This window comes from Pseudophryne corroboree, chromosome 2 (genome assembly GCF_028390025.1).
Source record: "Pseudophryne corroboree isolate aPseCor3 chromosome 2, aPseCor3.hap2, whole genome shotgun sequence".
NCBI lineage: Eukaryota > Metazoa > Chordata > Amphibia > Anura > Myobatrachidae > Pseudophryne > Pseudophryne corroboree.
In genome coordinates this window covers 411255804-411544161 of record NC_086445.1, presented here as the reverse complement: position 1 = coordinate 411544161, position 288358 = coordinate 411255804, and the positions used below count along the sequence as shown (strand labels likewise).

Below are 288358 nucleotides of genomic sequence, written 5' to 3'. Positions count from 1 at the left end.
CTCTTCCCCGATTGCCTTCTGCCCAAGGGTTGGCAGTTTTGTTTCTCCGCCATGTATTCAGGCTTCATGGGTTGCCTACTGATATTGTTTCTGATCGGGGTCCACAATTCATCGCACAATTCTGGAAATGTTTTTGTGCCTCATTGAAGATGAAATTGTCGTTAACATCCGGTTACCACCCACAATCCAACGGGCAAACCGAACGAGTTAACCAATCATTGAAACAATATTTGCGCTTGTATTCAGCCAAACTCCAGAATGATTGGTCCGAGTTTCTTCCGTTGGCTGAATTTGCTTACAATAATTCTGGTCATTCCTCCACTAAAGAGTCTCCATTCTTTTCAGTTTTTGGTTTTCACCCCAGAGCTAATTCTTTTTTTCATCATTCCTCAGTCTCCTCGCTAACCTTAACCTCCCATCTCAGAGCCATTTGGAAAAAGGTGCACCTTGCTCTCAGAAAAGCGGCCTTTCGAGAGAAGAAATTTTCTGACAGGATCCGACGTCCTTGCACTTTTAAGGTGGGAGATAAAGTGTGGTTGTCGACTCGCAACATCAGGCTTCGACAACCCTCGGCTAGACTGGGACCCAAATTTATTGGGCCATTTCTTATTATTAAAAGAGTCAACCCAGTTGCCTTTCGGTTACGTTTACCAAGATCTCTCAGGATTGGAAATACGTTTCATTGTTCCCTGTTGAAACAATACGTTTCTTTCAGTAGATTTCCTCGGAAGATCTCTCAGGGTAGATCTCCAGTGGATGTACAGGGACAACAGGAGTTCTTGGTAGAGAAGGTTCTCGATTCCAAATTGTCCCGGGGTTGGCTGTATTTTCTAGTTCACTGGAAAGGCTATGGTCCGGAGGAAAGGTCTTGGGTCCTGGATAAGGATCTTCATGCCCCGAGGCTCAAGAGGGCATTTTTTCGGGAATTTCCTCAGAAACCTGGCTTTAGGGGTTCCTTGACCCCTCCTCAAGGGGGGGGTACTGTTAGGCGCCGGGGTCCGCTTGTCTGCGCGGCCCGGCGCCTAGCAACTAGAGACGCCGTGCGCGTACAGCCGCCGGCTCCCTAGCAACGCTAGACACCGGGCGCGCTGAGCCGCACGGACCCTAGCAACGGGGACGCCACTAGCGGACCGCGTTCCCCGTTGCTAGGCTTTAGGAAATTAAGTTATTCACCGGCTTCTGGCCGTGCAGCAAGGCAGCTGCACGGCATTTATTCTAATCAGCCTTTAGCAGCTGATTGGAGGACTCCTTGTTTAATACACTCCCAGGGCTTCTCACAGACGCCGGTAATAGCTTCCTGCATGCTGCCTTTGTTTGCTGAGAGTCTGTTTCCAGTCCTGCTGTATCCGGTCATTCCAGTCCTCAGAAGTCCGGTATTCGGGAGTTGTCATCTCATCCCAAGAGGTCGTTTGGTTCCCTGGAGTCCTGACTGATCACCGTTTTATATCCAGTGGTGTTCGTGAGTCGCGGCTCTGCCGTGTGTTGCGGCTCAGCCGCTTTACCTTGTATATTTTGTGTTTGGAGCATTTGCGGAGGGTTCCGCTTCCACAAGTCCTCTCTGGTACTCGGCGGTGCCGGGTAGGAGAATTGGACAAGTGGATATTTTGGTTGTCCTTTTCCCTGGCGGTTTCTCCGCACATTTTATAGTTTTGAGTTTGCTTAGCCCCTGGCCTGGTTGTTTAGTTAGAGGGCCTCTTGTTATCACCCTGTCTCGGGTTTCCCTTTGTTTCTCATTAAGACAGGGGGGCATCGGAGTTGGGCAGACATAATCCGCCCTTCAAACGCGGCTGCCAAGGGCTCAAGAAACCATAGTCTTGCAGGGGATTTCTGACAACACGGGTGAGACAACAGAGTTAGGGCGCCAGGGGCTATTTTCCTGTCCTGCTCCCTTCCCCAGCATTCCATTCCAGTGCTCCGGTCCTTGCCATAAGATCTCCTCTGACCAGAGTGCTGGAATCATAACAGAATTAGCTTCTAACACCTTTCCAAAAGGCTGCCTAGCCTAGGATAATTGACTAAATCATCAGTTATTTTATTTATTACTTGCTTCAAATATAAACAATAGGTTATAGCAATAACTTTGTTCATAATACCATTATAATTTTGGATCACATACCGAAATTGGGGGAAAACAAAACACAAAAAGGAAAAAAGAAAAAAAAAACAAGAACAAAAAAAGAAAAACCCACTGCTTTCTCTCCCTCTCTCATCATCATATGCAGCTCAAATTTATAGTAATCTGTCATTGATGACCAAATGTATATGTATTGCTCCAGCTTCATTCTTTCACTCCGCCCACCACGTTCTGCAGTTCCTATCACACCATCACAGGCTTCTATTCTCCAATCCCTTGGCATTTTAAAAAGAAAACACAGGCGCATTCGTGGGAAGCGAGCAGGCCGGAAATGTATTTCCCCCGGTAACCATCTACGTCCTTTGCCCACCTGCTCACCCCCATACTCAAAGAACAATCAAATAGAAGTGATACCCAAAAGACGGCCCTGTGTTTGGAAGGACAGAACTGTCAACTCTCACTTTGTGACCCCCATACCCAGAGCTCCTGCACTTAACATAAAGAAAACTGAAGGCCCTCTGGTATGCCCAATCAGGTCAGTCCTTTGTAATGCCAGATCTGTAAGAAACAAGACTGCAACAATTGCTGACCTTATTGAATCTGCAGATCTAGCCTGTATTACAGAGACCTGGCTAGATGACAATGCAGCACCTATATTGGAGGCTGCAGTCCCAACAAACTACTCTCTCATCCACAACCCAAGACTGGACCGCAGGGGTGGCGGGGTGGCTATCTGCTTCAAAAAAGAACTTAAACTTAGGGTCCACCCTATTGAAACTACTCGCTCATTTGAGTGCATTGCTGCCCGGAGTTCAACAGGATTAGGTTTCAGAGTACTTCTCATTTACCGGCCACCTGGAGATGGAAAGATATTTCTACAAGAAATTGCAGACACTGTTGCTGGCCTGGTTCTGGAACATCAAAGATGGCTCATCCTCGGGGATTTCAATGCATGGGTGGATGATGAGCTCTCACGCCTTGGCCAAGACCTCCTGTGCACAATGAATGGTCTGGGCTTCACACAGGTCATTCCCTCTGCCACACATAAAAGTGGTCACACTCTCGACCTTGTCTTTCAGATTGGATTAGAAGTCACTGACCTAAAAATAAACCCAGTCATCTGGTCAGACCACTACTCCCTCTGGTTCTCAGTTGCAACCCCTCAATTAAGATCTCTGCCCGTGGAGTTGACCAGGTATCGTCCAAGGAGGAGTATGACTCCCCCGGCTCTTGCAGCAAATCTGGATCTCTCTGCTATACTGGGTGCCTGTGAAGATCCCTGTTCCCATGTCCGTTATTATAATAGGGATGTTATGGCTGCAATTGATATTATCGCCCCTGTGCGTTTAAGACCTCGTAAACCACAACGTCAAGCTCCATGGTTTGACAACAGTGTTAGTGAGCTCAAGAAAAGGGGGCGTAGACTGGAAAGATGATGGAGGAAGACTAACCTAGTGGATGACAAAATAAAACTAATAAAGCATAACGAAGAATATCAATCGACAATCACTCGTAAGAAAGCACAGTTCCTGTCAAATGAGATCACAGCAGCAAACAATAGGCCAGCTCAACTTTTCCGCACAGTGGAGATGCTTTGCAAGCCAGCATGCCTGCAGACTGATGAGACCCTCTCCCAGGCAAGATGCAACGAGTTTGCAAACTTCTTTGCAGATAAAATATCCACCATCCGGGCTGGAATCTCCGCAGTGCCATCAAAGGAGTGCCAAACTACAAAGCCTGCCAATATAAGCTACCTGCCTTCATGGACCAGCTTTGATCCAGTGGATGTAAAGGACACTGCTGAAATTGCTCGGATTTTGCGTCCCACCACCTGTGATCTGGACCCAGCCTCAACCAAGCTTCTAATAGGTTGTATGGATATAATTGGTCCTGTCTTTACAAAAATTGTTCAATGCTCTTTGCAGACAGGCATTTTTCCTGGACCCCTAAAGGAAGCAATTGTTAGACCGCTTCTTAAAAAACCTAATTTAGATCCCGACTGCATGACCAACTACAGATCGGTATCAAACCTTCCTTTCCTAGGAAAGGTTATTGAGAAAGTCGTTGCATCAACTGGAAACACGCCTGACAACCCATTATATTTATGATCCATTTCAATCAGGATTCAGGAGAAGACATAGCACTGAAACAGCTCTGGTGTGTGTGTGTTAAATGATCTTCTGATGGCAAAAGACAGAGGTGACTGTTCAATATTAATCCTTCTGGATCTCTCGGCAGCATTTGATACCGTGGACCATGGGCTTCTAATTGAGCGACTGATACATTTCTGTGGTCTGGATGGCACAGTCCTAAGCTGGTTCAAATCATTTCTCACAGGCAGGTCACAGAGAGTATCATCTGGATTATACTCATCACCACCAGTGCCATTGCCATGTGGTGTCCCACAAGGTTCTATACTATCCCCCATGCTTTTTGCAGTATACATGCTCCCATTGGGCGAAATAATCAGGCGCTATGGCCTGGTCTACCACTGCTATGCAGATGATACACAACTGTACTTGTCCTTTGCTCCGGGCACTGATAACCCAATAGCAACCCTAAATGGCTGTCTAGCTGAACTACAGGAGTGGATGAGCGCCAGTTGGCTGCGACTGAACCCGGATAAAACAGAGGTCCTTATGATACGACCGCAACATCAAAGGACAAGACTGCAGCATAGCCAACCAACTGGACTTACACTCGGGGATTCAGAATTACAGACCAGAGATCGTGTGCGGAATCTTGGCGTTGTCCTGGATGGTGGCTTGACACTTAAACATCAGATATCAGCCACAATCAAATCCTCATTCTTTCACCTGAGGAACATAGCCAGAATCAAGCACTTAATTCCCTCAGATGATATGCCAAAAGTCATACATGCATTTGTATCATCTTGTTTAGACTACTGTAATGCCCTCTACCTTGGTCTACCAACAAAAGAATTGCAGTGCTTACAGCTGGTGCAAAACACAGCTGCCAGGCTATTAACCAACCAGCCCCGTTCTAGCCACATAACACCCATCCTCTACTCCCTTCACTGGCTGCCTGTACGATGGCGAATCATCTTCAAGATTGGCTTACTGAGTTTCAAAGCATTACATGACCAAGGCCCAAGGTACCTGAAACAGCTTCTGACCCCATACTGCCCCACTCGATTACTGCGATCTGTAGATGAAGGACTTTTAGCAGTACCTAGAATCTACCGTAATTCATCTGGGGGTCGAGCTTTTAGTCATGCGGCTCCGACTCTATGGAACTCACTTCCCCGCACAGTGTGAGAGGCCCCAACTATAGAATCCTCCAAAAGTAGACTCAAGACTTTTCTGTTTACTCAAGCATTTCCATAATGTCCCTTTTAGTATCTTCATGCTTCTGTATTTTATGAAATTGTACCTCATTATTTTCTGTACTATATTATGCTATGTATCTGTTAAGCGCCTTGAGTCCTATTGGCGAAAGAGCACTATATAAATAAAATTATTATTATTATTATTATTATCCACCAACGCCACGTTGCACCACAGACTGTCCAGGAGTTGGCGGATGCTTTAGTCCAGGACTGGGAGGAGATCCCTCAGGAGACCATCCGCCACCTCATCAGGAGCATGCCCAGGCATTGTAGGGAGGTCATACGGGCACGTGGAGGCCGCACACACTCCTGAGCCTCATTTTGACTTGTTTTAAGGACATTACATCAAAGTTGGATCAGCCTGTAGTGTGTTTTTCCACTTTAATTTTGAGTGTGACTCCAAATCCAGACCTCCATGGGTTAATAAATTTGATTTCCATTGATAATTTTTGTGTGATTTTGTTGTCAGCACATTCAACTATGTAAAGAACAAAGTATTTCATTCAGATCTATGATGTGTTGTTTAAGTGTTCCCTTTATTTTTTTGAGCAGTGTATATATATGTATATATATATATATATATATATATATATATATGCAAAAAGATAGTACAGCGCCACTTGTGAGGTGAAAATCTCAGTAAGACTATGTAAACGAATAATAGAATTTCGATAAAAAACTAAAAGCCTACGTAACCTTATCAAATGGTGTCAGCCAAACCCTAAAAATACAACACTGGTATAGTATTGTTGAAATGTATAAGAAATGGGGGGATAGGGGTACCGGCGACAAGTGCGGCTAAAAACAGTGATTTAACAGTGATTCCTTCAAAATTAAAAGCCACAAGATGTTATAAAATTATAAAAATAAGTTTTAATATATACGAGAGTAAAAACATTTTCAAAAAAGGGTTTAAAATACAAGATTTTTTTTTCATATAAAGGACTATACGAAAGGTATAAAAGGATAGGAATTCAAACTTAACTTGAAAACAGTGGGTGGTCAGTACAGGCTCAACGCGTTTCGTCTCAACAGACTTCTTCAAGGGGTATATATATATAATATTTATTATTTATTTATTCAGTTTCTTATATAGCGCAGCAATTTCCGTTGCGCTTTAATATATTAATGTAACATATATATATATATATATAGTGTATATATATATATATATACATACATATACATACATACTGTATATATATATAATATATGTATATATATATATATATATATATATATATATATATATATATATATATACATAGTCCATAGCAGCCGGCAATCCAACTCTGAGAAACAGCAGGTCTCCGTGCACCAGTGTTAAAACAGCATACACTCCTCAGAAAATCACGGCACAGGAGACTAGTTGCACAAGAAAGTATTATTATTATTATTATTACATTTTATTTATAAGGCGCCACATGTGTTTCGCAGCGCCGTACAAAGGACAGTACAGGGGACAAAACATTGCATTACAGTAAATAAATAACAGAAATAGAGTGCAGGTAACAAAGAGCATCACAATTATCAAGACATAATACAGCTAAGATGTAAGTAGTGAGGGAGTGATCAATGTACTACTAGTAGTAGTGAGTAGTGAGGGAGGTCATAGATGGAGATGAGCCTTTACTAGCAGGATAAAAATGGTCGTTGAGTAGGGGAGAGCTGTGAGTGAAATGTGTTGAGACGAGGGCTTAGATAACAAGAGGAAAGAGGGCCCTGCTCTGAAGAGCTAACAATCTATTGGGGAGGGGCGACAGACAGATGACAAGAGGTGCAGGCAAGCGGGAGGTAGCCTGATGGCAGTATGCAAGCAAAGCTGAGATGTTCACGGCATGAGGCAGGGGGTGGAGGCGCGGCTTCAGCTCTGGGTTATGCATTAGAAGGGTACGCTTTGATGAATAGGTATAACTTGTATTATCGGTAGACGCACATTTCGGAGCTACTGCTCCGTCCTCAGTACCATACAAGATTTAGATAACAACAGTACAAGCACAAACATACATTTAAATACCTGCAAAGGTTCCCGCTGATCACCACCGCCGTCCACCTGGTCCCCGTCCGCGGCCGTCACGCTCCCTTCCGCTTCTGCTCCTGACGTCATGTTGCCATGGCGATGCGCAGCTTGCGCGTCACCCGCCTCACTGTCCACGGAGCAGAAAGTCTTGGGTGCCCCAGCTCCACAGACCGGTTCCTATGGTGCCTGTAGCTGGATCCCAGCAGGAATCTATACCAAAACAGTGACAAAAATACATTTAACACATAAAACAAATCTAAGTGTTGAACAAAAGTGTTCAACATTATGATCCATTTTGATTCCTTCTCCAACAGACATTTAGCCCTATCGCCCCCCCCCCCCCCCCCCCGTAACGTGAGTGGTACATGATCAAAGCCAAAATATCTCAGGTCCCCCAACGTGTGGCCAGCCATCTTGAAATGGCGTGCCACCGGTTGGTCGACCGTCTTTCCGTCGAGCGTCAATTTGATGGCAGACCGATGGGCCGCCATCCTTTCACTCAGTTTGCGCGTAGTCTGACCAATGTAGTAAAAACCACACGGGCAGACAATAGCGTACACTACATACGAAGTGATGCATGTGATGACATATCTGATGGAATATTTTTTTTCTTTCTTATGTGGGTGCTTAAACTCCTTGCACGCCACCATGTATCGGCACGTGGCACATTTAGGGCATCTATAACACCCCGGGGTTTTGTAGTGAACATTTGGTTTCCTTACCATACCCATCTCCGTGATATCTGTTCGTACCAAGCGATCCCTTAGATTTCGGCCCCGCCTAAAAGCGGCTACAGGTCTAATATATTTAAGCCCTGGAAGTTCAGGGTCAGATGCCGCTACAGGCCAAAGTGCCTTAGAGGCTTTATGAATAATGGGGCTGGCCACAGAGTAGTCACTACTCCAAGGTAGGATTACATTCTCCTTGTTAATGGTAGATTTTAACAATTCACCTCTGGACATACCTAGTACCCTCTGTTTCTGTGCCTCTAAGAGATATCTATCATAGCCCCGACACTCAAATTTAGAAATCATCTCATCCAACAATTGTGGTACCTTGACCTGATCGCTAGTAATACGGGCCACCCTCATCATTTGCGATGCCGGTAAACCCTTCTTCAAAGCGGGAGGGTGATGGCTAGACGCCATCAGCAGTGTATTCCTATCTGTGGGTTTGGAGTATATCTCCGAGTGTAAAACTCCATCGATCAACATCACCTTAACATCTAAGAAGTTAGCCACTGTATCATTACAGGAATACGTACATTTTATCGGAGATGTTAGGTTGTTTATCTCCATCATTAAAGACTCAAAGGCCTCCAAGCCACCCCACCCCCCACAGCAGGAACACATCGTCAATGTATCTAGTGTACATCAATATCTTACTTCTTACTTCTGGGTTACTGAGAACATCCTGTGTTCTTGATCGAACATATATACATTAGCATACGAGGGTGCGACTGATGATCCATCGCGCACCCTCGTAGCTGCAAATAAAATTCCCCATCAAATAAGATGTAATTACGAAGTAGGAGGTTAAAAACAATTCAGCGCTACTAACTAATTAGATAATAATAAGAAGATATTTTATTAAGAACATATGATATCAATTTCATGTGTATTGACAAATAGTAACTGTTGCAACAGATATTAATAATATAGAAATAATGGTACCAAAATTCAAAAAATTAAAAAATATATATAGGGCTAGATCAACACTGCTTAATTTTGAAGAAAAAATTAATGAAATGCTGGGTATAATACAAGAGGCCTTATCCTGGGGGAATAGACGGTGTTACCAGTTCACTTATGGTGAGTCCTCCAATCGGTTAGCACTCCGTGGAAGTGGAGATCCTCTCCCTTGTTGTGATTATCTTTTGCTGGTAGTGGTGTGGGAATTGGGCCGTAGCAAGTTCCTGATGTGATTATCTTCCCAGTACTTAGTCCATAATGATCACCGTTCCCAATAAGCGGATTAGTGGCACGTCTTGTGGTTTAGGAGTCCCAGTCTTTATCACCTTAATCACAACAAGGGAGAGGATCTCCACTTCCACGGAGTGCTAACCGATTGGAGGACGCGCCATAAGTGAACTGGTAACACCGTCTATTCCCCCAGGATAAGGCCTCTTGTATTATACCCAGCATTTCATGAATTTTTTCTTCAAAATTAAGCAGTGTTGATCTAGCCCTATATATATTTTTTAATTTTTTAATTTTTTTAATTTTGGTACCATTATTTCTATATTATTAATATCTGTTGCAACAGTTACTATTTGTCAATACACATGAAATTGATATCATATGTTCTTAATAAAATATCTTCTTATTATTATCTAATTAGTAGCGCTGAATTGTTTTTAACCTCTTTGTTCTTATTAAGGGTCTAACTAGCCCTTTCATTCAGCAGCTTGAGGACTTACAACACCTGTCAGCGCCATCTCTACCTTGGTAGTTTATTTTCCGTAATTACGAAGTAGTGTAAGCTCTAACAATGTCAAGAACAATTCATGATCAAATGTACTGGAAGCAAAATTTCTTTCTAAGAATACTTTCATGGCCCGCATCCCATCATGGTGCGGGATAGATGTATATAAGCTGCGAACATCTAAACAGCATAATAAGGTGTTAGGTGGAATGTCCCGAAGTGCCTCAAGTTTAATCAAAAACGAGGTAGTATCCTTCAGGAAAGTCTCTTGGGTGGTCAATAGAGGCTGTAGAATACTGTCCAGTAACTGCGCCACTGGCTGGTAAAGAGAGTCCCTAGCGGAAACAATTTGTCTACCAGGCGGCAAGGTGTAGATACATTGACGATGTGTTCCTGCTGTGGGGGGTGGCTTGGAGGCCTTTGAGTCTTTAATGATGGAGATAAACAACCTAACATCTCCGATAAAATGTACATATTCCTGTAATGATACAGTGGCTAACTTCTTAGATGTTAAGGTGATGTTGATCGATGGAGTTTTACACTCAGAGATATACTCCAAACCCACAGATAGGAATACACTGCTGATGGCGTCTAGCCATCACCCTCCCGCTTTGAAGAAGGGTTTACCGGCATCGCAAATGATGAGGGTGGCCCGTATTACTAGCGATCAGGCCAAGGTACCACAATTGTTGGATGAGATGATTTCTAAATTTGAGTGTCGGGGCTATGATAGATGTCTCTTAGAGGCACAGAAACAGAGGGTACTAGGTATGTCCAGAGGTGAATTGTTAAAATCTACCATTAACAAGGAGAATGTAATCCTACTTGTAGTGACTACTCGGTGGCCAGCCCCATTATTCATAAGGCCTCTAAGGCACTTTGGCCTATAGTGGCATCTGACCCTGAACTTCCAGGTCTTACAAATATTAGACCTGTAGCCGCTTTTAGGCGGGGCCGAAATCTAAGGGATCGCTTGGTACGAACAGATATCACGGAGATGGGTATGGTAAGGAAACCAAATGTTCACTACAAAACCCCGGGGTGTTATAGATGCCCTAAATGTGCCACGTGCCGATACATGGTGGCGTGCAAGGAGTTTAAGCACCCACATAAGAAAGAAAAAAAATATTCCATCAGATATGTCATCACATGCAGCACTTCGTATGTAGTGTACGCTATTGTCTGCCCGTGTGGTTTTTACTACATTGGTCAGACTACGCGCAAACTGAGTTAAAGGATGGCGGCCCATCGGTCTGCCATCAAATTGACGCTCGAAGGAAAGACGGTCGACCAACCGGTGGCACGCCATTTCAAGATGGCTGGCCACACGTTGGGGGACCTGAGATATTTTGGCTTTGATCATGTACCATTCACGTTACGGGGGGGGCGATAGGGCTAAATGTCTGTTGGAGAAGGAATCAAGATGGATAATGATGTTAAACACTTTTGTTCCATTTAGTCTTAATGATAAGATCAATTGGAATGCTGTATAGGGATTTATTGATGGGGTATATACCTCATCAGTATGAGGGGCCGTTGAGTACTGATTATTGTATAGGGTAACCTGTTTCAGTAATAGGTGATAGATGTATTTGATTTGTGTTGCCCCTTGCTTTTATGGTGCCTTTTTTAAAATACTTTGAAAATACTCTGTATTTCCACTTAGAGACTAGTGGTAATATGTCACTTAGATTTGTTTTATGTGTTAAATGTATTTTTGTCATTGTTTTGGTATAGATTCCTGCTGGGATCCAGCTGCAGGCACAATAGGAACCGGTCTGTGGAGCTGGGGCACCCAAGACTTTCTGCTCCGTGGACAGTGAGGCGGGTGACGCGCAAGCTGCGCATCGCCATGGCAACATGACGTCAGGAGCAGAAGCGGAAGGGAGCGTGACGGCCGCAGATGGGGACCAGGTGGACGGCGGCGGTGATCAGCGGGAACCTTTGCAGGCATTTAAATGTATGTTTGTGCTTGTACTGTTGTTATCTAAATCTTGTATGGTACTGAGGACGGAGCAGTAGCTCCGAAATGTGCGTCTACCGATAATACAAGTTATACTTTCTTGTGCAACTAGTCTCCAGTGCCGTGATTTCCTGAGGAGTATATATATATATATATATATATATATATATATAATATTAAGCCCATTATAATTAATTTTATATTAAGTTGGTGGCACAGTGGGTTTATAACTTCATTGGTGGGGCAGTGGACGGTGACGTTGAGCGGTCAGCGGCTCAGTTATGAAGCCGCTGGCGGGGAGGGAGACGCGCTGAGCGGTCAGCAGCTCCCATCAGCGGCTCAGATATGAAGCCGCTGGCGGAACCGGAGCCGCTGGAGGGGCCGAAGCCGCTGGAGGGGAGGGAGCCGCTGCCAGGGAGGGAGCCGCTGAAGGGAAGGTGAGCAATGTCCCATTGTGCACATCGCTCATCGCGGCTCCGTACACACATGCCGTGATTAGCGATGTCACAAGTGACATTGCACACATTGAGCAGGCAGCACAGCCAACCGCCAACCTCCAATCAACGAGCGCAGGTGCTCACATCGTTGATTGGAGGGCCAAACACACTAGACCAGGCCTGGCCAACCTGTGGCTCTCCAGCTTCTGTGAAACTACAAGTCCCAGCATGCCCTTCCACAGTTTTACTATTACAGAATGCTAAATCTGGCAGGGCATGCTGGGTAGTGTAGTTTCATAACAGCTAGAGAACTGTAGGTTGGCCAGGCCTGCACTAGACAATGTGAACAATATCTCGTTCACAATCGTCATCTTTCAGATCTTTGAAAAATATCTTCTAGTGTGTATGGCCCATAAAACCACATATAACAGCCATTAGTCACAGTGTTCCAATGTTGGAAGCAAGAACTTATGTTGGGGCAGAGAGTAGTACAGTAAGTGTTGCCATATTTAGCATGACAATTCTGCCTGGCAAGAGTGGCGTCACCAAACATCTTATAATAGACAGGAATACCAGCCTGAAATAAATAATTGAAACTTCTATTCAAAGATATCCCTAGAGTACATTGGCCCTCATTCCTAGTTGTTCGCTCGCTAGCTGCTTTTAGCAGCATTGCACACGCTAGGCCACCGCCCTCTGGGAGTGTATCTTAGCATAGCAGAATAGCGAACTAAATATTACCAGAACTGCTAATAAATATTTTCAAGCAGTTTCTGAGTAGCTCCAGACCTACTCCTAGATTGCGATCAGCTCGGTCCGTTTAGTTCCTGGTTTGACGTCACAAACACGCCCTGCGTTCGTCCAGACACTCCCGCGTTTTCCCCTGGCACGCCTGCATTTTTTAGCACACTCCCGGAAAACGCTCAGTTACCACCCAGAAATGCCCCTTTCCAGTCAATCACTCACCGATCAGCAGTGCAACTGAAAAGCGCCGCAGGATCCACAGTAAATCTACTAAGTCTTTAGTTAAATAACTAAGCGCATGCGCCCTGCGTGCCTTGCGCATGCGCATTTTGCAACAAATCGCAGCATAGCAAAAATTGGCAACGAGCGAACAACTCGGAATGACCTGTATATTGATACCTAGCAGTCGTATGTCTAGTATGATGGTCATTAAATAGTGATATTATTTTATAATGCCCTCAACTGCCCAATCTGTACCATGTGCAGTGGTAGCCACGTAGTGCGTGCCATTCCCACTCGAATAGCAGGACCACTGCCTACATCAGGAACGGGGTAAGTAAAACCGGAAGGGGGGAGGCTGAGGTGACCTGGCATATGACCTGTCCAATTTACTAGTTAAAATATAAAACAACAAGCTACAAAGAAAAAAAAATAGGATTTTAATACCTACCGGTAAATCCTTTTCTCCTAGTCCGTAGAGGATGCTGGGGTCCACTTCAGTACCATGGGGTATAGACGGTTCCGCAGGAGCCATGGGCACTTTAAGACTTTTCAAGGGTGTGAACTGGCTCCTCCCTCTATGCCCCTCCTCCAGACCTCAGTATAGGAACTGTGCCCAGGGAGACGGACATTTCGAGGAAAGGATTTACTTTTAATTTAATGGTGAGATTCATACCAGCTCACACCTCAACCACGCCGCACAACATGGCATTCAACATAACACACGCCAACAGGCATGAACAATTGCAGCAACATGCTGAAATAACCGTAACACATTAGTGTAACTACAAAATTAACAACTGCAGGTAAAGTACGCACTGGGTCGATTGCCCAGCATCCTCTACGGACTAGGAGAAAAGGATTTACCGGTAGGTATTAAAATCCTATTTTCTCATACGTCCTAGAGGATGCTGGGGTCCACTTCAGTACCATGGGGTTATACCCAAGCTCCAGTACGGGCCAGAGAGTGCGGATGACCCTGCAGCACCGATTGACCAAACTTGAGGTCCTCATCGGCCAAGGTGTCAAACTTGTAAAACTTAGCAAACGTGTTTGACCCTGACCAAGTAGCTGCTCGGCAAAGTTGTAAAGCCGAGACGCCCCGGGCAGCCGCCCAGGATGAGCCCACCTTTCTAGTAGAATGAGCATTTACCGACTTCGGTACCGGCACTCCTACCGTGGAATGAGCGTGCTGAATCATTCCTCTGATCCACTGCACAATAGTCTGCTTAGAAGCAGGACACCCAATCTTGTTGGGAGCATACAGGACAAACTGCGCCTCCGTTTTCCTTATCCGAGCTGTTCTTGCGACATAAATCTTCAAAGCTCTAACCTTATCAAGAGACTTTGACTCGGTGAAAGTGTCAGTAGCTACTGGCACCACAATAGGTTGGTTTATGTGGAAAGACGAAACCACCTTTGGAAGAAATTGTTGACGAGTTCTTAACTCTGCCCTATCTTCATGGAAGATCAGGTAAGGGCTCTTGTGAGACAAGGCCCCCAACTCAGACACCCGCCTTGCGGATGCTAAGGCCAAAAGCATCACCACTTTCCAAGTGAGAAACTTCAACTCTATCTACTGTAGATGTTCAAACCAACTCGATTGAAGGAACTGCAACACCACATTAAGGTCCCATGGTGCCCACAGGAGGCACAAATGGAGGCTAGATGGGCAGAACCCCTTTCACGAACATCTGAACTTCTGGAAAGGAGGCCAATTGTTTTTGAAAGAAAACTGATAAGGCCGAAATCTGGACCTTGACTGAACTCAGTCTAAGGCCCGCATCCACACCAGCCTGCAGAAAATGGAGAAAACGTCCTAACTCAAACTCTTCCGTAGGAGCCTTCTTGGATTCACACCAAGACACATATTTTCTCCAAATACGGTGGTAATGTTTAGACGTTACTCCTTTCCTGCCCTGAATAAGAGTGGGGATGACTTCCTTGGGAATATGCTTTCGGGCTAGGATCCGACACTCAACAGCCATGCCGTCAAACGTAGCCGCGGTAAGTCTTGATACACGCACGGCCCCTGCTGCAGTAGGTACTCGCGAGGAGGAAGAGGCAGAGGATCTTCTATGAGCAACTCCTGAAGATCTGGATACCAAGTCCTCCTTGGCCAGTCTGGGGCAATGAAGATTGCTCGAACTCTTGTTCTTCTTATGATTTTTAGAACTTTTGGAATCAGTGGAAGTGGAGGGAAGACATATACCGACTGAAACACCCACTCGGTCACCAGTGCATCCACTGCTATTGCTTGAGGGTCTCTCGACCTGGAACAATATCTTTGAAGCTTTTTGTTGAGACGAGATGCCATCATGTCTACTTGAGGAACTCCCCAAAGACTTGCCACCTCTGCGAAGACTTCTTGGTGGAGACCCCACTCTCCTGGATGGAGATCGTGTCTGCTGAGGAAGTCTGCTTCCAAGTTGTCCAGTCCCGGAATGAAAATTGCTGACAGAGCTCTTGCATGTCTTTCTGCCCAGAGGAGGATCTTTGTCACCTCTGCCATTGCCGCTCTGCTTTTTGTTCCTCCTTGCCGGTTTATGTACGCGACTGCTGTTACATTGTCCGACTGGATCTGCATGGGTTGATCTTGAAGAAGATGTACCGCTTGTAGAAGGCCGTTGTAAATGGTTCTCAATTCCAGAACGTTTATGTGAAGGCAGGCTTCCTGACTTGACCATTTTCCTTGGAAGCTTTCCCCCTGTGTGACTGCTCCCCAACCTCGGAGACTTGAATCCGTGGTTACCAAGACCCAGTCCTGAATCCCAAACCTGCTTCCCTCTAGTAGGTGAGAACTGTGTAGCCACCACAGGAGCAAAATCCTGGCTTTGGAGGACAGGATTATCTTCTGGTGCATGTGTAGGTGGGATCCGGACCACTTGTCCAACAGGTCCCACTGGAATACTCTGGCACGGAATCGGCCAAACTGTATGGCCTCGTAGGCCACTACCATCTTCCCCAACCACCGAATGCATTGATGGATCGACACACTTGTTGGTTTCAAAATTTGTTTGACCATTCTCTGGATTTCCAGAGCCTTTTCTACCGGAAGAAATACTTTCTGTACTTCTGTGTCCAGTATCATTCCAAAAAAGGACAATCTTGTCGTCAGTTCCAACTGCGACTTCAGAAAATTCATGATCCAACCGTGTTGTTGGAGTACTGATAGGGAGAGTGCAATGTTCCGCACCAACCGTTCCCTGGATCTCGCTTTTATCAGGAGATCGTCCAGGTAAGGAATTATATTGACTCCTTGTTGTCGAAGGAGGACCATCATCTCTGCCATCACCTTGCTGAATACCCTCGGTGCCGTGGAGAGTCTGAACGGCAACCTCTGGAACTGGTAATGGCAATCCTGCACTGCGAATCTCAGATAAGCTTGGTGAGGAGGATAAATGGGGACATGCAAGTAAGCATCCTTTATGTCTACTGACACCATGAAGTCCCCCTCCTCCAGACTGGAAATCACTGCCCTCAGAGATTCCATCTTGAACTTGAACCTTTTCAGGTAGAGATTCAGATTTTTCAGGTTTAAAATTGGTCTGACTGATCCGTCCGTCTTCGGAACTACAAGGGTACCAGGACAATGACTTGATCCTGACATAATTTTTGAATTGCCGTTGTCACTGTCTCTCTTTCTGGAAGAGAAGCTGGCAAGGTCGATTTGAAAAATCGGGATGGGGGGACGTCTTGAAACTCAAGTTTGTATCCATGGGACACTATTTGTAAGACCCATGGGTCCATGCCAGATTGAAGCCAGATGTGACTGAAAAGTTTCTGATGTGCTCCCACCCAAGCGGACTCCCGCAAGAGAGCCCCAGCGTCATGCTGCAGATTTGGCAGAAGCAGGGGTTGATTTCTGCTCCTGCGATCCTGGAGACGCTGCAGATTTTTTCCCTTTTCCCCTTCTTCTACCTGCAAAGAAGGGGGAACCTTTGGCCCAGAGCCGGCCTTAGCTATAGGCAGGCTAGGCATTTGCCTAGGGCATCCAAGCATGTCTTGGGGCATCCAAGCATGTCCCTGCAGTATCTCATGCTGAGAGGGACAGTCCGCAAACTAACTGTTACTTTCCAAATGTATTCAATCAGTACTTGTATACACTGCTGTTTACATTTGTCAAATAAAATGCACACTCTGCCTTAAAGTTCTTTAAACTCCCTCCGACATGCTTGAATGCCCCTGACTTGTGAGACCTCAGACAGACAGCAGAAGCCCAGTAACTGCAATTCGTGGACCTGTGACATTTTCACTGACTATATAAGGTTATTACTGGATGGCTCCTTATGATACCACGTGTATTTGGAGGACTGCTTCACATAAATCTGACATCACCTATACTGCTTGTGCACATGGGGGAGGGGGACCCTGCCATCCTGTGTCCCTTATTCCTGTGCAAACCCCAGGTGTCTGCAGGGACATAACATGGGCAGTGTTCTCCTCACACTTTATTTCCTAGTCAGTCCATGCTGTAAAATTCCCCTGCCAGGATGGCATACCCTGTGAGGTCACATCCCTTGTATGGGGGCCAGCGCAAGCACGCACCCACCCACCCATCCTGCCACCCCCATCTCACAAAACGCAGTTGCGGATCCAGGGAGCTGCATGGGCGTACACACTGACTGCAAGCACGCCAGCAAGCAAAAGTAAGTTTTATAAAAAAAAGCTACTAGCATTACTAATGTGGGGCATATGTGTCAGGTGCATCACTGTGTCGAATTATGTGTATTATGGGCATTACTGTGTGCCATTATGCAGGGTTGAACTGGACCACAGGGTAACCCCCCGGTGGGCCCCACTACCTAAGTATTGCTGGGTCAGATGCAGAACTAGCGGCAGTGCTAGGGGGCACCAGACAAAATTTTGCCTAGGGCATCAAATTGGCTAGGGCCGGCTCTGCTTTGGCCTTTTTGTACCTGTTGGGCCAAAAGGACTGCATCTGAGAGTGATGTGTCTTTTTTGTCGGTGCTGGAGCATAAGGCAAGAATGCCGACTTACCTGCGGTAGCCGCAGAGACTAATGCATCCAGCCCATCTCCAAACAAGGCCTCACCTTTATACGGGAGAGCCTCCATATTTCTTTTGGAATCTGCATCAGCATTCCACTGGCGAATCCACAACGCCCTCCGAGCTGATACTGCCATGGTAGCGGCTTTTGAACCCAAGAGTCCAATATCTTTCATGCCTTCTAGCATGTATGCAGCATCGTCTTTGATATGACCTAATGTTAGGAGTATCTCGTCTCTATCTATAGTGTCAATTTCCAATGACAGGTTATCTGACCATTTTTCGATAGCCCTACTCACCCATGTGCAAGCAATGGTGGGCCTGAGCAATGTACCATTGGCCACATAAATAGATTTTAACGTAGTCTCCAACTTGCGGTCTGCCGGATCCTTCAGTGAAGCCGTCCCAGGTGCAGGGAGAATCACCTTTTTAGTTAACCTTGACAGGGCACTGTCTAATATGGGGGGTGACTCCCACCTTTTCCTGTCCCCTGCCGGGAAAGGATAAGCAACCTGAATCCTTTTGGGAATCTGAAATTTCTTTTCAGGGTTTACCCAAACTCCCTCAAACAAGGTATTTAGCTCATGAGAAGGAGGGAAAGTTACATTAGTTTTCCTTTCTTTATAAAAATAAGCCTTCTCCTGAGGTACAGGAGGGGCTTCCGTAACTTCCAAAACTTCCTTTATAGCAACAATCATATATTGAATGCTTTTTGCAATTTAGGATCTATCCCCCTGGAATCACTATCGTCGACACAGGAATCAGAGTTCGTGTCGGTATCAGTATGTACTATTTGTGCAAATGGTCTCTTATGTGACCCAGAGGGGTCGCCTATGGATGAAAAATCACATCTTCCACTTTCTCCAGCTTTCTGCTTGAGACTCAGATTTATCCAGTCTCTTACTGATATGATTCACACTATCACGCAATTCTTTCACCCATTCAGGCTCGTGGTGTGCCAGCAGCGCAACCACATTACAACTCTGTGTCCCTAAAATGGCTCCCTCAGGGGAAGAGCTCCCTGCCTCAGACATGTCACACATGTGCACAACCACACCACAGACACTCCGGGACTTATAGGGGACAGACCCACAGTAAAATCTGTCAGAAGGACACAGATAGGATTTGCCAGTTCACAACCCAGCGCCAGTAACACAATGTCTGTGAACACAAAATGCCCACTGACATGCAGCGCTTTTATAATGTTAAGCACACAATTATATAGCACCAAATTCACTGTGGCCCCCCGTTTTGCACCCTGATACTTGTTCAGCAGTGGAGGAGGACCAGTGTTCTTCTCTGCAGCCTGGAAGAAGAGAAAATGTGCTGGCTGACTGAGGAGGAAGCTCCGCCCCCTCAATGGCGCATTTCTCCTCAGCTTTTATGAGGCAATATTTTTATACTGGTGTGGGTAGGACTGTGCCTCAGCAACTTATGCCCCTTATTTATGCCAGTTTCAATAGGTTTTATGCTTCCCAGGGTGCCCCCAACCCCCCCCCCCCCCCCCCCCGCGCGCCCTGCACCCTGCAGTGCCTGTGTATGTGTGGGCAACATGGCGCGCTATGCTCCCGCCAGCCGCGCGGTACCTTTAGCCGTCACTTTGATTGAAGATCCTTTCTTCTAATACTCACCTGTCTTCTGACTTCTGGCTCTGCAAGGGGGGTGACGGCGTGCTGTGGGAGTGAGCACATAGCCGCAGCTAGCGTTCAGTACCCTTCAGGAGCTAATGGTGTCCGGTCAGCCAGAAGCAGAGCCATGAAACTATTCAGGAAGTTGGTTCCTACTTCTGCCCCCTAAGTCCCACGAAGCAGGGAGACTGTTGCCAGCAGTTCTCCCTGAAACTAAAAAACCTAACATAAGTCTTTTCAGAGAAACTCAGTAGAGCTCCACTGGAGTGCATCCAGTCTGCCTGGGCACATTTTCTAAACTGAGGTCTGGAGGAGGGGCATAGAGGGAGGAGCCAGTTCACACCCTTGAAAAGTCTTAAAGTGCCCATGGCTCCTGCGGAACCGTCTATACCCCATGGTACTGAAGTGGACCCCAGCATCCTCTAGGACGTATGAGAAATAGTAAGAGAAATTAAGGCTGGAATAGGGTTTGTGGGGGGCCTCTGTGTGCGTGGGCCACTGGGCGACCACACCAACTGCCTTGTTGTTAATCCTGCACTGATAAAAATTGTGTAAAAAAGTTGAACAAATCAGTGATTAAAAATGCAGTGCATTATATATCTGTCACTACTTCATTAATCAAAATATTGCTGAATGTATGTGTCATAATGGTCAATTTAATTTGTACTGCAAACTCATAATGATATTATATCTTGGTAGGTATGACGGAAGAGCAACTGCATTTTCTAGTCTACATTTTTTTATATTTTGATCCCTATTCAGGAAGTATCCTATAAGATGTAACTCCTATATCAATATATAGCTTATAAAGAAGAATATGATTGAAGTTTTAAATAAACATCGATAAGAAGGACTATGGTACCACTGTCACAATCTCCCTGCTATCATTTATCAGTACTTCAGAAGTAGGCACGTATGAGTGATTAATGCAATGATGGATATAGCTCTGGGCATTCTCCTCTGGTCGTCTACTTGTCACAGAGAAAAGATCCAGCACCACCAGCAGCATCCCTTGCAGAGAGCCAGTGTGAGTGTGAGGGGACAAAGATACTGGATGGTGGTGGGGGAGGGCGGCAGGGATGGGTGGGTAGCAGTGCAGCATGTGTCTCCCGTCAGCAGCTCGGTGATACAGCAGCTCAGTGATACAGGCCAGCCGGTGCAGTGCACACTCATTACTCAGCATGAAATTCCCTGGCTCGGTGCTGGTGTCAGTCTCCCTGTTTGTGGCAGAGACAATAACCGCCCTGTATATAAGCAGCACATACAGCTCGGGCGGGGACAAGGTTTGGCAGTATCTGACTCTCCTCTTCTGCCTTCTGCCCTGTGTGCTGGTGCAGATCAACCTCATCTTCATCCACAGGGACCTGAGCAGGGACAGACCGCTGGTGCTGCTGCTGCACCTACTACAGCTGGGACCCTTAGTCAGGTGAGGAGGGGACAGGGGGGCTCTGGTGGTTTGGCCTCTATCACCAGACAGAACGTAAATAGTATTCCAAAGCTGATACTGTATGTTATTATTACACCTCTCAATATACTAATGCACGGAGCTATAGAGAAAGGTGCTTTCCTATGGAGAGTGGGAGCATGCACCCCACCTAGTGTGTGTGTGTGTGTGTGTGTGTGTGTGTGTGTGTGTATACACACTTACACACATATACTGTATAAACCAATGTACTGCATGTAGAGATTTAATTGCCTGTGTTCATTATGATTGGTATACAGTACATTGATTAAATGGAATGAGAAAGTGTCTCCAAACTTTTGACTAGTACTGTATATATATATATATATATATATATATATATATATATACACATATACATATATATATATACACATATACATATATATAATTATATACATATACTCATATATATACATATACACATACATATATATATATACACGTACACACACATATATATATATATATATATACATATACACATACACACATATATTTATATATATATATATATATACATACATATATATATATATATATATATAACGGTTGATAGGCGGCACTCTTGGGTCTTTAAATCAAAGATCTACTGGAAACCAGATAGAGCAACGTTTCGATTTAATGAAAATCGTCGTCAGGCATGATTTTCATTAAATCGAAACGTTTCTCTATCTGGTTTCCAGTAGATCTTTGATTTAAAGACCTAAGAGTGCCGCCTATCAACCGTTATATGCTGCAGCAGTACTTTGCACAGGAGGGCACCGGGCACCATAACCTTCGTTACTGGGAGTGCCGAACATCTTTCCATTCTATATACATATATATATATATATATATATATATATATATATACACACACATATATATATATACATATATATATATATATAGCACCAATGACAGGTGGCACTCGGAGACTTTCACAAAGTGATCAACGTGGTTTAATGTGGGTCGTCAACGTTTCGGGAGACGAACTCCCTTCTTCAGGACACAGCAAATAAGTCTTGATTGATTGACTTGATTGATTGACTGAGCTCATTATGGGAAGGAGATTGGGATGTAAAGTAATAGACCAGGTTATTTGGTAGAATGATAGTAACCAATATACACATCTGTAGCACACGTGCACTTTTTTTTTCTTTTTTCCAAAACATAAAACAAGACAACAGGCTGTAAGGAGGCATAATAAATTTCCTACTTTTAAATCCCATATTGATGTTGCAAATTGTAAAATGTACTGCTTATATGTGAATAATGATTATTCATTTGTTTGTATCGGTACACTCTTTCCCTCTCTCCTGTGCCCTCTGGAATGCCACATCTGTCTGTAAACTGGTCCCCACCCATGACCAAACTCCAACTCCTTGAACCTCCTAGCCATTACAAAAACATGGATTTCCCCTTTGACACCACTTCTCTTGCTGCTCTCTCCACCGGGGGCCTCACATTCACACACACCCTCTGGCCTGGGGCTCATCCTGGTGGTGGTGTTGGGGTCCTTCTATCTTCCGGCTACTCCTACCAGCTCATACCCCCAGAACGTCCTTTACATTCTCATTTGGGGTCCATGCTATACACCTCTTCCAACCTGTTCACCTCCGAGTACCTGTCATTCACTGTCCCCGTAGCATTTCCACCAAATTCGACAACTTTCCTTTCTCACTAACTTCCTCTCTTCAAACATTCCCTCCAGTATCTTAGGTAATTTCAACACCTTAATTGATATCTCCACAAAATCCTCTGCCTCTAAATTTCTTAAGTTCACATCATACGTTTGGGCTTTCCCAGTGGACCTCCTCACCCACCCATATGATTGGGCACTTACTTGATCCGTTGCGATATTTCTGATTACTCCAACTGCTTATTCCACCTCTCTGACCATCATCTGCTCTCTTTTGAACTTGTCCCTCTTTGCTTCTACATCTCTGTCTCCTTAGGCTACCATGACTAAGCGTATTATTGAGGCTATCAACACTGTTTCCTTATCCTCTATATTCTATTCACTTCTCCTATTCTCTCTCTCATGCTTTGAAAAAGTTATTTCCCTGTACAATGCCTCCCTTACTTCTGCTCTTGACTCTGGGCCTAATTCAGACCTGATCGCAGCAGCAAATTTGTTAGCTAATGGGGAAAACCATGGGGGTAATTCCAAGTTGATCGCAGCAGGATTTTTGTTAGCAATTGGGCAAAACCATGTGCACTGCAGGGGAGGCAGATATAACATGTGCAGAGAGAGTTAGATTTGGGTGGGGTGTGTTCAATCTGCAATCTAATTTGCAGTGTAAAAATAAAGCAACCAGTATTTACCCTGCACAGAAACAAAATAACCCACCCAAATCTAACTCTTTCTGCACATGTTATATCTGTCCGCACCTGCAGTGCACATGGTTTTGCCCAATTGCTATCAAAAATCCTGCTGCGATCAACTTGGAATTACCCCCCATGTGCACTGCACGTGGGGCAGATATAACATTTGCAGAGAGAGTTAGATTTGGGTGGGTTATATTGTTTCTGTGCAGGGTAAATACTGGCTGCATTATTTTTACACTGCAATTTAGATTTCAGGTTGAGCACACCCCACCCACATCTAACTCTCTCTGCACATGTTATATCTGCCCCACCTGCAGTGCACATAGTTTTGCCCATTAGCTAACAAATTTGCTGCTGCGATCAGGTCTGAATTAGTCCCTCTCTTACTCTCTCTATCATTATTCACCCTCCCAGATCAACACCGCAACCCTGGCATTCCAAACTCATCAGATAGCTGCAAAATATTAAACATATAGCCGAGTGACAGTGGATGAAATCACACTGTAAGGCAGACTTCTTCCATTTCAAATGTATGCTTTCATCCAACAATGCTGCCCTCTCCCTATCTAAACAGTCATATCAAGAACCTCATCTCCACCCAATCCTTAAAGCCCCGGCGTCTCTTTGCCACTGTCAGCTCCCTCTTCTGCCCACCCCAACTCAACTCCCCTCCTCACTCTCTGCCCTTGACTTTGCCATTCACTTCACATCCAAAATTAACTTGTCAGAACATCATATCGCTCCAGACCCAGAGCAACTCGCCCACTCCTTTACCTGACCACCCCTCCCGATCCTTTCTACCGACCCTAACTTCTTTCTTTTACCCCATATCTGGAGAGGAAGTGATGGCCCTCATCCAGTCCCCTCCTACACCACCTCCCCGCTTGACCCTATCTCCTCCTGCCTCCTCCACTACCTCTCTACTTCTGCCTGTTCCTATCTTACCCACCTCATCAGTCTCTCCCTGTCCTCAGGCACTGTCCACTCTGCATTCAAGCATGTCCTTTTCTCCCCTATTCTTTAAAAACCTACCTTCAGATCCTAACACTTTCTCCAACTGTGGACCCATCTCTCTTTTCCCTTTTACCTCCAAACTCCTTGAGTGTGTTATTGCGTTTCTTTTCTCCTACTCCTGGCTTGACCCACTTCACTCTGGCTTCCATCCTCTCCACTCCACTGAAACTGTCCTCTAAAGTATGCAATGGCATCCTTGCTGCCAAATCCAAGGGCCACTACTCTCTGCTTATTCTGACCTCCCATTCCTCCTACAAATCCTTCACTCCCCTGGTGTGCATGATACTGCACTCTCCTGGCTGTCCGTCTACCTCTCTGACCATTCCTTCTCTGTCTCCTCCCATGACTTCACCTCCTCCCCACTTCCACTAACAGTAGGTGGCCCCAAGTTTCTGTTCATGGACCTTTCCTGTTCTCTCTCTATACATCCTCTTTAGGTAAGCTCATTAGCTCTTTTGATTTCCATTATCATATCTATGCTGATGATACTCAAATATACCTTTCCTCTCATGACCTCTCCCGTTCTCTCCTCGCTCGTATCTCCAACTGTCTCTCTGCTACCTTTTAAACTTAACATATCTAAGGCTGAGCTGATCCTCTTCCAACCGTCCTGCACAACCTCACCTCCCACAATTTAATTATCTATTGATGGCACAACTATCTCCTCTAGCCCTCAAGTATGCTGCCTTGGAGTTATCCTTAGCTCCTTCCTCTCCTTCAAACCACATAATCAGTACCTCCAGCAGTCCGGCTGTTGCCATCTCAAAATGATTTCCAGGATCAGAACCTTTCTCACCCTGGATGCTACTAAGACCCTCAGCCACTCACTGGTCATCTCCAGACAGGACAACCACCTCTCTCCACTCCAATCTATCCTCAATGCTGCTGCCCGGCTCATCTTCCTCCAAACGTATTACGTTCTACACTGGATCCCCTCTCCTTCAGAATCCAATTCAAGCTTCTCAAACTCCTTTATAAGGCCCTCATCCATTCCTCTCCCTTTTACATCTCTGACCTTATCTCCTTTTACACTCCCACCTGTCCACTTCACCAGTGGCGTAACTAGAAACTTTTCTCCCCCAAGCCAAAAAATTCTCTGGCGCCCTAACCCTGACAATTGGCATTAGAAAAGTGAAGAATTTGTGCACGCCCGGAAAAGGGGCGTTGCCTTCCTAGAATGGGTGTGACTTCATTGCAAGGGGTGTGGCATTGCAGGAAAAGACTACCATATGCCCTAGGTTTGCAACCTGCACGTCCAGACATTGGCCACCACAGGAAAAAAAAATCCCCATTTATGCCCCTTACATTATTTGTCATTTTCTCTCCTTATAGTAATGCCCCTTACACATTATGCTACACACTGCAATGGCCCTTAAACATTATGCCACATACCGTAAAGCCTGTGACACAGTATGCCATGCACCGCAATGCCCGTTATACATTATGCCACACACCGCAATGTCCGTGATACATTATGCCACACGCTGCAGTGCCCCTGAGACATTATACCACATACCACAATGCCCGTGATACAGTATACCACACACCATAATGCCCCTGAGACATACTACATACCACAACGACCGTGATGCAGTATATCACACACCGTAATGCCTGTGACACATTATGCCACACACCGCAATGTCCGTGATACATTATGCCACACAGTGCAATGCCTCTAAGACATTATACCACATAGCACAATGCCCATGATACAGTATACCACACACCGTAATGCCCCCGAGACATACCACATACCACAATGCCCGTGATACAGTATTTCACACACCGTAATGCCTGTGACACATAATGCCACACACCGCAATGTCCGTGATACATTATGCCACACACCACAATGTCCATTACACATTATGCCCTACAGTAAGGCTTCTAATTACTTTGACATTACCTGCACGTTGCCAGGGGTTTCATGCTCTTGGTTCCATGCACAATGCCATGGGTTTTCATGTTCAGGGTATCATGCTTATTGCCAGGGGTTTTATGCGCTGGGTGTCATGCTTGTTGCCAGGGAATTGTGCTCATTGCCAGGGGTTTCATGCGCTGGGTGTCAAGCTCGTTGCCAGGGGGTAATGCTCATTGCCAGGGGACTCATGCGCTGGGTGTCATGCTCGTTGCCAGGGGGCATTGCTTGTTGCTAGGGATGTGTAATGCTTGTTGCCAAGGGCTTTTCATGCTCGCTGTCAGAGTGCAAGGCAGCCGCTGCTGCGGCTGCCAGTGCTATGCGCTCCCGGGTCCTGGCACCAATTCCCGGCAGTTAAACCCTAGAGGTCAAGTATGACCTCTAGCGTGTCTAACCATGGCGGTGGACATTTTGGGAGGTACATTTAGCAGATTGACATGCGGACGGCTAGTCCACATGTCAATCTGCAGTGAACCAGCGTCGGTGCCTCCGCAGTGGCTGCGGGAGTGGTAGTTACCCCACTGCTCTTCACTCCACAACACTGCTCTTCACTTCACAAATGTATGTGGCTTCTCCTGCCACTTTCTTACTTCCTGCCATTCCTGACACCAAGATTTTTCACATGCTTCTCCCTATTTCTGGAATTCTCTACCTCTCCCCATCAAACCCAGCCATCTCTTATCCTAATTCTCTGTTCCATGCTTACTGTCTACCCCATCTGTGTCACCCTTGTCTGTCTGTCCCTCCCCTTTAGAATGTAAGCTCTCATGAGCTGGGCCCTCTTCCCTCGTGTGATTATCCTTCTCTTACTTAGACTATCCTCTAAACCAGTGATTTTCAACCTTTTTTAATACGGGGCACGCCGAACAAAATTCTAAAATTGCCAAGGCCCACCATCAGTAACCCACGAACAACCCCCCCGCCCCCTCCAAATACACACTTTGGCCCACATGGGGAATTAAACCACACATTGGTCCCCACAGTAATTAAACAAATGCACTGGCTCCCCACAGTAATTGCACATATTGTCCCCCCACAGCAATTACACATATTGTCCCCTCACATTAATTGCACATATTGTCCCCCCACAGTAATTACACACATGGGGCCCCCCACAGTAATTACACATATTGGCTCCCACATTAATTCCGCACACTGTTCACCACAGCTTTTACTGTAAATGAATACAAATACATCGGACCATACCTGTAAGTAGGTTTCAAAATCACTTTTTCTTTTGCCTCTCCCTCCCTCGGCGGCAGCCGGCAGGAGTTAATGCAGTCGTAAGCAGGGAGGTGCAGCAGGGAGCAGCACCGTGCTGGCGGCTTGCAGGCGGACAGTAATGCAGCCATGAGCAGTGAGGTGCAGCAGGGAGCAGCACTTGGCAGGTGGCTGGCAGCGGGCGGGCGGGCTTGCGGCTGGTGAGCTGGAAGGCGATATGTTACGCTGTGTTACAAAAGTGCACCTGCATGATGACGGGCAGCGCATCTCTGGCGGCACATCTGAAAGCTGCTGGCGGCACACCAGTGTGCCACGGCACAGTGGTTGGAAACCACTGCTCTAAACCATACTCCTTATAACGTCACCTAGCCCTCGGTTTCTACCACCCTTATGCTAATTTCAGTGTTTGATGCAGATATGTTTATATACCATGTCCATGTCCTACTCCAGAGGTTCTCAAACTCGGTCCTCGGGGGCACACACAGTGCATGTTTTGCAGGTAACCCAGCAGGTGCACAGGTGTATTAATTACTCACTGACACATTTTAAAAGGTCCACAGGTGGAGCTAATTATTTCACTTGCGATTCTGTGAGGAGACCTGCAAAACATGCACTGTGTGTGCCCCCGAGGACCGAGTTTGAGAACCTCTGTCCTACACTGTTTGTTTATATACAGATGTGTCCAGTTCCATCGTTGATCACTATGCGTTCGCATTGCAGACTGTATGAAATAGCATAGCATATGGTATTGGGACATATTAATTTATTAACAGTTTCTAATATAGCGCAGCATATTCCGTTGTGCTTTACAATTGGAAAAACAGTAATATAACAAAACTGGGTAAGAACTGGAAGACATAGAGGTAGGTGTCACCAGCCCACAGGACTCTCACCAGGGTGTAGTATGGTATGCCAGCGGCGGGGCTCCCGGTGACCAGCATACCGGCGCCAGGAGCCCAACCGCCGGCATACCAACAGCGCGGCGAGCACAAATGAGCCCCTTGCGGGCACGGAGGCGTGCTACGCGCGCCACGCTATTTTAATCTCCCTCCAGGTGGGTCGTGGACCCCCACGAGGGAGAAAAAGTGTCGGTATGCCAGCTGTCGGGATTCTGGCGCCGGTATACTGTGCGCCGGGATCCTGACAGTCGGCATACTGAAGACCACACCTCTCACCATTCATCAGTGTAAAGTGCATGCTGCCTCTGCACTCACACAAAGATTGACGTTTCCCCATTGTTCACACAGAGGGAAATCTCCGGAGAGATACATTTTAACCAACAGCCACATCAGTGTTACACTTGCTAATTAGTATCATTATTGTAACCTGAACTGAGTTACTTTCACAAACAAGAAAGGATCATTTTATTATGCGGATATTGTCAATTTAAAATATGGTGATTCAGAGTATAGACACTCATTTTACTTATATATTTTATACATGTTCATTTATTAATTAGTGTGTTATCACAATAAATATTTTTATATATTATATTTTTGTCAGCTCTCCTTATGCATGGTCTTTCTGTAATGCCCTAAGCGCAGCCGTTTTTCCTCTTTAACTGTCTGATATATTTAAAGGCTCATACACAGTGCCTCACGGCAGCGCTTGGGTGTCATTACATTTGGCACTCCATTTAATTTAGGCGCTTAAAGCAGTATTGTTTCTGGTTATAAAGGTAGGAAGGCCCTGCTCGCAAGCTTACACTCTATAGGGAAATAGGCATTGATACACAAGGTTAGATGCTACCTGTTGCATAATGGTCCACTAGATTGCTAGGTTCTTTAATGGGTTGTATGATATGATCACTCAGCAATTTTGGCAAAGGGTCAGACGCGGGTGGTAGTGGACAGCACTGCTCCCGCTACCAAACAATTTTTTGAATAAAGGCTACAAAGAGAATAAGGTGGTGGAACCTTTTTTGCATTATGAAAATAAAAACAGGGAAGATATGATCATTATTAACACCGATACAACCATTGAGAGTACTAGTATGGGACCAATAGAAAACAAGAAGATCAAATCAAGTAGAGAAAAACCCGGGATCACGTTTATTACAAAATATAACAGCCAATACAAAGATCTTGAATTAATTATTAAGAAACATTGGAATGTATTGCTACAAGATCCCATTCTGCGAGAATATATTACGGAACAACCAAGGTTTGTCTACCGAAGAGCTGACAATATTCAATCCAGGGTGGTCACCAGCACGCTTGACACAGGGAAGAAAAAGAACCCCATTACATCCAAAGGTTTTTATCGTTGTGGGTCCTGTCAAATGTGCAGAAATTGTAAGGGAACCCAGTCTGCGATTACAAAATATATATCCACCACCAACTCTAAGGAATTTGCTATCAACGACTTCATCACTTGCGACAGTAAGAACGTAGTCTATCTACTGGAATGTGTCTGTAAAAAACAGTACGTAGGTAGAACTACACGCAAGTTGAAAGAAAGGACCAGTGAACATTTGCGGAATATTAAGAAGGGACTGAGCACACATGGATTATCATCTCACTTTATGAATGAACATCAGTGCAACACTGCCCATTTAGTCTCCTTTTGTGGGATCCATTCCATCCGGAACAATTGGAGAAAAAATGACACAGAAGAAAGATTGGCGCGAAAAGAAATGGAAACCATCTTTAATCTCAGTTCATTGGTCCCCAAAGGTCTAAATTTGGACTTTGAGACCAAATGGTTTCTGTAACTTTTATTAATTACCTTCATAACCTTATTATTTTCCCTTCTGGGGTCCGAATATTTTTGAATACCCCAGATTCTATGTGTGATGGAAAACAAAACATTGCCCTTTCAGTATTGTTTGCTCCTATGCTGTTATATTACCAGTACAGTTCTTATGGTTTATATGGTTTATATCCTCCTTATTTTTTCCTTTTTTTACCATTTTACCCTTGGAATATGTTCAATATTGCCCCATCCCCATGGGATGTATTTACATGAGATTTCCTCCTTGGTATATTATATTATAGCCCCACCAGCCTTTCAGGATGTCTTTTCAATAACATAGGGCACATTGGGATGTGTTATTATTGTTTGGGGACTATATAATGTTCATATATTTTCCATTTTTTGTTTACCATTTTCTCATACAATTGCCCCATTAGTGTCCCAGGATGTTATATATATGACCATATTATTTCCAGACACCAGGGGGCCCCCTGGTACGTAGAATGCACCATGTTACGAAACCCCACTTCCGTGTTCGTGGACCGCACGCCGCATCCTGCATCAGTACGCACCACACGTTAAGGATGCAGTGTACGCGAGACCTCATACTTATTGCGCCCGCTCCCGTCACACGTCAGTGACGTAGTTCAGAGCCGTGGAACGCAAGGGTCGCCGTCCCGGCGCGGACTGCACGTAATCTGTGCACGACGCGCGGGACGTACAGCTCTCTCTCCACGTCACTTGTCAGTGATTGAAGTTTAGCCCGCACGGCCCCCTTTTTCCTCGTCATATCCCTATTTCAGGATTCCAGGGACCTTATAAGGGCCGCACCGGACATCCGCCGGAAGTGGCTTGTGTTCCACGAACTGGAACGCAAGCCAGTAATTGATAGTTTGGAGGTGTTTTTATCATTTAAACACAGTTTAAAATCACGTTTTTTGGTATAATACTTATAAGTTACCATCTGCTCTTCCTATACATAATTCTATTTGATTCCCATAGCTTAATATAAGGGATCCACTTTATGGTTTAGAATTAATTACCCCTCCCCGCCCCATAGGGGGAAGGACTGATATTTTATGAGATAAAAGGACAGGATTTGTCTTGTACGCTTACCTTGAGAAAGACTGTATGTCGAAACTCGTTGGTTTTATCTGGAGGACACCTGTTTATTTGGGGGTAAAGTCCCTGGGAGTGTGACGATCCGGACATCACTACTATCCAGGTTCTGTTTATTTCATCTGCCCCCCAGGTCACATGTGCCTCTATACACATCATTGTAGATGTATTTTTAATGGATTATGATTACATTTCCTTTTTTTACATAACTTGGGTAAACCCTTTTTTTCATAAAAGAGGGATAATCTCCTCCATACAATTTGACATCTAAATTGGCTAGTGACAACCAAATGGTGGTTCCCTGTTTCTGCTTGTATTGTGTGGGAGCACGAGAGAAAGCAGAAAGAAGGAGGCTGCAAGAAAGTTCATCCTGGTAATAAACCAGTGCCAGTTCCAGAAAGATAGAACACTAGTGGAAAAATCATCAAAAGATACCTTTATGAGTTTCGTCCTTCATTGTTTTTACGTGAGTAGAGTACGCCTCTTCTTTTTATGTGCCTCTCTCCTTCATCTGTTAAAGATACCTTTATATGAGGATCCTTACATATGTTTATGTAAGTGTGGTACGTCTCTCTTGTTTACATTATTTAGAATTTTTGCTTTGCCTTCCTCTCACGGGTGGGATATACCGCACTATTGGTTTTTATATTGCTTACATTCTCGGTTCCACCTCGGAGACTGCTTACCACTTGTGCCACTTGGGAGACTGCATATCGATATGAAGAGGCACTACTAGAAGGACGAGCCACCGATTGGGAAAAAGAAACCTTTATGAGCTTCTAACATCTTGATTCCACGTGAGTACGGTGTGTACCTAAAAGAAAAATAAATACCCATTTCCCTACTCACCAAAGATACCTTTATATGAGGATTTGCTTACGTATTACCGTAAGTTTGGTACGCCGAAATTTGCCTCTACTGTTCAGAATATCCCCAGCTCCCTTTATCATCTTTTCAAGTTTTTGTTTGAGACATACTATACTATTAGTCTCTTTGTCATTTGTGTCTCTGAGGAAATCACATACCAGCCCTGGAAGATCTCCCCCTCTTCATGGACATCCACCTCACGGACTTTTGATGGGAAAAGAAACCTTTACGAATACAGACGCTTCTTTGTCGACGTGAGTACGGTGTGTACCCCGTGGAATTGTTCTCTGCTTCCAGGAACTCTTTTTCCCCCCGAATACCCCTTCTTCAAGATTTCACACATTCTTCCATTATTTGGGACATTTGGGACATTTGTCATCCATTGTTTGGACATATTCACCATACACGCAATACTGTAATCTGTGTTGGGTAGCGCGTTTAGGTGGTGGAACCTTTTTCTTTTTGATAATTTACCCCCTTGGAGGTTGTGTCACATCTCCCTCTACACACCCTTCGCTGCCACCCAGAGAGCGCGGTAGGATTTTCTCCATTTTTTGTATCCATAAGTTTAGGGGGAGCCAGCAGCAGGTGCAGAACACGAGTAGCTGGGAGCAATTCTCCTGTTACCCATGGAAACAGCCCAGAACGCGGGGAAGCGTTCGCAGGAGTGTGCAAACTCCGCTCCCATAGATATCAATGGTGTGATCACCTGCCTTGGTACAGTATGCTAGTATGCATTGCGGCACCGCCACACCACGCTACTATATGCAGCAACAAACTATGGGGTCGATTCAATTCACTGACAGTTGAATAGCAAACTCCCGGCGCTATTCAATTCAGCTCCAGTTAAGTCGGCTAAGGCCCGTTCTCGCCGACTTAACAGGTTGAATTGTCGGGAGAACGGGCATTCTCCGACTTAACTCCCCGGCGCGATGCTGATTCCCGACAGAATCAGCCTCGCGGCAGCACTTTTGTCGGGTTTCTTCTCTCGTCCCCCGGGGGTGAGAGAAGAATTCCCGACAATTGAGGGTCACTTGTCGCTGTATTGAATAGCGCCGGCGCCATTCAACTGTCAGTGAATTGAATCGACCCCAGTGAGGACATATCCTTACTTTGTTAGGTGCTGCGAAGTCCTTGTGGTGCCAAATAAATAAAGGATGATAATGATGACGATAATAATAATAATAATAATAATAATACACACACATACATATGCTTGAATGCTCAAAATATAAAATGGTTTGGACCTGTTTCATTCAAATGCATAACCACTTTCCTTTTTTTCGCCACTTAATTTGATTATCTGGGATTTTATCCTACACTCTTATTGTCTACGATATATGTTTATGCCTTTTTATCTATTTAAGATACTGTAGTACTCCATTTTCTATTTTAAAGAAGGACTGATAAAAGTTTTTTGGAGCAATTATATATCATTTCTAAAGTGTACCCCACAAAAAGAGTCTCCTTTTCTTTTCTTGGTCTTTTTTTACTCTTGTGGCACCACCAACATATTTTCTACTTTTATACACCCTAGGACAGTGATTTCCAAACTTTTATGAATCATGGCGCCCTATAATGTAAGCATTTTTTCTTCGCAGCACCCCTAGACTAAAAGTTTCTTATTGAGAAATTAAGAAAACAATATTAAATTTAGTAAATTGTGCTTACCTGTCATCCTTAGGGTCAATTATGTGAGGGTGGACAGAGTTACACTTCTAAACAATGTACAGAAAATGGTGTGCCACTTAAACAAGTGCAGTAGGAAGCAGTCTAAAATATGTCACCTTTTCTATAGAAGTCTATCCAAAAATGTCTAGCACACCAACCTACAGTATATAGAAAATCAGAATTGGGACAGTGGCACTTCACACAAACAGCAAATAACAAAACAATCTAAAATACTTAGGGGGTCATTCCGAGTTGATCGTAGCTGTGCTAAATTTAGCACAGCTACGATCAGGCACTCAGACATGCGGGGGGATGTCCAGCACAGGGCTGGTCCGCCCCGCAAGTCAGTGCCTGCCCCCCCCCCCCCCCCTTCCCGCAGAAGTGCAAAAGGATCGCACAGCGGTAATGCTTTTGCATTTAAAGAGCAACTCCCGGCCAGCGCAGCTCCTGCAGCTGGCCGGGAGAACCTCTTCGCTGCCCCGGGTCGCAGCGGCTGTGTGTGACGTCACGCAGCCGCCGCGGCCCGCCCCCACAACGGTCCGTCCACGCCTGCATTGGCCGGATCGCGCCCCCTAAAAGGCGGCTTAATGCCTCCTTCCAGCCCCCTCCCGACCAGCGACCACCAATGCCTGTCAGTCAGGCAGAGGCGATCGCTAGGCAACGACGGTCTTTGGCCGATCGCACTGACCTGATACGCACTGGTGCGATAAACTGCACCGTGCAATCGGGTCAGAATGACCCCCTTAATCCATTGATATAGGGCCTAATTCAGAGTTGATCGCAGCAGCAAATTTGTTAGCAGTTGGGCCAAATCAAGGGGGTAATTCTGAGTTGATCGCAGCAGAAATTCTGTTAGCAACTGGGCAAAACCATGTGCACTGCAGGGGAGGCAGATATAACATGTGCAGAGAGAGTTAGATTTGGGTGTGGTGAGTTCAATCTGCAATCTAATTTGCAGTGTAAAAATAAAGCAGCCAGTATTACCCTGCACAGAAATAAAATAACCCACCCAAATCTAACTCTCTCTGCAAATGTTATATCTGCCACACCTGCAGTGCACATGGTTTTGCCCAGTTGCTAACAGAATTCCTGCTGCGATCAACTTGGAATTACCCCCCATGTGCGCTGCAGGGGAGGCAGATATAACATGTGCAGAGAGAGTTAGATTTGGGTGGGGTGTGTTCTAACTGAAATCTAAATTGCAGTGTAAAATAAAGCAGCCAGTATTTACCCTGCACAGAAACAAAATAACCCACCCAAATCTAACTCTCTATGCACATGTTATATCTGCCCCCCCCCCCCCCCCTGCAGTGCACATGGTTTTGCCCAACTGCTAACAAATTTGCTGCTGGGATCAACTCTGAATTTCCCCCCAATGTACGCTACGCAGATCAATTAAATTGAACTCCACGTTAGGGGATACTGGTTTGTTAGCAAACCAAAAAAGCACAGTAATGGGCAAAAACATGTTGCACTGCAGGAGGGGCAGATGTAACATGTGCAGAGAGAGTTAGATTCAGGTGGGGTGTGTTCAAACTGAAATCAAAATTGCAGCGTAAAAATTAAGCAGCCAGTATTTACCCTGCACAGAAACAATATAACCCACCCAAATCTAAATCTCTCAGCACGTTACATCTGCCCCACCTGCAGTGCAACTTGGGTTTGCCCAATTGCTAACTTTTTTGGTTTTCTAACAAACCTGAATAATCCCCTAGGACCAGAATCTGCTGTTCAGTGCAATCCTACAGTCACTAGCAAGTTTAATATTTAACATGATCATTTCCAGATCATTTGAATAGATAAGCAATGCTAATAAGAACTTAGTGGTCTATTTACTAAACCTTGGATGGAGATATAGTGGACAGAGATAAAGTACCAGCCAATCAGCTCCTAACTGACATGGCAGTTAGGAGCTGATTGGCTGGTACTTTACCTCCGTCCTCTTTATCTCCATCCAAGGCTTAGTAAATAGACCCCTTAAGCATGTTAAGGAGCTCATTCTTACATGCACTTTTCTATCACACTTCCTTTCGTTTTGGAAACATTGAATGCTATGGTGCCATTCCCGGTATCCCGATGATAGAGCACCAATATATAGGTCGACATATATAGTCAACATGCATTATTGCGACAGGTACAAAGGTCAACAGGTGAAAGGTTGACAGTACTTAAGATCAATAGGTACAAAAGGTTGACAGGTTAAAAATATCAACATGACAATGGTAGGTCGACATATGTTTCTCTAGCATCCATAAGGGATATTGGGGAATTAGTACGATGGGGTATTGGGGGTAATTCTGAGTTGATCGCAGCAGCAAGATTGTTAGCAATTGGGCAAAACCTTGTGCACTGCAGGGGGGGGGGGGGGGGGGGGATATATAACATTTGCAGAGAGAGTTAGATTTGGGTGGGTTATTTTGTTTCTGTGCAGGGTAAATACTGGCTGTTTTATTTTTACACTGCAATTTAGATTTCAGTTAGAATACACCCCACCCAAATCTAACTCTCTGCAGTCTGCACATGTTATATCTGCCCCTCCTGCAGTGCACATGGGCCCTCATTCCGAGTTGTTCGCTCGTTATTTTTCATCGCATCGCAGCGATTTTCCGCTAACTGCGCATGCGCAATGTTCGAACTGCGGCTGCGCCAAGTAAATTTGCTAAGAAGTTTGGTATTTTACTCACGGCATTACGAGGTTTTTTCTTCGTTCTGGTGATTGTAGTGTGATTGACAGGAAGTGGGTGTTTCTGGGCGGAAACTGGCCGTTTTATGGGTGTGTGTGAAAAAACGCTGCAGTTTCTGGGAAAACCGTGGGAGTGGCTGGAGAAACGGGGGAGTGTCTGGGCGAACGCTGGGTGTGTTTGTGACGTCAAACCAGGAACGAAACTGACTGAACTGATCGCAGTGGCAGAGTAAGTGTTGAGCTACTCAGAAACTGCTTAGAAATTTCTATTCGCAATTTTGAGAATCTTTCGTTCGCAATTCTGCTAAGCTAAGATACACTCCCAGAAAAGCTAAAAGCAGCTTGCGAGCGAACAACTCGGAATGAGGGCCATGGTTTTGCCCAACTGCTAACAAATTTGCTGCTGTGATCAACTCAGAATTACCCCCATAGATGGGATCCAAAGGAGCTAGTGCACTTTCAATTTCTTCAGCTGGGTGTGCTGGCTCCTCCCCTCTATTCCCCCTCCAACAGGCAGTTTAGAAAAAAGTGCCCTCAGGAGAGAATGCACACTCTGGAGCTTCAGAGAGTTTTCTCCAGTTTCTTTTAAAACTTTATTATTTTCGGTATGCTGTTTGGGTATCAGCATACCTGCACCGTGGGAGTTAGGGGTTGGGGCGGTCACCGGCCTCTATAAGGTGTCAAAGCCTCTTCCCCGCTGCAGGACCACCGTCCTGAGAGGTTGTTGTACAGCGGGGCACTGCGCCTTAGCGGTCACAATCGCAGCACACCGCACACCCCTAACATTGCCTGAAGGTGACGACAGTGGTGAGTACAAACCAGGGGCCACGCTAGGGGGTTCCCCTGGTTCTTGGTGCAGCAAAGACGCAGGGGCGGCATACGGGACCCTCCAGGGGGGACCCGCTATAGCCCTCCTGTGTACACTGGCAGCGGTAGTGAAAACTAACACTTGCTGTGAAGTTTTACACTTGTATGGAGACTTTGCCAATATAAATATCACTAAAGCTCTGGCGCCATTACAGGGGGCAGAGCTTCCTCAGAGCGGGACCAGTGCCGTTTTGGCACCTTCCTCTGATTACAGCTGCAGCAGCAGGCACACACAGCTCCTCCAGACACTGATACGCAGGAAAACCGGTACAGGGGTGTAGCAAAAGGGGAGAGCCGCTATTGTACATAATCTGTGTCCTGAAAAGTACAAAGACTCTGGTGTTACACCGTGATATAATAGCTTGCAGCCTCACTGGGGCTGCTTAGCTTGGGTGTGCTGTTCCCTTCTCTCTGTCTCCCTCTCACATACAGTAAGGGCAGGCTTGCTATTGTATTATTTGTCTGTGTGTATGTGTATATAAGTGTTGTTTACTGTGAACATGGTAAAACACCAATTATGCAATGTATGTCACACCAGATTCTCTCCCTCTACATCTGGTTCCATATCATGTGAACAATGCAGCCAGTCCTCAGAGCTCAGTGAGGGGGCTGGGGAGGAGGGTCTGGAGCCTTCCTGGCTAAGTGCCATAAAATCCATGATGTCAGATATGTCATCTCAGCTCACTGCTAATACTAAAAAAACTCAACAACTGCAGCAGTCTGTGGCAGACCTAGCTGCAAGGGCAGATGTTCCACAGCCCCTCTCCCCTTAGATCAGGACCACAAAAGTGTGGGTTACCTGCTTTACTCTCAGACTCTGATGAGGAGACACAGGAGGAGGGGGAGGAATTGGATCCTGTTACTGGGGATTCCCCTTCTACAGAGGGTATTGAGCCCCTCATTCTAGCTATTCAGGATGTGTTAAAACTCCCTCTAGAGGACGCTGCGGCACAGCAGTCGTTTTTTTCTTAACACAGAACACTTTCCCTGATTCTGCAGAGTTAGATGACCTGTTTATTAAGTTAGCCAGGAAAAATCCAGATAAAAAAAGACGGTTTTTGCACACTTTCCCATTTGCTCCAGAAGGCAGGAAAATCTGGGAAGAACCCCTGGCTGTTGACGTATCAGTCTCTCGCCTATCTAAAAAGACCGTACTGCCAGCTTCGGGCTCCTTTACCATAATGGACCCTGGGGATAGAAAAATAGAGACTACACTGAAGTCTATCTACACTGCAGCAGGTATATCACAAAGACCGGTCATTGCAGGTTGCTGGATGACTCATGCATTCATACGTGGGCTACTCCGATTCAGGAGGGCCTCTCAGGGGATATGTCCCTGGTCACTACAGTGACTCTCCTAAAACACATTCAGGACACTGCACGCATCCTGTGTGACTCTCTCAAGGAGATAGGCAATATTATTGCTCGGACCACTGCTATGGCAGTGTCGGCGCGCAGATCTTTGTGGTTGCGTCAGTGGATAGCGGACGCAGAGTCCAAGCGCAGTGTGGAGTCTCTCCCTTTTTCAGGGGATTGGCCCTTTGGGGTGGAATTGGATACGTGAATTTCTTAAGTTACTGCGGGCAAATCCACGTTTCTCCCCTCTGGGGCCCCACTGGCTAGACGTTCCTACCCGGGGCCGTCTATCCAGTCCTTTCAGTCTAACAGATTTAGATCTAGGGCCAGAGTTGCCTCCAATGCGGATAGAGGCACCAGAGGTAAGACAATAAAACCAGCAATCGCAGGTTCCCAGGAGAGCACCAGCTCAGCTTCCACTAAGGCCTCAGCATGACAGTGCCCACCCACACTGAGGGGATCTCGAGGTGGGAGCTCGACTGTGTCACTTCAGCCACATCTGGGAAAGCTCCTGCCAGGATACTTGGGTAAGGGACCTCATTTCTCAGGGCTACAAGCTGGAGTTCGACGGCGCTCCTCCCCAACGATTTTTCAAATCAAGCTTACCAGCTTTGGAGGATACGCGTGTTACGCTGCAACAGGCCATCCCAAAATTGGTCCAGTCCCAAGTCATTGTTCCAGTGCCACTGCAACAACAGGGAAAGGGTTACTACTCCAACCTGTTCGTGGTACCAAAACTGGACGGTTCGGTAAGGCCCATTTCTCCGGCAGGGTCCACAGGTTATCCACAGGATAACATTGGGATATGATGGAGCGACAGCGGATTGGCATCAAACGATCACATGCTTTCTGGTCTCCCAGGATGCAACGGGCTCGTCCATATAATCCCGCCCACCGACTCAGTCAAATCATTTTTTTTGTTTGGTGCGGCAGAAGCCGGACTATGGTCACAGGGCTGCTGTGTTTGGCAGCCCTAAGCTTTATTTGATTTATTTTTATAGTCTTGCTATTTTTTTTGAGTGATCTTTCCTAACAGCGTCTTACACGCATATTGGAAAGAGTCGTTCCAACATCTTTCCGCCGGGTCGCAAACAACGCTTACCCATGGTACAAGTGCTATCTCGACGGGCGTCTGTGTCGGATGTAACTAGCAGGTCCAGCAGACGTTACCAGGCTGTGGACGGAGCATGGGGAGAAGGTAAGGCATTGGTTCCGCTTAGAAGGGGAATACGGACACAGCTGCACTGTTTTGGGAGGAGACTACCAAACAGTAGCTGGCGCGCCGCCACCACGGGTGCTCCAGCTCTAGGCTTTAGGGATCATAAGGCACCAGGTTTAGTTTGAGGCTGCGATCCCTAGGGTTGATGTCAGCAGTGGGGAGTCAGACGCTCTCCTGGTCGCCCCTCCCCCCAGTTCATGACCAGTTACCGTGCGTCTCCCGCCATGAACTGATTGCCTCACTTCCGTCTCAGATGCTACCACGAGGAGACTCGGTCGCAGCATAGGCTGCTGCGTCTGTATACACTAAGGTTTACCGCTAAGAGACCGGGTCGCAGACATGAGTGTCTGCATGCACTAGCGTTCACTGAGCGTCTGTGTCCACTAAAAATTACTGGAGCGGCAGTGTACACTAGTAGCGTCTGGATCCACTCAGCGGTTGCCAACGTATTGATCGATCCTGGAAGTGGGGTGAGTCTCCCTGTATCCCACTCTACGGAGTAACGGTTATACAGCACTAAATTTCTATCTACTTTTGTTAGTATGAATAGTTAAGTTTAGTGCCTATTGCATGTGAGTTTTGTACAATACTGTGGTTTTCTCCACAACTGCGTCTGAATACATTAAAATAACTGTATAGAACAGAATACAGTAAATGTACTCCTACATACTTGAAATGTGTTCGTAGTTGATAATATGCTCATATGACTAATATATAACATGTGACGGATTGCTAGTGTGATTGCTGACTTTATATATGTTTGTCAGTGTTTTCTTCTGAACCTCAATGCTGGTGCTTGGGTTGGGGTCAGATTAATATCACTTTTATGCATATAAAGTGTTTTCAGTCACAGATTGTGTAGTATACTGTGGAAAAGCTGATTGTTTATCATGTCTAAGAGCGGCAAAGGTGACGAGGTTATAATAACAGTAACCCCAACACTCAAAACATGTTTATCCTGCAAGGTGGGGTTATCAACTCAAACTCTGGCACACGATGGGTTATGTGCAAATTATTTTGCGTTTCAGCAGATTGCAAGGCAGATCCCTGTTCAAAGACAAGTAGATCCAACTTGGGCTGTGTTTGCACAAACCTTATCCAGTATAGCTGACAAGTTGGTCCCTGCAGCTTCAACCCCAGGAATAGGGTACACTTTTAACCCATCCATGCAGCTCCCATCTTATGGTATAGCCCCTACAGTTTCTACAAGTTAACAAGCTGATAAACCAAGGTTAAATATATCATCAAATTCACAGGCTACACAGGATGATACAACAGATGATGACTCCATATACTCTACTTCACCATATGAAGAACAAATGGAGGGTTTCAGCTCAGAAGATATAGCTGAGTTAATTGGAGCAATTAAGGCTATTCTGTCTCTAGAGGATTCAGCTGAGCCAATAATTAAAACTAAAGCACCTGTGTTTAAACGTCCCAAAACAGTTAGGGTTGAGTTTCCAGGGTCAGAGGAACTGACGGAAATCATGGAGGAACCGTGGGCTACGCCCAATAGGAAATATAGAATTCCAAAAAAATGGGATTCTTACTACCCTTTTCCAACTGGGGACTGTTTAAAAAGAGAAGTGCCTCCTAAGGTAGATACACACGTCATTCGACTAGTGCGAAAATCTATTTTACCTTTGCCATCTACGTCATTAAATGATGTCACAGACAGAAGAGTTGATGGTTTTTTGAAAAACATATTTTCTCTGTCAGGGGCAGTCATAAGGCCTGCTATGGCCTCAGCCTGGATGGCAAAAGCGGTAGTTGAATGGGCTGAAGAACTGGCATATGGGCTCTCAGCACCTACTAGGGAGCAGGAGTCCGATATAGCCCATATGAAACAGGCTGCACTATTCCTAGAAGAAGCAGCAATGGATATGGGTACGATTGCTTCTAAAGCATCTGCCTTAATAGTAGCTGTTCGCAGAGCAATTTGGCTACGTACATGGAAAGCTGATTCAGAATCCAAAAAGGTTCTGAAAGTTTTGCCTTTTGTTGGGAACATTCTTTTTGGTAAGGAACTGACAGATATTCTGGAGTCAGAAGCTGAATCCAAGAAGGTCAGGTTTCCTGACAGTTATAATCCTAAACCTAAGGGCTCGGGGTTTCGGCCATTTCGGTGGCAAGGTAAAACAAAAGCTAAAAATTAATCAAGCAAACCCAGTACAATAAGTCTGGTAAAGCAAAGAAGCAATGGGCCACTAGAGGGCCAGCTTCCAAACCAGAACAGAAATCATCAGCCTGATGGTGCGGGCCTCCACCTGGGGGACTCCAAGGTAGGGGGCCGTCTTCTTCAGTTTGCACACATATGGCAGCAGTCGACAACAGATGCTTGGGTGCAAAAAGTGGTATCTCTGGGTTATGTTTTCCCTTTCAAGAAGCAGCCTCCTCAAAGATTTTTTTGCACCAGCCCGTCTCATATAGAGCCGAAGGCCAGAGCCCTGCAAGAAGCAGTTCAGAAATTGCTTCAGTCCGGGGTAATTATTCCAGTACCCCCGGCACAACGGGGGCAGTGTTTTTACTCCAACCTATTTTTGGTCCAGAAGCCAAATGGGTCATTTCGGCCCATCCTCAATCTCAAAATGTTAAACAAATACACTTGGGTCCCAAGGTTCCACATGGAGACGTTACGTTCCATAGTTTTGGTCATGGAACCAGGGGATTGCATGGTATCTCTGGATATACAGGATGCTTACCTGCATGTGCCTATAGCATTGTCCCATCAGTGTTACCTCAGGTTCGCTATCCTCCAGCAACATTTTCATTTCCAGGCATTACCCTTTGGGTTAGCCACAGCCCCCAGAGTATTTACCAAGATCATGGTGGTTATGGCAGCTTATCTCCGCAAGCAGGGAATAAGGATTTTCCCATACCTCGACGATCTTTTAATCCTGGCACAATCCCTGGAATTGCTCTTGAGCCATCCTCAACAGACAATAACTTGTCTACAGAAACACGGATTGCTCATAAATTGGGCAAAGTCGTCTCTGATTCCGTCACAACGGATGATTCACTTAGGGGCTGTATTGGATTCAAGTCTGCAGAAAATATTTTTACCTGTGGAAAAGATATCCAAGGTGCAGTCAATGATTCAGGAATTGTTGTACAGTCAAACAATATCAGTTCACACGGCAATGCGAGTGATGGGGTTGATGGTGTCAACTTTCGACATGGTGGAATATGCACAATTCCACTCAAGACCGTTGCAACATCTGATTCTGACCAGATGGAATGGAGTACATCAGACAATAAAGAAACAAATGATGGTACTTCCAGTAAAGGTAAAAAGGTCATTAGCCTGGTGGCTACAAACATCCCATCTAGACAAGGGGAGACCCTTTTGGATATCAGATTGGGAGATCCTGACGGATGCCAGTCTTCAGGGCTGGGGAGCAGTGTCCGCAAAAATATGGTTCCAGGGAATATGGACCATAGAAGAATGTTGCCTGCCAATAAACCTATTAGAAATTCGGGCCATATACATGGCACTTATCAGGCAAAGGACATTTTGCAAGGAAAACCAGTCCAGATCCGCTCGGACAATGCAACGGCAGTAGCGTACCTCAACCATCAGGGAGGAACTCACAGCCAAAAAGCAACGAAGGAAGTAAGTCACATACTGAAGTGGGCAGAACTCCATCTTCCAGCATTGTCCACAGTGTTCGTTCCAGGAGTCCTAAACTGGGAAGCAGACTTTCTCAGTCGACACACCATTCGAGCAACCGAATGGGCTCTACACCCGGAAGTATTTCAGACTCTAGTAGACAATTGGGGGTTGCCAGAGATAGATCTCATGGCATTCCGTCTGAACAACAAAGTTCCGGCATACGGGTCAAGAACAAAAGACCCCGCTGCGATCCTTGTGGACGCACTGACAGTGAAATGGGAATTTCATCTGGCATATCTGTTTCCGCCAATCTTCCTGATACCCAGGGTGGTGAGGAAAATAAAGCAAGCAAAAGGTGCAGTGATTCTAATAGCTTCAGCTTGGCCCAGAAGACATTGGTACATAGATCTGCAGAGGATGTCGATGGATGCTCCAATGCTGCTCCCTCAACGTCCAGATCTACTGATGCAGGGTCCTTGTTATCACAGGCAGCTGGATCGGCTGTCTTTGACCGCGTGGCTGTTGAAACCTCTATCCTGAAGTCAAGAGGTTTTTCACAACAGGTAATTCAAACAATGCTCAGAGCAAGGAAACCCTCCTCTGCTCGCATTTATCACCGAATATGGCAAGCCTATATTCATTGGTGCAGTGAAAGAAATATGGATCTTTCAGAGTATCCAGAATCTTAGATTTCCTTCAGGCAGGAATGGATAAGGGTTTGAAGGTGGCTTCCTTGAGAGTTCAAGTTTCAGCATTGACTGTATGGTTTCAAAAGAAAATTGCTACTTTACAAGATGTGCATACTTTTTTCCAGGGAATGCTGCGCATTCAACCACCTTTTGTTCCTCCTGCAGAACCTTGGGATTTAAGTCTGGTCCTCAAAGCCCTTCAAGGGGCTCAGTTTGAACCACTTAAGAAAGTGGATCTTAAATGGTTGACAGCTAAAGTACTCTTTCTACTGACTATGACATCAGCTAGAAGAGTGTCAGATTTAGGAGTGCTGTCATGTAAATCTCCTTTTCTGATTTTTTTTATCCAGATAAAGCAGTTCTCAGAACTAGGTCTGGTTATCTTCCTAAGGTGGTATCTGAGTTTCACCTTAATGAAGAAATTGTAGTCCCGGCTTTTCAAGTATCGGGACTTTCTGCGGGAGAAGCGTCGCCGGACGTAGTCCGTGCATTAAGAATCTACGTAGATAGTACCAGTGCCATCAGAAAGACAGATTCTCTCTTCATTCTCTACAGATTTCACAAAAGAGGATGGCCTACTACTAAACAGACGCTAGCAAGGTGGCTTCGAATGATGATTTCAGAAGCATACTATCGAGCTGATCTCCCTGTTCCAGCTAATGTCTCTGCTCACTCTACACGTAAGGTAGGTCCTTCATGGGCAGCACAACATGGTGCTTCAGCAGAACAGACATGTAAGGCAGCCACATGGTCTTCCATTAACACTTTCATTAGACATTATGCCTTGGATACCTTTGACTCTCATGACTCTGAATTCGGGCGAAAGGTTCTCCTGTCTAATCAGGAGCGTCCCCACCACTAAAAATTGTTTTGGGAAGTCCCAATGTTATCCTGTGGATAACCTGTGGACCCTGCCGGAGAAATATACGTTATGGTAAGAACTTACCGTTGATAAGGGTATTTCTCCTATGTCCACAGGTTTCCACAGGGATCCCACCCTGACGCACCTGATTTGAGAATCTTTATACTCACTAACCTCTTCCCTCTTGCATGGAAGGGTATGCATGTGTGTTCTTCTCGCCTGAATAGGGTTCTACATAATGCTGCTGCCTAGATGCTTTGGAAACAACTGATTTGACTGAGTCGGTGGGCGGGATTATATGGATGAGCCCTTTGCATCCTGGGAGGCCAGAAAGCTTGTGATCGTTTGGTGCCAATCTGCTGTCGCTCCAACATATTTCCACATATCCTGTGGAAACCTGTGGACATAGGAGAAATACCGTTATCAACGGTAAGTTCTTACCATAACGTATATTTTGAATCTAAAATCCTTGAACCCTTACCTAAAGGTTTTAAAGTTCAAGATGGAATCCTTGCGAGCAGTGATAGCGGGCCTGGAAGAATGGGAGTTCATGGTCTCCCTGGATATAAAGGACATCTATCTTCATATCCCAATTTGGCCTAATCACCAGGCTTACCTGATGTTTGCCCTGCTAGACGATCATTACCAGTTTCAAGCGCTACCCTTCAGCCTGTCCACAGCTCCGAGGGTGTTCACGAAGGTGATGGCGGAGATGATGTTCCAACTCCGGGTCCAGGGGGTCAATATTGTCCCTTATCTGGACCATCTCTTGATAAAAGCGAGATCCAGGGAGCTTTTATTGCTTCATATAGACCACACTATCCAACTTCTGTCACACCATAGGTGGATCCTCAATTTACAGCTGTCCCACCTGGAGCCAACTCAGCGACTCCTGTTCCTGGTAATGTTGCTGGATACTGCGCCCCAAAAAGTGTTCCTCCCAGAAGACAAAGCGAGAACACTTCAGCAGATGGTCCGAATGGTCTTCGGCCTACTTGGATATCCATCCATCGTTGCATAAGATTGTTGGAGTAGATGGTAGCCTCATACGAGGCTATCCAGTATGGAAGGTGCCAGAAAATTTCTATTGGATCTCCTGAGCAAGTGGACAAATAGACATGATGGCTTCTCGACTCAACAAGAAGCTTCGCTGGTATTGCTCACGACCCAGGGACCCTGCAAGGGCAGTAGATGCACTGACGTTGCTTTGGCCTTACCGGCTGGTCTACCTGTTTCCTCCAATTCCATTGCTCCCAAGGGTGCTCAAGCGAATCAAGAATCAAAGAGTCCAGGCAATTCTGATTGCCCCAGCTTGGCCTCGGAGGGCGTGGTACACGGATCATCTGGACATGTCCATCGAAGACCCTGCCAATGAGAAGAGATCTTCTTCAAGTGGTCCGGATGCACCGGATAATATGGCTGTAACCTCAGGCCAGGATTTCCCTCCTGTGGTGGCTGCAGTCCTCCAACCTTCTCAAAAGTCGAAGTTTCTGGATTCAGGATTGGATGCTCCTCACGATGGATGCGAGTCTGAGAGGATGGGGAGTTGTCACCCAGGGGGCTCAGTTCCAGGGCAGGTGGTCAGCCCACGAAGCCCTACTTCCGATCAACATTCTGGAACTTCAGGCAATCTACAATGCTCTGATTCAGGCCTCTCCTCTACTAAGGGACCACGCGATCCAGGTTCAGTCGAACAATGCCACAGCAGTGGCATACATCAATCGGCAAAGAGGGACAAAAAGCAGGGCCTGCATGCGAGAGGTGTCGAAGATACTCCTCTGGGCAGAAAGAAATGCAAGAGCAATGTCCGCAATCTTCATTCCGGGACTAGACAACTGGGAAGCGGACTTCCTGAGTCGTCACGATCTCCAACCGGGAGAGTGGGGGCTCCACCATCAGGTGCTTCAGCAGATCATCGACCGTTGGGGCTGCCCACAAATAGACATGATGGCTTCTCGACTCAACAAGAAGCTTCGCTGGTATTGCTCACGACCCAGGGACCCTGCAAGGGCAGTAGATGCACTGACGTTGCTTTGGCCTTACCGGCTGGTCTACCTGTTTCCTCCAATTCCATTGCTCCCAAGGGTGCTCAAGCGAATCAAGAATCAAAGAGTCCAGGCAATTCTGATTGCCCCAGCTTGGCCTCGGAGGGCGTGGTACACGGATCATCTGGACATGTCCATCGAAGACCCTGCCAATGAGAAGAGATCTTCTTCAACAAGGACCGTTCGTCTACCCAGACTTACGGCGACTTCGTTTGACGGCATGGAGGTTGAGCGGAACATCCTAGCTCACAAAGGCCTTTCCAAAAACGTTATTGCTACCATGGTTCAGGCCAGGAAACCTGTGACGTCAAAACACTATCATCATATCTGGAGAATATATGTCCCTTGGTGCGAGGAACGCACATATCTGCCTGCTGATTTCCACTTGGAATGTTTCCTACGTTTCCTGCAGGCTGGTGTGGATAAGGGCTTACGTCTGGGTTCCATTAAGGTCCAGATTTCAGCTCTCTCAATTTTCTTCCAGAAGAAATTGGCAGTGTTGCCAGAAGATCAGCCCTTCTTGCAAGGGGTACTTCAAATAAAACCTCCTTTTGTGCCACCTCCAGCACCCTGGGATTTAAATGTAGTGTTGGAATTTCTACAGTCCTCCTGGTTTGAACCACTGATGACAATAGAAGACATGTACCTCACGTGGAAGACGGTGATGTTATTGGCCCTGGCTTCTGCTAGGTATGTCTCAGAATTGGGGGCCTTATCGTGTAAAAGTCCCTACCTGTTTTTTTACGAGGACAGTGCGTAGCTCAGGACACTAGGCAGCAGTTCCTGCCGAAGGTCGTCTCTGCATTCCACTTGAATCAACCTATTGTGGTTCTGTCAAGTTCTGGCACTTCTGCTTCTCCAGGGGCATTGGATGCTGTGCGAGCCTTGAAGATTTATGTCAAGAGAACGGCTCAGGAGAAGAAAGATGGATTCCTTGTTCATGCTATATGATGCGCAGAAAAAGGGTTGCTCTGTTTCTCAGCAATCCATTGCTCATTGGCTTAGGCTTACTATCCAACAAGCCTATGTGTTGGCAGCCTTCCCTGTTCCACAGTCTCTGAAGGCCCACTCTACAAGATTGGTGGGGTCTTCTTGGGTGGCTGCTCGTGGAGTCTCGGCCTTGCAACTATGCCGAGCTGCTACCTGGTCAGGGAAGAACACCTTTGTGAAGTTCTACAGGTTTGATACCATGGCCAAAGAGGATACCCAGTTTGGGCAAGCGGTGCTGCAGACGTCTCCGCACATTCCCGCCCACTTTGGAAGTTTTGGGATATCCCCATCGTACTAATTCCCCAATATACCTTATGGATGCTAGAGAAAATAGGATTTTAATTACCTACCGGTAAATCCTTTTTCCGTAGTCCATAAGGGATATTGGGCGCCCGCCTCAGTGCGTTGACTTTTCTGCAGGTTGTCTCTTATATGGTTACCTGTTCAGATGTTGCTGTTTTTTTACCAGCCGTTGCTGGTCATTTTATGTTATTGGTGTGCTAGTGTGTGAATCTCACCACTCATTGTTGTTATGTTCCTTCTTTCAAGTATATCCTTTCTCCTTCGGGCACTATTTTACCTATAACTGCCCCTGGGAGGGGGCATAGAGGGGAGGAGCCAGCACACCCAGTTGAAGAAATTTCAAGTGCACCGGCTCCTTTGGACCCCGTCTATACCCCATCATACTAATTCCCCAATATCCCTTATGGACTACGAGAAAAGGATTTACCGGTAGGTAATTAAAATCCTATTTTTCAATGGTTGACACGTTTTTTCAACATCTGCTTTATGTACTGTAATGTCCACGTGAACATCTATTGGAAATAATAACTTTGCTTGCCACCAAGCCCGGAGCGTGGCAAGCGAAGCAAGCCAGCACGGTAAGAAGTTTTTACTGATGGTGATCAGATAACAGGAAAAATGCTAGAATTGGGACAACAGATAAATAAAACAAAATGTGTCGACCATTTTCATTTGACCTTTTGAACCTGTTAACCTTTACAACTGTCGACATTTCATGTTTTAACCTTTTGTACCTGTCGACCTAAAAAATTTGGATCTATTAATCTACACCCGGCACTTTGCTATGTATTTCATAGATGGCAGTAAGTTTCATTTTTCACCTGCTCGGGCACAATTTACCATTTGTTCAATTGCATTAAATTCAAATCAATACAGGAATAAAAGATTTATATGCACTTTCCATGTATTAACTAGAATGAGGGTATGAATACTCCTTAACATTGTTTACTAGCGTGATATTTTAGCTACATATGATATATTGACTGCATCCCGTTGTGAGCATGACGCTTATGCATGATAAATGTAATGATTCACTAAAATTACACTTTTATTGTACATTGTTTAGAATTGTGTCGCTTCAATAGAGTAGACATTTTTAAGTACACGTATTATATGGACCATGCAGTGAATGCCAATGTACTGTCCAAATACTAATTATTAAGTGCTCATTAAACTAATATTTCATATGCTGTCACTTCATATTTACTTTTCTTTTATCCAAACCTCAATGGGACGTATTCAGTATATGTTATAGAAAAGTTCACCATTGCCACTGCTAGGCACACAGCACACAGTCCGCCACCTCACTTCCCATTCAACATGTGAATTGTGCTGTTTCTGTATAAAAAACAAAAGAATAAAAGTCAACGGGAGTTATTCACATCCCGAAGCATGTGCCTCAGGATGCACAAAGTGCTGATTATTGCTGCTTTGCGCATGCGTAGGACCCGTTCTGCATGTGCACAAATGGGTTGTGCAATGTAGCACGCAGTCCAGCATCAGACTGTCAGTGATTGACACTCCGGTGCCGTTTGGGGCCAGGGAGGAGGTGGTGACTGACTGCCTCCGTTTCTCCAAATGGAGGCATGTCGCCGTTGTTTAGGGGGAGGAAAGAGGCCAGGGATCTCAGTGGTTGCACAGACATTTCCTGTCCTTTGCAATAAATGCCTTGCATGTCACCATGGGTGCCGCAAGCCGCTTGATGGTGAGTAAGTGATCTGATGTCTGTGTCCTAGTGTGCAGGTTGGATCAATACTGCAGCAGGACCAAGGAAGCAGCAGTGATAGCAACTCCATCCAAATCTGAATCAGGCCCAATGTCTTTTATTTGTAGTGGAAGAAATACAAAAGGGCCTGACCCATGGGAAACCACATTGCCAAGCCAACCAAGGGACTTACATAATACTTTTCTCTCTTTTCGTGTATTACTTTACATTCTGCATCACTGCATCCCAAAGTTTGTGCAGGCACAGAAAAAATAACATGGATACTGTATATGCTGGACCACACGTTAGGTATTTTATAAATTGATCCCACTACACCGTCCCCGGTCCCGGTATGAATGGTTGACAATGTTAAGATCGACACTCATTAGGTCGACTACTATTGGACGACATTGACATGGTTGACATGGACAAATGGTCGACACATAAAAATGGTCGATACATGAAAAGGTCGACGTGCGTTTTTTAAACTTTTTCCGGTGTCGTTTTCTGTGTAAAGTGACGGGGAACCTCAATTAGTGCACTGCGTTCGCTCGCCATGCTTCGGGCAAGGTGCCTTGCTCCACTACCGCTGCGCTCGGCACAGGTTACCGTTCCCAATCGTAGTCCACGTGGATTGTAAAGTATGAAAAAGTTCCAAAAAAGAAAAAAAAGTGAAAAACTCATGTTGACCTTTTCATGTGTCGACCATGTCAATGTCGACCAATAGTGGTTGACCTAATGAGTGTCGACCTTAATATTGTCGACCATCTGAACGGATACCACTGTCCCCATGGCAGGCTCCGATACAAAACGAAAAAGGAGGGATTGCATGAGAAATCTGTGATTCCTCAAGTGTCTCATTAAATTGGGAGAAGCAGTGGAAACCTCTTTTTCTGTTGAATACTCCAGGAAAAGAGGTTATTACTGCTTGATAAATATACAACCAGATATTAGAGGTCATATTGGAAGTAGTTCACCCATACAGGTCATGATACTGGGACACATCTTGCTCTACATTGGATGGCATTACTATTCATTCACGACAACGTGAAATCTGTTCAGGAACAAAGAGTTTAAGAAAATGTTCTATTTGTTTGAATTCTCGTATATACGTATTTATTGAGATACGCCCCTGAAGAAGTGTCTGTGTGAGACAAAACGCGTCGGTTATTCTATCTTGTTCTGATGTGACCTCCATTCTACATTACTGGAAGGAGGTTATCACACTAAGAAATATCTGTACATCTGTGCGATATCAGACCCCCATTGTGTATGGTAGGGGGCTGATATCTTGAATTATATCTATGTGAACATAGGGGGTAATTCCAAGTTGATCGCAGCAGGAAAGTTTTTAGCAGTTGGGCAAAACCATGTGCACTGCAGGGGAGGCAGATATAACATGTGCAGAGAGAGTTAGATTTGGGTGGGGTGTGTTCAAACTGAAATCTAAATTGCAGTGTAAAAACAAGCAGCCAGTATTTACCCTGCACAGAAACGAAATAACCCACCCAAATCTAACTCTCTCTGCAAATGTTATGTCTGCCCCCCCCCTGCAGTGCACATGGTTTTGCACAATTGCTAACAAACTTGCTGCTACGATCAACTCAGAATTACCCCCATTGTCGTAACTTTTTAACTGTTTTTAATAAAACGTATGTTTTGGAACTTATTGTTCAGTTTATGAGGCATGTATATTAATGCTGACTGAGATTACTGATACATACAAAGAAGGGAGCCAATACTAGTCCCCTGGGGCGCCAAGTACACTACTGCTATACCTATTGTCCATTTTAGTTCTGTCTAACAGAGAACTTAGTGTCAGAAGGCAGCCATCTAGATTGTTCTCATCTAATATCTTAATATCTAATAGCGCAATAAGGGAGTCTGTGGCCTATATATATATATATATATATATATATATATATATACACTGCTCAAAAAAATAAAGGGTACACTTAAACAACACAATGTAACTCCAAGTCAATCACACTTCTGTTAAATCAAACTGTCCACTTAGGAAGCAACACTGATTGACAATCAATTTCACATGCTGTTGTGCAAATGGAATAGACAACAGGTGGAAATTATAGGCAATTAGCAAGACACCCCCCATAAAGGAGTTGTTCTGCAGGTGGTGACCACAGACCACTTCTCAGCTCCTATGCTTTCTGGCTGATGTTTTGGTCACTTTTGAAAGCTGGCGGTGCTTTCACTCTAGTGGTAGCATAAGACGGAGTCTACAACTCACACAAGTGGCTCAGGTAGTGCAGCTCATCCAGGATGGCACATCAATGCGAGCTGTGGCAAGAAGGTTTGCTGTGTCTGTCTGCATAGTGTCCAGAGCATGGAGGCGCTACCAGGAGACAGGCCAGTACATCAGGAGACATGGAGGAGGCCATAGGAGGGCAACAACCCAGCAGCAGGAACCCTACCTCCGCCTTTGTGCAAGGAGGAACAGGAGGAGCACTGCCAGAGCCCTGCAAAATGACCTCCAGCAAGCCACAAATGTGCATGTGTCTACTCAAACGATCAGAAACAGACTCCATGAGGGTGGTATGAGGGCCCGACATCCACAGGTGGGTGTTGTGCTTACAGCCCAACACCGTGCAGGACGTTTGGCATTTGCCAGAGAACACCAAGATTGGCAAATTCGCCACTGGCACCCTGTGCTCTTCACAGATGAAAGCAGGTTCTCACTGAGCACATGTGACAGATGTGACAGAGTCTGGAGACGCCATGGAGAACGTTCTGCTGCCTGCAACATCCTCCAGCATGACCAGTTTGGCAGTGGGTCAGTAATGGTGTGGAGTGGCATTTCTTTGGGGGGCCGCACAGCCCTCCATGTGCTCGCCAGAGGTAGCCTGACTGCCATTAGGTACCGAGATGAGATCCTCAGACCCCTTGTGAGACCATATGCTGATGCGGTTGGCCCTGGGTTCCTCCTAATGCAAGACAATGCTAGACTTCATGTGGCTGGAGTGTGTCAGCAGTTCCTGCAAGACGAAGGCATTGATGCTATGGACTGGCCAGCCCGTTCCCCAGACCTGAATCCAATTGAGCACATCTGGGACATCATGTCTCGCTCCATCCACCAACGCCACGTTGCACCACAGACTGTCCAGGAGTTGGCGGATGCTTTAGTCCAGGTCTGGGAGGAGATCCCTCAGGAGACCATCCGCCACCTCATCAGGAGCATGCCCAGGCATTGTAGGGAGGTCATACAGGCACGTGGAGGCCACACACACTACTGAGCCTCATTTTGACTTGTTTTAAGGACATTACATCAATGTTGGATCAGCCTGTAGTGTGTTTTTCCACTTTAATTTTGAGTGTGGCTCCAAATCCAGACCTCCTTCGGTTAATAAAATTGATTTCCATTGATAATTTTTGTGTGATTTTGTTGTCAGCACATTCAACTATGTAAAGAACAAAGTATTTAATAAGAATATTTCATTCATTCAGATCTAGGATGTGTTATTTTAGTGTTCCCTTTATTTTTTTGAGCAGTGTATATATATATATATATATATATATATATATATATTTAACTCCAATACAAATCCGGCACTCAAGGAGTCAAAAGTCATTCGCCTGTGTGCCTTTGCTGAATAAACACATGTACAATAGTTCAGAATAGTCCCCATTCAGAACAGGCACGGCACTCCAGGACTTAGTGAAAAAGCATTTATGTAGGCATTCAATCAATAATAATAATAATAATTTTATTTATATAGCGCTCTTTCTCCAATAGGACTCAAGGCGCTTAACAGATACATAGCATAATATAGTACAGAAAATAATGAAGTACATTTTCATAAAATACAGAAGCATGAAGATACTAAAAGGGACATTATGGAAATGCTTGAGTAAACAGAAATGTCTTGAGTCTACTTTTGAAGGATTCTATAGTTGGGGCCTCTCGCACTGTGCGGGGAAGTGAGTTCCATAGAGTCGGAGCCGCATGACTAAAAGCTCGACCCCCAGATGAATTACGGTAGATTCTAGGTACTGCTAAAAGTCCTTCATCTACAGATCGCAGTAATCGAGTGGGGCAGTATGGGGTCAGAAGCTGTTTCAGGTACCTTGGGCCTTGGTCATGTAATGCTTTGAAACTCAGTAAGCCAATCTTGAAGATGATTCGCCATCGTACAGGCAGCCAGTGAAGGGAGTAGAGGATGGGTGTTATGTGGCTAGAACTTGGCTGGTTGGTTAATAGCCTGGCAGCTGTGTTTTGCACCAGCTGTAAGCGCTGCAATTCTTTTGCTGGTAGACCAAGGTAGAGGGCATTACAGTAGTCTAAACGAGATGATACAACTGTATGTATGACTTTTGGCATATCATCTGAGGGAATTAAGTGCTTGATTCTGGCTATGTTCCTCAGGTGAAAGAATGAGGATTTGATTGTGGCTGATATCTGATGTTTAAGTGTCAAGCCACCATCCAGGACAACGCCAAGATTCCGCACACGATCACTGGTCTGTAATTCTGAATCCCCGAGTGTAAGTCCAGTTGGTTGGCTATGCTGTAGTCTTGTCCTTTGATGTTGCGGTCGTATCATAAGGACCTCTGTTTTATCCGGGTTCAGTCGCAGCCAACTGGCGCTCATCCACTCCTGTAGTTCAGCTAGACAGCCATTTAGGGTTGCTATTGGGTTATCAGTGCCCGGAGCAAAGGACAAGTACAGTTGTGTATCATCTGCATAGCAGTGGTAGACCAGGCCATGGCGCCTGATTATTTCGCCCAATGGGAGCATGTATACTGCAAAAAGCATGGGGGATAGTATAGAACCTTGTGGGACACCACATGGCAATGGCACTGGTGGTGATGAGTATAATCCAGATGATACTCTCTGTGACCTGCCTGTGAGTAATGATTTGAACCAGCTTAGGACTGTGCCATCCAGACCACAGAAATGTATCAGTCACTCAATCAGAAGCCCATAGTCCACGGTATCAAATGCTGCCGAGAGATCCAGAAGGATTAATATTGAAGTCACCTCTGTCTTTTGCCATCAGAAGATCATTTAACACACACACCAGTGCTATGTCTTCTCCTGAATCCTGATTGAGGATACCTGAATCAAGGTATATATACATCACCATATGGCACTAGCCATAATAACAATGCTGCATTTCGGGCCCCGCAGGGTCCCTTCGTCAGGTTCATGCAAGTGCTGTGCAAGTCTGTTCTTTTTTTCACAGCACTTGCATGAACCTTGATTGAATGCCTACATAAATGCTTTTTCACTAAGTCCTGGAGTGCCGTGCCTGTTCTGAATGGGGACTATTCTGAACTATTGTACATATATATATTGACCACCTCCTACATTTGACTTCGTCAGTGTGTAGCCCATGATGTATGTCACGTGTCATGCACTGGCTTGGTCAGAATATAAGGTGTGCGATAGGCTGTACACATATTACTCATTGCTGTCATGGGTAAAAGGGGCGATTTATCTGAGTTGCAAAAAGGGATGATTATCTGCTTTCGGTCCAAGGATGGCAGTATTTCTGAAACAACGCAGTTGTAAACTGTTCACGTGCTGCTGTGGTGAAGGTGTATCGTGAAGGAACAAATGGCACCATTGTGAATAACCGACATGGAAACTGTAGAGCACCACATGCCATTGATATGAGAGGTAAATGTCGGCTATGAAGGTGCATGAGGGCCAACCGACACGCTACAGTGGAGCAGCTCACCATAAAAATTAGCCTGGGGGCTACCAGACGTGTGTCTAAAACGACAGTTCAGCGAAGATCTAGCTGCTGTCAGTGCTGCACATGGCGGTTGCTCTGGCTGTTAGCTGGTGGTCATAATAATGTGACTCGATCGTGCGTGTTGTGTGTATATATATATATAAACAAAATGTATCTATATAACAGTTTGTTATATCCTAACACTGCTTGAAATGTCGATGCCGGCATCCCGACATGTATCACTACCTCTGCCGGGACTCCTGCGTGGTAAGCCATGGATGGGGGGGGGGGTTTGGTTTAGGCTGCGGAGGGAAAGTTAGGGTTAGTCTGTGGGGAAGGAAGGGTTATGGTTAGGCTAAGAGGAGGGTTAGCTAGGGCTAGGCACCCCAGGGAGAGTTAGGCTGCATGGAAGAGATGGTTAGGTTTAGGCACCACCGGGGAGGTTTGGGGTTAAGCTGCGTGTAGGGGGCGGAGTGTTTGGGTTAGGCTGCGAGAAGGGAGAGTTAGGGGGGTAAGAGGGAGGCTAAACATGCTTACCGGACTTAGGATTCTCTGCTTCGGGATGCCGGTGTCGGTCACGACCGCCGGCATTCTGTCCGCCAGGATATCATATGTATCACATATATATATATATTTATTTACTTGAAGTAATTAGTTAGTAATCATGATATTTCATTGCAGTATTTCTGCAGATGGAGCATGTTGTGCAACCTAGCGACTATACAGCTTGTCACAACATCATGATTTAAAAGAGTCCTGCCTAAGCAATGTGTGGAAATACAATACAGAATAATATATTTAACTTTTTTTGGCGTTTGTAATACATAACAATATTGAAAAGTGTCAGTCTGTTGTGGTATAGCAACTATTGTTTATTATGGTTACTCTGTTGGTTTTTACCTCCAAGGTACTTCACTAATATAAAACAAGATGCTTAGTAGATGTACTCAGGATGTACTCAAGATATCAATATTTGTAGGCATAAATAATGGGTAATAATGATTAAAAACATAGGCACGTTTATATTCACTCCAGCAGATAAGCTATTCAAAAAGTGACTTCGCTGGAGAACAGAGTTGTCTTAATTGTTTGCTTCTTTTATTTTTGCAGATGTATCGAGGTCCTTTTCATCTACTTCAATGCGGGTAAAGTGGAAGAACCATATGTCAGCATCACCAGAAAGAGACAGTTGCCCAAAGGAGGTTGTAGTGATGAAGTGGAAAAGGAAATGGGACAAGTGGAAAGAAAACTCTTCATACACAGATCTGCATTCAGCCGGGCCTCTGTAATCCAAGCTTTCCTTGGATCAGCACCTCAGCTGACCCTTCAGCTATATATATCTGTATTGCAGCAAAATGTGCCAATATCACTTTGTAAGTAAACACTTGATAGCAACAGCTCATAGCTATAGTAAAGTTTTACCTTGAGCTTATATCAGACATTCCCTATAAGTTAAAAGCATTAGCATAGATAAAAATAGATGACATTTTGTAAAGTATTTTTTTTTTACCTGTCACAGTCGTGATAAGTGCACAGTTGCTGAGGTATATTTTGTTGACATGATCATAATGTCCACATGCACTATGGCAACATGTTTGACATGTCGACTTTGACCACATCGGTATTCATTATGTTGATACTGATAAAATGTCAACATGATTAGAATGTTGACAAAACGTCCCTAGTGGTTTAGTGGACACCACTGGTCAGGAGGCTTTAGCGGTGTCTTTCGGGTCCAGCTGTGATGTTCTCATGACTTACGTCTAATTATGCAGCGCTTTTGACAGTAAGGATTGCACTAACCCTGCCCCTAGTGCCTAACCCTAACCTCCCCTGCCATAGCCTAATCCTAACTCTCCCCCTAGTGCCTAACCCTAACCTCCCCTGCTATAGCCTAACCCTAGCCCTCCTCCTAGTGCCTACCTCTACCCTCCACTCCCAAAGCCTGATCCTAACCCTCCTCCTAGTGCCTAGTCCAAACCTCCCCTGCCTTAGCCTAGCCTTCCTCCTAGTGCCTAACTCTTACCCTCCACTCCTGTAACCTGATCCTAACTCTCCCCCTAGTGCCCTACCTTAACCTCCACTCCCATGACCTGATCCTAACCCTCCTAGTGCCTAACTCTACCCTCCACTCATGTAGCCTAATCCTAACCCCCCCTCCTAGTGCCTAACCCAAGCCTCCCCTGCCTTAATCTAACCCTCCTCCTAGTGCCTAACTCTACCCTCCACTCCCATATTCTGATCCTAACCCCCCTCCTCAAAGTGCCTAACCCTAACCTCCACTCCGTAGCCTGATCCTAACTCTAACCTCCACTCACGTAACCTGATCCTAACCTTTCCCTTAGTGCCTAACCCTAACCTCCATTCCCGTAACCTGATCCTAACCCTCCTCCTAGTGCCTAATGATAACCCTCTGATCCATGCAGAATGTCAACTTTCATGACACTTCAACAACGTTAACATAACTGTCGACATTGAGCACAGTTGTTACGTAAAGGTTACCTGAATGCTTATAGCATGATAAAAAGGAATGACCCCTGTCTAGGGGCACCATGGCTCTGGCATGCATGCATGCTAGTCAGGCTGTGAGTTATTACCAGGATAGCATGCTAAACAGTATGACCTGTTTGGTAGATTTAATCCTGCCACCCCTCTACGCAATGTCGGCATTCCACAGAAACAATGGTGTGGTGCCAAGGGCACACGTTACTAATCCCTTAATAATACACTTTTGATTTTTGTAATTTAGAACATAGAATTTTCTAGTCCTTGGGTATAAACAGTAATTGCTATGCCAACAGACACTGAAATTAGTGTTCGAGTATATGCAGTAAATACCGGATTTGTTTGCCATGATCAGAGAGGCTTATTAAAGTAGTAAATGGGAATTAAACGGGATGTAGCTGGCATACGACAGCTGTCAGAATACCAGTGCCGGAATCCCGACAGCCGGGCTCCAGAATGTAAGTATGTCTGAAAGGGTTAGGGTTAGGCTACACAGGGAGGGTTAGAGTTAGGCTGCAGGGGGAGGGGGGGGGGGGATAGATTGGTTAGGGTTAGGCTGCAGGGGGAGGGTTAGGGTTACGCTGCGAGGGGGAGGGTAGGAGTCAGGCTGCAGGAGAGGAGGGTTAGGGTTAGCCTAGGAGAAAGGGTTAGGGTTAGACTGCGGGAAGAGAGGGTTAGAGGTAGGGTTAGTTTAGTTGCTGCCACCTGTCGGGATTTTGGCAGTCGGGATGCCGGTGTCAGTGTTCTGACCGCCAGCACCCTCACTGCTGGTATCCCGTACCCAACCCAAATTAAACAGGTGTGTGGTAGAGGGCCTAATTCAGATCTGTTCGCTCGCTAGCTATTTTTTGCAATGCTGCGAACAGATAGACGCCGCCTATAGGGGAGTGTATTTAAGCTTTGCAAGTGTGCGAACGCATGTGCAGCAGCCTTGTACAAAAACAGCTTGTGCAGTTTCTGAGTAGCTCTGAACTTACTCAGCCGCTGCGATCAATTCAGCCTATTCGAGCCCGGAATCGACGTCAGACACCCACCCTGCAAACGCTTTGACCCGCCTGCGTTTTTCCAACCACTCCCAGAAAACGGTCAGTTGCCACCCACAAACACCCTCTTCCTGTCAATCTCCTTGAGAACGGCTGTGCGAATGGTTTCTTCGCTAGAACCAGTGCACAATAACGATCCGCTTTGTAACCATACGGTGCACCTGCGCATTGTGGTGCATTCGCATGCGCAGTAGTTACCTGATCCCTGCGCAGCGAAAAATGCTAGCGAGCGAACAGATCTGCATTAGGCCCATAGACTTAATAATTTCTATCACTTAAGAAATTTAGAAAAAACTGCTTTTGAATATTTAGAAATATAGAATTCCCCAATAATATATACATTCCCTTTAATTATATAGTTGGCTACATGTAGCTAAGCTAATAGTGTACGTTAATATTACCATTTGTCAAATTGTGATGTCAAACTGAGAAATAGTTGACAAAATGAAACATTTTATTATACAAATGAATTTGTGTGATAGCATTGTGATATGTCAGTCAGTTTTGGGTTCAGTTTGGTCATTTTCTAAGCATTTTGTGCAGCTCAAAATAACAGACAAAGACTGGTAACTGCGCATTTTCCAAATAATACCAGGGTACTTGACAGCATTATTGGATTGCTCTTGGTGCCCAAGCATGTGTTTAAATGACTGGTTCTACCTCTCTGCCTAGATTTTAATAAAGTATATTTTGGTGCAAACATTGTACAAATGCAGTGGCTGCTGTCCAAACAGTTAAGAGTTGTTCAGGGCACGAGGAAATGTCACTATTAGGTTTACTGTAGATTGAGCAAACAATACATTTGACTTTTGGGCATCTATTACTAATATCTGGGCAGTTCGCCTTTGTATTTTGGGCTGCATATTAGTTCCAGTTTGGCCTAACTGATTAACATCCAGGAGTAATTGAGAATGTGCTGTTTAATATAAAAGTAATTAATGCATTAAAATGATCTTATAATTTCAGGCATCTTTATGAGCATTTCCTTGCTGTCCATTGTGTATGGGGCATTACGGTGCAACATCCTGGCCATTAAAATCAAGTATGATGACTATGATATAAGCGTTAGACCAGCTGCCTACATCTGCATATTCTTATGGCGGAGCTTTGAGATTTCCACCAGAGTTGTGGTACTGGTCCTTTTCAGCTCCGTCCTGCAAATATGGACTCTGCCAGTGGTGCTATTGAACTTCATTGTGTTTTTCTTGTACCCTTGGATTCTCTTCTGGCAGAGTAAGTCTCCCTTTCCTGAAAACATAGAGAAGGCATTGACGAGAGTTGGCACCACCATGGTGCTCTGCTTCCTCACCTTTCTGTATGCAGGCATCAACATTTTCTGTTGGTCTGCGGTACAACTCAAGCTCAATGACTCAGACTTAATCAACAAGTCTCAAAACTGGTACCGCATGGCTGTGTACTACATGTTAAGATTTATTGAGAATGCTGTCCTGTTGCTGCTGTGGTATATGTACAGAACAGATGTTTACATGTATGTATGTGCCCCATTACTAGTGCTGCAGCTGCTGATTGTATACTGTATGGCGGTTCTGTTCATGCTCATCTTCTATCAGTTTTGCCATCCTTGCAAGAAATTATTTTCCTCAAGCATCTCACAAGGGCTACTATCATGCTTCAAGTTCCTGTGTTACCTCTGTATACCATCAAAAGATCCAAACAATAGGGACACGTTTAGGGCCAAACTATCAGATAGTTCTGATATCAATGAGCACCCAAGTTGTAAGGCTGTGGATGCTCAAAATGGAAATACACATCAGGATGCATCCTCCAGTGCATAACATTGGACTCACTGGAGGGAGACTCATTGTATGTCCCCACCTATAGGAACTGTATGTGACCTGCAGGCTTTAATGCATCTATAGTACTTTATATACTGTAGGGCTATACATTGAAGCTAAAATGAGATGTTTCCCTGGGGTGTAGGGGAGATATCTGTTCCCATAAAGAAGCAGATTTGTCATACTGTATCCGCACCAAGAATGAAGAACATGGTTAGAACACAAAAACAGAACTAAAAATAACCGGGCATAAACTCGCTATAATGTATTTGATATATTGGAATTCCAGAGGTATCATAAATATATTGTTAGTGACAAATAAACCAAACCGTGCTGAAACCCTGAGGACTCCAAATGTTGCACATATTCAGTACGTCCACCTTGTCAATCCACACATATGTGCTGAAAATGTTTGATGGGCTATAATCTGACATCATGATTATATAAACCAAAAAGGGATGAAGTTTAGCTCCTTTAATACATTATGGTACGTTGGCAAAATAAAGTATACTTTATTTTGGGACTGGAACCAATTTAGGAATATTCCGAGATGTCTACATTTTTCAATGAATACCTGGATAAAAGTATGGAGGCTCTTGCTTGGTGCAAATATTTGGGGATTTTTCCAATTATTTTGATAACTGATTATATATATATAAAACAGGGTTTTGAAAATGTCTTGTCCACATTGAAACTTTGGTTTAGTCTAGCCCAGTGGTTCCCAAACTTTTTTGAAACATGGCGCCCTAGAGCATCAGAATTGTTTTCACGGTGCTCCTAGGCCAAAGGTTTCTTATTGAGAAATTTAGAAATATTGAATTAAGTAAATTCTGTTTATATGTTATCCTTAGGTTCAATTGTGTGGTGAAGGACAGGATTCACATCTGTTTGTCCACATAATTTATGATTAGCAGGCACCAGCACTGGTTTTGTCTATTACATTGACCAATAATAAATTGAATTGGCCCTGTACCACCAACAGAGGGCACCTCTACAAATGCCCTGAGACACCCCAGGGTGCCACCGCACACAGTTTGAGGACCACTGGTCTAGCCATTGTGTCCCGTCATTATTGTACCTGAATGATGCCACTTTGCAGTGTTTGTAACAGTCCAGTACATTTGCCTCTGTTCCTAGGAGAGTGCCACTGGATTCTGCGGTTGTGTAGATGCAGTACACATTTATATATATTACTGTATTTGCTTTGCTTCCACCATAAACCAAATGGCCTTTATTTTTCAAAAATAGTTATACACTAATATATAGACATTCCTCCGGGTTCAATATATATATGTCAGACATTTATTAAGTCAACATGTTTGTAATGTCAACGTTTAGCATGTTGACAGTTATGTTATGTCAACATACTGGGCCTGAATCAGATGTGGTTGGAGGGTTCTGCGCTGTGCATTACTTGGAAGCAGGTATGGTAATGTAGCATGAGGTGTCTGGTGTAAAGAGATGACCCCACATGCATGTGTGATCCAGTGCCGCATCCTTGGATACAGCATCGGCTTATCTGCAACTCCATTGGCTGGCTTAGTGATCCATGAGGTGACGCAAACCGGCCAGTGCAGCTCCAAGAGGCAAGGAAATCTCCATCGGAAGATGGAGACCATGCCACGGAACTCTCCTAAAAACGGAGGTGATGTGCCTCCATTTTGGGTGCAGACTGTCAATCAATTGATGTCTGCGCCGCTCTGCTTCTGATGATGCAGGACCCGTAATGAATATGTGCAGTACAGGTCCTGCACTTGCGCAAAGAACACAACGTCAGTACTTTGCAACATGTGCCCTAACAGCGTCAGGATGTGAATCAGGCACACTGTTTTTCTTGTCATTCTGTCCGTAACGTTATTGCTGGCTATAAAGACAATCTTAACCCTAACCGTAAGCGTCATGGAAATGTCAACAATTTAACTGTCTACATTCTGTCAATGACAACATTTGCAGGTGTCGAAATGAATGATATCAATAATTTAACCATGTCGACATCATCAATGTTGACCTGCTATCGAAATTATGAATGACAAACTGGTGAACAGAGACATGGTGACTGCATACCCTTCTTCCACATGGCCATGTGGTTGGGATGTACAGATGGAGCCATGCTAGCCGTGGCTCAGTCTGTGCCTGGGCGCGCCCGCCCAGGTGCACCTAGTGACTACAGGCGTCTCCAGCCGGGCACGCGCGCCCCATTCACTAGAATGGGAGAGCGTCTCCGTCCGTCCAGGCGGACAGAGACGCTCTCCCATTCATAGAATGGGAGAGCGTCTCTGTGCACTCCCAGCGTGACTAGGCAAATGGATCGCCTAGTCACGCCTGGAGTGCACGCATGTGATGGAGCTGCCACAGGTGAGCGTGGCTCTGTGTAATACTGGGTCACTGAATTATGTAGGTTGGCTACCTGTAGATCTACTGTGTAATTCCCAGTAATGAGTTCTTTATAAAGACCTTATTGGCTTATGTGCAGAGACCTCATAACATTAGCCACCCAATAGGAAGTGTTGGATATAATATTATTCTGGATTAAATAAATAGGAATCCTTGCTCTAAATAATGAGTGCCATATGCAGTATAGCATTATAGCTAGGGATGGCCATCGACCATCGATGATTCATAATAATTGATGGTTTATGTCCAATGTTGAATGTTTTTGCCATCAATGGAGGAGACCAGATGGCGTCCCTACATCGATGGCACAGTATAACCAATTTGGAGTTTTTCTACATGGTGCAGAGACATGGAGCATAGCTGCACCCACAATGCCCCGCCCCAAGTTCTGATTGGCCCCAGAGGAACAAGAATGACCATCAGATGGTGAAACCATCGATAGTCATCCATTGCATATTTAACAACCATCAATGTCAACTTGCCATATTGCCATCGATGGTGAACACACCGATGGCCATCCCTAATCATAGCAGGCAAAAGGAAGATATTCTCTAAAGTGGCATACTGAAATAAGTGTCCCAACAAACCTAGAACTGTTGTATCTCCTATCAGATCAGTTTCTTGTTATGGTGTTAAAATGGACATGTTTGTAATAGGACAGAAATAATTTCCTGTTATTCTCATTAGGTTTTAAAAACATGTTTGAATAGTAAAGCTGGGTACACACTGGCCCATCGCGGGTCCGTCGACTAGTGTGTACAAGCGATAGGTCTGTGAACTCTGTCATTCACAGACCTATCACGTCGGCCCTGCTGCACAGCTGACGACCAATATATCGTTAGATATATTGACCACCCGTACACAAGCTGCAGCAGCCGGCGCTGACTGACAGCTGAACTGGGCGGGCGTGCCCGATGGATCGGGCAGTATGTATGCACAGCACACTGCCCGATCCGGCTTTAGATATATCTGCAGATCAATTGATCTGCAGATATATCTTTAGGTGTGTACCCAGCATAAAGTAGGAAGAGGAGTTTGTTTTACTAACATATTTATTTATGAATTATTTGTATTCTATCTCTATAGATGGGGCAGGTGTAAAATATACAGAAAGATTTTTTTTTGAGATGGGTGTGTCAAATCTCAAATCTAGATTGCCGTGTCCAATCTCAAGTAAAAAATGCTGTCTAAAATTAAAGCAGTCCAGCATTTGTGGGTTACATGCAAAAGCAGTCAGTACTTACCCTGCATGCAGAAAAAGAAATAAATGTATTTGCAGCCCTTGTATTGTAGCATAGTTGGACCAGGTGCAGTTACTTTTTTTACTTTACTCCCAACTCAGAATAAGGCCCATTCTGCCCTCCCACCCATATGTGGAAGCAGAGCAGCCCCAATAGGGGTGCGGTCTGATTATGGGGATGGTGTTTGTTGAGGGGGCGGGATCCCTCTTCATAGGGTCTGATTGTACACAAGTGTGGCCTTCCATGTTTCTTTTGCTGCAGATCGGGGACGGATTGGAAACTAAAAGGGGCCCTGTAAAATTTTGTAGAAGTGGCCCGACATGGGCATACCGGCGGCTAGCCATGGCAGCAGCACTGGATGGCAGAGTTTCTGTACTACAGAGATGGAATAACACAATGAATGGGACAATGCAGTGTACAAAGTGCAGTGGGCTGCCTGCCATGTGGGGGGTGGGGCCACATCCAACACACATAACAGGCCCCACATACCCGTTGGCCTACCAGTAATCTTCCTGGTGAGCCCTATCAGGACCATCTTAACAGCAGTGTAGGCCCCTGGACAAAACAGTGCTCTGGGGCCCTACCCATCCTCCAGCGGTAGGGGTGGGGGGTGCTATCAGCTTTGATGTCCCGCAGGCAGTAGGGGGTGTTCTTTCTTCCGCTCAGCATGTAGGAACCGGTGCAGTAATTTTTGCTAATTACTCCTTTACTGCACAGATGGTGGGAGATGGGGCAGGAGGAACACTAAACTGTAGAAGGGAGCATTGGGCTGAATGACTTCCAGGGAGGTAGGGGGTGTTTAATACACAAAGGAGGGGTGGATAGTGGAGTGGGCTTAATATTCATCATCAGGTAGGAGGGCAGCTTGCTTGACTGCAGATATCTCCAGTTCCTGGAAATAGATTGCTTAGCTTTCAATGGAGTCAAAAACCAGGTCAGGAGGTTCTGGGGACTTGGGGATCAGAGTTTGCGGAGGCAGAGCAATCTACCGCTGAAAGTATAAAACCACATACCAGGCATGAAGAACTTGAGCAGGGACCAGCTGCTGGAAGACTGGTATCTCTGGTTCTGGGCATAGTAGAGACAAGCTGCCAATGTCCACCAAAAGGGCAGAGTCCCAGCTTTTAGAGTGTACCCTCAAAAAAACTCTAAGTCAGACAGAACCCAAGATATCTGGCTGGGAATTGCAATAAAAAGGCTTGGATGGGAACCACTCCTTTGAAGTCGGATTTCCCCAGGGCTGAGTTTCAAGAATCTGGTACCCCTGGAAAAATGGTTGTCAGCCTAGGGATCTAATACTCATAGGGCCCATGGGCAACTGCCCATTGAGCCCATATGAAAAGACGGCCCTGAGCCCAATGGCTAATCCGCCCCTGTATGGAAAACTTATGTTTTGCATTGTATTGGATAGCTTTGTCTGGTGATTGCACCTGATCACCAGAAAATAAGCATTACGGGGCCCAATCATTTGAAAGGAACCCCCTCTTTCAACTGAAGGTTCCCCTGAATTTTAAAATGCCAGGTTGGGGAATATATTCCCCATCCCTGGGCCCCACAAATAAAATCTCCTGTAGTGTAGGGGTTAATGCTTGGTGATCAGACTGGTTGAAATAGGATACTCCACTCTTTCTAATGAGGGTTTCCCCATCTTCATAGCTGTAATTTTGGTGTAGATATATAATGGTCTCCCACCATTCTCTTTTTTCCCCCCACAAAAGTCTTAGTTGCCAACAGCACTTCTGGGGTCAGTGCTCGATCAGAGCAAGTCCAATGTGGAAGGGTATTTTATTTTTTAATAGCAGTGAACAATGAAGCAGACAATGGAATGAAAATTGTCGGCCGCAGGTTTAATATACATGGATGATGAGATCCACTGCAACAAAGGGGTTATAATAGAATAAGACTTGTATAAAGAGATCTGCTACTTAGGTCATATGATCATCATTTAACAGAAGAGTACTCATGACTAGGATGCTGCACAGAGGGGAATTATTTGGGGCAATGTCAGTCTGGTCCAGTAATACCTTTGCCTATTCACTGTGTTGTCTCCACTGTCAATCATCACTTATAAATGTCACCCTATTTATAATCTATATTTAGTTTACCATTACAGAAGCTAGCAAATCATTACTTTTACTATTTAAAACTCTTACAGCTCATTCATTAATTGTATCTAACAGTTCTTTTACTTTGAAGATGTCAAGAAATAGAAATTCATGTTGCCACACGGCTACTGGTAAACAGAGTAATAATAAAAAATACCTTTTACATGTTCGACAGTGATAAACAATGAATCCAAAATGTATCTTTTTTCATAATGACATAAAAAGATCTAGCTGAATAGAACTCTGTATAATATAATATAACTCTGTATAATCTTAACCACGTGTATAAAATAAATGAATTTACAACAGAAAATGTGTTATACTTATGAAAAAATAAACAAATGAGGAGTGTACAAAATACACATTCACTGTCTACAAATTACTATGATGCTAAAAACAAAACGTGTCCAAGGAGGTTATTTCTGAAAATGGTTTACAGTCCACTTTTTTTTACTTGTGACTTTTTTTTATCATTATGGTTAACATCTATCAACAATTTTATGACATGTATTGTATTATAATTGGTGACTTAACTGTAGAAGGTTCCGATCAACATTCCTAAACATTTACTTGAAATGTACGTGTAAACTACCAGTACTTCAATGGGGCTGGGATTATAGGCGTCTGGTTGTAAAACCCTGTGCTTCTGGTCGCTGTGCCCCTGTAGTTTTGCCCCCTGTAGAGTTGTGTCCCCAGTAGCTGTGCCTCCAGTAGTTTTGCCCCCTGTAGCTGTGCCCTCAGTAGTTATGCCTCCAGTAGTTTTGCCCCCAGTACTGTGCCCTCAGTAGTTGTGCCCCCATTAGGTTTGCCCCCAGTACTGTGCCCCCTGTAGCTGTGCCCCAGTAGCTGTGCCCCCAGTACTGTGCCCTCAGTAGTTGTGTCCCCAGTAGCTGTGCCTCCAGTAGTTTTGCCCCCTGTAGCTGTGCCCTCAGTAGTTATGCCTCCAGTAGTTTTGCCCCCAGTACTGTGCCCCCATTAGGTTTGCCCCCAGTACTGTGCCCCCTGTAGCTGTGCCCCCAGTAGCTGTGCCCCCAGTACTGTGCCCTCAGTAGTTGTGCCCCCAGTAGTTGTGTCTCCAGTAGTTTTGCCCCCAGTAGTTGTGCCCCCTATAGCTGTGCCCCCTGTATTAATGCCCCTAGAAGCGCCGCTTACAAAAAAAATTCAAAACAAAAAATATATAAATACAAAAAAAAAATACTCACCAGCCCCACTCCTGCTTCCCAACCGCTGATGTCCTCCGTCTCCAGCCGCCGGCGCCGCTCCTCGGATCTATGGGAGAGACATCATGACGTCTCTCCCATAGCACTGCACAGACACTAGAGGTCAATTATGACCTCTAGCGTCTATAGCCGTTTCCACAATGCCGTCAGGTGCAACTGACGTCATCGCGCACCGCACGGCACCAGTAGAGGATCTTGCCACGGCGGCAGCGGCACCCTCGGGACAGTGGTGCCCCGGGCAAAAAGCCTGCTTGCCCGTGATAAGATCCGCTACGGATCAGCATATACAGTCAGGTCCATAAATATTGGGACATCAACACAATTCTCATATTTTGGGCTCTATGCACCACCACAATGGATTTGAAATGAAACAAATAAGATGGGCTTTAACTGCAGACTTTCCGCTTTGATTTGAGGGTATTTACATCCAAATCAGGTGAACGGTGTAGGAATTACAACGGTTTCTATATGTGCCTCCCTTATTTGGATGTAAATACCCTCAAATTGTTTGTTTCATTTCAAATCTATTGTGGTGGTTTATAGAGCCCAAAATATGAGAATTGTGTCGATGTCCCAATATTTGTGGACCTGACTGTACGTATATTTACAACCAGATGCTTTGTAAACAAACCCCTCCCTATACGTATCTATGAAACCATTACCCAGAAAGTCCCAATAACCAGATAATTGCTGCTTCTTGGTTATAATGTCAATCACAAACAAGTATTTGTAGACAGTTTCTCGAGGAAAGAATATCAGTATGGGGAAAGCTATGGGCATTTGTATAGGTAGTTTAGCACATTTTAGACATGATGCGATAAATTATAGAAAAAAGTCTTATCCAGAAGATCCCAAGTTCCCAGCATTCCATATAATACCCAGGCCTTACCATTAGCAATTTAGGCAGCAGCTTAGGACACCAAATGTTGGGGTACCTAAACACAAAGGCCTGATTTATGAGCCGGAAGTAAAGCAATAAGAACAAGTAACTTTGCACCTGTGTAAAACCATGCTGCTCTGCAGGTGGGGCAGATGTATGTGATAGATTCACTTGTGAGAAGAGTGTGTCCAAACTAAAATCTAAAGCTGGGTACACACTAAGTGATATTTTAAACAATATCGCTCGTTTTGACCCTTCTGAGTGATATCGTTTGTAACATTGTCCAATATGTACGTACTATTTTGTTAACGATGCGCGCTCATGCAGGTCACTAGCGAGGAGGTCTTCTGTCATCTATACATGCAGGTCAATTCTGGCTATGCCGTTAATGATAAAGTGCATATCGTTCAGTGTGTATGCTATGAACGACCCCCATGAAATTTCTACCCAGTAGCTGAATACCCTAGAAACGAATGGCTCCTGTATATTATTTATTGTTTGTAAAAATAGCTCAGTGTGTATGCTCACTATTGTTTGTCCAGGACTCAGGGAAGTTCAATAATATCGCTCATGGAGCATATCGTCTGGTGTGTACCCAGCTTAAACTGCAATGTCAAAAATAAAGCTGTCCAGCATGTGTTCTTCATGCAAAAGCAGGAAGCCCTATTTACCCTGCAATTATTTGCACTCCTTGCAGTGCAGCATGGTCTAATACTAGGCTGGTTTTGCCTTTTAAATGATTACTACTTTAAAACATCAGGCAGACTCACAATGCCTGCAGTTCGCTGGCTATTACATTAACCCCATGGACTGTATTATAAAATGGAGAAGTGTATCTTTGAAGCTGAAAAAATAGAATTCCTGGATCACTTACTTTCATTTGCAGGTATTACACAAACTCAACCCAAGACTGGCCTGAAGCCACTGATGTTAAAGCAATCCAGCATTTTACACATTGAGCGATCCGCCGCCGAGCTGCCCGTCGGCGGATATGGCCGACAGGCGACCCGGCGGCGGGCGGGGAGTGAAGTTTCTTCACTCCCCCCGTCACCCGGCTCCATAGAAGTGCAGGCAAATGAGATCGTTCATATTGGCCTGCATGCACAGGCGACGGGGCACCAGCGATGAACGAGCGTGGGGCCACGCATCGTTCATCGCTGGTGCCTCCACACTCAAAGATATGAACGGTATCTCGTTCATTAATGAACGAGATGATTCATATCTTTGAGTATTATCGCCCAGTATGTAGGGTCTATAAGATTGTCCAAGCTTTTACTGCCCTTACTAAAAAGGGAGCACCTTTAGTCTTGTCCACAAAAGTTCAAGCTACTTTTAGTCAACTTTAAAAAGCTTTACAGACCATCCCGGCATTGTCATCCCGATCCACAGAGTCCATTTATTTTGGCGGCTGATGCATCAGAATCAGCAGTTAGAGCTGTCATTAAGCAGTCTTATATCCTTGTGTTTACTTTTCAAAATAATGAATATCTGCTGAACAGAGTTCTATATAAATTTGGACACTGACACAATTTTTGTTATTTTAACTGTTTATTAAAACATATTCAAGCTATAGTTATATAATGAATAAGGTTTTAAAGTACAGACTACCAGTTTTAATTTGAGGGTATTCGCATCCAAATTGGAGGAAGGGTTTAGGATTTACATCTGTTTGATATTTAGCCCCTTTGATTTTCAAGGGACCAAAGTAATTTGACTGTTGCCTCAAGAGCTGTTTCGGGGACAGGTGTTTGCTATTCCTTCATTGGTGGAAATTTACTAAGCTCCTGATTCCGTTCTAGTTTGGTTTTTTTTTCTAAGTATGATCTCGGGTATTTACTAAACACAAATCTCGGCAGTATTGAGGCTATTCGTATTGAGATACACAGTCGTCCAAAAAAATATGAATCAATAGACCATCGGTCAAACCTGGTTGTTATTTTATACAACACGGAAATTTACTAAGAATTTGTATTTTCAATCACTGCCGACAATAGCCAAACACTGCCTGGAAAGCATATAATTCGTTAAAAAATGAAACTTTCAAATAGACCAGCTTCTGGCTGGCATGTTTAGATAGTCATGCACGGATCAGTGAGATCCGTGCATGAATCTCTGTGGAAAAGTATGTAAAAAGTGTTAAAATTAAACAAAAGGGGTCTCCCCTCCTAAGCATAACCAGCCTCGGGCTCTTTAAACCGGCCCTGGTTGTTTAAATACTGGGAAAATGTGAGTTAATTGAGGTCCCCCACAAGAGTGACCTCGATTAACATCGCGGTTAGCCGCAGACCGCAATTTTCCCACCATTGACTATAATGGAGGACCGCGAACCTCCATTATAACCAGTGCGCTCTGCCTGATTGACAGGCCAGGAGCGCACAGCCAATCAGGATAGCACTATGACGCGGCGCTCCCTGATTGGCTGCCGGGTCCTCTAGTGACAGGAGTCACTGGGTTCCCGGCATTCAGGGAAAGGAGTTCCATGTGTAAACATGGAATCCCTCTAGTGGTGTTTTTTGTTTTTCTAACCCTGTGGATGCCTACTTGGACTGAAGAGGACCAATCTTCACTGGATAATAGGTGAGTATTTAATTGTTTTTTTTTTATAGGTACCCCAAGGGATTCTACGGTGACAAGGGGACCGACGGGCTCCGTGGGACACTAGGTAAGTATGTGTCAGTGTGTAAGTGTGCATGTATGTGAAATTAAACTTATACTTTCACGGTGTGTGTGTTTTGTTTTTATTTGGGTATTTCTTTTGCTGTGGAACTACAGGTACCAGCGGGCCCGTTATTTCCCTGCATGCTGGTACTTGTGGTTCTCCAAGTACCAGCAAGTGGGGTAGGTTTGCTGGGACTTGTAGTTCCACAACATAGGACAATATTCTTCTTTTTACACAATTTTGGCTATCAGCCCCCCATTCACCACCCAAGCATGGGGGAAGGACAGCCTCGGGCCTCTCCCCTGGCCCTTGGGTGCCTGGAGAGGGGGGACCCCTTGATTTAAGGGGTCCCCACTTCCCCAGGGAACCCTGACCAGGGGTGACTAGTTGGGGGGATTGATGCTTTGGCAGCAGGTACTTATATAAAAGTGTCCCCCGCCTGCGGCATCGTCTCCGTGGCTAGTGGAGCCCGGTGCTGGTTTTAAAAATACGGGGGATCCCCATATTTTTGGAACCAGGACCAGCCAAAGAGCCCGGTGCTGGTTGTTTAAATACGGGAAACCCTACACTATTTTTTGCCAGTATTTAAACAACTAGGACCGGCTCAAAGAGCACGGGGCTGGTTATGCTTAGGAGGGGGACCTCACGCAATTTTTGTAAACATTTTTTACTCTTTCTATACTGTACACAATGAAGCCGTGCACGGATCTCACTGAGCTGGCCGGGCTTCATTGTGTTAAGTCCGGCAGTATTTTACTATTCTCTCCTGTAAAACACTGCCTGTAATATAAATTACACCGATATCTGTGAATTCGAATTGAAAAAACATGGTAGCAAGGGCGTAGCTACCATAGGTGCAGGCAGTGCAGCTGCTATGGGGCCCAGACCTGAGAGGGGCCTACCTTCACTGTCAAAGTTACATGTGTTATATACATTTTTCGCCATTGGTTGGTACATAGGGGTCCTTTTAAACTTTATCCTTGGGCCTGCAATATATGTACGTATGCCCCTGGATCTGCTCATTGTAGTGTATAAAATGAACTGGAGGGCATTTTAATGTTATATAATATGAACCACGGCACTGTAATAAGGCACAATATGAATGGGGAGCACTATATATCATAATGTGAATTGGGGGTACTGTGCGGCATAATGTGTCCTGGCAGCTCTGAAATGTGACGTAGGATGAACTTAAGCACTACTATGATTTATAAAAGAAACTAGGGCACTACTATTGGGCATAACATTAAATAAGGCTCTACTATGGTTCAGACAATGAACTAGAGCACTATTATAGGGCATAAAATGAACAACTGCTGCAGAGAAGTGTCTCAGAAGCATCGGGACTGGGGCCCCTTCAAAATGTTGCTATGGGGCCCACAAAGTTCTGGCTGCGCCCCTGCATGGTAGTTTAGTAAATGATCGTGTTTTTTCTCAAAAAGTTGCATTCTCACACTGCTGATGTCAGCCGAGATTGATCTCGGCTAAAATCGGCAGAAATGAGAATCTTAGTAAATATACCCCATTATGTCTTTATCAAATGAGCTGATGAAAGGGCTGGAGTTAATACCAAGTGTAGCATTTGTGTTTGGAAACTGCTGCTGTGAATCCATAACGTGGTCAAAGGCTTCAAAAATAACAAAAAAAAAATCATTTGAGAGATAGTGCTTACCTTAGGAGTGGCCAAATCAACAGTTTGGGATATTCGGAGAACAAAAGAACGCACAGGTGAGCTCAGCAACACAAAAAGGCCCGGATGTCCATGGAAGACAACAGTGGTGTATGATTGCAGGATCCTTTCCACGTTAAAGTAAAACCCATTCACAACATCCAACTAAGTGAAGAACGCTCTACAGGACATAGGCATATAATTTTCCATCTACCATAAAGAGAAGACTTCACAAAAGCAAATAAAGAGGGTTTACCACAAGGTGCAAAGCATACATAAACCTCAAGAATAGAAAGGCCAGATTAAACTTTGCCAAGCCAACCCAGCATTATTTGGACAGATGAAACGAAGATCAACCTTTGCTAGAGTATTGGTTCTGGAGGGGGCGTGGCCAAATCCTGGATGCATCGCCATGCCCCTTGCAAGATCCTAGGCACCCTGCAAGGCTCTTGCAGGGGTTCCTCGGGTTTGCGTTCCAGGATCAAATCAAGTTATTTATGGTCAAAGTGATAAGCAAAACCTGTGCTAGTGGTTGGTTTCATAAAACATGAGGACAATCAGAAGCACAACTTTACACCACCATGTAACTAACCCTATGGATGACAGAAAGGCACAATTTACTTAATTTCAAATATATATTTTAAATTATGAATAAACAACTTTCATTCTAGGGGTGCCGTGAAAAAATGCTTTGGGAACCACTACACTAGAGTGACAATCTGCAGCCATTTGGGGACGGGGAGGGGCTACAATGGCCTCCATTTCCCAAAACGTGATGAGTCCAGGATCTCTGCCAGAAGACTGTGATTTCCTGGTCTCTTTGTAGCAATTCTGGAGGCCGGCTCGCAGTGATGCCTCCTCCAACCACATCTGAATCATGCCTACTGTGTGATGTGTTTGGGGTGGTACTGGGAACATTTAGTGTCGAATACTGCTAGCAAGCAAATATATTGCGGAATACTGCTGAAAGTTTTTATTTGCCCAACACTAATAAGTAACATTAATTTCTGCAGGCGCTGAAACGCATACTGTGTTATGGTGCCCATACACTTGTGAGATAATCGGTGCTAACCTTCAATTTTGACAGCATCTGTGAGAGAAATCGAAGGATTGTATGCACATTTTAGGTACCTTTTCGATGCGCTGCGCAGGCACGCCAGTCGAATCTCACGTCTCAAGATAGTATGTGCTGCACTTAATATTTATCGAATCACAGTGCGATCGCATGTGTTTTTAAAAACACATGCTATATATCGCACTGCGGTGACGTGCCCATCACATGATTACCATGCGATCTATTGCATGATCGCATGGTAATCACTTTGGCAGTTCAGGTGCGATTTTCATCGCACCTGAACTGCCGGTGCGATGCCCCGCGGTGTCCTGTCGCGGGGCACCGCACAAGTGTATGGGCACCATAAGAGCTGAAAATAGAAATAAGTTGAAATCATTGTACTACAGTATTTACTATTATGAAGTTGCTATACAAACGTACCATGTACAAAAATAACTGTAGAAACGGATTTACAAAATTCTGGAGAAAAAAAAAATCAGCAATAAAATAACAGATGTAAAAATGTTGCATATATGCTTTTCTATTTACATCTATTTGCAAAAAAAGAATAATAATACCAACAGAAACCACAAGATGGGGCAAAAAGACAATAAATGTAAAAGAGTAAAAGCAAAAAGGTAATATAGAAAACATGATCACTGAGATATTCACTAAGTCGATTGTGATATCGACAGTCAAAATGTCAGTACTAAAAGGTGGACAATCATGATGTCGATATCGGTAAAATCATTAATGTTGACACCTGGAAAATGTCGACACTGGCTCAAAATGCATTGTCAAAATGTTAACATATGCATTAGGCTTAGGGTCAGCGTTAGAGAATCAGAGTAAACACACTGTCAACTATTCAAGAATATCGTGTAAACAGAATATTTGCACAACAAGTTGTAGCGCTCACCAATTACCATGACCCCCCACGTGCATATTAAACATAATGGTGGGAAATAAAAACATTCACCCTTAATAGGATGATAGTCCTCAATAGAACATCAAAATGGATGGAGGGTTCTTTTTTTCTCCTGAGAGATCCTTTTTTTCTTTACATAGAGGGTACAGGCAGGACTAAATAATCCTTTTTAAGACCTGAAAAGATAAATACCTCTTTTCCCAATAGAATAAGAGGTATTAAAAGCAACAGACCATAGTGTAGTAGTTTAAAAAGACACGCACAGTTTTTAATGCCACAGATTAAACTCACAGGATAAAAGAATGAAAACAGCATAACATGAAAGATTTAATCAAATGGCACATCGGACATATCACCATGAGGATCCCAGGACCACAGATGTAAGAAGTGTGGAGTACTGACTGGCTTTCCGGATGCCAGGCAGCATACAGGATCAGTCCCCAGGCAGTTTGTTCAAAGTCCGTATGTGTCAAAGTCAGTTACAAAATGCAAAAAGAACCACGCTTAACGCGTATCGGACGTCAAGTCCTTCATCAGAAGCGTGGTTCATTGTCTCCGGTATTCCGTTTATAAAGGCACATCTATTGGTGGTAGACTCAGGTGTCCTCAATTCCCCATTGAACTTCGCGCTCCTGGAGAGGCGCATGCGCCGCCGTCGTCACTGACTGGAACCGGAAATACCTATTGCGTTCCACATGCGTTCCAGGAAGTGATTTACTCGGCTCCCCATAGCAGCGGCGGTTCAGCACTATTTGCGTTCCATTTACCAGGAAATCCTAGAGGCTGTTCTCCATCACCTCAATGGGAATATCCCTTTTTTCTTCCCATGGATCTCCATGCATCAATTGAGTCTATATAGAGTCACAACAAGCAAGTCCCGGACTCATACAACAACATAAAAACGGAATGAAAAAGAACACAATTACTAATAATAATAATAGAATACAGGAAAAGCACAGATAAAATATTATGTGCACATGTGATTAGGTGAGAAAACATTTAAGTTCGAAGTCCCCATTGAGACCTTTAGGAACCAAAGTCCCCAAACGGTGTATACATTTAATCTCAGCCTGAGCAAGCCTTTTTTCCAGATCTTTCGTTCTCCATTTTTGTTGAACCACTTGCACACCCCAAAAGTTCCGCAAACAACAAGTTTTGGAGCCATGTACTTTCTTAAAATGTGAGGAGACAGTGTGAGTGTCTAGGCCCTTGCGAATGTTGTATATGTGCTCGGCCCACCTTACCCTGGCACTCCTCCCTGTTCTACCAACATAGGCGAGGCCACATACACACTCAAGCACATATACAACATTCTTTGTATGGCACGTAATAAAATCCCGAATGGGATAGATTTGGCCATTAATGGTATACTCAGTGAATTTTCTCACTGGTACATGAACCGTTTTACATATCAAACAGTCTCCGCAGCGATGGAAACCTTTCGTCCTGACACTCTGCCTTATCTCTGTATCCAAACTGCTTTTTACTAGCTGGTAGCTGCACACTAATTTTGTTGCGCACATAAATCTGCAACATTTGTCTGTTTCATTATTCAAGAATATCGACATTAGGGCCCTCATTCCAAGTTGTTCGCTCGCTAGCTACTTTTAGCAGAAATGCAAACACAAAGCCGCCGCCCTCTGGGAGTGTATTTTAGCATAGCAGAATTGCTAACGAAAGATTATCAATTGCTAACGAAAGATTAGCAATTCCGCTAATATTAGCAGAATTGCTAACGAAAGCAATTTCCTTGCAGTTTCTGAGTAGCTCCAGACCTACTCCTAGATTGCGATCACCTCAGTCCGTTTAGTTCCTGGTTTGATATCACTAACACGCCCAGCGTCCGACCAGCCACTCCTCCGTTTCTCCAGCCACTCCTGCGTTTTTACCTGGCACGCCTGCGTTTTTTAGCACACTCCCTGAAAACGTCCAGTTTCCGCCCAGAAACACCCACTTCCTGTTAATCAGCAGAGCGATTGAAAAGCTTAGTTCGCCTGTGAGTAAAATAGCATAGTTTTGTATAAATTTGCTTAGCGCATGCGCCCTGCTGTGCATACGCATGCGCAGAACTGCCGGATTTTAGCCTATTAGCAATTCTGCTAACATTAGCAGCGAGCGAACAACTCGGAATGACATTTTCATGTCGGCCTAATGAATGTCAACATTGTGACCAGAGGTATTCTAAACCCTATTTCCATATATAGTTACAAGCCAGAGTGCATAAAACCCAGTATGAAAGATCTGCTTCCCATTGTGGAGCCAAACTTTAAAATTGGGGTTGCCATGGAAATTCAGCAATGTCATCACGCCTTCCTAATAATAATCCTAAAGATGTGTCCTTATTCATCTATTATTTTTATGCCACATAGCGCAGAATGTGTGGCACATCTTTTACCTGTGCCAAGATGTGATATGGCATATTAAGTTATTACATGGTGTATTATCACTTTTGAAATGGCAGACGGGCATCTTTCTGAAACTGTGTTAAACAGCCATTGTCAAACAGTTGACGTCTAGTGTAGTTTGCTATAGGGTTGCTGCCAATTTACAATTCTTGCAACAAATGTATAATGTCGCTCTATAGTGCTACACACTGCAGGCTGTTTCATGAAACGGAGACTGACACACAATGCTTAGTGACAGGGCCATTAAGAATCGGCGGCACTGTGGATAGATGCACATCAGTACACAGAAAAAACAGGGATTCCCTGATGGCACGGTCTGCATCAATGCCCTTGGTGCGCGGATGGCCCAGCTCCTTGGTGGCATTGACATTGCATTTCCTGCATCATAGTATAGTCAACCAACATGATAGCAAGAGTAAAGCATTTTTCTAGAGGGGAGCTTAAGATCCTGATTTAGCTGAGGCTCCAGAAACCTTGTGAGCAGACAGCCTGTCCTGCTGAGACAGATGGTCCGCAGGGGTGCCAGAGATGGGATGCATTTAATTTGCCAGCTGTCTGGATCCTGGTGGTCAGAATACCGATGCCGGAATCCCGACAGCCAACAATCGGAATCCTGGCGCAACATGGCTATTCCCACTCGTGGGTGTTCACGCAGTGTGTGAGCGCAGTGGGGCAAGCACAGCAAGCCCACAAGGGGACTTGTAGCGCTTCCACCATTGCCGGCATTCTGGTTTGTGGTTTGCCGCTGTCGGGATACTGACAGTCGGCATCCCATCCACCGGCAAATCATATGTAAACCGCCAGAGATATGTACTTGTTATATTTCTTTGTACCAGTATTTCTATGTATTGGTATTGAGGCGCACTTACTATACAGCGTGTAACACTATGACTGTCTTATAGTATTTTACCATACCTTGGTCTGTTATTTCTCTCTCACAAAACTGTATATCTTTGTGTAGGTACTGAGGCTTACTGTAGCGTTTGCATAAAAATGTAGATGAATTCTTATGGGTCAGTATGTATGGTAGTTAAGAGTAGAAAAATATATCAGCACACATGGCTGTTAGCAGCAGGTATGGTTCTTAAGAGGAATAAAAATAAAAAAACCTCGTATATATGCTTTATAAGACAATCCAATGTGATTATGAGGTCTGCCTAATATAATTACAGTACATTAACCGTCCCCACTAAGGAACTGGGAAATTCATATCAACAGATGACTCCTAATGGCTTTTCAGTCTAATGATCACATGACAGTGAGAACTGGATTATACTGAACATTCCCTTTGGATAAGGAACAGACTGACAGACATTCGCTAATGCTGCTAAGCATTAATGCTGGAGGTGGTTTGTAATTAGCTCTAAAGTTTTAATATTCAATTGAAACCACAGTTTAGTGAAGTCCTACAGTATTTCTAATTAATGTTCGCTCCATTAACAAAGTTACAGTAGAATAAGCAGTAAAATAAGCACCATTAAAGAGAGATAGGACGCTGCACACAAGGTGCATGTTTATTCATGATTTTGTTTTGTCAGATTTTAATTCACATTCAGTCCATTTCTTATTCCTCCATTTGTGACCACATCGGCAGCATGAAATGAGATAAATTTGTGTGTTTTTCTCTGGCGCTATATATTAAATATATTTTCTTTAAAAATAGTTACACCAAAATTGTGCAAGCCTTGAAAAAAACATTTGTGGGCTCTGGTTGTGGTCAGATATATTCCTATATAGAGGTGATATAATCACATTTTATTGAATCACATGATAGAAGCACATACAGTATATCTGCAGTGTCTGACCACTGTCTGAGGATGTGATCCATTGCAGAGACACAAGCACTTTCTTTTATGTAAGAATTCCATTTCTATCTTTTATTTATTTTACGGTTTTCATTTTATGATTTATTCATCAACATTTGTTAGCACCTATGTTGTTTTCAAATAGATTTTTTGTGCTGTTATATATAGAGATGTGCACCGGAAATTTTTCGGGTTTTGTGTTTTGGTTTTGGATTCGGTCGTGTTTTGGCAAAACCTACCTGAAATTTTTTTTGTCGGATTCGGGTGTGTTTTGGATTCGGGTGTTTTTTTTCAAAAACCCCTCAAAAACAGCTTAAATCATAGAATTTGGGGGTCACTTTGATCCTATAGTATTATTAACCTCAATAACCATAATTTCCAATCATTTCCAGTCTATTCTGAACACCTCACAATATTATTTTTAGTCCTAAAATTTGCACTGAGGTCGCTGGATGACTAATCTAAGCGACCCAAGTGGCCGACACAAACACCTGGCCATCTAGGAGTGGCACTGCAGTGTCAGACAGGATGGCTGTGGCCGGAGAGACTAGCCAGCCACACGTGTAATGGCGTCTGCGGCACTGAAGGGGTTAACCCTCGTGCCCAGCGCCATGTTACGGACTGTTTAAAAGTTTGTTTAATTATGTGTTTTACTTTTAACATGTCATATGTAGTGCTCTGTGCACCATTGCAGGAAGACATGTTTAACTGTATCTATTTTATATTCAAGACAGGCTTGGTGTATATTTAAAGGAAAAATGCAGTTACTATAGCTGTCTGAATACGCATCTCTTATCCTCTGGAAATAGGAAGGGGCATGCTAAGGGCCCTGTACTAGCAGTGAGGTGTGAAGGACAATACCTTTTGATGTGTAAGTTCCTTAGAGAGAGATGCTAATCATTGGGTTTATGGGCTTGGATTTGATATACGATCCCTGAATGGAAGTTAAAGGAAGGAAGACCGTTTGTTTGTATTGTAGCCATTCCTGTTGTAATCTTAAACACTGAGATTGCCTGCAGATGGGAATGACCAGACACATTTGTATTTTGAAGATATGTGATAAATTTATCAATAGTGAATGTTAATCTGATACCAAACGTTGTCTGGGTGACAGGAAGGAGGATATTGTTTTATTGCACTTATATCCTTGTAAAATGTAATTTATTGGTATTTTGTAAAATAACATGATTGGTTGGAGAAGACAGGGAGGGCTTACCCCCCTGTGGTACTGTGTGGAAAACTGACATAAATAGGAGACCTGCGTGCCTCCAGAGTTGTAGTTGTACCATCTTTATTCTGCTGAAACATCTAATTGTATGCTGTTGCCCCTAGCAATAGGGAAGGGTTCTCTTTAGAACTATTGAGCAAATAAACATCTTTGCCTCAAGAAGACTGCTTCATCTTGTGACCAACAGGGTTAGGCCAAACCTAGCCCCGTCCTCCGGCTGTCCAGGGAAGTACCTAGCGTCTCCAAGCTCCGCCTTCCGCCAGCTACCGGTAGAGGCCTAGCAAGTGGCTAGTGGGGATTCGTCAGCACCACACAGCTGTGGTAAGGCAGTGCGTCAGCACATACAGAGCAGAACCGTGGTTCCAAACGCCACGGCAGGTTAGGAGTTTGGTGGTGGCAGCAAGAACCCGCCCACAACGCAGTGGGTGGAGTCAGTAACAGGCGGTTACTGACGGTAAGCGGGAATCCCCTATGTGGTCAGGCCTCGTGCGGCTTGACCTTCCATTCTGTGCGCAGTCGACGGGACGCGGCAAGCGGTGAGTGCTTCCGTACGGTACCGTCCTGTCACAGAAATTGGTGGCAGCGGTGGGATAATCCCAGGCGGCTTTTCATCACCTGATTGGAGAAGCCGAGTTACTCAGGAGAGGAGTAACTGCAGCGCAGGAGAACGCACAAGATGGCGGAATTCAGCGGAATGTCCAAGGAGGATCTGGAGATCGTATGCCAGGGGAAGGGTGTGGAAATCCCTTCCAACGCGTCCAGGAGCGTCATGCAGGCGGCGCTCAGGAGCTGGGAGGAGTCTCATCGGGCAGAGGTGGAAAGCACTGACGGCGTCAGCATCGCAGAGGACGGCCCAACAGTGGACCTTCGTAAGGAACCGGTGAGAACCACAAGCCCCGCCCTCTCTCACAGCAGCAATGTTTCCCAGCAATCCCTAGCAGGGCCAGGATCCCAACGTCCCAGGGGGGGCGGCCCGGATACCCTAGCAGATCGGCTAGCGGAATTGGGGGAAAGGGCAACGGAGCAAGAGCGCTTGATCATCATCCAGATGTGGCGTGATGAGCGGGCACCACAGGCCGTGGTACCCCGGGAGCCGTTGTCAGCTGTTGTTCACAGATCAGGACGTATTCAGTTTGCCAAGTTTGCAGACAGTGATGGGGACATTGATGGACATTTGCAAGTTTTTGAAAGGACTTGTAAACTACACGATCTACCCAAGTCAGAGTGGGTGAGACACCTTGTGCCCACTTTGCATGGAGAGGCCTTGGAGGCCTATCGAGGAGTGGCGACGGAGGACTGTGGGAACTACGACGAAGTCGCGAAGGCCCTCCTCCAGCGATTCTTCATCACTCCAGAGTCTTACAGGAAGAAGTTCAGAGACTTGCCCAAGAATCCTAGCAGCACCCATGAGCAGTTCGCCACCCAGCTGCGGCAGTACGTGGTGAAGTGGGTGAAGGATTCGGAAGCCACTACATGGGACGCACTGATCGACCTGATCTGCAGGGAGCAGTTCTACCGCCGGTGCGCCCAAGAAGTGAAGGAGTGGGTGCTAGATCGGGAGCCACCCAGCTTAAAGATGGCTGCCCAATTAGCAGACAAGTATGTGGCAATTCGGCCACGGGGGCAGAAGCGCCCCGCCAGCAGCCAGCTCCAACAGACTGTACCACCAAGGGGACCACCCTCTTCAGCTCATCAACCCCAAAGACAAGCATCTTCCAACCCGGGTGCTCTTGGCCAGCAACCGCACCGCAGCGTCCCTGCAACTGATCAGAGATCATCGGTGCCACGACTGGAGAAGAAGTGCTACGGCTGTGGGAAAATCGGACATCTGAGGATGAACTGTCCTGCATCCCAAGCACCCCAGACTCGTGCCCCAAATCCGAGTGCTGGAGCCCGGATCGCTTGTTTGACGAGAGGAGATGAGCCTACAGAGACTGTTCCCCCTCCAGTCAGTCCGATGGAGTGTGGCGAGAGACAGGTGCACTCTGTGGAGAGAGTCACCTGCATGGCCAAACAGCCCCTACACAACATGTGGAGGCACCTGCAGCCAGTCCACGTGGGACCTCTGCAGGGAGAAGGCCTAAGAGACTCTGGGGCCTCAATCACTGTGGTGAGCCCCCACCTTATAGATCCTGCTGCAGTATTGCAGGGTCGCACTGCCACAGTCACCCTGGCAGAAGGAACAGAAAAAGCGGTTCCCATGGCAAGAGTCTACCTGGACTGGGGAGCTGGACCAGAGTTGCGAGAAGTTGCCGTCATGGATGGTCTCCCAACTGATGTGGTCCTAGGAAATGATCTGGGTGGTGGGATCGTCACTACGTTTGTTGGCGCCATTCCCCGGAGTCAAGTTCCAAAACCACCGTTGACATCAGCTACTCCAGCACAGCCCAGCCCAGAGAAAAAGACTACAGCTGCTAGACAACTGCCAGCACAGCCAACCACAGCATCAACCAGCCCAGAGGAAAAGATCACAGCGGCTAGAACAGTACATCGACCCCGCATGCCTTTTGCCTCTGGTATGCCTACGTCCCCTAGCAACGCAGAGGATGTCGGTTCCAGCTCGTGTGATCCTGTGGGGGTGCCTAATGATGCTCCTGACCCAAGTGGTTTGCCAACTCCGGCGGTGAGTATGAGAAACCACACTGATTTTTCCATGACTGACCCCTACCAGACTGACCCTAATAGTCCCCACCTAGATCCCCCTGTAGAGTTTCCCAATTTAGGAGAGATTGAGGGCCACAGGCAGGAGTTTAGGGAGGCTGAACTCTCTGACCCATCCCTGAAAGGCATGAGGCGCCACTCTGGCAGCGGCCTTGACAGGGTTGGGGCAGGAAGTTTGACCTGGCGGGAAGGGTTAAGGTACAGAGTAGCCAGGAAAGTGGGAGGGGATAGACCAGATAGGGAATGTGTCCAACTGGTCCCCTCAGGGAACGTTCCTGCGCAACCGGTGTCGGTTGCCAGCGAAACCCCTTTGGACAGCAACCCGGAGACAGACCGTACCCTGAAGTGCCTGACACAGAGCTTACCCTGGTCTGGAATGTCGGATGACGCCCAGACCAAATGTAAGGCTGGTGCCATGCGTTGGCAGCCGGGGCACTCCAGCGGTTGTGTTGTCTCTGGGCCTCTGCCCATAGGAGAAACCTTGCAGCTAGTTGCTGTGGACATAGCAGGTCCCCTGCCTGTGCGCAGTAGATCGGGGAAGACACGCAGCCTCCCTGTAGTGGATGCCACACAGAATCCAGAGGCTGGTGGTCTGGCCGCCATCACTGTGGCACAGGTAGCGGACGAGGAGGAAGGAGTAGGCCTAGGTGACAGGATAGGTTTCCCGAGTCATAGGTCGACAGAGGAGGATTGGAGGGCAGGTCTGACAGTAAGGGCAGACAGTTGCCAGATAGGTATGACGGAGGTGCAGTGCCTGGGGCACCATGTGGGAGGAGACAGGGGTAGGCCCAACCCAGAGGGGGTGGAGGCAACCAGAGGCTGTCCCCGACCCACATCACCCAGACCGGTACTGACCTTAGAACCTGTAAGGCCCTACGGACATGTTGTCATTGACTTTAGTCCTGTAGTGAACCCCTTGACAGAGGTGGCTAGGAAGGGCATTCCCAAGTCAGTGGACTTTGCACCCGCTTGCGAGTTGGCATTCCAGTCATTGAAGGAGGCTCGGGTACCCGCTCCAGTGCTGATGGCGCACATTCTTGACCAGGACTGTGTGTTACGAACTATTGCGCCACTGCATGGACTGGGAGCTGTACCGAGCCAGAAAGAGCCATATGGGCAGGAGCACCCTGTGGTCTGTTTGAGCAGGAAACTGCTATTGTGCGAGGTGGGGTATGCCACAGTTGGGACACCGTGGGTGGCACTTGTTTGTAACCGGCCCCCCACCGTGGTGACTTACCACCTACCTGTTAGGTGGCTGCAACCTACCTTGGGGGAATTGGACAGACTTTTGTGGTGGAGCCTTGAACTTGGACTTCAGGTGGACTATTTGAACATTGTGCACCCACGAAGAGAGGCCCACTGCACTATGGATGAACTGTCTAGGCCAGAGCCTACACCCCCCAGGTAGCGTCCCCTTCACCCCAACGGACTGCGGGACCAGGACCCAAATCGTTGGGACATGGGTCCCTGGTTGACCCGCTTGAATGGGGGGGGGAGGAATGTGGCCGGAGAGACTAGCCAGCCACACGTGTAATGGCGTCTGCGGCACTGAAGGGGTTAACCCTCGTGCCCAGCGCCATGTTACGGACTGTTTAAAAGTTTGTTTAATTATGTGTTTTACTTTTAACATGTCATATGTAGTGCTCTGTGCACCATTGCAGGAAGACATGTTTAACTGTATCTATTTTATATTCAAGACAGGCTTGGTGTATATTTAAAGGAAAAATGCAGTTACTATAGCTGTCTGAATACGCATCTCTTATCCTCTGGAAATAGGAAGGGGCATGCTAAGGGCCCTGTACTAGCAGTGAGGTGTGAAGGACAATACCTTTTGATGTGTAAGTTCCTTAGAGAGAGATGCTAATCATTGGGTTTATGGGCTTGGATTTGATATACGATCCCTGAATGGAAGTTAAAGGAAGGAAGACCGTTTGTTTGTATTGTAGCCATTCCTGTTGTAATCTTAAACACTGAGATTGCCTGCAGATGGGAATGACCAGACACATTTGTATTTTGAAGATATGTGATAAATTTATCAATAGTGAATGTTAATCTGATACCAAACGTTGTCTGGGTGACAGGAAGGAGGATATTGTTTTATTGCACTTATATCCTTGTAAAATGTAATTTATTGGTATTTTGTAAAATAACATGATTGGTTGGAGAAGACAGGGAGGGCTTACCCCCCTGTGGTACTGTGTGGAAAACTGACATAAATAGGAGACCTGCGTGCCTCCAGAGTTGTAGTTGTACCATCTTTATTCTGCTGAAACATCTAATTGTATGCTGTTGCCCCTAGCAATAGGGAAGGGTTCTCTTTAGAACTATTGAGCAAATAAACATCTTTGCCTCAAGAAGACTGCTTCATCTTGTGACCAACAGGGTTAGGCCAAACCTAGCCCCGTCCTCCGGCTGTCCAGGGAAGTACCTAGCGTCTCCAAGCTCCGCCTTCCGCCAGCTACCGGTAGAGGCCTAGCAAGTGGCTAGTGGGGATTCGTCAGCACCACACAGCTGTGGTAAGGCAGTGCGTCAGCACATACAGAGCAGAACCGTGGTTCCAAACGCCACGGCAGGTTAGGAGTTTGGTGGTGGCAGCAAGAACCCGCCCACAACGCAGTGGGTGGAGTCAGTAACAGGCGGTTACTGACGGTAAGCGGGAATCCCCTATGTGGTCAGGCCTCGTGCGGCTTGACCTTCCATTCTGTGCGCAGTCGACGGGACGCGGCAAGCGGTGAGTGCTTCCGTACGGTACCGTCCTGTCACAATGGCACTTAAAAAAATTGGCCCCAAACAGCACATGATGCAAAGAAAAGAGGTGCACTGTGGTCACTGGATGGCTAAGCTAAGTGACACAAACACCTCAATATCACAGGAATTATTTGTTCTAATCAATGCAGTGTCGGACTGAGGCATGAAGGGCCCACCGGGGAAATGCAGTGGTAGGGGCCCATGTTTAGAGACTTGGCAAACCATTAATGCATGGTCTGGGCCCCTTGATAAATACATATAGTAAATACTACTAGTGAATACATGATAATGTACCACATTAATAACAGCAATGTGCTGTAGTGAATATACCATGGTCCTGTGCAGTATAAGGTAACCTATGTATAGTGTATAAGCAAGTGCTTAGTCTGGAACCTGATCCCTAGAGGAGAGGATGGGTCTCAGGCAGTGGGGCCCACCGGTGGTTTTCCCTGTTCCCCTGTGGGCCAGTCCAACACTGAATCAATGGTATTATTGGTCCAAATCGCTGGAAGAAAATGACAAAATCACAGGAATTATTCGTTCTAATCAATGGTATTATTGGTCCAAATCACTGGAAGAAAATGACAAAATCACTGGAATTATTTGTTCTAATCAATGGTATTATTGGTCCAAATCACTGGAAGAAAATGACAAAATCACTGGAATTATTCGTTCTAATCAATGGTATTATTGGTCCAAATCACTGGAAGAAAATGACAAAATCACTGGAATTATTTGGCAAGATCAATGTAATTAATAATTATAAATCACTGATATTAATTGGTAAAATCTCGCTATCGCCTGCCTAGTGAAGTGGAATCTAGATGGGATTTTGTACCGGGGACACAATAACTTCATCAATTGTCTAAATCCCAATGCACTAATGGCGGAAAACGGGCACACGTCTAACAGCGTACTGATTATACTGAGAACTGATTATACTGATCACTGATGATACTACGGAGAACTGACACTGAGCAGCGAGAACAGCACTGGACTATTGTACTGTAGTATACTGGTCACCACAATGCAGCACTGACACTGAACACAGATATTAAGCACTGATCAGGATACTAGAAGTGACACAGAGCTGCAAGATACAGCAATGGCCTACTGTACTGTACTGGTGGTCACCACAATGCAGCACAGATATTACCAGGTGTATCTCACACATCACTCAGTACAGATTACAGGATGTATAATCACCAGGTGTATAACACACGTCGCACAGTACAGTATACACTTACAGGGTGTATAATTAATTACCAGGTGTATCACACACATCGCTCAGTACAGTATATAGGGTGTATAATCATCACCAGGTGTATCACACATCGCATAGCACAATATATAGGGTGTATAATCCCCAGGTGTATTTCACACATCGCTCAGTACAGTATATAGGGTGTATAATCCCCAGGTGTATCTCACACATCGTTCAGTACAGTATACAGGGTGTATAATCACCAGGTGTATCACAACCGTTGCACAGTACAGTATAAAGGGTGTATAATCATCATCAGGTGTATCACACGCCGCACAGTACAGTGTACAGGGTGTATAATCCCCAGGTGTATCTCACACATTGCTCAGTACAGATTACAGGATGTATAAAATCACCAGGTGTATAACACTCGTCGCACAGTACAGTATACATACTGGTCACTACAATGCAGCAGATATTGAGCACTGATCAGGATACTAGAAGTGACACAGAGCTGCAAGATACAGCAATGGCCTACTGTACTGTAGTATATGTATACTGCTGGTCACCAAAATGCTGCACTGTCCTACTATATACTACTCACAACAATGCAGCACAGATATGGATAGTATACTTGACACAGCTGCAACATACAGCAATGGCCTACTGTACTGTACTACTGTATATGTATACTGCTGGTCACCAAAATGCTGCACTGTCCTACTATATACTGCTCACAATAATGCAGCACAGATATTGATAGTATACTTGACACAGAGCTGCAAGATACAGCAATGGCCTACTGTACTGTACTACTATAATTATATACTGGTGGTCCCCACAATGCAGCACACTGAGCACAGATTTTTGCAGCAGACGGAGCACAGATATGGAGCGTTTTCAGGCAGAGAACGTAGATATTTTCAGCACACTGAGCACAGATATTTGCAGCACACTGAGCACAGATACAGAGCTTTTCAGGGAGAGAACGCAGCCACGTCCTCTCCGTTCAATCTCCAATGCACGAGTGAAAATGGCGGCGACGCGCGGCTCTTTATATAGAATACGAATCTCGCGAGAATCCGACAGCGGGATGACGTTCGGGCGCGTTCAGGTTAACCGAGTCTGCCTCGGACCTGTGTAAAATAGGTGAAGTTCGGGGGGGTTCGGATCTCAACGAACCGAACCCGCTCATCTCTAGTTTTATATATATATATATATATATATATATATATTTTTTTTTTATTGGTTCAGAAGCATTCTAAATACATCTGATTTTTAGTATACTTGCTTTGTATTCCCCATTATTTTTCATTTATACACAGCAGGTGTATAAATCTAGTAGTGGATCTGGGGAGGGAGACGGGGGTGGTGCTGGGGAGATATGGGTCAGGTGGGAGTTTGGGGGGGCTGGAGATTAAGTGGCACTGGGAGATGGAGCTGAAGACACGGTTTGTGGAAACACAGGAGGATGTGCTTTACAGACAGAGGCTGAGAGACACAGAGGCAGGGGGAGGCTGAGAGACACAGGGAAGGTTGACACAGGACGGGGGATGGAAGTGGCTCAGAGACACAGGTGAGAAGAGTGGATGGCTTTAGATGAAGATCTACAGAGGGGATGAGGCTGGAGACACACAGATGGTGCTGGAGATACACAGGCGAGCATGAAGCTGGAGCAACACAGGTGAGGAGTGAGGCTGGGGGGGGGGGGGGGGGCTGTAAGGCTGGAGAGAAACGGGGGATAGTCAATGGTTGGCTGGCCTGTACTAGGGTGGCCAATCCTGGGCCATTTTTTCAATCCCGGGTATCAGGATTGAAAAATGGTCAATCCCGGTATTCCTGGAATTGGCTTTTCCCTATGTGTCCGCCCCTCTCGACCTGCCCCACCCCGCACACATAACTCACCATAAGACGGGTTGGCGGCAGGCGGTGGACGGCTGACTGCGCAGCGTGACCTGTGGCTGCAAGTCATGCTGCGCAGGGGGAGCCGGGCAGCATCTGAGCAGCGTGATCCCTCAATCACTTCCAATCCCGGGATTGAATTACAGACGATTTTTGGCCTAAATCCCGGGATCCCAATCCTGGGATTGGCCGCCCTAGCCTGTACCTGTCATGGAGGGATAGGGGCCCCAAAAACATAAGTGTTCCGGGCTGACCAGGTACTAGGATGGCAATTGGTCTACATACCTCTTTAAATAAAATAAAAAAAAGTAAAACAGTACCTATTGTTTGTCTATACGTATTACTTAACAGTGATTACTACTTGGACTACAGACAGAAAGTGCTTAGGGTTATCAGTACAAACACATGACAGCTCCTCATCTAGTCATAAATTACTGTAGGCACTTTAAGAACATTTCAAAAGATTGTGTACAATAGTCTGGCTAATATTACCAGGCAAGACGTAGGTGTACGGAAGGCTATTATGGTCTAGGCAATACAGTTCAGAAATTAATGTGGAAATAAGATATTCTATTTATTGAGTCTAACCTCAATAAACAGTAAATAGGCCCCTTAATGTTGTATTTTTCTTCTAATACACTACTATCTGCATTCCCCATAGTGTTCTCTATGCTGTTTTTTTTACATAAATGTAGATAGATAGATAGATAGATAGATAGACAGACAGACAGACAGATAGATAATAGGATTTTAATTACCTACCAGTAAATCCTTTTCTCATAGTCCGTAGAGGATGCTGGGGTCCACATTAGTACCATGGGGTATAGATGGGTCCACTAGGAGCCACTGGCACTTTAAGAGTTTGAGAGTGTGGGCTGGCTCCTCCTTCTATGCCCCTCCTACCAGACTCAGTCTAGAAACTGTCCCCGAGGAGACGGACATCTTTGAGAGAAGGATTTTACACAGATAGTGGCGAGATTCACACCAGCTCACACACAAGGCAAACCAAGCTAACTAGCTTGAAACATCAGCAACGGCTGAACAATATTACTTACCAAGTAACAAAACAGTACTTAACCAAGAACTAAGCAGTATTGAACTAAGTAACCACTGTAGGATCACGAAGTGCTGGGTAGGCACCCAGCATCCTCTACGGACTACGAGAAAATAAATTACCTGTAGGTAATTCAAATCCTATTTACTCTTACGCCCTAGAGGATGCTGGGGTCCACATTAGTACCATGGGGATGTACCAAAGCTCCCAGTACGGGAGGGAGAGCGCGGAGGCTCCTGCAGAACTGATTGACCAATCTTGAGGTCCTCAGAGGCCACAGTATCGAACTTGTAGAACTTTGCAAACGTGTTTGACACAGACCAAGTAGCCGCTCGGCAAAGCTGTAAAGCCGAGACACCCCGGGCAGCCACACAGGAAGAACCCACCTTACGAGTAGAGTGGGCTTTAACAGACGTAGGACACGGCAATCCTGCCGTAGAATAAGCATGCTAGATAGTGAACCTGATCCAGCGAGAGATTGTCTGCTTAGAAGCAGGACACCCAAGTTTCTTGGGATCATACAGGACAGAGAGTCCGATTTTCTGTGACGAGCAGTCCTCTTCACATAGAGTTTCAGAGCCCTTACAACATCTAAGTTTAGTGATTTTAAGTTCAGAATGGGCCTGACCAAACCATCCGGTTTCGGTACCACAAAAAGTTTCAAATAGTAACCTTTTTTTTGCATCTGGGGAGGAACTGGTACAATAACCTGTGCCTCCAACAACTTCTGGATGGCTCCCTGTAGGGTAGCCCTGTCTGCCGGCAAAGCTGGCAAGCCTGATTTGAAGAACCGGTGAGGAGGGAGATCTTGAAATTCCAGCCGGTACCCCTGGGACACAATATCTTGTACCTAGGGATCCAGTCGGACGACACCCAGATGTGACAGAAAAGCCTGAGTCTCGCTCCCACCAGCCCCACCTCCGGGCCGCATGGTCCATCGTCATGCTGAGGACTTCTGCTTACCTGAAGTAGGCTTCTGTTTCTGGGAACCCGCAGCAGCAGGTTTCTTGGATTTTGGTCGACCTCCTCTAAAGAAGGTATTGAACTGTTTGGGCTGTCTTGTTTTAGCAACCCGAAAGGACTGTGATGCAGCTGAAGAAAACGGTTTCTTCGCAGCAGGTGCAGTTGAGGGGAGAAAAGGTGACTTACCCGCTGTAGCCGTGGAGGTCCACGCATCCAACGCTTCCCCCAAAGAGAGCCTGACCTGTGTAGGGTAGGGTCTCCACACCTCTCCTGGATTCTGCGTTGGCCGACCACTGGCGTAGCCACAGTCCACGACGAGCTGAGACCGACATGGAAGATATTCCTGCAGCCATTGAACCCAGGTCTTTCATGGATTCCACCATAAATCCTGCAGAATCCTGAATGGTACGTAAAACAATTCAACGTCACTTTTATCCATTGTATCAAAATCCTCTTGTAATGTGCCTGACCACTTTACTATAGCTTTGGAAATCCATGCACAGGCAATAGTAGGACGTAGTATCGCCCCTGAAGCCGTGTATATGGATTTGAGCATAGCATCAATTTTGCGATCAGCCGACTCCTTTAAGGCGGTAGATCCTGGGACAGGTAAAACCACCTTTTTCGAGAGTCTGGATACAGACGCGTCCACTATGGGTGGGTTTTCCCATTTTTTCCTATCCTCCTCAGGAAAAAGGGAAAGCAACCAGATCCCTAGGGATCTGGAATTTTTTCTCGGGGTTTCCCCCCCCCCCCCCCGCTTTTTCAAAAATAGCATTTAATTCTTTGGACGCAGGGAAGGTTAGCGAGGCTTTCTTATTGTCAGTGAAGTAAGCCTCCTCAACCTGCTCAGGTGTTGTATCAGCAGTATTCGACACATCCCTGATAGCCTCTATCATCAACTGCACTCCTTTAGTAAGAGATGCGGCCCCCCACAGCACATCACCATCACCGTCTACCGTGTCAGAATCGGTATCCATGTCATCTTGCAAATTCTGGGCAAGAGCACGTTTGTGGGAACCAACAGAGGGGGGCCCTGAGGTAACAGAACCGGATCATAGATTTGATAGAGGATAACCATTCAGGCTCCCTTGCTGGTATCTGCGCTAAAACAGTGCAATCCTGATTACATGGAATGAGATCATCCTGAGAGGACATATCCTCTGCAGCATATGACACAGAGTCCCTGGACATAGCTAAATGGAGACCCCAAACACTCCACACATACACACAGGGGAGGTTAGACAGAGTTTTACCCCCAAGAATGGCAAGAGAGACACAGAGATTGGAGCCAACCCACACACAGCACTTTCAATGGTATAGGGAGACCCCAACCAGCGCTGACTGTGCACCTTAATAGGTTACACAGTCTTTACACAGCCCCCCCTTCTACAACCCCCTGGTACCGCAAGAGATAGCTGGAGTTGCTCTGGAGGGACTGCTTTTCACTGACAGCGTTTCTGCAGGCAGGAAAATGGCGGTGAACCCTGTTGGGTCCGCTCTAAGGAGAAGCTCCGCCCCCTTAATGGCACTGTCTTCCCGCTCTTTTGGAGATTATACTGGCCTGAGGAATTGTGCTGGCAGCGATCCTGGGACCCTGACAGGCTGAGAGGTCAGTGTAGTGTTGAGGCGCTGGCTCAGGGCGTCCGTCACAGCACCGCACTATGTACTGCTGAGCCCCGAAGCGCAGTTAGTACTGCGTTCCATACCCTGCTCCCCGCTTGCTAGGGGGACTGGTGACTGACTCGCCACTGATCTTCTGGCTCTGTAAGGGGGGGGTGGCATGCTGCCGGGATGAGCGATCCCGTGGCGGGTAACGTTCGATCCCCTCAGGAGCTCAGTGCCCTGTCAGCGGAAATAGTGGCTCAGACCCCGCAGGGCGGACACTACTCCCCCCCTTAGTCCCTCGAAGCAGGGAGGTTGTTGCTAGCAGCCTCCCTGTAAAATAATAAACTCTAAAAACAAACTTTTACTAAAGAAGCTCTGTAGAGCTCCCCTAGCTGTGACCGGCTCTTCCGGCACATTTTCTAAACTGAGTCTGGTAGGAGGGGCATAGAGGGAGGAGCCAGCCCACACTGTCAAACTCTTAAAGTGCCAATGGCTCCTAGTGGACCCGTCTATACCCCATGGTACTAATGTGGACCCCAGCATCCTCTAGGACATAAGAGAAAGAAAGATAGCTATACAGATAGATAGATAGATCGATAGATAGATAGAGTTATCTCTATAAAGAAAGATCTCTGTCATCAGGTAGGTGATGGGGTGGGTAAGTCCAGCTTCCCCTGAGGGAGCGACATTCAGTGAGTTACGGGTGCCAATCTTGCCCCTCCCTCCCCCATCTGGGTGTAATTATGGGAGTGAGAGGGTAATAATGTCTATTTTCGATTTATGTTCTTTCGATTAGATTTTCGATTCATGTCCTTTTGAATGTCTTTTTTATGTATCCTCATTTAGTTAATATGTTCGAAAAAATTTATTATATAATGAAAAGACAACAAACTAACACATTTGTGAAATTATAATGTGATATAACCACATAGGTTTAATAAGAACTTGTTTGATGGAGTTAGATGGGTTATATTTCAACCCCCCCAAAAAAGCAGGAGACACTAATCAAAATGTCCCCAAGAATTTATAGATATCCAGAGAGGCAGTGATTAAACTTAGTGTAGGCAGATTGGATTGCTGTATAGTGGCAAGAGAAAAGATGCAGTTAAGCGAGATACTGTTTAGGGCGTTCTAGGTGAGAATGGACCCTGGAGGTAGGGGGAAAGCAATACAACAACTTGCAGAGACACAGTAATTGGTGAGAAAACCAAATCATGCAGGTGAAAGTAGATTGAAGCTTTAGTTAATGGAAGGCTATTGGCTTACAGTGCTGGAGACAGGAGATACATGCCTGTATTCGGGATTTATTAGAGCGATTAGTGAAGTAAGGATGGACTCAGGCTCAGTGAGATGTTTGAGGTGGGTGTGGCATAGTTTTGCTGTGCACTTAAAGAGAATCCACAAGAGATCAGGCTTGTGCTTTGGTAGAAATGTCAAGAGAGATTACTGGCATGGTGGCATTAGGGCAAGTACACAAAGGGGCTGATTCAGAGCTGTACGCAAATCTGTTTGGCAGACAGATCTCACTATGTTTAGCACAGTGCATGCTGTGTAGCAGAGTGTGCACAATTCAGACAAATTAGGTTCTATATAGAGGAAAGAAGAACAGCTGGAAGACATTCATCTGTGTTAGCATTTGAACAGCGTTCATTCAAATGAGCGTTGTGTCCAATATAAGAAATTTTACAAGTGTTAGCTGACATCTCAGTGAAACCAGTCGGGTGGTGACTGCTTGCTAATGCCTTGGTTCCAGACTGTAAATTGGGAATCAGGATGACATTGCAAAAGGCATGTGACAAGCCATGATTAATAATTCTAATGTGTGCACATTACAAATGGATTAATTCTCTCTCTCTCTCTCTCTATATATATATATATATATATATATATATATTTATATTAAAAAGGGCAGACATCAATTAGCCAAGCTATCTGTAAAACAAAGACATCATCTGAAGGCTGGGAGCAAAGGACACACAGACACAATTGTGTATCAACAGTACTCTGACGTTTATTAGTGTCAATAGGCTTTATAAGGCTTTCTAAGTAGATGTCAACTCATATTCTGAGCATGAGCAAATTATTTCTAATCAATATAAGAATGTCATGTATACACTATAAACTTACTTTCATATGAACATCAGAGGGCAGAATTCGTTAAAGCGGCAAATAATTATAATTTCTAGTCTTTTCTAAGAATTTAGCAAGAATTAAAAAGCCTTTGTTCGCTATGCTGGAGTTAACTTTGGAATAAGCATGTTGCAACATTTGTATAGCTGGAACAATAGACATACGGAGATTTTGCTGAGAAGTATGTGGGAAACGAAAATAAGCAGCTGTGGGATTCCGGATATGAGTCTTAAAGAGAAAGCCTCATCTCTAAATGTCAGCATATATTTGAACTAAACCATTATTTATAATTTTAACTCTATCCATATGTACAAACAAGTCACACAAAAGCATTACTAGCAGTATGAGCATTAGCAAAATGCACAGGTGAATTGTTTGAAGGCAGCAGTTGTTAAAAGTATACACAGAGGGGGCCAGCAGACAAAAAAAATTGCTGCTGTATACCTTTCCACTATGTACTTTTTCTATGCTTGCAATGACCCTTTTGTTTTTGCCCTTTTTTTGTATAGTCTATTCTATTACATATACTTTTTACCGTGGATTGTTAAATGCATTTCCATGTTTATATGTTACTGTTGGTGTGGTCAATGTTTTCTCTTTATCTGTTTGTACCTGTCTTCTTCACTGTAGTATGCCAGCAGCATTGCCAACGTCCATGATTGCTATAACAGCCTCACCACGTGGCCAGCTCTAAGGTCAGTGTGATTCATTGGGTTTCTTGTCTTGGTAACAGAGTATATATAGAAGTAGGGTTGATAGTGAGTAAAGTCAGTCACAATTTAATAATATATAAAATAGAGCCTAAATTAGCTCTCAAAGCTTATCAATAGCATTGCCTGCCCCCCGATCATGTTCCTGTACTTTAGCCTCTAAAGCTGGGTACACACTTAGCAATGTGCATTCTGCAGCATGTCATTGCTAGCGACATCCCCCATCGGCCCTGCTTGCAGGGCCAACGGAGGATGTTGCTGGTGATCTGCGGGAGCGCGCACATAATTGGCACACACTGTTCGATGTACCTGATATATCGCTCCTATCCATGGGATCGGGCAACATATAGTCTAGTGTGCACCCAGCTTAAGGGGTATATTTACTACAGTGCGGGTTTTTAGAAGTAAAGATGCTGTCCATAGCAACCAATCAGATTCTGGCTATTATCTTCTAGAACAGGGATGGGGAACCTTCGGCCCTCCAGCTGTTGTTGAACTACACATACCAGCATGCCTTGCTACAGTTTTGCTATTTGGCCATGCTAAAACTGTTGCAGGGCATGCTGGGATGTGTAGTTCAACAACAGCTGGAGGGCCGAAGGTTCCCCATCCCTGTTCTAGAAGGTACTAGATAAATGGGAAGTAAAATCTGATTGGTTGCTATGGGTAACATCTTCACTTCAAAAAACCTGCACTTCAGTAAATATACTCCTAACTGCCCAGCACTTTTACAGTATCTGGGTTGAAGCCACAATCAGTGTAGTCCTGCTATCCACTTCCTGGTGACGCTGTGACATCAGCTTGCAGCGTCTCCAATGTATTGCATCATCAAGATTGACTTCATCATTAAATTGTGACTGACTTCACATCAATATATTCCGCCCCTTCTATTTTTATTTAAATTGCTGGACTTTTATAGGAATCACAAAGAGAGAGTTTTGGGACACTAACCATAAAGAAACTGCTGCTACTACGAACACTGCATTGACTTGCATTGTGCATGGTGATTATATACATATATACAGATCACTGGTCGGGTCTTCCATAGCCAGGGACCCAAAAACCGGCCCTGTAGTGACATGACCCGACGTCATGGTCTCACTCGTGTCAGGGACCAATGACAGCCGGAGGGGGAGTGGCTTTGCAGCCATTCCCTTACCACTAGCCCTTCCTGACCCCAACACTGCGCTCCCAGCACATGCCGAAGCCCCCAACCACCCCACCAGACCTGCCACCGACCACCCCCAGCACATGCCAGTCCTTCCACCGCCTCCCGACAACATGCCCAAGTGCTCATTAAAAATATGCTTGGGTGTGGTTCTGTCTCTTTAAGCCAATAAGCCAGTACTTAAAACAATTGGAGCAGCATCTAAAATCTGTGTAATAAATTGAGCTAAATAATACAGAGCAATGCTCACATTTTTGGAAAGTTAGTGTAGAGACTCACAATAATGGGAAGACTGAAGTGGTTGGTTGGTTGGTGAAGTGGTTGGTTAGCTTTGACAGGTAATTGCACTATGGGGGTAATTCCAAGTTGATCGCAGCAGGAAATTTTTTAGCAGTTGGGCAAAACCATGTGCACTGCAGGGGAGGCAGATATAACATGTGCAGAGAGAGTTAGATTTGGGTGGGTTATTTTATTTCTGTGCAGGGTAAATACTGGCTGCTTTATTTTTACACTGCAAATTAGATTGCAGATTGAACACACTATTATTATTATTATCCTTTATTTATATGGCGCCACAAGGGTTTCGCAGCGCCCAATTACAGAATACATAAACAAATAATCAAACAGGAAAACAGCAACTTACAGTTGATGACAGTATAGGACAAGTACAGGGTAAATAAACATAGTTACATCAGCAGATGACACTTGATTAAGTATCAGGTGGCAGAAGACTGCTGGATGTGGTGCAGTTGAAGATTATTAAAGTAAGAAAGGATAAGCACATAAGGGAAGGGGGCCCTGCTCGTGAGAGCTTACAGGGGTGACACAGATGGGGTACATAGAGAGCGTAGAACAGAGGGTTAGGATGAGATTTGGCTGGGTTTGGTGAAGAAGTGGGTCTTGAGAGATCGTTTGAAGTTTTGTAGAGAGGTGGAGAATCTGAGGGGGAGAGGTAGGGAATTCCAAAGAAGTGGTGTAGCACGTGAAAAATCTTGGAGTTGGAGTGGGAGGAGGTAATCCGTAGGCAGGAGAGTCGGCGTGCATTAGCAGAGCGAAGAGGACGGGTGGGAGTGTAAAGGGAGAGAAGGTCAGAGATGTAGATGGGAGAGGAGTGGGTGAGGGCTTTGTAAACGAGTGTGAGAAGCTTGAAATGGATTCTGAAAGGGAAGGGGAGCCAGTGAAGGTCTAGTAAGAGAGGAGAGGTGGACGTAGTGCGTTTGGTGAGGAAGATGAGCCGGGCAGCAGCATTGAGGATAGATTGGAGTGGAGAGAGGTATTTGTCAGGAATGCCAGTCAGGAGCAGATTACAGTAGTCCAGTCTGGAGATGACCAGTGAGTGGATAAGAGTCTTAGTAGCATCCTGGGTCAGAAAGGGTCTGATCCTGGAAATATTTTTTAGATGAAAATGGCAGGTTTGTGAGAGGTGCTGAATGTGTGGTTTGAAGGAGAGGGAGGAGTCAAGGATTACTCCAAGACAGCGCACTTGGGGGCTACAGGAGATAGTAGTGCCATCAATAGATAATGAGATTGTAGGAGGTGAGGTTATGCGGGAGGGAGGAAAGATGATCAGCTCTGTCTTAAGGACCCTACACACTTAAAGATTATCTGTCCAATCTGGCTGATTGAAAAGAAAATCTGGCAATGTTTGGGAGCAAATGACAATCAACCATTTGCTCCCAAAATCAAGAAATTAGATAAAAACGGTTGTTCAGATAAATTGGTTTAATTAAACAAACATAACCAATTTGTCTGAAAGTCCATTTGTGTCTGTTTTCCAGACAAAAATGGACTTTGAGAGCAAATAGTCAATTGTCATTTGCTCCCAGAAATTGCCAGATTTTCTTTCCAATCAGCCAGATTGGACAGATAGTCTTTAAGTGTGTAGGGCCCTTTAGACATGTTAAGTTTAAGAAAGCGCTGGGACATCCAGGAAGAGGTAGCAGAGAGACAGTTGGAGATACGAGTGAGGAGAGCAGGGGAGAGGTCTGGAGAGGAAAGATAGATTTGGGTGTCATCAGCATAGAGATATTGGAAACCAAAAGAACTAATGAGCTTACCTAGTGAGGACGTATAGAGAGAGAAGAGGACCAAGGACAGAACCTTGGGGTACCCCTACAGTTAGTGGAAGTGAGGGGGATGTGGAGTCATGAGAGGAGACAGAGAAAGTACGGTCAGAAAGGTAGGAGGACAGCCAAGAGAGGGCAGTGTCACGCAGACCAATGGAGTGAAGAATTTGCAGTAGGAGAGGATATTCCACAGTGTCAAAAGCAGCAGAGAGATCAAGTAGAATAAGTAGAGAGTAGTGTCCCTTAGATTTAGCAGCATGGAGGTCATTGTATACTTTTGTAAGGGCAGTTTCAGTGGAGTGGAGAGGACGGAAGCCAGACTGGAATGGGTCAAGCAGTGAGTGTGAGGAAAGAAAGGAAGTAAGGCGGTTGTAGACAATACGCTCAAGGAGTTTGGAGGCAAAAGGGAGGATAGAGATGGGTCGGTAGTTGGAGAGAGTGTTTGGATCAAGTGTAGGTTCTTTAAGAATAGGAGAGATGAGTGCATGCTTGAAGGCAGAGGGGACAGTGCCTGATGAGAGGGACAGATTGAGAATGTGGTAAAGATGGGAACAAGCAGAAGGAGAGAGGTAGCGGAGGAGGCGGGAGGGGATAGGGTCAAGTGGGGAGGTGGTGAGGGGACAGGAACGAATGAGGGCCATGACTTTCTCTCCAGATGCATGGGAGAAAGATGTCAGAGTAGGTGCGAGGGATGGGGAGGGTTGGTAAGGGATGGGACAAAGCTGGTTACTGATGGTCTGGTGTGATGTGATGTCCTGACGTATGGAGTCAATTTTGGATGTGAAGTAAGTGGCAAAGTCAAGAGCAGAGAGTGAGGAAGGGAGACGAGGTAGAGGTGGGCCGAGGAGTGAGTTGAGAGTGGCAAAGAGGCGCCGGGGGTTGGAAGACTGGGAGGAGATGAGGTTCTTGAAGTATGACTGTTTAGCAAGAGAAAGGGCAGCACTGAAGGATGAGAGCATAAGTTTGAAATGGAGGAAGTCTGCCTTAGAGCGTGATTTCCTCCAGTGTCGCTCAGCAGTACGTGAGCATTTTTGCAGATATCTGGTGCCTTTGGTGTGCCAGGGTTAAGGTGTTAATTTGCGAGGGCGAATAGTGGTTGGTGGAGCAACAGAGTCAAGAGCAGAAGTAAGGGATGCATTGTATGAGGAAGTGGCTTGTTCAGGGCATGAGAGAGAGAGAATAGGAGAGAGAAGTGAATCAAACAGGGAGGAAAGGAATGTGGTGTCAATAGCTTCAATGTTACACTTAGTGATGGTAGCCTTAGGAGGTAGAGATGGGGAAGTCGAGAGAGATAGGTTAAAGGAGAGCAGGTGGTGGTCAGAGAGGGGAAATGGGGAGTTGGAAAAATCAGAAATATCACAGCGGTGAGTGAAGACCAGATCCAGTGAGCTCCCATTCACATGGGAGGGTGAGGAGGTCCACTGGGAGAGACCAAGTGAAGAGGTGAGGTTAAGGAGTTTAGAGGCAGGGGATTGTGTGGGGATGTCAATAGGGATGTTGAAATCGCTTAGGATAATGGAGGGAATGTCAGAAGAGAGCAAGTGAGGAAGCCAGGAAGCAAAGTTGTCGATGCATTTGGAAGCAGTGCCAGGGGGGCGGTAAATGACAGCTACTATAAGATGGACTGGTTGGAAGAGGCGTATGGCATGGACCTCAAATGTAGAGAATATAAGGGATGGTTCTGGTCGTATGAGTTGGTAGGAGTAACTAGAAGGTAAAAGGACCCCAACACCACCCCCATGGCGACCCCCAGGTCGGGGTGTGTGTCTGAATTAGAGGCCCCCAGCAGAGAGAGCAGCAGGAGAAGTAGTGTCAGAGGGCGTAATCCAAGCTTCAGTAATGGCTAGTAGGTGTAGGGAGTTGGAAATGAAAAGGTCATGAGTGGGGACCAGTTTGTTGCAAACAGATCTGGCATTCCAAAGGGCACAGGATAGGGGGTATGAGTTTGTGGGAGAGATGTGAATGAGATTATCAGGGTTGCTGTAGCGATGAGGTGAGATTAACTTTGAGGGCAGGGATGATGAGAGAGTAGTGATGGTGCGGGTGCCTGAGCTAGGAGGGGAAGGTGGGCAGGGAGGGAGGTCAGTGTGATGTGGATGGGGGTGTGGGGAGGTGACAGGGAATGGAGAAAGGGAGCAGGGCTGAGTTGTTGGGTAGCAGGACCATGGGGCAGAGGTGAATGAAAGTGGGGTAACAGGAAAGGAGGGGGAAGGAAACAGAGGGATGGAGGGGAGACAGAGGAGGAGGTGTAGGAGACTAGGGTGGAAGGATAAAGATACATTATTAGGTAGACACTGAATGATGTGGGGAGTATAAGAAAGCCTTGACATAGTGTTAAGTAGGTAAATAGGTTGAGGGAAAGTGGAAGTAGGAGAGGAGACTGTAAGGGAATCAGAGCAGAAGAATTGCAGAAATGCAGGTGAGAAAAGCAGTGTAGGCTCAATGGGTGTAGATTTAGTATGAAATGAGTCAAAAGCGTAGATAAAGTGGGTGCAGAAATGTATTTCGGCTGTAAGAAATGAAAGGATTGTGAGAGGGTTAAAGGGGGGTACACACGGAGAGATCCGTGCTTAAAATCTAAGCAATCTTGCTAGATTGCTTAGATTTTAAGCACGGATCTGCCGTGTGTATGCCCTCCAGCGATAGCGATGCGCGGCCCCGCGCATCGCTATCGCCGATGCTAGATTGAGCCTGCATGCAGGCTCAATCTAGCGAGTCGCTCACTTCACACAACGCAAACTGCTACTGCTAAAAATCACATGCTGAGGGGGGCCCAGCACAGGGCAAGGCCACCCTGCATGTGAAGCAAATACATTTCAAATGTGAACACATCGCAGAAATTGAGAAACATCGGGAACAACGATTGCCCCTCTGCATACACAGACAAGCAGCGTATGCAGGTGCACCGGAGCTGTTTCCCATTGCTGGAATCACAGGTGACGTCACCTGTCCTGCCCGAAAAACAGCATCATGCTGGGTTGCGATCACATTTTGAAAGTCCACGCATGTGCAGATGGCAGATACTCGCCAATCTGCATTTTTGCCAATTGGCAACTGATGCTCAATAACCTCCATAGTGCGGAAGAGGGGGAACCATCGCCATATATGAGGGCCCACAAGAGAAGAGGCCCCTCACAATCAGCCATGCTCTATACCAATAGGATGCAGGACCTCTATCTTGAATACAAGAGGCAAAGGGGTGGTCTTCAGTATGCTGAATGTCGGGATCCCGGCGCACAGTATACCGGCGCCGGGATCCCGACACCCGGCATACCGACAGCTATTCTCCCTCGTGGGGGTCCACGACCCCCCTGGAGGGAGAATAAATAGCGTGGCGCGCGTAGCACGGGACTCCTTTGCGCTCGCCACTGTCGGTATGCCGGAGGTCGGGCTCCCGGCGCCGCTAATGCTGGTCGCCGGGAGCCCGGCCGCCGGCATACCATACTACACCCGAGGCAAAGGGAGGGATTAAAATACATATTTTTGCCATGACTGGCCTGATGAGTAATCCACTCCCTCGTCTGGGAAGAAAATAAAGAACTTTTAATTACATGGGTAAAAAAAGAATCAGGGGATTCCAGGCAAACCCACTGGCCTTAACGGGAAATCCACCCCTGCTTTCAAATAGCGGAGATGCTATAGAGTAGACCTACCTGACCCTCTCCATGAGGGAGAAAATGCTCTGTTCCTGGATTTTCCTGGTAATGTATGATTGCCATCACCTGTGGTGAAACACCTTTCTTATCAATTAACTAGCTCACCACAGGTGATGGCAATCATACATTACCAGGAAAGTCCAGGAACAGAGCATTTTCTCCCTCATGGAGAGGGTCAGGTAGGCAAGTATGGAGTAGACCAGTGGTTCTCAAACTCGGTCCTCAGGACCCCACACAGTGCATGTTTTGCAGGTAACCAAGCAGGTGCACAGGTGTATTAATTACTCACTGACACATTTTAAAAGGTCCACAGGTGGAGCTAATTATGTCACTTGTGATACTGTGAGGAGACCTGCAAAACATGCACTGTGTGGGGACCTGAGGACCGAGTTTGAGAACCTGTGGAGTAGACAAATGGAGGGATTACTAAATGGAGCATTTTCACAAACTGAACCATGGGAATTGGAGTAATAAAAGATATAGAAAAGGCTTTTAACTAATGATTAAAATAAACCCAGAGCTCCAGAAACTATGAACCTACTTCACTGACAAAATTATGAGCCAAAACAAAAAGATTGGAGGAGTGATTCTTGAGAACAATAATTCACAAATAAGCATAGCAGTGCATTCTTTTATTTGTCATTTTACTTGCCTCACACTCATACACTGATAAAACTAAATTCTCTTATAAAAAAAAAATAAAAAAAAATCAACAATAAGGGGAAGTTTACTAAGAATTGTGTTGGGCTGCGACTCACGATTTCCCCTTTATCGCTGGAACGTTTTGCGCTGCAAATCATAGATTTGCTAACAATACTGCCAGGCAACGACGCGCATGCGCATTGTGAGCGCCGCGCAGCCCCAACCCATTCGCAGTGCTGCGACAACCAGCACCATGCGAACGGGTCGGAATGACCCCCATGGTTTTGCCCAACTGCTAACAAATTTGTTAGTGCAATCAACTCTGAATTAGGCCCTATGTTTGTTCTGAAGGTGATTTGGACTGCGAAATCGAGTCAAATGTGATTTCCATATGAATTTGCCATTATCAAATTCACGATTTGCCAAATCGCGACTTTATCGCTGGAAAAATACCAAATCGACCAAACACGATTCTTAGTATATTTCCCCCCAAGTATTTAAAGGACGACTTCAGTTTTCATGTCGGCCATATTAAGTCTTAAAATTCAGCAGACCTTGTTTTCCTTCTTACAAATATGGGATTATTCCTAGGGGAGATGGATTGATTTAAATCTAAGTTTAAAGCACCTTTAAACCTAGAAGCTGCTTTATTTAAAAGAAAAATATATTTATGTCAATGCTTCAGTAATATTTCATAACTCAAATAAAACGAGAAAGAAGTTTGTTTGGTGAAGCCCAATATTAACAGGTTTCAGGGCTTCATGTAATACAATCATTATAAACCCAGTTAATAACAGAGACCCACATAAATATTGGTAAAGGTTACAAAATTGGGTGAAACGAATGGCTCTTTCAGAAATACAAAACAAAAGAGTGACCAATTAAAACAAGGCTGAATACAAATAGATTTGTTATTCACATTCTCATTTGAGTTTTACCCCTTCAAGCAATTCCAGTTCCAGTAATTCCAAATTCCAACCACATGTGGTCAAACACATCAGAGCATCAACACAGTGCAGGTGGGTTAAGTGCAAATCTCAGCATCAAAGAGGTCCTAACAATTGTATGCAGCCCATGTGATCAAATTCAGCAGTTCTTTTGTTGCAGTGATGATGTACTGTGGATCTTCGACTTAAACCCACCATATACAGTACCACATTATTGAAATAAAAATGTTGGCTCTTTATATCCAAAAAGCTTGAAGTCTCCTTCAAATCGGTCATAAAGACGTTTGATATCTCTCTTGGAAACTTTGGAGAAATAATGTTCCACCTTTGACTGGTTGTACTGTGTGATGCCCAGAGGTATTGAGGGGTAGGACACCAGCCCATCTATACCAGCTTCTTTTAAGATGTATGGAGCATCTTCCTCAAGAGTCTCATGATGTCCAATAACATTGTAATTAATTTCACATGGTGCACAAAGTTCCACATAAGTTAGCCAGTGGATTATATGATCCCCAAACTGAATATCAAGAAACTTATGGTTTGGATCGCCCAAATAGCGAACAAAGTCTTGAAACTGCAGTCCTCCCTTGGCTTCTGTGCGGTCTTTTCTATATTTGCGAATAATGACTGGAGCAATGTTGTGCTTGTACCATGGCTCAAATCGGGGATTATTTACAAATTTATCCTTGTAGGCAGAAATAAGCCTCTCAAATGGATCTCGGACAATGAAAAACTTGAAATATGAATTCAGGCTGAAAACAATTAGAAGAAAAAAACAATATATATATATTTTTTGTAAAAAAATACATTTCATAAAGCATATTGCACATTGAACAAAAAAATATTTAACTACAGGAAATTCAGTGCTAAGAAGAATAAAAGTTAGACTTTCATCAACCATCATCAAATCTTTCCACCATAATGCAATACCTGGGTGTCGTGAAATGTGATACAATATGAGAAAATCCAATCTTGTATCATTCCGTATACTGCTAAAGGTGTTAGGCTATGTCCAAATGGACTCTTCAAGCATCCAAGGACTACTGGAGCGTGTAAATTGATGAGAAAATAATTTTCCACACTCCTACATGCCTAACTTATTCCTTGTATGACTAAGAAAAAGTGTTTGTGCAGTCATAGCCCAAGATATGTAATTGTGTTAAAACATTTCTGCCATTGGAACTTTCCTAAGGATGAGCGACAGAATTAAAAATGGATAATGTTTTGATGTTTTATATCATGTATATACTGTGTTATGTTTAGGAAGAGATATTTTTTTATTGCCACAAAAGCTAAATAGCAACATTTATGGACTCTGGACAAACATACTGTATAGATGATAAAACACCAAAAAGTGGCGATTTTGAGCATGATCATATATGTATGTTCCAATATTTTACTGAATGTGTAAATATCCATATTTATTTTCAGTGACGGGTAATGCATATGCACTTGTAGGCAGACATTTTTCCATGTATTGCTTCAGTCATGTCTCATCAACTACAATCCTTTCTCAAGAAAGGGTTCTATAACAATTTATCACAAGCTCATAGCAAGTAGTAGGAGACACACAGGAAACCCGCAAAGACAAGTTTCTGTATGCATACAGTATAATGTGTAAGGGCCATACCGTTCATGTACATCTGATAAACTGTATGAAGAAAGTCGGGGAAGACCATTCTTGTCATGGTCATGGACCACATTTTCTGGGATTTCATGGATAGAAGGAAATGCCCCTGCAAAGACAATGTCAAATTACTGTTGAGTAGCTGAAATGCTGGGCATAATGGGGGTTATTCCGACCTGATCGCACCTAGGATTTTTCTCTGTGCTGCGATCAGGTCACTACTGCGCATGCGTATGCACAGCAATGCGCAGGCGCGTCGTACGGGTACAAAGCGGATTGTTGCTGAGCGATTGATTTAACGAAGAATCCATTTGCACAGCCGATCGCAAGGAGATTGACAGGAAGAGGGCGTTTGTGGGTGGCAACTGACCGTTTTCTGGGAGTGGGTGGAAAAACGCAAGGCGTGTTCAAGCTAGAGATGAGCGCCTGAAATTTTTCGGGTTTTGTGTTTTGGTTTTGGGATCGGTTCCGCGGCCGTGTTTTGGGTTCGAACGCGTTTTGGCAAAACCTCACCGAATTATTTTTGTCGGATTCGGGTGTGTTTTGGATTCGGGTGTTTTTTTCCAAAAACACTAAAAAACAGCTTAAATCATAGAATTTGGGGGTCATTTTGATCCCAAAGTATTATTAACCTCAAAAACCATAATTTACACTCATTTTCAGTCTATTCTGAATACCTCACACCTCACAATATTATTTTTAGTCCTAAAATTTGCACCGAGGTCGCTGTGTGAGTAAGATAAGCGACCCTAGTGGCCGACACAAACACCGGGCCCATCTAGGAGTGGCACTGCAGTGTCACGCAGGATGTCCCTTCCAAAAAACCCTCCCCAAACAGCACATGACGCAAAGAAAAAAAGAGGCGCAATGAGGTAGCTGTGTGAGTAAGATTAGCGACCCTAGTGGCCGACACAAACACCGGGCCCATCTAGGAGTGGCACTGCAGTGTCACGCAGGATGGCCCTTCCAAAAAACCCTCCCCAAACAGCACATGACGCAAAGAAAAAAAGAGGCGCAATGAGGTAGCTGACTGTGTGAGTAAGATTAGCGACCCTAGTGGCCGACACAAACACCGGGCCCATCTAGGAGTGGCACTGCAGTGTCACGCAGGATGGCCCTTCCAAAAAACCCTCCCCAAACAGCACATGACGCAAAGAAAAAAAGAGGCGCAATGAGGTAGCTGACTGTGTGAGTAAGATTAGCGACCCTAGTGGCCGACACAAACACTGGGCCCATCTAGGAGTGGCACTGCAGTGTCACGCAGGATGTCCCTTCCAAAAAACCCTCCCCAAACAGCACATGACGCAAAGAAAAAAAGAGGCGCAATGAGGTAGCTGTGTGAGTAAGATTAGCGACCCTAGTGGCCGACACAAACACCGGGCCCATCTAGGAGTGGCACTGCAGTGTCACGCAGGATGTCCCTTCCAAAAAACCCTCCCCAAACAGCACATGACGCAAAGAAAAAAAGAGGCGCAATGAGGTAGCTGACTGTGTGAGTAAGATTAGCGACCCTACTGGCCGACACAAACACCGGGCCCATTTAGGAGTGGCACTGCAGTGTCACGCAGGATGTCCCTTCCAAAAAACCCTCCCCAATCAGCACATGATGCAAAGAAAAAGAAAAGAAAAAAGAGGTGCAAGATGGAATTATCCTTGGGCCCTCCCACCCACCCTTATGTTGTATAAACAAAACAGGACATGCACACTTTAACCAACCCATCATTTCAGTGACAGGGTCTGCCACACGACTGTGACTGATATGACGGGTTGGTTTGGACCCCCCCCAAAAAAGAAGCAATTAATCTCTCCTTGCACAAACTGGCTCTACAGAGGCAAGATGTCCACCTCATCTTCACCCTCCGATATATCACCGTGTACATCCCCCTCCTCACAGATTATCAATTCGTCCCCACTGGAATCCACCATCTCAGCTCCCTGTGTACTTTGTGGAGGCAATTGCTGCTGGTCAATGTCTCCGCGGAGGAATTGATTATAATTCATTTTAATGAACATCATCTTCTCCACATTTTCTGGATGTAACCTCGTACGCCGATTGCTGACAAGGTGAGCGGCGGCACTAAACACTCTTTCGGAGTACACACTTGTGGGAGGGCAACTTAGGTAGAATAAAGCCAGTTTGTGCAAGGGCCTCCAAATTGCCTCTTTTTCCTGCCAGTATAAGTACGGACTGTGTGACGTGCCTACTTGGATGCGGTCACTCATATAATCCTCCACCATTCTATCAATGTTGAGAGAATCATATGCAGTGACAGTAGACGACATGTCCGTAATCGTTGTCAGGTCCTTCAGTCCGGACCAGATGTCAGCATCAGCAGTCGCTCCAGACTGCCCTGCATCACCGCCAGCGGGTGGGCTCGGAATTCTGAGCCTTTTCCTCGCACCCCCAGTTGCGGGAGAATGTGAAGGAGGAGATGTTGACAGGTCGCGTTCCGCTTGACTTGACAATTTTGTCACCAGCAGGTCTTTCAACCCCAGCAGACCTGTGTCTGCCGGAAAGAGAGATCCAAGGTAGGCTTTAAATCTAGGATCGAGCACGGTGGCCAAAATGTAGTGCTCTGATTTCAACAGATTGACCACCCGTGAATCCTTGTTAAGCGAATTAAGGGCTGCATCCACAAGTCCCACATGCCTAGCGGAATCGCTCCCTTTTAGCTCCTTCTTCAATGCCTCCAGCTTCTTCTGCAAAAGCCTGATGAGGGGAATGACCTGACTCAGGCTGGCAGTGTCTGAACTGACTTCACGTGTGGCAAGTTCAAAGGGCATCAGAACCTTGCACAACGTTGAAATCATTCTCCACTGCACTTGAGACAGGTGCATTCCATCTCCTATATCGTGCTCAATTGTATAGGCTTGAATGGCCTTTTGCTGCTCCTCCAACCTCTGAAGCATATAGAGGGTTGAATTCCACCTCGTTACCACTTCTTGCTTCAGATGATGGCAGGGCAGGTTCAGTAGTTTTTGGTGGTGCTCCAGTCTTCTGTACGTGGTGCCTGTACGCCGAAAGTGTCCCGCAATTTTTCTGGCCACCGACAGCATCTCTTGCACGCCCCTGTCGTTTTTTAAAAAATTCTGCACCACCAAATTCAAGGTATGTGCAAAACATGGGACGTGCTGGAATTTGCCCATATTTAATGCACACACAATATTGCTGGCGTTGTCCGATGCCACAAATCCACAGGAGAGTCCAATTGGGGTAAGCCATTCCGCGATGATCTTCCTCAGTTGCCGTAAGAGGTTTTCAGCTGTGTGCGTATTCTGGAAAGCGGTGATACAAAGCGTAGCCTGCCTAGGAAAGAGTTGGCGTTTGCGAGATGCTGCTACTGGTGCCGCCGCTGCTGTTCTTGCGGCGGGAGTCCATACATCTACCCAGTGGGCTGTCACAGTCATATAGTCCTGACCCTGCCCTGCTCCACTTGTCCACATGTCCGTGGTTAAGTGGACATTGGGTACAACTGCATTTTTTAGGAGACTGGTGAGTCTTTTTCTGACGTCCGTGTACATTCTCGGTATCGCCTGCCTAGAGAAGTGGAACCTAGATGGTATTTGGTAACGGGGGCACACTGCCTCAATAAATTGTCTAGTTCCCTGTGAACTAACGGCGGATACCGGACGCACGTCTAACACCAACATAGTTGTCAAGGACTCAGTTATCCGCTTTGCAGTAGGATGACTGCTGTGATATTTCATCTTCCTCGCAAAGGACTGTTGAACAGTCAATTGCTTACTGGAAGTAGTACAAGTGGGCTTACGACTTCCCCTCTGGGATGACCATCGACTCCCAGCGGCAACAACAGCAGCGCCAGCAGCAGTAGGCGTTACACGCAAGGATGCATCGGAGGAATCCCAGGCAGGAGAGGACTCGTCAGACTTGCCAGTGACATGGCCTGCAGGACTATTGGCATTCCTGGGGAAGGAGGAAATTGACACTGAGGGAGTTGGTGGGGTGGTTTGCGTGAGCTTGGTTACAAGAGGAAGGGATTTACTGGTCAGTGGACTGCTTCCGCTGTCACCCAAAGTTTTTGAACTTGTCACTGACTTATTATGAATGCGCTGCAGGTGACGTATAAGGGAGGATGTTCCGAGGTGGTTAACGTCCTTACCCCTACTTATTACAGCTTGACAAAGGGAACACACGGCTTGACACCTGTTGTCCGCATTTCTGGTGAAATACCTCCACACCGAAGAGCTGATTTTTTTGGTATTTTCACCTGGCATGTCAACGGCCATATTCCTCCCACGGACAACAGGTGTCTCCCCGGGTGCCTGACTTAAACAAACCACCTCACCATCAGAATCCTCCTGGTCAATTTCCTCCCCAGCGCCAGCAACACCCATATCCTCCTCATCCTGGTGTACTTCAACACTGACATCTTCAATCTGACTATCAGGAACTGGACTGCGGGTGCTCCTTCCAGCACTTGCAGGGGGCGTGCAAATGGTGGAAGGCGCATGCTCTTCACGTCCAGTGTTGGGAAGGTCAGGCATCGCAACCGACACAATTGGACTCTCCTTGTGGATTTGGGATTTCAAAGAACGCACAGTTCTTTGCGGTGCTTTTGCCAGCTTGAGTCTTTTCAGTTTTCTAGCGAGAGGCTGAGTGCTTCCATCCTCATGTGAAGCTGAACCACTAGCCATGAACATAGGCCAGGGCCTCAGCCGTTCCTTGCCACTCCGTGTGGTAAATGGCATATTGGCAAGTTTACGCTTCTCCTCCGACAATTTTATTTTAGGTTTTGGAGTCCTTTTTTTACTGATATTTGGTGTTTTGGTTTTGACATGCTCTGTACTATGCCATTGGGCATCGGCCTTGGCAGACGACGTTGCTGGCATTTCATCGTCTCGGCCATGACTAGTGGCAGCAGCTTCAGCACGAGGTGGAAGTGGATCTTGATCTTTCCCTAATTTTGGAACCTCAACATTTTTGTTCTCCATATTTTAATAGGCACAACTAAAAGGCACCTCAGGTAAACAATGCAGATGGATGGATTGGATACTAGTATACAATTATGGACGGGCTGCCGAGTGCCGACACAGAGGTAGCCACAGCCGTGAACTACCGCACTGTACTGTGTCTGCTGCTAATATATAGACTGGTTGATAAAGAGATAGTATACTCGTAACTAGTATGTATGTATAAAGAAAGAAAAAAAAACCACGGTTAGGTCACTGGTATATACAATTATGGACGGGCTGCCGAGTGCCGACACAGAGGTAGCCACAGCCGTGAACTACCGCACTGTACTGTGTCTGCTGCTAATATATAGACTGGTTGATAAAGAGATAGTATACTCGTAACTAGTATGTATGTATAAAGAAAGAAAAAAAAACCACGGTTAGGTCACTGGTATATACAATTATGGACGGGCTGCCGAGTGCCGACACAGAGGTAGCCACAGCCGTGAACTACCGCACTGTACTGTGTCTGCTGCTAATATATAGACTGGTTGATAAAGAGATAGTATACTCGTAACTAGTATGTATGTATAAAGAAAGAAAAAAAAACCACGGTTAGGTCACTGGTATATACAATTATGGACGGGCTGCGGAGTGCCGACACAGAGGTAGCCACAGCCGTGAACTACCGCACTGTACTGTGTCTGCTGCTAATATATAGACTGGTTGATAAAGAGATAGTATACTCGTAACTAGTATGTATGTATAAAGAAAGAAAAAAAAACCACGGTTAGGTGGTATATACAATTATGGACGGGCTGCCGAGTGCCGACACAGAGGTAGCCACAGCCGTGAACTACCGCACTGTACTGTGTCTGCTGCTAATATATAGACTGGTTGATAAAGAGATAGTATACTCGTAACTAGTATGTATGTATAAAGAAAGAAAAAAAAACCACGGTTAGGTCACTGGTATATACAATTATGGACGGGCTGCCGAGTGCCGACACAGAGGTAGCCACAGCCGTGAACTACCGCACTGTACACTGGTTGATAAAGAGATAGTAGTATACTCGTAACAACTAGTATGACGACGGTATAAAGAATGAAAAAAAAACCACGGTTAGGTGGTATATAATACAATTATGGTTGGACGGACTGCCTGCCGAGTGCCGACACAGAGGTAGCCACAGCCGTGAACTACCGCACTGTACACTGGTTGATAAAGAGATAGTAGTATACTCGTAACAACTAGTATGACGACGGTATAAAGAATGAAAAAAAAACCACGGTTAGGTGGTATATAATACAATTATGGTTGGACGGACTGCCTGCCGAGTGCCGACACAGAGGTAGCCACAGCCGTGAACTACCGCACTGTACACTGGTTGATAAAGAGATAGTAGTATACTCGTAACAACTAGTATGACGACGGTATAAAGAACGAAAAAAAAAACACGGTTAGGTGGTATATATTATAATACAATTATGGATGGACGGACTGCCTGCCGAGTTCCGACACAGAGGTAGCCACAGCCGTGAACTACCGCACTGTACACTGGTTGATAAAGAGATAGTAGTATACTCGTAACAACTAGTATGACGACGGTATAAAGAACGAAAAAAAAACCACGGTTAGGTGGTATATATTATAATACAATTATGGATGGACGGACTGCCTGCCGAGTTCCGACACAGAGGTAGCCACAGCCGTGAACTACCGCACTGTACACTGGTTGATAAAGAGATAGTAGTATACTCGTAACAACTAGTATGACTATGACGACGGTATAAAGAAAGAAAAAAAAAACCACGGTTAGGTGGTATATAATACAATTATGGATGGACGGACTGCCTGCCGAGTGCCGACACAGAGGTAGCCACAGCCGTGAACTACCGCACTGTACTGTGTCTGCTGCTAATATAGACTGGTTGATAAAGAGATAGTATACAATACTACTAATATACTGGTGGTCAGGCACTGGTCACCACTAGTCACACTGGCAGTGGCACTCCTGCAGCAAAAGTGTGCACTGTTTAATTTTAATATAATATTATTTATCATGTACTCCTGGCTCCTGCTATAACAACCTGCAGTGCTCCCCAGTCTCCCCCACAATTATAAGCTTTATATACAATACATTGATGTGCAGCACACTGGGCTGAGCAGTGCACACAGACTGAGTCACTGTGTGACTGTGTATCGTTTTTTTCAGGCAGAGAACGGATATATTAAATAAAACAAACAACTGCACTGTCTCTGGTGGTCACTGGTCACTGTGGTCGTCAGTCACTAAACTCTGTCTGCACTCTGCACTCTCTTCTAATCTACAGTATCACAGCAATCTCTCTCTCTCTCTCTCTTCTAAATCTAATCTAAATGGAGAGGACGCCAGCCACGTCCTCTCCCTATCAATCTCAATGCACGTGTGAAAATGGCGGCGACGCGCGGCTCCTTATATAGAATCCGAGTCTCGCGAGAATCCGACAGCGTCATGATGACGTTCGGGCGCGCTCGGGTTAACCGAGCAAGGCGGGAAGATCCGAGTCGCTCGGACCCGTGAAAAAAAAAGTGAAGTTCGTGCGGGTTCGGATTCAAAGAAACCGAACCCGCTCATCTCTAGTTCAAGCATTTGCAGGACGGGTGTCTGACGTCAATTCCGGACAAGAACAGGCTGAAGTAATTGTAGCGGCTGAGTAAGTTTTGAGCTACTCAGAAACTGCACAAATCTTTTTTATAGTGCTCGGCTGCACATGCAATCGCACGCTTGCAAAGCAAAAATAGTCTATAGGCAGCGACTATCTGTTTGCAGCACTGCAAAAAATAGCTAGTGAGCGATCAACTCGGAATGACCCCCGATGTCCCTTAATCATACGGTTTTTGTTCATCTCTATTTCATTCATTTTTCAAACAAAAAGAAAACATATCAAGAACATTTTCGGGAGGTAGGTGAGGCTGGTCCAGATGGACGTCTTCTGCTTTCAGGAAAGAGAGAAATAAAAGGGAAGGTCTAACCAAGTAAGCTTTGTACATTATCACAGGACATGCTCCTGGAAGGAATCCCAGTGTCCTACATAAATATAAAACTGGGAATGTAGACTGATCACAAAAAAAAAAATACCAGATTTTCACAAATCGCCATACTCTCATCAACCTTTACCATGTTAATTTCAAATTCATCTTTTAGGAAAAAGTGCATCACACAAGTATTAAAGCTTAGAGAAGGGATCTGAGATTACTGATGGAGCTAGGGAACTGTGTTTTGGGTTGGGGCGGGTCCATGACATGGAAACTCCACAGTTCTGATCAGAACAAGGGGTTAAAAAAATGAGTTATGGTAAAACTTACCTTCGTTAACTCTTTCTTTGAGGTCCATAGGGTCCACAGGGAATGCTATTAGGGGGTTGTAGGTGGTGGTAAGGACGGGGCACCAAACAGTTAAGCTTTTGGCATTCCAAGATGCTCCGGTCTTTTCCCCCTATGCCCCGCCTCCATGCTCTGGCATCCTCAGTTTTGTCAAACAACCCAAGGCAGGATCAGGATAGGAGAGAAAGAAGATATGTTACGCACAAGAACACATACTCTCGAGGAGGGAGCTGACGACCAAGAAGAGTAACCCATAGAAGTCCGGTGCATCAAGGTGGGCACCCTGTGGATCCTATGGCCCTCAAAGAAAGAGTTAGCGAAGGTAAGTTTTACCATAACTCATTTCCCTCTTCCGGTTCCCTACGGGGTCCACAGGAAATACCATAAGGATGTCCCAAAGCAGTTATTTTAAGGGAGGGGACGATCCTGAGTGGATAGACGTGTTTGGCATCCAAAAGAAGCATCTTGGAAAGCTAAAGTATCAAAAAGGCATAGAACCTAAGAAAGGTGTGGACTGAAGACTCCGTAGCCGCCTTGCATTGTTGTTTTGCAGACGCTCTATGGTTTGCTGCCCATGAGAGACGCACAGAGCGAGCAGAGTGGGCTGAGACTGTAGAAGGCACAGGAAGGTCAGCCTGGGTGTACGCCTGTGAAATGGTCATACGAATCCACCTAATCAGAGTCTGTTTGTCGGCTGGCCAACTACTCTTGTGGAAGCCATAGAGGACGAAGAAGGAGTCTGATTTCCAAAGAGAACTGGTATGATCTACATAGATCCAGAGAGCCCTGATCACATCAAAGGAAGCCTCTCCAGTCAAAAGGTTCAAAAGATAGAAAAGCCGGTACCACAATCTCCTCATTAAGATCGAACCGGGACACAACCTTAGGAAGATAATTGTCCCAAGTTCTGAGAACAGCCCTGTCCTGGTGAAAAATAAGAAAGGGGAAGCGACAGGAAAGTGCTCCCAAATCTGATACCCTAAGAGCAGATGCAATAACCAGTAGGAAGACTGTTTTTGCCGTAGGCCACTTCAGGTCCACTGAGTCCAGAGGTTCAAATGGCGGCTTCTAAAGGCTTTGAGGACCACAGAGAGATCCCAGGGAGCCACCGGGGGTACGTAGGTCGAACCCTGAGTTCCCCCTGGAGGAAGGTACGGACATCCGGGAGAGGAGCAAGTTTTCGTTGGAACCAAATGGACAGGGCCGAGAGGTGCACTTTCAACGTTACCAGGCGAGTCCCAGAGTCCATCCAGCTTGAAGGAAGACAAGAATACTGGACACCCGAGAAACCTGTGGGTTATGGCGACTCGTAGTGCACCACTGCATGTATGTATGCCATATCCAATAATAGATGCAGGCAGAGGCCAGCTTCCATGCTCTAAGCATGATCTGGACAACCGACTGGGAGAAAACAGCTTCTTCCCAGATCAGGACACCTGGGATGAAGGCCGCCGATATGGCTGGAATGTGGTATTCTGCCCATCGAAGGTTGCGAGCCACTTCCTGCATTGCCAACCAACTGCGGGTACCTCCCTGATGGTTGAGGTAGGCTACTGCTGTGGCGTTGTCTGACTGGACCTGCACAGGTTTGCCCTGAAAAATGTCCCATGCCAGAAGCAGTGCTCTTTAGACAGCTCGTAACTCCAGCGGCCCTGAAAGCAGAAGTGTCCAGTTACCGCGCCCCATCCTTGGAGACTGGCATCCGTGGTCAGCAGGATCCAATCTGGAATCCAGAAGGGTCACCCCTTAACCAGGTGTGATGTCTGAAGCCACCATGTTAGGGACAGACGGACCTCCAGAGAAAGAACCATCATCTGGGACCTGATCCGATTAGACTTTCCATCCCAGCGTGCCAGGATTAGGTGTTGGAGAGGCCTGGAGTGGAATTGACCGTACTTCACCATGTGGAAGGTAGAGACCATGGATCCCAGGACCTGCATGGCTGAGTGTATAGACATCTGACAATACATTGTCCGGGGTTAGGAAAAGTCTCTGTACTCGAGAATCTAGGAGAAGCTAGAGAGCTCCCAGATGGGTCATGCATTGAGAAGGCGTGAGGGATGATCTCCTCCAGTTGATGAGCCACCTGTGTTATTGTAAGATAGTCAGCTGGAGATGGGAGAGTAGGGCCTCCGGGGAGTGCACCATAAGGAGCAGGTCATCCAAATAAGGGAGCAATCTGACTCCCTGACGTCGTAGCTGCCATGATTTTGGTAAAGACCCTGGGTGCCGTAGACAGGTCAAAAGGCAAGACCCAAAATTGGTAATGTTGGCGAAGAATAGCGAACCACAGAAATGGCCGTGAGAAGGCGCTATAGGAACATGCAGGTAAGCATCCTGTACATAGGGAGACACCATGAAGTCTCCCAGCTCCATTGCCAGAACAAAGGAGCGCAGTGTTTCCATACGAAACTTGGGTACTGTGACAAATTTGTTGAGAGATTTGAGGTTTACGATAGGCCGATGAGACCAATTGGATTTCTGTACCAAAAATATTGTTGAATAGAATCTGGTCCCTCGTAGTGAACACGGGACTGGTACAATCACTCCTGATTGCAGGAGGGATTGGATAACTTCCTGTAGGGCTGAAGCCTTGCTGGGGTCCTACCTCAACCACCAGAGAGGCAACCACCTGCGTAAAAGAATTGTTGAGGGGCAGTCTTTTAAATGAGATTTCCTACCCGTGATAGATCACTTCCTGCACCCAAGCGTCTGCTGTTGTGTGGCGCCAACCATGTGCAAACTGGAGAAGTCTGTCTCCCACCCTGGGGTGCCACAGGAGGGGGCCCGTTTGGTCAGGCTGTAGGCTTGTTATCACGTTTTGTTGGTGGCTGTCTTGCGGCCCATGCCTGCATGGACCTGGGTTTTGTAGATTTAGCAGAGGCTGTGGAGGTCCGAGCATGTGGTGCAGTAGCTGATGGTAGGAAAGCCGTCTTAGCAGCCGCCAGTGATGCCACTATTTTATCCAATTCGGTTCCAAACAGGATATTCCCAGAGAATGGCAATAAGATTTTCTTAGAATACGTGTCCGCCTTCCATGAGTGGAGCCAGAGGATAGATCAGTGTCACGATCCGGGTATCTGGACGCCATTTCTTACCCATCAGATGCCTCCTAAGGCTGGCTCAGCGCTCCAGGACCGGATCCCATCTGTTATCCTGATGTGTACATTCCTGTATCCTCTCCTGTCACTCTGGGACGCTGTCACAGTAAACGCCATATTACACCTGGCATGGCGTCTCCCGCGGCCTCCGCCGCCGTCCCTGCTCTTCTGCATGCAGAGTGTCTGAGTGGCGATTACGTCAGCCGCGGCCTCCGCTGTGTCCGCGTGGTTGGATGTGCATCTGTCAGCCTGGCGCCTCCTGTCTCCGGTGGCCGGCGCCGCCATTACTGTTTTCATTACCACATGGATTACAAACCAAACTTCCCTCCAAGTGTCTGCATGGGCGCAGCCATCTTGGATTCTGTCAGCTGATCATTTCCACCAATCTGTTCTCAGTATTGATAATCTGCATAATTGCCTAGCCAATCCCTTCCTTGCTGCAGGTATAAATACACTGTGCCTGAGCAAGGAAGGCGTCAGTGCTTTGGTTGTCAAACCTAGTTCCTGTTTGTCTCTCTCCTGTGATTGTCTTCCAGGTTCCAGCTCCTGTCTCAAGACTTCCACCATAGAGACCCGCACCAGCATTCCACCTGCGGTGTAGCCTGACTCTCCAATCCATTGTGGATTCATCTGTTTCCAGCTACAACATTACCTGCTCCCAGCTCAGCTTCCAGCAGAGTACAGCTTCCCTTAAAGGGCCGGTGTCCTTTCTACACTTTACCACTCTCCACCGGTATTATTATTTCTCCGCTCTCAAGTTCTACATTTCAGTTCATATTTCATCGCTCCCAAGTTCATTTATTATTTAACTGGTTCCAGCCAGTATCCACTCCGTGCTAACAACAGTCTGGTTCCAGCCAGTATCCACAGCAGCTGTTTTTTCTTCAGCAACCCAGCTTTTCCTGGAACACCAGCTGGCACAATCCTGGGTTATCTCCATTGCTACAGTCGGGCCTGGTAAGGACTTTCCATCTAGAAGATCATAAGAACTATCTCACACTACCAGTGCCCTGTGGCTCCTGCCATCCTGTAGTACCCAGGAACTGTATTTATTCTTTGCTGACTTTTACGTTTTCTTTTACTGCTGCTGTGTTGCGGAGTTGTCATAATAAACATCATTGACTTTTATCCAAGTTGTCGTGGTCACGCCTTCGGGCAGTTATTATTCATGTTACTTACATGTCCAGGGGTCTGATACAACCTCCCAGGTTCCGGTACATCTCAGCCCCTACAACTGAGGCTGCCTCCCGTCAGCTCAGGCCCTCAGTTGTGACAGTAAGCACTGACCTAATGAATCCAGCCGGAGACCAGGATCAAGCGGCCAGGCCGATGCAAGAACTGGCAGCCCGACTAGAACATCAGGAGGCTGCACAGGGCCACATCATCCGCTGTCTCCAGGATCTCTCTACTCGGCTGGATGGGATTCAGACAACTCTCCGTGGATCAGGCGCGTCTGGTGCGTCAACCACAGTGACTCCAGCTATAACCCCACCCACCTTACCCATTTCTGCTCCACGTCTTCATCTTCCAACGCCAGCAAAATTTGACGGATCTCCAAGATTCTGCAGGGGATTTCTCAACCAGTGTGAGATTCAGTTTGAGCTACAACCTGGCAATTTTCCCAGTGACCGTACAAAAATTGCCTACATTATTTCTCTTCTCAGTGGCTCAGCCCTTGATTGGGCATCACCGTTATGGGAGAGGTCCGACACCCTGCTATCTTCCTACACTGCCTTCGTGTCAACATTCAGGCGCATCTTCGACGAGCCAGGCCGGGTAACCTCAGCTTCATCCGAGATTCTCCATTTACGCCAGGGGTCACGTACTGTAGGACAATATCTGATACAGTTCCAGATCCTGGCATCCGAACTGGCATGGAACGACGAGGCCCTGTATGCTGCATTCTGGCATGGCTTATCTGAGCGTATTAAAGATGAGTTAGCTACCAGAGACTTACCTTCTAAGTTAGATGAGCTAATCTCACTCTGCACGAAAGTTGATTTACGTTTCAGAGAGAGAGCAACTGAGCGTGGAAGATCATCTGCTCCAAAATCTTCTGCTCCTCCTCCTCGTCAACTGTCACCATCTAAAGATGAGCCCATGCAACTTGGTCGTTCCCGTTTAACACCTGCTGAGCGCCGAAGACGTCTCTCCGAGTCTCTCTGTCTCTATTGTGCAGCTCCGTCTCACACCATTAATGCCTGTCCCAAACGTCCGGGAAACTCCAAATCCTAGCTCGCCAAGGAGAGGGCCGGCTAGGAGTAATGATCTCCTCTCCATCTCCTCAAGATTGTAATCTCCCAGTCTCGCTTCAAGTTGCTCAACGTTATCGGAACGTCATTGCCCTCCTTGATTCCGGAGCAGCTGGGAACTTTATTACCGAAGCCTATGTTAAACGGTGGTCCCTACCCACCGAGAGACTTCCTTCGTCCATTTCTTTAACTGCCGTGGATGGCAGCAAAATTTTTGATGCAGTTATTTCTTTAAGGACTCTACCAGTTCGTCTGAGAGTGGGAGTTCTTCATTCCGAACTTATTTCTTTTTTAGTGATTCCAAGAGCCACACATCCTGTGGTCCTGGGCCTTCCATTGCTCCGTCTTCACAATCCTACAATTGATTGGACGACTACGCAAATCCTGGCATGGGGTTCCTCCTGTGCTGAGACATGTTTGTTTAAAGTATTGCCTGTCTGTTCTTCCTCCCCCAGGTCGTCTGATGTTCCACCTCCTCCATATCAAGATTTCACGGATGTGTTCAGTAAAGCTTCTGCTGATATCCTTCCTCCTCATAGAGAATGGGACTGCCCGATTGATCTCGTTCCAGGGAAGGTTCCACCTCGAGGCCGAACTTATCCGTTGTCTCTGCCTGAGACGCATTCTATGGAGGAATATATTAAAGAGAACCTAGCAAAGGGGTTCATTCGACCTTCTTCTTCTCCAGCCGGCGCAGGCTTCTTTTTTGTAAAAAAGAAAGATGGTGGTCTGCGGCCGTGCATCGACTACAGAGGTTTGAACGACATTACCATCAAGAACCGTTATCCTTTACCCCTGATTACTGAGCTCTTTGACAGAGTTAGCGGAGCTACCATCTTTACAAAGCTGGACTTGAGAGGTGCATACAATCTCATCCGGATCCGTGAGGGTGACGAGTGGAAGACCGCCTTTAACACCCGTGACGGACATTATGAGTACCTCGTCATGCCCTTCGGATTGAGCAATGCTCCAGCTGTCTTCCAGCATTTTGTCAATGAGATCTTCAGAGACATTCTATACCGTCATGTCGTGGTCTATCTAGACGATATCCTCATTTTTGCCAACGATTTAGAGGAACATCGTTTTTGGGTTAAAGAGGTTCTGTCCCGTCTCCGTGTCAATCATCTCTATTGCAAATTAGAAAAATGCGTCTTTGAAGTCAAGTCCATTCCGTTTCTAGGGTACATTGTGTCCAGTTCCGGACTAGAGATGGATCCTGAGAAACTACAAGCAATCCAAAATTGGCCGGTACCCTTAACCCTCAAAGGGGTCCAGAGGTTCTTAGGGTTCGCCAACTATTACCGAAAGTTTATACGAGACTTTTCCACCATTGTGGCGCCTATTACTGCTTTCACTAAGAAGGGTGCTAACCCGTCCAAGTGGTCTGAAGAAGCCATGCAAGCATTTCATCTTTTAAAACGAAGGTTCATCTCTGCGCCTGTTCTGAAACAGCCTGACATCGACTCTCCTTTCATCTTAGAGGTGGATGCCTCCTCCGTTGGAGTAGGAGCGGTGTTATCTCAGAGGGCTAAAGATGGCCATTTACACCCTTGCAGTTTCTTCTCCCGGAAGTTCTCCCCAGCTGAGCGCAACTATGCCATTGGCGACCAGGAGTTGCTAGCCATCAAGCTCGCTCTAGAAGAGTGGAGGTATCTGTTGGAGGGAGCTTCTCATTCAATCACCATACTTACAGACCACAAGAACCTTTTATATCTGAAAGGCGCACAATGTCTCAACCCTCGTCAGGCCAGATGGGCACTTTTCTTTTCCAGGTTCGACTTTAAACTCCAGTTCTGTCCGGGCTCTCAGAATCGCAAGGCCGATGCCCTTTCCCGCTCATGGGAGCAAGAAAATGAGTCAGAGTCTTCAGACAAGCATCCTATTATAAATCCGTTGGCATTCTCCACGGTAGGGATGGACTCTACGCCCCCATCAGGGAAAAGTTTTGTGAAACCGATGCTAAGGAAGAAGCTCATGCATTGGGCCCATGCTTCCCGTTTTGCCGGACATACAGGTATCCAAAAAACCCTGGAGTTTATCTCTAGGTCCTATTGGTGGCCAACTCTGAAAAAGGACGTCTTGGAGTTTATTGCATCTTGCCCAAAGTGTGCTCAACATAAGGTATCCCGCCAGTCGCCTGCGGGGCAACTGGTTCCACTATCTGTTCCCCGTCGACCTTGGACCCATTTGTCGATGGATTTTATTACAGATTTACCCATGTGCAACAAGTTCAATACCATCTGGGTGGTAGTTGACCGGTTCACCAAGATGGCACACTTCATTCCTCTCACCGGTCTTCCGTCAGCTTCCAAGTTGGCTCAAGTATTCATACAAGAGATCTTCCGACTCCACGGTCTTCCTGAAGAAATTATCTCAGATCGAGGAGTTCAATTCACAGCCAAATTCTGGCGAAGTTTATGTCAAGTCCTCCAAGTCAAGCTAAAGTTTTCCACGGCTTACCATCCTCAGACCAATGGTCAAACCGAGAGGGTGAATCAGGACTTGGAGGCCTTCCTCCACATCTATGTGTCCTCCTCTCAAGATGACTGGGTTCAATTACTTCCCTGGGCCGAGTTCTGTCATAACAACCAGTATCATTCTTCATCTGCTTCAACACCATTCTTCACTAACTTTGGATTCCACCCTAAAGTCCCTGAGTTCCAACCGCTTCCAGCAACTTCTGTTCCCGCAGTGGATATCACCTTGCATCAGTTTGCCAATATCTGGAAGAGCGTACGATCAGCTCTGCTCAAGGCATCGTTCAGGTACAAGAAGTTTGCGGATAAGAAGCGTCGAGCAGTTCCTGCTCTCAAGGTGGGTGATCGGGTATGGTTATCCACGAAGAATTTGAGGTTAAGAGTTCCCAGTATGAAGTTTGCACCTCGCTATATCGGTCCTTTCAAGATTGAACAAGTCATCAATCCTGTTGCTTACAGACTCCAGTTGCCTCCCTTCTTAAAAATACCCAGGACATTCCATGTTTCCCTGTTGAAACCGCTGATCTTGAATCGGTTTCATTCCTCACTTCCTCCAACTCCGAAAGTCCAAACTCAACGAGGCGTTGAGTATGAAGTGGCCAAGATCCTGGACTCACGTCACCGTTACGGTCAACTACAATATCTTATTGACTGGAAGGGTTATGGTACTGAGGAACGTTCATGGACCAATGCTTCTGATGTCCATGCTCCTGCCTTGGTCCGGAGATTCCATTCCAAGTTTCCTCAAAAGCCAAAGAAGTGTCCTGGGGCCACTCCTAAAGGGGGGGGTGCTGTCACGATCCGGGTATCTGGACGCCATTTCTTACCCATCAGATGCCTCCTAAGGCTGGCTCAGCGCTCCAGGACCGGATCCCATCTGTTATCCTGATGTGTACATTCCTGTATCCTCTCCTGTCACTCTGGGACGCTGTCACAGTAAACGCCATATTACACCTGGCATGGCGTCTCCCGCGGCCTCCGCCGCCGTCCCTGCTCTTCTGCATGCAGAGTGTCTGAGTGGCGATTACGTCAGCCGCGGCCTCCGCTGTGTCCGCGTGGTTGGATGTGCATCTGTCAGCCTGGCGCCTCCTGTCTCCGGTGGCCGGCGCCGCCATTACTGTTTTCATTACCACATGGATTACAAACCAAACTTCCCTCCAAGTGTCTGCATGGGCGCAGCCATCTTGGATTCTGTCAGCTGATCATTTCCACCAATCTGTTCTCAGTATTGATAATCTGCATAATTGCCTAGCCAATCCCTTCCTTGCTGCAGGTATAAATACACTGTGCCTGAGCAAGGAAGGCGTCAGTGCTTTGGTTGTCAAACCTAGTTCCTGTTTGTCTCTCTCCTGTGATTGTCTTCCAGGTTCCAGCTCCTGTCTCAAGACTTCCACCATAGAGACCCGCACCAGCATTCCACCTGCGGTGTAGCCTGACTCTCCAATCCATTGTGGATTCATCTGTTTCCAGCTACAACATTACCTGCTCCCAGCTCAGCTTCCAGCAGAGTACAGCTTCCCTTAAAGGGCCGGTGTCCTTTCTACACTTTACCACTCTCCACCGGTATTATTATTTCTCCGCTCTCAAGTTCTACATTTCAGTTCATATTTCATCGCTCCCAAGTTCATTTATTATTTAACTGGTTCCAGCCAGTATCCACTCCGTGCTAACAACAGTCTGGTTCCAGCCAGTATCCACAGCAGCTGTTTTTTCTTCAGCAACCCAGCTTTTCCTGGAACACCAGCTGGCACAATCCTGGGTTATCTCCATTGCTACAGTCGGGCCTGGTAAGGACTTTCCATCTAGAAGATCATAAGAACTATCTCACACTACCAGTGCCCTGTGGCTCCTGCCATCCTGTAGTACCCAGGAACTGTATTTATTCTTTGCTGACTTTTACGTTTTCTTTTACTGCTGCTGTGTTGCGGAGTTGTCATAATAAACATCATTGACTTTTATCCAAGTTGTCGTGGTCACGCCTTCGGGCAGTTATTATTCATGTTACTTACATGTCCAGGGGTCTGATACAACCTCCCAGGTTCCGGTACATCTCAGCCCCTACAACTGAGGCTGCCTCCCGTCAGCTCAGGCCCTCAGTTGTGACAATCAGGCCAGCACTGAGGTAACCGAGGCTTTAGAGGCCAGAGTCTAAAGCTGCTTCGCCTAAGTAGGAGGCAGTTTCCCTGATTTTTGTGATGTGTGACAGACATTCTTTGGAAATGTCTTAGGGGAGTTCATCCTGCAGAGCATCAGCCCAGTGTTCAATTGCTTTGGATACCCAGGCGGCCACCACAGTGGGCCTAGTGATAGTTCCAGTAAGGGAGTAGATAGACTTGAGACAGTGGGGCAGATGTATTAAGCCTGGATAAGGGATAAAGAAGTGATCAAGTAGTGATAAATCACTAGCCAGTCAGCTCCTGTCATTTTTCAAATCCGTAATGACCTTGCACTTATCACTGGTTTATCACTTCTTTATCAATTCTCCAGGTTAATACATCGGTCCCAATGTTCCATACTCCTACTGGTAGTTTCCTTCAAGGAAGATGTAGACGAAATAGGTAAAGTGGAGAATTTTACCAAGCGTGCCATGTGAGAATCTGCCGTTGGGAGACTTCCCATGTTTAGGGTAGATTTCATAGCTTCCATAAGTGCCAACACATCCAGAGCAGAGTGAGCATTCTCCCACCCACTCCCACAATGGGAGCTTCCCTGTACGGGATTGCGATTTGGCAAATGCACACATTACAGACAGGCAGGAATCTGCATTTTGCATCACGTCACTTACCAGTGCCCTGATGTACTGGCCTCTGAAGGTCACATCCTCAGCCTGGCAGCATGTTCCATATTTGCCTGCAATGTGCAGAGACTCTCTCCAGTGTGTACCCCGCTTGCTATACTGTGTACCCTGATCTGTTCCCACCATCTCCAGAGTATGGGCGCTGCCATGACACCTTTAGTCAGCTGACTTGGTGCTATCCACAACTGAGCATTGGAGCGCTCACATGACTTGATTCTCCAATCCCTGACCAGAGGGTATATACTCAGCGTTCCTTCTCAGTATCATTGCCTTGAGCAACGTGTCACATCTTGTGAACAAGCGTCTCCTGGCTCCAGTCTCCTCTCTTCAGAGTTTCCCCTGTGGATCAGCTCTGTGGAACTACAGGCATCAGCCATCCAGTTTGGTGCAGTTCCATCTGCATTCAGATCCAGTCACCAGCAGTCTCTAGTGACTTCCTAGCTTCAGTGTCTCCATGGAACTACAGGCTCCAGCCATCCAGCACTGCTACAACTCCTTACACAGTCAGCTTCCACTTCTACATGCAGTAAGAGACTCTCTCCAGGTGCTGCCTCATCATTCTCACCTGTGTGTTGTTAATCTGCATTCAGCACTGTGCTTTTGCTTCCAGCACTTAAACAACCAGCTTGTTGATCACCAACTGTCTCCTGCTATAGCCTTGCTTGGCTCTGTGGACTGTGCATATATTCTGACTGTGTGAATCTATTGCTGTCAGTTTCCAGACTGATTACCGGAGTTACTTATTGCCTGTAATTACTACCATCGGTGGCATTACCTACCTACTGCATATTGATCCTGTTACCATCGGCCTCCAAGCCAGCCATCGATGTTCACCATCGGCTTCCAGGCCGATCATCACAGTTTGCTAATTACACTGGTTCCCAGACCAGTTCATTACCTGTGACTGTTATTATACCATCTGTATTACTTACCTCCAGAGTACTGATTTCAGTTGCCATCGGCGCCCAGGCCAACCATCGTTATTTGCAAGTTGCTAACAGTTTCCAGACTGAATACCAAAAGTTACTTATTGTCTGTGTTGTTCCATCACATTCTCCCATCGGTTTCCAGGCCGATCCTCTGTGTCATTATTTATCCTCAGGATATAGACTCTGCTTCACATCAGCTCCCAGGCCGACCATCATTTATTTGCCATCGGCTCCCAGGGCGACCATCATTGAACAGGCCGGTCATTACTGTTCTCTAATTACCGCTGGCTTTCAGATCAGCTCATTCTTCATGACTGTACTTAAAACCAATGTCAGCTTCCACGCTGTGAAACTTCTGTATTGTTATTCCTGTTCCAGTAATCATTATATTGCTGTGTGTATTTAATAAACATCATTGCGCATATGTGCAGGAACTCACTAGTGCCCCCTCCGGGAACAGACATTTACACAGACCTGACACCCCCCCTGCCTGGAACCCAGAGATTGGAGCCACTGCTGACAATGTCCTATTCCTGGGAGTATAACCTAACCTGTTTTCTGACAAACTAATAAAGTAGCAGTGTGCTCTGTAACTACAGTAGGGTATTGGTTTTGCCATAACAGTGCTACCGTGTGAAGAGGTTTATTGGGAAAACTACATAAAGTTTATCTTGATAGAATACGTGTGGGGGTGGGGCTGTTAATTTGCTATTATGTTGCCAGATGTAAAACAATAGTAAAGTACTGTCACTTGAACCATTCTGTGATGAGATATTATACTGTTTCCATTTGCAGAACCTCTAACTCTTCCACCAGGTACAAAATCCTTTGCTCCTAAACTTTTAGCTTAATTTATGATTCAAATGATATAGTAAAGACAAGGCTTCATGCCAAAAAATGTAATATTTAAAACAAATTAGCTCATTTGAGTTTTTTATTGGTGATGTCAGATAAACATGGAAACATCATAAAAAAATAAATTAAAAAAAAGTAACAGGGCAGAACTATGTCTTCTTCCTCAGTGCTATAGGATGTACAAAATCCTAGATGTAATGAGTAAGATGCCATTGCTCTTACCAAAATATTTGCTTTTTTTATGATTTGTTTGGATGCGCAAATTAGCTGATTTTTTAAATACAGCATTTTGTGGCGTGTAGCCTCATCCTTTACTATACTGGACTGCATGAATATGTTAGTAGAATGTGATTGGAGAGCCCCTTCTCCTCAAAAGTACACCACTACAGCAGACTCTCTTTGGAACGGACTTATTCATATGAATATTTCTAGGGGTATCCAATTACCCGCAATGAAACATCAGGAGCAAAAAACTGGAGGTTTTTGCAATTTTTCCGGTAGTTTCACCAATAGTTTTTTATGGTGTAACAATTAACAATCACCCATAAAACAAAATACTTTTATGTGCGAAAACACCCAGGTTCACTGAAACCTGTGTGTATTCACTGCCGCAGCCCGAAAAAGCCGGTGTTCATTCGGGATTTTGATTCGACTGCCTGAGGCAGGTGAAATAAAATCCCTGATAAGCCGCTGCTCGTGTTGGCTTATCGGGGCTAATAGTATAACCCCCGGTGATGCAATTACCTGCGACAATGATCGCAGATATTTAGATACCGCCCTTATTCACTGATTATTTGCGTTTATTTTTATTTTAAGTGAGAAGTTGATAATACAGAATATGTTCTTCTAAAAAAATTATAAAAAGAAAATGCATCAACAAATATAACTGAATTACCATTTACAACAATGAGAACTTTTTTCCACTGTGTATTTCCTACTTTGGGTGTCTGACAAAATAAGATCTTGTGCTTGTCGGAGACGAAAATTCGATCTAATACAAACTTAGAGATGATGGAATGTGAGAGGTTACTGAGGGATCCATTACTGCAAATACTTCTGAGCAGTTCTCGACGCTCTTTGTGGACGAGATCGATGACTGTCATATTTTTCATGGGATCTGCAGTTGTCTGAAATAAATGAATATGTTAGTAAAATAAGAATTTACTTACCGATAATTCTATTTCTCGTAGTCCGTAGTGGATGCTGGGGACTCCGTAAGGACCATGGGGAATAGCGGCTCCGCAGGAGACAGGGCACAAAAGTAAAAGCTTTAGGATCAGGTGGTGTGCACTGGCTCCTCCCCCTATGACCCTCCTCCAAGCCTCAGTTAGGATACTGTGCCCGGACGAGCGTACACAATAAGGAAGGATTTTGAATCCCGGGTAAGACTCATACCAGCCACACCAATCACACTGTACAACCTGTGATCTGAACCCAGTTAACAGCATGATAACAGCGGAGCCTCTGAAAAGATGGCTCACAACAATAATAACCCGATTTTTGTAACAATAACTATGTACAAGTATTGCAGACAATCCGCACTTGGGATGGGCGCCCAGCATCCACTACGGACTACGAGAAATAGAATTATCGGTAAGTAAATTCTTATTTTCTCTGACGTCCTAAGTGGATGCTGGGGACTCCGTAAGGACCATGGGGATTATACCAAAGCTCCCAAACGGGCGGGAGAGTGCGGATGACTCTGCAGCACCGAATGAGAGAACTCCAGGTCCTCCTCAGCCAGGGTATCAAATTTGTAGAATTTTTCAAACGTGTTTGCCCCTGACCAAGTAGCAGCTCGGCAAAGTTGTAAAGCCGAGACCCCTCGGGCAGCCGCCCAAGATGAGCCCACCTTCCTTGTGGAATGGGCATTTACATATTTTGGCTGTGGCAGGCCTGCCACAGAATGTGCAAGCTGAATTGTACTACACATCCAACTAGCAATCGTCTGCTTAGAAGCAAGAGCACCCAGTTTGTTGGGTGCATACAGGATAACAGCAAGTCAGTTTTCCTGACTCCAGCCGTCCTGGAAATCTATATTTTCAGGGCCCTGACAACATCTAGCAACTTGGAGTCCTCCAAGTCCCTAGTAGCCGCAGGTACCACAATAAGCTGGTTCAGGTGAAACGCTGACACCACCTTAGGGAGAAACTGGGGACGAGTCCGCAGCTCTGCCCTGTCCGAATGGACAATCAGATATGGGCTTTTGTGATACAAAGCCACCAATTCTGACACTCGCCTGGCCGAGGCCAGGGCCAACAGCATGGTCACTTTCCATGTGAGATATTTCAAATCCACAGATTTGAGCAGTTTAAACCAATGTGATTTGAGGAATCCCAGAACTACGTTGAGATCCCACAGTGCCACTGGAGGCACAAAAGGGGGTTGTATATGCAGTACTCCCTTGATAAACTTCTGGACTTCAGGAACTGAAGCCAATTCTTTCTGGAAGAAAATCGACAGGGCCGAAATTTGAACCTTAATGGACCCCAATTTGAGGCCCATAGACACTCCTGTTTGTAGGAAATGCAGGAATCGACCGAGTTGAAATTCCTCCGTGGGGGCCTTCCTGGCCTCACACCATGCAACATATTTTCGCCAAATGCGGTGATAATGTTGTGCGGTCACCTCCTTCCTGGCTCTGACCAGGGTAGGGATGACCTCTTCCGGAATGCCTTTTTCCCTTAGGATCCGGCGTTCAACCGCCATGCCGTCAAACGCAGCCGCGGTAAGTCTTGGAACAGACATGATCCTTGCTGAAGCAAGTCCCTTCTTAGTATCTCTTGAAGTTCCGGGTACCAAGTCCTTCTTGGCCAATCCGGAGCCACGAGTATAGTTCTTACTCCTCTCCGTCTTATAATTCTCAGTACCTTGGGTATGAGAGGCAGAGGAGGGAACACATACACCGACTGGTACACCCACGGTGTTACCAGAGCGTCCCAGCTATTGCCTGAGGGTCTCTTGACCTGGCGCAATACCTGTCCAGTTTTTTGTTGATACGGGACGCCATCATGTCCACCTTTGGTCTTTCCCAACGGTTCACAATCATGTGGAAGACTTCCAGATGAAGTCCCCACTCTCCCGGGTGGAGGTCGTTCCTGCTGAGGAAGTCTGCTTCCCAGTTGTCCACTCCCGGAATGAACACCGCTGACAGTGTTATCACATGATTTTTCGCCCAGCGAAGAATCCTTGCTGCCATTGCCCTCCTGCTTCTTGTGCCGCCCTGTCTGTTTACGTGGGCGACTGCCGTGATGTTGTCCGACTGGATCAGCACCGGTTGACTTTGAAGCAGAGGTCTTCCTAGGCTCAGAGCATTGTAAATTGCCCTTAGCTCCAGTATATTTATGTGGAGAGAAGTCTCCAGACTTGACCACACTCCTTGGAAATTTCTTCCCTGTGTGACTGCTCCCCATCCTCTCAGGCTGGCATCCGTGGTCACCAGAACCCAGTCCTGAATGCCGAATGTGCTGCCCTCTAGTAGATGAGCACTCTGCAGCCACCACAGAAGAGACACCCTTGTCCTTGGAGACAGGATTATCCGCTGATGCATCTGAAGATGCGATCCGGACCATTCGTCCAGCAGATCCCACTGAAAAATTCTTGCGTGAAATCTGCCGAATGGAATCGCTTCGTAAGAAGCCACCATTTTTCCCAGGACTCTTGTGCATTGATGCACTGACACTTGGCCTGGTTTTAGGAGGTTTCTGACTAGCTCGGATAACTCCCTGGCTTCCTCCTCCGGGAGAAACACCTTTTTCTGGACTGTGTCCAGAATCATCCCTAGGAACAGCAGACGTGTCGTCGGAATCAGCTGCGATTTTGGAATATTTAGAATCCACCCGTGCTGTCGTAGAACTACTTGAGATAGTGCTACTCCGACCTCCAACTGTTCTCTGGACCTTGCCCTTATCAGGAGATCGTCCAAGTAAGGGATAATTAAGACGCCTTTTCTTTGAAGAAGAATCATCATTTCGGCCATTACCTTGGTAAAGACCCGGGGTGCCGTGGACAATCCAAACGGCAGCGTCTGAAACTGATAGTGACAGTTCTGTACCACGAACCTGAGGTACCCTTGGTGAGAAGGGCAAATTGGGACATGGAGGTAAGCATCCTTGATGTCCAGGGACACCATATAGTCCCCTTCTTCCTGGTTCGCTATCACTGCTCTGAGTGACTCCATCTTGATTTGAACCTTTGTATGTAAGTGTTCAAAGATTTCAGATTTAGAATAGGTCTCACCGAGCCGTCTGGCTTCAGTACCACAAATAGTGTGGAATAATACCCCTTTCCTTGTTGTAGGAGGGGTACTTTGATTATCACCTGCTGGGAATACAGCTTGTGAATTGTTTCCAATACTGCCTCCCTGTCGGAGGGAGACGTTGGTAAAGCAGACTTCAGGAACCTGCGAGGGGGAGACGTCTCGAATTTCCAATCTGTACCCCTGGGATACTACTTGTAGGATCCAGGGGTCCACTTGCGAGTGAGCCCACTGCGCGCTGAAACTCTTGAGACGACCCCCCACCGCACCTGAGTCCGCTTGTACGGCCCCAGCGTCATGCTGAGGACTTGGCAGAAGCGGTGGAGGGCTTCTGTTCCTAGGAAGGGGCTGCCTGCTGCAGTCTTCTTCCCTTTCCTCTACCCCTGGGCAGATATGACTTGGGGTAAAAAAGGTGGATTTTCCAGCTGTTGCCGTGGCCACCAGGTCCGATGGACCGACCCCAAATAACTCCTCCCCTTTATACGGCAATACTTCCATGTGCCGTTTGGAATCTGCATCACCTGACCACTGTCGTGTCCATAAACATCTTCTGGCAGATATGGACATCGCACTTACTCTTGATGCCAGAGTGAAAATATCCCTCTGTGCATCTCGCATATATAGAAATGCATCCTTTAAATGCTCTATAGTCAATAAAATACTGTCCCTGTCAAGGGTATCAATATTTTCAGTCAGGGAATCCGACCAAGCCACCCCAGCGCTGCACATCCAGGCTGAGGCGATCGCTGGTCGCAGTATAACACCAGTATGTGTGTATATACTTTTTAGGATATTTTCCAGCCTCCTATCAGCTGGCTCCTTGAGGGCGGCCGTATCTGGAGACGGTAACGCCACTTGTTTTGATAAGCGTGTGAGCGCCTTATCCACCCTAAGGGGTGTTTCCCAACGCGCCCTAACTTCTGGCGGGAAAGGGTATAACGCCAATAATTTTCTATCGGGGGAAACCCACGCATCATCACACACTTTATTTAATTTATCTGATTCAGGAAAAACTACAGGTAGTTTTTTCACACCCCACATAATACCCTTTTTTGTGGTACTTGTTGTATCAGACATATGTAACACCTCCTTCATTGCCCTTAACATGTAACGTGTGGCCCTAATGGAAAATACGTTTGTTTCTTCACCGTCGACACTGGAGTCAGTGTCCGTGTCTGTGTCGACCGACTGAGGTAAATGGGCGTTTTAAAGCCCCTGACGGTATTTGAGACGCCTGGACAGGTACTAATTGGTTTGCCGGCCGTCTCATGTCGTCAACCGACCTTGCAGCGTGTTGACATTATCACGTAATTCCCTAAATAAGCCATCCATTCCGGTGTCGACTCCCTAGAGAGTGACATCACCATTACAGGCAATTGCTCCGCCTCCTCACCAACATCGTCCTCATACATGTCGACACACACGTACCGACACACAGCACACACACAGGGAATGCTCTGATAGAGGACAGGACCCCACTAGCCCTTTGGGGAGACAGAGGGAGAGTTTGCCAGCACACACCAAAACGCTATAATTATACAGGGACAACCTTATATAAGTGTTTTCCCTTATAGCATCTTAATATATAATAATATCGCCAAATAAGTGCCCCCGCTCTCTGTTTTAACCCTGTTTCTGTAGTGCAGTGCAGGGGAGAGCCTGGGAGCCTTCCTAGCAGCGGAGCTGTGTAGGAAAATGGCGCTGTGTGCTGAGGAGAATAGGCCCCGCCCCCTTTTCGGCGGGCTTCTTCTCCCGTTTTTCTGACAACCTGGCAGGGGTTAAATACATCCATATAGCCCCAGAGGCTATATGTGATGTATTTTTAGCCAGCATAGGTACTTTCATTGCTGCCCAGGGCGCCCCCCCCAGCGCCCTGCACCCTCAGTGACCGTTGGTGTGAAGTATGCTGAGAGCAATGGCGCACAGCTGCCGTGCTGTGCGCTACCTTAAGAAGACTGGGAAGTCTTCAGCCGCCGATTTCTGGACCTCTTCTCTCTTCAGCATCTGCAAGGGGGTCGGCGGCGCGGCTCCGGTGACCCATCCAGGCTGTACCTGTGATCGTCCCTCTGGAGCTAGTGTCCAGTAGCCTAAGAAGCCAATCCATCCTGCACGCAGGTGAGTTCACTTCTTCTCCCCTAAGTCCCTCGTTGCAGTGAGCCTGTTGCCAGCAGGACTCACTGAAAATAAAAAACCTAACAAAACTTTTACTCTAAGCAGCTCTTTAGGAGAGCCACCTAGATTGCACCCTTCTCGGCCGGGCACAAAAACCTAACTGAGGCTTGGAGGAGGGTCATAGGGGGAGGAGCCAGTGCACACCACCTGATCCTAAAGCTTTTACTTTTGTGCCCTGTCTCCTGCGGAGCCGCTATTCCCCATGGTCCTTACGGAGTCCCCAGCATCCACTTAGGACGTCAGAGAAATAACGTTATTAGAGCAGGCTTAAAGTGTTAATTCAACTGAAAACAAAATTAATAGTGAGTGAAATTGAAGAAGGTAAAAAAAAAAAGAAGAAGCAATACTTACTTGCCAGATCAGCTGGGTTACCTGATGCCTTTAATAGTCTTACAGTGGGAACACTGTAATATATTGTTTGTTACGTCAACAAACGATATATCGCAAGTACATCGGTGGGTGTGTCCACCCGATATGTCTGTTAATGACGTTCACAAGCATATCGCACTGGCCCTGTACATTGCCACATCTGAATGTGTGTACGACGACCTGCCAACTGCGTGACAGATCTGCAGCAGCAGCGATTGAATATGAAGTTACAAAGTGGGCAGGCATATTCAAATGACTCTGCTGCCAGATATATCGGGCAGTGGATTGTTGAGATTGTATGCACAAGATTATATGTGCATACACTTTGCGAACAGTTCCGTCAGCCAGGTATGTACCCAGCCTTAGCCTATTCTACAGTACTCTAGCTGCCTGCCTGTTTTATTAATGCTTCTTTCATTACTAAGAAATGTCTCTGCTCCACCCAGAAAGTGGTTTTCGTATGTTACAAATGAGCATGGGACAGTTGCAGGGATTAGGTTCTGGATATGGGGTGCCATATCCAGAATCAGTCAATTATACCCCTTTCACACTGCACAAATAACCCGGTATCGACCCGGCATATTGCTGGGTCGTCACAGGTCGGCGTGCGGTGTGAAAGGGGCATAGCCGAAATCGCGGGTCGCCTGACCCGGCAATTCAACCCGGGAATAAAGCAGTGTTATACCCGGGTTGAATACCGGGTCAGTGGCTGAGTAAACGGGCTCCCGGGTCGATGCGTCCCGGGACCCGTTTACTACAGCAGGGAAAGGGGGCGCGCAGATGATCTCATCTCCAAGCGCCGCCTCCACCTCCGCCTCCCACTGCTATGGCAACCCGCCCGGAAGCCTGCAGCAGTAGCCAATGCCGGATCCCACCCGGGAAGGCCCCGTTTCCAATTCCCGGGTGGGATCCGGCATTGGCTGTGTGAAAGGGGTATAAAAGACTCTGGTTCATGGCTACCTGTTCAAAGTGACTGCTATTAATAGGAAGCCTAAACTTCCTCAGTGAGCACAGATAATCCTGTGATGTTACAACGGAATATGTACTGATTATATGCCGTTAGCGGGGCAAGCGCTAGAAAGCCCCTTGTGGGCTTACTGCACTCGCCAGGCCGCAGGCATGTGGCTCACTTCGCTCGCCACAGGTTATATTCTCCTTCTTTGGGTGTCATGGACACCCACAGAGGGAGAATAGCCTGTGTCGCCAGTATTCCAGCAACAGTATTTCACCACCTATCGGGAGTCCGGCGTCGGCTTTGTGACCGCCGGGATCCCGACTGGCGGTATCATGATTGCCTCCCATTACAACGGTGATTATTTAATTGGTTTCCCCAATGTATGACACACACCTTGCAGCATGGTAGATCTGCCTTCCTCTTTATCTGTCAGCAACAAAAGATACAACGTAGCAGAATTTAAGAGTGGCATACATGTCAGCTTCTGTTAAATTATGGTCACTCTGAATTTATCAATATTAACAGTAGCAGAGACTTGAGATTAAGCTACATGGTTAAAATTAAATTAAATACAAAAGTAAGTAAAAATAAAATAACTAAAAATATAACAACCCACTTAAACAAAATAGTTTGGGTGACAGCCTCCCAAAAAAAGGAGATTTGGTGGGAGAGAAGGACAAGGAGACAGGACCCATTAGGTTCCAGAATTCTAAAGGAAAGGACAGTAGAGCCTAGTCACCCAGGTTAGGAATTTTTGCTTTCTGGACATAGAAGCAGTGTTACTATGTATATAGGGAATAAAAGTGTAAAAAAGTGGAGTATTATAGCGAGACACTGAATTATCACTGTATACTGGGGTGTCCTTATATACTGTGGCCATTGGCCTACCAATAATGAGGGCATATAATTATACTTGCTTCTCTTGAGTACCGCATCGGCCATCCCTGTAGAGCAGCAGAAATGACTGAGAAACTTGCGCAGCAGCCATTTTTCAGGTGATTTAAACATGCACAGTAGAGAAGTCACTGGGAACATGGCATGGGTGCCCTTTTCCCATAGATTTGCACATGCGCACAATACTTTAGCAAGAAGACACTCTAGCTCTGTTGCACAATATGACGTGCAACGGAGTCTGAATCTGTGTAAAAAGGGCTCCGATATGAGCAGTCGCTGTTTTTACTCTCACCAAGTTCCGTTGTGCTTAATCTGCTACTTTGTACGTGTGAAAACCAGTTCCTGTGTAGTTAATGTCACAGCCCAGCATCTGTAGTGGCTTATCATTGCGTCTGCAATGTGTATAAGATGCAGCACTTTAAGAAAAGTATGGTAAACTACTCTTATCAGAGCGTCTCAGTCTTGCAGACGATAGGTGTTTGAGGATGTATCTGTAGATATGGTTAGGTTGATGGTAAATGAACGGACCCAAATCAACACTCACATTGAAAATGTATTGTGTGCTGAATGCCATAGTACTGGGAGCTTCTGCAACACCAAAAAATAAGAATTTACTTACCGATAATTCTATTTCTCGTAGTCCGTAGTGGATGCTGGGAACTCCGTAAGGACCATGGGGAATAGCGGCTCCGCAGGAGACTGGGCACAAAAGTAAAGCTTTAGGACTACCTGGTGTGCACTGGCTCCTCCCCCTATGACCCTCCTCCAAGCCTCAGTTAGGATACTGTGCCCGGACGAGCGTACACAATAAGGAAGGATTTATGAATCCCGGGTAAGACTCATACCAGCCACACCAATCACACCGTACAACCTGTGATCTGAACCCAGTTAACAGCATGATAACAGAGGAGCCTCTGGATAGATGGCTCACAACAACAATAACCCGATTTAGTTAACAATAACTATGTACAAGTATTGCAGACAATCCGCACTTGGGATGGGCGCCCAGCATCCACTACGGACTACGAGAAATAGAATTATCGGGTAAGTAAATTCTTATTTTCTCTGACGTCCTAGTGGATGCTGGGAACTCCGTAAGGACCATGGGGATTATACCAAAGCTCCCAAACGGGCGGGAGAGTGCGGATGACTCTGCAGCACCGAATGAGAGAACTCCAGGTCCTCCTCAGCCAGGGTATCAAATTTGTAGAATTTAGCAAACGTGTTTGCCCCTGACCAAATAGCTGCTCGGCAAAGTTGTAAAGCCGAGACCCCTCGGGCAGCCGCCCAAGATGAGCCCACCTTCCTTGTGGAATGGGCTTTTACAGATTTTGGCTGTGGCAGGCCTGCCACAGAATGTGCAAGCTGAATTGTATTACAAATCCAACGAGCAATAGTCTGCTTAGAAGCAGGAGCACCCAGCTTGTTGGGTGCACACAGGATAAACAGCGAGTCAGATTTTCTGACTCCAGCCGTCCTGGAAACATATATTTTCAGGGCCCTGACAGTGTCCAACAACTTGGAGTCCTCCAAGTCACTAGTAGCCGCAGGTACCACAATAGGTTGGTTCAGATGAAACGCTGAAACCACCTTAGGGAGAAAATGAGGACGAATCCTCAATTCCGCCCTGTCTGAATGGAAGATCAGATAAGGGCTTTTACAGGATAAAGCCGCCAATTCTGACACGCACCTGGCCGAGGCCAGGGCCAACAGCATGACCACTTTCCATGTGAGATATTTTAACTCCACAGATTCAAGTGGTTCAAACCATTGTGACTTTAGGAACCCCAAAACTACATTGAGATCCCAAGGTGCCACTGGAGGCACAAAAGGAGGCTGTATATGCAGTACCCCTTTTACAAACGTCTGAACTTCAGGAACTGAAGCTAGTTCTTTCTGGAAGAAAATTGACAGGGCCGAAATTTGAACCCAATTTTAGGCCCATAGACACTCCTGTTTGCAGGAAATGCAGGAATCGACCTAGTTGAAATTCCTCCATCGGGGCCTTACTGGCCTCGCACCACGCAACATATTTTCGCCAAATGCGGTGATAATGCTTTGCGGTTACATCCTTCCTGGCTTTGATCAGGGTAGGGATGACTTCATCCGGAATGCCTTTTTCCTTCAGGATCCGGCGTTCAACCGCCCTGCCGTCAAACGCAGCCGCGGTAAGTCTTGGAATAGATAGGGTCCTTGATGGAGCAGGTCCCTTCTTAGAGGTAGAGGCCACGGGTCCTCCGTGAGCATCTCTTGAAGTTCCGGGTACCAAGTCCTTCTTGGCCAATCCGGAGCCACGAGTATAGTTCTTACTCCCCTCCGTCTTATAATTCTCAATACTTTTGGTAAGAGAGGAAGAGGAGGGAACACATACACTGACTGGTACACCCACGGTGTTACCAGAGCGTCCACAGCTATTGCTTGAGGGTCCCTTGACCTGGCGCAATACCTGTTCAAGTTTTTGTTTAGGCGGGACGCCATCATGTCCACCTTTGGTTTTTCCCAACGGTTTACAATCATGTGGAAGACTTCTGCTGAGGAAGTCTGTTTCCCAGTTGTCCACTCCCGGAATGAACACTGCTGACAATGCTATCACATGATTTTCCGCCCAGCGAAAAATCCTTGCAGCTTCTGCCATTGCCCTCCTGCTTCTTGTGCCGCCCTGTCTGTCTACGTGGGCGACTGCCGTGATGTTGTCCGACTGGATCAGCACCGGCTGACCTTGAAGCAGAGGTCTTGCTTGGCTTAGGGCATTGTAAATGGCCCTTAGCTCCAAGATATTTATGTGAAGTGATGTCTCCAGGCTTGACCACAAGCCCTGGAAATTTCTTCCCTGTGTGACTGCTCCCCAGCCTCGCAGGCTGTCATCCGTGGTCACCAGGACCCAGTCCTGAATGCCGAATCTGCGCCCTCTAGAAGATGAGCACTCTGCAACCACCACAGGAGAGACACCCTTGTCTTTGGTGACAGGGTTATCCGCTGATGCATCTGAAGGTGCGATCCGGACCACTTTTCCAGCAGGTCCCACTGGAAAGTTCTTGCGTGGAATCTGCCGAATGGAATTGCTTCGTAGGAAGCCACCATTTTTCCCAGGACCCTTGTGCACTGATGCACTGACACTTGGCCTGGTTTTAGGAGGTTTCTGACTAGTTCGGATAACTCCCTGGCTTTCTCCTCCTGGAGAAACACCTTTTTCTGGACTGTGTCCAGGATCATCCTTAGGAATAGAAGACGTGTCGTCGGGATCAGCTGCGATTTTGGAATATTAAGAATCCAACCGTGCTGCCGCAACACTACTTGAGATAGTGCTACCCCGACTACCAACTGTTCCCTGGATCTTGCCCTTATCCGGAGATCGTCCAAGTAAGGGATAATTAAAACTCCCTTCCTTCGAAGGAGTATCCTCATTTCGGACATTACTTTGGTAAAGACCCGGGGTGCCGTGGACAATCCAAACGGCAGCGTCTGAAACTGATAGTGACAGTTCTGTACCACAAACCTGAGGTACCCTTGGTGAGAAGGGCAAATTGGGACATGGAGGTAAGCATCCTTGATGTCCAGAGACACCATATAATCCCCTTCTTCCAGGTTTGCCATCACCGCTCTGAGTGACTCCATCTTGAATTTGAACCTTTGTATGTAAGTGTTCAAGGGTTTCAGATTTAAATTAGGTCTCACCGAGCCGTCCGGCTTCGGTACCACAAACAGCGTGGAATAATACCCCTTTCCCTGTTGTAGGAGGGGTACCTTGATTATCACCTGCTGGGAATACAGCTTGTGAATGGCTTCCCATACCGCCTCCCTGTCGGAGGGAGACGTCGGTAAAGCAGACTTTTAGGAAAACGGCGAAGGGGAGACGTCTCGAATTCCAATTTGTACCCCTGAGATACCACCTGAAGGATCCAGGGGTCCACCTGTGAGTGAGCCCACTGCACGCTGAAATTTTTGAGACGGGCCCCCACCGTGTCTGAGTCCGCTTGTAAAGCCCCAGCGTCATGCTGAGGACTTGGCAGAAAACGGGAGAGGGCTTCTGTTCCTGGGAACTGGCTGTTTGCTGCAGCCTTTTTCCTCTCCCTCTGCCACGGGGCAGAAATGAGGAGCCTTTTGCCCGCTTGCCCTTATGGGGCCCAAAGGACTGCGCCTGATAATACGGCGTCTTCTTATGTTGAGAGGCTACCTGGGGTAAAAATGTGGATTTCCCAGCCGTTGCCGTGGCCACCAGGTCTGTTAGACCTACCCCAAATAACTCCTCCCTTTTATAAGGCGATACTTCCATATGCCTTTTGGAATCAGCATCACCTGACCACTGTCTTGTCCATAACCCTCTTCTGGCAGAAATGGACAGCGCACTTACTCTTGATGCCAGTCGGCAAATATCCCTCTGTGCATCACGCATATATAGAAATGCATCTTTTAAATGCTCTATAGTCAGTAATATACTGTCCCTATCTAGGGTATCAATATTGTCAGTCAGGGAATCCGACCAAGCCTCCCCAGCACTGCACATCCAGGCTGAGGCGATTGCTAGTCGCAGTATCACACCCGTGAGTGTATATACATTTTAGGATATTTTACTGCTTTCTGTCAGCAGGTTCCTTAAGGGCGGCCGTATCCAGGGACGGTAGTGCCACTTGTTTAGACAAGCGTGTGAGCGCTTTATTCACCCTAGGGGGTGTTTCCCAACGTGCCCTATCCTCTGGCGGGAAGGGGTATGATGCTAATAACTTTTTAGGAATTAACAGTTTTTATCGGGGGAAACCCACGCATCATCACACACTTCATTTAATTCCTCAGATGCAGGAAAAACTACAGGCAGTTTTTTCTCACCCAACATAATACCCTTTTTAGTGGTACTGGTATTATCAGAAATGTGTAAAAACATTTTCCATAGCCTCAATCATGTAACGTGTGGCCCTACTGGAAGTCACATTCGTCTCTTAATCGTCGACACTGGAGTCAGTATCCGTGTCGGCGTCTGTATCTGCCATCTGCGGTAACGGGCGTTTTAGAGCCCCTGATGGCTTTTGAGACACCTGGACAGGCACAGGCTGAGTAGCCGGCTGTCTCATGTCATCAATCTTTTGTAAAGAGCTGACACTGTCACGTAATTCCTTCCATAAGCTCAGCCACTCAGGTGTCGACTCCCTAGGGGGTGACATCTCCATTAGAGGCAATTTCTCCGCCTCCACACCATTTTCCTCCTCATACATGTCGACACAATCGTACCGGCACACAGCACACACACAGGGAATGCTCTGATAGAGGACAGGACCCCACTAGCCCTTTGGGGAGACAGAGGGAGAGTATGCCAGCACACACCAGAGCGCTATATATATACAGGGATAACCTTATATAAGTGTTTTTCCCCTTATAGCTGCTGTATTGTTATACTGCGCCTAATTAGTGCCCCCCTCTCTTTTTTAACCCCTTTCTGTAGTGTAGTAACTGCAGGGGAGAGCCAGGGAGCTTCCCTCCAACGGAGCTGTGAGAGAAAATGGCGCCAGTGTGCTGAGGAGATAGGCTCCGCCCCCTTCTCGGCGGCCTTTTCTCCCGTTTTTCTGTGGAATCTGGCAGGGGTTAAAATTCATCCATATAGCCCTGGGGGCTATATGTGATGTATTTTCGCCAGCCAAGGTGTTTTTATTGCTGCTCAGGGCGCCCCCCCCTAGCGCCCTGCACCCTCAGTGACCGAAGTGTGAAGTGTGCTGAGGAGCAATGGCGCACAGCTGCAGTGCTGTGCGCTACCTTGGTGAAGACGGGATGTCTTCTGCCGCCGATTTTCCGGACCTCTTCTTGCTTCTGGCTCTGTAAGGGGGCCGGCGGCGCGGCTCTGGGACCGGACTCCGAGGCTGGGCCTGTGTTCGGTCCCTCTGGAGCTAATGGTGTCCAGTAGCCTAAGAAGCCCAATCCACTCTGCACGCAGGTGAGTTCGCTTCTTCTCCCCTTAGTCCCTCGATGCAGTGAGCCTGTTGCCAGCAGGTCTCACTGAAAATAAAAAACCTAAAACTAAACTTTCACTAAGAAGCTCAGGAGAGCCCCTAGTGTGCACCCTTCTCGGCCGGGCACAAAAATCTAACTGAGGCTTGGAGGAGGGTCATAGGGGGAGGAGCCAGTGCACACCAGGTAGTCCTAAAGCTTTACTTTTGTGCCCAGTCTCCTGCGGAGCCGCTATTCCCCATGGTCCTTACGGAGTTCCCAGCATCCACTAGGACGTCAGAGAAACATCATTATTAATTAATAAATCACTTCCCTCCCTAAGTCCTACAAAGCATTACAAGATTTCATGGAGAAACTGGAAAACCATCTGAATATTAGTTGGTACAAGGTGAATAAGTGCTGGAGGGAAGATTATGTTTATCACATTTGCTTGCACTGCACTTTACACAGCACTACATATTAAGTATTTTGAAGATATAGTATTCTGTCACGGAAACCTCACACAGCTGTGAGTTGGGATTTTTCTGGAGAGGCTAACCATCTGCCAGGCAGTAAAACCAGATTAAGGCTGATCTTATTTGAGTTAAAAAAGAGAAACATATATGGATGAACGTATGACATATTGTCGAGCTTATACAGATTTGTTGCGGTTGGAAACCTTTTATAGATTCCATGTATTCTTCTTAACAATTGCACTGCCTGTTCAAAGGGGATCGGTATGTATTTCCGCTGCATAGGATGCCCTCGCCGGTATTCCAGCGGTGGTATAGTATCCCGGTCGGGATACCGGCATCGGTACTGAGACAGCCGGGATCCCAATGGATGGTATGTTAACTGCATACCGTTCATAGGCAAAGAAACACCACTCACTGAATCTCACTCTAAGGCGATGAGACCTTTTAAGCATGATTCTCACTAATATCTGGATGTTTATGTAACGCTCTCATGTTAATATGTTGTGTATTGCACTATGGAACTATGGAATATGTTCATTTGAAAAATTTGGTAATAATTATAGTACATCATCACACTTCCCAGTGCAAATCAGGACAGTGCCACCAGGGGTGTGGCAGTGTCACACTTGGGCATGCCTTGGGTTTCTGAAGCTTCCTCCACTATAAGCACCCCTGCATTGTAGGTGTATATAACACCACCTCCCCACCTCTATGCTGTGCTTATGTTAAGAGATATCCAACATAAAAATAAAAGATATTCAGTTTATGATTTATGCCCTTCCCTAGATCAAAAATAGGGGTAAATAGCCTATAACCAAACAAGCCACATCCTACAACTTTAGGCAGCTGCCCTTCAAACACCCCTTTGCCCAAATAAATGGGTGAGTACATGCCAATCATTGAAACTGCATGTTGTCCTAACCCAAAGTAATGCAACACAGAACCACCATTCCTTGGTCTAAACAGCTGCATAAATAATAAAATAACATTTTACTCACCGGTAAATCTATTTCTCGTAGTCCGTAGTGGATGCTGGGGACTCCGTAAGGACCATGGGGATTAGCGGCTCCACAGGAGACTGGGCACAACTAAAGAAAGCTTTAGGACTACCTGGTGTGCACTGGCTCCTCCCACTAAGACCCTCCTCCAGACCTCAGTTAGGATACTGTGCCCGGAAGAGCTGACACAATAAGGAAGGATTTTGAATCCCGGGTAAGACTCATACCAGCCACACCAATCACACCGTATAACTCGTGATACTATACCCAGTTAACAGTATGATAACAACTGAGCCTCTCAACAGATGGCTCAACAATAACCCTTTAGTTAGGCAATAACTATATACAAGTATTGCAGACAATCCGCACTTGGGATGGGCGCCCAGCATCCACTACGGACTACGAGAAATAGATTTACCGGTGAGTAAAATCTTATTTTCTCTAACGTCCTAAGTGGATGCTGGGGACTCCGTAAGGACCATGGGGATTATACCAAAGCTCCCAAACGGGCGGGAGAGTGCGGATGACTCTGCAGCACCGAATGAGCAAACTCTAGGTCCTCCTCAGCCAGGGTATCAAACTTGTAGACTCTTGCAAGAGTGTTTGAACCCGACCAAGTAACAGCTCGGCAAATTTGTAAAGCCGAGACCCCTCGGGCAGCCGCCCAAGAAGAGCCCACTTTCCTCGTGGAATGGGCTTTCACAGATTTAGGATGCGGCAGTCCAGCCGCAGAATGTGCAAGTTGAATCGTGCTACAGATCCAGCGAGCAATAGTCTGCTTAGAAGCAGGAGCACCCAGCTTGTTGGGTGCATACAGGATAAATAGCGAGTCAGTTTTCCTGACTCCAGCCGTCCTGGAAACATATACTTTTCAGGGCCCTGACTACGTCCAGAAACTTGGAATCCTCCAAGTCCCAAGTAGCCGCAGGCACCACAATAGGTTGGTTCACATGAAAAACTGCTACCACCTTAGGAAGGAATTGGGAACGAGTCCTCAATTCCGCCTTATCCATATAAAATACAGATAAGGGCTTTTGACAAAGCCGCCAATTCTGATACACGCCTGGCCGACGCCAAGGCCCACAGCATGACCACTTTCCACGTGAGGTATTGTAGCTCCACGGATTTAAGTGGCTCAACTCAATGCGACTTCAGGAAATCCAACACTACGTTGAGATCCCACGGTGCCACTGGAGGCACAAACGGGGGCTGACTATGCAGCACTCCCTTAACAAAAGTCTGAACTTCAGGCAGTGAAGCCAGTTCTATTTTGGAAGAAAATCGATAGAGCCGAAATCTGGACCTTAATGGAACCCAATTTTAGGCCCATAGTCACCTCTGACTTGTAGGAAGTGCAGAAATCGACCTAGCTGAAATTCCTCCTTTGGGGCCTTACTGGCCTCACAGCACGCAACATATTTCCGCCATATGCGGTGATAATGGTTTGCGTTCACTTCTTTCCTAGCTTTAAATAGCGTAGGGATAACTTCCTCCGGAATGCCCTTTTCCTTCAGGATCCGGCGTTCAACCGCCATGCCGTCAAACGCAGCCGCGGTACGTCTTGGAACAGACAGGCCCCCTGCTGCAGCAGGTCCTGTCTGAGCGGCAGAGGCCATGGGTTCTCTGAGATCATTTCTTGGAGTTCTGGGTACCAAGCTCTACTTGGCCACCCGAAACAATGAGTATAGTTCTTACTCCTCTCCTTCTTATTATTCTCATTACCCTGGGTATGAGAGGCAGAGAAGGGAACACATACACCGACTGGTACACCCACGGTGTTACCAGAGCGTCCACAGCTATCGCCTGAGGGTCCCTTGACCTGGCGCAATATCTTTTTAGCTTTTTGTTGAGGCGGGACGCCATCCTGTCCACCTGTGGCCTTTCCCCACGGTGTACAATCATTTGGAAGACTTCTGGATGAAGTCCCCACTCTCCCGGGTGGAGGTCTGCTTCTCAGTTGTCCACTCCGGGAATGAACACTGCTGACAGTGCTAACACATGATTTTCCGCCCATCGGAGAATCCTTGTGGCTTCTGCCATCGCCATCCTGCTTCTTGTGCCGCCCTGTCGGTTTACATGAGCGACCGCCGTGATGTTGTCTGACTGGATCAGTACCGGCCGGTGTTGAAGTAGGGGTCTAGCCTGACTTAGGGCATTGTAAATGGCCCATAGTTCCAGAACATTTATGTGTAGGGAAGTCTACTGACTTTTCCATAGGCTTTGGAAGTTTCTTCCCTGTGTGACTGCCCCCCAGCCTTGAAGGCTGGCATCCGTGGTCACCAGGACCCAGTCCTGTATGCCGAATCTGCGGCCCCCTAGAAGATGAGCACTCTGCAGTAACCACCACAGCGACACCCTGGCCCTTGGAGACAGGGTTATCCGCCGATGCATCTGAGGATGCGACCCGGACCACTTGTCCAACAGATCCCACTGGAAGATCCTTGCATGGGACTTGGCGAATGGAAATTCTTCGTAAGAAGCTACCATCTTTCCCAAGGCTCGCGTGCATTGATGCACAGATACCTGTATTTGTATTAGGAGGTCTCAGTCTAGAGACGCCAACTCCTTGGACTTCTCCTCCGGGAGAAAACCTTTTTATCCTGTTCTGTGTCCAGAACCATACCCAGGAACAGTAGATGCGTCGTAGGAACCAGCTGCGACTTTGGAATATTCAGAATCCAGCCGTGCTGTTGTAGCACTTCCCGAGATAGTGCTACTCCGACGAACAACTGCTCCCTGGACCTCGCCTTTATAAGGAGATCGTCCAAGTACGGGATAAGTACTTCGGCCATTACCTTGGTAAATACCCTCGGTGCCGGGGACAGACCAACGGCAACGTCTGGAATTGGTAATGACAATCCTGTACCACAATTTTGAGGTACACCTGGTGAAGAGGGTAAATAGGGACATGCAGGTAAGTATCCTTGATGTCCAGTGATACCCTGAAATTTTCCAGGCTTGCAATAATCGTCCTGAGCGATTCCATTTGAACTTGAACCTTCGTATATAAGTGTTCAAGGATTTCAATTTTAGAATGGGTCTCACCGAACCGTCTGGTTTCGGTACCACAATCATTTTGGAATAGTAACCCCGGCCTTGTTGAAGGAGGGGTACCTTGATTTCACCTGCTGGAAGTACAGCTTGTGAATTGCCGCCAGTACTACCTTTCTCCGAGGGCAGCAGGCAAGGCTGATGTGAGGCAACGGCGAGGGGGAGTCGTCTCGAACTCCAGCCTGTATCCTGTGATACTACTTGCAGAACCTAGGGATCCACCTGTGGGCAAGCCCACTGGTCCCTGCAGTTCCCGAGATGCGCCCCCACCGCACCTGTCTCCACCTGTGGAGCCCCAGCGTCATGCGGTGGACTCAGAGGAAGCGAGGGAAGATATTTGATCCTGGGAACTGGCTGACTGGTGCAGCTTTTTTCTTCTTCCCTTGTCTCTGTGCAGAAAGGAAGCGCCTTTGACCCGCTTGCTTTTCTGAAGCCGAAAGGACTGTACCTGAAAATACTGTGCTTTCTTAGGCTTTTGTGAGGAAACCTGGAGGTAAAAAATTTTCTTCCCAGCTGTTGCTGTGGATACGAGGTCCCAGAGACCATCCCCAAACAATTCCTCACCCTTATAAGGCAGAATCTCCATGTGCCTTTTAAAGGCAGCATCACCTGTCCACTGCCGGGTTTCTAATACCCTCCTGGCAGAATGGACATTGCATTAATTCTGGATGCCAGCCGGCAAATATCCCTCTGTGCATCCTTTATATATAAGACAACGTCTTAAATATGCTCAATGTTAGCAAAATATTATCCCTGTCTTAGCGTATTAATATTATCTGACAGGGTATCAGACCACGCTGCAGCAGCACTATTTATGCTGAGGCAATTGCAGGTTTCAGTATATAACCTGAGTGTGTAAATACAGACTTCAGGATCGCCTCCTGCTTTTCATCAGCAGGTTCCTTCAAGGTGGCCGTATCCTAAGACGGCAGTGTCACCTTTTGACAAACGTGTGAGCGCCTTATCCACCCTAAGGGATATCTCCCAACGTGACCTATCCTCTGGCGGGAAAGGGTACGCCATCAGTAACTTTTTAGAAATTACCAGTTTCTTATCGGGGGAAACCACGCTTCTTTACACACTTCGTTCATTCATCTGATGGGGGAACAAAACACTGGCTGCTTTTTCTCCCCAAAAATAAAACCCCTATTATGTGGTACTTGGGTTCATGTCAGAAAATGCGTAACACATTTTTCATTGCCGAGATCATGTAACGGATGTTCCTAGTGGATTGTGTATATGTCTCAACCTCGTCGACACTGGAGTCAGACTCCGTGTCGACATCTGTGTCTGCCATCTGAGGTAACGGGCGTTGTTTGAGCCCCTGATGGCCTTTGAGACGCCTGGGCAGGCGCGGGCTGAGAAGCCGGCTGTCCCACAGCTGTTACGTCATCCAGCCTTTTATGTAAGGAGTTGACACTGTCGGTTAATACCTTCCACCTATCCATCCACTCTGGTGTCGGCCCCACAGGGGGCGACATCCCATTTATCGGCCTCTGCTCCGCCTCCACGTAACCTTCCTCATCCAACATGTCGACACAGCCGTACCGACACACCGCACACACACAGGGAATGCTCTGACTGAGGACAGGACCCCACAAAGTCCTTTGGGGAGACCGAGAGAGAGTATGCCAGCACACACCAGAGCGCTATATAATGCAGGGATTAACACTATAACTGAGTGATTTTTCCCCAAATAGCTGCTTGTATACATATATTGCGCCTAAATTTAGTGCCCCCCCCTCTCTTTTTAACCCTTTGAGCCTGAAAACTACAGGGGAGAGCCTGGGGAGCTGTCTTCCAGCTGCACTGTGAAGAGAAAATGGCGCCAGTGTGCTGAGGGAGAAGCCCCGCCCCTTTTTCGGCTGACTTTCTCCCGCTTTTTCTGGAATACTGGCAGGGGTAATTTTACATCTATATAGCCTCTAGGACTATATATGATGTAGATTTGCCAGCCAAGGTGTCATATATTGCCCTCAGGGCGCCCCCCCATGCCCCTGCACCCATCAGTGACCGAAGTGTGAGGTGTACATGAGGAGCAATGGCACACAGCTGCAGTGCTGTGCGCTACCTTGGTGAAGACCGAAGTCTTCAGCCGCCGATTTTCCGGACTCTTCATGCTTCTGGCTCTGTAAGGGGGACGGCGGCGCGGCTCCGGGAACGAACACCAAGGTCGGGTCCTGCGGTCGATCCCTCTGGAGCTAATGGTATCCAGTAGCCTAAGAAGCCCAAACTACCACCTGTTAGGTAGGTTCGCTTCTTCTCCCCTTAGTCCCTCGCTGCAGTGAGTCTGTTGCCAGCAGATCTCACTGTAAAATAAAAAACCTAAATATACTTTCTTTCCAGGAGCTCAGGAGAGCCCCTAGTGTGCATCCAGCTCAGCCGGGCACAAGAATCTAACTGAGGTCTGGAGGAGGGTCTTAGTGGGAGGAGCCAGTGCACACCAGGTAGTCCTAAAGCTTTCTTTAGTTGTGCCCAGTCTCCTGCGGAGCCGCTAATCCCCATGGTCCTTACGGAGTCCCCAGCATCCACTTAGGACGTTAGAGAAAAGGGCAGTTAGCATGCTGGAAATATTTAACACATCCATAAGGGATATTGGTAACACATTAGTACGATGGGTATAGATGGGGTCCAAAGGAGCCAGTGCACTTTGAATTTCTTCCACTGGGTGTGCTGGCTTCTCCCCTCTTTGCCCCCTCCTACAGGCGGTTTAGAAAAAAGTGCCCTCAGGAAAGGATGCACACTCCGCTAGCGCCAGAGATTTTCTTCAATTTTATTTTAAACTTTTGTTTATTTCGGTATGCTGTTTGGGCAACAGCATACCTGCACCGTGGGAGTTAGGGGTGGGGATGGTCACCGGCCTCGTGAGGTGCAGAGTCGCTTCCCCGCTACAGGACCACCGTCCTGAGGGGCTGTTTGTTCAGCGGGGCACTGCGCCTCGGCTGTCGCAACCGCAGCAAGCCGCACACCCCTAACACTGCCTGAAGGTGATCATCGGTGGTGAGTACATAACGGGGACCCCGACAGGGGGGACCCCCGGTTGTTGGTGCGGCAGAAGCGCGGGTGAGGCATACGGGTCCCTCCTGGGGGGGACCCGCTATAGCCCCTGCCTGAGACTGGTTAGCGACAGCTGTACCAAACATTCATGTAAGGCTACAGCATGGTTAGGAGACAGGGCCAATATAAATATAACTATGTAACTCTGGCGCCATTACGCGAGGCGGAGCTACATCAGAGCGGGCTCAGCTGCATTTTGGCGCCTTCCTCTGCATAAGCAGCAGCCTCACACAGCTCCTCCAGACTGTCACACGCTGGATCACTGGTACAGGGTGTTGATTAGAGGAAAAGCCGCTGATTGTGCACATATATTATTCCTCTGAGGGAATTACATTGTATAAGCAGTTCTCACTGTTATGTAAAAACGCTGACAGCCTCACTGGGGCTCTGCAGCGTTGGGTGTGCTGGGTCCTCTCTTCCTCTGCGTCTCCTCTCACATGCAATAGGGCAGGCGTGCACTGTAATCAGTCTGTGTTGTATGTGTGTTGTGTTTTCATTATGGTAAAACAAAAGTTATGCAGTGTATGTAATGCCAGATTCTCCCCTCTTTCATCTGATTCCATATCATGTGAGCAGTGTAGTCAGTCCTCACAATATGCTGAGGACAATGAGGGGGAGAGTCACTAGCCCACCTGGCTGGGGGCTAACAAAACTATGATGTCTGACTTGTCATCTCAGCTCACTGCAAATGCCAACAAAATACAAGAACTGCAAAAAGCAGTAGCAGATCTAGCTGCCAGGGCTCATGTTTCCCATCCCCCCCTCTCTACTGCAGGTCCACATAAACGTGCTTTACCTGCACTTCTATCAGATACCGATGATGATATACAGGATGATGAGGACGAGGTGGATCCCATAGGTGGGGATTCCACTCCTACAAAGGGTATATAACCCTTCATTTTAGCTATAAGGGATGTGCTAAAGCTCCCCCTAGAAGACGCTGCAAATCAGCAGTCGTTTTTCCTCCCTCAAGACAACTGACGGTCACATTTCCTGATTCTAAAGAATTAGATGATTTATTTAAGCTAGCCTGGAAGAATCCAGATAAGAAATATCAGGTGTCAAAACGTTTTTTGCATACATTCCCCTTTGCCCCTGAGGGTAGAAAGTTCTGTGAAGAATCTCCGGCTGTAGACGTCTCAGTCTCTCGCCTCTCTAAGAAGGCGGTACTCACGGCTCCGTGCTCCTTTACAGTAAGGACCCGGGGGATAGGAAAAATAGGATTTTAATACCTACCGGTAAATCCTTTTATCTTAGTCCGTAGAGGATGCTGGGGTCACATCAAGAACCATGGGGTATAGACGGGATCCACAGGAGACATGGGCACTTTAAAACTTTCAAAGGGGTGTGAACTGGCTCCTCCCTCTATGCCCCTCCTCCAGACTCCAGTTACAGGAACTGTGCCCAGGGAGACGGACATTTCGAGGAAAAGGATTTATAGTTAAAGGTGAGATACATAGCAGCTCACACCTCAAGCACGCCGTACAACATGGCATTTAACACAACACAAGTCAACGGCATGAACAACATTAGCAACAGGCTGACCATAACCGTAACACATGTGTGTAACCACAACTAATAACTGCAGATACAGTACGCACTGGGATGGGCGCCCAGCATCCTCTACGGACTAAGAGAAAAGGATTTACCAGTAGGTATTAAAAATAAGAATTTACTTACCGATAATTCTATTTCTCGTAGTCCGTAGTGGATGCTGGGGACTCCGTAAGGACCATGGGGAACAGCGGCTCCGCAGGAGACAGGGCACAAAAGTAAAAGCTTTAGGATCAGGTGGTGTGCACTGGCTCCTCCCCCTATGACCCTCCTCCAAGCCTCAGCTAGGATTCTGTGCCCGGACGAGCGTACACAATAAGGAAGGATTTTGAATCCCGGGTAAGACTCATACCAGCCACACCAATCACACTGTACAACCTGTGATCTGAACCCAGTTAACAGCATGATAACAGCGGAGCCTCTGAAAAGATGGCTCACAACAATAATAACCCGATTTTTGTAACAATAACTATGTACAAGTATTGCAGACAATCCGCACTTGGGATGGGCGCCCAGCATCCACTACGGACTACGAGAAATAGAATTATCGGTAAGTAAATTCTTATTTTCTCTGACGTCCTAAGTGGATGCTGGGGACTCCGTAAGGACCATGGGGATTATACCAAAGCTCCCAAACGGGCGGGAGAGTGCGGATGACTCTGCAGCACCGAATGAGAGAACTCCAGGTCCTCCTCAGCCAGGGTATCAAATTTGTAGAATTTTGCAAACGTGTTTGCCCCTGACCAAGTAGCAGCTCGGCAAAGTTGTAAAGCCGAGACCCCTCGGGCAGCCGCCCAAGATGAGCCCACCTTCCTTGTGGAATGGGCATTTACATATTTTGGCTGTGGCAGGCCTGCCACAGAATGTGCAAGCTGAATTGTACTACACATCCAACTAGCAATCGTCTGCTTAGAAGCAAGAGCACCCAGTTTGTTGGGTGCATACAGGATAACAGCAAGTCAGTTTTCCTGACTCCAGCCGTCCTGGAAACCTATATTTTCAGGGCCCTGACAACATCTAGCAACTTGGAGTCCTCCAAGTCCCTAGTAGCCGCAGGTACCACAATAAGCTGGTTCAGGTGAAACGCTGACACCACCTTAGGGAGAAACTGGGGACGAGTCCGCAGCTCTGCCCTGTCCGAATGGACAATCAGATATGGGCTTTTGTGAGACAAAGCCGCCAATTCTGACACTCGCCTGGCCGAGGCCAGGGCCAACAGCATGGTCACTTTCCATGTGAGATATTTCAAATCCACAGATTTGAGCGGTTTAAACCAATGTGATTTGAGGAATCCCAGAACTACGTTGAGATCCCACAGTGCCACTGGAGGCACAAAAGGGGGTTGTATATGCAGTACTCCCTTGACAAACTTCTGGACTTCAGGAACTGAAGCCAATTCTTTCTGGAAGAAAATCGACAGGGCCGAAATTTGAACCTTAATGGACCCCAATTTGAGGCCCATAGACACTCCTGTTTGCACGAAATGCAGGAATCGACCGAGTTGAAATTCCTCCGTGGGGGCCTTCCTGGCCTCACACCATGCAACATATTTTCGCCAAATGCGGTGATAATGTTGTGCGGTCACCTCCTTCCTGGCTCTGACCAGGGTAGGGATGACCTCTTCCGGAATGCCTTTTCCCTTAGGATCCGGCGTTCAACCGCCATGCCGTCAAACGCAGCCGCGGTAAGTCTTGGAACAGACATGATCCTTGCTGAAGCAAGTCCCTTCTTAGTATCTCTTGAAGTTCCAGGTACCAAGTCCTTCTTGGCCAATCCGGAGCCACGAGTATAGTTCTTACTCCTCTCCGTCTTATAATTCTCAGTACCTTGGGTATGAGAGGCAGAGGAGGGAACACATACACCGACTGGTACACCCACGGTGTTACCAGAGCGTCCCAGCTATTGCCTGAGGGTCTCTTGACCTGGCGCAATACCTGTCCAGTTTTTTGTTCAGACGGGACGCCATCATGTCCACCTTTGGTCTTTCCCAACGGTTCACAATCATGTGGAAGACTTCCAGATGAAGTCCCCACTCTCCCGGGTGGAGGTCGTGCCTGCTGAGGAAGTCTGCTTCCCAGTTGTCCACTCCCGGAATGAACACCGCTGACAGTGTTATCACATGATTTTTCGCCCAGCGAAGAATCCTTGCTGCCATTGCCCTCCTGCTTCTTGTGCCGCCCTGTCTGTTTACGTGGGCGACTGCCGTGATGTTGTCCGACTGGATCAGCACCGGTTGACTTTGAAGCAGAGGTCTTCCTAGGCTCAGAGCATTGTAAATTGCCCTTAGCTCCAGTATATTTATGTGGAGAGAAGTCTCCAGACTTGACCACACTCCTTGGAAATTTCTTCCCTGTGTGACTGCTCCCCAGCCTCTCAGGCTGGCATCCGTGGTCACCAGGACCCAGTCCTGAATGCCGAATCTGCTGCCCTCTAGTAGATGAGCACTCTGCAGCCACCACAGAAGAGACACCCTTGTCCTTGGAGACAGGATTATCCGCTGATGCATCTGAAGATGCGATCCGGACCATTCGTCCAGCAGATCCCACTGAAAAATTCTTGCGTGAAATCTGCCGAATGGAATCGCTTCGTAAGAAGCCACCATTTTTCCCAGGACTCTTGTGCATTGATGCACTGACACTTGGCCTGGTTTTAGGAGGTTTCTGACTAGCTCGGATAACTCCCTGGCTTCCTCCTCCGGGAGAAACACCTTTTTCTGGACTGTGTCCAGAATCATCCCTAGGAACAGCAGACGTGTCGTCGGAATCAGCTGCGATTTTGGAATATTTAGAATCCACCCGTGCTGTCGTAGAACTACTTGAGATAGTGCTACTCCGACCTCCAACTGTTCTCTGGACCTTGCCCTTATCAGGAGATCGTCCAAGTAAGGGATAATTAAGACGCCTTTTCTTTGAAGAAGAATCATCATTTCGGCCATTACCTTGGTAAAGACCCGGGGTGCCGTGGACAATCCAAACGGCAGCGTCTGAAACTGATAGTGACAGTTCTGTACCACGAACCTGAGGTACCCTTGGTGAGAAGGGCAAATTGGGACATGGAGGTAAGCATCCTTGATGTCCAGGGACACCATATAGTCCCCTTCTTCCTGGTTCGCTATCACTGCTCTGAGTGACTCCATCTTGATTTGAACCTTTGTATGTAAGTGTTCAAAGATTTCAGATTTAGAATAGGTCTCACCGAGCCGTCTGGCTTCAGTACCACAAATAGTGTGGAATAATACCCCTTTCCTTGTTGTAGGAGGGGTACTTTGATTATCACCTGCTGGGAATACAGCTTGTGAATTGTTTCCAATACTGCCTCCCTGTCGGAGGGAGACGTTGGTAAAGCAGACTTCAGGAACCTGCGAGGGGGAGACGTCTCGAATTTCCAATCTGTACCCCTGGGATACTACTTGTAGGATCCAGGGGTCCACTTGCGAGTGAGCCCACTGCGCGCTGAAACTCTTGAGACGACCCCCCACCGCACCTGAGTCCGCTTGTACGGCCCCAGCGTCATGCTGAGGACTTGGCAGAAGCGGTGGAGGGCTTCTGTTCCTGGGAAGGGGCTGCCTGCTGCAGTCTTCTTCCCTTTCCTCTACCCCTGGGCAGATATGACTGGCCTTTTGCCCGCTTGCCCTTATGGGGACGAAAGGACTGAGGCTGAAAAGACGGTGTCTTTTTCTGCTGAGATGTGACTTGGGGTAAAAAAGGTGGATTTTCCAGCTGTTGCCGTGGCCACCAGGTCCGATGGACCGACCCCAAATAACTCCTCCCCTTTATACGGCAATACTTCCATGTGCCGTTTGGAATCTGCATCACCTGACCACTGTCGTGTCCATAAACATCTTCTGGCAGACATGGACATCGCACTTACTCTTGATGCCAGAGTGCAAATATCCCTCTGTGCATCTTGCATATATAGAAATGCATCCTTTAAATGCTCTATAGTCAATAAAATACTGTCCCTGTCACGGGTATCAATATTTTCAGTCAGGGAATCCGACCAAGCCACCCCAGCGCTGCACATCCAGGCTGAGGCGATCGCTGGTCGCAGTATAACACCAGTATGTGTGTATATACTTTTTAGGATATTTTCCAGCCTCCTATCAGCTGGCTCCTTGAGGGCGGCCGTATCTGGAGACGGTAACGCCACTTGTTTTGATAAGCGTGTGAGCGCCTTATCCACCCTAGGGGGTGTTTCCCAACGCGCCCTAACTTCTGGCGGGAAAGGGTATAACGCCAATAATTTTCTATCGGGGGAAACCCACGCATCATCACACACTTCATTTAATTTATCTGATTCAGGAAAAACTACAGGTAGTTTTTTCACGCCCCACATAATACCCTTTTTTGTGGTACTTGTAGTATCAGAAATATGTAACACCTCCTTCATTGCCCTTAACATGTAACGTGTGGCCCTAATGGAAAATACGTTTGTTTCTTCACCGTCGACACTTGAGTCAGTGTCCGTGTCTGTGTCGACCGACTGAGGTAATGGGCGTTTTAAAGCCCCTGACGGTGTTTGAGACGCCTGGACAGGTACTAATTGGTTTGCCGGCCGTCTCATGTCGTCAACCGACCTTGCAGCGTGTTGACATTATCACGTAATTCCCTAAATAAGCCATCCATTCCGGTGTTGACTCCCTAGAGAGTGACATCACCATTACAGGCAATTTCTCCGCCTCCTCACCAACATCGTCCTCATACATGTCGACACACACGTACCGACACACAGCACACACACAGGGAATGCTCTGATAGAGGACAGGACCCCACTAGCCCTTTGGGGAGACAGAGGGAGAGTTTGCCAGCACACACCAAAACGCTATAATTATACAGGGACAACCTTATATAAGTGTTTTCCCTTATAGCATCTTAATATATAATAATATCGCCAAATAAGTGCCCCCCCTCTCTGTTTTAACCCTGTTTCTGTAGTGCAGTGCAGGGGAGAGCCTGGGAGCCTTCCTAGCAGCGGAGCTGTGTAGGAAAATGGCGCTGTGTGCTGAGGAGAATAGGCCCCGCCCCCTTTTCGGCGGGCTTCTTCTCACGTTTTTCTGACAACCTGGCAGGGGTTAAATACATCCATATAGCCCCAGAGGCTATATGTGATGTATTTTTAGCCAGCATAGGTACTTTCATTGCTGCCCAGGGCGCCCCCCCCAGCGCCCTGCACCCTCAGTGACCGTTGGTGTGAAGTGTGCTGAGAGCAATGGCGCACAGCTGCCGTGCTGTGCGCTACCTTAAGAAGACTGGGAAGTCTTCAGCCGCCGATTTCTGGACCTCTTCTCTCTTCAGCATCTGCAAGGGGGTCGGCGGCGCGGCTCCGGTGACCCATCCAGGCTGTACCTGTGATCGTCCCTCTGGAGCTAGTGTCCAGTAGCCTAAGAAGCCAATCCATCCTGCACGCAGGTGAGTTCACTTCTTCTCCCCTAAGTCCCTCGTTGCAGTGAGCCTGTTGCCAGCAGGACTCACTGAAAATAAAAAACCTAACAAAACTTTTACTCTAAGCAGCTCTTTAGGAGAGCCACCTAGATTGCACCCTTCTCGGCCGGGCACAAAAACCTAACTGAGGCTTGGAGGAGGGTCATAGGGGGAGGAGCCAGTGCACACCACCTGATCCTAAAGCTTTTACTTTTGTGCCCTGTCTCCTGCGGAGCCGCTGTTCCCCATGGTCCTTACGGAGTCCCCAGCATCCACTTAGGACGTCAGAGAAATCCTATTTTCTCATACGTCCTAGACGATGCTGGGGTCACATCAAGAACCATGGGGTTTATACCAAAGCTCTAGAACGGGCGGGAGAGTGCGGCTGACCCTGCAGCACCAATTGACCAAACATGAGGTCCTCATTTGCCAGGGTATCAAACTTGTAGAACTTTGCAAAGACGTTCGCACCCGACCAAGTAGCTGCTCTGCAAAGTTGTAATGCTGAGACCCCCCGGGCAGCCGCCCAGGGCGAGCCCACCTTCCTGGTAGAATGGGCCTTCACCGATTTCGGTAACGGCAATCCAGCCATAGAATGAGCCTGCTGAATCGTATGACAGATCCAGCGTGGAAGCAGGAGCCCCAATTTTATTGTGAGCATAAAAGACAAACAGAGCCTCTGTTTTCCTAAGGTGAGCCGTTCTGGCGACATAAATTTTCAAAGCTCTTACTACATCGAGAAGATTCGATTCCAGCAAGGCGTCAGTAGCCACTGACACCACAATAGGTTGGTTCAAATGGAACGATGACACCACTTTCGTCAGAAACTGCTGACGAGTCCTTAATTCTGCTCTATCTTCATGGAAGATCAAATAAGGGCTCTTGTGAGACAAGGCCGCCAATTCAGACACCTGCCTTGCGGATGCCACGGCCAACAGCATGACCACTTTCCAAGTAAGGAATTTCAACTCTACCTCCTGTAAAGGTTCAAACCAATGAGATTGAAGGAACTGCAACACCACATTAAGATCCCACAGGGGGCACAAAAGGAGGTTGGATGTGCAATACGCCTTTCACAAAGGTCTGAACTTCTGGAAGTGAGGCCAATTGTTCTTGGAAGAAAACTGATAAAGCCGAAATTTTAACTTTAATTGAGCCCAACTTTAGGCCCGCATCCACACCGGCTTGTAAAAAATGGAGAAAACGTCCTAACTGAAATTCTTCCGTAGGAGCTTTCTTGGATTCACACCAAGACACGTATTTTCTCCAAATACGGTGGTAATGTTTAGATGTTACTCCTTTCCTGGCCTGAATAAGAGTAGGGGTGACTTCCTTGGGAATACCCTTTCGGGCTAGGTTCCGGCGTTCAACCTCCAAGCCGTCAAACGAAGTCGCGGTAAGTCTTGGAATACGCACGGCCCCTGCTGTAACAGATCCTCCCTCAGAGGAAGAGGACAGGGATCTCCTATGAGTAATTCCTGAAGATCTGGATACCAAGCCCTCCTTGGCCAATCTGGAACAATGAGGATCGCTTGAACCTTTGTTCTTCTTATGATCTTTATCACTTTTGGAATGAGTGGAAGCGGAGGAAACACGTACACCGACCGAAACACCCACGGTGTCACTAGGGCGTCCACTGCTATTGCTTGAGGGTCTCTCGACCTGGAACAATATCTCTGAAGTTTCTTGTTGAGGCGAGACGCCATCATGTCTATTTGAGGAATTCCCCAAAGACTTGTCACTTCTGCAAAGACCTCTTGATGAAGACCCCACTCTCCTGGATGGAGATAGTGTCTGCTGAGGAAGTCTGCCTCCCAGTTGTCTACTCCTGGAATGAAGATCGCTGACAGAGCGCTTGCATGCCTTTCCGCCCAACGGAGCACCTTTGTGGCCTCTGCCATTGCCGCTCTGCTCTTCGTTCGCTACTGCTATCATGTTTACGTACGCTACTGCTATCATGTTGTCCGACTGAATTAAGACGGGCCGATTGCGAAGAAAATGTTCAGCTTGCAGAAAGCCGTTGTGAATGGCCCGTAACTCCAGAACGTTTATGTGTAGACACATTTCCTGGCTTGACCATTTTCCCTGGAAGCTTTCCCCCTGCGTGACTGCTCCCCAGCCTCGGAGACTCGCATCCGTGGTCACTACGATCCAGTCCTGGCCCCCGAACCTGCGTCCCTCTAGGAGGTGAGAGCTGTGTAGCCACCACAGGAGTGAGATTCTGGTCTTGGAGGACAGGGTTATCCTTCGGTGCATGTGCAGACAAGGGTTATCCTTCGGTGCATGTTCAGTGGGACCACTTGTCCAATAGGTCCCACTGAAACACTCTGGCATGGAATCTGCCAAACTGAATGGCTTCGTAGGCCGCTACCATCTTCCCCAGCAACCGAGTGCATTGATGGATAGATACTCTTGTTGGTTTCAGAATTTGTTTGACCAGGTTCTGAATATCCAGAGCCTTTTCCACTGGAAGAAAAACTCTCTGTAATTCTGTGTCCAGAATCATTCCCAAAAACGACAGCCGTCTTGTCGGAACCAACTGCGATTTTGGCAAGTTTAGGAGCCAACCATGTTGCTGCAGAATTGTCAGGGAGAGCGTAATGCAGTAATTGGTCCCTGGATCTCGCCTTTATCAGGAGACCGTCCAAGTATGGGATAATTGTGACTCCTTGTTTGCGCAGGAGAACCATCATTTCGGCCATTACTTTGGTGAAAACCCTCGGAGCCGTGGACAGACCAAACGGCAACGTCTGAAATTGGTAATGACAATCCTGAACTGCAAACCTCAGGTAAGCCTGATGTGGGGGATAAATGGGAACATGTAAGTAGGCATCCTTTATGTCTACCGACACCATAAAATCCCCCTCCTCCAGACTGGATATTACAGCCCGGAGAGATACCATCTTAAATTTGAATTTTATTAGGTAGAAATTGAGGGATTTGAGGTTCAGGATTGGTCTGACTGAGCCATCTGGCTTCGGAACCACAAACAGGCTCGAATAAAAGCCTTCTCCCTGTTGCGACGGGGGAACCCTGACAATGACTTGATTGTGACACAATTTTTGTATTGCGGCACATACCACTTCCCTGTCTGGAAGAGAAGCTGGTAAGGCTGATTTTAAAAATCGGTGAGGGGGGACGTCTTGAACCTCCAGTTTGTACCCTTGGGACACTATTTCTAAAACCCATGGGTCTAGGCCCGAACGAGCTCAGAACTGACTGAAGAGCCTGAGACGAGCTCCCACCGGTGCGGACTCCCGCAGAGGAGCCCCAGCATCATGCGGTGGACTTGTTAGAAGCCGGGGAGGACTTCTGCTCCTGGGAACCGGCCACGGCCGGTGATCGCTTACCCTTTCCCCTTCCTCTTGTAGCAAGGAAGGAAGACCCTCGGCCTTTTCTACATTTATAGGGCCGAAAGGACTGCATCTGATACTGGTGTACTTTCTTTTGTGGTGCAGGCACATAAGTTAAAAATGATGACTTACCCGCAGTAGCCGTAGATACCAACTCAGCAAGGCCGTCACCAAACAATACACCACCTTTATACGGTAGAGACTCCATAGCTTTTTTGGAGTCAGCATCAGCATTCCATTAATGAATCCACAAATGCTCTCCTAGCTGAGACTGCCATGGCATTGGCCCGTGAACCCAAGCGGCCAATATCCCTCGCAGCTTCCTTTAGGTAGACTGCAGCGTCCCTGATATGACCTAGCGTCAGGAGACTGTTATCCCTATCGAGGGTATCCAATTCAGATGACAGGTTATCTGCCCATTTTTGGATAGCACTACTCACCCACGCAGATGCAATGGCTGGTCTGAGTAGTGTACCCGTGTAGATATAAATGGATTTCAATGTATTTTCCTGCCTACGATCCGCAGGATCCTTTAGGGCTGCAGTGTCAGGGGACGGAAGAGCCACCTTTTTGGACAGCCGTGATTAAGCTTTGTCCACAATGGGGGGTGACTCCCATTTATCCCTATCCCCAGAGGGAAACGGATACGCCACTACAATCCTTTTGGGAATCTTTTGTTAGGATTTTCCCAAACTTTTTCACAAAGCGCGTTCAGTTCATGAGAGGGAGGAAAAGTTACCTCAGGTTTCTTCCCCTTAAACATACAGACCCTAGTATCAGAAACAGCAGGGTCCTCAGTGATATGTAATACATCTTATATAGCCACAATCATGTACTGAATGCTCTTTGCCAGTTTTGGATCTAATCTGGCATCATTATAGTCAACACTTGAGTCAGTGTCCGTGTCGGTATCCGTGTCTGCCAGCTGGGCAAATGAACGTTTTTGTGACCCCGAAGGGGTCTGGACTTGAAACAACACATCCTCTACGGATTTCTTCCAAGCCTGGTTCTTCAAAGCACTCAAAACATTCACCCAATCCGGTGTCAGCGGTGCCGGCAGGGTCACTCCCATAGCCTTTTGTGTCCCCAACACAGTCTCCTCCTGGGAGGAGCACTCCGCTTCAGACATGCCGACACACGTGCACCTACCACACGCAGACACACTGGGCCTATATGGGACAGACCTACAGCAGAGACACAGAGGGAGATATAGCCAGCCCACACCCCAGCGCCCAAAACCCGGTCTGATCTGAACACTACAGACAATGTCCCAGACCTGCAGCGCTTTTATAAACTAATATAATGCACCAAAATCGCTGTCCCCCCCCCCCCCCCGTTTTCCACCCTGTTACTTGTTACAGCAGTGTGAGGAAGGACCAACGTCTCTGCAGCCACGTGAAGAGAAATGGCGCCGGCTGTGTGCTGTGAGGGCTAAGTCCCGCCCCCTTACTGGCGCTCTTCAGACCCGCTCATTTTTAAACTTTTTGACACTGGCGGGGGTCCGGACAGTGCCCAGGCACCTTGTCCGCTGTTGCCAGATAGATAAATAAAGTTTATATGCTGCCCAGGGCGCTTCCCCGCGCCCTGCAGTGCTGTCGTGTGTGGGAGCATGGCGCGCAGCGCGGCCGCTGTGCGGTACCTCAAAGCCGTCACTGAAGTCTTCTGATCTTCTTCTACTCACCTGTCTTCTGGCTCTGCAAGGGGGGTGACGGCGGGCTCCGGGAATGAACCCCTAGGCGTACCTAGTGTTCCAAACTCTCAGGAGCTAATGGTGTCCTGTAGCCAAAGAGGCAGAGCCTTGAAACTCACAGAAGTAGGTCTGACTTCTCTCCCCTAACTCCCACGAAGCAGGGAGACTTGCCAGCAGTGCTCCCTGAAAATAAAAAACCTAACTTAAAGTCTTTTCAGAGAAACTCAGTAGAGCTCCTCAGTGTGCATCCAGTCTGCCTGGGCACAGATTCTAAACTGGAGTCTGGAGGAGGGGCATAGAGGGAGGAGCCAGTTCACATCCCTTTGAAAGTCTTAAAGTGCCCATGTCTCCTGTGGCTCCCGTCTATACCCCATGGTTCTTGATGTGACCCCAGCATCCTCTAGGACGTATGAGAAATTGAGGCCACACTGAAATCTATCTACATTGCTGCAGGGGTATCGCAAAGACCGGTCATTGCAGGTAGGCTGGATGACACATGCAATTCCCACCTGGGCTACTCAGGAGGGTCTCTCGGGTGACATGACCCTAGTTACTACAGTGACTTTCCTAAAACACATTCAGTCCACCGATCAGGACCGCAACCAGAGAATACGGTGAGCCAGAATGGATGTTGTAGCAGCCTTGGCCGCCAGAACACCTGCATCTGAAGCTGCTTCTTTAATGTAATGAGATGCCGTGACAATATAAGAGACATTGTCTGGCATGTTCAGAAAAATTGGATGGAAACTCAGCCTCTATTTCCTGAGCTCAATAGCTTCTGCTGCCCAAGTAGCCGCAATGGTGGGCCTATGCGCAGCCCCTGCAAGGGTATAGATAGCTTTTAAACAGCCCTACACACACTTATCCGTCGGCTCCTTGAGAGAAGTGACGGTAGTGACAGGCAGAGAAGATGACACCACCAGCCAAGCGATTTGCGAATCCACGGGCGGTGGCGTTTCCCAATTTTTACTCAATTCTGCCGCAAGTGGATAGCGGGCTAGCATCTTCTTGTGTGGGGTGAATTTCTTTCTTGGGTTCTCCCAGGATTCCGGACGTATGTTAACCAAGTGGTCAGAATGAGGTAAAACCAATTTAGTAACCTTCTGACGTTTGAACCTGTCCAGTTTCTTAGATGTAGTAGCATGCGCAGGATCATCATCAATCTGAAGAAAAAATAAGAATTTACTTACCGATAATTCTATTTCTCATAGTCCGTAGTGGATGCTGGGGACTCCGAAAGGACCATGGGGAATAGCGGCTCCGCAGGAGACTGGGCACAAAAGTAAAAAGCTTTAGGACTACCTGGTGTGCACTGGCTCCTCCCCCTATGACCCTCCTCCAAGCCTCAGTTAGGATACTGTGCCCGGACGAGCGTACACAATAAGGAAGGATTTTGAATCCCGGGTAAGACTCATACCAGCCACACCAATCACACCGTACAACTTGTGATCTGAACCCAGTTAACAGCATGATAACAGAAGGAGCCTCTAAAAAGATGGCTCACAACAACAATAACCCGATTTTGTAACAATAACTATGTACAAGTAATGCAGACAATCCGCACTTGGGATGGGCGCCCAGCATCCACTACGGACTATGAGAAATAGAATTATCGGTAAGTAAATTCTTATTTTCTCTAACGTCCTAGTGGATGCTGGGGACTCCGAAAGGACCATGGGGATTATACCAAAGCTCCCAAACGGGCGGGAGAGTGCGGATGACTCTGCAGCACCGAATGAGAGAACTCCAGGTCCTCCTCAGCCAGGGTATCAAATTTGTAGAATTTAGCAAACGTGTTTGCCCCTGACCAAGAAGCTGCTCGGCAAAGTTGTAAAGCCGAGACCCCTCGGGCAGCCGCCCAAGATGAGCCCACTTTCCGTGTGGAATGGGCTTTTACAGATTTTGGCTGTGGCAGGCCTGCCACAGAATGTGCAAGCTGAATTGTACTACAAATCCAACGAGCAATCGTCTGCTTAGAAGCAGGAGCACCCAGCTTGTTGGGTGCATACAGGATAAACAGCGAATCAGATTTTCTGACTCCAGCCGTCCTGGAAACATACATTTTCAGGGCCCTGACTACGTCCAGCAACTTGGAATCCTCCAAGTCCCTAGTAGCCGCAGGCACCACAATAGGCTGGTTCAAGTGAAAAGCTGAAACCACCTTAGGGAGAAATTGAGGACGAGTCCTCAATTCTGCCCTGTCCGTATGAAAAATTAGGTAAGGGCTTTTATAGGATAAAGCCGCCAATTCTGAGACACGCCTGGCTGAAGCCAGGGCTAACAGCATTACCACTTTCCATGTGAGATATTTTAAGTCCACAGTGGTGAGTGGTTCAAACCAATGTGATTTTAGGAATCCCAAAACTACATTGAGATCCCAAGGTGCCACTGGAGGCACAAAAGGAGGCTGTATATGCAGTACTCCCTTGACAAACGTCTGAACTTCAGGAACAGAAGCCAGTTCTTTTTGGAAGAATATTGACAGGGCCGAAATTTGAACCTTAATGGACCCTAATTCGAGGCCCATAGACAGTCCTGTTTGAAGGAAATGCAGGAAACGACCCAGTTGAAATTCCTCTGTAGGGGCCTTCCTGGCCTCGCACCACGCAACATATTTACGCCAAATACGGTGATAATGTTGTACGGTTACATCCTTCCTGGCTTTGATCAGGGTAGGGATGACTTCATCCGGAATGCCTTTTTCCTTCAGGATCCGGCGTTCAACCGCCATGCCGTCAAACGCAGCCGCGGTAAGTCTTGGAACAGATATGGTCCCTGCTGGAGCAGGTCCTTTCTTAGAGGTAGAGGCCACGGGTCTTCCGTGAGCATCTCTTGAATTTCCGGGTACCAAGTCCTTCTTGGCCAATCCGGAGCCACGAGTATAGTCTTTACTCCTCTCCTTCTTATGATTCTCAGTACTTTTGGTATGAGAGGAAGAGGAGGGAACACATACACTGACTGGTACACCCACGGTGTTACCAGAGCGTCCACAGCTATTGCCTGAGGGTCCCTTGACCTGGCGCAATATCTGTCCAGTTTTTTGTTGAGGCGGGACGCCATCATGTCCACCTTTGGTTTTTCCCAACGGTTCACAATCATGTGGAAGACTTCTGGGTGAAGTCCCCACTCCCCCGGGTGAAGATCGTGTCTGCTGAGGAAGTCTGCTTCCCAGTTGTCCACTCCCGGAATGAACACTGCTGACAGTGCTATCACATGATTCTCCGCCCAGCGAAGAATCCTTGCTACTTCCATCATTGCCCTCCTGCTTCTTGTGCCGCCCTGTCTGTTTACGTGGGCGACTGCCGTGATGTTGTCCGACTGGATCAACACCGGCTGACCCTGAAGCAGAGGTCTTGCCTGACTTAGGGCATTGTAAATGGCCCTTAGTTCCAGGATATTTATGTGAAGTGACGTTTCCATGCTTGACCACAAGCCCTGGAAATTTCTTCCCTGTGTGACTGCTCCCCAGCCTCTCAGGCTGGCATCCGTGGTCACCAGGACCCAATCCTGAATGCCGAATCTGCGGCCCTCTAGGAGATGAGCACTCTGTAACCACCACAGGAGAGACACCCTTGTCCTTGGAGACAGGGTTATCCGCTGATGCATTTGAAGATGAGATCCGGACCATTTGTCCAGCAGATCCCACTGAAAAGTTCTTGCGTGGAATCTGCCGAATGGAATCGCTTCGTAAGAAGCCACCATCTTTCCCAGGACCCTTGTGCATTGATGTACTGACACTTGGCCTGGTCTTAGGAGGTTCCTGACTAGGTCGGATAACTCCTTGGCTTTCTCCTCCGGGAGAAACACCTTTTTCTGTACTGTGTCCAGAATCATCCCTAGGAACAGCAGACGTGTCGTCGGAATCAGCTGCGATTTTGGAATATTTAGAATCCATCCGTGCTGTCGTAGTACTACTTGAGATAGTGCTACTCCGACCTCTAACTGTTCTCTGGACCTTGCCCTTATCAGGAGATCGTCCAAGTAAGGGATAATTAAGACGCCTTTTCTTCGAAGAAGAATCATCATTTCGGCCATTACCTTGGTAAAGACCCGGGGTGCCGTGGACAATCCAAACGGCAGCGTCTGAAACTGATAGTGACAGTTCTGTACCACAAACCTGAGGTACCCTTGGTGAGAAGGGCAAATTGGGACATGGAGGTAAGCATCCTTGATGTCCAGAGACACCATATAGTCCCCTTCTTCCAGGTTCGCTATCACTGCTCTGAGTGACTCCATCTTGAACTTGAACCTTTTTATGTAAGTGTTCAAGGATTTCAGATTTAAAATGGGTCTCACCGAGCCGTCCGGCTTCGGTACCACAAACAGCGTGGAATAATACCCCTTTCCCTGTTGTAGGAGGGGTACCTTGATTATCACCTGCTGGGAATACAGCTTGTGAATGGCTTCCAATACCGCCTCCCTGTCGGGGGGAGACGTTGGTAAAGCAGACTTCAGGAACCGGCGAGGGGGAGACGTCTCGAATTCCAATTTGTACCCCTGAGATACTACCTGCAGGATCCAGGGGTCCACTTGCGAGTGAGCCCACTGCGCGCTGAAATTCTTGAGACGGGCCCCCACCGTGCCTGAGTCCGCTTGTAAGGCCCCAGCGTCATGCTGAGGACTTGGCAGAAGCGGGGGAGGGCTTCTGTTCGTGGGAAGAGGCTGTCTGCTGCAGTCTTTTTCCCCTTCCTCTGCCCCGGGGCAGATATGAGTGGCCTTTTGCTCGCTTGTACTTATGGGAACGAAAGGACTGAGTTTGAAAAGACGGTGTCTTTTTCTGCTGATGTGAAGTGACCTGGGGTAAAAAGGTGGACTTTCCAGCCGTTGCCGTGGCCACCAGGTCCGATAGACCAGCCCCAAATAACTCCTCCCCTTTATACGGCAATACTTCCATATGTCGTTTGGAATCCGCATCCCCTGACCACTGTCGCGTCCATAACGCTCTTCTGGCAGAAATGGACATAGCACTTACTCTTGATGCCAGGGTGCAAATATCCCTCTGTGCATCACGCATATATAGTAATGCATCCTTCAAATGCTCTATAGTTAACAATATATTGTCCCTATCCAGGGTATCAATATTTTCAGTCAGGGAATCCGACCACGCGACTCCAGCACTGCACATCCAGGCTGAAGCGATTGCTGGTCGCAGTATAACACCAGTATGTGTGTATATACTTTTTAGGATATTTTCCAGCCTTCTATCAGCTGGTTCTTTGAGGGTGGCCGTATCAGGAGACGGTAACGCTACTTGTTTAGATAAACGTGTGAGCGCCTTATCTACCCTAGGGGGTGTTTCCCAACGCGTCCTAACCTCTGACGGGAAAGGATATAGTGCCAATAATTTATTAGAAATTAGCAGTTTTTTGTCGGGGGAAACCCACGCTTTATCACACACCTCATTTAATTCATCTGACTCAGGAAAAACTATTGGTAGTTTTTTCACACCCCACATAATACCCTTCTTTGTGGTACTTGTAGTGTCAGAAATGTTCAATGCCTCCTTCATTGCCGTGATCATGTAACGTGTGGCCCTACTGGACATTACGTTTGTCTCCTCACCGTCGACACTAGACTCAGTATCTGTGTCTGGGTCTGTGTCGACCCACTGAGGTAACGGGCGTTTTAGGGCCCCTGACGGTGTCTGAGACGCCTGGACAGGCACTAATTGATTTGCCGGCTGTCTCATGTCGTCAACAGTTTTTTGCAAAGTGCTGACATTATCACTTAATTCTTTAAATACGATCATCCAGTCAGGTGTCGACTCCCTAGGGGGTGACATCACTAACCCAGGCAATTGCTCCGCCTCCACATCATTTTCCTCCTCATACATGTCGACACACACGTACCGACACACAGCACACACACCGGGAATGCTCTGATAGAGGACAGGACCCCACTAGCCCTTTGGAGAGACAGAGGGAGAGTCTGCCAGCACACACCAAGCGCTATATATATATACAGGGATAACCTTATATAAGTGTTATTCCCTTATAGCTGCTGTTTATTATTATTAGCTGCCAATAGTGCCCCCCCTTCTCTTTTTTACCCTGATTCTGTAGCAGGTCTGCAGGGGAGAGTCAGGGAGCCATCCTTCCAGCGGAGCTGTGAGGGAAAATGGCGCTTGTGTGCTGAGGAGATAGGCTCCGCCCCTTCACGACGTCCTTATCTCCCGCTCTTTTCTGTAAAAATGGCAGGGGTTAAAACACATCCATATAGCCCAGGAGCTATATGTGATGTATTCTTTTGCCAACCTAAGGTATTATCTGTTTATATTGCGTCTCAGGGCGCTCCCCCCCCAGCGCCCTGCACCCTCAGTGACTTGAGTGTGAAGTGTGCTGAGAGCAATGGCGCACAGCTGCGGTGCTGTGCGCTACCTTAGTCTGAAGACAGGACCGTCTTCTGCCGCCGATTTCACCGGACCTCTTCGCTCTTCTGGCTCTGTAAGGGGGCCGGCGGCGCGGCTCCGGGACCCATCCAGGCTGAACCTGTGATCGTCCCTCTGGAGCTAATGTCCAGTAGCCTAAGAAGCCCAATCCACTCTGCACGCAGGTGAGTTCGCTTCTTCTCCCCTTAGTCCCACGATGCAGTGAGCCTGTTGCCAGCAGGACTCACTGAAAATAAAAAACCTAAAATAAACTTTTATTCTAAGCAGCTCAGGAGAGCCACCTAGCCTGCACCCTTCTCGTTCGGGCACAAAAATCTAACTGAGGCTTGGAGGAGGGTCATAGGGGGAGGAGCCAGTGCACACCACCTGATCCTAAAGCTTTTATTCTTGTGCCTTGTCTCCTGCGGAGCCGCTATTCCCCATGGTCCTTACGGAGTCCCAGCATCCACTAGGACGTCAGAGAAAAAAGGGTTGAGATTGCCTAAAGGATAAAATAAAAAAGGGGCAGACTAGATGGGCCAAGTGATTCTTATCTGCCGTCAAATTCTATGTTTCTATGTTTCTATACCTTTATGTGAGCATAACGACTCTTAACTGTGAGTTGGGTACGCTTTCCACTATATTCTACGTCCTTGTGTGTCTTTAAAGAAACCCTTTTGTGTATGATTATTCACTATACCTATGTACTGTAAGTGAGGTACACAAGTGAATCCGCTCTTATATTGCTTTCTTTACACAGCGTTTTGGCAGACAGAGTATCCTGCCACGCTAATAAGAAACTTGTACAAGCTTTAACATCACCCATACCATGTGAGTAGGGTACACATCTACTTCTGGCCCACCCAGTTAAGGACCTACCCTGTGTATCATCCATATTGCTTCATATATTATGCCCATTATTTGTGTGGCTGTGTCTATTTAACATCACTTTCACCTCCACTTCAAGCATCGGGTGTTTCTCCCACTATTACTAAATCATATTACAAATAATATATATTTTAGCATTTTCATGTTCTCATGTCAGCACGATGGAATATTTGGAAGAAGTCTCCAATTAAACCAGAAGTATTAGGACTACCTACTATGCTGGTCGACTGACGTTTGAAGCATTAGAGCGACGTATTTGTATAAGGAAACCTTTATGAGCTTTAACAAGACCAAGTTTATGTGAGTAGGTTACGTATCCTCTCGATTGCTTTGGGTTAGGACCTGATCCCTCTTCACTTACCGTAATTCCATGTATAACCTATCTGGATATATGGCCTGTTGTGGATCTACAACATCACTTCCACTATCAACTCAAACACGTGGGGCCAAATGTAATAGAGTAAGAGTTTCAGAAAGTGAGAGATTTGGTAAGGTTTTTCAGTTTCAATCATTAACACTGCAAAACCAGGTTGATCTTGCTGTGTAAATGATTGCCACTTTAAAAAAAACTGCAAAACCTTTCCAAATCGCTCACTTTCTGAAACTCTCACTCTATTACATTTGGCCCGTGGTGTTATTCATGCTCCTTTAAGACTGTTAAGGGGGGTACTCACGGGAGAGATGTGTGCTGAACGATCTTAACACAGACCGCTCAGCACACATCTCTCACCCTGCTCAGCACAGCGCGATGTGCTGAGCGAGGGGGAAAGCCGACGGGGGGCCGCTCACTTCACACAACAGTGAAGTGAGCGACCCGCTAGATTGAGCCTGCGTGCAGCTCAATCTAGCATCGGCGATAGCGATGCGCGGGGCCGCGCATCGCTATCGCTGGAGGGCATACACACGGCAGATCCGTGCTTAAAATCTAAGCAATCTAGCAAGATTGCTTAGATTTTAAGCACGGATCTCTCCATGTGTACCCCCCCTTTATACAAACTCTATATTTTGTTCTTTCATGTCACTATGTCAACAGAAGGACAAGTGTTTGAAGTATAAACTCAGAAAACACTCCCACTTGGTTTAAGTATCGAGATAATTTATTTTACAACATTGTATGTATGTGTATATATTTAGTTGTACCTTTAACTTCATTACCATTTTAATTATGATATATACATACCTGGCTATCGGTCTGCAACTCCCTTGCTTCGGTCACGGTCATTTTTTCGAGTTCAGGTAAAATGGTCAATGATCCCGGCCTCATTCCATAACCTTAGCATTCAAAGCAAGAAAAGAAAAAATGTAGTGCTCACACAAGATAAAATAACACACATGGGGTCGGATAACACACATGGGGTCGGATGTAATGAAGTCCAAACTGGCCAAATCTGTGTCACAGCCAAGCTTGGATGTCTTTTTAAAGCGGCAATCTTGTACAAGACAAAACCATGTAGTGTAAATGACTGCCGCTTTAAAAAACGTACAAGTTTGGCTAGGAGCCCCCACCTCAAGCCAATTCGGACTTTATTACATTCGAACCATACAATGCAAAGGTCAAGTTAAAAACATATATAGGTTATCATTATAGTCGCACCACACTTTCTCAAACTTTACAAATGGGAACAAAGCAGTAATAAGACTACTTATTAATAGCCATAGAAGAAAGCATACCCTACTTGCTGGCATACTATTATTTTATATATACAGTACGCTACTGGTTAAAAGCTTTAGAACTCCCCATTTTTCTGTTTTTATTTAAATTTATGCAGTTTAATGTCGCAATAACCTGTATGCACTGTTTTCCGGGCCAGATTAACAATGGGGCGGATGGAGCTACCATTCCAGGCCTCCATATAAAAATAGGCAGATTGTTATGACAGCTATAGCATTCCACACAGTCAGTCATAAATCATCAGTATTAAAATTACATTTCCATTTTTCTCACAAAATTATGCATTTTTTTTCTATATTTAGAGAGACAGTGGGGCTGATAGCATAGGGTGTGTATAGCCACACCCATGCAGCACTAGTCACAGCTCCTCCCCTTCTCAGTGTAGGCCCTTAAGCACGTTTTGCACCAGACTCAAGTAGCCCTTTCCTCAGCCCTTATTGTTTTATTAATGCTAATGCATAGAAACATTTTAAGTAATGGTAGAATCACAAAAAGAACTCATGATGCTACAATAACATAGATAAAAAATGTGCGATTGGAATATGGAAGGTACCTGAAGTCAGTTGCTACTGAAAAGGAGGACATGCTAGTGCCTCTGTATTGAACTAAAAATGGAGAAAGTTATATTCATTGAGCTTAATATCCATCAGACCACAGATAGCTAACTGGTTTTTGATATGAGGAACAAGGAGGATTGCAAACTGTGTAATAATCAAATATTTACTACAAATAAACAGAAAATAATAATAATAATAATAATAATAATAATCTGGGAAACTTATATATGATATATAATTAAACATCACAATACATTATCATATAAATAAATAAAACTAATAAGTTATTGAACTAAAGTGGTCATGTAAAGTCACTAAGCAAGCAAACAGTTAATAATAAGGTTGTTAACAGTTCCTGTAATATAGCTACGGCCACATTGAATTCTGACAACTTTGGTATCCACATAGCAGCGGCTCTGCATTAGCAGCGTTATCTAACAGGCTCAGGAATTTTCAAATAAGGAAAATAAACCAATCGAGACTTATGTACCATTTTGAAAGTCCTTCCTAATACCAGTTCCACTATTAATTGGGTCATTCCACATCAAATCACCCCAAAAAATGTGAAATGTCCACCATCAATCTCAGATTTTTACGAATTTTTTTTTTTTAGTTAAGAGAGGATGTCAGAACAATTATTTCTGCCAAATATCTCGACTGTCTGACAATTTGTTTATTAAATATAGATTTTTCAATTAATTAAATTATTTACTAATCTCGGCTTCTTTATCAAGTTTCTTTGAAGTATCACGGGTGTTTATTAAGGAATCACCATGAAATTGGGACCCCTAAGGTAACTCTTCCTCCCGAATCCAAAAATCCAAACCAAATTACTTTATCTGCTTTATGTTTCGAGTTACAGTAAAAATGCACGTTTTTCAAAAATACTTAAAAACGCTAGGTTCAATCAACATTAGATATGCCCAAAAATTTTTTGTGTGCTTAACAAAGGTATGCATTACTACCACAGAAAAAATCAGCATGGTACTCTGCTTCATAGTGTAGAACAAAAATATCATGAAGTGGACGTTCAATTACTGTTGTACCGCATGCATAATTAACACAAGAAATCATGAAATTTAAAAAAACTTCAACATAACTTGAGTCCCTAACTTATTTAATGTCACAGAATACTTGGTAAAACAATCAAGAAAACTTAAAGAAACCCATAGCATACTGGCAGAACCTGAAAAATATAGAGGGAAAGCCCTTCTTGTACAAATCTTTCATAAGATACAGCAGTTTTACGAAGATGATGAACATTCTCGGATGTGCCCTGGAAAGAAAGTCTGTTTCTGTAAAAGTTCCAGGAGGAAAAATAATTCACAAACAGAAAAGGCTACTCCTAGTAAACTTGAAAGTCTTTATCTTCCTTTCAAAGATGGTTTTCCAGACATTCAAGTTGGATTTTCTAAGCTTTGTTCCTTACGACCTACGTGGTGTGTTAGTTAGCATTGCTGCAAGAGGTACGCATTATGTGTGCATTTGCAAAACTCACCAAAGCACAAAAAATATTGGTTGCTGCTCTACCACTAAAGATGGACTACAAAGACCTAACTGAAATCCTTGTTTGTTCTTCAGTCTCAAAAACTTGTATGCTTCATCGATGTGAAAAATGCCAAGGTCTGGAAACACTTCAGAAAAAAGTTGAAAAACTTTTTCATGATAGTGACATGGATGATGAGGACGCAATTGTTGATGAGCAGTGGGTCCACACTGACCATTCGACCACAAAAAAAGCTATGTGTTGAAAATTATTAATTTGTGTGTCAGGATGCAATGCAAGGATTCCAATGGGACACTTCACAAGCAACACTTCACCCATTTACTGTATACAGACAAAGCCACGCTTATCTATGCTGCGATGATTGCGCACGGCACACGTATCACAGCATAGTGCGAATGTGCTGTGCTGCGACTGATCACAGCCATCGTTCGCTCCATAGGCTTCCATTGGCGTGCATACACGTGCATTTGCGGGCACACTTGCCGCGAGGCAACAATTAGCGTGGCTACATCTGTTTTTTAGGCATGATGATCGTTTGACACTTTAAACTGTGTGAGTCTCTGCGTTATAGGCGATACCTGTGATCATGAAGCCGTAACTGTGCATGCTTGCCTTCATTACGGTTGTTATGAAACGCTTAGCGGAACTAAAACTAAAATTGGAGTATGTTCACTACTTTAGTGATGGTGCTAGTAAACGTCTAGCCATACCGACATGGACAAAATACCGACATTTAAAATACCGACAAGGTCAAAATACCGACATGTAAAATGCCGACAGGTCAAAATACAGACACACGTTTTCTTGTTGTTTTTTTGTGTGTATGTCGACATAAGTCAACATGGACACCATATAAAGTGTACCGCTGCGCCCACCATGCTTCGGGCACGGTGCCTCGCTACGCTTGGCACACTATTATATTCCCCCTCCAGGTCCACTGGGATGGTAAAGTATGAACAAGTCGGTTTCAATGAAAAAAATCATGAAAAACGCATGTCGGTATTTTGACCTGTCGGCATTTTACATGTCGGTATTTTGACCTTGTCGGTATTTTAAATGTCGGTATTTTGTCCATGTCGGGATTTTGACCTTGTCAGGATTTTGACCATCGGTCAATTGGTGTCGGGACTTTGAACGTCAGGATTTTGATTGGAGGTAAACTGACTGCATCCCCTTCAAATAAACTGGATAAAGAAGCTGCAATTAGTAAATCATTTAATAAATTGAAAAATTTATATTTAATAAACTAATTGTCAGACAGTCGAGATATCTGGCAGAAATAGTTGTTTTGACATCCTCTCTTAACTAAAAAATGTTCAGGAAAATCTGAGATGGGTGGTGGACACGCATGGTTGAACTGAAATGGAATGACCTAATTGCCTATTATGCCACATTAGACAAAAGGACTGCAGCTATAATAGGATTTTAATTACCTACCGGTAAATCCTTTTCTCGTAGTCCGTAGAGGATGCTGAGATCCACATCAGTACCATGCGGTATAGACGGGTCCACTAGGAGCCATACTTTAAGAGTTTAACAGTGTGGGCTGGCTCCTCCCTCTATGCCCCTCCAACCAGACTCAGTCTAGAAACTGTGCCCGAGGAGACGGACAACTTCGAGAGAAGGATTTTACACAGATAGTGGCGAGATTCTCACCAGCTCACACATACCAGGCAAACCAAGCTAACCAGTTTGAAAAACTCATCAACAGCTGAACAATATTACTTAACCAAGTAACAAACAGTACTATAACCAAGAACCAAGCAGTACTGAACTAAGTAAACACTACAGGATCACGAAGTGCTGTGCGGGTGCCCAGCATCCTCTACGGACTACGAGAAAAGAATTTACCGGTAGATCATTAAGATCCCATTTTCTCTTACTTCCTAGAGGATGCTGGGGTCCACATTAGTACCATGGGAATGTACCAAAGCTCCCAGAACGGGAGGGAGAGCATGGAGGCTCCTGCAGAACTGATTGACCAAACTTCAGCTCCTCAGAGGCCAAAGTATCGAACTTGTAAAACTTATCAAACGTGTTCAAACCAGACCAAGTAACCGCTCGGCAAAGCTGTAAAGCAGAGACACCCCGGGCAGCCACCCAGGAAGAACCCACCTTCCGAGTAGAGTGGGACTTAACAGATTTTGGACACGGCAGTCCTGCCGTAGAATACGCATGCTGGATAGTGAACATGATCCAGCGAGAGATCGTCTGCTTAGAAGCAGGAAATCCAAGTTTCTTGGGATCATACAGGACAAACAGAGAGTCCGATTTTCTGTGACGAGCAGTACTCTTCACATAGATTTTCAGAGCCCTTACAACATCCAAGGACTTTGACAGAATTGAGGAGTCAGTAGCAACTGGCACCACAATAGGTTGGTTGATATGAAAAGCCGACACAACCTTTGGAAGGAGCTGCTGACGTGTCCGGAGCTCAGCCCTATCTCCATGGAAGATCAAGTAGGGACTTTTGCAAGACAAAGTCCCCAACTCCGACACACGTCTAGCAGAAGCTAAGGCCAACAAAGTGACAGCCTTCCACGTGAGAAAATTGACCTCAACCTACTGTAGAGGCTCAAACCAATCCGATTGGAGGAACTGTAACACCACGTTAAGATCCCAAGGCGTCGTATGCGGCACAAAGGGAGGCTGGATGTGCAGAGCCCCTTCCAAAAAAGTCTAAACCTCAGGGAGGGAAGCCAGTTGTTTCTGGAAGAAAATGGATAAGGCCGAAATCTGGACCTTTACGGATCCCAACCTCAGGCCAATATCCACATTTGCTTGCAGGAAGAGGAGAAACCGTAACAGTCGAAACTCCACCGTAGGAAACTTCTTAGATTCACACCAAGATACCATCGTATTTGGGAAAAGTATGTAATGTTTAGACTTTACTCCTTTTCTAGCCTGTATCAGGGTAGGAATGACTTTGTTCAGAATGCCCTTCCGAGCTAATATCTGGCGTTCAACCTCCATGCCATCAAACGTAGCCGCGGTAAGCCTTGATAAGCGAACAGCCCCTGTTGTAACAGGTCCTCCCGAAGATGAAGAGGCCTCAGATCTTCCAACAGTAGATCCAGAAGATCCGCGTACCAAGCCCTCCTTGGCCAGTCTGGAGCAATGAGTATTACCTGAAGTGGAGAAAACATGTACACCGACTGGAACACCCATGGAGACACCAGAGCGTCCACTGCCACTGCTTGTGGGTCTCTCGACCTGGAACAATACCTCCGAAGCTTCTTGTTGAGGCAGGAGGCCATCATGTCTATTTGAGGAATCTCCCAAAGATTTGTCACCTCCGTGAACACCTTTGGATGGAGGCCCCACTCTCCTGGATGGAGATCATGTCTGCTGAGGAAGTCCACTTCCCAGTTGTCCACTCCCGGAATGAAAATTGCTGACGGCGCCAACGCGTGTTTTTCTGGCCAGAGGATGATTCTTGTTACCTCTGACATTGCAGCCCTGCTCTTCGTTCCGCCCTGTCGGTTTATGTAAGCCACCGTCGTTACATTGTCTGACTGCACTTGAATGGCTTGATCTTGCAGAAGATGTGCCACTTGGAGAAGACCGTTGTACAATGCTCTTAGTTCCAAAATGTTTATTGGAAGACTGGATTCCAGACTTGACCACCTTCCTTGGAAGGTTTCCCCTTGAGTAACTGCGCCACATCCCCGGAGGCTTGCATCCGTGGTTAGAAGGATCCAGTCCTGAATCCCGAACCTGTGGCCCTCCAGAAGGTGAGACATTTGCAACCACTAGAGGAGTGAAATCCTTGCTTTCGGCGACAGGCGAATCCTCAGGCGCAAATGTAGATGAGACCCCGACCACTTGTCCAGGAGATCCAGTTGGAAGGATCGAGCATGAAATCTTCCGTACTGTACAGCCTTGTAGGAGGCAATCAACTGCCCCAGAAGGCGAATGCACTGATGAACCGATACCCGGGCTGGCTTCAGGACATCTCGGACCATTGTTTGAATCACCAACGCTTTCTCCTCCGGTAGAAACACCCTCTGCTCTTCCGTGTCGAGGATCATCCCCGGGAAAGAAAATCTCCTTGTCGGCTCCAAATGTGACTTTGGAAGGTTCAGGATCCAACCATGTTCCCTGAGCAGACGAGTCGTGAGAGCAATAGACTGCAACAACCTTTCCCTGGTCGATGCCTTTATCAGCAGATCGTCCAGATATGGAATTATGTTCACACCCTGTCTGCGGAGGAGAACCATCATCTCCGCCATCACCTTGGTGAACACCCTCGGTGCTGTGGAGAGGCCGAATGGCAGTGCCTGAAATTGATAGTGACTGTCCAACAGTGCAAATCTGAGATAAGCCTGGTGCGGCGGCCAAATCGGAATGTGAAGGTATGCATCCTTGATATCCAGGGATACCAGAAACTCTCCCTCTCAGAGACTCAATTTTAAATTTGAACTCCCTCAGATAAGGGTTTAACGATTTCAAGTTCAAAATCGGTCTGACTGAACCATCCAATTTCGGTACCACAAAAAGGTTTGTATAATAACCCTTGTTTTGCATGTGACGTGGAACTGGGACAATGACCTGTGACTTTTCCAATTTTTGGATTGCTTCCTGTAGGATAGCCCTGTCTGCCAGCAAAGCTGCAAAGCCCGATTTGAAGAATTGGTGAGGCGGAAGTTCTTGAAACTCCTGTCTGTACCCCTGGGACACAATATCCTGTACCCAGGGATCCAGGCCGGATGACACCCAGACTTGGCTGAAATGTCTGAGTCTCGTACCCACCAGCCCGTCCTCCAGACTTCGCGGTCCACTGTCATGCTGAGGATTTTGAGGTACCAGAAGCAGGTTTCTGGTCCTGGGAGCCTGTAGGTTTGGACTTTTTTGTCTTAGCGGTCCGAAAGGACTGCGATGCAGATGAAGAAAAGGGTTTCTTCGTAGAAGGTGTAGCTTTGGGAAGAAAAGGTGACTTACCCGCGGTTGCCGTGGAAATCCACGCATCCAACGCTTCCCCAAATAGAGCCTGACCTGTGTAGGGTAGGTTCTCCACACATCTCCTGGATTCCGCGTCTGCAGACCATTGGCGTAGCCAGAGTCGCCTGCGAGCTGAGACCGACATGGAAGCTATCCTTGCATTCAGCGTACCCAGGTCCTTCATGGACTCCACCATGAACCCTGCAGAATCCTGTATATTACGCAAAAACAGTTCAATGTCACTTCTGTCCATTGTATCTAAATCTTCTAGTAATGTGCCTGACCACCTAACTATAGCTTTAGAAATCCATGCACAGGCAATAGTAGGCCTTAACGCCACCCCTGAAGCAGTGTATAAGGATTTGAGCGTAGTGTCAATCTTACGATCAGCCGGTTCTTTTAACGCGGTAGATCCAGGTGCGTCAACTATGGGTGGGTTTTCCTATTTTTTTCTATCCTCCTCAGGGAAAGGAAAAGCAACCAGAACCCTTTTGGGAATCTGGAATTTTTTCTCCGGGCTTTCCCAGGATTTTTCAAATAAAGCGTTTAATTCTTTAGACTCAGGGAAGGTTAGCGAGGCTTTCTTATTATCTGTGAAGTAAGCCTCCTCAAGCTGCTGAGGTGGTGCGTCCGCAATGTTTAACACATCTCTCATGGCCTCAATCATGAGCTGCACCCCCTTTGCCAAGGATGCCGCCCCCCCTCAGCACATCCCTAACACCGTCTGTCGTGTCAGAGTCGGTATCAGTGTCATCTGGCATAATCTGGGCAAGAGCACGTTTCTGTGGGTATAAGTTAGAGGGTTTGGAAGAAATAGGAACAGACCCTGACCAAACAGCCATAGAATTCTTTAAAACCCGAGTTCCAGTCTCAGTATGAGCTACCCTAGTAGATATCTGAGAGATCATTCCCTTAATAGAAGTTAGCCATTCCGTCTCAGTAATGGGAATCTGAGACAAGGCATTACATTCCTAGGCACACACACAGCGCTTCCCTAGGTAGATATAATACAACTACCTGGCGCTGACTGTGTAGCTTAATGGACTACACAGTAATTATACAGACTCCCCCCCCCCCCCCCTCTAACGCACAGGATAGCTGGAGTTGCATGGAGGGACAGATCTCCCTGTCAGCGTCTCTGTAGCTGGATCTGCAGGCAGGAAAATGTTGCTGAACGCTGCTGGGTCCGCTCTGAGGAGGAGCTCCGCCCCCTGAACATGGCGCTGCTTCCCGCACTTTATATCTTTATACTGGCCTGTGGTATGGTGCTGGCAGTGTTACCGAGGTCCTTGACATCCTGAGTGAGCAGTGTAGGGTATAGGCGCTGGCTCAAGGGCACCCCTCATAGCGCTGCACTGTGTACCACTGAGCTTCCGGAGCGCAGTTAGTACTGCACTCCCACCCTGTTGCCGCCATCTTCACACCGGCTACCCGCTTGCCAGGGGGGCTGAAGACTCACTCGCCACCGGAATCTTCTGGCTCTGTTAGGGGTTGGCGGCATGCTGCGGGAGTAAGCGGTCACCTGGGGCGGCTAACGATCATCACCCTCAGGAGCTCAGTGTCCTGTTAGTGGAGATAGTGGCCATTAACCTCTAGGGTTGGACACTACTCCCCCGCTAAGTCCCACGAAGCAGGGAGGCTGTTGCCAGCAGCCTCCATGTGCCTAACTCTAAGAAAAATAATAAAACTAGAAAAACTCCTATAGAGCTCCCCTGGCTGTGACCAGCTCCTCCGGGCACATTTTCTAAACTGAGTCTGGTAGGAGGGGCATAGAGGGAGGAGCCAGCCCACACTGTTAAACTATTAAAGTGCCAATGGCTCCTAGTGGACCCATCTATACCCCATGGTACTAATGTGGAGCCCAGCATCCTCTAGGACGTAAGAGAAATTACAATTAACAACTTTATTATTAACAGCATACGAGTGCCATTTGCATGACCCCTTACCCTTTTCTGCTAGGAGTCCAATAATTTTTTAGATGTATTTATCAACTTTTTGTATTATTGTCATTTTATGATATATTGTGATGTTTTATTGTTTCATTATATGTGACATTTAATTGTTCCAGTAGAATATTATTCGCTCATTTACTTTTATATATATGTATTGATGTATTTTTTTGAAATTGAAGGATAAATGCAGATTTGTGGCACAACTCATAGGAGATCAGAAAGCTTGTTGTGGTGACAACATTTATAGAGGGTAATTCAGAGTTGATTGTAGCAGCAAATTTGTTAGCAGTTGGGCAAAACCATGTGCACTGCAGGGGAGGCAGATATAACATGTGCAGAGAAAGTTAGATTTGGGTGGGTTATTTTGTTTCTGTGCAGGGTAAATACTGACTGCTTTATTTTTACACTGCAATTTAGATTTCAGTTTGAATACACCCCACCCAAATCTAACTCTCTCAGCACATGTTATATCTGCCCCACCTGCAGTGCACATGGTTTTGCCCAACTGCTAACAAATTTGCTGCTGTGATCAACTCTGAATTAGGCCCATAATACGTTTATGACAATGTAGTGGTCATTTAAAGTTCACCAAAATCCTACAGTACCTAACTCTTTCATTAAACATCATAACAATGCTAATTTGACAACCCCAAATATAAGTTGAAAGACAATGACAACAAAAATTTGCAATGAATTCAGATTACTGGCAAAAAAATAAACTTGGTAGTAGATATAATATTTGTATGTACTGTATAACATTTTATAATGAAGACTTTCATAGCCAATTAAGGTCCATACACACGGAGCGATATAGCTGAGAGATTTTGACTATATAGTCAAAATCGCTCAGAAAGTTAGTGCATATCGCTCTGTGTGTACACAGCCAGCGATAGCGATGCGCATCCCCGCCAGGTCGCTATTACTGCTAAAAATAGACTGTGTAGGCAAGTCAATTTTGGCTAGGTCGCTGGAAAAGAAAAAGCATCCCCTTGCTTAAATGAGTTAGCCAAAATCGGCCATAGTCAAAATCGCTGGTAAAGTTAGTCAAAATCGCTGGTAAAGTTAGTCAAAACCTCCTACTGCCAGTTCAAGGGAAAACGCTCAGTCAAAATCTCTCATAGTTAAAATCTCTTTGTGTGTAGAGATGACTCAAATTCTGAACTTAGTAAAAAAAAATAAGATTTTAAACCTACCAGTTAATCTTTTTCTCGTAGTCCATAGAGGATGCTGGGGACTCCGTAAGGACCATGGGGATAGACGGGCTCCGCAGGAGACATGGGCACTTTAAGAAAGACTTTAGGTCTGGGTGTGCACTGGCTCCTCCCTCTATGCCCCTCCTCCAGACCTCAGTTAGAGAAACTGTGCCCAGAGGAGATGGACAGTACGAGGAAAGGATTTTTGTTAATCCAAGGGCAAGATTCATACCAGCCACACCGTATAACTTGTGCTATACTACCCAGTTAACAGTAGGAAAACAACATAGCATCAGTCCAAGACCGATGAAAATTAAACATAACCCTTATGTAAGCAAAACTATATACAAGTCTTGCAGGAGTAGTCCACACTTGGGACGGGCGCCCAGCATCCTCTACGGACTACGAGAAAAAGATTTACCGGTAGGTTTAAAAAATAAGATTTTACTTACCGATAAATCTATTTCTCGTAGTCCGTAGTGGATGCTGGGGACTCCGTCAGGACCATGGGGAATAGCGGCTCCGCAGGAGACAGGGCACAAAAGTAAAAGCTTTAGGATCAGGTGGTGTGCACTGGCTCCTCCCCCTATGACCCTCCTCCAAGCCTCAGTTAGGATACTGTGCCCGGACGAGCGTACACAATAAGGAAGGATTTTGAATCCCGGGTAAGACTCATACCAGCCACACCAATCACACTGTACAACCTGTGATCTGAACCCAGTTAACAGCATGATAACAGCGGAGCCTCTGAAAAGATGGCTCACAACAATAATAACCCGATTTTTGTAACAATAACTATGTACAAGTATTGCAGACAATCCGCACTTGGGATGGGCGCCCAGCATCCACTACGGACTACGAGAAATAGATTTATCGGTAAGTAAAATCTTATTTTCTCTGACGTCCTAGTGGATGCTGGGGACTCCGTCAGGACCATGGGGATTATACCAAAGCTCCCAAATGGGCGGGAGAGTGCGGATGACTCTGCAGCACCGAATGAGAGAACTCCAGGTCCTCTTTAGCCAGGGTATCAAATTTGTAGAATTTTACAAACGTGTTCTCCCCCGACCACGTAGCTGCTCGGCAGAGTTGTAATGCCGAGACCCCTCGGGCAGCCGCCCAGGATGAGCCCACCTTCCTTGTGGAATGGGCCTTGACAGATTTAGGCTGTGGCAGGCCTGCCACAGAATGTGCAAGTTGAAATGTGCTACAAATCCAACGAGCAATCGTCTGCTTAGAAGCAAGAGCACCCAGTTTGTTGGGTGCATACAGGATAACAGCGAGTCAGTTTTCCTGACTCCAGCCGTCCTGGAAACCTATATTTTCAGGGCCCTGACAACATCTAGCAACTTGGAGTCCTCCAAGTCCCTAGTAGCCGCAGGTACCACAATAAGCTGGTTCAGGTGAAACGCTGACACCACCTTAGGAAGAAACTGGGGACGAGTCCGCAGCTCTGCCCTGTCCGAATGGACAATCAGATATGGCTTTTGTGAGACAAAGCCGCCAATTCTGACACTCGCCTGGCCGAGGCCAGGGCCAACAGCATGGTCACTTTTTATGTGAGATATTTCAAATCCACAGATTTGAGCGGTTTAAAATGTGATTTGAGGAATCCCAGAACTACGTTGAGATCCCACAGTGCCACTGGAGTCACAAAAAGGGGGTTGTATATGCAATACTCCCTTGACAAACTTCTGGACTTCAGGAACTGAAGCCAATTCTTTCTGGAAGAAAATTGACAGGGCCGAAATTTGAACCTTAATGGACCCCAATTTGAGGCCCATAGACACTCCTGTTTGCAGGAAATGCAGGAATCGACCGAGTTGAAATTTCTTCGTGGGGCCTTCCTGGCCTCACACCACGCAACATATTTTCGCCACATGTGGTGATAATGTTTTGCGGTCACCTCCTTCCTGGCTTTGACCAGGGTAGGAATGACCTCTTCCGGAATGCCTTTTTCCCTTAGGATCTGGCGTTCCACCGCCATGCCGTCAAACGCAGCCGCGGTAAGTCTTGGAATAGACCTGGTACTTGCTGAAGCAAGTCCCTTCTTAGCGGCAGAGGCCATGAGTCCTCTGTGAGCATTTCTTGAAGTTCCGGGTGCCACGTCCTGCTTGGCCAATCCGGAGCCACGAGTATAGTTCTTACTCCTCTACGTCTTATAATTCTCAGTACCTTGGTTATGAGAAGCAGAGGAGGGAACACATACACCGACTGGTACACCCACGGTGTTACCAGAACGTCCACAGATATTGCTTGAGGGTCTCTTGACCTGGCGCAATACCTGTCCAGTTTTTTGTTCAGGCGGGACGCCATCATGTCCACCTTTGGTCTTTCCCAACGGTTCACAATCATGTGGAATACTTCCCGATGAAGTCCCCACTCTCCCGGGTGGAGGTCGTGCCTGCTGAGGAAGTCTGCTTCCCAGTTGTCCACTCCCGGAATGAACACTGCTGACAGTGCTATCACATGATTTTTCGCCCAGCGAAGAATCCTTGCAGTTTCTGCCATTGCCCTCCTGCTTCTTGTGCCGCCCTGTCTGTTTACGTGGGCGACTGCCGTGATGTTGTCCCACTGGATCAATACCGGCTGACCTTGAAGCAGAGGTCTTGCTAAGCTTAGAACATTGTAAATTGCCCTTAGCTCCAGTATATTTATGTGGAGAGAAGTCTCCAGACTTGATCACACTCCCTGGAAATTTTTTTTCCCTGTGTGACTGCTCCCCAGCCTCTCAGGCTGGCATCCGTGGTCACCAGGACCCAGTCCTGAATGCCGAATCTGCGGCCCTTTAGTAGATGAGCACTCTGCAGCCACCGCAGAAGAAACACCCTTGTCCTTGGAGACAGGGTTATCCGCTGATGCATCTGAAGATGCGATCCGGACCATTTTTCCAGCAGATCCCACTGAAAAGTTCTTGCGTGAAATCTACCGAATGGAATCGCTTCGTAAGAAGCCACCATTTTTCCCAGGACCCCTGTGCAATGATGCACTGACACTTTTCCTGGTTTTAGGAGGTTCCTGACTAGCTCGGATAACTCCCTGGCTTTCTTCTCCGGGAGAAACACCTTTTTCTGGACTGTGTCCAGAATCATCCCTAGGAACAGCAGACGTGTCGTCGGAAACAGCTGCGGTTTTGGAATATTTAGAATCCACCCGTGCTGTCGTAGAACTACTTGAGATAGTGCTACTCCGACCTCCAACTGTTCTCTGGACCTTGCCCCTATCAGGAGATCGTCCATTTTCTTTGAAGAAGAATCATCATTTCGGCCATTACCTTGGTAAGGACCCGGGGTGCCGTGGACAATCCAACCGGCAGCGTCTGAAACTGATAGTGACAGTTCTGTACCACGAACCTGAGGTACCCTTGGTGAGAAGGGCAAATTGGGACATGGAGGTAAGCACCCCTGATGTCCCGGGACACCATATAGTCCCCTTCTTCCTGGTTCGCTATCACTGCTCTGAGTGACTCCATCTTGATTTGAACCTTTGTATGTAAGTGTTCAACTATTTCAGATTTAGAATAGGTCTCACCGAGCCGTCTGGCTTCAGTACCACAATATAGTGTGGAATAATACCCCTTTCCTTGTTGTAGGAGGGGTACTTTGATTATCACCTGCTGGGAATACAGCTTGTGAATTGTTTCCACTACTGCCTCCCTGTCGGAGGGAGACGTTGGTAAAGCAGACTTCAGGAACCTGCGAGGGGGAGACGTCTCGAATTTCCAATCTGTACCCCTGGGATACTACTTGTAGGATCCAGGGGTCCACTTGCGAGTGAGCCCACTGCGTGCTGAAACTCTTGAGACGACCCCCCCCACCGCACCTGAGTCCGCTTGTACGGCCCCAGCGTCATGCTGAGGACTTGGCAGAAGCGGTGGAGGGCTTCTGTTTCTGGGAATGGGCTGCCTGCTGCAGTCTTCTTCCCTTTCCTCTATCCCATGGCAGATATGACTGGCCTTTTGCCCGCTTGCCCTTATGGGGACGAAAGGACTGAGGCTGAAAAGACGTTGTCTTTTTCTCCTTTATACGGCAATACTTCCATGTGCCGTTTGGAATCTGCATCACCTGACCACTGTCGTGTCCATAAACAACTTCTGGCAGATATGGACATCGCACTTACTCTTGATGCCAGAGTGCAAATATCCCTCTGTGCATCTCGCATATATAGAAATGCATCCTTTAAATGCTCTATAGTCAATAAAATACTGTCCCTGTCAAGGGTATCAATATTTTCAGTCAGGGAATCCGACCAAGCCACCCCAGCGCTGCACATCCAGGCTGAGGCGATCGCTGGTCGCAGTATAACACCAGTATGTGTGTATATACTTTTTAGGATATTTTCCAGCCTCCTATCAGCTGGCTCCTTGAGGGCGGCCCTATCTGGAGACGGTACCGCCACTTGTTTTGATAAGCGTGTGAGCGCCTTATCCACCCTAAGGGGTGTTTCCCAACGCGCCCTAACTTCTGGCGGGAAAGGGTATACCGCCAATAATTTTCTATCGGGGGAAACCCACGCATCATCACACACTTCATTTAATTTATCTGATTCAGGAAAAACTACAGGTAGTTTTTTCACACTCCACATAATACCCTTTTTTGTGGTACTTGTAGTATCAGAAATATGTAACACCTCCTTCATTGCCCTTAACAAGTAACGTGTGGCCCTAAAGGAAAATACGTTTGTTTCTTCACCGTCGACACTGGAGTCAGTGTCCGTGTCTGTGTCTGTGTCAACCGACTGAGGTAAAAGGACGTTTTAACGCCCCTGACGGTGTTTGAGACGCCTGGACAGGTACTAATTGGTTTGCCGGCCGTCTCATGTCGTCAACCGACCTTGCAGCGTGTTGACATTATCACGTAATTCCTTAAATAAGCCATCCATTCCGGTGTCGACTCCCTAGAGAGTGACATCACCATTACAGGCAATTGCTCCGCCTCCTCACCAACATCGTCCTCATACATGTCGACACACACGTACCGACACACAGCACACACACAGGGAATGCTCTGATAGAGGACAGGACCCCACTAGCCCTTTGGGGAGACAGAGGGAGAGTTTGCCAGCACACACCAAAAACGCTATAATTATACAGGGACAACCTTTATATAAGTGTTTTTCCCTTATAGCATTTTAATATATATAGTCATATCGCCAAATAAGTGCCCCCCTCTCTGTTTTAACCCTGTTTCTGTAGTGCAGTGCAGGGGAGAGCCTGGGAGCCTTCCCACCAGCATTTCTGTGAGGGAAAATGGCGCTGTGTGCTGAGGAGAATAGGCCCCGCCCCCTTTTCGGCGGGCTTCTTCTCCCGTTTTTCTGAGACCTGGCAGGGGTTAAATACATCCATATAGCCCCCAGGGGCTATATGTGATGTATTTTTAGCCAGAATAAGGTACTATCATTGCTGCCCAGGGCGCCCCCCCCAGCGCCCTGCACCCTCAGTGACCGCTGCTATGAAGTGTGCTGACAACAATGGCGCACAGCTGCAGTGCTGTGCGCTACCTTATGAAGACTGAAAAGTCTTCTGCCGCCGGTTTCTGGACCTCTTCACTTTTCGGCATCTGCAAGGGGGTCGGCGGCGCGGCTCCGGGACGAACCCCAGGGTGAGACCTGTGTTCCGACTCCCTCTGGAGCTAATGGTGTCCAGTAGCCTAAGAAGCCAATCCATCCTGCACGCAGGTGAGTTCACTTCTCTCCCCTAAGTCCCTCGATGCAGTGAGCCTGTTGCCAGCAGGACTCACTGAAAATAAAAAACCTAACAAAACTTTTACTCTAAGCAGCTCTTTAGGAGAGCCACCTAGATTGCACCCTTCTCGGCCGGGCACAAAAATCTTAACTGAGGCTTGGAGGAGGGTCATAGGGGGAGGAGCCAGTGCACACCACCTGATCCTAAAGCTTTTACTTTTGTGCCCTGTCTCCTGCGGAGCCGCTATTCCCCATGGTCCTGACGGAGTCCCCAGCATCCACTAGGACGTCAGAGAAATAAGATTTTACTCACTGGTAAATCTATTTCTCGTAGTCCGTAGTGGATGCTGGGGACTCCGTAAGGACCATGGGGAATAGACGGCTCCGCAGGAGACTGGGCACACTAAAAGAAAGATTTGGTACTACCTGGTGTGCACTGGCTCCTCCCTCTATGCCCCTCCTCCAGACCTCAGTTAGGATACTGTGCCCGGAAGAGCTGACACAATAAGGAAGGATTTTGAATCCCGGGTAAGACTCATACCAGCCACACCAATCACACCGTATAACGCGTGATATTTAACCCAGTTAACAGTATGAAATACAACTGAGCCTCTCAACAGATGGCTCAACAATAACCCTTTAGTTAGGCAATAACTATATACAAGTATTGCAGACAATCCGCACTTGGGATGGGCGCCCAGCATCCACTACGGACTACGAGAAATAGATTTACCGGTGAGTAAAATCTTATTTTCTCTGACGTCCTAGTGGATGCTGGGGACTCCGTAAGGACCATGGGGATTATACCAAAGCTCCCAAACGGGCGGGAGAGTGCTGATGAATCTGCAGCACCGAATGAGAGAACTCAAGGTCCTCCTCAGCCAGGGTATCAAATTTGTAGAATTTAGCAAACGTGTTTGCCCCTGACCAAGTAGCAGCTCGGCAAAGTTGTAAAGCCGAGACCCCTCGGGCAGCCGCCCAAGATGAGCCCCCCTTCCTCGTGGAATGGGCTTTTACTGATTTAGGATGCGGCAATCCAGCCGCAGAATGCGCCAGCTGAATTGTGCTACAAATCCAGCGAGCAATAGTCTGCTTAGAAGCAGGAGCACCTATTTTGTTGGGTGCATACAGGATAAAAAGCGAGTCAGTTTTCCTGACTCCAGCCGTCCTGGAAACATAAATTTTCAAGGCCCTGACTACGTCCAGTAACTTGGAATCCTCCAAGTCCTTAGTAGCCGCAGGCACTACAATAGGTTGGTTCAAGTGAAAAGCTGATACCACCTTAGGGAGAAACTGGGGACGAGTCCTCAATTCTGCCCTATCCATATGGAAAATCAGATAAGGGCTTTTACATGACAAAGCCGCCAATTCTGACACAAGCCTGGCCGAAGCCAAGGCCAATAACATGACCACTTTCCACGTGAGATATTTGAAATCCACGGTTTTAAGTGGTTCAAACCAATGTGATTTTAGGAAACTCAACACCACATTGAGATCCCAAGGTGCCACAGGAGGCACAAAAGGGGGCTGAATATGAAGCACTCCCTTTACAAAAGTCTGAACTTCAGGCAGTGAAGCCAGTTCTTTCTGGAAGAAAATCGACAGAGCCGAAATCTGGACCTTAATGGAACCCAATTTTAGGCCCATAGTCACTCCTGACTGTAGGAAGTGCAGAAAACGACCCAGCTGAAATTCCTCTGTAGGGGCCTTCCTGGCATCACACCACGCAACATATTTTCGCCAAATGCGGTGATAATGGTTTGCGGTTACTTCTTTCCTGGCTTTTATCAGCGTAGGAATGACTTCCTCCGGAATGCCCTTTTCCTTTAGGATCCGGAATTCAACCGCCATGCCGTCAAACGCAGCCGCGGGAAGTCTTGGAACAGACAGGGCCCCTGCTGTAGCAGATCCTGTCTGAGCGGTAGAGGCCATGGGTCCTCTGATATAATTTCTTGAAGCTCTGGGTACCAAGCTCTTCTTGGCCAATCCGGAACCACGAGTATCGTTCTTACTCCTCGCCTTCTTATTATTCTCAGTACCTTTGGTCTGAGAGGCAGAGAAGGGAACACATAAACCGACTGGTACACCCACGGTGTCACTAGAGCGTCCACAGCTATCGCCTGAGGGTCCCTTGACCTGGCGCAATATCTCTTTAGCTTTTTGTTGAGGCGGGACGCCATCATGTCCACCTGTGGCCTTTCCCAACGGTTTACCAACAGTTTGAAGACTTCTGGATGAAGTCCCCACTCTCCTGGGTGTAGGTCGTGTCTGCTGAGGAAGTCTGCTTCCCAGTTGTCCACTCCCGGAATGAACACTGCTGACAGTGCTAAGACGTGATTTTCCGCCCATCGGAGAATCCTTGTGGCTTCTGCCACGCCATCCTGCTTCTTGTGCCGCCCTGTCGGTTTACATGGGCGACTGCCGTGATGTTGTCTGACTGGATCAGTACCGGCTGGTTTTGAAGCAGGGGTCTTGCCTGACTTAGGGCATTGTAAATGGCCCTCAGTTCCAGAATATTTATGTGTAGGGATGACTCCTGACTTGACCAAAGTCCTTGGAAATTTCTTCCCTGAGTGACTGCCCCCCAGCCTCGAAGGCTGGCATCCGTGGTCACCAGGACCCAGTCCTGTATGCCGAATCTGCGGCCCTCTAGAAGATGAGCACTCTGCAGCCACCACAGCAGAGACACCCTGGTCCTTGGAGACAGGGTTATCAGCCGATGCATCTGAAGATGCGATCCCGTCCAAGAGGTCCCACTGAAAAGTTCTTGCATGGAACCTGCCGAATGGACTTGCTTCGTAGGAAGCTACCAATTTTCCCAGGACTCGCGTGCAGTGATGCACCGACACCTGTTTTGGTTTCAGGAGGCCTCTGACTAGAGATGACAGCTCCTTGGCTTTCTCCTGCGGGAGAAACACTTTTTTCTGTTCTGTGTCCAGAACCATCCCCAGGAACAGTAGATGCGTCGTAGGAACCAGCTGCGACTTTGGAATATTCAGAATCCAGCCGTGCTGTTGTAGCACTTCCCGAGATAGTGCTACTCTGACAAACAACTGCTCCCTGGACCTCGCCTTTATAAGGAGATTGTCCAAGTACTGGATAATTCTTTTGGCCATTACCTTGGTAAATACCCTCGGTGCCGGGGACAGACCAACGGCAACGTATGGAATTGGTAATGACAATCCTGTACCACAATTTTGAGGTACTCCTGGTGAGGAGGGTAAATAGGGACATGCAGGTAAGCATCCTTGATGTCCAGTGATACCCTGAAATTCTCCAGGCTTGCAATAATCGCCCTGAGCGATTCCATTTTGAACTTGAACCTTCGTATATAAGTGTTCAAGGATTTCAATTTTAGAATGGGTCTCACCGAACCGTCTGGTTTCGGTACCACAACATTTTTGGAATAGTAACCCCGGCCTTGTTGAAGGAGGGGTACCTTGATTTCACCTGCTGGAAGTACAGCTTGTGAATTTCCGCCAGTACTAACTCCCTATATCCGAGGGCAGCAGGCAAGGCTGATGTGAGGTAACGGCGAGGGGGAGTCGCCTCGAACTCCAGCTTGTATCCCTGTGATACTACTTGCAGAACCCAGTGATTCACCTGTGGGCAAGCCCACTGGTCCCTGAAGTTCCCGAGACGCGCCCCCACCGCACCTGTCTGTGGAGCCCCAGCGTCATGCTGTGGACTCAGAGGAAGCGGGGGAAGATTTTTGATCCTGGGAACTGGCTGTCTGTGCAGCTTTTTCCTTCTTCCCTTGTGCAGAAAGGAAGCGCCTCTGGCCCCCTTGCTTTTCTGAAGCCGAAAAGGACTGTACCCGATAATACAGTGCTTCCTTAGGGTGTGAGGAAACCTGAGGTAGAAATTTTTCTTCCCAGCTGTTGCTGTGGATACGAGGTCCCAGAGACCATCCCCAAACAATTCCTCACCCTTATAAGGCAGAATCTCCATGTGCCTTTTAAAGTCAGCATCACCTGTCCACTGCCGGGTCTCTAATACCCTCCTGGCAGAATGGACCTTGCATTAATTCTGGACGCCAGCCGGCAAATATCCCTCTGTGCATCCCTCATATATAAGACTACGTCTTTAATATGCTCTATGTTAGCACCATATTCTCCCTGTCTAGGGTATTAATATTATCTGACAGGGTATCAGACCCTGCTGCAGCAGCACTATTCATGCTGAGGCAATTGCAGTTCTCAGTATAATACCTGAGTGTGTATATACAGACTTCAGGATAGCCTCCTGCTATTTATCAGCAGGCTCCTTCAAAGTGGCCGTATCCTAAGACAGCAGTGCCACCTTTTATGACAAACGTGTGAGCGCCTTATCCACCCTAGGGGATATCTCCCAACGTGACCTATCCTCTGGCGGGAAAGGGTACGCCAGCAGTAATTTTTTTATCGGGGGAACCCACGCTTCTTCACACACTTCATTCACTCATCTGATGGGGGAACAAAACACCGGCTGCTTTTTCTCCCCAAACATAAAACCCCTTTTATGTGGTACTTGGGTTAATGTCAGAAATGTGTAACACAATTTTTATTGCCGAGATCATGCAATGGATGTTCCTAGTGGATTGTGTATATGTCTCAACCTCGTCGACACTGGAGTCAGACTCCGTGTCGACATCTGTGTCTGCCATCTGAGGTAACGGGCGTTTTTTGAGCCCCTGATGGCCTTTGAGACGCCTGGGCAGGCGCGGGCTGAGAAGCCGGCTGTCCCACAGCTGTTACGTCATCCAGCCTTTTATGTAAGGAGTTGACACTGTCGGTTAATACCTTCCACCTATCCATCCACTCTGGTGTCGGCCCCACCGGGGGCGACATCACATTTATCGGCATCTGCTCCGCCTCCACATAAGTCTCCTCATCAAACATGTCGACACAGCCGTACCGACACACCGCACACACACAGGGAATGCTCTGACTGAGGACAGGACCCCACACAGCCCTTTGGGGAGACAGAGAGAGAGTATGCCAGCACACACCAGAGCGCTATATAATGTAGGGATTAACACTATCACTGAGTGAATTTTCCCCAATAGCTGCTTGTATAAACAATATTTGCGCCTAAATTTAGTGCCCCCCCTCTCTTTTTAACCCTTTGAGCCTGAAAACTACAGGGAAGAGCCTGGGGAGCTGTCTTCCAGCTGCACTGTGAAGAGAAAATGGCGCCCAGTGTGCTGAGGGAGATAGCTCCGCCCCTTTTTCGCTGACTTTTCTCCCGCTTTTTTATGGATTCTGGCAGGGGTAATTATCACATATATAGCCTCTGGGGCTATATATTGTGATTATTTTGCCAGCCAAGGTGTTTTTATTGCTGCTCAGGGCCCCCCCCCCCCCAGCGCCCTGCACCCTCAGTGACCGGAGTGTGAAGTGTGTATGAGGAGCAATGGCGCACAGCTGCAGTGCTGTGCGCTACCTTGGTGAAGACTGAAGTCTTCTGCCGCCGAGTTTCCGGACCATCTTCATGCTTCTGGCTCTGTAAGGGGGACGGCGGCGCGGCTCCGGGAACGAACACCAAGGACGGGTCCTGCGGTCGATCCCTCTGGAGCTAATGGTGTCCAGTAGCCTAAGAAGCCCAAGCTAGCTGCAAGCAGGTAGGTTCGCTTCTTCTCCCCTTAGTCCCTCGTTGCAGTGAGCCTGTTGCCAGCAGGTCTCACTGTAAAATAAAAAACCTAACATATACTTTCTTCCTAGGAGCTCAGGAGAGCCCCTAGTGTGCATCCAGCTCGGCCGGGCACAGAAATCTAACTGAGGTCTGGAGGAGGGGCATAGAGGGAGGAGCCAGTGCACACCAGGTAGTACCAAATCTTTCTTTTAGTGTGCCCAGTCTCCTGCGGAGCCGTCTATTCCCCATGGTCCTTACGGAGTCCCCAGCATCCACTAGGACGTCAGAGAAATCTTATTTTCTCTTACGTCCTAGAGGATGCTGGGGACTCCGTAAGGACCATGGGGATTATACCAAAGCTCCAAAAACGGGCGGGAGAGTGCGGATGACTCTGCAGCACCGATTGAGCAAACAGGAGGTCCTCCTCAGCCAGGGTATCAAACTTATAAAACCTTGCAAGGTGTTTGAACCCGACCAAGAAACCACTTGGCCCAGCTGTAGAGCCGAGACCCCTAGGGCAGCCGCCCACGAAGAGCCCACCTTCCTAGTGGAATGGGCCCTGACCAATTTAGGTAACGGCAATCCAGCCGTTTCACGCTCGCTGAATCGTGTTACAGATCCAGTAAGCAATAGTCTGCTTTGAAGCAGGAGCGCCAACCTTGTTGGCTGCATACAGGACAAACAGTGCTTCTGTTTTTTCTGACTCTAGCCGTTCTGGCTACGTAAGTTTTCAAAACCCTGACTACATCATGGGACTTGGAATCCTCCAAGTCACGAGTAGCCACAGGCACCACAATAGTTGGTTCATATGAAAAGATGACACCACCTTAGGCAAGAATTGAGGACGGTTCCGCAATTCCACTCTATCCATATGGAAAAAAAACAGATAGGGGCTTTCATGAGACAAAGCCGCCAATTCCGACACTCGCCTAGCCGAAGCCAAGGCTAACAACATGACCACCTTTCAAGTGACATATTTTCACTCCACCATTTTAAGTGGTTCAAAACAGTGCGCCTTAAGGAAACTCAACACCACGTTAAGGTCCCAAGGCGCCACCGGAGGTACGAAAGGAGGCTGAATATGCAGCACTCCCTTCACAATAGTCTGTACTTCTGGGAGAGAAGCCAATTCTTTTTTAAACAAATTGGATAAGGCCGAAATCTGAACCTTAATGGAGCCTAATTCTTGGCCCAAATTCACTCCAGTTTAAATGAAGTGAAGGAAAACGGCCCAGATGGAATTCTTCGGTAGGAGTATTCCTGGCCTCACACCAAGAAACATATTTTCGCCATATATGGTGATAATGTTTAGTTGTCACGTCTTTCCTAGCCTTTATCAGCGTAGGAATGACCTCATCCGGAATGCCCTTTTCCGCTAGGATCCGGCGTTCAACCGCCATGCCGTCAAACGCAGCCGCGGTAAGTCTTGGAACAGACCGGGCCCCTGTTGCAACAGGTCCTGTCTTAAAGGAAGATGCCACTGATCTTCTATGAGCATTCTCCTGCAGATCCGGATATCAGGCCCTTCGTGGCCAATCTGGAACAATGAGAATTGTCTGCACTCCTCTTTTTCTTATTATTCTCAACACCTTTGGGATGAGAGGAAGAGGAGGAAACACATAGACCGACTGGAACACCCACGGTGTCACTAGGGCGTCCACAGCTACCGTCTGATGGTCTATTGACCTGGCGCAATATCTTTTCAGCTTTTTGTTGAGGCGGGACGTCCTCCTGTCTATTTGGGGCAGTCCCTACTGACTTGCAATCTGTGTGAAGACTTCATGATGAAGTCCTCACTCCTGGATGCAGGTCGTGTCTGCTGAGGAAGTCTGCTACTTAGTTGTCCACTCCTGGAATGAACACTGCTGACAGTGCGCTTACATGATTTTTCGCCCAGCGAAGAATCCTGGTGGCTTCTTGCCACTCTGCTCCTTGTGCCGCCCTGGCGGTTTACATGAGCCACTGCGGTGATGTTGTCTGATTGGATCAGTACTGGTAAGTCGCGAAGCAAGGTCTCCGCTTGACGATGGGCGTTGTATATGGCCCTCAGCTCCAGGACGTTGATGTGAAGACAAGTCTCTTGACTTGACCCAAGACCCTGGAAGTTTTTCTCCTGTGTGACTGCTCCCCAACCTCGGAGGCTCGTGTCCGTGGTCACCAGAATCCAGTCCTGAATGCCGAACCTGCGCCCCCCTAGAAGGTGAGCACCCTCACAGGAGAGATACCCTGTCCCTGGGGGAGAGGGCGATCAACTGATGAATCTGTAGATGTGACTCGGACCACTTGCCAGTAGGTGCCATTGGAAGGCTTTGTATGACGCCACCATCTTTTCCAGGACTCGAGTGCAGTAATGCACTGACATCTGTTTTGGCTTCAATAGGTTCCTGACCAGAGTCATGAGTTCCTGAGCCTTTTCTATCTGCAGATAAACCCTTTTCTGGACCGTATCCAGAATCATGCCCAAGAAAGTCAGACCAGTTGTAGGAATCAACTGCGACTTCGGGATATTGAGAAAACAGCTGTGTTGCTGTAACACCTTCAGTGAAAGTGATACTAATTGCGACATCCTGCTTGCGCAGGAGCACCATCATTTCTGCAATTACCTTGGTGAAAATCCTCGGTGGAAAACCCTGGTAATGACAACCTGTACCGAAAATCTTAGGTACGCCTGATGAGGTGGATATATGGGAACATGAAGGTATGCATCCTTTATGTCCAGGGATACCATAAAATCTCCCCCTTTCTAGGCTGGCGATGACCGCTCTGAGCGATTGCACCTTGAACTTGAACCTTTTCAAGTATAGGTTCAAGGATTTTAAATGTAAAATGGGTCTGACCGAACCCTCCGGTTTCGGGACTACTAACAGGGTTGATTTACTACCCCTTCTCATGTAGATGTTGATGATACACTTTGTGAATTGCATTTAACAGTCGCTCCCTTTCTGGGGGAGAAGCTGTTAAGGCCGATTTGAGAAACCGGCGAGGAGACACTTATTCGAACTCCAGCTTGTAACCCTGGGAAATAATTTCTATCGCCCCGGGATCCACCTGTGAGTGAACCCAGATGTGGCTGACCAGTCGAAGACGTGCACCCCCTATGACGGACTCCCTCAGCGGAGTTCCCGCATCACGCTGTGGATTTTATAGAGGCCAGGGAGGACTTCTGCTCCTGGGAACTAGCTGTGGTTGGCAGCTTGTTTTTCCTGACCTTACCTCTTGCAAGAAAAGACTATCTTCGTACTCCCTTGTTTTTATATTATCGAAAGGACCGCATGTGTTAATGTGGTGCTTTCTTAGGCTGTGAGGAAATACATGGCAAAAGTTTTATTCAGTTGCCGTAGTTGTGGAGACCAGGTCCGAGAGACCTTCCCCAACCAATTCCTCACCCTTGTAAGGTAAAACCTCCATATGCCTTCTGTCCATTGCCGGGTCCATAGGACTCGTCTAGCAGAAATCGACATAGCGGTGATTTCTAGAACTCAGTAGGCCAATGTCTCTTTGAGCATTTCCCATATATAAGACAGCATCTTTAATATGAACCAGGGTCTATAAACCGGTATCCTTATCCAGGGTATTAATTTCCGTCGATAAGGCACCTATCCTTGCTGCTACAGCACTACAAACCCAAGCCGACACTAACGCCGGGTTGAGTAAGGTACTAGATTGTGTAAATGGACTTCCAGGTAGCCTGCTGTCTACGATCAGCAGGATCCCTGAGGGTAGCCATAATGGCAGCGCTACCTTTTTTGGATAAGCGTGTCCAAGCTTTTTTCCCCCTTGGGGAAGATTCTTACCGTATCCTGTCCTTAGTCGGGAAAGGATACGCCCTAAGAATCCATTTTTGGGAATTTGCAGTTTCTTGTCTGGAGGTTTCCAAGCCTTTTCAATAACTTGTTCATGAGATGGGGGAAAGTTTACCTCAGGTTTCTTTACCCTATACATGTGTACCCTCGTGTCAGGGACAGGGGGTTTGATATGTATATCATCTTTTATTACAATAATCATATATTGAATACTTTTAGCCAATTTTTGGCTGTAACTTTGCACCATCGTAGTCAGAATCCGTGTCGGTATCTGTGACTATTATTTTGGATAGTGGGCGCTTTTGCGACCCTGAAGGCCCCTGCGACATAGGGACAGACATGGGTTGACTCCCTGGTTGTTCCTTCTCATCTTTTGTGCAATAAATTTACATTAGCACTTAAAACATTACACATATCCATCCAGTCAGGTGTCGGCGTTGTCGACGGAGACACCACATTCATTTGTTCCCCCTCCTCCCTAGGAGAGCCAGTGCACACCCAGACATAAAGTCTTTCTTAAAGTGCCCATGTTTCCTGCGGAGCCCGTCTATCCCCATGGTCCTTACGGAGTCCCCAGCATCCTCTAGGACGTAAGAGAAAAAAAAACAAAAACACAGGTCCAACAACTTCAATCTTTCATAAACTCTACTTGTTTGATCCAAATCATGGGCCTGATGTAATGAAGCCTGGGTGAGACGGGCGTGCGGGATGCTAGCCAAACTCGGACATTTTCTAACCCTTTAAAGAATCTTCCGAGTTCAGCCGACATCCCGCATGGCCGCCGAGCTAGGGCGTCATTAAATCCGGCCCCATGATTTGTTTTCCATGACAGTAAGCAAAGGTAAAGCTACATAATGTAAAGTGTCTTTAGCCCTTTTGGAGAAAAGCACAATATAAATAAAGATTTTAATATTATCGTTAGAATTATTAAACCAGTGAGGCTGTACCTACCCTCAGGGTTCTTCATTGTTAGGGTGATGAATTTGCTTGCAACCATTAACATGAACAGGACCCAGAAACATGCAATAAGCAGCAGCCAACGATGGTGCATGGTGTCAAATGCCAGCCATAAATCCCAAATACTGTTTCCTATAAAAAAAAATAATAATAAATTATGTCAACTTTAGAAAAATTTCTCCATGATTTAATACTATAGTGAATGGTTTAAACACAGGTTTTAAGTATATGGATGTATCTGTCCACAACCAAACTCAGTAAATTTGTCGACCTAGAGACTCTGTCGACCTAGTTACTGTCGACCAATAGTGGTCAACCTAGAGACCGGATCCCCATGTAAAGAATGACATTTATCAGTACATTTATCAGAACAATAAATCAACAATGTAAGCCCAATGTAGGGTAACTAACAGTACAATGATGGACAAACAGAAGTGAGACATACGGAGGGCATGGAGGTTCAGCACTCTGTAAACCTGTACACAACATAATGCATGCACAGTCGATGAACATTAGTAGAAGAGAGACAGGGAATACTGGTGGCATTGATAGGGGTAGAGCATGAGGAAGGAAGGGCCTGTTATACAGTAGCTTACGCACTAAGAGGGCGGTGAACAGTTGGAGGATGAACTGGAGAGAAATGATTGGAAAGTTAGTTAGAGGGATGTAGGTTTTGATGAAAATATATGTTCCAAATGCACTTTTGAAGCTGGACAGACTGGTACAAAGACTGATTTTTGAAAGGGAATGCGTTCCAGAGGATGGGGGTGGAGTAGGCCAACCAAGATGGAGGTGAGGCAGCAATCCATGGAAGAGTGGAGGGGTAGGAGTGTGTGTAGAAATTAGATTGGCGATGTAGGAGGGGACCTCGATTTGGATTCTGGGAGGAATGGGGAGACAGTGAAGCATGTTACAGAGGAGGGAGACTGAAGCAGGGCAGTTATGGGAAAAACAAAGATATCAGCTGTAATATACAGGATAAACTGCAGAGAGGAAAATCAAATACCGGTAAGTGGGAGGACAGAGAGAAGAAAGTTACAGTAGCAAAGACAGATGTGCATGGATAGTTGGTATCACTTTACTGCGTGCTCTTTCCATGCACCTAAACCCACACAGCAACATTCAATACTCTGGACCTAATGCACTAATTTATTTTTTTCATCACTATTCTATCTTACCTTGACCAGCTTCCTCTTTCTACAATGTAATATTCACTTCAATCCTAGACAACGCAGCTCAAGCAACCACATATAGGGGTACAGTAACTAAAGTTTTTAAAACAAGCAAGTGGTAGTGTTGCACAGATCAACAATCAGATTCTATTATTTTCTAGAATGTAATAATAAGAATTTACTCACCGGTAATTCTGTTTCTCGTAGTCCGTAGTGAATGCTGGGACTCCGTAAGGACCATGGGGAATAGCGGCTCCGCAGGAGACTGGGCACAACTATAAAGAAAGCTTTAGGTCTAACTGGTGTGCACTGGCTCCTCCCACTATGACCCTCCTCCAGACTTCAGTTAGGATACTGTGCCCGGAAGAGCTGACACAATAAGGAAGGATTTAGAATCCCGGGTAAGACTCATACCAGCCACACCAATCACACCGTATAACTCGTGATACTATACCCAATTAACAGTATGACAACAACTGAGCCTCTCAACAGATGGCTCAACAATAACCCTTTAGTTAAACAATAACTATATACAAGTATTGCAGACAATCCGCACTTGGGATGGGCGCCCAGCATCCACTACGGACTACGAGAAATAGAATTACCGGTGAGTAAATTCTTATTTTCTCTGACGTCCTAAGTGGATGCTGGGACTCCGTAAGGACCATGGGGATTATACCAAAGCTCCCAAACGGGCGGGAGAGTGCGGATGACTCTGCAGCACCGAATGGGCAAACTCTAGGTCCTCCTCAGCCAGGGTGTCAAACTTGTATAAGTTAGCAAATGTGTTTGACCCCGACCAAGTAGCTGCTCGGCAAAGTTGTAAGGCCGAGACCCCTCGGGCAGCCGCCCAAGAAGAGCCCACCTTCCTCGTGGAATGGGCTTTTACTGATTTAGGATGCGGCAGTCCAGCCGCAGAATGTGCAAGCTGAATCGTACTACAGATCCAGCGAGCAAATAGTCTGCTTTGAAGCAGGTGCACCCAACTTGTTGGGTGCATACAGGATAAATAGCGAGTCAGTCTTTCTGACTCCAGCTGTCCTGGAAACATAGATTTTCAGGGCCCTGACTACGTCCAACAACTTGGAAGCCTCCAAGTCTGTAGTAGCCGCAGGCACCACGATAGGTTGGTTCAGATGAAAAGCTGATACCACTTTAGGAAGAAACTGGGGACGAGTCCTCAATTCTGCCCTATCCATATGGAAAATCAGATAAGGGCTTTTACATGACAAAGCCGCCAATTCTGATACACGCCTGGCCGAAGCCAAGGCCAACAACATGACCACTTTCCACGTGAGATATTTCAATTCCACGGTTTTAAGTGGCTCAAACCAATGTGACTTTAGGAAATCCAACACCACGTTGAGATCCCAAGGTGCCACTGGAGGCACAAAAGGGGGCTGAATATGCAGCACTCCCTTAACAAAGGTCTGAACTTCAGGTAGTGAAGCCAGTTCTCTCTGGAAGAAAATCGATAGAGCCGAAATCTGGACCTTAATGGAACCCAATTTTAGGCCCATAGTCACCCCTGACTGTAGGAAGTGCAGGAAAAGGCCCAGCTGAAAAACCTCCGTTGGGGCCTTCCTGGCCGCACACCACGCAACATATTTTCGCCATATGCGGTTATAATGGTTTGCGGTTACTTCTTTCCTAGCTTTAATCAGCGTAGGAATGACTTCCTCCGGAATGCCCTTTTCCTTCAGGATCCGGTGTTCAACCGCCATGCCGTCAAACGCAGCCGCGGTAAGTCTTGGAACAGACAGGGCCCCTGCTGCAGCAGGTCCTGTCTGAGCGGCAGAGGCCATGGGTCCTCTGACATCATTTCTTGAAGTTCCGGGTACCAAGCTCTTTTTGGCCAATCCGGAACAATGAGTATAGTTCTTACTCCTCTTCTCCTTATTATCCTCAGTACCTTTGGTATGAGAGGAAGAGGAGGGAACACATAAACCGACCGGTACACCCACGGTGTCACTAGAGCGTCCACAGCTATCGCCTGCAGGTCTCTTGACCTGGCGCAATATCTTTCTAGCTTTTTGTTTAGGCGGGACGCCATCATGTCCACCTGTGGCCTTTCCCAACGGTTTACAATCAGTTGGAAGACTTCTGGATGAAGTACCCACTCTCCCGGGTGGAGGTCGTGCCTGCTGAGGAAGTCTGCTTCCCAGTTGTCCACTCCCGGAATGAACACTGCAGACAGTGCCAACACGTGATTTTCCGCCCATCGGAGAATCCTTGTGGCTTCTGCCATCGCCGTCCTGCTTCTCGTGCCGCCCTGTCGGTTTACATGGGCGACCGCCGTGATGTTGTCTGACTGGATCAGTACCGGCTGGTTTTGAAGCAGGGGTTTTGCCTGACTTAGGGCATTGTAAATGGCCCTCAGCTCCAGAATATTTATGTGCAGGGAAGTCTCCTGACTTGACCATAGTCCTTGGAAGTTTCTTCCCTGTGTGACTGCCCCCCAGCCTCGAAGGCTGGCATCCGTGGTCACCAGGACCCAGTCCTGTATGCCGAATCTGCGGCCCTCTTGAAGATGAGCACTCTGCAGCCACCACAGCAGAGACACCCTGGTCCTTGGAGACAGGGTTATCAGCCGCTGCATCTGAAGATGCGATCCGGACCACTTGTCCAACAGGTCCCACTGAAAGGTTCTTGCATGGAACCTGCCGAATGGAATTGCTTCGTAGGAAGCTACCATCTTTCCCAGGATCCGTGTGCAGTGATGCACCGACACCTGTTTTGGTTTTAGGAGGCCTCTGACTAGAGATGACAGCTCCTTGGCCTTCTCCTCCGGGAGAAACACTTTTTTCTGTTCTGTGTCCAGAACCATCCCCAGGAACAGTAGACGTGTCGTAGGGACCAGCTGTGACTTTGGAATATTTAGAATCCAGCCGTGCTGTTGTAGCACCTCCCGAGATAGTGCTACCCTGACCAACAACTGCTCCCTGGACCTCGCCTTTATCAGGAGATCGTCCAAGTACGGGATAATTAAAACTCCCTTCTTTCGAAGGAGTATCATCATTTCGGCCATTACCTTGGTAAAGACCCTCGGAGCCGTGGATAGACCGAACAGCAACGTCTGGAATTGGTAATGACAATCCTGGTGAGGATGGTAAATGGGGACATGCAGGTAAGCATCCTTGATGTCCAGTGATACCATGTAATCCCCCTCGTCCAGGCTTGCAATAACCGCCCTGAGCGATTCCATCTTGAACTTGAATTTTTTTATATACGTGTTCAAGGATTTCAAATTTAAAATGGGTCTCACCGAATCGTCCGGTTTCGGTACCACAAACATTGTGGAATAGTAACCCCGTCCTTGTTGAAGTAGGGGCACCTTTACTATCACCTGCTGGGAATACAGCTTGTGAATTGCCTCTAACACTGCCTCCCTGCCTGAGGGAGTTGTTGGCAAGGCAGATTTGAGGAAACGGCGGGGGGGGGAAAACGTCTCGAATTCCAGCTTGTACCCCTGAGATACTACTTGAAAGATCCAGGGATCCACCTGTGAGCGAGCCCACTGATCGCTGAAATATTTGAGACGGGCCCCCACCGTACCTGGCTCCGTCTGTGGAGCCCCAGCGTCATGCTGTGGACTTAGAGGAAGCGGGGGAGGACTTTTGCTCTTGGGAACTGGCTGTATGCTGCAGCTTTTTACCTCTACCTCTACCTCTGCCTCTGGGCAGAAAGGACGCGCCTTTAACCCGCTTGTCCTTATTGGGCCGAAAGGACTGTACCTGATAATACGGTGCTTTCTTTGGCTGTGAGGGAACATGGGGTAAAAATGTAGACTTCCCAGTTGTTGCTGTGGAAACGAGGTCCGAGAGACCATCCCCGAACAACTCCTCACCCTTATAAGGCAAAACTTCCATGTGCCTTTTAGAATCTGCATCTCCTGTCCACTGCCGAGTCCATAACCCTCTCCTGGCAGAAAATAAGATTTTACTTACCGATAAATCTATTTCTCGGAGTCCGTAGTGGATGCTGGGGTTCCTGAAAGGACCATGGGGAATAGCGGCTCCGCAGGAGACAGGGCACAAAAAGTAAAGCTTTTCCAGATCAGGTGGTGTGCACTGGCTCCTCCCCCTATGACCCTCCTCCAGACTCCAGTTAGGTACTGTGCCCGGACGAGCGTACACAATAAGGGAGGATTTTGAATCCCGGGTAAGACTCATACCAGCCACACCAATCACACCGTACAACTTGTGATCTAAACCCAGTTAACAGTATGATAACAGCGGAGCCTCTGAAAGATGGCTTCCTTCAACAATAACCCGAATTAGTTAACAATAACTATGTACAATTATTGCAGATAATCCGCACTTGGGATGGGCGCCCAGCATCCACTACGGACTCCGAGAAATAGATTTATCGGTAAGTAAAATCTTATTTTCTCTATCGTCCTAGTGGATGCTGGGGTTCCTGAAAGGACCATGAGGATTATACCAAAGCTCCCAAACGGGCGGGAGAGTGCGGATGACTCTGCAGCACCGAATGAGAGAACTCCAGGTCCTCCTTAGCCAGAGTATCAAATTTGTAAAATTTTACAAACGTGTTCTCCCCTGACCACGTAGCTGCTCGGCAAAGTTGTAATGCCGAGACCCCTCGGGCAGCCGCCCAAGATGAGCCCACCTTCCTTGTGGAGTGGGCCTTTACAGATTTAGGCTGTGGCAGGCCTGCCACAGAATGTGCAAGTTGGATTGTGCTACAGATCCAACGAGCAATCGTCTGCTTAGACGCAGGAGCACCCATCTTGTTGGGTGCATACAATATAAACAACGAGTCAGATTTTCTGACTCCAGCTGTCCTTGCAATATATATTTTTAATGCTCTGACAACGTCCAGTAACTTGGAGTCCTCCAAGTCACTTGTAGCCGCAGGCACTACAATAGGCTGGTTCAGATGAAATGCTGACACCACCTTAGGGAGAAAATGCGGACGAGTCCGCAGTTCTGCCCTGTCCGAATGGAAAATCAGATATGGGCTTTTGTAAGATAAAGCTGCCAGTTCTGACACTCTCCTGGCCGAAGCCAGGGCTAGAAGCATGGTCACTTTCCATGTGAGATATTTCAAATCCACCTTCTTTAGTGGTTCAAACCAAAGAGATTTTAGAAAGTCCAAAACCACATTGAGATCCCACGGTGCCACTGGAGGCACCACAGGAGGCTGTATATGTAGCACTCCCTTAACAAAGGTCTGGACTTCAGGGACTGAAGCCAATTCTTTTTGAAAGAAAATCGACAGGGCCGAAATTTGAACCTTAATAGATCCCAATTTGAGACCCATAGACAATCCTGATTGCAGGAAATGTAGGAATCGACCCAGTTGAAATTCCTCCGTCGGAGCACTCCGATCTTCGCACCACGCAACATATTTTCGCCAAATTCGGTGATAATGTTGCACGGTTACTTCCTTCCTTGCTTTAATCAAAGTAGGAATGACTTCTTCCGGCATGCCTTTTTCCTTTAGGATCCGGCGTTCAACCGCCATGCCGTCAAACGCAGCCGCGGTAAGTCTTGAAACAGACAGGGACCCTGCTGAAGCAAGTCCCTCCTTAGAGGTAGAGGCCACGGATCTTCCGTGATCATCTCTTGAAGTTCCGGGTACCAAGTCCTTCTTGGCCAATCCGGAACCACTAGTATCGTCCTTACGCCTCTTTGCCGTATAATTCTCAATACTTTTGGTATGAGAGGCAGAGGAGGAAACACATACACCGACTGGTACACCCAAGGCGTTACCAGCGCGTCCACAGCTATTGCCTGCGGATCTCTTGACCTGGCGCAATACCTGTCCAGTTTTTTGTTGAGGCGAGACGCCATCATGTCCACCATTGGTCTTTCCCAACGGGTTACCAGCAAGTGGAAGACTTCTGGATGAAGTCCCCACTCTCCCGGGTGAAGATCGTGTCTGCTGAGGAAGTCTGCTTCCCAGTTGTCCACTCCCGGGATGAACACTGCCGACAGTGCTATCACATGATTCTCTGCCCAGCGAAGAATCCTTGCAGCTTCTGCCATTGCACTCCTGCTTCTTGTGCCGCCCTGTCTGTTCACATGGGCGACTGCCGTGATGTTGTCCGACTGGATCAACACCGGTTTTCCCTGAAGCAGAGGTTCTGCCTGGCTTAGAGCATTGTATATTGCTCTTAGTTCCAGAATGTTTATGTGAAGAGACGTTTCCAGGCTCGTCCATACTCCCTGGAAGTTTCTTCCTTGTGTGACTGCTCCCCAGCCTCTCAGGCTGGCGTCCGTGGTCACCAGGATCCAATCCTGTATGCCGAATCTGCGGCCCTCCAATAGATGAGCACTCTGCAACCACCACAGAAGAGACACCCTTGTCCTTGGAGACAGGGTTATCCGCAGGTGCATCTGAAGATGCGACCCTGCCACTTTTCCCAGGACTCTTGTGCATTGATGTACAGACACCTTTCCTGGTTTTAGGAGGTTCCTGACAAGCTCGGATAACTCCTTGGCTTTTTCCTCCGGGAGAAAAACCTTTTTCTGAACCGTGTCCAGAATCATCCCTAGGAACAGCAGACGAGTTGTCGGCATTAACTGGGATTTTGGAATATTCAGAATCCACCCGTGCTGTTTTAGCACTTCTTGAGACAGTGCTAATCCCATCTCTAGCTGTTCTCTGGACCTTGCCCTTATTAGGAGATCGTCCAAGTATGGGATAATTAATATGCCTTTTCTTCGAAGAAGAATCATCATCTCGGCCATTACCTTTGTAAAGACCCGAGGTGCCGTGGACAATCCGAACGGCAGCGTCTGAAACTGATAGTGACAGTTTTGTACAACGAACCTGAGGTACCCCTGGTGTGAGGGGTAAATTGGAACGTGGAGATACGCATCCTTGATGTCCAAGGATACCATAAAGTCCCCCTCTTCCAGGTTCGCTATCACTGCTCTGAGTGACTCCATCTTGAACTTGAACTTCTTTATGTACAGGTTCAAGGACTTCAGATTTAGAATAGGCCCTACCGAGCCATCCGGCTTCGGTACCACAAAAAGAGTGGAATAATACCCCTTCCCTTGTTGTAGAAGAGGTACCTTGACTATCACCTGCTGAGAGTACAGCTTGTGAATGGCTTCCAAAACCGTCTCCCTTTCGGAGGGGGACGTTGGTAAAGCAGACTTCAGGAAACGGCGAGGAGGATCTGTCTCTAATTCCAACCTGTACCCCTGAGATATTATCTGCAGGATCCAGGGATCTACCTGCGAGTGAGCCCACTGCGCGCTGTAATTTTTGAGACGACCACCCACCGTCCCCGAGTCCGCTTGAGAAGCCCCAGCGTCATGCTGAGGCTTTTGTAGAAGCCGGGGAAGGCTTCTGTTCCTGGGAAGGAGCTGCCTGTTGCTGTCTCTTCCCTCGACCTCTGCCTCGTGGCAGATATGAATAGCCCTTTGCTCTCTTATTTTTAAAGGAACGAAAGGGCTGCGGTTGAAAAGTCGGTGCCTTTTTCTGTTGGGGAGTGACTTGAGGTAGAAAGGTGGATTTCCCGGCTGTAGCCGTGGCCACCAAATCTGATAGACCGACTCCAAATAACTCCTCCCCTTTATACGGCAAAACTTCCATATGTCGTTTTGAATCCGCATCGCCTGTCCACTGTCGCGTCCATAAAGCTCTTCTGGCCGAAATGGACATAGCACTTACCCGTGATGCCAGTGTGCAGATATCCCTCTGTGCATCACGCATATAAAGAAATGCATCCTTTATTTGTTCTAACGACAGTAAAATATTGTCCCTGTCCAGGGTATCAATATTTTCAATCAGGGACTCTGACCAAACTACCCCAGCACTGCACATCCAGGCAGTCGCTATAGCTGGTCGTAGTATAACACCGGCATGTGTGTATATACTTTTTTGGATATTTTCCATCCTCCTATCTGATGGATCTTTAAGTGCGGCCGTCTCAGGAGAGGGTAACGCCACTTGTTTAGATAAGCGTGTTAGCGCCTTGTCCACCCTAGGAGGTGTTTCCCAGCGCTCCCTAACCTCTGGCGGGAAAGGGTATAATGCCAATAATTTCTTTGAAATTATCAGCTTTTTATCAGGGGCAACCCACGCTTCATTACACACGTCATTTAATTCTTCTGATTCAGGAAAAACTATAGGTAGTTTTTTCACACCCCACATAATACCCTGTTTAGTGGTACCTGTAGTATCAGCTAAATGTAACGCCTCCTTCATTGCCAAAATCATATAACGTGTGGCCCAACTGGAAAATACGGTTGATTCGTCACCGTCACCACTGGAGTCAGTGCCTGTGTCTGGGTCTGTGTCGACCGACTGAGGCAAAGGGCGTTTCACAGCCCCTGACGGTGTTTGAGTCGCCTGGACAGGCACTAATTGATTGTCCGGCCGTCTCATGTCGTCAAACGACTGCTTTAGCGTGTTGACACTATCCCGTAGTTCCATAAATAAAGGCATCCATTCTGGTGTCGACTCCCTAGGGGGTGACATCCTCATATTTGGCAATTGCTCCGCCTCCACACCAATATCGTCCTCATACATGTCGACACACACGTACCGACACACAGCAGACACACAGGGAATGCTCCTAACGAAGACAGGACCCACTAGCCCTTTGGGGAGACAGAGGGAGAGTTTGCCAGCACACACCAAAAGCGCTATATATAACAGGGATAGCCTTATAATAAGTGCTCCCTTATAGCTGCTTTATATATATCAAAATATCGCCATAAATTTGCCCCCCCTCTCTGTTTTACCCTGTTTCTGTAGTGCAGTGCAGGGGAGAGACCTGGGAGCCGTCCTGACCAGCGGAGCTGTGAGAGGAAATGGCGCCGTGTGCTGAGGAGATAGGCCCCGCCCCTTTTCCGGCGGGCTCGTCTCCCGCTATTTAGTGAATCCAGGCAGGGGTTAAATATCTCCATATAGCCTCTGGGGGCTATATGTGAGGTATTTTTAGCCTTTATATAGGTTACATTTGCCTCCCAGGGCGCCCCCCCCCAGCGCCCTGCACCCTCAGTGACTGCGTGTGAAGTGTGCTGAGAGGAAAATGGCGCACAGCTGCAGTGCTGTGCGCTACCTTTAGAAGACTGCAGGAGTCTTCAGCCGCCGATTCTGGACCTCTTCTGACTTCAGCATCTGCAAGGGGGCCGGCGGCGCGGCTCCGGTGACCATCCAGGCTGTACCTGTGATCGTCCCTCTGGAGCTGATGTCCAGTAGCCAAGAAGCCAATCCATCCTGCACGCAGGTGAGTTCACTTCTTCTCCCCTCAGTCCCTCGTTGCAGTGATCCTGTTGCCAGCAGGACTCACTGTAAAATAAAAAACCTAAGCTAACTTTTTCTAAGCAGCTCTTTAGGAGAGCCACCTAGATTGCACCCTTCTCGGCCGGGCACAAAAATCTAACTGGAGTCTGGAGGAGGGTCATAGGGGGAGGAGCCAGTGCACACCACCTGATCTGGAAAAGCTTTACTTTTTGTGCCCTGTCTCCTGCGGAGCCGCTATTCCCCATGGTCCTTTCAGGAACCCAGCATCCACTAGGACGATAGAGAAATGGACATTGCACTTATTTTAGATGCCAGCCGGCAAATATCCCTCTGTGCATCCCTCATGTATAAGAGTGCGTCTTTAATATGCTCTACGGTTAGCAATATAGTGTCCCTGTCTAGGGTATCAATATTTTCCGACAGGGAATCTGACCACGCAGCTGCAGCACTGCACATCCATGCTGAAGCAATAGCTGGTCTCAGTATAACACCTGTGTGTGTATATATAGACTTCAGGATAGCCTCCTGCTTTCTATCAGCAGATTCCTTCAGGGCGGCCGTATCCGGAGACGGTAGTGCCACCTTCTTTGACAAGCGTGTGAGCGCTTTATCCACCCTAGGGGATGTTTCCCAACGTGACCTATCCTCTGGCGGGAAAGGGTACGCCATTAGTAACCTCTTAGAAATTACCAGTTTCTTATCGGGGGAAGCCCACGCTTCTTCACACACTTCATTTAATTCCTCAGATGGAGGAAAAACTACTAGTAGTTTTTTCTCTCCAAACATAATACCCTTTTTTGTGGTACCTGGGGTAACATCAGAAATGTGCAACACATTTTTCATAGCCTCAATCATGTAACGTGTGGCCCTATTGGAAGATACATTAGTCTCATCGTCGTCGACACTGGATTCAGTATCCGTGCCGACATCTGTGTCTGCCATCTGAGGTAGCGGGCGTTTTAGAGCCCCTGATGGCTTTTGAGACGCCTGGGCAGGCACAGGCTGAGAAGCCGGCTATCCCATATTTGATATGTCGTCAAACCTTTTATGCAAGGAGTCGACGCTGTCGCGTAATTCCTTCCACAGAACCATCCACTCAGGTGTCGACCCCGCAGGTGGTGACATCACATTTATCGGCATCTGCTCCGCCTCCACATAAGCCTCCTCATCAAACATGTCGACATAGCCGTACCGACACACCGCATACACACAGGGAATGCTCTGACAGAGGACAGGACCCCACAAAGCCCTTTGGGGAGACAGAGAGAGAGTATGCCAGCACACACCAGAGCGCTACATAACACAGGGATCCCACTATAAATGAGTGTTTTTTCCCTTATAGCTGCTTATATTATATATATATATATATATATATATATATACTATGTGATGATCTGGCACTCACTGGTATGGCTGGCTGTTTGGTCCGGTGCCCTTACTGTTCCTCCGCATGCAGGGGGATGTGAATAGAAGCTGTGTAGTACGGCACTCAGACGCTGGTAAATGAATTAAGTCCAAGCCCTGGATAGCTGTCGTCAACGTTTCAATTTAATACAAATTTTTTTCAAGACATACAAAGTAAAAACATAAGAACACTCACCTTATAACCCCTCACCACAAGTGCTCATTGCGCTGGCCGGAGCGGGGACCGCCTCCCGCCGGAGTTTGTCGGGCGGCAATCTCCCGTCAGCTGTGGCGCAGTCTGATGACGTCATCACGCTTAACGTGATGCACGTCGGGTGTCATGGAGACCGGCTGTAAACAAATAAGAATATACAAATACCAACTGCTGATTGCATCTCTGTAATATGCCTACAGGAATACACATAAAACTAAGTGCTGAATAGATCTATGATCAACTTAAGACAAATATGCAGCATTAATAGTTGGATTATGTTGATAGTTCTGTTACGTCACAGGCCGAATGGAGAAACATAAAGAGATTAGTGTGAAAACTAACATATATAAATTATATGGACAAATCAGGAAAACCATTATAGCCATATGTACTGGTTAAGAAATATATCAAATGTGCAGATATTAATAATAATAAATTGCAAAACTCATATAAACATTATGCAAAGCAGGAAAGAGGTACCATGTCATTAAGTCCCCTGGGGATTACTGTGTCCAATTTATGGATCCATTTCGATTCACACCTCAAGAGGGCACTATCACGATCACCCCCTCGAAGGGATGGGGGTATGTGATCTATCATTCTATATTTAATAGTGGCCAAAGTATGTTTGGCCAATATAAAATGACGAGCGACCGGCTGGTCACTACTTCCTTTTTGCAGACCAAGTCTGATGGAAGACCTGTGGGCAGTCATACGTTCTTTGAATTTTCGTGTGGTTTTACCCACATATACTAGACCACAGGGGCAAACTATCTGGTACACTGTGTGTGTGGACTCACAGGTCAGATGGTGCTTAATATAGAATTTAGTGCCTAAATGAGGATGAAAGAACGTATTGCCTGTGATCATGTAACTACATGTGACGCAAGTACATCTGAAGCAACCCGTTCTCAAAGGTACTGGGAAACCCTTATTAGAGGGTTTAGTTAATTAATTATGAATTAACTAAACCCTCTAATAAGGGTTTCCTGATTTGTCCATATAATTTATATATGTTAGTTTTCACACTAATCTCTTTATGTTTCTCCATTCGGCCTGTGACGTAACAGAACTATCAACATAATCCAACTATTAATGCTGCATATTTGTCTTAAGTTGATCATAGATCTATTCAGCACTTAGTTTTATGTGTATTCCTGTAGGCATATTACAGAGATGCAATCAGCAGTTGGTATTTGTATATTCTTATTTGTTTACAGCCGGTCTCCATGACACCCGACGTGCATCACGTTAAGCGTGATGACGTCATCAGACTGCGCCACAGCTGACGGGAGATTGCCGCCCGACGGACTCCGGCGGGAGGCGGTCCCCGCTCCGGTCAGCGCAATGAGCACTTGTGGTGAGGGGTTATAAGGTGAGTGTTCTTATGTTTTTACTTTGTATGTCTTGAAAAAAATTTGTATTAAATTGAAACGTTGACAACAGCTATCCAGGGCTTGGACTTAATTCATTTACCAGCGTCTGAGTGCCGTACTACACAGCTTCTATATATATATATATATATATATATATATATATATATATATATATATACTGCGCCTAAATTTAGTGCCCCCCCTCTCTTTTTTACCCTTATGTAGCTTGACACTGCAAGGGAGAGCCAGGGAGCGTCCTTCCAGCGGAGCTGTGAGGGAAAAATGGCGCCCAGTGTGCTGAGGGAGATGGCCCCGCCCCTTTTCCGGCGGACTTCTCCCGCTTTTTCTGGAATTCTGGCAGGGGTATTTTTACACCTATATAGCCTTCCTGACTATATATGGTGTAGATTTGCCAGCCAAGGTGTATTATATTGCACTCAGGGCGCCCCCCCCCCAGCGCCCTGCACCCATCAGTGACCGGAGTGTGAGGTGTGCATGAGGAGCAATGGCGCACAGCTGCAGTGCTGTGCGCTACCTTGTTGAAGACAGAAGTCTTCTGCCGCCGATTTTCCGGAACACTTCTTGCTTCTGGCTCTGTAAGGGGGCCGGCGGCGCGGCTCCGGAACCGAACGATCGAGGTCGGGTCCTGTGTTCGATCCCTCTGGAGCTAATGGTGTCCAGTAGCCTAAGAAGCCCAAGCTACCATCAGTTAGGTAGGTTCGCTTCTTCTCCCCTTAGTCCCTCGCTGCAGTGAGTCTGTTGCCAGCAGATCTCACTGTAAAATAAAAAACCTAAAATATACTTTCTTTCTAGGAGCTCAGGAGAGCCCCTAGTGTGCATCCAGCTCAGCCGGGCACAAGATTCTAACTGAGGTCTGGAGGAGGGTCATAGTGGGAGGAGCCAGTGCACACCAGTTAGACCTAAAGCTTTCTTTATAGTTGTGCCCAGTCTCCTGCGGAGCCGCTATTCCCTTATGGTCCTTACGGAGTCCCAGCATCCACTTAGGACGTCAGAGAAATTGAAATGATAGCTAGAATCAGATTGGTTGATGAGTGATTGACAGTCTGCGACCATTTGGGGGTGGGGAGCAAAGGCCACCATTTTGGGGGAGTGACGAAGCCAGGATCTCCGTCAGAAGACCCCCATGGGTCACACAGCTAGCCAATGGTGTTGCATGTAATCCAATGCTGCGTCTGAGCATCACTAATGCAAGCAGGAGGAATCTACTTGTATCAGACGCCTACTGTTCTATTACCATAATAGAGTTTATTGTTGCTGCTTGCATGTAATTTTACTGATTGCACTAAAGGCCCATACACACTGGGCTATTTTGAGCTCAAAGTAGATCACTTTTGGGGCGGGATTCAAATCTTATATTGCCCCTGATATCCCGTCTAAAGTGACGGGAGATCGCGGGGCGATATTCTACGGCCCACTGTTATCGCGCTGATCGTGCCCATAAAAGACAGGTTTAGCCGCGTAAAGCAGCTCAACCCGACTAAAGTCATGGGCGCGATTGCGAAAAGTCCCGCTTGGGCATCCAAACGGGTCACTTTTTGTGCATTTTAGCTCACCACCCCAGGGGGTGGCAATCTGAAATGCTGATATCGCGCCCATCGGCAGTAACATTTGAATACTGCCGGCAGGTATGATGGGGGTGGGAGGGCAGCTGCAAGATTTGAATCCCGCCCTTGGAATTTTGAGCTACTTTGAGCTCAAACTCGGCCAGTGTGTATGGGCGGGCGGTGAGCGCTGATGCACGCTCCCGTATCATCGCTGGCCACCACCGTCCTGTTTTACAAGCCGAGTCTCCTACAGTCTCCTACAGTGGAAAGTGATTCACCCCCGTGGACATCGCTGGGGTGAAAATCGCTCAGTGTGTAAGCACTGAGCAATTTTTCACCCAGCGATGTTCACATCATCGCTGTGCATACGGCAAAAACGCCCAGTGTGTATGCACCTTAAAATGTAATAAAAGATACATTTTGAAGGCAAGCCAGCAAAACCAATTCACAAAAATAAGAATTTACTTACCGATAATTCTATTTCTCGGAGTCCGTAGTGGATGCTGGGGTTCCTGAAAGGACCATGGGGAATAGCGGCTCCGCAGGAGACAGGGCACAAAAAGTAAGCTTTAGGATCAGGTGGTGTGCACTGGCTCCTCCCCCTATGACCCTCCTCCAAGCCTCAGTTAGGATACTGTGCCCGGACGAGCGTACACAATAAGGAAGGATTTATGAATCCCGGGTAAGACTCATACCAGCCACACCAATCACACTGTACAACCTGTGATCTGAACCCAGTTAACAGTATGATAACAGCGGAGCCTCTGAAAAGATGGCTCACAACAATAATAACCCGATTTTTGTAACTATGTACAAGTATTGCAGATAATCCGCACTTGGGATGGGCGCCCAGCATCCACTACGGACTCCGAGAAATAGAATTATCGGTAAGTAAATTCTTATTTTCTCTATCGTCCTAGTGGATGCTGGGGTTCCTGAAAGGACCATGGGGATAATACCAAAGCTCCCAAACGGGCGGGAGAGTGCGGATGACTCTGCAGCACCGAATGAGAGAACTCCAGGTCCTCCTTAGCCAGGGTATCAAATTTGTAGGATTTTACCAACGTGTTTGCCCCTGACTAAATAGCCGCTCGGCAAAGTTGTAAAGCCGAGACCCCTCGGGCAGCCGCCCAAGATAAGCCCACCTTCCTTGTGGAATGGGCATTTACATATTTTGGCTGTGGCAGGCCTGCCACAGAATGTGCAAGCTGAATTGTATTACACATCCAACTAGCAATAGTCTGCTTAGAAGCAAGAGCACCCAGTTTGTTGGGTGCATACAGGATAACAGCAAGTCAGTTTTCCTGACTCCAGCCGTCCTGGAACCTATATTTACAGGGCCCTGACAACATCTAGCAACCTGGAGTCCTCCAAGTCCCTAGTAGGCGCAAGGCACCAAAATAAGCTGGTTCAGGTGAAACACTGACACCACCTTAGGGAGAGAACTGGGGACGAGTCCGCAGCTCTGCCCTGTCCAAATGGACAACCAGATATGGGCTTTTTTGAGAAAAAAAACCACCAATTTGACACTCGCCTGGTCCAGGCCAGGGCCAAGAGCATGGTCACTTTTCATGTGAGATGCTTCAAATCCACAGATTTGACTGGTTTTAAACCAATGTGATTTGAGGAATCCCAGAACTACGTTGAGATCCCACAGTGCCACTGGAGGCACAAAAGGGGGTTGTATATGCAATACTCCCTTGACAAACTTCTGGACTTCAGGAACTGAAGCCACTTCTTTCTGGAAGAAAATCGACAGGGCCGAAATTTGAACCTTAATGGACCCCAATTTGAGGCCCATAGACACTCCTGTTTGCAGGAAATGCAGGAATCGACCGAGTTGAAATTTCTTCGTGGGGCCTTTCTGGCCTCACACCACGCAACATATTTTTGCCACATGTGGTGATAATGTTGTGCGGTCACCTCCTTTCTGGCTTTGACCAGGGTAGGAATGACCTCTTCCGGAATGCCTTTTTCCCTTAGGATCCGGCGTTCCACCGCCATGCCGTCAAACGCAGCTGCGGTAAGTCTTGGAACAGACATGGTACTTGCTGAAACAAGCATCTCTTGAAGTTCCGGGTACCAAGTCCTTCTTGGCCAATCCGGAGCCATGAGTATAGTTCTTACTCCTCTACGTCTTATAAGTCTCAGTACCTTAGGTATGAGAAGCAGAGGATGGAACACATACACCGACTGGTACATCCATGGTGTTACCAGAACGTCCACAGCTATTGCCTGAGGGTCTCTTAACCTGGCGCAATACCTGTCCCGTTTTTTGTTCAGACGGGACGCCATCATGTCCACCTTTGGTATTTCCCAACGGTTTACAATCATGTGGAAAACTTCCCGATGAAGTTTCCACTCTGCCGGGTGGAGGTCGTGCCTGCTGAGGAAGTCTGCTTCCCAGTTTCCATTCCCGGAATGAAAAACTGCTGACAGTGCTATCACATGATTTTCCGCCCAGCGAAAAGTCCTTGCAGTTTTTGCCATTGCCCTCCTGCTTCTTGTGCCGCCCTGTCTATTTACGTGGGCGACTGCCGTGATGTTTTTCCCACTGGATCAATACCGGCTGACCTTGAAGCAGAGGTCTTGCTAAGCTTAGAGTATTATAAATTTACCCTTAGCTCCAGTATATTTATGTGGAGAAAAGTCTCCAGACTTGATCACACTCCCTGGAAATTTTTTCCTTGTGTGACTGCTCCCCAGCCTCTCGGGCTGGCCTCCGTGGTCACCAGCATCCAATCCTGAATGCCGAATCTGCGGCCCTCTAGAAGATGAGCACTCTGTAACCACCACAGGAGAGACACCCTTGTCCTTGGATATAGGGTTATCCGCTGATGCATCTGAAGATGCGATCCGGACCATTTGTCCAGCAGATCCCACTGAAAAATTCTTGCGTGAAATCTGCCGAATGGAATTGCTTCGTAGGAAGTCACCATCTTTACCAGGACCCTTGTGCAATGATGCACTGATTTTAGGAGGTTCCTGACTAGCTCGGATAACTCCCTGGCTTTCTCTTCCGGGAGAAACACCTTTTTCTGGACTGTGTCCAGAATCATCCCTAGGCACAGCAGACTTGTCGTCGGGATCAGCTGCGATTTTGGAATATTTAGAATCCACCCGTGCTGTTGTAGCAGTATCCGAGATAGTGCTACTCCGACCTCCAACTGTTCCCTGGACTTTGCCCTTATCAGGAGATCGTCCAAGTAAGGGATAATTAAGACGCCTTTTCTTCGAAGAAGAATCATCATTTCGGCCATTACCTTGGTAAAGACCCGGGGTGCCGTGGACAATCCAAACGGCAGCGTCTGAAACTGATAGTGACAGTTCTGTACCACAAACCTGAGGTACCCTTAGTGAGAAGGGCAAATTTTGGACATGGAGGTAAGCATCCCTGATGTCTCGGGACACTATATAGTCCCCTTCTTCCTGGTTCGTTATCACTGCTCTGAGTGACTCCATCTTGATTTGAACCTTTGTAAGTGTTCAAATTTTTTTTTTTTTTTTAGATTTAGAATAGGTCTCACCTAGCCTTCTGGCTTCAGTACCACAATATAATGTGGAATAATACCCCTTTTCTTGTTGTAGGAGGGGTAATTTGATTATCACCTGCTGGGAATACAGCTTGTGAATTGTTTCCCATACTGCCTCCTTGTCGGAGGGAGACCTTGGTAAACCAGACTTCAGGAGCCTGCGAAGGGGAAACGTCTCGACATTCCAATCTGTACCCCTGGGATACTACATGTAGGATCCAGGGGTCCTGTACGGTCCCAGCGTCATGCTGAGAGCTTGGCAGAAGCGGTGGAACGCTTCTGTTCCTGGGAATGGGCTGCCTGCTGCAGTCTTCTTCCCTTTCCTCTATCCCTGGGCAGATATGACTCTTATAGGGACGAAAGGACTGAGGCTGAAAAGACGGTGTCTTTTTCTGCAGAGATGTGACTTAGGGTAAAAACGGTGGATTTTCCAGCAGTTGCCGTGGCCACCAGGTCCGATGGACCGACCCCAAATAACTCCTCTTCCTTTATACGGCAATACACCTTTGTGCCGTTTGGAATCTGCATCACCTGACCACTGTCGTGTCCATAAACATCTTCTGGCAGATATGGACATCGCACTTACTCTTGATGCCAGAGTGCAAATATCCCTCTGTGCATCTCGCATATATAGAAAATGCATCCTTTAAATGCTCTATAGTCAATAAAATACTGTCCCTGTCAAGGGTATCAATATTTTTAGTCAGGGAATCCGACCAAGCCACCCCAGCTCTGCACATCCAGGCTGAGGCGATCGCTGGTCGCAGTATAACACCAGTGTGTGTGTATATACTTTTTATGATATTTTCCAGCCTCCTGTCAGCTGGCTCCTTGAGGACGGCCCTATCTATAGACGGTACCGCCACTTGTTTTGATAAGCGTGTGAGCGCCTTATCCACCCTAAGGGGTGTTTCCCAACGCGCCCTAACTTCTGGCGGGAAAGGGTATACCGCCCATAATTTTCTATCGGGGGGAACCCACGCATCATCACACACTTCATTTAATTTATCTGATTCAGGAAAAACTACGGTAGTTTTTTCACATCCCACATAATACCCTCTTTTGTGGTACTTGTAGTATCAGAAATATGTAACACCTCCTTCATTGCCCTTAACGTGTGGCCCTAATAAGGAATACGTTTGTTTCTTCACCGTCGACACTGGATTCAGTGTCCGTGTCTGTGTCGACCGACTAAAGTAAACGGGCGTTTTAAAACCCCTGACGGTGTTTCTGAGACGTCTGGACCGGTACTAATTGTTTGTCGGCCGTCTCATGTCGTCAACCGACCTTGCAGCGTGTTGACATTATCACGTAATTCCCTAAATAAGCCATCCATTCCGGTGTCGACTCCCTAGAGAGTGACATCACCATTACAGGCAATTGCTCCGCCTCCTCACCAACATTGTCCTCATACATGTCGACACACACGTACCGACACACAGCACACACACAGGGAATGCTCTGATAGAGGACAGGACCCACTAGCCCTTTGGAGAGACAGAGGGAGAGTTTGCCAGCACACACCAAAAACGCTATAATTATATAGGGACAACCTTATATAAGTGTTTTCCCTTATAGCATCTTTTATATATTTCTAACGCCAAATTAGTGCCCCCTCTCTCTGTTTTAACCCTGTTTCTGTAGTGCAGGGGAGAGCCTGGGAGCCTTCCCTCCAGCTTTTCTGTGAGGGAAAATGGCGCTGTGTGCTGAGGAGATAGGCCCCGCCCCTTTTTCGGCGGGCTCGTCTCCCGCTCTTTAATGGATTCTGGCAGGGGTTAAATATCTCCATATAGCCCCCGGAGGCTATATGTGAGGTATTTTTAGCCAAAAAAGGTTTTCATTTGCCTCCCAGGGCGCCCCCCTCCCAGCGCCCTGCACCCTCAGTGACTGCCGTGTGAAGTGTGCTGAGAGGAAATGGCGCACAGCTGCAGTGCTGTGCGCTACCTTAAGAAGACTGAGGAGTCTTCTGCCGCCGATTCTGGACCTCTTCTCGTTTCAGCATCTGCAAGGGGGCCGGCGGCGAGGCTCCGGTGACCATCCAGGCTGTACCTGTGATCGTCCCTCTGGAGCTAATGTCCAGTAGCCAAAGAAGCCAATCCATCCTGCACGCAGGTGAGTTCACTTCTTCTCCCCTAAGTCCCTCGTTGCAGTGATCCTGTTGCCAGCAGGACTCACTGTAAAATAAAAAACCTAAGCTAAACTTTTCTAAGCAGCTCTTTAGGAGAGCCACCTAGATTGCACCCTTCTCGGCCGGGCACAAAAATCTAACTGAGGCTTGGAGGAGGGTCATAGGGGGAGGAGCCAGTGCACACCACCTGATCCTAAAGCTTTACTTTTTGTGCCCTGTCTCCTGCGGAGCCGCTATTCCCCATGGTCCTTTCAGGAACCCCAGCATCCACTAGGACGATAGAGAAATACAGCTGTATTCTACATTACAATACACATTTATAACAGTGCAATAACACATGCCAATAAATCCTATGTACACAGTTATAAATCTAGCATTTTATGATTCACTATGTTAACACAGATAAGATTACTTCTAGTACAGTCTACATAACCTGTTGCTTCCTCAACTCAAATGCAGCAAAATGACCTGCACATTACATGTACATTATTTTAACCTAGACTTACCGTAGGCATAATCATATTGCAGGGCATATTTATGATCACCTAGATTGATTTGTTTTGGGTTTTTTTTTTTTTTTTTTTTTTTTTTTTTCAATCGAAGCGTATCAAAGATTCACAACAAAGTACATTGATAAACATGGTTGATAAAATCCATCACATGAACATTGATCTGTCATATATTCAAAACAAGTTTACATAATAGTCTATTATTAGGACATAGTACGATACATGTCATAGCGAAGTTTCCTTCAAGTATGGAAAACAAATAGAATAGAATGAGTCCGGATCTGTGCCCGCACCCACTTCCCCCCATGATAGGGTGCCTCAGTCCCCTTTAAACTAATCGGCCACGAACGAAATTGGAGGGTCCTGTTCATAAATTCTAGTTTCGTACCATAAAGTATTACGGAAACATTTCCACACTTGTTCCTTTAATGGGTGGGATAGGGTTTCTATGTAGCTTTCCCATGTTTCAAAAAATCTTTCAGTGAACTTTTCTTTCTGTAGGGAAGCCTCCAGCCATTCCATTCTGAAAATATGAAAGATTTTCCCTAGAAAAAGTGATAGTGGTGGGGCAGAGGGCTGTATCCACATTTGTAAAATGCATTTTTTGGCAGCTGCAGAGATCATCATCAATAACTTTTTAACACCCTGTGCCATCCTAGTGCCTTCCGGCATCATACCAAATATTGCCCATTCAGGGGTGAGCGGTAGATAGTTTACTAGGTGTTGGGTAACATATTTCCATATTTGGAGCCAGAATCTCCGGATTATAGGGCATTCCCATAGACAGTGGAACAGCTCAGCTCGTTGATTACCACATCGAAGGCAGGACGCGTTTTCCAATAAACCCATTAGGTGTCTACGGTGTGGTGATAGATATGTTCTGTGCCATATGTTTAAAAAGAGTTCAGTGTAAGATGCAGCAGGTATCAGCCTGATGGACAACTCGAGGTGTTTCAGCAAGTTCGTTACAGAAAGGGATGGGAAATGATCTATCCATTGCGCTAGTCCCGCCGTTGTATCAGTGTATTGTAAGGGTGTGTGCAAGAATGAGTACAGAGTGGAGATAGCCTTGGATGAGGGGTTCCCCTCCAGCAACAGTTTATCTAACGGGTTGTCATAATCCTGTGAGGATAGTGTTCTAGAGACAGTAGCTACGTAATGTTGAGCTTGTAGGTATGCTAAGGGGAATGTGTTTAGTATTGGAAAGAGTTCCACTTCCTGTGCCAGTGTGAGTGGTTTTTTTGACTCACCATGTATGAATTGTCGTATTGAAGTGATACCATACCGTTCCCAAAGTGTGAAAGGATGGCTCGCATTGCCATCTTGAAAGTGATTATTGTGGACTAGGGGGAGGAAAAGAGACGTATGTGGATTTAGGGAACATTTATGTCGCAAGATATGCCAGACTTTCCGAGTGGACATTAGTAGTGGGTTTGCTCGGACCGAGGCAGATATTTCTTCCTCGTGTAAGTGCAGGAAGGAGATCATACCGCCACCACCCAGGAAGGCAGACTCTAAGGACGTGTTGGAGTACGTATTCCCTCCATGCAGCCAATCTCTCAGATAGCGTAGATGGGAGGCGTAGCTGTACTCCAACACATTGGGGAGATTTACACCTCCATTGTGTCTACGCTGTTGTAATTTTACCAAACTAATTCGTGCTCGTTTACCATTCCAAATGAATGTACGTATTATTTTGTTAATTTCTGTCGTGGCATTTTTAGAGAGTAAAATAGGAAGGGATTGCAAAGGATATAGAAGCCTAGGAAACAAAATCATTTTCACCAGGTTCACTCTGCCCAAAAACGATATTTTAAGATGTCTCCAGCGATCCGTATCCTCCCTCATATTACGTATGATTTGTTTTAGGTTGAGGCTGTATAGGTTTGTCAAATTTTTTGGGATCTGTACCCCTAGATAGGTAATCGCTTTAGTTGTCCATCCAACTGTAGCCTCTCTGAACCAGGCTGGGCGCGCATAGCCTGGTTTTAAATATAAGGCCGTGGATTTTTCAAAATTGACCTCGAATCCCGATACTCTTCCAAATTCCCTGATACGTTCCATCAGCGGTCCCAGGGCCCTCCGCGGTTCCGATAAGAACAAGAGGACATCGTCGGCGAATGCCAATATTTTTACCTCCCCCACTCCGACACTGATGCCTTTAAATTGGGACCAATTCTGTAGCACCCTTAGCATTGGGTCTAATGCTAAGTTGAAGAGTAGGGGCGAAAGGGGGCAACCCTGTCTCGTCCCTCTGGTGAGCTCAATTTTGTCTCCCTTTGTTCCATTAATCAATAATGAGGTGTGTGGTTGGGTATAGAAGAATTTTATTAGAGATTGGAATGTTAGTCCAAAGCCCCTCCTCTCTAGTATATCGTGTAGGTAGGGCCAGGAGACCATGTCAAATGCTTTAGTTGCATCTAGGCTTAGGAGCATATTTGGGGTATCCGTCTGGAGACTCGCCGCCATTACTGCAGCTATGGCAGTGCGAATTCCCTTTACTGAGTGTCTGCCCTTGGTGAAGCCCAGTTGATGGTCTGTGAGCATGGATGCTAGAAATGATTGGAGCCTATCTGCCATTATCTTAGCTAGGATTTTGAAGTCAACGTTCAAAAGTGTTATGGGTCGGTATGAGGATGGTAGGGAGAGGTTTTTATTGGGTTTTGGTAGGAGGGTTGTGAAAGCCTGGTTAAAGGTAGGGTACGTAGGAAATTCTGATTGGATGTGTCTGTATAGGGTATGCATTGCTGGGATGGCATCATGGTGTAAGAGCTTGTAGTATTCTATAGAGTAACCATCCGGTCCTGGTGATTTGTTGAGGTGCATAGAAGAGATTGCCTTAGCGATCTCCTCCTCTGTGATTGCTCTCTCGAGTTCTTCCCTCTGTAAGGGTGTTATGCAAGGGAGATTCGCCTCATCTAGTAGTTTATCTGACAAGACCGGGTCATGTGGGGTAGGTGCATAAAGCTGACGGAAATAATTCTGGAATGTCCGTGCAATGTCCGCAGCTTTGGTGTGTAGGGTGTCAGTGCGGCTATCGAGTATAGTGGATATGTGTCCATGTCGCTTAAAGCTTTTGGTCATGTTTGCCAGCAAAGTTCCCGTTTTGTTTCCCCATCGGAAGTATTTTTGTTTAGTGTAGTCCAGTTTTTGCTGGGCCTGTGTTACTAAGAAACTGTCGTATAGTCGGCGTGATTCAATGTAATTGTTATGGGTGATGGAGGTAGGATCTGAGATATATGCTGCAAGGTGTGTCCGCATGGTGTTTAATAAGTCATCATGTTGTGCCTTGTTTACCCGATTTCTGTTCGCCACATATGACATAATGTGTCCCCTCATCACGACCTTGGATGTTTCCCAGAATAAGACAGGGTTGTCCCAGTGTTCCAGGTTATCATCCGAGAACTCCGCCCATTTCAATCTGAGAAATTTTTTGAATTGTTCTGAGTGGAAGAGGTAAGAGGGGAATCGCCAAAAGAATGGGCGTGAGCCCATGGCTCGGGCATTAAGCGTAATCGAAACTGGTGCGTGGTCAGAGACCGCAATGTCCCCTATCTGGGTATCTATGGTGTCAGAAAGTAGGGGCGTAGACAACAGTATATGATCTATACGAGAGAAGGACCCATGGACCGCCGAGTGAAACGTGTAAGATCTATCCGTGGGGTTAAGCATTCTCCACGGATCGATTAGAGAATGTTCCGCGAGTAACCTAGAGATCTGGCGCCACTGAGGGGCCATCAGGTTCGCTGGAGTCGGGCATTTGTCAATTAGAGGGTCTAAGATTGTGTTAAAATCACCACCTATTATGAGCTCGTGATTGCTTCTACTATGGAGCAGTTGCGAGATATGTTGGTAAAAAGCTGGTTGATCAACGTTTGGAGCATACAAATTGAGCAGAGTGAACCTAGCATCAAATATTTGAATATCCATGAGAATATAGCGGCCCTCTGGGTCCATGTTTGTGTTTAAGATAGTGTAGGGGAGGTGTCGCGCCAAGATTATTGCTACTCCGCGTGATTTAGTGCGGTAAGGCGCAGAGAAGCAATCCCCTATCCACCCATCACGTAGGGCAGAGTCCTCCCCTCTTTTCCAATGTGTCTCTTGAATATAGACAATATCAGGTTTGAGTTTTTTAAGGGCAGATGTCACTTTTTTACGTTTTATTGGGGTGTTGAGACCCCCCACATTCCATGAGGTAATTTTAATGGAACGAGGTGCTCGTTGGGTAGGGTTGTGTGGGTCAGGGTGATGAGATGTCATCCTATGCCCGTCGGGGGGCGTATGTGACTATGGGTATATCTATTGTATGTGGGATCACCCCTGTCCCAGCAAGCAGGGCAAATCCCAAGGGCGTGTATCAGGCACAGACCCGGACCCAACATAGAGAATAAAACCATGTTCAGTGAGTATAACCATAAAGATTTCAGCTTCAAGAGAAGATTTTCAAACTTTTTCCCATCCAAACAAATACCACGCCAGCCCCTGAATAACATTTCAGTGGGTGGCAAACATAGATAGAAACAGTACATAACATAGAAAATTAACATTACACCAACTATAGGTGTTAACATAGAGGTGGTAAATCCTAGACTATCGATTACCACGAAGTCAGGAGAGCATGTCATCTCAATTCCAGTGAGCCATGCAGGCTCATTTGCGTAGGTGGGCTCTTAATTATGGTCAGATAGGTGAGTTCCTAGATTGGCGAGTCAGTTGCAGATGAGCCCGAGCTTCAGTCGGGTTGTCAAAGATAAATGTTTGCCCATTCTCAGTGATCTTTAGTTTTGCCGGGTATAACAGTGCAAAACGTTTGTTATTGTCGGCTAAAAACTTGCAAAGCGGTGAGAACTCTTTGCGTTTCTGGGCCACCGTGGCCGAGAAGTCCTGAAAGATGAGGATCCGATGGTCCTCAACGACCAAGTCGCGGTTCCGTTTAAAAGCAGTCAGGATCTTCTCTTTGTCACGGTAGTCCAGAAATTTAGCGATTACTGGGCGGGGTCTCCTATCAGGTCCGTCACGCTCTGGGCCCAATCTATGGGCTCGTTCAATGCGAGGGATGTCCATGTCACTGCCGAGGTTGAGCGCCTCAACCAGTCGCGTGCTTAAGAAATCTGTCAAGGCCAAACCTCTCACCTGTTCGGGGATGCCCACAAAGCGGAGATTATTCCGCCTGTGTCGATTTTCCAAGTCATCTACCTTGTCGACAAGTGTTTGATAGGAGGCAATGGTAGAGGAGTTGGACGACCGTGTGGCGTGTAGGTCATCTTCAATGTCACTAACCCTTTGTTCTAGTGTGTTCAGTCTATTGGTGTGGTCTGTTAAGGAGGTTAGGGCTGAATCTAGGGATGTTTGTAGTTTGTCCAACCTTTTGTCGATTTTAGGCATAAGTTGGTCAAATTTAGCCTCAAATCTGGGGAGGAAATTTTTGAATTTCTCATCAATCATAGGCATGAGCAACTCAAATTTCTCCTCGATTTTTGGCATTAACACCGTGAGTAAGGACGATGCCACGTCCGAGGGTGGTGTAATAGGGCCTCCACTTTCCCCTATAGATTGTGCAGGAGAAGAGTTACCCGGCGGTGAAGGCGGGGAGGGGCCAGACTTTGCTGGCATTTTTTTGGGGTTAACCATAGTACGAGTAGTTCTGGGTGGAAGTGAGGACAATGGTTTGTTAAGAAACTTGTCCATACACCAAGTAAGGAGATCAGTGGTCCCAGCTCCAAGGTATTAAGGGTGAAGCAGTTCCGGCCCGGGGTTGGTATAACAAAATAGCAGAGAGACCGCTCTCCTGAGAATTAACGAGGTCACATTTTAAAAAGTCAAGGAGTAAATACTAAAGTAAAAGTGGTCCTGAACGTAATATTCTGGTGAATATGTTTAGAAGTTTGTACAAGGATCTGAGTAGTAATTGAAGCACTAGTATTAAGGTCTAGGGAATATGATCCGCACTAATACCTAGTGAGTTACAGATGTTATAAATGTGTTTCTACAAAAGTATAATACAGCACTGTGAATCTTATAACAAATATTGTCAAACCGGCCACCAGGTGGCAATACAATCATAGAAGAGAATATCTGTATGTCAGCATGCCGGCTGTGTACAGATATGTATGGGTGAAGGAAGAGGGGAGAAATAATAAAAATAAAATAGTAACAATGGTTGTAATAATCCTGCAATTCAAAGGGGACAAAGACGTGTGTCTTCAGTATATATGACAGTTCATACCTTTCTTTGGTTGAATGTAAGCAGCAGCTAGAGTTTTTATAACACAGTGCAGTTCATGGTAGCTCTCTCAGTGTGTTCCTGAGAACAGTTAGATCATACACCCCCAATTCCAAAACCCCACACAGTTAAGAGTAGAAGAAATATATAAATCAAAAGAAAATAGGGCTGTAGTAAATGAGAAAGGAAAAAAAAAAAAAAATTACACTATCCAACCACAAGATGGGGCTGTTGCTGTGTATAGTTGAATTTCAGGGCTCCTGAATATGATAGGGCTCAGAGTATGCAAATAAAGGAAGTCCAGTAGAAAACTAGGGCAATGAAATGTGAAAAGTCATCACAATAAAGGTAACTGACTTCTTCGCCTTAGGGAATTGCCAGGGGGTTGGGTAAAAAAAAAAAAAAGTAAGGTCCGGTTAAAGGCAGATCTTCTCAATAACAGGCGCTTAGCAGTCGGCTAGTAATTATAGATGTAAGCACGATAGGACCCCAGTGCCAGGAGAGTATAGATGTGAGTATGAGCAGGGGGGGGAGAAAATCAAAGTAGAGGGGGAAATTGGAGTGGGCTAGGAAGGACGGCGTTGGGGGGTAGGGAAACACAATAGGGAGGAACGGAACAGAGATGTGGGGGGAAAAGGGATCAGGGTCTGTTAGTAAAGGAGAAAGGGAGAAGGTGGGGCAGACACACAATATTAGTACCTGGGGAAGAAGGAGCACATCATCCAGTGTAGGTAAGCAGGGTCTCCGCTGGTGCCGCCAACGAGGCCGCAGGAGCCACAAGGTGGAGATGGTTCCAGGAACCTCGCACGGTTAGTCTGGTATGCAGTCCCTGTAGGAGCAGGCTCACCAAGGTGGAAGGGGCACGGTTAGTGGCTGTGTAGCAGCAGGATTCCAGAGTCGTCCGTGACAAGTCTCCCGTTTCACGGGTGTTGCGGGACGCAGGGCTCAGGCACGTTTCCGAGAGCGGCAGTAGTTCCCCGCTGTCGCTTGCAGGCGATTGCGGGAGTAAGGTCAGTGAGCGGCTGTCAGTCGGGCGCCGTAGACAATGTGTTCCGAGTCCCTGCAAGGGGTGTGTGTCCGCGACTCCTCGCGCCTCGTTCCGACAGGGGCTCCCCGCCTCAGCACAGAGGACAAGTCAGGGACACAGGGTCAGTGAGCGGCGGTCAGTCGGGCGTCGTGGACAGCGTGCTCCGAGTCCCAGCAGGGGTCACATATGAGAGCGGATGGGCGTCCACGACTCCTTGCGTCTCGCTCCGATGTGGGCTCCCCACTTCAGTTCAGGGATGCGGGATCAGTGTGTGGAGGTCAGTCGGGTGCCGTGGGCAGCGTACTTCGAGTCCCAGCAAGGGACACAATTAAGAGCGGGTGTGCTTCCGCGTCTCGCTCCGACGGGGATTCCTCGCCTCAGCCCAGAGAATAGTTCAGGGACGGGTGTTTATATAGAAGCAGCGGTTGGCCGCGGGTAATGTCCACAGTTAGCAGCGGGGGTTATGGGTGAAGGCCAGTTCGCGCCATCAGCACGTTGTGGGTATGGCGGCCATCAGATCCAACGGCCTGACTCCGGGGCAGTGTATAGGTCTTCCACGCAATATTGGTATCCCTTTGATCAGGGCAGGTTCGGCTGTCAGATGGTATGTTTTCCCTTCATTGGGTCCTGCATAAGGGAAGGATCGTGAGAGATTTCTCATGGAGCATGGAGGAGCCACATTAAAAAGCGGCCATGCTAGCTGGCCCCGCCCCCGGAAGTCTCTGTTTTGGGTTTTTTTTCTTTACAATTGTTTTATTTCTTTTTGTTATGTTTTCACCTCAGCTTCATTCATCAAAGTCTGTAACAATGGCGATATTACTCATATACAGGGGCGGACTGGGGTTCCGGGACGCCGGATCAGTCCCTGGATGGCCGGTCCCTTTGAAGCCCCTCAGTGGCCGCCCGTCATTGCAATGCCGGACCGGTAGCCGCGATCGGATAGCATTAGCTGATAGAGCATACCAGCCTATTCTGTTTTATTACCAATCCGCGCCTCCCTGTACTCTGCGGGCGCAGGGGAGGACAGTGTCGTCTGCAGCATTCATTGAGACCAAGATCCCGCAAGACTCCGGTACCCGGAAGTCTTGCGCAATTCGTATTACACTGAGGAACTATGCTGATGGACAGTGTCAAGCACACCAGAATCAGATACTTGCTCCACTGCCACAACACTGTGCTATCAGCCCAGGGAAGGTGATGCTGCTGAAGGAACATCAGCAGATGGTGTACACAGTCTGGGAAAGGTGCAGGAGGCGGCTACTGGGAGCAGGTAACCACAGGAGAGAGCTGAGCTCGGATTGTGCATGTGTGTGTGGAAATGGCAGCGGGTAGGGGCTGGGTCACTGTTATACCCTGGTTGCAGTCAGGATGTACCAGGGAGAGGTAACACAGGACCAGTGGCACCACATGTACCAGCATGACTTCCCTGTGACAGACATCCTGGTACCTGCCCTGTAGACCCAGGCTGTGCTCACAGCCATAACCACGCTCCGTGCTCATATTCATATTCATATATATATATATATATATAAAAAAAACAAGCAAGAAAAGCCGCACACATTTGCATAGTTAAGTCCGGGTGCTGTAATTCCATATAACAGGTATAGCAAACATTCCAAAAGCATGAGAATCCCTCCTCAGCAAAAAGAAAGAAACCAGCACACCAACACTAATCGATTCAAAAGTGCTCTATTTCAGCATGGCAACAGTCAGAATTTGAAAAAAACATTATCCTCCAGTTAGGCTAAACATGATACATCACATGTCCCTCTGGTAGAAAAGTCATGGTTTCATCTGCCCAACAGCTGTTTCGGTGTCACCACCTTCCTCAAGGGCATCCAAACTACTACTGAGCCAAACCCCGTCTTATATCCTCAGTCAGACGCCCGTCAACAACCTCATAATCCCACTCACCTGTTCACAAAAAGTACCAACACCTGGGACCAGTCACGTTCACATCGCTCAAAACCGGAAGTTCCCGACTTGGAACGCAATCGGCTCGCGGTGGAACGCACTTCCTGTCCCGGCATACATCGCGGGAGCAACACACTTCCGCAAATTGCGGCCGGGCGCTCCCGCTAGCCAATCCACTGAGTGCACAGGAGTTCACCTAGGCAACCAAAGTAAACCAATTCTCCTCACCATCCGAATCCAGCTTTGACGGTACTCTGGTAATCACCCACAGGTGCTCCCAGCGTTTTCAAAAAACCTAATGTGACTGGGACTGAGATATGCCTGACAGGCGTCATTCCCGAGGACTCCTATGTCAAATCAATACAGGACCCAAAATAATAACAAAACAACAAAAAAAACATATATATACATATCCTACAACATACAAAAATAAAGAAATAAAAAACACAATATTACACATAATCAATAATCAATAATCATAAAGCAGCCCTCAGAGATCATTCCTACCAATATCAACATGGCAAGTGTGAACCACGGCAATAATATGATAATCTAATGAAAAAACGCTCAAAAATTAATCATATTTATAAGAAGCAAGTAAACGTTAATTCCTCATTTAGGCCAAGTGGTGAGACAGTCTTGAAGTTATATATCAGTTCACATTCTTTCTGTAGCAGCCTTTTATGCCGATCACCCCCTCTCTTCCAAGGTTTGATCTGGTCCAACGGCATAAATTTAAAGTCACGTAATGTGTGACCACAGGTCGCAAAATGCCTCGCTACAGGAGGTGTAGTTTGTTCAACCTTGGACATAGCTTTTTTAATTGAAGAACGATGCATGGCAATACGTTCTTTCAATCTCCGGATCGTTTTCCCAATATAGATTAGCTTGCATGGGCACAAAACCAGATACACGACATATTTGCTATCGCAGGTCATGTGATGCCTGAGGACAAATTTCTTTCCAGTTTGCGGATGGATAAAGGTATCGCCAGTAATCATATGCTGGCAATTGACACAGCCACTACACCCATAGGCTCCATTTTTCAAGGATAGCCAATTTGCTCTCAGGGTTCCTGGGCTAATGTCAGAAGATGTAATCATGTCCTTCAGGTTGGAACTTCTTTTATATGCAAAAAGTGGCTTATTTCTGCAAAAAGGACCCATAGTCTGATCTGACTGCAATATATGCCAATGCTGATAGATTGAGCTTCTTAAATGTTGGGATGAAATAGAAAATGTATTTGGAAAAATCATCCGGTCCAAGGCTGTTTTATCCTGAGATTTATTTAATAAAGAACTGCGATCTAGTGTGAGGCATCTCTGGATAGCCTCCTCGATCTCCGCTGAAGGATAACCTCGTTCAATGAAATCGTTACCCATTTTCCACAGAGCATCTTTTAGTGTGGTCTTATCTGATGTTATTCTCACCACTCGGATCAATTGTGAGAACGGAAGTCCTTTTTTAAGTGGTCTAGGATGAAAGCTCTCACATAGTAATACCGTGTTCTTATCAGTCGGTTTCTTAAAAATTGCCGTATCAAACTTGCCATGATTAATAGAGACCGTAATGTCTAAAAAATCTATACTCTGAGGGCTGCTATTGTGCGTCAACTTGATGGTGCCTGCTTGCATGTTCAATTCATCAATAAAGTTGGACAGTGTACCACTGTCCCCTGTCCAAATTAAAAAAATATCGTCGATAAAACGCACAAAAAAAGCAATGTACTGTGAATATAGAGTGCTGCCCAAAATGTGTTTCTTTTCATACTCATGCATAAATAAATTGGCGTACGATGGGGCCACATTGGACCCCATCGCCGTCCCTCGTAATTGTAGAAAAAAAGAATTTTCAAAAATAAAATAATTTTTATGCAAGATCATATCCAAAAGCAGCACTAAATATTCACAGGGGGGACCTGTATATGCATCATTTGAAGTGATAGATGTTCTTATAGCATCAATACCTTCCTCATGCCCAATATTGGTATAGAGACTCGTAATATCACATGTGACCAACAAGCATTTGTCAGGTGGAGGACCAAATGCAGCTAGTCTCTGCAAAAAGTCTGTTGTATCCTTTAAAACTGTCGGTGTGGACCGTACTACCGGCTGCAAGAAGTAATCTACAAACTGCGATAAACTTTGGCACAGTGACCCCCTCGAGGAGATAATTGGCCTCCCTGGAGGCTTGGCCAGGGACTTGTGAACCTTCGGCAATATATATAAGATGGGAATGATCGGATGTTCTTGAGTTAGAAACTTTGCCGTTGGCTCATCAATCCATCCATTGCCAAGCCCCAGGGAGATAGCAGCATCAATCTCTTTCTTGTAACCAAACGTGGGATCATATTGTAATCTCTTGTAACATATTTGGTCATCAAGCTGTCTATATACCTCAGTTATATAATCATTCTTGTTCAAAACTACCACCCCTCCACCTTTATCGGCTGCTCGCACTACAATAGAGGTGTTGGTTTTAAGGTTTTCAATAGCTTTTTGCTCCTCTATGGTGGTATTAGAAAAGGAACGCTTTTGTTTTCTCATAAAGGGTATTATATCCTTTTTCACCAATTTTATAAATACATCTATGGCTGGATTACTGGAGGGTGGTTCAAAAGTACTTTTGCTTGGAAATGGAGTGCCCAATTTATCCTTGGTCCCATGTTTACTAAAAAAATCTCGTAATTTAAGCTGTCTCTGAAATTTATACAACTCCACTTCACAGTCAAAAGTGCTCTGTCTAAATGTTTGCACAAAGGAGAGCCCCTTAGATAAAACCCCCAATTCTATATCAGTAAGGGCATAATCAGAGAGGTTATATACCTTTATCTCCTCCTGTTTTTCCAAAGGTTTTCCTTTTGAGATGTTTGCTTTCCGTTTTCCCCTCCTGCAGCGCCCTGATCTTTTTTGTTCCGGGTACGTGCAAGACCTGCCTCCCTTAAAAAAGGTGCACTCTGGGTGGTAGACTGATCCGAGTCAGATGTATGAGACTCAATATCAGTATAAGACCGCTCAAAACGTTTCCTACCAAATTGTTTAGGACGCCATTGTCGAGTCCCACCTTGAAAAAATACCCAAGGGTATACTCTAAGTTCTTTATAGTCATCTCTCACCTTCTTATATTTATTCTTTTTAAAGGTAAGTAACTCAGTTTTGAATGTCTTGATATTATTCTCTAACCTAGGTAACCACTCAGTTGACGTATCAGACTTAAGTAAATCTAGTCCCAAAGCTTCACATGCACTAATCTCCTTCTCAAGAAAATTAATCTCCGTATTAACCTGCTGTATTACAAGCACCATCAAGTCGAAGCTGCATTGATTAAGAATATGACACCACTGTTTGCAGAAATCTTTGTTATTTCTTCCGATGGTCGGTTGATTCTTAATCCGGAAGCCCCGCGGAATTAACTTGTCTTTATGGTATTGGGACAACGTAAGTCCATGCAAGTTTAATTCCACAAGTCGTTTTTGCATCTTTAATAAATCTGAAAAGATTTCTGCAGGACTGTCAGTGTCAAATTTTAACTGATCCGTATTAGTAAATAAAATCTTAGATATGTCCTTTTCAAGGAACCTCTTGGTCCCTGCCAAATCACTGGCATCCAGATCCATATTGAAAAGACAAGAAATTTTATGAAAAAAAGAATTTTCAGTTGTAAAAATAGGTTTAAAGGATGGTGCTGGCTCCACATAAAATATTACAAAAAACAAGCAAGAAAAGCCGCACACATTTGCATAGTTAAGTCCGGGTGCTGTAATTCCATATAACAGGTATAGCAAACATTCCAAAAGCATGAGAATCCCTCCTCAGCAAAAAGAAAGAAACCAGCACACCAACACTAATCGATTCAAAAGTGCTCTATTTCAGCATGGCAACAGTCAGAATTTGAAAAAAACATTATCCTCCAGTTAGGCTAAACATGATACATCACATGTCCCTCTGGTAGAAAAGTCATGGTTTCATCTGCCCAACAGCTGTTTCGGTGTCACCACCTTCCTCAAGGGCATCCAAACTACTACTGAGCCAAACCCCGTCTTATATCCTCAGTCAGACGCCCGTCAACAACCTCATAATCCCACTCACCTGTTCACAAAAAGTACCAACACCTGGGACCAGTCACGTTCACATCGCTCAAAACCGGAAGTTCCCGACTTGGAACGCAATCGGCTCGCGGTGGAACGCACTTCCTGTCCCGGCATACATCGCGGGAGCAACACACTTCCGCAAATTGCGGCCGGGCGCTCCCGCTAGCCAATCCACTGAGTGCACAGGAGTTCACCTAGGCAACCAAAGTAAACCAATTCTCCTCACCATCCGAATCCAGCTTTGACGGTACTCTGGTAATCACCCACAGGTGCTCCCAGCGTTTTCAAAAAACCTAATGTGACTGGGACTGAGATATGCCTGACAGGCGTCATTCCCGAGGACTCCTATGTCAAATCAATACAGGACCCAAAATAATATATTTTGGGTCCTGTATTGATTTGACATAGGAGTCCTCGGGAATGACGCCTGTCAGGCATATCTCAGTCCCAGTCACATTAGGTTTTTTGAAAACGCTGGGAGCACCTGTGGGTGATTACCAGAGTACCGTCAAAGCTGGATTCGGATGGTGAGGAGAATTGGTTTACTTTGGTTGCCTAGGTGAACTCCTGTGCACTCAGTGGATTGGCTAGCGGGAGCGCCCGGCCGCAATTTGCGGAAGTGTGTTGCTCCCGCGATGTATGCAGGGACAGGAAGTGCGTTCCACCGCGAGCCGATTGCGTTCCAAGTCGGGAACTTCCGGTTTTGAGCGATGTGAACGTGACTGGTCCCAGGTGTTGGTACTTTTTGTGAACAGGTGAGTGGGATTATGAGGTTGTTGACGGGCGTCTGACTGAGGATATAAGACGGGGTTTGGCTCAGTAGTAGTTTGGATGCCCTTGAGGAAGGTGGTGACACCGAAACAGCTGTTGGGCAGATGAAACCATGACTTTTCTACCAGAGGGACATGTGATGTATCATGTTTAGCCTAACTGGAGGATAATGTTTTTTTCAAATTCTGACTGTTGCCATGCTGAAATAGAGCACTTTTGAATCGATTAGTGTTGGTGTGCTGGTTTCTTTCTTTTTGCTGAGGAGGGATTCTCATGCTTTTGGAATGTTTGCTATACCTGTTATATGGAATTACAGCACCCGGACTTAACTATGCAAATGTGTGCGGCTTTTCTTGCTTGTTTTTTGTAATATTTTATGTGGAGCCAGCACCATCCTTTAAACCTATTTTTACAACTGAAAATTCTTTTTTTCATAAAATTTCTTGTCTTTTCAATATGGATCTGGATGCCAGTGATTTGGCAGGGACCAAGAGGTTCCTTGAAAAGGACATATCTAAGATTTTATTTACTAATACGGATCAGTTAAAATTTGACACTGACAGTCCTGCAGAAATCTTTTCAGATTTATTAAAGATGCAAAAACGACTTGTGGAATTAAACTTGCATGGACTTACGTTGTCCCAATACCATAAAGACAAGTTAATTCCGCGGGGCTTCCGGATTAAGAATCAACCGACCATCGGAAGAAATAACAAAGATTTCTGCAAACAGTGGTGTCATATTCTTAATCAATGCAGCTTCGACTTGATGGTGCTTGTAATACAGCAGGTTAATACGGAGATTAATTTTCTTGAGAAGGAGATTAGTGCATGTGAAGCTTTGGGACTAGATTTACTTAAGTCTGATACGTCAACTGAGTGGTTACCTAGGTTAGAGAATAATATCAAGACATTCAAAACTGAGTTACTTACCTTTAAAAAGAATAAATATAAGAAGGTGAGAGATGACTATAAAGAACTTAGAGTATACCCTTGGGTATTTTTTCAAGGTGGGACTCGACAATGGCGTCCTAAACAATTTGGTAGGAAACGTTTTGAGCGGTCTTATACTGATATTGAGTCTCATACATCTGACTCGGATCAGTCTACCACCCAGAGTGCACCTTTTTTAAGGGAGGCAGGTCTTGCACGTACCCGGAACAAAAAAGATCAGGGCGCTGCAGGAGGGGAAAACGGAAAGCAAACATCTCAAAAGGAAAACCTTTGGAAAAACAGGAGGAGATAAAGGTATATAACCTCTCTGATTATGCCCTTACTGATATAGAATTGGGGGTTTTATCTAAGGGGCTCTCCTTTGTGCAAACATTTAGACAGAGCACTTTTGACTGTGAAGTGGAGTTGTATAAATTTCAGAGACAGCTTAAATTACGAGATTTTTTTAGTAAACATGGGACCAAGGATAAATTGGCCACTCCATTTCCAAGCAAAAGTACTTTTGAACCACCCTCCAGTAATCCAGCCATAGATGTATTTATAAAATTGGTGAAAAAGGATATAATACCCTTTATGAGAAAACAAAAGCGTTCCTTTTCTAATACCACCATAGAGGAGCAAAAAGCTATTGAAAACCTTAAAACCAACACCTCTATTGTAGTGCGAGCAGCCGATAAAGGTGGAGGGGTGGTAGTTTTGAACAAGAATGATTATATAACTGAGGTATATAGACAGCTTGATGACCAAATATGTTACAAGAGATTACAATATGATCCCACGTTTGGTTACAAGAAAGAGATTGATGCTGCTATCTCCCTGGGGCTTGGCAATGGATGGATTGATGAGCCTACGGCAAAGTTTCTAACTCAAGAACATCCGATCATTCCCATCTTATATATATTGCAGAAGGTTCACAAGTCCCTGGCCAAGCCTCCAGGGAGGCCAATTATCTCCTCGAGGGGGTCACTGTGCCAAAGTTTATCGCAGTTTGTAGATTACTTCTTGCAGCCGGTAGTACGGTCCACACCGACAGTTTTAAAGGATACAACAGACTTTTTGCAGAGACTAGCTGCATTTGGTCCTCCACCTGACAAATGCTTGTTGGTCACATGTGATATTACGAGTCTCTATACCAATATTGGGCATGAGGAAGGTATTGATGCTATAAGAACATCTATCACTTCAAATGATGCATATACAGGTCCCCCCTGTGAATATTTAGTGCTGCTTTTGGATATGATCTTGCATAAAAATTATTTTATTTTTGAAAATTCTTTTTTTCTACAATTACGAGGGACGGCGATGGGGTCCAATGTGGCCCCATCGTACGCCAATTTATTTATGCATGAGTATGAAAAGAAACACATTTTGGGCAGCACTCTATATTCACAGTACATTGCTTTTTTTGTGCGTTTTATCGACGATATTTTTTTAATTTGGACAGGGGACAGTGGTACACTGTCCAACTTTATTGATGAATTGAACATGCAAGCAGGCACCATCAAGTTGACGCACAATAGCAGCCCTCAGAGTATAGATTTTTTAGACATTACGGTCTCTATTAATCATGGCAAGTTTGATACGGCAATTTTTAAGAAACCGACTGATAAGAACACGGTATTACTATGTGAGAGCTTTCATCCTAGACCACTTAAAAAAGGACTTCCGTTCTCACAATTGATCCGAGTGGTGAGAATAACATCAGATAAGACCACACTAAAAGATGCTCTGTGGAAAATGGGTAACGATTTCATTGAACGAGGTTATCCTTCAGCGGAGATCGAGGAGGCTATCCAGAGATGCCTCACACTAGATCGCAGTTCTTTATTAAATAAATCTCAGGATAAAACAGCCTTGGACCGGATGATTTTTCCAAATACATTTTCTATTTCATCCCAACATTTAAGAAGCTCAATCTATCAGCATTGGCATATATTGCAGTCAGATCAGACTATGGGTCCTTTTTGCAGAAATAAGCCACTTTTTGCATATAAAAGAAGTTCCAACCTGAAGGACATGATTACATCTTCTGACATTAGCCCAGGAACCCTGAGAGCAAATTGGCTATCCTTGAAAAATGGAGCCTATGGGTGTAGTGGCTGTGTCAATTGCCAGCATATGATTACTGGCGATACCTTTATCCATCCGCAAACTGGAAAGAAATTTGTCCTCAGGCATCACATGACCTGCGATAGCAAATATGTCGTGTATCTGGTTTTGTGCCCATGCAAGCTAATCTATATTGGGAAAACGATCCGGAGATTGAAAGAACGTATTGCCATGCATCGTTCTTCAATTAAAAAAGCTATGTCCAAGGTTGAACAAACTACACCTCCTGTAGCGAGGCATTTTGCGACCTGTGGTCACACATTACGTGACTTTAAATTTATGCCGTTGGACCAGATCAAACCTTGGAAGAGAGGGGGTGATCGGCATAAAAGGCTGCTACAGAAAGAATGTGAACTGATATATAACTTCAAGACTGTCTCACCACTTGGCCTAAATGAGGAATTAACGTTTACTTGCTTCTTATAAATATGATTAATTTTTGAGCGTTTTTTCATTAGATTATCATATTATTGCCGTGGTTCACACTTGCCATGTTGATATTGGTAGGAATGATCTCTGAGGGCTGCTTTATGATTATTGATTATGTGTAATATTGTGTTTTTTATTTCTTTATTTTTGTATGTTGTAGGATATGTATATATATGTTTTTTTTGTTGTTTTGTTATTATTTTGGGTCCTGTATTGATTTGACATAGGAGTCCTCGGGAATGACGCCTGTCAGGCATATCTCAGTCCCAGTCACATTAGGTTTTTTGAAAACGCTGGGAGCACCTGTGGGTGATTACCAGAGTACCGTCAAAGCTGGATTCGGATGGTGAGGAGAATTGGTTTACTTTGGTTGCCTAGGTGAACTCCTGTGCACTCAGTGGATTGGCTAGCGGGAGCGCCCGGCCGCAATTTGCGGAAGTGTGTTGCTCCCGCGATGTATGCCGGGACAGGAAGTGCGTTCCACCGCGAGCCGATTGCGTTCCAAGTCGGGAACTTCCGGTTTTGAGCGATGTGAACGTGACTGGTCCCAGGTGTTGGTACTTTTTGTGAACAGGTGAGTGGGATTATGAGGTTGTTGACGGGCGTCTGACTGAGGATATAAGACGGGGTTTGGCTCAGTAGTAGTTTGGATGCCCTTGAGGAAGGTGGTGACACCGAAACAGCTGTTGGGCAGATGAAACCATGACTTTTCTACCAGAGGGACATGTGATGTATCATGTTTAGCCTAACTGGAGGATAATGTTTTTTTCAAATTCTGACTGTTGCCATGCTGAAATAGAGCACTTTTGAATCGATTAGTGTTGGTGTGCTGGTTTCTTTCTTTTTGCTGAGGAGGGATTCTCATGCTTTTGGAATGTTTGCTATATATATATATATATATATATACACACACACACACACACATTATAGGTAATTTCTTAGTGGTGGCACTCGCCGTACCTATACATACAAATAAAGACACTGCATTAACACCAGCAGTGTTCTACCTGGTGCAATAAGCGGCACTACTGTGTGGTGTAATGTGAATTGGCACTATTGTGTGGCCACACCCCTTCCCCACAAAGCCACTCCCCTAAAAAAAAATTGGCGCACCTTGCATACATGTACTCAGGCTTTCTGAGCAGTAACCCTGCCCACTTGACAAACTCCACCCCCTCAAACAGACCCCACCCCCCTATTAGGGCTGCGTTCATAAATTTCCCGGCCTGGTTTCCGATCCCAATCCGCCCCTGCTCATATATCCTTGGTACAGCCTTGTCATAAGTTGCCGGCAGCGTGTAGCGGTAGAATCTATTCAGATCCCTCACCACTGTGTTCTGTAGTGCTGTGGCTTGCATATCTTTAGGCAGGGAGAACCCCCAAATAGCTCTCTGAGCATTCCCTTCAGCATGCGCTCTGGCTGGACACCGATTTTCGCTGTCGGGCACTGGGCATGCACAGCACGAACAATCCTCTTGCGAAAAGTTCTTGGCTTCATGGTCACTTCCCTATTCGAGTGATGCACATGCGCAGCATGAAGACTACACAGGACGCAAGTGTTGAGACGCTGCTGCAGAGGGGAAAAAATATAACTTTCCAAAATGCTGTCTCCACAAGAGGAGCAGCTTTTCGGAAGTGATATATTTATGATGGAGGCATGATGAATATAGAAAATATTGTGAAATGGAAGTATGAGAATTTAAAACTAAAGTTTTACATTTCAAAATTTTTCCATAATGAATATGCCCGTGTGTGGATAACACACATCGCCTAGTGTGTACCCACCATGACTCTAGTGACTCCAACACACACACATCGCCTAGTGTGTACCCACCATGACTCTAGTGACTCCAACACACACACATCGCCTAGTGTGTACCCACCATGACTCTAGTGACTCCAACACACACACATCGCCTAGTGTGTACCCACCATGACTCTAGTGACTCCAACATACACACATCGCCTAGTGTGTACCCACCATGACTCTAGTGACTCCAACACACACACATCGCCTAGTGTGTACCCACCATGACTCTAGTGACTCCGACACACACACATCGCCTAGTGTGTACCCACCATGACTCTAGTGAATCCGACACACACACCGCCTAGTGTGTACCCACCATGACTCTAGTGACTCCAACACACACACATCGCCTAGTGTGTACCCACCATGACTCTAGTGACTCCAACACACACACATCGCCTAGTGTGTACCCACCATGACTCTAGTGACTCCAACACACACACATCGCCTAGTGTGTACCCACCATGACTCTAGTGACTCCGACACACACACATCGCCTAGTGTGTACCCACCATGACTCTAGTGACTCCGACACACACACCGCCTAGTGTGAACCCACCATGACTCTAGTGACTCCAACACACACACATCGCCTAGTGTGTACCCACCATGACTCTAGTGACTCCAACACACACACATCGCATAGTGTGTACCCACCATGACTCTAGTGACTCCAACACACACACATCGCCTAGTGTGTACCCACCATGACTCTAGTGACTCCGACACACACACATCGCCTAGTGTGTACCCACCATGACTCTAGTGACTCCGACACACACACCGCCTAGTGTGTACCCACCATGACTCTAGTGACTCCAACACACACACATCGCCTAGTGTGTACCCACCATGACTCTAGTGACTCCAACACACACACATCGCCTAGTGTGTACCCACCATGACTCTAGTGACTCCAACACACACACATCGCCTAGTGTGTACCCACCATGACTCTAGTGACTCCAACACACACACATCGCCTAGTGTGTATCCACCGTGACTCTAGTGACTCCAACACACACACATCGCCTAGTGTGTACCCAGCATGGCTCTAGTGACTCCAACACACACATCGCCTAGTGTGTACCCACCATGACTCTAGTGACTCCAACACACACACATCGCCTAGTGTGTACCCACCATGACTCTAGTGACTCCGACACACACACATCGCCTAGTGTGTACCCACCATGACTCTAGTGACTCCGACACACACACATCGCCTAGTGTGTACCCACCATGACTCTAGTGACTCCGACACACACACACATCGCTTAGTGTGTACCCACCATGACTCTAGTGACTCCAACACACACACATCGCCTAGTGTGTACCCACCATGACTCTAGTGACTCCGACACACACACACACATCGCCTAGTGTGTACCCACCATGACTCTAGTGACTCCGACACACACACACATCGCCTAGTGTGTACCCACCATGACTCTAGTGACTCCGACACACACACATCGCCTAGTGTGTACCCACCATGACTCTAGTGACTCCGACACAATGAAACACATCAGCCTATTTTATTTTTAGAACTCTGATTTCAAAAGGATAGATAGATAGATAGATAGATAGATAGATAGATAGATAGATAGATAGATAGATAGATCGATCTAATTTTTATGGCATCTTTTAAAATAAGAATTTACTTACCGATAATTCTATTTCTCGTAGTCCGTAGTGGATGCTGGGAACTCCGTAAGGACCATGGGGAATAGCGGCTCCGCAGGAGACTGGGCACAAAAGTAAAAGCTTTAGGACTACCTGGTGTGCACTGGCTCCTCCCCCTATGACCCTCCTCCAAGCCTCAGTTAGGATACTGTGCCCGGACGAGCGTACACAATAAGGAAGGATTTTGAATCCCGGGTAAGACTCATACCAGCCACACCAATCACACCGTACAACCTGTGATCTGAACCCAGTTAACAGCATGATAACAGAGGAGCCTCTGAAAAGATGGCTCACAACAATAATAACCCGATTTTTGTAACAATAACTATGTACAAGTATTGCAGACAATCCGCACTTGGGATGGGCGCCCAGCATCCACTACGGACTACGAGAAATAGAATTATCGGTAAGTAAATTCTTATTTTCTCTGACGTCCTAGTGGATACTGGGAACTCCGTAAGGACCATGGGGATTATACCAAAGCTCCCAAACGGGCGGGAGAGTGCGGATGACTCTGCAGCACCGAATGAGAGAACTCCAGGTCCTCCTCAGCCAGGGTATCAAATTTGTAGAATTTAGCAAACGTGTTTGCCCCTGACCAAGTAGCTGCTCGGCAAAGTTGTAAAGCCGAGACCCCTCGGGCAGCCGCCCAAGATGAGCCCACCTTCCTTGTGGAATGGGCTTTTACAGATTTTGGCTGTGGCAGGCCCGCCACAGAATGTGCAAGCTGAATTGTGCTACAAATCCAACGAGCAATAGTCTGCTTAGAAGCAGGAGCGCCCAGCTTGTTGGGTGCATACAGGATAAACAGCGAGTCAGATTTTCTGACTGCAGCCGTCCTGGAAACATATATTTTCAGGGCCCTGACTACGTCCAGCAACTTGGAGTCCTCCAAGTCCCTAGTAGCCGCAGGTACCACAATAGGCTGGTTCAAGTGAAACGCTGAAACCACCTTAGGGAGAAATTGAGGACGAGTCCTCAATTCTGCCCTGTCCGTATGAAAAATTAGGTAAGGGCTTTTATAGGATAAAGCCGCCAATTCTGAGACACGCCTGGCTGAAGCCAGGGCTAACAGCATTACCACTTTCCATGTGAGATATTTTAAGTCCACAGTGGAGAGTGGTTCAAACCAATGTGATTTTAGGAACCCCAAAATAACATTGAGATCCCAAGGTGCCACTGGAGGCACAAAAGGAGGCTGTATATGCAGCACCCTCTTGACAAACGTCTGAACTTCAGGAACTGAAGCCAGTTCTGTCTGGAAGAAAATCGACAGGGCCGAAATTTGAACCTTAATGGACCCTAATTTTAGGCCCATAGACAGTCCCGTTTGCAGGAAATGCAGGAAACGACCCAGTTGAAATTCCTCTGTAGGGGCCTTCCTGGGCTCGCACCACGCAACATATTTACGCCAAATACGGTGATAATGCTGCACGGTTACATCCTTCCTGGCTTTGATCAGGGTAGGGATGACTTCATCCGGAATGCCTTTTTCCTTCAGGATCCGGCGTTCAACCGCCATGCCGTCAAACGCAGCCGCGGTAAGTCTTGGAACAGACAGGGTCCCTGCTGGAGCAGGTCCTTTCTTAGAGGTAGAGGCCACGGGTCCTCTGTGAGCATCTCTTGAAGTTCCGGATACCAAGTCCTTCTTGGCCAATCCGGAGCCACGAGTATAGTCCTCACTCCTCTCACTCTTATGATTCTCAGTACCTTGGGTATGAGAGGCAGAGGAGGGAACACATACACTGACTGGTACACCCACGGTGTTACCAGAGAGTCCACAGCTATTGCCTGAGGGTCCCTTGACCTGGCGCAATACCTGTCTAGTTTTTTGTTGAGGCGGGACGCCATCATGTCCACCTTTGGTTTTTCCCAACGGTTCACAATCATGTGGAAGACTTCTGGGTGAAGTCCCCACTCCCCCGGGTGGAGGTCGTGTCTGCTGAGGAAGTCTGCTTCCCAGTTGTCCACACCCGGAATGAACACTGCTGACAGTGCTATCACATGATTTTCCGCCCAGCGAAGAATCCTTGCAACTTCTGTCATTGCCCTCCTGCTTCTTGTGCCGCCCTGTCTGTTTACGTGGGCGACTGCCGTGATGTTGTCTGACTGGATCAGCACCGGCTGACCTTGAAGCAGAGGTCTTGTTAGGCATAGAGCATTGTAGATGGCCCTTAGCTCCAGGATATTTATGTGAAGTGATGTCTCCAGGCTTGACCACAAGCCCTGGAAATTTTTTCCCTGTGTGACTGCTCCCCAGCCTCTCAGGCTGGCATCCGTGGTCACCAGGACCCAGTCCTGAATGCCGAATCTGCGGCCCTCTAGAAGATGAGCACTCTGCAACCACCACAGGAGAGACACCCTTGTCCTTGGTGACAAGATTATCCGCTGATGCATCTGAAGATGCGACCCAGACCATTTGTCTAGCAGATCCCACTGGAAGGTTCTTGCGTGGAATCTGCCGAATGGGATTGCTTCGTAAGAAGCCACCATCTTTCCCAGGACCCTTGTGCATTGATGCACTGAGACTTGGCCTGGTTTTAGGAGATTTCTGACTAGTTCGGATAACTCCCTGGCTTTCTCCTCCGGGAGAAACACCTTTTTCTGGACTGTGTCCAGGATCATCCCTAGGAATAGAAGTCGTGTCGTCGGGATCAGCTGCGATTTTGGAATATTGAGAATCCAACCGTGCTGGCGTAGCACTATCTGAGATAGTGCTACTCCGACTTCCAACTGTTCCCTGGATCTTGCCCTTATCAGGAGATCGTCCAAGTAAGGGATAACTAAAACTCCCTTCCTTCGAAGGAGTATCATCATTTCGGCCATTACCTTGGTAAAGACCCGGGGTGCCGTGGACAATCCGAACGGCAGCGTTTGAAACTGATAGTGACAGTTCTGTACCACAAACCTGAGGTACCCTTGGTGAGAAGGGTAAATTGGGACATGTAGGTAAGCATCTTTGATGTCCAGAGACACCATATAGTCCCCTTCTTCCAGGTTTGCAATCACTGCTCTGAGTGACTCCATCTTGAATTTGAACCTTTGTATGTAAGTGTTCAAGGATTTTAGGTTTAAAATTGGTCTCACCGAGCCGTCCGGCTTCGGTACCACAAATAGTGTGGAATAGTACCCCTTTCCCTGTTGTAGGAGGGGTACCTTGATTATCACCTGCTGGGAATACAGCTTGTGAATGGCTTCCAATACTGCCTCCCTGTCTGAGGGAGACGTCGGTAAAGCAGACTTTAGAAAACGGCGAGGGGGAGACGTCTCGAATTCCAATTTGTACCCCTGAGATACCACCTGAAGGATCCAGGGGTCCACTTGCGAGTGGGCCCACTGCGCACTGAACTTCTTGAGACGGGCCCCCACCATGCCTGAGTCCGCTTGTAAAGCCCCAGCGTCATGCTGAGGACTTTGCAGAGGCGGGAGAGGGCTTTTGTTCCTGGGAACTGGCTGTTTGCTGCAGCCTTTTTCCTCTCCCTCTGCCACGGGGCAGAAATGAGGCGCCTTTTGCCCGCTTGCCCTTATGGGGCCGAAAGGACTGCGCCTGATAATACGGCGTCTTCTTAGGTTGAGAAGCTACCTGGGGTAAAAATGTGGATTTTCCAGCAGTTGCCGTGGCTACCAGGTCTGATAGACCTACCCCAAATAACTCCTCCCCCTTATAAGGCAATACTTCCATGTGCCTTTTAGAATCCGCATCACCCGACCACTGCCGCGTCCATAAACCTCTTCTTGCAGAAATGGACAGCGCGCTAACTCTTGATGCCAGTCGGCAGATATCCCTCTGTGCATCACGCATATATAGAAATGCATCCTTCAAATGCTCTATAGTCAGTAATATACTGTCCCTATCTAGGGTATCAATATTTTCAGTCAGGGAATCCGACCATGCCAGGCCCGCACTGCACATCCAGGCTGAGGCGATTGCTGGTCGCAGTATAACACCCGTGTGAGAGTATATACATTTTAGGATATTCTCCAGCTTTCTATCGGCAGGTTCCTTTAGGGCGGCCGTATCAGGAGAGGGTAGTGCTACCTGTTTAGAAAAGCGTGTGAGCGCTTTATCCACCCTAGGGGGTGTTTCCCAACGTGCCCTATCCTCTGGCGGGAAAGGGTACGATGCCAATAACCTTTTAGGAATTATCAGTTTTTTATCGGGGGAAACCCACGCCTCATCACACACTTCATTTAATTCCTCGGATACAGGAAAAACTACAAGCAGTTTTTTCTCACCAAACATAATACCCTTTTTAGTGGTACTTGTATTATCAGAGATATGCAATACATTTTTCATTGCTTCAATCATGTAACGTGTGGCCCTGGTGGAAGTCACGTTTGTCTCCTCATCATCGACACTGGAGTCAGTATCCGTGTCTGTGTCTGCCATTTGAGGTAACGGGCGTTTTAAAGCCCCTGATGGCGTTTAAGACCCCTGGACAGGCACAAGCTGAGTAGCCGGCTGTCTCATGTCATCAACTGTCTGTCGTAAAGAGCTGACACTGTCACGCAATTCCTTCCATAGGCTCATCCACTCAGGTGTCGACTCCCTAGGGGGTGACAACTGTATAATAGGCAATTGCTCCGCCTCCATCTCATTTTCCTCCTCAAACATGTCGACACAATCGTACCGACACACCGCACACACACAGGGAATGCTCTGATAGAGGACAGGACCCCACTAGCCCTTTGGGGAGACAGAGGGAGAGTATGCCAGCACACACCAGAGCCCTATATATAGACAGGAATACCACTATAAATGTGCTTTTCCCTTTATAGCTGCTGTTGTTATCAAACTGCGCCAAATTAGTGCCCCGCTCTCTTTTTTACCCTTTTCTGTAGTGCAGGACTGCAGGGGAGAGTCAGGGAGACGTCCTTCCAGCGGAGCTGTGATGGAAAATGGCGCCCGTGTGCTGAGGAGATAGGCTCCGCCCCCTTCTCGGCGGCCTTTTCTCCCGCTTTTTTGGTGAGTTCTGGCAGGGGTTAAAATACATCCATATAGCCCTGGGGGTTATATGTGGTGTATTTATGCCAGCCAAGGTGTTTTACATTGCTGCTCAGGGCGCCCCCCCCTAGCGCCCTGCACCCTAAGTGACCGGAGTGTGAAGTGTGCCTGAGTAACAATGGCGCACAGCTGCAGTGCTGTGCGCTACCTTGTTGAAGACAGATGTCTTCTGCCGCCGCTTTTTCCGGACCTTTTCTTGCTTCTGGCTCTGTAAGGGGGCCGGCGGCGCGGCTCTGGGACCGAGCTCCGAGGCTGGGCCTGTGTTCGGTCCCTCTGGAGCTAATGGTGTCCAGTAGCCTAAGAAGCCCAATCCACTCTGCACGCAGGTGAGTTCGCTTCTTCTCCCCTTAGTCCCTCGATGCAGTGAGCCTGTTGCCAGCAGGTCTCACTGAAAATAAAAAACCTAAAACTAAACTTTCACTAAGAAGCTCAGGAGAGCCCCTAGTGTGCACCCTTCTCGGCCGGGCACAAAAATCTAACTGAGGCTTGGAGGAGGGTCATAGGGGGAGGAGCCAGTGCACACCAGGTAGTCCTAAAGCTTTTACTTTTGTGCCCAGTCTCCTGCGGAGCCGCTATTCCCCATGGTCCTTACGGAGTTCCCAGCATCCACTAGGACGTCAGAGAAAAATGCATATTTTAACAAATACCAATGTACAATATATATACTTGCAAAATCAAGAATGCTAATGTACTTTGTGATCTCTGACCTCCACTTCATAAGGATAAACGTTTGTAAACATATGGCTGATGAGTAGCACACAAAAAGCAATGTCATGAGAGAGACCATGGTACTGGTCAGTAATACAAGTCCCCTATGTGGCCATACATCGCTAGATGTGTTTAAAGTGCGAGACCTTACTGCAACAAGGCACAATCACCACCTCATCACACACAGGGGGGTAAATTTACTAAGATTCGTGTTTTCCCGTTTCAGGTCAAAGTTCAATCACGAATGACATCGAAAGTGTAAAACTGCAACTTTTTGAATTTGTTACGATGGATTTACTAAGCTGTCGTATTCGGGTTTTTCTTTTGTTCCGATGTCGATGTCATTCGTGTTTTTTTTTTTTTTTTTACGGCAGTGATTAGCAAAACACTGCCGACTTTTTTACAATGAATCTCGGCCGGATCTGTGTGATCCGTGCTGGGGTTCATTTTTTTTTTTTTTTTTTTTAATTAAACACTGTAAAATCCAAAAAAAAAATTGCGTGGGGTCCCCCCTCCTAAGCATAACCAGCCTCGGGCTCTTTGAGCCGATCCTGGTTGCCGAAATATGGGGAAAAAAATTACAGGGGTTCCCCCATATTTAAGCAACCAGCATCGGGCTCTGCGCCTGGTCCTAAAAACACGGGGGACAAAAAGAGTAGGGGTCCCCCGTATTTTTAAAACCAGCACCGGGCTCCACTAGCTGGACAGATAATGCCACAGCCGGGGGTCACTTTTATATAGTGCCCTGCGGCCGTGGCATCAAAAATCCAACTAGTCACCCCTGGCCGGGGTACCCTGGGGGAGTGGGGACCCCTTCAATCAAGGGGTCCCCCCCCCAGCCACCCAAGGGCCAGGGGTGAAGCCCGAGGCTGTCCCCCCCCATCCAATGAGCTGCGGATGGGGGGGCTGATAGCCTTTGTTGTAAAAGAAAAGATATTGTTTTTAGTAGCAGTACTACAAGTCCCAGCAAGCCTCCCCCGCATGCTGGTACTTGGAGAACCACAAGTACCAGCATGCGGCGGAAAAACGGGCCCGCTGGTACCTGTAGTACTACTACTAAAAAAATACCCAAAAAAACACAAGACACACACACCGTGAAAGTATAATTTTATTACATACATACACACATACATACATACTTACCTTATGTTCCCACGCAGGTCGGTCCTCTTCTCCAGTAGAATCCAAGGGGTACCTGTTGAAGAAATTATACTCACGAGATCCAGGGGTCCAGGGTCCTCGGGGAATCCAGGTGTAATCCACGTACTTGAAAAAAATAACAAAACGGACACCCGAGCCACGCACTAAAAGGGGACCCATGTTTGCACATGGATCCCCTTTTCCCGACTGCCAGAAACCCACTCTGACTGATGTCTAAGTGGGTTTCTTCAGCCAATCAGGGAGTGCCACGTTGTAGCACTCTCCTGATCGGCTGTGTGCTCCTGTACTGAGTGACAGGCGGCACACGGCAGTGTTACAATGTAGCGCCTATGCGGTCCATTGTAACTAATGGTGGGAACTTTCTGCTCAGCGGTGACGTCACTTTAGGTCAACCGCAGGGCAGAAAGTTCCCACCATTGGTTACAATGGAGCGCATAGGCGCTACATTGTAACACTGCCGTGTGCCGCCTGTCACTCAGTACAGGAGCACACAGCCGATCAGGAGAGTGCTACAACGTAGCACTCCCTGATTGGCTGAAGAAACCCACTTAGACATCAGTCAGAGTGGGTTTCTGGCATTCGGGGAAAGGAGTCCCATGTGAAAACATGGGGCCCCTTTCAGTTCGTGGCTCGGCTTTCCGTTTTCTTATTTTATGCAAGTACGTGGATTACAAATGGATGCCCCGAGGACCCTGGGACCCGCGATCTGGTGAGTAGAATTTATTCAGCAGGTACCCCTTGGATTCTACTGGAGAAGAGGACCGACCTGCGTGTGAACATAAGGTAAGTATGTATGTATGTTTGTGTGCATGTATGTAATAAATCTTTACTTTCACGGTGTGTGTGTCTTGTCTTTTTTTGGGTATTTTTTTAGTAGTAGTACTACAGGTACCAGCGGGCCCGTTTTTCCGTCGCATGCTGGTACTTGTGGTTCTCCAAGTACCAGCATGCGGGGGAGGCTTGCTGGGACTTGTAGTACTGCTACTAAAAACAATATCTTTTCTTTTACAACAAAGGCTATCAGCCCCCCCATCCGCAGCCCATTGGATGGGGGGGGACAGCCTCGGGCTTCACCCCTGGCCCTTGGGTGGCTGGGGGGGGGACCTCTTGATTGAAGGGGTCCCCACTCCCCCAGGGTACCCCGGCCAGGGGTGACTAGTTGGATTTTTTATGCCACGGCCGCAGGGCACTATATAAAAGTGACCCCCGGCTGTGGCATTATCTGTCCAGCTAGTGGAGCCCGGTGCTGGTTTTAAAAATACGGGGGACCCCTACTCTTTTTGTCCCCCGTATTTTTGGAACCAGGACCAGGCGCAGAGCCCGATGCTGGTTGCTTAAATATGGGGAACCCCTGTCAATTTTTTCCCCATATTTCTGCAACCAGGATCGGCTCAAAGAGCCCGAGGCTGGTTATGCTTAGGAGGGGGGACCCCACGCAATTTATTTTAATAAAATAACAACTTTCCCACCCCTTCCCACTGATATACATGCACGGATCTCATGGATCCCTGCATGCCTATCCAATCACGGAAAAAAAAAGCAGGTCTGTTTTTTTTTAGCACTTTTTTACGAGTTGTAATTTTTCACGGCAGTGTTTGTTTTTTTTTTGCTTTGCACTTCTTAGTAAATTACCGAGATTCATACTTAAACAGCCGCGTTTTGACCGATGGTGTATTCATTCGTAATTTTTTTCTTGGACTTGCAAAAAATTACGAATGCCCTCATCACTGCCGTGATTATTGCTTAGTAAATTACCGAGATGACACTTTGATGAAAAAACGGCATCTCGGTCAAAATCGGGAGCTTAGTAAATTTACCCCAGGGACTGTTTTATATGGAATCGCATTTAGGTAAAGGAAACATATTCAGATCTACTCTGAGCAGGACGGGCTCATGCAATGTAAGAGCAGTAAGCACAAGCCCCCATAACCCATCTTCAGACATGTACAGTACCAGCAGCAAGACTGTATCTGCAGCACAGAGTGTGGAGCAGGGAGGGACGGAGGGTGTTGGGTACAGGGGGAGGAGGCTGGTTATGTTGCTGGGGATTGCAGGGTAGGAAATGGAATAAACAAGTGATAATTGGATTGTGTCACCTTGCTATGTGAGGGGCCCAGCCGGCAGAATAATCAAGTGCGAGCTCCTGTGCTGCCCCAGCCTACCTTGCAGCTGGGCCCAGAGCGGACATCCCGGGCCGCCCCGGCCGCCAAGCAGCAGCAGCAACCCCTCAACGCTGGAGCATGAAGCGGGGCTATAGATGCATTGCTGCCAGCAGGAGCCTGTGGTACCGGAGGACGTATGCTGACATCACAGTCATGTGACCGGGACCAGTAGTCGCTACTTGCTGCAGCATCGGAGCGCACGGTGTGGCCGCAGCACATAGAAGGAGGCGGGGGGATCACTGCGACATTCATGATAGGACGCTATCCTACTACAGTATCATCATGAGGGGACCGGGAGTTGCCCTGCCGGAGCTGTGTATAAATTGCTGCACTCGTGCTGTATACCCCATGCCTCACCCAGTGATGCTGTTGCCGTCTATCTTAAATTTCAGGGCTAGTGTCAGGGTTTGAAGAGAACTGTCCCTGTTTTCAGTATCCAGCTCCATAATGATAGTCCTAGTTTTCTGTATGTTAGATGTAATCTTTACCGTAGGCTTGGGAAATGAGCGCTTAGTGATGACATGAAATATACAGTGCAAAAAAATGAACTATTACAGTCTGTATACATGACAGAGTGCCTTATACCAGAGGAGGATTTAGAACTTATGGGGCCCTAAGCAACATTGGTTTGGGGCCCCCATTCCTTCAAATGCATGCAATTTCAATCTACGTCTTTGTGCTATACCGTCAAGCGGCATGCACAGTATTACACAGATGGCGTTCATAGTTTGAAAACAACGGATTGCGTCCAACGCCTCCACAGTGTACAACTCTGACCCAGGCCTTATTTATATCACCATGCTACCTACCCACACTACATCCCCGCACTATGAGGGTCATTCAGACCTGATCGCACGCTAGGTTTTTTCGCTGTGCTGCGATCAGGTCAGAACTGCATATGCACCGCAATGTGCATGTGCGTCGTACAAGTACAAAGCAGATCGTTGCCCAGTGATGGATTGTACGAAGAATCCGTTTGCACAACCTATCGCAAGTAGATTGACAGGAAGAGGGTGTTTGTGGGTGTCAACTGACCGTTTTCTGGGAGTGGTTGGAAAAACGCAGGCGTGTCAAAGCGTTTGCAGGGCGGGTGTCAGACGTCAATTCCGGGACTGGACATGCTGAAGTGATCGCAGCTGCTGAGTAAGTTCTGGGCTACTCAGAAACTGCACAAAACTTTTTTGTACCAGCCGGCTGCACATGCGATCGCACACTAGCAAAGCCAAAATACACTCCCCTATCTGCTCGCAGCAATACAAAAAACGCCTAGGGAACGATCAGGTCTGAATGACCCACCATCTCCCCACACTGAATTACTATGTTACATCCACTCTTGAAGATCACTACGCTACCTCCCCACACTATATCACTGCACAACCTCCCCACACTACAGCATTGTTCTACAACCACACACAATATCAGTGCACAGCCTCCCAACACTACATCCCAGTACTAGATCCAGTGCCGTAACTAGCCATTTTAGCGCTGTGTGCAAGAAACGACAGTGCCGCCCCCCCCGCCCCCCATGTAAGACAGGGGCAGTGCGTGCCGCAGGCGCGCGGAAAATTTATAGGGGCGTGGCTTCACAGGGAAGGGGCGTGGCCACAAAATAACAGCAATTCATACTACGGTGCACAGTAGTCTACATTATTCAAATTACGCTGCACAGTAGCGCCACTACACCAGGTAGAGTCCCTTTTATACATTACAGCAGACAGCGTCCCCCTTTTTACACATTACGGCAGCCAGTCCCCCTCTTTACACATTGCGGCAGCCAGGCCCCCTCTTTACACATTGCGGCAGCCAGGCACCCTTTTTACACATTGCGGCAGCCAGACCCCCTTTTTATACATTGTGGCAGTCAGTCCCCCTTTTTACACATTGCGGCAGCCAGGACCCCATTTTACACATTGCGGCAGCCAGGACCCCCTCTTTTTACACATTACGGCAGCCAGTCCCCTTCTTTACACATTGCGGCAGCCAGGCCCCCTCTTTACACATTGCGGCAGCCAGGCACCCTTTTTACACATTGCGGCAGCCAGACCCCCTTTTTATACATTGTGGCAGCCAGTCCCCCTTTTTACACATTGCGGCAGCCAGGACCCCATTTTACACATTGCGGCAGCCAGGACCCCATTTTACACATTGCGGCAGCCAGGACCCCCCCTTTTTACACATTACGGCAGCCAGTCCCCCTTTTTACACATTGCGGCAGCCAGGACCCCTTTTTACACATTGCGGCAGCCAGGACCCCATGTTACACATTGCGGCAGCCAGGACCCCCCCTTTTTACACATTACAGCAGCCAGTCCCCCTTTTTACACATTGCGGCAGCCAGGACCCCATTTTACACATTGCGGCAGCCAGTCCCCCTTTTTACACATTGCGGCAGCCAGGACCCCATTTTACACATTGCGGCAGCCAGGCCCCCTTTTTACACATTGCGGCAGCCAGACCCCCTTTTTATACATTGCGGCAGCCAGGACCCCTTTTTACACATTGCGGCAGACGGTGTCCCCCTGAGAGAGAGAGAGAAAGAGAGAGAGAGAGAGAGAGAGACATACTTACCTTCTCCACGCTGACAGGCTCCTCGTGCAGCTCCCTCTCGGTGCAGGCTGTGTGAGGTGAGGAGGAGGAGGGAGGGGGAGCAGGGAGCCGCAGCAGCGCTATTTGATTGGTAGTAAGCGCCGCTGCAGCATCCCCCTCTCCTTCTGTATTGGTTGCCTGGCGCTGCTGTGGATGCTGGGATGAAGGAACCGCATCCCAGCATCCATAGCAGCGCCGGGCAGCCAATACAGAAGGAGAGGGGGATGCTGCAGCGGCGCTTACTACCAATCAAATAGCGCTGCTGCGGCTCCCTGCTCCTCCTCCTCCTTGAACCCGGCGCTGGTCTCTCTCCTCCAGCGCGGCGCACACAGAGGCGGCATGTAATGAGTCAATTTGACTCATTACATGCCGCTGGCCGTTGCGCCCCCAGGGCAACTGCGCTGTGTGCCAAGCCCCCTTGGCACACACGTAGTTACGGCCCTGACTAGATCACTGCACAACCACCCCACATTACTTTTCAGTACAGGATCACTGAACTACCTCCCCACACTGCATCACTACGCTGCATCCGCTCACTATATTACTACACTACCTCTAGTGCCGTAACTTGAGATTTTGCTGCCCTGTGCCACATAGTGCATTGGTGCGTACCTCCCTATTTTAAAAGGGAAGGGGCGTGGCCACACAATAGTACCCCTAGTCCAAATTATGCCGCACAGCAGTGACCCTTAATCACATTACACTTCATAGTATCGCTTATTCACATTACATCATACAGCAGTGTCCCCTATTTCTCTTACATCTTAGAGGATACTAGGGTTACATTTAGTACCATGGGGTATAGACGGGTCCACTAGGAGCCATGGGCACTTTAAGAATTTAATAGTGTGGGCCTGCTCCTCCCTCTATGCCCCTCCTACCAGACTCAGTTTAGAAAATGTGCCCGGAGGAGCTGGTCACGCTTTTGGAAGCTCCTGAAGAGTTTTCTGCATTTATTTTATATGTTTGTTATTTTCAGGCAGGACTGGTTGGCACCAGTCTGCCTTTTTCGTGGGACTTAGAGGGGGGAACAGCCCAACCTCTTGAAGGGTTAATGGGCCCGTTCCCCGCTGACAGGACACTAAGCTCCTGGGGGAAGCCCCACCACGGCGAGTGTATATTCCCGCAGCACGCCGCCACCCCTAACAGAGCCAGAAGAATGAAGAGTGGTGAGTACTAAGCTGGCGTCCCAATTAGCGGGTCGCCGGCCATTATGGCGGCATGAGGGTACAGAGACGCACGGCTTCTAACCGGGGAGGAATGCGTCTCCAGACACAGTACACAGCTGCGTCTCAGTACACTGTACACAGTACCCACACTGGCAAAAACAGCCTTAAAACGGTTATCTCTCCATTTTAAGTACCAGATTACCTCAGCCAATATAAAAAAAAGCGGGAAGACCGCGCACCATTGAAGGGGCGGGGCCTTCACTATGAGCGGATCCAGCAGCTCACCTACAGCATTAGCATACAGGTTGAGTCTCCCTTATCCAAAATGCTCGGGACCAGGGGTATTTTTGATATGGGATTTTTCCGTATTTTGGAATAATTGCATACTATAATGAGATATCATGGTGATGGGACCTAAATCTAAGCACAGAATTCATTTATGTTACATATACACCTTATACACACAGCCTGAAGGTCATTTTAGCCAATATTTTTTATAACTTTGTGCATTAAACAAAGTGTGTGTACATTCACACAATTCATTTATGTTTCATATACACTTTATACACACAGCCTGAAGGTCATTTAATACAATATTTTTAATAACTTTGTGTATTAAACAAAGTTTGTGTACATTGAGCCATCAGAAAACAAAGGTTTCACTATCTCACTCTCACTCAAAAAAGTCCGTATTTCGGAATATTCCGTATTTCGGAATATTTGGATATGGGATACTCAACCTGTATTAGCATATATTATCGCACAGCCTTCTGTGTCCATCTATGAATCAGGCCCAATATACATATATTTGCCATATGCTGAGTTGTAGGCATTTTTGCGGCCAGACTCCTCCCATCAGAAAGCTTGGTCAGTGCACATTTGCAACAACCCTTTCCAAAAAATCAGTCTAAAAATAGGTGTAATTACGTATATGCACAATTCTGTGTGATGAACCAAAGATTTACATTTTGATTCATTGGTCCATAAGACCTTCTTCCAGTTTTTAGTAGTGCATCATAACCCAGGTAAGCCTCTTTTCAATTGCATCAGAACAACCGTAAAGCTGGGTACACACTAGACAATGGCCCTCATTCCGAGTTGATCGGTCGCAAGGCGATTTTAGCAGAGTTGCTCACGCTAAGCCTACGCCTACTGGGAGTGTATCTTAGCTTCTTAAAATTGCGACCGATGTATTCGCAATATTGCGATTACAAACTACTTAGCAGTTTCAGAGGAGCTTCAGACTTACTCGGCATCTGCGATCAGTTCAGTGCTTGTCGTTCCTGTTTTGACGTCACAAACACACCCAGCGTTCGCCCAGACACTCCCCCGTTTCCCTGGCCACTCCTGCGTTTTTTCCGGAAACGGTAGCGTTTTTCCCGCACGCCCATAAAACGGCCTGTTTCCGCCCAGTAACACCCATTTCCTGTCAATCACATTACGATCGCCGGAGCGATGAAAAAGCCGTAAGTAAAAATACTATCTCCATTGTAAAATTACTTGGCGCAGTCGCAGTGCGAATATTGCGCATGCGTACTAAGCGGAATTTCACTGCGATGCGATGAAAAATACCGAGCGAACGACTCGGAATGAGGGCCAATATTTTGGACCATTTGCGATTTCTGACGAATCTGAAACGTCAAATCGTCCAGTGTGTACACCAGTGGCGTGCGGTGAGGTCAGTGGCTGGTGAGGCATTACAGCCATAATGTCCGCCGAATCCTGCCGATGACCCCCTACCGCCGCCTAGTAAATGCCCCCTACTGCCCCTGAGCCGATGCCCGCTGCCACCGCCAATGGCTTACAAACTCGCCCACCATCAACTGACCCAGCCCTTCGCCACTAATTTGCATCTCAGTCCGATGCCGCCTATGCCCGCTGCCTACCTGCTCATCGTACTTGTGATATATTGTGATATATTGTGCATTCCTAGAGAATTTTTTTTTTTAAATTTGGGACTGGTAAGGGAGTGGGAGTGGGAGGAGGACATTAATGCAATTTTGTTGTCCAGGGCTTCCATTCACTTAATGGAAAAGGGTCTGAATGGGTTAAAACATTTAAATAAAAATGCGTGAGGTCCCCCCTCCTAAGTATAACCAGCCTCGGGCTCTTTGAGCCGGTCCTGGTTGTTTAAATACTGGGGGGAAAATTGGACAGGGGTTCCCCGTATTTAGGCAACCAGCACCGGGCTCTTATTCCGGTCCTGGTTCCAAAAATACGGGGGACAAAAGATGTAGGGGTCCCCCATATTTTTAAAACCAGCACCGGGCTCTACTAGCCATGGACATAATGCCACAGCCGGGGAACACATTTATGTAGTTCCCTGCGCCTTTGGCATTACCCCCCCCCCCCCCTTCAACTAGTCACCCCTGGCCGGGGTTCCCTGTCGGAGTGGGGACCCCTTAAATCTAGAGGTCCCCCCCTCCAGGCACCCAAGGGCCAGGGGTGAAGCCCAAGGCTGTCCCCAGCACCCCTGGGCGGTGAGTGCCTGGCTGATAGCCATAAGTGTATTAAAAAAAAATAAGATTTTACTCACCGGTAAATCTATTTCTCGTAGTCCGTAGTGGATGCTGGGTACTCCATAAGGACCATGGGGAATAGACGGGCTCCGCAGGAGACTGGGCACTTCTTTAAAGAAAAGATTAGGTACTAAATCTGGTCTGCACTGGCTCCTCCCTCTATGCCCCTCCTCCAGACCTCAGTTAGGGAAACTGTGCCCGGAAGAGCTGACATTACAAGGAAAGGATTTGGAATCCAGGGTAAGACTCATACCAGCCACACCAATCACACCGTACAACTCGTGATAACTACCCAGTTAACAGTATGAATAACAACTGAGCCTCATTAAACTGATGGCTCAGAACAAAAAACCCTATAGTTAAGCAATAACTATATACAAGTATTGCAGCATTCCGCACTTGGGACGGGCTCCCAGCATCCACTACGGACTACGAGAAATAGATTTACCTGTGAGTAAAATCTTATTTTCTCTAACGTCCTAGTGGATGCTGGGGACTCCGAAAGGACCATGGGGAATAGCGGCTCCGCAGGAGACTGGGCACAAAGTAAAAGCTTTAGGACTAGCTGGTGTGCACTGGCTCCTCCCCCTATGACCCTCCTCCAAGCCTCAGTTAAGATTTTGTGCCCGAACGAGAAGGGTGCAATCTAGGTGGCTCTCCTGAGCTGCTTAGAGTAAAAGTTTAAATAGGTTTTTCTCTGACGTCCTAAGTGGATGCTGGGGACTCCGTCAGGACCATGGGGAATAGCGGCTCCGCAGGAGACAGGGCACAAAAGTAAAAGCTTTAGGATCAGGTGGTGTGCACTGGCTCCTCCCCCTATGACCCTCCTCCAAGCCTCAGTTAAGATTTTGTGCCCGAACGAGAAGGGTGCAATCTAGGTGGCTCTCCTGAGCTGCTTAGAGTAAAAGTTTAAATAGGTTTTTCTCTGACGTCCTAAGTGGATGCTGGGGACTCCGTCAGGACCATGGGGAATAGCGGCTCCGCAGGAGACAGGGCACAAAAATAAAAGCTTTAGGATCAGGTGGTGTGCACTGGCTCCTCCCCCTATGACCCTCCTCCAAGCCTCAGTTAGGTTTTTGTGCCCAGCCGAGAAGGGTGCAATCTAGGTGGCTCTCCTAAAGAGCTGCTTAGAGTAAAAGTTTTGTTAGGTTTTTTATTTTCAGTGAGTCCTGCTGGCAACAGGCTCACTGCAACGAGGGACTTAGGGGAGAAGAAGTGAACTCACCTGCGTGCAGGATGGATTGGCTTCTTAGGCTACTGGACACTAGCTCCAGAGGGACGATCACAGGTACAGCCTGGATGGGTCACCGGAGCCGCGCCGCCGACCCCCTTGCAGATGCTGAAGAGAGAAGAGGTCCAGAAATCGGCGGCTGAAGACTTCCCAGTCTTCTTAAGGTAGCGCACAGCACGGCAGCTGTGCGCCATTGCTCTCAGCACACTTCACACCAACGGTCACTGAGGGTGCAGGGCGCTGGGGGGGGCGCCCTGGGCAGCAATGAAAGTACCTATGCTGGCTAAAAATACATCACATATAGCCTCTGGGGCTATATGGATGTATTTAACCCCTGCCAGGTTGTCAGAAAAACGGGAGAAGAAGCCCGCCGAAAAGGGGGCGGGGCCTATTCTCCTCAGCACACAGCGCCATTTTCCTACACAGCTCCGCTGCTAGGAAGGCTCCCAGGCTCTCCCCTGCACTGCACTACAGAAACAGGGTTAAAACAGAGAGGGGGGGCACTTATTTGGCGATATTATTATATATTAAGATGCTATAAGGGAAAACACTTATATAAGGTTGTCCCTGTATAATTATAGCGTTTTGGTGTGTGCTGGCAAACTCTCCCTCTGTCTCCCCAAAGGGCTAGTGGGGTCCTGTCCTCTATCAGAGCATTCCCTGTGTGTGTGCTGTGTGTCGGTACGTGTGTGTCGACATGTATGAGGACGATGTTGGTGAGGAGGCGGAGCAATTGCCTGTAATGGTGATGTCACTCTCTAGGGAGTCGACACCGGAAGGATGGCTTATTTAGGGAATTACGTGATAATGTCAACACGCTGCAAGGTCGGTTGACGACATGAGACGGCCGGCAAACCAATTAGTACCTGTCCAGGCGTCTCAAACACCGTCAGGGGCTTTAAAACGCCCATTTACCTCAGTCGGTCGACACAAACACAGACACGGACACTGGGGTAAATTTACTAACATTCGTATTTTCCCGTTTCAGGTCAAAGTTCAATCACGAATGACATCGAAAGTGTAAAACTGCAACTTTTTGAATTTGTTACGACGGATTTACTAAGCTGCCGTATTCGGGTTTTTCTTTTGTTCCGATGTCGATGTCATTCGTGTTTTATTTTTTATTTTTACGGCAGTGATTAGCAAAACACTGCCGACTTTTTTACAATGAATCTCGGCCGGATCTGTGTGATCCGTGCTGGGGTTCATTTTTTTTTTTTTTTTTTAAATTAAACACTGTAAAATCCTTAAAAAAAATTGCGTGGGGTCCCCCCTCCTAAGCATAACCAGCCTCGGGCTCTTTGAGCCGATCCTGGTTGCAGAAATATGGGTAAAAAAATGACAGGGGTTCCCCCATATTTAAGCAACCAGCATCGGGCTCTGCGCCTGGTCCTGGTTCCAAAAATACGGGGGACAAAAAGAGTAGGGGTCCCCCGTATTTTTAAAACCAGCACCGGGCTCCACTAGCTGGACAGATAATGCCACAGCCGGGGGTCACTTTGATATAGTGCCCTGCGGCCGTGGCATCAAAAATCCAACTAGTCACCCCTGGCCGGGGTACCCTGGGGGAGTGGGGACCCCTTCAATCAAGGGGTCCCCCCCCCCCAGCCACCCAAGGGCCAGGGGTGAAGCCCGAGGCTGTCCCCCCCCCCATCCAATGGGCTGCGGATGGGGAGGCTGATAGCCTTTTGTGATAATGAAAAGATATTGTTTTTAGTAGCAGTACTACAAGGCCCAGCAAGCCTCCCCCGCATGCTGGTACTTGGAGAACCACAAGTACCAGCATGCGACGGAAAAGCGGGCCCGCTGGTACCTGTAGTACTACTACTAAAAAAAATACCCAAAAAAAGACAAGACACACACACCGTGAAAGTAAAGATTTATTACATACATGCACACAAACATACATACATACTTACCTTATGTTCACACGCAGGTCGGTCCTCTTCTCCAGTAGAATCCAAGGGGTACCTGTTGAATAAATTCTACTCACCAGATCGCGGGTCCCAGGCTCCTCGGGGCATCCATTTGTAATCCACGTACTTGCATAAAATAAGAAAACGGAAAGCCGAGCCACGAACTGAAAGGGGACCCATGTTTTCACATGGGACTCCTTTCCCCGAATGCCAGAAACCCACTCTGACTGATGTCTAAGTGGGTTTCTTCAGCCAATCATGGAGCGCCACGTTGTAGCACTCTCCTGATCGGCTGTGTGCTCCTGTACTGTATGACAGGCGGCACACGGCAGTGTTACAATGTAGCGCCTATGCGCTCCATTGTAACCAATGGTGGGAACTTTCTGCCCTGCGGTTGACCTAAAGTGACGTCACCGCTGAGCAGAAAGTTCCCACCATTGGTTACAATGGAGCGCATAGGCGCTACATTGTAACACTGCCGTGTGCCGCCTGTCATACAGTACAGGAGCACACAGCCGATCAGGAGAGTGCTACAACGTGGCGCTCCATGATTGGCTGAAGAAACCCACTTAGACATCAGTCAGAGTGGGTTTCTGGCATTCGGGGAAAGGAGTCCCATGTGAAAACATGGGGCCCCTTTCAGTTCGTGGCTCGGCTTTCCGTTTTCTTATTTTATGCAAGTACATGGATTACAAATGGATGCCCCGAGGAGCCTTAGACCCGCGATCTGGTGAGTAGAATTTATTCAACAGGTACCCCTTGGATTCTACTGGAGAAGAGGACCGACCTGCGTGTGAACATAAGGTAAGTATGTATGTATGTTTGTGTGCATGTATGTAATAAATCTTTACTTTCACGGTGTGTGTGTGTCTTGTCTTTTTTTGGGTATTTTTTTAGTAGTAGTACTACAGGTACCAGCGGGCCCGTTTTTCCGTCGCATGCTGGTACTTGTGGTTCTCCAAGTACCAGCATGCGGGGGAGGCTTGCTGGGCCTTGTAGTACTGCTACTAAAAACAATATCTTTTCATTATCACAAAAGGCTATCAGCCTCCCCATCCGCAGCCCATTGGATGGGGGGGGACAGCCTCGGGCTTCACCCCTGGCCCTTGGGTGGCTGGGGGGGGGGACCCCTTGATTGAAGGGGTCCCCACTCCCCCAGGGTACCCCGGCCAGGGGTGACTAGTTGGATTTTTGATGCCACGGCCGCAGGGCACTATATCAAAGTGACCCCCGGCTGTGGCATTATCTGTCCAGCTAGTGGAGCCCGGTGCTGGTTTTAAAAATACGGGGGACCCCTACTCTTTTTGTCCCCCGTATTTTTGGAACCAGGACCAGGCGCAGAGCCCGATGCTGGTTGCTTAAATATGGGGGAACCCCTGTCAATTTTTTCCCCATATTTCTGCAACCAGGATCGGCTCAAAGAGCCCGAGGCTGGTTATGCTTAGGAGGGGGGACCCCACGCAATTTATTTTAATAAAATAACAACTTTCCCACCCCTTCCCACTGATATACATGCACGGATCTCATGGATCCCTGCATGCCTATCCAATCACGGGAAAAAAAAGCAGGTCTGTTTTTTTTTAGCACTTTTTTACGAGTTGTAATTTTTCACGGCAGTGTTTGTTTTTTTTTTGCTTTGCACTTCTTAGTAAATTACCGAGATTCATACTTAAACAGCCGCGTTTTGACCGATGGTGTATTCATTCGTAATTTTTTTCTTGGACTTGCAAAAAATTACGAATGCCCTCATCACTGCCGTGATTATTGCTTAGTAAATTACCGAGATGACACTTTGATGAAAAAACGGCATCTCGGTCAAAATCGGGAGCTTAGTAAATTTACCCCACTGACTCCAGTGTCGACGGTGAAGAAACAAACGTATTTTCCATTAGGGCCACACGTTACATGTTAAGGGCAATGAAGGAGGTGTTACATATTTCTGATACTACAAGTACCACAAAAAAGGGTATTATGTGGGGTGTGAAAAAACTACCTGTAGTTTTTCCTGAATCAGATAAATTAAATGAAGTGTGTGATGATGCGTGGGTTTCCCCCGATAGAAAATTATTGGCGTTATACCCTTTCCCGCCAGAAGTTAGGGCGCGTTGGGAAACACCCCTTAGGGTGGATAAGGCGCTCACACGCTTATCAAAACAAGTGGCGTTACCGTCTCCAGATACGGCCGCCCTCAAGGAGCCAGCTGATAGGAGGCTGGAAAATATCGTAAAAAGTATATACACACATACTGGTGTTATACTGCGACCAGCGATCGCCTCAGCCTGGATGTGCAGCGCTGGGGTGGCTTGGTCGGATTCCCTGACTGAAAATATTGATACCCTTGACAGGGACAGTATTTTATTGACTATAGAGCATTTAAAGGATGCATTTCTATATATGCGAGATGCACAGAGGGATATTTGCACTCTGGCATCAAGAGTAAGTGCGATGTCCATATCTGCCAGAAGATGTTTATGGACACGACAGTGGTCAGGTGATGCAGATTCCAAACGGCACATGGAAGTATTGCCGTATAAAGGGGAGGAGTTATTTGGGGTCGGTCCATCGGACCTGGTGGCCACGGCAACAGCTGGAAAATCCACCTTTTTTTACCCCAAGTCACATCTCAGCAGAAAAAGACACCGTCTTTTCAGCCTCAGTCCTTTCGTCCCCATAAGGGCAAGCGGGCAAAAGGCCAGTCATATCTGCCCAGGGGTAGAGGAAAGGGAAGAAGACTGCAGCAGGCAGCCCCTTCCCAGGAACAGAAGCCCTCCACCGCTTCTGCCAAGTCCTCAGCATGACGCTGGGGCCGTACAAGCGGACTCAGGTGCGGTGGGGGGTCGTCTCAAGAGTTTCAGCGCGCAGTGGGCTCACTCGCAAGTGGACCCCTGGATCCTACAAGTAGTATCCCAGGGGTACAGATTGGAAATTCGAGACGTCTCCCCCTCGCAAGTTCCTGAAGTCTGCTTTACCAACGTCTCCCTCCGACAGGGAGGCAGTATTGAAAACAATTCACAAGCTGTATTCCCAGCAGGTGATAATCAAAGTACCCCTCCTACAACAAGGAAAGGGGTATTATTCCACACTATATTGTGGTACTGAAGCCAGACGGCTCGGTGAGACCTATTCTAAATCTGAAATCTTTGAACACTTACATACAAAGGTTCAAATCAAGATGGAGTCACTCAGAGCAGTGATAGCGAACCAGGAAGAAGGGGACTATATGGTGTCCCTGGACATCAAGGATGCTTACCTCCATGTCCCAATTTGCCCTTCTCACCAAGGGTACCTCAGGTTCGTGGTACAGAACTGTCACTATCAGTTTCAGACGCTGCCGTTTGGATTGTCCACGGCACCCCGGGTCTTTACCAAGGTAATGGCCGAAATGATGATTCTTCTTCAAAGAAAAGGCGTCTTAATTATCCCTTACTTGGACGATCTCCTGATAAGGGCAAGGTCCAGAGAACAGTTGGAGGTCGGAGTAGCACTATCTCAAGTAGTTCTACGACAGCACGGGTGGATTCTAAATATTCCAAAATCGCAGCTGTTTCCGACGACACGTCTGCTGTTCCTAGGGAGGATTCTGGACACAGTCCAGAAAAAGGTGTTTCTCCCGGAGGAGAAAGCCAGGGAGTTATCCGAGCTAGTCAGAAACCTCCTAAAACCAGGCCAAGTGTCAGTGCATCAATGCACAAGAGTCCTGGGAAAAATGGTGGCTTCTTACGAAGCGATTCCATTCGGCAGATTTCACGCAAGAATTTTTCAGTGGGATCTGCTGGACGAATGGTCCGGATCGCATCTTCGGATGCATCAGCGGATAATCCTGTCTCCAAGGACAAGGGTGTCTCTTCTGTGGTGGCTGCAGAGTGCTCATCTACTAGAGGGCAGCACATTCGGCATTCAGGACTGGGTTCTGGTGACCACGGATGCCAGCCTGAGAGGCTGGGGAGCAGTCACACAGGAAAGAAATTTCCAAGGAGTGTGGTCAAGTCTGGAGACTTCTCTCCACATAAATATACTGGAGCTAAGGGCAATTTACAATGCTCTGAGCCTAGGAAGACCTCTGCTTCAAAGTCAACCGGTGCTGATCCAGTCGGACAACATCACGGCAGTCGCCCACGTAAACAGACAGGGCGGCACAAGAAGCAGGAGGGCAATGGCAGCAAGGATTCTTCGCTGGGCGAAAAATCATGTGATAACACTGTCAGCGGTGTTCATTCCGGGAGTGGACAACTGGGAAGCAGACTTCCTTAGCAGGAACGACCTCCACCCGGGAGAGTGGGGACTTCATCTGGAAGTCTTCCACATGATTGTGAACCGTTGGGAAAGACCAAAGGTGGACATGATGGCGTCCCGTCTGAACAAAAAATTGGACAGGTATTGCGCCAGGTCAAGAGACCCTCAGGCAATAGCTGGGACGCTCTGGTAACACCGTGGGTGTACCAGTCGGTGTATGTGTTCCCTCCTCTGCCTCTCATACCCAAGGTACTGAGAATTATAAGACGGAGAGGAGTAAGAACTATACTCGTGGCTCCGGATTGGCCAAGAAGGACTTGGTACCCGGAACTTCAAGAGATACTAAGAAGGGACTTGCTTCAGCAAGGATCATGTCTGTTCCAAGACTTACCGCGGCTGCGTTTGACGGCATGGCGGTTGAACGCCGGATCCTAAGGGAAAAAGGCATTCCGGAAGAGGTCATCCCTACCCTGGTCAGAGCCAGGAGGGAGGTGACCACACAACATTATCACCGCATTTGGCGAAAATATGTTGCATGGTGTGAGGCCAGGAAGGCCCCCACGGAGGAATTTCAACTCGGTCGATTCCTGCATTTCCTACAAACAGGAGTGTCTATGGGCCTCAAATTGGGGTCCATTAAGATTCAAATTTCGGCCCTGTCGATTTTCTTCCAGAAAGAATTGGCTTCAGTTCCTGAAGTCCAGAAGTTTGTCAAGGGAGTACTGCATATACAACCCCCTTTTGTGCCTCCAGTGGCACTGTGGGATCTCAACGTAGTTCTGGGATTCCTCAAATCACATTGGTTTAAACCGCTCAAATCTGTGGATTTGAAATATCTCACATGGAAAGTGACCATGCTGTTGGCCCTGGCCTCGGCCAGGCGAGTGTCAAAATTGGCGGCTTTGTCTCACAAAAGCCCATATCTGATTGTCCATTCGGACAGGGCAGAGCTGCGGACTCGTCCCCAGTTTCTCCCTAAGGTGGTGTCAGCGTTTCACCTGAACCAGCTTATTGTGGTACCTGCGGCTACTAGGGACTTGGAGGACTCCAAGTTGCTAGATGTTGTCAGGGCCCTGAAAATATAGGTTTCCAGGACGGCTGGAGTCAGGAAAACTGACTTGCTGTTATCCTGTATGCACCCAACAAACTGGGTGCTCTTGCTTCTAAGCAGACGATTGCTAGTTGGATGTGTAGTACAATTCAGCTTGCACATTCTGTGGCAGGCCTGCCACAGCCAAAATATGTAAATGCCCATTCCACAAGGAAGGTGGGCTCATCTTGGGCGGCTGCCCGAGGGGTCTCGGCTTTACAACTTTGCCGAGCTGCTACTTGGTCAGGGGCAAACACGTTTGAAAAATTCTACAAATTTGATACCCTGGCTGAGGAGGACCTGGAGTTCTCTCATTCGGTGCTGCAGAGTCATCCGCACTCTCCCGCCCGTTTGGGAGCTTTGGTATAATCCCCATGGTCCTGACGGAGTCCCCAGCATCCACTTAGGACGTCAGAGAAAATAAGAATTTACTTACCGATAATTCTATTTCTCGTAGTCCGTAGTGGATGCTGGGCGCCCATCCCAAGTGCGGATTGTCTGCAATTCTTGTATATAGTTATTGTTACAAAAATCGGGTTATTATTGTTGTGAGCCATCTTTTCAGAGGCTCCGCTGTTATCATGCTGTTAACTGGGTTCAGATCACAGGTTGTACAGTGTGATTGGTGTGGCTGGTATGAGTCTTACCCGGGATTCAAAATCCTTCCTTATTGTGTACGCTCGTCCGGGCACAGTATCCTAACTGAGGCTTGGAGGAGGGTCATAGGGGGAGGAGCCAGTGCACACCACCTGATCCTAAAGCTTTTACTTTTGTGCCCTGTCTCCTGCGGAGCCGCTATTCCCCATGGTCCTGACGGAGTCCCCAGCATCCACTACGGACTACGAGAAATAGAATTATCGGTAAGTAAATTCTTATTTTTTATTTTCAGTGAGACCTGCTGGCAACAGGCTCACTGCATCGAGGGACTAAGGGGAGAAGAAGCGAACTCACCTGCGTGCAGAGTGGATTGGGCTTCTTAGGCTACTGGACATTAGCTCCAGAGGGACGATCACAGGCCCAGCCATGGATGGGTCCCGGAGCCGCGCCGCCGGCCCCCTTACAGAGCCAGAAGAGTGAAGAGGTCCGGAAAATCGGCGGCAGAAGACGTCCTGTCTTCAATAAGGTAGCGCACAGGACCGCAGCTGTGCGCCATTGCTCTCAGCACACTTCACACTCCGGTCACTGAGGGTGCAGGGCGCTGGGGGGGGGGCGCCCTGGGACGCAATGAAAATACCTTAAATGGCTAAAAATACATCACATATAGCTCCTGGGCTATATGGATGTATTTAACCCCTGCCAGTTTTCCACAAAAAAGCGGGAGAAAGGCCGCCGAAAAAGGGGCGGAGCCTATCTCCTCAGCACACAAGCGCCATTTTTTCCTCACAGCTCCGTTGGAGGAAGGCTCCCTGACTCTCCCCTGCAGTCCTGCACTACAGAAACAGGGTAAAACAAGAGAGGGGGGGCACTAAATTGGCATATTAATATATACAGCAGCTATATTAGGGAAAAACACTTATATAAGGTTATCCCTATATATATATATAGCGCTCTGGTGTGTGCTGGCAAACTCTCCCTCTGTCTCCCCAAAGGGCTAGTGGGGTCCTGTCCTCTGTCAGAGCATTCCCTGTGTGTGTGCTGTGTGTCGGTACGCTGTGTCGACATGTATGAGGAGGAAAATGGTGTGGAGGCGGAGCAATTGCCTGTGTTAGTGATGTCACCCCCTAGGGAGTCGACACCTGACTGGATGGTCTTATGGAAAGAATTACGTGATAGTGTCGGCACTTTACAAAAGACTGTTGACGACATGAGACAGCCGGCAAATCAGTTAATACCTGTACAGGCGTCTCAAACACCGTCAGGGGCTATAAAACGCCCGTTACCTCAGGTCGATACAGACACTAACACGGACACTGACTCCAGTGTCGACGGTGAGGAAACAAACGTATTTTCCAGTAGGGCCACACGTTACATGATCACGGCAATGAAGGAGGTTTTGAACATTTCTGATACTACAAGTACCACAAAAAAGGGTATTATGTGGGGTGTGAAAAAACTACCCGTAGTTTTTCCTGAATCAGATGAATTAAATGAGGTGTGTGATGAAGCGTGGGTTTCCCCCGATAAAAAACTGCTAATTTCTAAAAAATTATTGGCATTATACCCTTTCCCGCCAGAGGTTAGGGCGCGTTGGGAAACACCCCCTAGCGTAGATAAGGCGCTCACACGCTTATCAAAACAAGTGGCGTTACCGTCTCCTGATACGGCCGCCCTCAAGGAACCAGCTGATAGGAAGCTGGAAAATATCCTTAAAAGTATATACACACATACTGGTATTATACTGCGACCAGCAATCGCCTCAGCCTGGATGTGCAGTGCTGGGGTGGCTTGGTCGGATTCCCTGACTGAAAATATTGATACCCTGGACAGGGACAATATATTATTGACTATAGAGCATTTAAAGGATGCATTTCTATATATGCGAGATGCACAGAGGGATATTTGCACTCTGGCATCAAGAGTAAGTGCGATGTCCATTTCTGCCAGAAGAGGATTATGGACGCGACAGTGGTCAGGGGATGCGGATTCCAAACGGCATATGGAAGTATTGCCGTATAAAGGGGAGGAGTTATTTGGGGTCGGTCTATCGGACCTGGTGGCCACGGCAACGGCTGGAAAATCCACCTTTTTACCCCAAGTCACCTCGCAGCAGAAAAAGATACCGTCTTTTCAGGCTCAGTCCTTTCGTCCCCATAAGGGCAAGCGGGCAAAAGGCCACTCATATCTGCCCCGGGGCAGAGGAAGGGGAAAAAGACTGCAGCAAACAGCCTCTTCCCACGAACAGAAGCCCTCCCCCGCTTCTGCCAAGTCCTCAGCATGACGCTGGGGCCTTACAAGCGGACTCAGGCACGGTGGGGGCCCGTCTCAAGAATTTCAGCGCGCAGTGGGCTCACTCGCAAGTGGACCCCTGGATCCTGCAGGTAGTATCTCAGGGGTACAAATTGGAATTCGAGACGTCTCCCCCTCGCCGGTTCCTGAAGTCTGCTTTACCAACGTCTCCCCCCGACAGGGAGGCGGTATTGGAAGCCATTCACCTGCTGTATTCCCAGCAGGTGATAATCAAGGTACCCCTCCTACAACAGGGAAAGGGGTATTATTCCACGCTGTTTGTGGTACCGAAGCCGGACGGCTCGGTGAGACCCATTTTAAATCTGAAATCCTTGAACACTTACATAAAAAGGTTCAAGTTCAAGATGGAGTCACTCAGAGCAGTGATAGCGAACCTGGAAGAAGGGGACTATATGGTGTCTCTGGACATCAAGGATGCTTACCTCCATGTCCCAATTTGCCCTTCTCACCAAGGGTACCTCAGGTTTGTGGTACAGAACTGTCACTATCAGTTTCAGACGCTGCCGTTTGGATTGTCCACGGCACCCCGGGTCTTTACCAAGGTAATGGCCGAAATGATGATTCTTCTTCGAAGAAAAGGCGTCTTAATTATCCCTTACTTGGACGATCTCCTGATAAGGGCAAGGTCCAGAGAACAGTTAGAGGTCGGAGTAGCACTATCTCAAGTAGTACTACGACAGCACGGATGGATTCTAAATATTCCAAAATCGCAGCTGATTCCGACGACACGTCTGCTGTTCCTAGGGATGATTCTGGACACAGTACAGAAAAAGGTGTTTCTCCCGGAGGAGAAAGCCAAGGAGTTATCCGACCTAGTCAGGAACCTCCTAAGACCAGGCCAAGTGTCAGTACATCAATGCACAAGGGTCCTGGGAAAGATGGTGGCTTCTTACGAAGCGATTCCATTCGGCAGATTCCACGCAAGAACTTTTCAGTGGGATCTGCTGGACAAATGGTCCGGATCGCATCTTCAAATGCATCAGCGGATAACCCTGTCTCCAAGGACAAGGGTGTCTCTCCTGTGGTGGTTACAGAGTGCTCATCTCCTAGAGGGCCGCAGATTCGGCATTCAGGATTGGGTCCTGGTGACCACGGATGCCAGCCTGAGAGGCTGGGGAGCAGTCACACAGGGAAGAAATTTCCAGGGCTTGTGGTCAAGCATGGAAACGTCACTTCACATAAATATCCTGGAACTAAGGGCCATTTACAATGCCCTAAATCAGGCAAGACCTCTGCTTCAGGGTCAGCCGGTGTTGATCCAGTCGGACAACATCACGGCAGTCGCCCACGTAAACAGACAGGGCGGCACAAGAAGCAGGAGGGCAATGATGGAAGTGGCAAGGATTCTTCGCTGGGCGGAGAATCATGTGATAGCACTGTCAGCAGTGTTCATTCCGGGAGTGGACAACTGGGAAGCAGACTTCCTCAGCAGACACGATCTTCACCCGGGGGAGTGGGGACTTCACCCAGAAGTCTTCCACATGATTGTGAACCGTTGGGAAAAACCAAAGGTGGACATGATGGCGTCCCGCCTCAACAAAAAACTGGACAGATATTGCGCCAGGTCAAGGGACCCTCAGGCAATAGCTGTGGACGCTCTGGTAACACCGTGGGTGTACCAGTCAGTGTATGTGTTCCCTCCTCTTCCTCTCATACCAAAAGTACTGAGAATCATAAGAAGGAGATGAGTAAAGACTATACTCGTGGCTCCGGATTGGCCAAGAAGGACTTGGTACCCGGAAATTCAAGAGATGCTCACGGAAGACCCGTGGCCTCTACCTCTAAGAAAGGACCTGCTCCAGCAGGGACCATGTCTGTTCCAAGACTTACCGCGGCTGCGTTTGATGGCATGGCGGTTGAACGCCGGATCCTGAAGGAAAAAGGCATTCCGGATGAAGTCATCCCTACCCTGATCAAAGCCAGGAAGGATGTAACCATACAACATTATCACCGTATTTGGCGAAAATATGTTGCGTGGTGCGAGGCCAGGAAGGCCCCTACAGAGGAATTTCAACTGGGTCGTTTCCTGCATTTCCTGCAAACAGGACTGTCTATGGGCCTCAAATTAGGGTCCATTAAGGTTCAAATTTCGTCCCTGTCAATATTCTTCCAAAAAGAACTGGCTTCTGTTCCTGAAGTTCAGACGTTTGTCAAGGGAGTACTGCATATACAGCCTCCTTTTGTGCCTCCAGTGGCACCTTGGGATCTCAATGTAGTTTTGGGATTCCTAAAATCACATTGGTTTGAACCACTCACCACTGTGGACTTAAAATATCTCACATGGAAAGTGGTAATGCTGTTAGCCCTGGCTTCAGCCAGGCGTGTCTCAGAATTGGCGGCTTTATCCTATAAAAGCCCTTACCTAATTTTTCATACGGACAGGGCAGAATTGAGGACTCGTCCTCAATTTCTCCCTAAGGTGGTTTCAGCATTTCACTTAAACCAGCCTATTGTGGTGCCTGCGGCTACTAGGGACTTGGAGGATTCCAAGTTGCTGGACGTAGTCAGGGCCCTGAAAATATATGTTTCCAGGGCGGCTGGAGTCAGGAAATCTGATTCGCTGTTTATCCTGTATGCACCCAACAAGCTGGGTGCTCCTGCTTCTAAGCAGACGATTGCTCGTTGGATTTGTAGTACAATTCAGCTTGCACATTCTGTGGCAGGCCTGCCACAGCCAAAATCTGTAAAAGCCCATTCCACACGGAAAGTGGGCTCATCTTGGGCGGCTGCCCGAGGGGTCTCGGCTTTACAACTTTGCCGAGCAGCTACTTGGTCAGGGGCAAACACGTTTGCTAAATTCTACAAATTTGATACCCTGGCTGAGGAGGACCTGGAGTTCTCTCATTCGGTGCTGCAGAGTCATCCGCACTCTCCCGCCCGTTTGGGAGCTTTGGTATAATCCCCATGGTCCTTTCGGAGTCCCCAGCATCCACTAGGACGTTAGAGAAAATAAGAATTTACTTACCGATAATTCTATTTCTCATAGTCCGTAGTGGATGCTGGGCGCCCATCCCAAGTGCGGATTGTCTGCATTACTTGTACATAGTTATTGTTACAAAAATCGGGTTATTGTTGTTGTGAGCCATCTTTTCAGAGGCTCCTTCTGTTATCATGCTGTTAACTGGGTTCAGATCACAAGTTGTACGGTGTGATTGGTGTGGCTGGTATGAGTCTTACCCGGGATTCAAAATCCTTCCTTATTGTGTACGCTCGTCCGGGCACAGTATCCTAACTGAGGCTTGGAGGAGGGTCATAGGGGGAGGAGCCAGTGCACACCAGCTAGTCCTAAAGCTTTTACTTTGTGCCCAGTCTCCTGCGGAGCCGCTATTCCCCATGGTCCTTTCGGAGTCCCCAGCATCCACTACAGACTATGAGAAATAGAATTATCGGTAAGTAAATTCTTATTTTCTCTAACGTCCTAGTGGATGCTGGGGACTCCGAAAGGACCATGGGGAATAGCGGCTCCGCAGGAGACTGGACACAAAAGTAAAAAGCTTTAGGACTACCTGGTGTGCACTGGCTCCTCCCCCTATGACCCTCCTCCAAGCCTCAGTTAGATTTTTGTGCCCGAACGAGACGGGTGCAGGCTAAGGGGCTCTCCTGAGCTGCTTAGTGTAAAAGTTTAAAGTAGGTTTTTTATTTTCAGTGAGACCTGCTGGCAACAGGCTCACTGCACCGAGGGACTAAGGGGAGAAGAAGCGAACTCACCTGCGTGCAGAGTGGATTGGGCTTCTTAGGCTACTGGACATTAGCTCCAGAGGGACGATCACAGGCCCAGCCATGGATGGGTCCCAGAGCCGCGCCGCCGTCCCCCTTACAGAGCCAGAAGACTGAAGAGGTCTGGAAAATCGGCGGCAGAAGACGTCCTGTCTTCAATAAGGTAGCGCACAGCACTGCAGCTGTGCGCCATTGCTCTCAGCACACTTCACACTCCGGTCACTGAGGGTGCAGGGCGCTGGGGGGGGGGCGCCCTGAGACGCAATAAAAACACCTTTTTGGCAAAAAATGCATCACATATAGCTCCTGGGCTATATGGATGCATTTAACCCCTGCCAATTTTTACATAAAAAAGCGGGAGAAAGGCCGCCGAAAAAGGGGCGGAGCCTATCTCCTCAGCACACTGGCGCCATTTTTTCCTCACAGCTCCGTTGGAGGAAGGCTCCCTGACTCTCCCCTGCAGTCCTGCACTACAGAAACAGGGTAAAACAAGAGAGGGGGGGCACTAAATTGGCATATAAATATATACAGCAGCTATATTAGGGAAAAACACTTATATAAGGTTATCCCTTTATAATAAGAATTTACTTACCGATAATTCTATTTCTTTTTCATCCACTAGGGGTCACTGGAGTACTCTTGGGATATGGACGGCTTAGCAGAAACAAAGGCACTGAATATTTAAATTTAGAACTCTCCACCCCTCCATATCCCAGAGTACCTCAGTGTACGACCTCAGTGTTTTTTCCGTGCTCAAAGCACTAACAACGGCTTGTGGGAGTTCCCACACTTTGTGGAAGATTTTTATTAATTTTTCATTTTTACTTTTTACTTTTTACTATAGCACATCCCTTCCCAGTTTCTTGAAAAACATGGGTCCGGGATAGTGCCGCTGCACGGACAGCGCATGGCGTGTCGGTCCTCACAAAGAGCACCCTCACAGCCACAGGCCCACTGGCCTGCAACAGCTGGACGGAACTTACATAAAGAAGCCCCGTCACAGCCATGAAAAAGTGATCAAAGAGCTGGACGGAGCTTACAGAAAGAAGCCCCGTCACAGCCATGAAGAAGGGATCAAGCAGCTGGACGGAGCTTACACATAGAAGCCCCGTCGCAGCTACGACCGGAGAGCTCTGAGCTTAGAAGCCGTCGCAGACTTCCTACATAAGGTATGCTGGGGAAAACGGGGCGGTCAGCGCAGGCGGCCGCCCCGCTATGTGGGGTCCGTTAGATGTGCCCGTTTACAGCCACTCCGTCCAGCACTCCGTCTGCCGCTTCGTTCTCCCGACCTAGGCGCCAGGCGCGCCGTCAGCGCTGTATAGGAAGTGCAGCGCCCAGAGGGGAGACCCGCCGCAGCTTGGCTAGTGACAGCGGCCCGGCAACCGTCCTCCGCTACTTTGCAATGTCTCTCGCCTCCCTGCAGTGAGCGTCCCGGCTCACCGCTAACACTACAGGGAGTACAGACAGGGGGAGGGACGGACACCCGCCGCACAGACAACAGCGGTGCTCTCACAGACCCGGTAGCAACGCCGCGCTCCGGCCAGCCGATCTCTGCTGCTCGGGGCTATGGTCCTCCGCCTCCCTGCAATAAGCTTCCCAGCTCCCCGCTGAGACACAGCGCTACAGGGAGTACAGGGAAGGGGGAGGGAGTGGGGGCCCTGGCAGATTACTGCGTGGCTGCAGCTGCCAGATGCTACAAGTGTAATAGGCTGTTTAGCCTATATATATTTATCTATAGAAGTTATTAATATTAACAGATATCTATAGAAGATATTAAAGGCAGAGCTTATATTAAATGTCACCTGCCTGTGATTGTATTGTAGCCTGCATGTGATTATCAACTGGCTGTGATTATCAGTGTATACTAGACTGTGATTATCAGGGGCAGCAGGTATTGTAATTTCTCCTATAAGTTACAATGTAAGAATGGCATGGGGGCCATTTTTATTCATGTTTCCTGTTTCTGCCATAATTCCAGAACATTCCTACACTACATCTCTTCGCCACCGGAGGCGCAGGGGTGTTAGTGGAAAATTTGGTTCAGGTTTCACATAGGGCCATGTAAACTGTATTTAGCCATAAATATATTTAGCCATAAATATATATATATATATATATATATATATATATTACGCACTTTAAGTACACATTTTACTAATTAGTGCAAGTGTCTGTCCTTTGGCTATTGTGGTGTCTGTCTGTATAAGGAGTAAGCCTCCAACACAGACTAAATAGAAGGTTTACTATAATGTCTGTACATAAACAAATTCTGTTGGTTTGTACGTTTCCACTCCGGAAGCCGGGTCAGTCCCAGATCCTATGTTAAGCATAATTCCGCTCGACAGGAGCGGTAAAATCGGAGTCTCAAAAGTTACTCCGCCTGCTCTAACAAAGGATTCTCAGTCTTTCCAAAGGTCCAATTTCCCTTTGGGTACCAGGGTGTTAATTTAACTGGTCTTATAATTTAATCTGACAATTATATGTCAAACCTCACAGCGGTACCTACGACTGAGAAGGGTACATTAGACCAGCAGTCAGATAGTGCGGGGTTTTGACAACCATACATTGCTAATAACAGTGAGTCAGTGTCTCAAATTTTACAGACATTATGTAGACTCTAACATCTAATCTGTCAATTTTCATAAACAACAGATTTTCAATGAGTTATTATTTAAAATATCTGACTAACAGTTAACTCTATCTACCCGTTTCCACATCTAAATGGGACAATCCGTCATTGGTGAATTCGTCTGTGACAAACATTATAAACAGGATACATTTGGGTCACTAGACGCTCTATGTATGGAAACAATGACGATCACTGTTAATAAAAAGCTGCAGAGTATCTCTGTAAAGCTTCTGCTGACACGATTCTCGCTTTTCATCGTCGCTAGTGTCACCAAAACAAGGCCAGAAGTTGTTTGGTCCTAAATTTGATATTCAAACAAAAATACTTTGGCCGACGTTTAATAATCCCTTTAGACTTCAGTCTTTTCAAGGCTGTGGTACAAAAACAGTCACGACTTGTAACGCCAGGGTGCTAAAGTCAACAAGCCAGTGGCTTAACGGCCTCTCAGGCCATCTATAATTTCCAATTGTGGAAGCGCCCCTTTACACGTGACATTTGCCGGTTTCCAAACATCCACTCATGGATGTATCGGCTATTTACATCTGCTGGTTTCACCTGTTTTTATTTCCACACCTGGTACACCAACAGAGTCAGGGTTACTTATTCCCCTCTGTTTGGGGTACCGAAGCCGGAGGGCTCCGTCGCAGTCTCAATCAGCAAGTCACTTACTACAGTTGGAAATGGATTTACTCCAGTTAGTACTTGCATATTTCAAGCCACAAGATTGCATGCTTGCGCTTGATCTTTACAATGCGTATTTACCCATTCCGGTTTGGTCACCGCATCACAGGTTCTTGCGTTTTGCAATACGCCACAACCATTAACCAATTCAGGTTCTACCGTTTGGCCTCTTGTCAACGCCTCGGGTATTCACCAAAGTGATGTTGGTGACAATAGCTCATTTCAGAGCCCTAGCGGTGACAATCGTTCCATACTTAGACGATCTGCTCATAAGAACTCTGTTTCAACAGAAGTTCCTCTTACTTGCGCTACTAACGTACACCACGGTGGCAGGTCAAGTTCAAAAACAATCGCATCTAATTCCGTCTGAACGACTTCAGTTCCTAGGTAAGATTATAAATACGGTAAATTAAAGAGATTTACCTACTACACCAGAAATAAAATATACCATCTAGTACAATTAGTGCAAAAGCCACGTACACTAGGGGTACATTGGTGTATTCGCCTTTTAGGAACAATGATGTGTTTTCAAAGCGCTTTAGTTCGCCGGGTTTCAGGGCGAGGGTGTATATACTCTAGACGAGAGTCTCAGAGGTTGAGGAGTTGTAGTTAAAAATATCAGCGGCAGGGGTTCTAAAACGGATCACGACAGATTGCTGTCTATAAATGTCCTGGAACTCCGTGCAATTTACAATGCACTACATGCTTCGCTTTCAGTCTGTCCAAGTGCAGTCAGACAACGCAACGGGAGTTGCATACACAACAACCAGGGAGGACCAAAAAGCCGCATGGCAATGCGGCAGGTAGCTCGAATCCTCAATTACCCAGAACACCATTAGGTGATGTTGTTTACGACGGGAGTGGTCATCTGTTAGACAGATGATCTCACCCGTCGGGATTTTTATCCATAAAACTGGGCATTAAATCCAGAGGTGTCTCATATGTGAATCCACACTTGGGGTTACCCTCAGGTATACATGATGGCATCTCGCCACAATTACAAACGCTCAGTATGTGTACAGAACGACAGATCACAAGGGCAGTGGCGGTGGAGGTTCTCACATTCGTGTGGTCATACAGCCTCGTGTATCTGGCTTCACCATTTTCCGCTGCTCTCTCTCCGTTGCTAAAACAGATCATAAGACAGTTCATCACAGTCATACTAGTGATATCTCATGGGTTTCGGAGAAATTGCTTCTCGAAGCTCCAAGGAATACTTGCACACGATCTTGGCCCCTCATAATACGTCCAACCTGTTACAACAGGGACCGTTCTTTTACCCCTATTTACCTATGTACCGCGGCTGCGGTTGACGGGGTGGGGGGTTCAGACCGCCCTCTTAAGAAAAGATATAGGGCATTACAGTATCGGTTATACCAACCATGTTACGAGCTAGAAAGCCGCTTACGGCAGCTCATTATTACACAATTGGGTGTGCCTATATATGTGGGTGTGAAGCTCAGAAGTTTCCGACATCATCTTTCAAGTTACCCGTATTCTGTTATTTACAGACGGGGTGGGATGGAGAACTGCGTTTATCTGCACTGAGGGTGCAGGTATTTATGTGGTCAATTTATTTTCACAGACGTTTGAATCTATTGCGTCGGTACACACCTTTTTTACAAGGTGTCATCAAAGTGCAGCCTCCATTTATCCCACCTACAGCGCCATGCGCCTTGAAGCTGGGTTCAGATTTCTTACAGTTTTCATATTTTGAACCCTTACAACAAATGGGGATTAAGTTTCTCACTTGGAAAACGTTTTTCTTCTAGCCGTAGCTTCGGCAAGGGTTTTGTTTTCATATTTGGGTGCCTTGTATTCCAAGCCACCGTATTTGAGTTTTCTCATAACAAAGCAGAACTTCGGACCAATTCCGATTTCTTATTCTTCACATCAATAAACCAATAGTGGTTCCTGTGTTGACAGCACATTCTAGAATTCTGAATGTGGTACACGCATTACGCGTCTATATGTCCCGAACGTCTACAGTACGTAATACGTATACGTTGTTTGTTATCTATGATGCTGCCAACTGGGGTTAGCCAGTTTCTCAGCAGACATTATCCAGTTGGATAAAAATGACTACAAGTCAGGCTCACTTTAAGGCTAAGTTACAGTCGCCTATGTCAGTAATAGCTCATCCCATAGGTTCTGTGGGAATGTCATGACCAGCTGGTCGTGGAGCGTCTACGACGCGGCTACATAGCCTTCAGTGCACACGTTTGTGCGCGTTTACTCGTTATGAAACGGTTGCGGCATCAGCATCTAGCTTTGGCCGTCTACTGTTACAGGTGTCAAACAGCTCTCCCGCCCACGAGGGAAGCTTTGGTACGTCCCAAGAGTACTCCAGTGACCCCTAGTGGATGAAAAAGAAAATAGGATTTTGGTACTTACCAGGTAAATCCTTTTCTTTGAATCCATAGGGGACGCCCACCCAGAGCAGTTTTACCTGGGTTGTTTTAAGCTCAGATGAGCTTATGGTAACACATTTTACCGGGGTTGTATTAAGCTCAGAGGAGCTTATGGTAACAAATTTTCACCGATTGGTTCAAATTATAAAGGTCTATCGGTTATGGTGTCAACTGTTTAGTTGACAGTAACGTTATGGGTCAACTTTGTTGTTGTCCGTTATATTATAGGAATTCTCCATTGTCAACCTCTCTATAGTTCTTGTTCGCTCAGTAAAAAACACTGAGGTCGTACACTGAGGCACTCTGGGATATGGAGGGGTGGAGAGTTCTAAATTTAAATATTCAGTGCCTTTGTTTCTGCTAAGCCGTCCATATCCCAAGAGTACTCCAGTGCCCCCTATGGATTCAAAGAAAAGGATTTACCTGGTAAGTACCAAAATCCTATTTTCTCATAGTCCGTAGTGGATGCTGGGGACTCCGTAAGGACCATGGGGAATAGCGGCTCCGCAGGAGACTGGGCACATCTAAAGAAAGCTTTAGGACTATCTGGTGTGCACTGGCCCCTCCCCCTATGACCCTCCTCCAAGCCTCAGTTAGGATACTGTGCCCGGACGAGCGTACACAATAAGGAAGGATTTTGAATCCCGGGTAAGACTCATACCAGCCACACCAATCACACCGTATAACCTGTGATCTGAACCCAGTTAACAGCATGATAACAGAGGAGCCTCTGAAAGATGGCTCACAACAATAATAACCCGATTTTTGTAACAATAACTATGTACAAGTATTGCAGACAATCCGCACTTGGGATGGGCGCCCAGCATCCACTACGGACTATGAGAAATAGAATTATCGGTAAGTAAATTCTTATTTCTCTAACGTCCTAAGTGGATGCTGGGGACTCCGTAAGGACCATGGGGATTATACCAAAGCTCCCAAACGGGCGGGAGAGTGCGGATGACTCTGCAGCACCAAATGAGAGAACTCCAGGTCCTCCTCAGCCAGGATATCAATTTTGTAGAATTTTACAAACGTATTTGCTCCTGACCAAGTAGCTGCTCGGCAAGGTTGTAAAGCCGAGATCCCTCGGGCAGCCGCCCAAGATGAGCCCACCTTCCTTGTGGAGTGGGCATTTACAGATTTTTGGCTGTGGCAGGCCTGCCACAGAATGTGCAAGCTGAATTGTACTACAAATCCAACGAGCAATAGTCTGCTTAGAAGCAGGAGCACCCAGCTTGTTGGGTGCATACAGGATAAACAGCGAGTCAGATTTCCTGACTCCAGCCGTCCTGGAAACATATATTTTCAGGGCCCTGACAACGTCTAGCAACTTGGAGGCCTCCAAGTCCCTAGTAGCCGCAGGCACCACAAATAGGTTGGTTCAGGTGAAACGCTGAAACCACCTTGGGGAGAAACTGAGGACGAGTCCTCAATTCCGCCCTGTGCGAATGGAAAATCAGATAAGGGCTTTTTCAGGATAAAGCCGCCAATTCTGACACCCGCCTGGCCCAGGCCAGGGCCAACAGCATGACCACTTTTCATGTGAGATATTTTAACTCCACAGATTTAAGTGGTTCAAACCAATGTGACTTTTGGAACCCAAACTACATTGAGATCCCAAGGTGCCACTGGAGGCACAAAAGGAGGCTGTATATGCAGTACCCCCTTTACAAACGTCTGAACTTCAGGGACTGAAGCTAGTTCTTTTTGGAAGAAAATTGACAGGGCCGAAATTTGAACCTTAATGGACCCCAATTTCAGGCCCATAGACACTCCTGTTTGCAGGAAATGTAGGAATCGACCCAGTTGAATTTCCTCCGTCGGGCCTTACTGGCCTCGCACCACGCAACATATTTTCGCCAATTGCGGTGATAATGTTTTTGCGGTTACATCCTTCCTGGCTTTGATCAGGATAGGGATGACTTCATCTGGAATGCCTTTTTTCCTTCAGGATCCGGCGTTCAACCGCCATGCCGTCAAACGCAGCCGCGGTAAGTCTTGGAACAGACAGGGTCCTTGCTGGAGCAGGTCCCTTCTTAGAGGTAGAGGCCACGGATCCTCCGTGAGCATCTCTTGAAGTTCCGGTTACCAAGTCCTTCTTGGCCAATCCGGAACCACGAATATAGTGCTTACTCCTCTCCATCTTATCAATCTCAGTACCTTGGGTATGAGAGGCAGAGGAGGGAACACATACCCTGACTGGTACACCCACGGTGTTACCAGAGCGTCTACAGCTTATTGCCTGAGGGTCCCTGGACCTGGCGCAATACCTGTCGAGTTTTTAATCATGTGGAAGACTTCTGGGTGAAGTCCCCACTCTCCCGGGTGGAGGTCGTGCTGAGGAAGTCTGCTTCCCAGTTGTCCACTCCCGGAATGAATACTGCTGACAGTGCTATCACATGATTTTCCGCCCAGCGAAGAATCCTTGCAGCTTCTGCCATTGCCCTCCTGCTTCTTGTGCCACCCTGTCTGTTTACGTGGGTGACTGCCGTGATGTTGTCCGACTGGATCAACACCGGCTGACCTTGAAGCAGAGGTCTTGCTAAGCTTAGAGCATTGTAAATGTCCCTTAGCTTCAGGATATTTATGTGAAGTGATGTCTCCAGGCTTGACCATAAGCCCTGGATATTCCTTCCCTGTGTGACTGCTCCCCAGCCTCGCAGGCTGGCATCCGTGGTCACCAGGACCCAGTCCTGAATGCCTAATCTGCGGCCCTCTAGAAGATGAGCACTCTGCAACCACCACAGGAGGGACACCCTTGTCCTTGGTGACAGGGTTATCCGCTGATGCATCTGAAGATGCGACCCGGACCATTTGTCCAGCAGGTCCCACTGGAAAGTTCTTGCGTGGAATCTGCCGAATGGGATTGCTTCGTAGGAAGCCACCATTTTACCCAGAACCCTTGTGCATTGATGCACTGAGACTTGGCTCGGTTTTAGGAGGTTCCTGACTAGCTCGGATAACTCCCTGGCTTTTTCCTCCGGGAGAAACACCTTTTTCTGGACTGTGTCCAGGATCATCCCTAGGAACAGAAGACACGTCATCGGAACCAGGTGCGATTTTGGAATATTGAGAATCCAATCGTGCTGCCGCAACACTACCTGAGATAGTGCTACACCGACCTCCAACTGTTCCCTGGATCTTACCCTTATCAGGGAATTGTCCAAGTAAGGGATAACTAAAATTCCCTTCCTTCGAAGGAATATCATCATTTCGGCCATTACCTTGGTAAAGACCCGGGGTGCCGTGGACCATCCATACGGCAGCGTCTGAACTGATAGTGACAGTTCTGTACCATAAACCTGAGGTACCCTTGGTGAGAAGAGTAAATTTTTACATGAAGGTAAGCATCCTTGATGTCCCGAGACATCATGTAGTCCCCTTCTTCCAGGTTCGCAATCACTGCTCTGAGTGACTCAATCTTGAATTTGAACCTCTTTATGTAAGTGTTCAAAGATTTTAGATTTAGAATCGGTCTCACCGAGCCGTCCGGCTTCGGTACCACAACAGTGTGGAATAATACCCCGTTCCCTGTTGCAGGAGGGGTATCTTGATTATCACCTGCTGGGAATACAGCTTGTGAATGGCTTCCAAAACTGTCTCCCTGTCAGAAGGAGACATCAGTAAAGCCGACTTTAGGAAACGGCGAGGGGGAGACGTCTCGAATTCTAATTTGTACCCCTGAGATATCACCTGAAGGATCCAGGGGTCTACTTGCGAGTGAGCCCACTGCGCGCTGAAATTCATTGAGACGGGCCCCCACCGTGCCTGATTCTGCTTGTAAAGCCCCAGCGTATACTGAGGGCTTGGCAGAGGCGGGAGAGGGTTTCTGTTCCTGGGAACTGGCTGATTTCTGCAGCCTTTTTCCTCTCCCTCTGTCACGGGGCAGAAATGAGGAACCTTTTGCCCGCTTGTCTACGAAAAGACTGCGCCTGATAATACGGCGTCTTCTCATGTTGAGAGGCGACCTGGGGTACAAACGTGGAATTCCCAGCTGTTGCCGTGGCCACCAGGTCTGAAAGACCGACCCCAAATAACTCCTCCCCTTAATAAAGCAATACTTCCAAATGCCGTTTGGAATACGCATCACCTGACCACTGACGTGTCCATAACCCTCTACTGGTAGAAATGGACAACGCACTTAGACTTGATGCCAGTCGGCAAATATTCCGCTGTGCATCACGCATATATAGAAATGCATCTTTTAAATGCTCTATAGGCAAAAATATACTGTCCCTATCTAGGGTATCAATATTTTCAGTCAGGGAATCCGACCACGCCAACCCAGCACTGCACATCCAGGCTGAGGCGATTGCTGGTCGCAGTATAACACCAGTATGTGTGTAAATACCTTTTAGGATACCCTCCTGCTTTCTATCAGCAGGATCCTTAAGGGCGGCCATCTCAGGCGAAGGTAGAGCCCTTACAAGCGTGTGAGCGCTTTATCCACCCTAGGGGGTGTTTCCCAACGAACCCTAACCTCTGGCGGGAAAGGATATAATGCCAATAACATTTTAGAAATTATCAGTTGTTATCGGGGGAAACCCACGCATCATCACACACCTCATTTAATTTCTCAGATTCAGGAAAACTACAGGTAGTTTTTCCTCACCGAACATAATACCCCTTTTTGGTGGTACTCGTATTATCAGAAATGTGTAAAACATTTTTCATTGCCTCAATCATGTAACGTGTGGCCCTACTGGAAGTCACATTTGTCTCTTCACCGTCGACACTGGAGTCAGTATCCATGTCGGCGTCTATATCTGCCATCTGAGGTAACGGGCGCTTTAGAGCCCCTGACGGCCTATGAGACGTCTGGACAGGCACAAGCTGAGTAACCGGCTGTCTCATGTCAACCACTGTCTTTTATACAGAGCTGACACTGTCACGTAATTCCTTCCAACAGTTCATCCACTCAGGTGTCGACCCCCTAGGGGGTGACATCACTATTACAGGCAATCTGCTCCGTCTCCACATCATTTTTCTCCTCATACATGTCGACACAAAAGTACCGGCATACAGCACACACACAGGGAATGCTCTGATAGAGGACAGGACCCCACTAGCCCTTTGTGGAGACAGAGGGAGAGTTTGCCAGCACACACCAGAGCGCTATATATATACAGGGATAACCTTATATAAGTGTTTTTCCCCTTATAGCTGCTGTATAGTTAATACTGCGCCTAATTAGTGCCCCCCTCTTTTTTTTAACCCTTTCTGTAGTGTAGTGACTGCAGGGGAGAGCCAGGGAGCTTCCCTCCAACGGAGCTGTGAGGGAAAATGGCGCCAGTGTGCTGAGGAGATAGGCTCCGCCCCCTTATCCGCAGCCTTATCACCCGTTTTTCTATGTATTCTGGCAGGGGTTAAATGCATCCATATAGCCCAGGAGCTATATGTGATGCATTTCTTTTGCCATCCAAGGTGTTTTTATTGCGTCTCAGGGCGCCCCCCCCCAGCGCCCTGCACCCTCAGTGACCGAAGTGTGAAGTGTGCTGAGAGCAATGGCGCACAGCTGCAGTGCTGTGCGCTACCTTGTTGAAGACAGGACGTCTTCTGCCGCCGATTTTCCGGACCTCTTCTGCCTTCTGGCTCTGTAAGGGGGCCGGCGGCGCGGCTCTGGGACCCATCCAAGCTGGGCCTGTGATCGTCCCTCTGGAGCTAATGTCCAGTAGCCTAAGAAGCCCAATCCACTCTGCACGCAGGTGAGTTCGCTTCTTCTCCCCTTAGTCCCTCGATGCAGTGAGCCTGTTGCCAGCAGGTCTCACTGAAAATAAAAAACCTAAACTAAAACTTTCACTAAGAAGCTCAGGAGAGCCCCTAGTGTGCACCCTTCTCGTTCGGGCACAGAGATCTAACTGAGGCTTGGAGGAGGGTCATAGGGGGAGGAGCCAGTGCACACCAGATAGTCCTAAAGCTTTCTTTAGATGTGCCCAGTCTCCTGCGGAGCCGCTATTCCCCATGGTCCTTACGGAGTCCCCAGCATCCACTTAGGACGTTAGAGAAATATATATAGCGCTCTGGTGTGTGCTGGCAAACTCTCCCTCTGTCTCCCCAAAGGGCTAGTGGGGTCCTGTCCTCTATCAGAGCATTCCCTGTGTGTGTGCTGTGTGTCGGTACGTTGTGTCGACATGTATGAGGAGGAAAATGGTGTGGAGGCGGAGCAATTGCCTGTGTTAGTGATGTCACCCCCTAGGGAGTCGACACCTGACTGGATGGTCTTATGGAAAGAATTACGTGATAGTGTCAGCACTTTACAAAAGACTGTTGACGACATGAGACAGCCGGCAAATCAGTTAATACCTGTACAGGCGTCTCAAACACCGTCAGGGGCTCTAAAGCGCCCGTTACCTCAGGTCGATACAGACACGGACACTGACTCCAGTGTCGACGGTGAGGAAACAAACGTATTTTCCAGTAGGGCCACACGTTACATGATCACGGCAATGAAGGAGGTTTTGAACATTTCTGATACTACAAGTACCACAAAAAAGGGTATTATGTGGGGTGTGAAAAAACTACCCGTAGTTTTTCCCGAATCAGATGAATTAAATGAGGTGTGTGATGAAGCGTGGGTTTCCCCCGATAAAAAACTGCTAATTTCTAAAAAGTTATTGGCATTATACCCTTTCCCGCCAGAGGTTAGGGCGCGTTGGGAAACACCCCCTAGGGTAGATAAGGCGCTCACACGCTTATCAAAACAAGTGGCGTTACCGTCCCCTGATACGGCCGCCCTCAAGGAACCAGCTGATAGGAAGCTGGAAAATATCCTTAAAAGTATATACACACATACTGGTATTATACTGCGACCAGCAATCGCCTCAGCCTGGATGTGCTGGGGTGGCTTGGTCGGATTCCCTGACTGAAAATATTGATACCCTGGACAGGGACAATATATTATTGACTATAGAGCATTTAAAGGATGCATTTCTATATATGCGAGATGCACAGAGGGATATTTGCACTCTGGCATCAAGAGTAAGTGCGATGTCCATTTCTGCCAGAAGAGGATTATGGACGCGACAGTGGTCAGGGGATGCGGATTCCAAACGGCATATGGAAGTATTGCCGTATAAAGGGGAGGAGTTATTTGGGGGCGGTCTATCGGACCTGGTGGCCACGGCAACGGCTGGAAAATCCACCTTTTTACCCCAAGTCACCTCGCAGCAGAAAAAGATACCGTCTTTTCAGGCTCAGTCCTTTCGTCCCCATAAGGGCAAGCGGGCAAAAGGCCACTCATATCTGCCCCGGGGCAGAGGAAGGGGAAAAAGACTGCAGCAGACAGCCTCTTCCCACGAACAGAAGCCCTCCCCCGCTTCTGCCAAGTCCTCAGCATGACGCTGGGGCCTTACAAGCGGACTCAGGCACGGTGGGGGCCCGTCTCAAGAATTTCAGCGCGCAGTGGGCTCACTCGCAAGTGGACCCCTGGATCCTGCAGGTAGTATCTCAGGGGTACAAATTGGAATTCGAGACGTCTCCCCCTCGCCGGTTCCTGAAGTCTGCTTTACCAACGTCTCCCCCCGACAGGGAGGCGGTATTGGAAGCCATTCACAAGCTGTATTCCCAGCAGGTGATAATCAAGGTACCCCTCCTACAACAGGGAAAGGGGTATTATTCCACGCTGTTTGTGGTACCGAAGCCGGACGGCTCGGTGAGACCCATTTTCTCTGACGTCCTAGTGGATGCTGGGACTCCGTAAGGACCATGGGGAATAGCGGCTCCGCAGGAGACAGGGCACAAAATAAAAGCTTAAGGATCAGGTGGTGTGCACTGGCTCCTCCCCCTATGACCCTCCTCCAAGCCTCAGTTAGATTTTTGTGCCCGGCCGAGAAGGGTGCAATCTAGGTGGCTCTCCTGAGCTGCTTAGAATAAAAGTTTAGTTAGGTTTTTTTACTTTCAGTGAGTCCTGCTGGCAACAGGCTCACTGCATCGTGGGACTAAGGGGAGAAGAAACGGACTCACCTGAGTGCAGAGTGGATCGGGTTTCTTAGGCTACTGGACACTAGCTCCAGAGGGACGATCACAGGTTCAGCCTGGATGGGTCACCGGAGCCGCGCCGCCGTCCCCCTTACAGAGCCAGAAGAGACGAAGAGGTCCGGTGAAATCGGCGGCAGAAGACATCCTGTCTTCAGACTAAGGTAGCGCACAGCACCGCAGCTGTGCGCCATTGCTCTCAGCACACTTCACACTCCGGTCACTGAGGGTGCGGGGCGCTGGGGGGGGAGCGCCCTGAGACGCAATATAACAGAATACCTTAGGTGGCAAAACAGAATACATCACATATAGCTCCTGGGCTATATGGATGTATTTTAATCCCCTGCCATTTTACACAAAAAAGCGGGAGATAAGGACGTCGTGAAGGGGCGGAGCCTATCTCCTCAGCACACAAGCGCCATTTTCCCTCACAGCTCCGCTGGAAGGACGGCTCCCTGACTCTCCCCTGCAGTCCTGCTTCAGAATCAGGGTAAAAAAGAGAAGGGGGGGGCATTTTTGGTAGCAAATAACGATAATAACAGCAGCTATAAGGGAATAACACTTATATAAGGTTATCCCTGTATATATATATATATAGCGCTGGGTGTGTGCTGGCAGACTCTCCCTCTGTCTCTCCAAAGGGCTAAGTGGGGTCCTGTCCTCTATCAGAGCATTCCCGGTGTGTGTGCTGTGTGTCGGTACGCGTGTGTCGACATGTATGAGGAGGAAAATTATGTGGAGGCGGAGCAGTTGCCTGTGTTGGTGATGTCACCCCCTAGGGAGTCGACACCTGACTGGATGATTGTATTTAAACAATTAAGTGATAATGTCAGCAATTTGCAAAAAACTGTTGACGACATGAGACAGCCGGCAAATCAATTAGTGCCTGTCCAGGCGTCTCAGACACCGTCAGGGGCGCTAAAACGCCCGTTACCTCAGTGGGTCGACACAGACCCTGACACAGATACTGAGTCTAGTGTCGACGGTGACGAGACAAATGTAATGTCCAGTAGGGCCACACGTTACATGATCACGGCAATGAAAGAGGCATTGAACCTTTCTGACACTACAAGTACCACAAAGAAGGGTATTATGTGGGGTGAGAAAAAACTACCAATATTTTTTCCTGAGTCAGAGGAAATAAATGAGGTGTGTGAAAAAGCGTGGGTTTCCCCCGATAAAAAACAGCTAATTTCTAAAAAATTATTAGCATTATATCCTTTCCCGCCAGAGGTTAGGGCGCGTTGGGAAACACCCCCTAGGGTAGATAAGGCGCTCACACGTTTATCAAAACAAGTAGCGTTACCGTCTCCTGATACGGCTACCCTAAAAGAACCAGCTGATAGAAGGCTGGAAAATATCCTAAAAAGTATATACACACATACTGGTGTTATACTGCGACCAGCAATCGCCTCAGCCTGGATGTGCAGTGCTGGAGTCGCATGGTCGGAGTCCCTGACCGAGAATATTGATACCCTGGATAGGGACAATATTTTGTTAACTATAGAACATTTAAAGGATGCATTACTATATATGCGTGATGCACAGAGGGATATTTGCACCCTGGCATCAAGAGTAAGTGCTATGTCCATCTCTGCCAGAAGAGCGTTATGGACGCGACAGTGGTCAGGGGATGCGGATTCCAAACGGCACATGGAAGTATTGCCGTATAAAGGGGAGGAGTTATTTGGGGCTGGTCTATCGGACCTGGTGGCCACGGCAACGGCTGGAAAATCCACCTTTTTACCCCAGGTCACTCCACATCAGCAGAAAAAGACACCGTCTTTTCAAACTCAGTCCTTTCGTTCCCATAAGTACAAGCGAGCAAAAGGCCACTCTTTTCTGCCCCGGGGCAGAGGAAGAGGAAAAAGACTGCACCATGCAGCCGCTTCACAGGAGCAGAAGCCCTCCCCTGCTTCTGCCAAGTCTTCAGCATGACGCTGGGGCTTTACAAGCAAACTCAGATATGGTGGGGGCCCGTCTCAAGAATTTCAACGCGCAGTGGGCTCACTCGCAAGTGGATCCCTGGATTCTACAGGTAGTATCGCAGGGGTACAAACTGGAATTCGAGGCGTTTCCCCCTCGTCGTTTCCTGAAGTCTGCTTTACCAAAGTCTCCCTCCGACAGGGAGGCAGTTTTGGAAGCCATTCACAAGCTGTATTCCCAGCAGGTGATAATCAAGGTACCCCTCCTGCAACAAGGAAAGGGGTATTATTCCACGCTGTTTGTGGTACCGAAGCCGGACGGCTCGGTAAGACCAATTTTAAATCTGAAATCCTTGAACACTTACATAAAAAGGTTCAAATTCAAGATGGAGTCACTCAGAGCAGTGATAGCAAACCTGGAAGAAGGGGACTATATGGTGTCTCTGGACATCAAAGATGCTTATCTCCACGTCCCGATATACCCTTCTCACCAAGGGTACCTCAGGTTTGTAGTACAAAACTGTCATTATCAGTTTCAGACGCTGCCGTTTGGATTGTCCACGGCACCTCGGGTCTTTACCAAGGTAATGGCCGAAATGATGATTCTTCTACGAAGAAAAGGCATTTTAATTATCCCTTACTTGGACGATCTCCTGATAAGGGCAAGATCCAGGGAACAGTTAGAAGTCGGAGTAGCACTATCTCAGGTAGTGTTACGTCAGCACGGGTGGATTCTAAATATTCCAAAATCGCAGCTGATTCCAACGACACGTCTACTGTTCCTAGGAATGATTCTGGACACAGTCCAGAAGAAGGTGTTTCTCCCGGAGGAGAAGGCCAGGGAGTTATCCGAGCTAGTCAGGAACCTCCTAAAACCAGGACAGGTCTCAGTGCATCAGTGCACGAGGGTCCTGGGGAAAATGGTGGCTTCTTACGAAGCGATTCCATTCGGAAGATTCCATGCAAGAACATTTCAGTGGGATCTACTGGACAAATGGTCCGGATCGCATCTGCAGATGCATCAGCGGATAACCCTGTCGCCAAGGACAAGGGTGTCTCTCCTGTGGTGGCTGCAGAGTGCTCATCTACTAGAGGGTCGCAGATTTGGCATTCAGGATTGGATCCTGGTAACCACGGATGCCAGCCTGAGAGGCTGGGGAGCAGTCACACAGGGAAGGAATTTCCAGGGCCTGTGGTCAAGCTTGGAAACGTCTCTTCATATAAACATTCTGGAACTAAGGGCCATTTACAATGCCCTAAGTCAAGCAAAACCTCTGCTTCAGGGTCAGGCGGTGTTGATCCAATCGGACAACATCACGTCAGTCGCCCACGTAAACAGACAGGGCGGCACGAGAAGCAGGAGGGCAATGGCAGAAGCTGCAAGGATTCTTCGCTGGGCGGAAAATCATGTGATAGCACTGTCAGCAGTATTCATTCCGGGAGTGGACAACTGGGAAGCAGACTTCCTCAGCAGACACGACCTTCACCCGGGAGAGTGGGGACTTCACCCAGAAGTCTTCCACCTGATTGTAAACCGTTGGGAAAAACCAAAGGTGGACATGATGGCGTCACGTCTAAACAAAAAACTGGACAGATATTGCGCCAGGTCAAGGGACCCTCAGGCAATAGCAGTGGACGCTCTGGTAACGCCGTGGGTGTACCAGTCAGTGTATGTGTTCCCTCCTCTGCCTCTCATACCAAAAGTACTGAGAATCATAAGAAGGAGAGGAGTAAGAACTATACTCGTGGTTCCGGATTGGCCAAGACGGACTTGGTACCCGGAACTTCAAGAGATGCTCACGGACGAACCGTGGCCTCTACCTCTAAGAAAGGACCTGCTACTGCAGGGGCCTTGTCTGTTCCAGGACTTACCGCGGCTGCGTTTGACGGCATGGCGGTTGAACGCCGGATCCTGAGGGAAAAAGGCATTCCAGAAGAAGTCATCCCTACTCTGGTCAAAGCCAGGAAGGACGTAACCGCAAAACATTATCACCGCATTTGGCGTAAATATGTTGCGTGGTGTGAGGCCAAGAAGGCCCCTACAGAGGAATTTCAACTGGGTCGTTTCCTTCATTTCCTGCAAACAGGACTGTCTATGGGCCTAAAATTAGGGTCCATTAAGGTTCAAATTTCGGCCCTGTCGATTTTCTTCCAGAAAGAACTGGCTTCAGTACCTGAAGTTCAGACATTTGTAAAAGGGGTGCTGCACATACAGCCTCCTTTTGTGCCTCCAGTGGCACCTTGGGATCTCAATGTGGTGTTGAGTTTTCTAAAGTCACATTGGTTTGAACCACTTTCCACTGTGGACTTAAAATATCTCACATGGAAGGTGTCGATGCTGTTAGCCTTGGCTTCAGCCAGGCGTGTGTCAGAATTGGCGGCTTTATCATATAAAAGCCCTTACTTAATTTTTCATTCTGACAGGGCGGAATTGAGGACTCGTCCTCAATTTCTACCTAAGGTGGTTTCTGCATTCCACATGAACCAACCTATTGTGGTACCTGCGGCTACCAGGGACTTAGAGGACTCTAAGTTGCTTGACGTTGTCAGGGCCTTGAAAATATATGTTTCCAGGACGGCTGGAGTCAGAAAATCTGACTCGCTGTTTATCCTGTATGCACCCAACAAGCTGGGTGCTCCTGCTTCTAAGCAGACGATTGCTCGTTGGATTTGTAGTACAATTCAGCTTGCACATTCTGTGGCAGGATTGCCACAGCCAAAATCAGTAAAAGCCCATTCCACAAGGAAAGTGGGCTCATCTTGGGCGGCTGCCCGAGGGGTCTCGGCTTTACAACTTTGCCGAGCAGCTACTTGGTCAGGGGCAAACACGTTTGCTAAATTCTACAAATTTGATACCCTGGCTGAGGAGGACCTGGAGTTCTCTCATTCGGTGCTGCAGAGTCATCCGCACTCTCCCGCCCGTTTGGGAGCTTTGGTATAATCCCCATGGTCCTTACGGAGTCCCAGCATCCACTAGGACGTCAGAGAAAATAAGATTTTACTTACCGATAAATCTATTTCTCGTAGTCCGTAGTGGATGCTGGGCGCCCATCCCTAGTGCGGATTGTCTGCAATACTTGTATATAGTTATTGTTACAAAGATTCGGGTTATTATTGTTGTGAGCCATCTTTTCAGAGGCTCCTTTGCGTTTATCATACTGTTAACTGGGTTCAGATCACAAGTTGTACGGTGTGATTGGTGTGGCTGGTATGAGTCTTACCCGGGATTCAATATCCTTCCTTATTATGTACGCTCGTCCGGGCACAGTATCCTAACTGAGGCTTGGAGGAGGGTCATAGGGGGAGGAGCCAGTGCACACCACCTGATCCTTAAGCTTTTATTTTGTGCCCTGTCTCCTGCGGAGCCGCTATTCCCCATGGTCCTTTACGGAGTCCCAGCATCCACTACGGACTACGAGAAATAGATTTATCGGTAAGTAAAATCTTATTTTAAATCTGAAATCCTTGAACACTTACATAAAAAGGTTCAAGTTCAAGATGGAGTCACTCAGAGCAGTGATAGCGAACCTGGAAGAAGGGGACTATATGGTGTCTCTGGACATCAAGGATGCTTACCTCCATGTCCCAATTTGCCCTTCTCACCAAGGGTACCTCAGGTTTGTGGTACAGAACTGTCACTATCAGTTTCAGACGCTGCCGTTTGGATTGTCCACGGCACCCCGGGTCTTTACCAAGGTAATGGCCGAAATGATGATTCTTCTTCGAAGAAAAGGCGTCTTAATTATCCCTTACTTGGACAATCTCCTGATAAGGGCAAGGTCCAGAGAACAGTTAGAGGTCGGAGTAGCACTATCTCAAGTAGTACTACGACAGCACGGATGGATTCTAAATATTCCAAAATTGCAGCTGATTCCGACAACACGTCTGCTGTTCCTAGGGATGATTCTGGACACAGTACAGAAAAAGGTGTTTCTCCCGGAGGAGAAAGCCAAGGAGTTATCCGACCTAGTCAGGAACCTCCTAAGACCAGGCCAAGTGTCAGTACAT

The 288358-nt window shown here is 47.0% G+C and overlaps 2 protein-coding genes across 3 annotated transcripts; one reads left to right on the top strand and one right to left on the bottom strand.

Moving 5' to 3' along the window:
• Nucleotides 1-20965: 20965 nt before the first annotated feature.
• XK (X-linked Kx blood group antigen, Kell and VPS13A binding protein) lies at nt 20966-65477 on the top strand. Its single transcript, XM_063953459.1, has 3 exons — nt 20966-21293; nt 57288-57550; nt 60692-65477. Exons 1-3 carry the CDS (start codon nt 21049-21051, stop codon nt 61519-61521), a joined length of 1338 nt encoding a protein of 445 aa, XP_063809529.1. The 5' UTR covers nt 20966-21048; the 3' UTR covers nt 61522-65477.
• Nucleotides 65478-103596: 38119 nt separating this feature from the next.
• Nucleotides 103597-247584, bottom strand: CHST10 (carbohydrate sulfotransferase 10). 2 transcript variants are annotated; one of them, XM_063953458.1, is made up of 6 exons: nt 247360-247584; nt 196174-196311; nt 169483-169574; nt 127783-128014; nt 106199-106304; nt 103597-105320 (listed from the first exon to the last, which is right to left on the bottom strand). In XM_063953458.1, the coding sequence occupies exons 2-6, from the start codon at nt 196271-196273 to the stop codon at nt 104780-104782; spliced, it is 1071 nt and encodes a 356-aa protein (XP_063809528.1). In that variant the 5' UTR covers nt 196274-196311; nt 247360-247584; the 3' UTR covers nt 103597-104779. The 2 variants fall into 2 exon arrangements, with proteins under 2 accessions (XP_063809528.1, XP_063809527.1); XM_063953457.1 differs by having other exon boundaries at nt 247294-247583.
• Nucleotides 247585-288358: the final 40774 nt, after the last annotated feature.

Bases quoted from the DNA above. Each gene is read 5' to 3' on its own strand.
- XK (XM_063953459.1), top strand. From the start codon at position 21,049: ATGAAATTCCCTGGCTCGGTGCTGGTGTCAGTCTCCCTGTTTGTGGCA. The intron at 21,294-57,287 runs GTGAGGAGGGGA...TTATTTTTGCAG, and splicing joins CAGCTGGGACCCTTAGTCAG to ATGTATCGAGGTCCTTTTCA. The intron at 57,551-60,691 runs GTAAGTAAACAC...TTATAATTTCAG, and splicing joins AAATGTGCCAATATCACTTT to GCATCTTTATGAGCATTTCC.
- CHST10 (XM_063953458.1), bottom strand. From the start codon at position 196,273: ATGCACCATCGTTGGCTGCTGCTTATTGCATGTTTCTGGGTCCTGTTC. The intron at 128,015-169,482 runs GTATGTATATAT...CATTTATTTCAG, and splicing joins AGTTGCAGACCGATAGCCAG to ACAACTGCAGATCCCATGAA. The intron at 105,321-106,198 runs GTATGGCCCTTA...AATTGTTTTCAG, and splicing joins TTATCAGATGTACATGAACG to CCTGAATTCATATTTCAAGT.